The 288,358-nt window shown below is 36.8% G+C and overlaps 3 protein-coding genes across 12 annotated transcripts; 2 read left to right on the top strand and 1 right to left on the bottom strand.

Moving 5' to 3' along the window:
- The first annotated feature begins 112,671 nt into the window (after positions 1-112,671).
- SLC39A10 (solute carrier family 39 member 10) lies at positions 112,672-173,049 on the top strand. Of its 10 annotated transcripts, none has more exons than XM_054829257.1 (11): positions 134,326-134,484; positions 151,348-152,412; positions 153,479-153,680; positions 159,205-159,374; positions 160,379-160,597; positions 161,993-162,113; positions 164,038-164,406; positions 166,033-166,113; positions 167,918-167,944; positions 168,077-168,108; positions 169,862-173,049. In XM_054829257.1, the coding sequence occupies exons 2-11, from the start codon at positions 151,357-151,359 to the stop codon at positions 170,018-170,020; spliced, it is 2,436 nt and encodes an 811-aa protein (XP_054685232.1). In that variant the 5' UTR covers positions 134,326-134,484; positions 151,348-151,356; the 3' UTR covers positions 170,021-173,049. The 10 variants fall into 10 exon arrangements, with proteins under 10 accessions (XP_054685227.1, XP_054685225.1, XP_054685230.1 ...); XM_054829256.1 differs by having other exon boundaries at positions 134,328-134,484; positions 159,322-159,374; positions 167,918-168,108; positions 169,862-170,030; positions 170,903-173,049; XM_054829251.1 differs by adding an exon at positions 148,534-148,702 and having other exon boundaries at positions 134,328-134,484; positions 167,918-168,108.
- DNAH7 (dynein axonemal heavy chain 7) lies at positions 169,497-286,147 on the bottom strand. Its single transcript, XM_054829246.1, has 65 exons — positions 286,055-286,147; positions 281,840-281,905; positions 281,265-281,373; positions 280,999-281,152; positions 280,567-280,660; positions 279,146-279,326; positions 278,494-278,569; positions 276,419-276,544; positions 275,003-275,122; positions 273,304-273,487; positions 271,645-271,824; positions 270,153-270,428; positions 269,071-269,198; positions 268,812-268,890; positions 265,099-265,323; positions 263,279-263,425; positions 262,081-262,766; positions 259,507-259,693; positions 252,942-253,135; positions 251,605-251,803; positions 249,920-250,060; positions 246,601-246,813; positions 245,579-245,688; positions 244,951-245,119; positions 243,543-243,645; positions 243,314-243,441; positions 242,183-242,395; positions 241,007-241,105; positions 238,159-238,407; positions 233,958-234,107; positions 232,720-232,902; positions 231,721-231,897; positions 231,277-231,408; positions 230,411-230,635; positions 228,170-228,367; positions 224,665-224,820; positions 222,850-223,018; positions 220,182-220,308; positions 219,096-219,315; positions 216,941-217,813; positions 215,879-216,108; positions 215,104-215,434; positions 211,768-212,114; positions 210,295-210,475; positions 208,834-209,019; positions 206,540-206,703; positions 201,592-201,746; positions 200,498-200,688; positions 197,367-197,500; positions 196,324-196,659; positions 194,048-194,174; positions 192,680-192,874; positions 189,613-189,705; positions 183,972-184,148; positions 182,770-182,931; positions 182,109-182,309; positions 181,794-181,955; positions 180,234-180,419; positions 179,386-179,523; positions 178,407-178,637; positions 177,221-177,373; positions 175,203-175,380; positions 173,825-173,928; positions 173,226-173,452; positions 169,497-169,621 (listed from the first exon to the last, which is right to left on the bottom strand). The coding sequence occupies exons 1-64, from the start codon at positions 286,121-286,123 to the stop codon at positions 173,246-173,248; spliced, it is 12,084 nt and encodes a 4,027-aa protein (XP_054685221.1). The 5' UTR covers positions 286,124-286,147; the 3' UTR covers positions 169,497-169,621; positions 173,226-173,245.
- LOC129207799 (baculoviral IAP repeat-containing protein 5.1-like) lies at positions 185,934-192,088 on the top strand. Its single transcript, XM_054829258.1, has 3 exons — positions 185,934-186,556; positions 187,016-187,130; positions 191,963-192,088. The coding sequence occupies exons 1-3, from the start codon at positions 186,447-186,449 to the stop codon at positions 192,065-192,067; spliced, it is 330 nt and encodes a 109-aa protein (XP_054685233.1). The 5' UTR covers positions 185,934-186,446; the 3' UTR covers positions 192,068-192,088.
- Positions 286,148-288,358: the final 2,211 nt, after the last annotated feature.

The raw sequence follows: 288,358 nt of genomic DNA, 5'->3' as shown, positions 1-288,358 counted from the left end.
TTATTTGTAATTCAGACAAACCTAGTATTTTTTTCTGGGAGGAACTTGTTTGATTTCAGATTGCCTTGCCAGTGGAAGGAAGGGAAAGCAAACACACTTGGATTCTGAGTAAGGGATTTGGATATCTCTTGATGCTTAATAATAAATCTGGCCTCTTTCACTGCAGTTGTAAAGAACCCCACAAGAGATGTGGGAGTTGAGAATCCTACCTCTGACTATGAGATTCCCTGGAAGCCTTCACAAGGCTGAAGATAATGGGGAAAGAGCTGGAGGATGTGTGTGAACTGCTTCACAGATATTCCAAGTCAGAGTGACTACTGATTCGTTCCTTTCCTTCTCTGACTCTTTCCTGCTTCAAAGGAAACACATGAAAGATCAGCAGAGAAACTCCTTCCAGGCACACAGGCTAACAGGAGAGTCCCTTTTAGTATGGTCCCATGGGAGTCACTCTTGTATGGAGGGAGCCTGAAGGCAAAGATGTTTCTTCCTACTTGCTCTTCTCCAGGAAAACTGGCCTCCGGGGCAGTTCTGAGATGACTTTTGGGTGTCATTTTTGCCTTCAGTTGGAACAAGTCCTTTGCGGTTGAAATGAACAGCAGGAAACCATAGCGTGGGCCCAGAACATTGAAGGTCTCAGATTGGTTATTTATCTTGTAAATTTCTAGCCAGGGTTATCTAACTTACCATTTCTGGTTTCAAAGCCTTCTTCCTTAGAGAGGTCTGCACCATTATTCTGTTACTAACCTTAAAAGCCTAATAGGGAAACAGCTTGTCCTTTAATCTAAAGACAGTCACTTAGACAACAGTGGCCTTGAAACCCTCCCTGTGTTCATATGTATATTTGTCCTTCAAGTTGGTCAGATTTGAGAAATGTCACTCAATAGGACAAGATAAACATCTAAAATAAAAAGATTGTGGGGGGGAGCTTAGATCTTTTCAGCCTATATATTGGCTAAATAATTTTCCTCTGCATTCAAGCATTTAAACACAATTAACTTGTATTTCACATCCAACTTTGCAAGACTTATCTTTCTGTACTGGTTGTATTTTGTGGGCTCAGAGTCAGAACGTTTGCACTTTACAGGATCAACCCTTTGAAAAAAGCCTCCTTTGCAATTCTCAGTAGGCACCTGCTATTGCTGTCTCTACTCAGGAAAAAAGTTTACTTTGTGAGAACTGAGTGTTCAACATCTCTATGGAGAAGACCTGTAATCTACTTTTAGCAAATTAAAATCTAATATAGTTTGTCTATATTCCATTTATGCCTCAGGACAAATTAATGTTAAAAAAAGCCTTTGAAATGAAAATGGTGAGCCCTCAGATTAACCTACTTGTAGTGTTTTTATTTCAGGTTTCATTTGAGAATTGAATGTGACTTAAATTACTGGTAGGTAAAACATCAGTGACAATTTGCTTGCATTTTTCTGCAAATAGATTTTCACTCAGAAAATTACAGTGGGATTTAGAAAAAAAATTATGAAAATAACTGTAGCTGGTCTTTTCCTTAAAGCTTTATTTTATGCTCCAAAACTGTAAGTTCTGTTAATAAAGCAATTAAAATCCTATAAAATTATATTAAGAATAGTCAATAATTACTTTAAAGCCATGTAGACTGGGGACAGGTCATGTTAAACTTCCTGTGCAGAGTTTGCTGTTCAAATGTGGCAGTCTTTACTGTGCTGCAAGATGGCTAGAACTTGAAGTTAATTTTCATGTGTGAAGTGTAAGCAGCAAGGCCCAGCAGAAAGAGGGAAAGCAAGTGTGTTTGCAGATTGAGCATGGTCACAGCATGAGGAGATCTTCATGTGAACCTTGCAAAGGTTTGAGGAACCTTGATGGAGGGCAAAAAGTCCAGCAGATTGTGTGGGAGGTAATTCACTTGTTTCTGCAGAATACATCTTATGATAAAGTTCTGCCTTCTTCAGGATTGTTACTGGATAGGTTGTTTAGGACACCAGGAGCACTTCCAGTTTCTGCCTCTCAACCACTAGGACATCAGTTTTCAGAAATGTGAGGTGGGGGGACCTCAGCATATGTGACCACACATGTATTTCTTCTGATGAGAAGTAGCTAGCAGTAAAAAAAAAATGGTTTTCCTTCTAGACTCTTCACTGCATTGTCAGGGCTTAGAGAAACATTACTTTCAGAGTAGCATACATTTATTCATTGGGTCAGTGTGTGTTGTGAAATGAGGAGAACTGGGAGGGTGTCCCAGTTGTATTTTGTTATTTTTGAATTAATTTACCATATGTTGGTCTGATTTCTGTAGGCAAAGTGAGCCATTCCTGTATGTGATGTCTGACAGCAAACTGCTGAATGCAGATTGTCTCCTGGTATTTAATCACCTTATCAACTTTTGAAGTGGCTAAACAAAGCAGAATTCTAATAAGGAAAAAAGTATTGAAAAACTTCCCATTTTTTTGTTTTAGTTTATTAAATTTATAGTTTAAATACTTGCAAATGACTTATGTAAAGCAGAAAAATGCCTTTGTCATACCCCATCCTAAACTACAATGTATATGTACATTGTAGTTTATTTAAAATACACATATTGTTCTGCTCTCCATGCAGAGCTTCCCTGCAGCTTTTGGAGTTAAGGTTAGCTTTTCCTTTTTTAATGTAACGTTAAACCTAAAGCTTCTACAGCTTCTGAGCTCACTGTCATTTCTTTTCACCAATTAAAACTGAGTGCTTCAGTGTGGAAGGAATAAATATGAAAACCCAGACAGCCACAGTAGCAATTTCATTCGTGGCATATAAGCCCAGAGGGTGAGTGTCAGGAAGCCAGTAATCTGTTAAATGCTTTATCCATGTCATGCAAAAAATATAGCTTATTTTTTCATGTTTTAGTTTAAGGGAGCCGATTATTTTGTGAGTCTAATTTGACTTGCTACATAGAAATGTATTAGTTGAATAGATAGAAGAGTATCTTGTCTTGGATAGTTACAAGGGTGGTTTGTCCATTTGCTTCAGGGCAAAGACAAGATCACCTCAGAGGCCAGAAAGCAATTGCCTTCCATGGTGAAGCAATACTCAGTGTAATAGTTGGTGTAATAAAAGGAATTAATTTTCCAGTACTTTTTATTGTGGGTAGCCATGGTAGGTTTCTGCACTCTGTGTCAGTCTCTCTTTACCGATTATAAGAAAGTAGTGACTCATACGTAAAGGCTTTCCTAGAAAGCCTTCAATACTAGCCATGACCAGAATTAAGGTACCAGGCTAAATGGACCATTGATTAAATTCAGTGTGATATTCCTGCTTCTGCAACCAATAGCTGCAATTAAAAAAATTCTATGGGCCTGATCTTCCCTACAGCCTTGCATATTACAGACTTCTACTTGCTCAAGGTGTTGTGAGATGCTGTCATTACATTTCACACTGGTATAAGTCACTTTGTATGGTAGAAGTTACTGAAAATACAGGCATCATGTCTTTTGATAAGGACTGAACTCAGGAAGCAGCCGGCAAAACTTCTGTCTATTACATGTATGCTGAGTGGATCACTTTTGACATTTATAATGCCATTTACACCAGTGGAAATGGGTATGAAGTATTGTGAAGTCTCCCTAAACTTAAAAGGTCTTGGTCCTTTATCTTTCTCTGTACCAATGAGTGATAAGATCCTGTGTACAGAGCAAATAAAGCATCTTTACTGGTTCGTGTCTTGAAATATTACAGTTCCACAATTTTAGCATGATTGTACCCTTAGCAGCTTTTCATATAAATGGTATTTTGCAATTTGGTCAAACAAACATTTTTTCTATAATGGTTATATAAAGGTTTGACTGCTTATGTGCATATATGCAGTATCTGTTAAAGATGTACCTCAAGTTTTATACTTGGGTCTGACTGAAGATTTTTACTACCTTGGTCTTGTTCAGTCCATTTCTAATACAGAGAAATGCTTTGGATTGTGAATGTTTGTCACCTGCTTAATGAGTTATAAAGTCTGACATGTTATTTTAGTTGATTCATATTATACATGCAGGGAGAAAAAGTTGTCTGTAAATGACTGGCCAGGCACATTGCTCAAATATATTGAAACACTTGGCTGCAGTTACCATGTCAAACAGATTCCTGGCTTTAGCAGCACAATGAGCTGTGACAACAAGGATGCCAAATAAATGCCAGAACTGACAAAGGAAGTCAGGATTCCAGGATTCAGTTTTGCCTATATCCAACATATCAAAGCACTCTAGCCATATTTATATGCATAGTTCTTTCTCTCCACACTGATTGCCTGTGCAAGAATCTTGTCTTCATGACATGCTCTAATTTGAACTGGTAGCATTGTGCACAAATATAGAGGTTTGAACTACATACAGCTTCTCATGGTACCCGTATCAGGAAAACCGTGGACAGGATAAAACAAAGGATTGATAACCCACATCTGTATTTGCAGGGAAATATTCTTATAATGGCTAGCTAAAGACTGTAATGTGATGTTTTTACTTAGACAACCCACTTGATGATGTTCTAGACAGAGCTGGAAGATCAAATCTCTCTTCTGGAGTAGTAAAAGCCTCACCTACAGTGTGGAGGATAGTCCCTCACAGGAGGAGCCTACTGTGACAGCACATAAGGCTTTTTCCCCAACAAATCACTTGGAATAGAACAGTGAAGTGTAGGTCCACTTTCCTGCTGTCTGTGCTGAGCTAGAGAAACATTTCTCTATTTTTATAGCTTTACCATTAGCAGTGCAGGGATGAGGGGGATGTGTTTTCTCTGTGTGGTAATTAACACAGAATTTTTGGATGGTCATAAATAAGCTTGTAGAATTTTTGGACGGTTATAATGACTACCTACTGGCACTTGTGAAGAGGGCTCATAAGACAGGATGTCAAGCTCAATGTGTTGTAGTCACAGCCTAGACCACGTAGTCTTGCCCTGCTTCTATTTCCGTAGCTTGGAAAGTTCCTTGCGTACAACCTAATCCACTCTGCTTCTATATACAAGCCGCTGTTTAGATCTTATTAATTAGCATGCAAGCAGAAAGGAAAGTGACCTTTCTGTGGCCTAATTCTCCAGCTTCAGCTCAACAAGAGCCAGTGAAGTGCCTTGCAATTAATAAGAGTGCAGAAAGTAGTAAAGGTCTCATTTTATGGTCAGAGAGATTAATTTCACAAAGAGGGACTCAGTGTAATTTTAGAAGCACTTAATGTGCATTCTGTAGCACAGGTATTTAATTGAGCCATTCCCTATGTTCTACCAGTATGTTAAGACAAGGATACATTTAATAATGTTTTCTTTTGCATTATGTTTCTGTGCGGTTAGTCATCAAATCTGAAATGACATCTAGACCTAATTGGACTTTCATAGCTCCTCAAGGCAGTCGTACTTTGAATTGTCCATGGGTTTTTTTTCCTTGCTTAAGAATGTTTAGATGAAATGAAGCATTTCTCATTGGTGGTTTGGAAGTAAGGCAAGTCCAAAAGGGAAAACAGCTATAGTGTTCCTGGTTTTACTGCCTAATAGCATGTTCAGCTGGTACTGATCTATACCTATAATACACAGTTATTTAATACTTTCTTGTTGCATATGATACACCTTAATGACAACATGAAAATAAGTTTATCAGGATTTTGTTTTCATGTTAATGGTCTCTCTGCTCCCATTCACAAGGGAAGCCAGTACAATGGACCATTAATATTGAGTTTACAGGTACGTGCTGTTTAGCTCTGCTTCCTTTTATGAACAAGAATGTCCAAAGAGGTAAACATCCAAGTACATGCTGACAGGATTGAACCATGCAATCAGTGCTAAGAGAAGTGTATATTTAATTTTGTCTCCTCATTTTAATGGAGTTTTAGGCAATGAGCATGCAGAAGGAAGCCCTGAAGCCTTGGCCTTTGTCAGTAGTTGGAGATAAAGGCAAAGGAAGAAGTGGAAACAGCAGAGTTGCACCTATCAGCAGTGAGAAAACTATTATTTGAGATGGCCCATTTTTATTCCAAGCAGCACAATGGAATAGTAACTCTTGTATCAGAAGACATAGTTATTTGTGTGGGCCCTTTCAATCCTAAATATTCCGTAGTCCAGCAGGAGTAGTTACCATGGATATCATGCATATGTTTTTAAATTTGTGCCAGCAAAATTTCATGGCTCCAAATGTTCACAGAAGTAAATTCAAAAGAGGTGAAGACATGGTTGGAGTAAAATTACTTTAAAAGTTCAAACTTATTTATTTTAAATGTATTGGATGACTCTTCTGTCTCTGCTGGCAGTACCTCAGTCTCATAATATTTATAGGGATCTACAATATAAGAAACAATTCCACCTAACACCACCAGTTTTGCAGATATAAAATCTGTTCTAGCAAAGCAGAGCTGACTTGCAAATGCAGTCAGCCCTAACCCAGTGCAGGCTTTGTCTGCACTTGTGGATTACATTGAAAGCTCTGTACAGTTCTAGTGTTCAGTTGCTACCAGCTAAAAAACTGAACCTCTCACCATGGAGCTTTGTAGGCCTATAAAACATCTCAAGAGACAGCCTTTCACTTCAGTAACCTAATAAATATTTTTAAGACTCTTTGTCTGTATCTACCAATAATATATGACAGGAGGCCAAACAGAATAGGAAAAAAAGTACAGCGGACCCCTTTGTCTCCACAGAATTTCAACTAATTGGTTTTTTGTTTTTTTAATTAAACTCTTCATAAACTTCGTGCTTGGTCCAGAGCTTCCCAAGAATAATCTTCAGATATAGGTTAGTCAAAGCAGTGATAAAATGGAGTCTGGGGTCAGCAGATTGTCAATGTTTTATGTAAAAGGAAGGGGGGAATGGATGCATTTTTGTGTCTATATAATATATACATATGCGTGCACACACTTTTGGCGTTATTTGGTCAGGGTTTAATAAAGTGCATTACTGAAATAACTTATAGGTATGTGGACACAGACAATTTTGGAGATTAGCCACACTAAGAGCCGAAATGTTGGGTGGTATTTGCAAGTCTTGTTGTGGTGTCAGTGTTTTTCTGAATGTACGCACATGCTCAGCATTAAACTATTGCCAGATTTGGAGAAGGGAGTATTTCTTTCTCTGAAGCAGCAGAGGACGCTGTGCTTTGGAAATGCTCATTTAACAAATTGTTACTTCCCTTCTGCTGCAGGAGCTGAAGATATTAGCAGGATAGCTGATGCTTCCCTCTTTTTCCCTCTAGTGCATGATAGTCTTGTATTTGTGCTTTGTATCAAAATTTTTATTGCTATAGTCTGATGTGAAGTAACTTGTGGTTTATGCTATAAGAGGTGGAACATTTGTTTTCTGAACTTTTTTGGTTCATTTACTGCTTGAAATCTGTTCTCTGTATCTATTTAAAGTTAGTTGCTATTAGAGTAAGGTGAAAACTAGTAAGTCTTTATTTTATGCTTTCCAGTGTATATTACATTCCAGCAACTGTCATTATGCTAAACACACTCCTGGTGTAACCAGGTACTTCATCATATCATTATGCCTTCAGTTTCAATCCTTTTCTACCTGTACAGATCTGCGCGCACAGAACAATCAACAGGCTGGGTTAACCTGCAACAAAGTCCCAGATACATTTTTTTTTTTATCCATATACTTTGTTTTCCCTCTGTTCCCAACCACTACATTGTTTGACTTCCTACATAGTTGCAAATGTAATTCTCCCCTGTACTCAGCCCATTGCACTGCAGTGAGAAAGGACAGCCTGTTATTAGCAGTCCTGATGCAGCAGGTGAAGCACATGAGTGTTTTGAAAAAAAATTTAATATTATTTCAAAAGGCACATGAGGCTGTCACCTGCTTTTATGTGTTTTGTAAAAAGCAATTTGATAATCTCTCCAAAATCCTCTAAATTTGATTCATTCTGGTTTAGCAGCCATATTATTTCTGCTAGCAATTGGAAACTCATCTGTCTGAAAAGCAAGTGTCTAAGCTTTTATTTTGAGATGTAATATGTCATAATATTTTGAAAAATGAACAAGACATGCCTGATTGGTTAAAAAGTGTGCATTTATGTAAAAATGTTCAGTAGGCTGAGTATTATGTGGGAAATGCCAGCATTCTAAACTTTGATGTAAAGCTAATGTCATGAGACATTTTAATATAGCAATGTATCATGGAATAGTGTTTCATTAAGAGACATTTGGAAACACTAGACAAAGTACAGTTATGGAAAATGAAATATTTTACATTTTGGTTTCAACTCAAATATTAATCTCTCAGTACTTTATGGCAAAATGGTAATCACAGGTGAAGACAAAGCTGCCTACATCACAATCTGTAGTTGGTTCCTCTCTTATGTTTGTATATTGCACATTATATCAAGAAAACAATAGAGAGGGATTTTTAACTGCAGTGCTGTTTAACGTGCCTCATTTTGAAATATTTACTTGAATTCCATGAAGAGGTATGGTACTGGATTAGGAAACATGGCATCTTTCCTCTTTATGCTGTTAGAGTTCTCCTTTTAAATTTTCTGGGCTCTGGAAGAAAATATTGCTGTCGCTTTCAGTGGCGTTTGCCTTTCATCTCACTGCTTTTCAATGGCTTTCAAGTCTCTAAGTGGTATCCAATTTATTTGTATTCTGATGCCACTTCTGTGAAGCATACCTTTCTGTCAGCTGAGTGCAAGCTTTAGGTGTTTTGTATTTGGAAGCTATGGTATAAACAAATTGACAATATCAAGTGCAGCCTATCCTCTTGCAAGCAATTTCCACCTGTTTGCCATAGAACATTATTCCTCCAATCCATTCAGCAGAACCATTTACTTTCACCTGAGTAGGGTTGGGGTTGACTCTTAGTCCCCAGAGCTTGATTTAAAATCCCTTGGATTTCTGTGGAGGCTGTATGCTAACCATGAATGCAAGTGCCTGTATGCCAAAGATGCTGGATGCAATTATTCCCTTCACCATATTTCTTCACCTGATTTCTTCCAATATTAAAGGTTTCTTCAGTGTGATGGTGGTTCTGCTGTATCTTGCTGCTGAGTTCATAACTGCCCTACTAGGGTCTAAATTTGCCTTCAAGTGGGTGAGCTCGTAAAGATGCTAAATTTGCACTAGCACATAGAATATAAGAATTTATTTTCATACTTCCTTTTCCTTTTTCTACTAATCTCAGCCTTTTACTGCCTTTATAATTTACTGTTTATTGGAATAACAGCAGCCAGCAATAATTTGTCATTTTTAGCACTGTACGCTTTTGTTCCACCTTTACCACTTTTATGGGTGTCAACAGCTCATTTCTGCATATTTTCATATGTATAACAGAATAATATGTATATTTGTAGACTCAAAATATTCTGGATAGATTTATCAAAAAGCTTAATTTGGGTCTTTTAAACACATAGGTATGGGTATGTTTATAAAGATAACATAAATTACAATTAAAGATAATAAGACAGATGAGAGAAGTTCATGGTCATTTATTTTCCTGTGGGGTGTTTTTCAATGTTCAGAGCTTTAAGGGCAGCAATAATAGAGTGCAATAAAACTGCTACAAGAAAGTAGTATATTTTTAACATCAGCTTTTAAAAAAAAAAAATAATTACTGATACAGTATTTAAAACTTTCTAGCCAAATGGTCATCTTCAATCTAAAGTCTAGTGCTGTTTAGAATGCAAATTTGGAAACACCCAACCTTTCTGCTTTCTTATTAATTCATTGCCAGACATAATGGAATCTGGCCCATTTGGTCAGGGCTCTAAATTATAATTTAAAATATATATATTTCAGATCCAGAAGGATAGCAACATAACCTTAAAATGTTCTGTATAATCTGTTTTATGTCAGATTTGTTTTAATAAATAGTTCTATATTACAGTGGCATGTGACTAGGCCCTACGCTTATGTTTATATGCATATTTACAGGCCAGCTAAGTCACAATGTGAATCAATTTTATATAACATTACTGGTTTACTAAATTTGTCAGATTTGCTGACATTGAAGACCTTGATACAGTACAAACAAGCTTTGCCTAATACAACTTCTGAATTGTAATAAAGGATTTTGGTTTTGAGAAGTTATTTTTGTTTATGTATCAATTATAATTGCTACATTTCTTTTTACAATATTTTAATTTTTTTTACAAAAGCTGCTAGGCTTAGATATTTTCTGAAGGAAAAAAACCAAACCTTTATTTTCCTATCTGAAGATGTGCTTTTACTTCATAACTGTTCAAGCAAAGCTGTTCAGTAACCTCAGAGAAAACTAATGATTCATAGTCAGGGAAACCATAATTGGGACTTGAAGTAATAAGGGGAAGGAGGGCCAACAGAGAAATTATGAAGTTGCCAGCATACCCTAGACACCTTTAGCCTACCTAACTCAATAACCAATAAAAAAGATAGATGCCAGAATACTGCAGTCTTCAATGATGCTGTATTTATCCTGGGAAGCCTTGCTGAGACACCTGGGACTCCCTGTATCCTGGTCAGCTTGTACTTTGGTTACCCCTATGTGTTCTGCAATCAGATCTCTGAAGTATTTCAAGCCTGTCTGTGTCTCGTTGCATGAAGAAAATCCTAGTTTTCAGAAAAACAATATGTGGAAGTGATGGCTCTTGTGAGATACACTGCCATGTTTTGACTGTTACATCATGGTGTCAAGTGTCTGTGGAGCTCAGGCATTGCCCAGACTTTGTTCATCATCTAGTCTTCTCCAAAACCACTGAAGGAGAGAAAGCATAATGAAATGGATCCCTGCATTGCAGTGGAATCTCAGTCAGGCCTGGAAAGCATAGTTATGAAGGCAGGCAGTAGACAAACTGTTGGCAAAGCTTAGTACTTTTTCCAAGGCATGCTGAAATTAGTTGAAATCTTTCAGTAAGCACTGAGGATCTTTGTTTTGGTACAAATAAAAGTAAACAAAGATGCTGACTGACAGAGAGGGAAGAAGGGGAGAGTAGAATAAGAAGCACCAAAGGAATCAGAATTTTGCTAATAACTTACAGGGAGCCAAACCAAGCAGCATCTTCATTAATAATCATAAAAGAGTTTTCTAGGCTATTTCTCTCCCTCAGCTTTCCTGACAATACCATAAAATGATAAGTCCTGAGGATTTTTTGGACAAAATTTACGTAAAATCATTCTTCTTTCCTATTTCTTAATGTTTGTGGGGGTTTTTTATTGCACTCATGGTAATCATTAGGAGCGTAAAGACTTGAAGAGCATGCCAGGCCTCCAGCAGGCACTCATGCAGATTTATGATGGCAGCCAGCATCCAGTTTCCCTGGTCACGTTTTATCGATTTACATGCTGGTTTAATAAGAATGAACAATGAGCTATTTGTCAACTGGGAATGCAGAGTTTTATGAAGAGAGAACCTTTGAATGTTTTGGTTTTTACTGTAAAGAAGCATTTGTGGAAAAAACAGTTATTTGCATATATGTAAAGTGAAGGACAGGCAGACTGAAAGGGAGCAAAGATCAAGAAAACTGGGAAGTTTGAAGAAGTTGGAAACTTGACTCACTTTAGGAAGTTTTAAATGCTTGGTAAGGAGTGGGATGATAGTAGGATAGTTATTAGTACAACTTTGGCTTACACAGATGTTCATGTAAGTACAAGAAGAATAGAAGATGCTTCTGTTAGGAATTAACTCCTGATTCCTTTTATGTCCAGTTGGTGTGAGGGGGAATGCCGGCATTTTGGTCTTCTGTTTCTGAAAGGACACAGCTTAAGGCTGGCTGCTCGGTTTTCAGTGAGCTAAAGGACTTTAGGCATGTTAAGGTACATTTGAGATTTTGGTAGCAAGTTAAGCTGTCCATATAGACATAGCCACAGCACTTTAAAAATGATGGCATTGTTCTTCCACAGTAATCAATTTAATGAAAAAATCTGATAATTCCTGATCTTCTCAGAAGGCTTTTATGGAAATTGGAGTATATGTTCTAGTGCAGTTCAAATAACCTGAAAGTCTTACTACTTCTTGACTTAGGTACTAGATGAAATTAATGAGAAAGATGTGGAAGATACATGAATTGAGGGGAATTTTAAAGTGAAGAGCATGATATCTTTTAAGTGAGCAAAAGAATAGGTGGGCTAATATTGATGTGCTGGGACATTTTCATCAGTTTCTTTAGTCCCCTGCAGACAGAGTTAGGGCAGATGTAAATTCCAACTACTGTACAGTTGTACATCCTATTGCCACATTCTAGCAAAGCTTTGCTGTTAACTTCCCCCTCCCAGAAAGACTTGAGCCTGAAAATTGGGGAGATCTAGAAACTGAGTTTTGCATTTGTCCAGCTCTCCCTTGGGCACTCTATTGCATGTTCAGAATAGGAAATATAGAAACTCATTCCATGTTTTTCATTATGTGCTACTAGACAAACCATTACTCTATATGAGAAGTAGTTCCAGTATGGCCACAGCTAAATGTCATTTTGATGGGCATCCAGTCCTCACAGGAGCAGGTCCTGTACTTGTCAATGGGCCAGGCAGGAAAACCAGAACTGTTAAATCTAGCCCAGGTTCTGTAGATTACTGTCAGAATTTTCCAAGATTAAAGCTCATTTCTAATTAGACTTTTTCTTTACTCATGGCATAAATCTTACATGTTTTAAAACAAAATTTAGTACATGAACAAGCAATACCCAAATCTGCATCACTTGGCACATACGAAAAATGTCAATCAGAAATAGTTAATTTTTCCTTGAAAGGGGATTTGTTTGATGTCTTTTTGTGCATTTTTACTGTGTGTGCAGTGTTTAATATAGTATGACCAGATGCTGAAGTACCTTGCTTGCTTTTTTCTTTTTTCTCAGCAGAATTCTCACTGATTTCAATAGTAGTTTCTCAGAACTTGGCCTTAAGTCTAGACACGTACCTATTATTAGAACAGATTGCCTATAGTCTGTCTGGCTCTGAATGTACTCCCTCTGTTGTCCTGTCTTAGCCTCATCACAATTAAGAGGGTTTGGGAGTTTTGTTTTGGTTTTGCATCCAGATCTGACCACAATGTGTAATGGCTTTAAGCTCTCGACCTTTAGGAAAATTTTAATTGGGAGATTTTTCTTCTTACCTCTAATTTACACCCTAGAGTCTTATTAGAATGGCTTTGTTGATTCTGCTTGTGAACAATGTTCTTGTGTCTGAGCTGAACTGAGTCGGGTAAATTTAATGTCCAACCCTGCAAATGTAGCACTAGGCCGCTATTGCCATAAGCGAGACTGCTGTTGAAAAAATGTGGGTTTGGTTGAACTTAAAAGATCATTTTGCCACACTTAATGCAAAGAATTTTTCAGATATAAATGGTTACCTTTACTGGGAAAAAACATCTTATGACAGTCTCAAGGCTTGTTATTTCTTCTCATAGACACACTTTTAGGAATACCAGTTATTGGTCATAAAGGAATATCACCTTGCATATTAATATTCCATTTTGCAGGTATGAAACCAAGTTCTCTTTTCAAGCATAAAGGTTATACTGTCTTCTGCATTGCCCAGCATCCAGACCTTGAATCTGGAAAAGAGATTTGAAGCTAGGAGAGATGACAGCCTCCATCCCACCCCCCTTCTGCAAATAAGAACTCACCAGTCCCAGTAACTTCCTTGTTCCTTTGACAGGAAGCATTTGTCTCTAAATGGGAAAAGAAAGGCTAGATTTGTTTGCATTAGCTAGATGTCTACAAAGAGGAGACATCCATGCTAGGCCCTATTCTGTCACGAGTGAGGCATCTAGCAGAGCACAGAAGAGCAGGCTTTGTCTCAGGTGCCTGACTACTTGTATTGACTCAATGGCATTACTTCACAACTGAGCTTAACTGGTTTTATGGGACATGACCTTGGGCATTGGAGCTTGAGTTTCACCTTGACAGATTAAGTTATTCATACAGACATCACATTTGCCTTGTGTTAGTTTTTAAATTTGCTTAAAGTGAGTAGAAAATTATGCTCTCATACAGACAGGTTATTAGGATGAGTGAAACAAAGCAGCAGTTCAGCTATTCTGACTCTGTCAGCATTGAACTGAGTGAAAACAAGGGTTTATTCCTTTCTTGGCATAAGAGTATTTTCCTCTATTTAAATACAAGATGAGAAGGGCACATTCAGCTAAGGAATCTATCAGAAAAAAGATTCCCTGTCCTCCATTCTGTATCCTCTTCTGGCAAGCTGCACTGACCTGTGTCTGCAGTGCTTGAAATAAAATTCAGGTAGCATGCTGATAGTTTTGTAAAGGCTGAGGAAAAGAGCTTTGTTTTCCTTATTAATTTCTGTGAAGTTCTGTTACATGACCCAACAAAAAATGCAATAATTTGCATTGCTTTTTCTGCAGAAGTCAGTTCCACTGGGCAGAAGTGAGCCTGTGTAAGAAATGCAGCCATTGGTATGCAGAGCATTGCTGCTGTGTTAGTGCCTTGTTATAGGTTCACAGTCGCTTAAAAATGTGTGATGCTAAAGAGAATTGATATCTCACTGATATGGAGCAAAAGATAAATTTTCCCTTGCCTTGATGAGAACTTAAAAAAAAAAATGCATACTGGGAAGGAATAACCTGTAGTAACATGTAAGAATTCAAAATGACAAGCTAACAATTAAATGCTCTCCGCATCTAAGGAGGTGTTTATGTGTATACACTGTTGTTGCATTTCTCCCCCAAAGACGATGTTTACTTGTTTTCTCTCTAATGTCAGGGTAGAATATAGCCAGATGCCGCACGGATTGCAAACTGCACCTGATCTGCTAAAATTTATATACTGCCTCAGTACTGTGCTGTGATTGCTATTGTAAGGGTGTGTTCTTTTATGAAATTTCTTATGCTGCCCTGTGCAAAACACCACATCTTAAAATAGTATTGTGTACCTCACCCTTTAGCTTATGCCATGTCCCTTTCTCATGACAAGCAATTTATTTTGAGGTTGAGGTGACTTGCATTGGATCCTAGTGACATGTTGTGGCATTATCACTTATTACTTAATTTAGATTCAGGCAATCATCTGCAAAGATGGCTAAAATAAGAATAAGTAAAATCAAGTGGCAGTTAAGCTCTGACTCACAACTGAGATTTTTTTTTTGGAGTCACTGTAATGTAGGAATGCTTTTAGCATTTGACTAAAGCAAAAGATAACAAAGAAATTTTCTTTCCTTCTGGACATAAAAAATGAAAAAAAAAGTGAGATTTGGATTATTCCTAAAGGTCCTAAAATCTCTTGCCAAAATCAAAACACAACGATCTCAAAACACCTCTTATAGGTGAAGAAATCTGTCTACTTTGGCAGATAAAGTGTAAATAACAGCACAGAGAAAGTGCTGAGATGCATAAATAGCTGGATTGTGAATGCTGTAGAACCTTGTTTTCAAGCAAGCGTGTGAGCTGGTGCTGTAATACTTTTTGCTGTTACAGCATCTTCTAAGACTTTCAGTGGGTTTTACAAATACTATTTAGTAAGAAAGAAATCATAGTCCTTTGGAAGAGCATATGAATTTTGTTACACCTTTGATTATAAATAAAGGATCTCTTTGGTCCCTGGGGATGACCAGCAGATGCTCAGCCTCTCCCAGTATCTGATGTGGTAACATTACTATTGGTAACTTTGATAACACCTCTCTTTCTCATCTGAACTTCTATCAGTAGCTAACAGACTACTACTTCACACTTTCTAAAACACAAAATTGTCTCATTCGCCCTCTTTTTTTTTTTTTGCCATCCCAAGCCCGTCTCCATGTGCCCCCCAATATTATATACTATAAGCCTCCAAGAAAAACAGATTTCTGGGATGGCAGTTAGTAAAGCTTCTGGAAGTTTGAAATGTATGTTTCTTGAGCCCATATAGAGTTACAGGGTCTCTTTTGACTTCTTGGAGATCTTTGATAATGAGTTGATTTGCAAGTGGAGTCTCCAAGTAGTGTTTATAGAAGGGGAACATCTATCCAGCTATCTAAAAGGAAGAATATTTTAGCAGCTGTGAAAACTTGCAGCACTTTGTTAAGCAGAGGTAACCTTAGGAAGCACAGTGTCTGTATGTCTGCTACTAAGAGTTCAATAAAACTTCTCTGATCCTGCAAATGTGTCATCTGAGAAATAAGGGAAAAAATGTAGCCATGTGATTTCTACCTAAAGTGTGATCAGTTTCATCTTTTAGTGCTAGAAGCCTTTTTGTAGTTCTGTATTCTTACACACATTTTAAGCTTTCATCTCCATCTGACTTTAAACTCCTGCTGGCAATTGTTCAGTTAGTTTACCAGGGCTGTACACTAAGAACAATGATAAATTCAGTAAGTATTATGGAAAAGGAAAAGTTTAATGATTTTTGCATCTCATAAATATTTTTGAGTGATTTTTTCTTAATTTGGAAATTAAAATACTTCACAGGATTGTGAAAGCAGTAAACTTATATCAGTTTCAGTATATACATGAAATATGGTCATCCACTTAAAACCGGAAATCAGTAGTCTTCAGTGTGCAGATCTTGCACCAATAATTCATGTAAGAATATTTAAGAAAAGCCTTAATATTTTTCATCTGATTAATTTCTTATATATTTAAAGACTTTCCATCCATGTAATGACTTCACATCAACGTTGCCATGTACCCGTTTCCTTCGTGCTTGTAAATACTCCTTCTAATATATAAGTGGGAAAAGAAAGATGTCGGGAGTGTGAACAACCAACAAAACAGGAAAAGCAAATACCATTCACAAAGAGTTCAGACTTTTAGTATGAGACACTTGCTGTGCAGTAACAAATGGCTGTTTAGATGTTTCTTCTATGCTGCAAACACACATAGCTCCTTTACAAAAAAAAAAAAATGTTTAATGTGAGTAATATCAAAAAATCAAATTGAACATGCACATAACAATAGAACATGTGGGTATCATTATGTATAGATTGTAGCTGATTCTATCTTGGTGAGAAAGAGGAGAAAGCAAGACAAATTCAACTTGGAGGCAAGATATAAATGTGTACTTCATTAATCCAATAGGAATTGCTCTGATTAAACTGGAGTGAATTTTGCCTGCAGCATGGTGGGAATGTCAGTTCAACTCAAAATAAATAATTTCAAAGTTTTACCAATCACCTAATCCTTCCTTTTCACCTCTGCAGCCTGTGAGCTATTTTAGGGGAGTACTGAGGTTTCATATCTTCAGTTGGGGTCCTGTTGTTTTTAGTCTCTACTTAATTATGAACATACAGGGTTTTTCATTCATAGACCATGGATGAGCAAACAGCTGCTACCTAATTTGACAGCTTCTGGTATCTATGCACTGGTTTCCTATTTAATGTTTTGATGTATCATTTGTGGAGCAGGAGGTAATAACATGATAAAGAGGTATCTTCTTTGTTCTGATACTGGTGAGTACATTTATTTCACAATTTGTATTGCCTTGAATTTCTACACATCTTTATTTAGAAAGAAAGAAAGAAGGAATGTTTTCTCTTAACTCTTAAGAAGCAAATTTGCTTTTCCCACACTGATGAATTGATATTCCAATCAAAGTAAATGAGCCACTGAAATATTGCAAATCACCTGCCTCTTCTTTGCACTAGCAGTGTTCTAAGGGTGTTATCATTCATTATTGGGTTTGTTTTGTTGTTGTATCACTGTGCTATTTCCTGCAAGTCATTTTAATCATATCAGGGTGGATCGGTTTCTAAGGTAGACTCATGACTTCTAAAAGCAAATCTCAGAGAAGAAAAGATGTGTTTTGTTTTTCACCATGAACAGCTATTATATTTTTCACATTCAGAATTCTTCATAATCAAGGTAGTCCTAAAAATAAAATTCTGGCCAACCAAGAGTTTGATCTCAGATTGCCTAAAAGTGATTGTTGGCACATGTGTTACCCAGCTATTATCAGGTATTTGAACATGATGGCCTAAGATTTCTTTCATGTGGAGGTTTGATTCATAGCTTGGGCTTCTGGTTCTGCTACAAAATGTTACAAATGTTCCTCTCAGACTAATTCATTTTGTAAAGAAGGAAGAGACAAATTAATCATCTGTTCTCAGTTTCTATATAATACAAATAGGACTTCAATAACTGAATTCTCTTAGCAACTACAGCATGTCTTTGGAGGAAGACCTCACATTTTGGTGTTCGGGTTTCCAGTGGCAGACATACATCACAATCTAGAGCAATTCTTCATTACTCAAAGAGCTGTTCCAGCTAGTCTTATTACTTCAGAGCTGTTCTTGGCAAATTAATTTTAAATTATTCATAGTTTGGATGTGTTTTCCCCCTTAAATTAGAAATGGATCTACTGTTAAAATGACAAATTACAGTACAATTTTTAAACATGGTCTGTAATTTTTACTGAATGGAAAATATTTCATTTTTGTCCTGTGACACATGTAGATTATTTCTATTATTTCTATTATTTGCTTTTAGTTGTAGATCAGAGTTATTGCTAGAACTGTTTTCTTCCTGATATATGTTAAAAGCATGTCTTATACTCACTGATTCTGCTAGCCGAAGACTGCTTTCCACATCTCTTTTGATTTCTTTGATGCTTTTCTAAAATTTCTAGCTCTGATTTATAATGATTACCATCAGCTCTCATTCATATGTGATTTGATTCTGGTAGGAAAGCACTGATTGAAAGTAGTTTTACTCTTTTTCCTTTAAATTGTATTTTCTTTTGCTTAAAGGTCAATCAATTCCCTATGTTTTTGACTACTATATATTGCTTGTGTATACACGTCTTAATACTGTCATTACTTCAAGTACATTTATGACAGTGGATATCAACACCTGCTAGACCCCAGAGAGAATCGTAATATTCACAAATTCACAGGCTCATTTTCTCTCCAGGCTGGAGACTGCTCCTTGCTGATGAACCTTTGTTATATGTCATATCCCATGTAGTGCTGGAATAAGGAATCATCGTCTGATCTTTGAGATTTCTCTATTGCTGTTTTTCTGAGTTGCTCCTTCATTATAAGGAGGAGAGTTAAATCATTCAGACGTTGGGGGGACTACCTAATATTTGATTTTCCTTTCATGTGCTTTCCCAGTAATTAGAAATTATTAGTCCTGAAGAAGGATATCTCAGCATCTAGATCCTGAATATTGTGACTGGTGACATCTTTCATTCTAATGAACAGATTGCTTACAAAGTCTTGCATCTACTCAAAAAGTCCAGTGCAATTTCTTCATCTTTTAAGTTGGTTTTGTCTCTTTTCATTTTTTAATATAATTCTTAGAGTAACTTATGCAGTAGTCCATATTTTTCTCTGCTCCAGTGTTTGTTTTGATACTTTACTCCATGGGCCAGCAAAGCCCTTGAAGACCTCTCTGATTATTTTATGTATTCTCTGTAGGATTTGGTTAAGGTTTCCTGAGATAAAACTGTAAAGAAGCTTATTTGGCAGAATTTTAGAAACTGTAATAAATATACTGTTCTCTTAATTACAAAATGGGCAATGCAGGGAGTATATTAACACAAGAGATTCTCTAAATGTTAAAACTAAAAACCTAATCAGCTTTTCCATAGTTTTAGCAGAAAAATATAAGAACTAGAACTCCATTTATGCACTGAGATTCAACAAATGAAAAAACCTGAAACACCCCAGTGATCTCCCTTTGATCTGTTCCATTGTGTTCTCTAGGATCTGAGTAAGACCTCAGATAGCATCACTTACCATGCCTTTGATTTCCGTTCTGATAGATCTGTAATCTTGAGTGCTATCTGTAATGTATCATCTTCTGAGGATTGTTGGTACCTTTGTCTTCAGACTGGAACATCAGCAGTTGGAAGTTTTATGGTCTGAAGTAAAATGGAGTCAAAATTCTTTAGGGACAATGTTAAGACACAAAAGATAAGAATATGGCCCTATAACACAGTTTTGAAAACAAAAAATGTGAAGAAAATTCTCAGAAAATAAACTTTTTCATTGAAATTGTAATGAGTTGGGTTCTTTAAAGGCAAAGGATTAGATTTCACATATTTGAAAGTGAAACAATATTCTGTTGTTAAATACAGGACAGAGTTAAAGTAAGACCATATACAATAACTCTCCTAAAATAGTTCTTAAGCAATACTTTGAAATACAGTAATATTCAGATTGTTAGCAACCCAGCTGTGTACATTTGTTGCAATTTCTAGGCAAGATGAATGTATACCTGGGATTGAACATGCAGAGTTGAAACAGCCTATAGGCAACTGTACAGTTGGGTCTCAGAAATGTTATTTTTATCTATATACATATATGTATGTGTAAGTAGTCATGACCTGCATGAAGAATTTAAAAAGAACATTTTCAGTGTTTTATTCCTTACAATAAAAGCCTAGTCATATTAAGAACTGTTCCTTAGCAGGAAAGGTTTATAGAAGTACTGCCTTTTTAATTAGTGGGTCATTAAGAGTTTAAGACTGGGGTCAAGTTTATTTCTCAGTTGTTTCAGGAAGTCACAGTGCTTGTAATCACAAAACACAGACTATCTCGACAGCTCAGCAAAGCACCAGTAAAGGCACATAGTTATGGCTTTCTAGTAGTAATAACAATACTGTTTCACCCCTGGCCAATGAACTGCAGGATCACAAAGTGCTGTACTGATTAGCAATGATATTTCATTTTCAGAAATAGGGAAAATGAAGTATAAATAGGGGGAGTAACTTTTCCAAGATCCAACAGCAGGCAAGTGGCAGGGATGATAATAAAATGCCTCTAGAAATAGTCAGTGGTGCATAGCTTTCAAAAGCTAACATGCTGACCAAATCCAGGCGACTGTCTTGAATAAAACCTTGCTGTTATTCAGACCCTGGGATCAGGCAGAAAATATGCAGCACAGTAATGTAACTGTAAATACAGCTTTTCTGTTAGTGAAAATGCGGAATCAACTTTGATTCTAATCCAAAGGATCTTGTTTGCACAAGCTAGTACTTAGAGGATTATAACTCTTACCAACTTAAATGTTATTGTGCCCTAGTAAAATGGTGCTATGGCAGCAACAATCAAAAATGGAACATGCAGGGCTGGCTTTTTCTTTTACATACTTCTAATAGTTTGTGTTGTGGTTTAGCCCCAGCTGGCAGCCGAGCACCACGCAGCCACTCACTCACCCCCATCCCCCCCCAGTGGGATGGGGAGGAGAATGGGAAGGAAAAGGCAAGACCTGGTGGGTTGGTATAAGGACAGTTTACTGGGACAGCAAAGGGAGAAGGGAAGACAAAACAGAACAAAACAGTACTTAACAGAGTATACGAAACTGGTAATACACAATGCAGTTTCTCACCCAAGGACCGTACAACTCAGACTGCACGCTCAGACCTGTCCCAAAACTGGACTGTCCCCAAGCCACGCGTTCTGGAGCTGCTACCCCCCTCCCCAGCTAGCCCCCCTTTTATGCTGAGCATGATGTCATATGGTATGGAATACCCCCTTTGGCTAGTTTGAGTCACCTGTCCTGTCTGTGTCCCCTCCCAACTCTTTGTGCACCCCCAGCTGTCCCACTGGCAAGGCGGTGTGAGAAGCAGAAAAGGCCTTGGCTCTGTGTAAGCAACAACAGGTCCACATAACAAAAACATCTCTATATTATCAATGCTGTTTCCAGCACAAATCCAAAACATAGCCCCATACTAGCTACTGTGAAGAAAATGAACCCTCTCAGCTGAAACCAGGACAGTTTGTCATTTTATACAGTCAAATGAAGTAAGACGTGATTAAATTTAATTTCATTGCCCTTTCAGATCAGAAGGACACATTTATGCATAAAATAAAGCTATCGATTATGAGAGGTATTGTTGTAAGAGGCTTTAGAAAATAAATATAGTTTTAATTCATTTATTTTTTTTGAAACCTCAGTGTCTTTGAAGAACTCTGGGCTGTATGAGCACATAGAAGAACATGTCTCTTCATTTCAAACAACTTACTGCTCCAAGTAGACCAGAGGCATGTTAGTGGTGTGGTAGTTCAGTATTTTCAATTTCAGAGCAGTCTGAAAAGCTGAGGAAGTAGACCTTAAACCTCTCTGTATCCATTTCCTTCTTTTTATGCAGTACATAAGATGCTCAGAGACATATCAGTGTACGTGAGTGCAGTCCTACTTGTCAATGTCCAATGAATTCTGGCAGCATATTCAATAAGGGAAGATTTTTGAGCTGTAGCTTCATTTTCTTAGTTACAGTCAACTGGCCAGTCAGTTGACCTCTGAACCCTGAGCTGTAATTTCTATCAAAGACCAGGTTCCTGGTCTTTGTAGATTAGGGAAAAAAATAACTTCTCTGAAATGTGCTGGTCTGATTTTAATGCTGAACTGATGAGGTAAAGGAGGAATGCTCTTATGCTTCTGTGAGCATATTTAATGGGTACCTTATTGTAAATCTTAACATACGTTAGTGCAGAGTTGCTCATGGTGTAGCTTAGAATTCAGGTTAGAGTCTATTTTTTTCTGATGGCTCATCCATGATCCATTAAAACTGTTCTCAAAGATAAAAAATGACATCTGGTAAAAATAATTGCACATTACACAGCCTTGATATGAAACATGCAAGATGAAACCTGAGTCTCAAAGGGGAAAGGAGCATTTCTCTGGTTTCATGGACATATGCTTGAATCAGCAGCTAATGTATCAAAAGATTCCCTAATGTCTAACCTAAAATGTTGCTGTTACTGATTAGGTCAGAGTTTTGACCTGGTGACAAGAAAGCAAGTTTTCAAGTTTTCAAACAAACTGACATTTACCCTTGGGAAGGAGGAAAAATGACCCGTGATGTTTCCATCTGCTGATAGAATAAACATCTGTAGTACTCACGACTGGCATGAGTTCAGTAGCAGTGGAGCTTGCAGTGAGTGATCTCTGGCCTCCTAAGTTACCATCACAATTGAAAAGTAATGGCTTCAAATGGAAATTACCTTAGAGACTCCTCAAAAGACTGGATTCTGTCTAATGGAGATACCATAAAAAATAGGGCTTCAAGCATGCGTAAAGTTTAAAGATGTACGTGAAAGGTGAACATGAAAAATGAATTAGTCACAGAAATATACACTGAATACCCACAGGTAACCACGCCATGAGGGCTGTTTGGCAGATAAAGGTTCAATGGTTCTGTGTTTGTGGCCACAGGTGCCTCTTACTGGAAATCACATTCTCTGTGCATTCGTGGTTTTGAATATATTTTTCTATCTATATTGGTTCTTTTCATATGTTAATTATAATATAAACTTCAATCAGATATCTTAGGTCTTTAGTGTCCAAGGATAATTTTTATTATATTGTAAATAATACATTGCTTTACTGTTTTGAAACCAGAGATTTTTCCAGGATAGCTTGGAAGATAACCCATTTAACACTCCAAAAGGAGGCACAAGTTCACAGAGTAAAGCTCTTGTGATTTAAAAGGAAAGCAGTTTTGCTTAATAAGTCGTCTACCTCAGAAATTGATAGTGTTTTGTTTAGCAAAACTGCTTTTTGTCTTAAAAGAATCTATAGGCCTGATTGTTGAGCCACAGTATTTTACGCTACCTACCCACTGATATTATGTCTAGGAAAAAATCAGGATGCTTGGACTCAACAGTGACAGTAATGTTATAAAAATGTTTAATCATTTGAAAGCAGTGTGTTAAATTATTTTCTGGTCTAAATGCAAAAAAAAAAGTCAATGGCAATGAAGTCTGACTATTGTGTTCATTCCTTAATTTCCACTGTCACTGTTGTATATACAGCTCTCAATGCTAACTGCAACATATACTTCTAGAAGTACAAGCTACTAGGAACACCAATAAGACAGTATTTAAAGTAGTCTAATATTCTGATTTATAAATTACTTAAATGCCAAAATTCATAATTGATATTGTGCCAGTTCCTAGTCTTAAATGTCACTAAGTTGCCAATGTCTGTCTTAAATGATATATAATTGTTTTAAGTTACTTTATTTGAGCACTGAAGTAATTTAAAAAAATAAACCAAGCATCTGAAGTTGGGAAATTAAAACTGGAAACCAGCAACTCAGAACAATTATAAATAAAAAATTAAATTGAGAATTACTTAGCTTTCCAGCAAAAAAATTGGCTTCCAGTTATTCAAGTGTAAAGACTAATAAAAATATCAAGTATTTAATTATGATATGCTTTGGTTCTATAATTATTGTGAATCAAAAAGATGGAGACTATCAAAATAATTCATTGCAATATTAATTTTCCTTCCTGCTTTTACTCTTTAAATGAATGTTCCTGATTTCACATGTTAATCTCTTCAGAATCTGTTTATTAGTTTAACAGGATTATAAACTCAGAAGTTCACAGTCTAAAAGCTAATAGCACCAAACATGCTTAGCGATGTAATATCTGTAAAAGAGTTTTGTCTAGAATTCCTAATCTATTAATTTGGAAGTAGGTCTTTATTTTCCCTTGGTGATATCCAATTTAGGAGGTTCAGTTCTAGAAGACTAGTAAATTAATTGTGAAATTATTTTTTAGGAAAGCTAACATCTCTATCTGAAATGTTTCTAACACTTTGTAGCACTTACAAGGTTACTGAGCACCAATTTCTAAACCTAATTATGGCCATAAATTGCTCTTGCAATCAGTGAAGGTGCAAACCAGTTCATATGCCATCAGGATCCCATGATGCACCCTTACCCAAAAACATGGGTATACCTTTCAGGGTGGTATAAGAAATCTATATAACGAATAATTTGTAGTTGAGGATCTACAGAATTTTATCTGTATGAAAAACACTTCATTTGGGGGGGTGTTTATGACAACACTGGATAGACCTGTAAACCTAGAAAATTCCTCTTGTTCTATGTAAATCAAACTAATAGCTCACCTGGGAGATGAGGAGAACAGGCTTTCACATAGCTGCTGTTTTGCCATCAGAGGCAAATGGTTGTCTTAAACATCGCTGCTGTTTTCCTGGTGACAATTTTTTTATCATCATTACACCATACTAGAACCCAAGGGAAAAAAAAACATACTCATCATCTTCCATAGAAAGCTCATTTACATAATCAACTCAATGATCTAAACAAGTTGAATGCACATTTGAATCAATTAGATAGACAATCCCAGCTGTTTCAAGTCAAACTGTTCTACACAGTTGTAAATAGAAATGATAATATGGGTTCCCTTCTGTGCCTAGATCTCTTGCATTTTACTTCTGCAGGCTCCGTATCACAGAGTGAATACTATATGATGCTTGATATGTTTACTTAATAAATGTATAACTATTCTATATAATATTGCCTGCTAATATAAACCCTTTGCAGTATAACATCCTCTGTCAAGGCTTGTTGAAATAGTTCATCAAACTGAACTCTTGATTATACCTTTAGTAGTAGAAAATACCATAGGTCAGGTAACAGAATAGTTTTGATTAGCGAACATGTAGTTCACTGCAGAATCCAGGCTACAAAACATTCTTACCATCAATCCACAGCTGTTTCTTTGTATCTTTTCTGGGTAAATTGTAACCTCTTAGTAAAACAGCAATAACAAAGACCTGTACACAATTTCAGTACCAGGGGTCTTGTTCCACCAAACTTGTAAAATAAGTATGATTAATGATAATGTCACAATTTTCACCAAATAGATTTTTTCACAATAGTTACAATTGATTAGATCTGCTTTCTAAAGAAAATTAGAATTAATTTGGAGTTACTCTGCTTTTTTTTTGGTGGGCGAAGAATTGTTTGAGGCTCATTTAATTTGGTACAGTTGGTTTTGGCTTTTTGAACTGGAGGGGAAAGTCCCTTCAGCCATTTTAGAGTTAGAATATTTAAAAAAAACAAAACAAAAATATATTAATCACACTTCTTTTCTAAAAAGTTCTGAGGCATGTTTGTTTTGGCAGAGAAATAACTTAGCAACTAAGAGTTCAAAAGGAAGAACATGAAGAAGGAAGCCTTTGCTATGTCTTCCATGCTTTACAAAGGAATTGAACAGAAAATAGTTATGCCCATAGAAACTGCAGGGAGATTGGGACTAAGTGCACACATGGAAGTTTGATTAGGTTCAGCATTTCTTCTGTTTAGAGGCAAGACACAAATGTATGCTCAGCTAGAAAGTATGATATTAAAATGCACAAGGCATAACTTTACAATGCACCTTGAATATGGATTATGATGTTGCTGCACTTCTTCACAAGCGGATCCTAAGACTGCACTCTTGACTTGGGAAGTCGTGGATAAATTATTCCCAACAAAGTATTTCCTGCAGTCCTATACCTGGTTATCAAGTCAGCGACCAGTAAATTTTAAGGTCGCTCCTTCCTCAAGGAATATTGGACATTCAGTCCATGGTCTACTTACCCCAACTTTATAAAAACAGTTGTGTGTATCTTCTGCTTTGTTCTGTGACTCAATGAAGGCAGTGGTCATTTGGTCGTTCAGTGCAGGATTAAGGGGGATATCTAAATATTAAATTGGTTATAACTGCCACTCTCTAATGGGCTGCAAAATACATGGGTTTGGTCAAGTATGAAATGTGTTTTCCTGCGAAGTTATAAGATGAATAAATTCCACTAGTTTTCAGTTAGAACTTTACAAAATGTGTACTTTTAGTCTGTACTTATGATATAGCATGTTGTTAGTCCCTTGTAGTTGCTAAACCCATTAAATTAAAAGCTAGGGAAGAGAGGCATGTGATTTTCTGATGTGGACTGTGCTTTCCTTTAGAATCAAGATGATCTCTTTTCCTTAAAAAGCCATTCCTTCTGTAAAATTGTGAATTTTGTACCATCCTTCTTACCATCTGTATCTTGGCTCGTTGAGGTATTAAAGTGTGGGGATGGATGAATGCATGTGACCATCTTAATATTAAAGGGATTTGCCTCTTATGTGCCTTCTGTGATAGAGGAAGGTTTTCCAGTTACTGTTCTTTGTGTTCTTAGCAAATAACAGCCAACAAAGGAAGGGGTTTGAATCATCGACTTGTTAAAAATCTTTATTACTAGAGTTTGTGCAAAAAGCACTTGCTTTCTGTACTTCAGGATGTATTTGCTGTGCTAATTTTTTACTTCTAAAAAGTTGGTTTGGTATGAAAATTAATAAGAAACAAAATATGAATGGAACTTTTAATAAGAGCACCTTAGCAAAATTCATTCCAGACTCTGAGTGGTTATGTAAATGAGACAATAGAAAATAACTTTAACTGAATTCTAATGTCATTGTTTGTTCAGCTTGTAGGAAGTTGGGTGTTATATCAAAGCAAGCAGCATTTATACATGATGTAATGTGCATATGTATTACAACTTTTAGTTGACTTCTAGCACATCGTATTTTTAGATGTGTTTAAACATCTATATTTAGGGATTACTGAAAACATTTTTGATACAGCTTGTTAAAAGTATGATGTCAAAAGTTCAAATAGTAGTGAGCAAACTTGCAGTTTAGAAAAAGTTTTCTACAATCCTGTTGCTTTTTATTTTTTGGTAGAATTCAAAGCTGAGATGTGGGAAATCAATGTGAAAACTATATAGAATCTACTTTAAGATTGTCTTGTTCTTGACTCTTCAATTTTTTAATAGCAATAAAGGTTTTGTCCTTATGAGTCTTGCAAACAAATGTTACTGTGGAATACTTGCAATTTGATTAATCTGCAGGCATAGCCCTAGTTCCAGCTTCTTGATTGAATTTGAATACCACTGAGGTTGTAGCTGTTGTGAGCAGGTCAATACAGTACCCAGAATGCAACCTTTGACTTCTTGAGGCCTCAAAATTTGGTGAGGCCATAGTGCCTCACGCACCTCTTGCAGAAGAAGTGCCAGTAAAACCCTGTCACACACTCCTGCCCCTCCACTGCCCCTGCCCAAAGCTGTTCATGTTGCTGAGCAGTAAATGAGAGCAGGACTCTAGTTTAGGTGAAAGAAGGTTGGAAGGAGAAGAAACTTATTCTTCAGCCACATTAATTTCCAGTTTGACTAATTCCTTTGCTGACAGCACAATACAGGGGTTAACTACATACTTCAGTTTGAGTAGCACTACTATTGAATATGAAAGTATAGCCTCCTACCATAGAGTCACCTTTAACTCAGGACAGGAAAATAACAGAAACTATCCCTGCTGTAACTGTAGTTAGTGTAGGTAACATCCAAAGATAATGTATCATGTATAATCAAGTGCAGTTGGAGGACATGTCACCGAATGACACTTCAGTGCCAGCTCTTGTCTCCAAACAGAAAAGAGCTATCCTAAAAGATCATAAGCCACAGTTTCATGATGCATCTCTGGAGAACACACCTCAATCCTGCAGGTGACCCTGATTGCTGTTAGTAATGCAGGAAACTATGGAAGGAAAAATACATTGTAGATGCACGTTTTCCTAGTTCACTACTATTCCCTGGCAAGTGTATTGTTCTCCAGCTGCAGCCCCCTCTAGTAACTTTCCAAATACCTTGGCCACTAGGGTGATAAGTTAATGACCAGGCTCCCTCCATGTCTTGACTGAGATGGATTCATTACTTTAACAGTACATTCTCTCAGTCATATAGTTGTATATTTTGGTAACCGAGTTGCACAGTTTAATAATTGAGATTATTTATGATTCTTCTTTGTATGTACTGTTAGTGAAGATGAATATACTCCTGATTTAGTTTAATTTGTCAGAGATCCGGGCACCTGTTTCTCTAGCTGAGCTCCTCCATATCTCAGCTGTGGATTTTTTGAAGTACTTTGGCAACTGAGCTACATCTTCACTAGTTGAACAACATACTTCAGCTGCAAAGTTATTTACAAACTTTACTGATCAAGCTGCATATTCTTGGGCTGAATTTGCTACAGACAGCACTTTGCAGATGGAACTGAATTCTTTACTAATCATGGGAGATGAATTAATTTATTTGATTAGCAGTAATTTGCATTATTTGCTGATTATGTTCTCCAATTCCCATCCTGAAGAGCTGTGTTGTGTTGCTAGTGCTGGTTAATCACTTACTACAGTCTACTTCAGAGGGGAAGGCATTTTGGTTGTAGATAGAGATATCCTTCTGTCTTTAAATACTTCCTGAAAAACACTCCTTCCATGTCACATAGGGGAAGATGGTATCTTTTTTTATAAAAAATAAGAGTACATGTGAAAGCACATTTTCCTATGAAGGCAGTCTTTTTTTAGTTCCTTGGGCTACTATTTGCTTTATTTTGTCATTATTTATTACAGTTATGCAAGTACTATTACTGTGGTCATTATTATGGCAACGCCATTCTTTTTATAACAGTGCCAAGAAGGGTTTTATGGATGTAGGTGTGCACTCATTGAGGTTAGGTTCCCCATTGGACTAGGTTGGAGTGTAAACTCAAAATAAGCTGCAGGCAGATGCATGCAGAGACATGAGAAAGTGCAGTGGATTACTCAGCAGTGGAGAGTTAGGAGGGTACCCCAGTGTACTCTGCGCAACTCACTGGACCGAGCTACTTTTTTTTATCATCTTTGGTGTGTATTAAAGTATATCATGGTGTAATTCAGTTAAGTTTTCTTCCCATCTTATGCAAATAAAGTATTCTTTACTTATCTGTGTAGTGCTTAGAGTAAGAAGTTTTTCTGAGTCCCAAGTAACCTCACCAACTGAAGTGGTTCCCACCCATCATTCATAGAACTTAAAACCTATCAGGAAAGTTTGTATGCAGTTGCTGGCTGAGAGGGCTGATGTTGAGGTGTACTTACCAGCTAGAGCTGTACGCAATTATTTCATTAACAAAAGGAAAAATTAGCTCACTGATAAGTAATCTGAAGAGTTAAATCAGTCCAGGCCCCTATATTGTATCCAGGTAGGGAAATTAATTTTGCATATTTGGCTTGTTCAGAATATGGTATAAAAAGACAGAAATTAAAGACTGTAAATCAGGAAAATGTGCCTTTTGGTTAATAAAGGAAATAAAATACAAGTGGATTCTGAATTATAAGGGATACAACTTAATCAAATGCATAAAGATTCAATGATTAATTTTTTCAGTTGGCTAAAATGTATTGGAAAGTAAATAAGAATAGAAATTTAAATACTCATTTTTTACATTCCCATTTGGATCAGCTTATATCTTGTAAGTTTAGTTTTGGTTCCATATTTGGGTTCTTATGCAACACTGATCAGAAACTGCTGGAAAACTAGGGTTTCATTTCTCAAAAAACAGTTTTTTCAAAAAACATGGTCTGCATCAGAAATAAAACAAGAGCTTTCCGAAATGTTCACAAAAAATATGTATGAAAAATGCAATGCAAAAAAGTCCTAACTGTATGTCTGAAGTTACAATTTTTTCCATTTTTATCACTGGACTTTAGTACATAATCATAGCCTCATAGAATGGTCTGGGTTGGAAGGGACCTCAAAGACCATCTAGTTCAGACTCCCCTGCCATGGGCAGGGTCGCCCTTCACTCTCTGTCCCAGCATTCCACTCCACCCCACCATTCTCCATCCAGCCTGTAGTTGTGCTTGGGATTGCCCTGACCCATGTGCAGGACCTTGCACTTGGTCTTGCTGGACTTCATGTGGTTCGCATGGGCCCACCTCTCCAGCCTGTCAAGGTCCCTCTGGATGACATCCCTTCCCTCCAGCATATCAACCGCACCACACAGCTTGGCGTCATCAGCAAACTTGCTGAGGGTGCACTCAATCTCACTGTCCACATCACTGACAAAAATGTTAAACAGTGCTGGTCCCAATACTAGCCCTTGGGGAGCACCACTCATTGGTCTCCACTTGGACATCAAGATGTTGACTGCAACTCTGAGTGTGACTGTCCAGATAATTCCTTATCCACCAAGTGGCCCATCCATCAGATCCAGGTGTCTCTAATTTAGAGACAAGGATGTCGTGCCCTCCTACACCTTTATCCTTTTGTGTCATGAGATCCTTCTGAAACTCCTTGTAGGTGGCTTACTAGTCTATAGTTCTCCAAATCCCCTAAGAATTGTCTTGAAATCTTGGTGTCATATTAGTCACCTCTATTTTTCGGGCACCAAGGTAGTTATAAGCAAAAGGTTACATATTACAATGTTACAGCAATTTCATACCTGACTGCCTTTAGAACATCTTCTGAATATCACTTGGTCTTGGGATTTGTTGCTTATTCATTTTACCAATTTGTTCCTTATTCTATTCTACTGACGCTTAGATTTGAGATGGTCTGACATATTGATCATAAAGGAAGTTTGTGGTATAACTTAACTAAATGCATTTTCAATGAGTGTAGGAGAAAGAATTCATTCTCTTGACTTCTTTAAGGATTTCTTTCTTCTTGTATTGGCCCTACAGAATGTCAGGCAGCATCCCTGCTTCTGGCATGTTTGAAAGAAGCTAGTTTTATGTTTCATGCAATTAGCCAGTTCATCAGTGTTTTTAGCCTTCCTGTTATTTTTTACGTCTATCTTGCCTATATTAATGTAAAAAAAAATAATCTAAATATCACCTTTCAAATAATGTCATTTACTTAGCTTTTTAATTATACCAACTTAGTTTTTTTCTAAAACCTTTTAGTAACTAATGTGCCTTTTCCCCAAGTCTATAATATTGTAACAATGGTAAACAATCTTTGTATACCTAAAACCATTTACCCTTTTGAATGCATCTTTTAGTTAAGTTTCCATAATACAAGGAAGGATTTCTTCTGTAATAAACTTACTCATTTTTATGTAGCTCCCCTTTGAAATTGAAAACTGATAGATCAGATCTTGTGGCTTTTTTTGGTGTGATCCAACAAGGATACTGAATGCAAATACATTATAGTTTTTGTAAGAGCAGTTCTATTTTTTGTTCATGACTTAAATGGGATTTTCTTATGACATACCTCTTCCATTTTCATCTTCAGTTTTGTTCCCTTCACTCTGTTCTTGATTTTGCAGCTACAGGAGGCATGTGGGGTTGGCTTGGGCTTTCTGCCCTTCCATACCTCTTGGCTTCCCCACACTGTTTCTAGTTTCTGTAAATGACTTGCCAGTACAGATTCTACTTTCAAACATAGACCATGTGGGATCCCAACACTCAGAAATATGGGGACAAGCTTTTAGCTCTGTGAATTTGAGTGATTTAAACATAAAGCTACTTTTTTCAGCTAGTGGGTCTCTTCAGCTCCACTAGGTTTTGTATCATATTCTGAGTCTTTAATATTCACTCAATTCAATTATAGTAGTTAATCCTGTTATTCCCTCATTCTTGATGTTATTTTGTTAGAGAATTTCTAATACCTCTCAAAATCTACCAAAATAGTAAACTTGTAAGGAAAAAAATGTATCACCTATTAAAAAAAAATGGTGTTTTCTCTGTATGGTGTCAAAACAGTGAATTCTAGTGAGAAGGTGCCTCTGCAGTTTTGCATCTTAAGCAAAGCTGCTATAGATGGTTACTTCATTCTGGTAACATAATTGGTCTGCTGGCATTACACCCATATTACTTCAAGGGATGAAAATAAAATTATAAAGTGCTGCATAAAGTCTGAAATGGCCACCTTTAAGTTTAATCTTCCCCTTAATGCTGTAGAGTCTATAAAATATGCATTAATTCAAGTTTTTAATAGCTTTTATCAATCCATCTTTCCTTTGTAAAGGAGACATCTAATATGTATGGTCCCTTTCTCTCTTTATGCTTTCAACCTCATGATAAATCTTATTATCTTACCTTGTTTTAAAGTTACTTAAGTGATGTTTGGTTGTCTGGAGCATGCAAAGCAATAAACAGCTCCTGCTCTGCTGATATCTTCAGGACTAGGCAGTTATATGCAAGGTATATAATATAGGTGTACCCTAGTTCAACTGACTGAGTATTAATGCCTTTCCACATAAGCAAAAAGAAAATGGTTCATAAAACTTTAACGTATTGGCAAAAGAATCATTGTTGTGAGATGTACACCAATTAATATGTTTCTATTGACTATGTACTTTTCCTTTAAGTAATACTTTCAGTAATATCCCTCAGCTTACTGTTTTCTTAATGAACTTTCTATATTATATAGGAAAACAATTTAATAAAAGAAATTACATGAGTAGAACAAAGCTATCAGTGATTTCAAGTATTCTATCACAAAATAATATTAAAAAGTAATAATGGCATATTGCTTGAACACATAAAAGTATCATAATTGCAGTCATGCTTAATAACCAACATAAAATACATAAAAGCCAGGGTATGACTGGGACCAAAGAGAGGAAATACAAATTTCTGTTCTTTGAACTACATGGATCTTTGTAGGTATCAGTGGCTAATAGCTACCATCTTCCTGGGAAGGAAAAAAAAATGCAGGGAAGGCTCATATTAGTTTCTGTGGGTCTCATGAAGCAATGTAGTTTCAGCCATACTGTCCTGGGTTTTTGTGACAACATCTAGACAGAAGAGTTGTAAGGCTTTGCTTTCCCTCACATCTCTGAATATACTTAAAGTGTATCAAATGCTTTTATTCTTGCTATAGTTTCGTCATTAAAAATTATTGAAAAATATCTGTCTTGAGAATAACTGATTAATATTTTTAACTGAACATTTAACATGACAGTGAAACTTACTGCCACCCGCTAAATACTTGTTTAGATTCCATATTTATTCCGTTATTCCATTTTGACTTTTTAAAATAAAAAAGATACTTCAAGATTTAAGCCAAACCCTAAATACTGACATTAATATTAGATGCTTAGCATTTATTTTGAGACTGCAAAATTGGATGCTTGTTTCTCTTCCCTTTCCGCCATCCCTTAGTCCCTTCAGAAACTTCAAGTTACTCCTGTAGGTGAGACAACAAAACAAGCGGCGCCTATTCTGCGTCTTCGTAGATTGACTTAAGTCATCATATTTCACTTTATATTAAAAAACTGTACTATGAGTGGAGCAGCCAAAAAGCTTCAGCTTAGAGGACAGTGACTTGCAGCAATGGACCACAGTATACTAACCTTTTAAGTATCCCACGATGAAGTCATGAATTTGTGTTTTAGAGCTCTCCTTGATGGTTGTAGTATATCATACCTGTTTTTTCATGAGATTTTGTATCTTTTAATTTTGATTCACTAAAATCCAGTTGAATCAACCAATTTTAATTCTCTTTGTTATCTAGGTAGGCAACCTACTGAAAAAAGTGAAGGGAGAGTGACAGAAAACTGGGTATCAGTGATTACAGATGTCTGTAGAGAGAAGCAGGATTTGTGACAATGATCAAGAGATTAAAAACTGAAGAGATTTGAGATAAAGGAAATGGAGAACAGTGCAGATCATCCTAAGTTTGTCCACTTCTGTGCATGTGGCCCACTATTCCCACAACCTGGGTGAAAACTGCCCATTGCTGGCTATTGTCAGAGATGGTGTATTGGTTGAAAGGCAATTGCTATGTAGCCATCTGGAGCTACAGCTTGATGTGTTAGGATGAACCAGGACTGATATTTATTTTCCAGTACCTGTGCATCATTAGCTGAGCTATTTTTGCAGTGAGGGCAAAGTAACAGGAAGCACTGCAGGGTTTTCTGAGGGAAGATAGCCTGATTCATGAATCTGAGTCCTAAACTTGGAAGACTTTTAGGCTGTGTGGAACTGATGATGGGCCAAAGGCCTCTGTGATGGGAAGGCCGAGACCTGAAAGATGGTAGTATTTTGTCCAGTCTCACCTGATGGGTTACAGGCTGTGTCACAAGTCTTGGGAATAAAGGAAAATTCTGGGTTTGTGACAGAGCAGTCAGAAATTAACAATCAAACAATGACTCTCTGAATGGACCCTTGGCAGCCTTCCTGAAGGTCTCCTGTCTTTCTGTGCCTGATTTAACCAATTTCTAGATGTTTGTTTGTGTTCTTTTAATTCAGATACACTCTGGCTTATCAGTGAGCTGAAAAGATTATTGTTTTGTGTTGGCAAGTTTGGTTAGGTGACGTCTTTGCTGTGAAACACCATTTCCAATCATAAAACTTTTCTGGTAGAGCCCTGAGTCAATCATCCACAACTGCTTAGCACAGCTACGGATAATAGTGCAGTGTCAGGGCCCTTTCCTTTTTTCAAGGGTGCTCTGCATTCTGGAGCTAATGTCATTATCCTGCAGACCAGCTTTCTGTAACATTACATTGCAGTACAACCAGATGTAAGACGTGAACGTGAAACTAGGTATTATTACCATCTTAAGCTTAGTACAGTCTAACAGCTATGTGCTTTGCAGATGCCAGGGAGCTGTTGATCTGAACAGCTTAGTTGGAAGAATTAAGGAGTTGGCTTGATAGGGACTTAGGTATGACTGAAGGACTGGAAACTTCTAGAAGGCAGGCTCTGTGTTGGAAGTAAACATCACAAAACAGAATGAGGAAACAAAAAACTAAACCCTGGTCACTGCAGCTTTCATCCTTGATGAGTCCAGCCTTCAAATGGATTTATTCCAAATTCATAGTGAGAACTGAACCTGAAATATGAAAATCCATACAGGAATCTAAGGTAGCCAATAAAGATAGTAAGGATGTGGTAGTGTAGCCTATCATTCAGTAGGCTTCAGTTAATTTCTTTGATAACCCACAGAATAACGTCGAACAAATCATTCTATTTTGTCTGCAATCCCCTTTTGTTAAAATAGAATGAAACTTTAAATTCACAGGAGAAAATCTGAAGATAAAGTAGGTTAACTTAAGCGTTATTGAGAAAGATAGCAAGAGAAGAGAGTTTACAAACTATTGCAGAGAATTGAGAGCAGAAGTACTATTGAGGGAGAAAGTTGTCCACTGAAGCAAGGGGTGGCAGGTTCTTTGCATCTCATTCAGTGAGGTACTGATAATGCTATTCTGATTTGCTGGCATCATATTTGCTTTTCTGCTGTTAGTACCAGGAAAAATGACTACATGTGGTGCCCAGAATCACCCTGTGGAAGAAAGATGGAATTGAGCATTAGAAAAGATAGAATCATAGAAACATTTAGGTTGGAAAAGACCTTTAAGATCAAGTCCAACAGTTAACCTAGCGCTGCCAAGTCCACCACTAAACCATGTCCCTAAGCACCACATCCACACATCTTTTAAATATCTCCAGGGATGGGGACTCAACCACTTCCCTGGGCAGCCTGTTCCAGTGCTTGACAACCCTTTTGGTGGAGAAATTTTTCCTAATATCCAATCTAAACCTTCCCTGGCATAACTTGAGGCCATTTCCTCTTGCCCTACCACTTGTTATTTGGGAGAAGAGACTGACACCCACCCAGCCACAACCTCCTTTCAGGTAGTTGTAGAGAGAGATAAGGTCTGCCCTCAGCCTCCTGTTCTCCAGGCTAAACAACCCCTGTTCCTTCAGCTGCTCTGCATAAGTCCTGGCTGTAGACCCTTCACCAGTTTCATTTCCCTGTTGATATGACTGCTTTTCTCCTAATACCTTTTGCAGTACAAAAGATGCAGAATGAGTAGAAAACTTAAAAAAAAAAAAAATCTGCAGATTGTGTAGGGAGAGATGATGAGCTAAACAGGAAGGGTTCAAGTAAAGTAGGTTCCAGACCCAACGCTGCTGCTTTGTAGACAGCAGAACCACTCTAGTGGTTATTGGAATTTTTCTGTGCCAAGGCATTATAAAAACGGAATCCTCTTCAAAGACCAATTTGAGGAATTTTGGATTGATACATTTTTGAAAAAAGGGTTATATTAATAAGGTTCTGTGAAAAAAAGTGAGAAGTGTTATGCAGTTGCTGCAGGTCTCTGGTTTTTTTTTCTCCATCCACCTCAGGATATTCTGATATGCTTTCCAAATATCCAACACCAGGAGCAATGCCAGTAAACAGGAAGCCAGCAGAGACACCTGTAGTGCTTTTTTATTACTTTTTTCTTTTGGTTGTTAGTAGACAAGTATTGGAAATCCTGGAGCACGTTGTTTCTGAAATTCTCATTAATAAGCCACACTACATGAGTATACTGTTTTATAAATACTGTTTCTCTAAATTCTCTGTGGGCAATAAATATGAAAGTCAGTTCCCTGGAAACTAGCAGAATTAAGAAGCTGTAACGTAATAGCAGTCTCTGTCTCCTTAGCTACCTTTTTCAAGCATTTCATGATCAGGTCAGTGTCGCTCCTTCCTTTCCACCCATTAATCTCTCTTCATGCCATTGGCAAAGCCAACAGAAGGGTGCATTATCAGTGACATTTCTGCTGAGAAATAAAGCTATCTCACTCTCAGTAACACTCCTAGTGATGCTAATGAAAGCCAAATATTGTTGCTAATGTAAAGCTGGGAAAAATGTATTCATGGTGGGAATCTGTGATCTCCCTACTGCATTGTAAGGTAATATCCTGTGCAAAGGCTGTGCAAGATGACTGGGGCAGCTGTGATTGTTTTGCCTGATGCTTGTTGGCATGAAATAGCATACTGTTTGCACTTGTCAGCATTAGTATCATCTGTTCAGATTATTTTAGCAATGTGGCCTATAAGAGTGTAGAAGTCAACTACCAGTTTAGCTTTAAAGGCTACTATTTTTAAAAGTTTAAAATTAGTGCCTTGCAGATTGCTTGCGTAAGAAGTCCAATCCTGCAACTAAGGCACAGTTATTCACTAATGAGAGACAGGGATTTTGTGACATTTTTTCAAACAAGTTCATTTCTATTGGAAAAAAATGCACAAAGATATCTACTATGGGGTTTTTTCATTTGTGATATGTGTTAAGAACTAGAGAGGAGATGGTAACAAATCAAACAGGTTTAATAGATCAAGTTTTGCAGACAGCAGGGAGTATGAATGGTTGCTGTCTATCTCAGAGACAGCAAGTCCTTACAAAACATGTCTCCACCATGCAACCTCTAGAGAATAGTTCGGTCAGTCTATTTGAATCTCTGAACATCTGAATTTTGTTTCCAAAATACAGCTAGTGAAATCTTCCCTAGTCTGTCAGTTTTCTTTATTATGGCTATGTTTCCTCTTGGCATAGAAAGCACTGAACTGACTCAAGTGCGAGTTAAGAGTGACACCAAGTGGTTAAGCAGTTTATTCCTATTTGATTTTTTCAAAATATTTTTCTGTTTTATCTCTGATTTTGAATCACACTTTTTTTTTCCTTCTAAACAGTCCTGATTGTCACTGAATATTTTTCCCTTTAAATGCACACACACAAGTTCTCACTTGTTCTATAAGCAAAAATGATCCTTAGATTTATGCTCCGATTCTTTCTGTCCATATAATATTATTTGCATAAAATTTCTTTTCTCCAGAATAATGTAATTTCTAGGTTTTAACGAGGTACGTGTCGAGAAAGATGTGGCACTGTTCTCAAAGAGAAATAGGAAAGCAGCAACTGCACTACAATTCTTTGACTGCAGAACAGTAGAGTCAGCAGCAAAATGTGCTTTTGGGTAAGGAATCTTCAGGACAGAAAATCTAGTCATACTAGAATAATGCACACTTCTTCCTCCTACGCTTCTTTCTAAACGGTAGGTATCTAATGGCAGGCTGTTCCCCTGTTTTCTTTCTCACCAGAGCTCTGTGAAGGACAGGTGTGAAGTAGCCCACTTACAACCCTGCTGAGAAAACCAAAATTGATAGAACTCTTGAATTAGAGCCTACTGCTAGAAAGCTCTTTAAATGATGGTTTCATTCATATAATCAGCAAAATAACAGCTCTGATGATAGTTGTCCTCTCCCTTATCAATCAGTAAATGATTCTTGGTCGTCTTATGAACAGCCATTTTTCTCAAATTAGGTAATCATTGTTCTTTCAGAAAGAAAAGATCTACTGACCTGAGGTGTTCCTTTCTGTGGCAAGTAGGAGGACTAAGTCAAAGCAGACTTTCTTACCAAGTATCCTGATTATCCTAGCCAAAATGTATACTCTACAGAAGTCCGGTACTTTCAGTTTTGTGGTCAAAAACACAAAGGAAAAGGAATCAGTGTTAAAGAACACTCAGACAAATGCCAGACAGTAAAAACATGTGCCTATCCGGAAGATAAGCCTAATAGAGGACTAGAGACAATAACAGTGGCAGTTGCAGAATGAATGTTAGTTTGAATAGAAGTCATTGGAAAGTCTCTGAGTTAATGGCCAGTCTTGCTACCCACAGGGAAAATAGTAGTTGTGTAATTGCTTGCATTAAAAATTATGCCAAAGACAGATCAGTTAAAGATCTGTGAATAATGAAATAATTACTTAAGTCAATCTGCTATGCTTTCTAAAAATATCATATTTAAATAACTAGTATTTCCAAAAAATGGCAACTATTTTAACTGCAGGCATGAAATTGTTTCCATAAGTGAATTTTGGTATAGATAGTAAGCTCTCTGCTGTTCATGTAGGACAAGTGTATTTGTGCTACTGAGTTTGAAGGTGAGAATGTTTTTAGATGGTGCCCTTGTGATCTCAGTAATTATCACTTCCCTTGCCAGGGTAACAAACTAGTACAGCAAAATACAGTTTGCCAGTAGAGTTGTGAGAATTCAAGTAATTCAACTGCTACTGCAGAAGCAGCTGATGTGTCAGGATGGAGTGAGAAAAAACTGCAAGGGATCACACTGTGTTTTGTGGAAAAGCAAGGGGAAGATCATCATAAAGGGACTACAGCCATTTTATATGAACATCTCCAGTTGATGCTCTAGTTGATTTCATAATGTTAACAGAGATTTTTTTTGTTGTTGTTTCAGTAAATACTGTGTTTGGGCATTGCTGTTATTTTTTTGTTTCTTGCAAATCAGAAGCTGCTAATAGTGAGTTCTTCAATTTTGGAGGTAAAAAGTTAGAATGTCCTCCATCTATGTATGTCTTTTATACAGAAAGTGTCGAGCTCTTCATTAATGTTCCTTGCGTGCCTATTATCTGGTGTTGCTTTGGCAACCTCTTCTTCATTTATTACATTTATCCATTTATCTGCTTAACGGCTCAGCAACCATTATCTTTGTGTGATATCAGTATCAGTGCAATTTTATAAGACACAAAATTTGTTGGTAACAGTCACTTTCATGATCTTTATTTTTTCAGTTATAACTAGAACGGGTGTTGTACATGGATTTTTTCCATGCACTTTTAAATTTTAGATTAAAAGTAAAAATTCTGAGCGTAAGGCATTGGTTGCCATGTCAGCCACTGTCCCACCTGCAATAGACCGCTGCATTGAATGTGTTTTCTTCAGTTGTGATTTTGCATAGTATACCATAGTGTAACCTTATGTTTTGGAGCAGCAGGTGACTGTTTTAAGTATCAAGTGCCAGTAATGGCAAATTCACAGCTATTTCTGGCCATGCCTCTCAGTGCTCACCTTTTAGAGAAGCAGTGGTTGTTTTAGTGCCAGAGTTGCCTGATTTCCATAGAGATTTGGTGTTTATTGTGAATGTTGAAAGTTACTTAGTAAGAAATCTCCAAAGAAAGACTGTAAAAAGAGCTGCTTATGCTATAAAAGGAATTCCATATGGCTTCACATTTCCCACATTAAAAATTGTTTTGCTGTTCCTCATTCATGCTTTAACAAGTTGAGAGCTATATTGTTATCTTCCTTTGCGAAAGGGCATCACAGATAGCACAGAGAATAAACTAAATGCAAGAAAAAAATGATTGTTTTCAATCAGTGAAAAATTAGGGCTGTCCCAAATCTTTCATTTGAAATCTCTATCTCCTAGACCTGGGGCCAGCATAGGAGATTGTATCAGGAGGTATTTCAAGATGATGCCGTTTATCTCAATTTGCAATAGGAAGTAGATTTTTGTGTATTTAATTATTAATAAGCCAAGTTCTTCAGTGGTTCATGCCTGAAAATATCAAGAGAATTCCAAGACCCCAAGCACTAGCATTGGAAGATAAGTACTAAATTTATTTCATGGTATTATAAGCATAGAGCAACATAAAAATAGCATTTTTTCCAAGATGGAGAGCCAGGAAGGAGAGCATACTTGTGTTTGGTTTGTTGTAATGCAGATTTAAGTCCTACAGGAAAAAAAATCACCTTCACTTTCAAGATCCGGGCAGGTTTTGTGACATATGAGCTACCATATGGGATATTGCTGAATCGTGGGACTCAATTTAGTTTTTGCTAAAGCTGTTTTATCTAAGAGATATTTTGAATTGTTTTCATACAGTTTGCAGAAGTTAATAAAATATCATATGAAAAAGTCTCTGAATCCATCAAAAGCATTTTGAATCTCTCCTCTACTGACAGGAAAAAAAGGCTGAGAGCTGTTTAATATTGACTGGTCTCCTTTGAGGTGCCAATCAAATCAGCTGTAACAAAGTCACCATGAAATTTTACAGTATTATCAGGAACACTTTAGAACTGTCACTTTTTTAATGCCTTATGTGTTTAAAAAAAAAAAAACCAAACCTCCAATCAAATGAATATTTCTGGTAAGCTCTCCACTGACCCCAGTAAAATGGATATGATGCATGACAATTCTAGTAATTTTTTGTGCCTGTTAAGAGTAGTGCAGCACTCGACTTTCAAGGAAATCTCAGAAAAGATGTTATACAGTTTGTGCTTTCAAAAGCCATGAGTAAGACCAATTTTTCCAGCAAGAAATAAAAGTCAATATGGTCAGCGTTAGCTGAAGGTATGTTATGTGAATTCTTGGCTCTTGTATTTTTTAAGAAGTTTCTGTAGGTTCTGTTTCTATAGTATTGGTGCTATTGTCTTTTGGGACTATGTCCTTGGGTATGCTCTTACTAAACTGAAGAAAAGTCATCCTTAAACCCTAATGTAGGCAAGTAGCATTAACAAGTGGTGTCTCACTCTATAGCTGCAACTTATAACCTGGTCTTTGGGTGAAGTAGTTGGATCAAGCTAAGTTACCATCTGCTGTTTTAGGATTTTGCAAGATAGTTATCCTGTTTCATTGTCAAGAAAACAGCTTTTTGCTTAGTGAAGATACAGTCTCATCTTTTCTGTACTTTTCTGTCTTAAGGCAGGCATCATCAGAGATGGGTAAACCTCAACTACAGGAAGCCTGCCTTTGCCTTTGTTCTTCTTTCTCTTTATTTTAAACTATTTGTTGAGGCTTTCAAAGGGTTTTATAGACTTATCTGTTAAAGACTCATTACCATAATCTTCACATAGAATTATACATTACAAAGGAAAAATAATCTATCCTTTCTGTACCAATACAATACCATCATCTCTCTCCCAGGATAAGTAAAGTCTTAGTTTTCCATAGAAATACTGTATCTACCAATTTGAAGACTTTTAAGGGAAATGTCTTAAGAAACCTAAAAGCACTGAGCAAATAGAAGACTGTTGGCAATTGCATATCATCAATAAATAAAATCAAACCTAAATTTGTATATCTTAATGATATACAATTGATATATGACATGAGACTACATTCTCAATTAGACATTCTTATCTAGTTAATGTGCAATAGCCAAAGTGCCTTCTCTAAGTATGCCATTGGTAGTCTAGCTGCTTTTTCCAACCCTCACCAAGCTGCATTCACCACCTCAGGTATGGTGTAAGGGTTAAAGCAGTATCAGCCCTTATTATTGCACATTACTAATTGACAAGACATAAATGACTATTCATTATTTTTCAGTGAGGTGATTATGCATGAGGTCTTAGCAAATCATTTAATGAAATCATATGCCTTGCATGTTAACATTAGAGCAATACCCTACTCACAAGGCGGAGAGAGGAAAAGAAAAAGAATCATTAATGAAGGACTGAAAACTAAAAATATTGACTCCTTTTTCTATCAGAATTAAACTGCCTTGTATAAGAAAACAGGAGAATCCAAGCTTTTTTTTTTCTTCTAGGTTTTCTACTACTTTACCACACTAAGTAGTACTACTAATCAAAACAGTCTTACCACTTTTACAAGTGGATGCTGCATATTTTCTCATTCTTCTTAGATTCTTATACACTTCAAGGCTTTTGAAAATAAGTGGTATGTCTGTGCATGGGCCACTCTTACTCAAGTTTCTTAGGGGGGGAAATTAATTTGTTTCTGCGGATTGTAATTTTTAAAGAGAAAGAATTCACCAAATTTTATTTCACCATTTTTATATATACCAAGTAAGTTATTTTACCCCTGTTTACTTCTGCTTTTATTTGCTAGGACACTCAACAAAGGTGTCCTTTGCATTTTTCATTAAAAAAGAGACTAGTTTGATGACTGGCATAAATAGAAAATTGAAAGAGCAGGTATTTGAATAAATTCCTGCATCCCAGAATAGAAGAACCAGTCTTAATGTGCTTTCAACAATCTCAGACTTTTTCATGGTTATGATACATCAAGGAAAATCATTGTTCAGTGTCCTCAGCACTCTTCTGTTAATTTTAGTGGAAATATGAGTGGAAATACTTTGGAAAATCTTGAGCTAGTGAGTAGTATTTTCCTCAACTTTGAAACAGTCCTGTACATTCTTAACAGAATTAAATGTAATTATATAGAAATTGTTCAAATACGGGTCATCTTTCTTTCTGTTTGATTTTTGATACTTTAGAAAATAAGTCTGTTACACGTCTTTTAAACGGTGTACATCAGACCAAAATAACATTAGAAGGTTTATCACTTTCAATGATATGACTACTCCACTGAAAATTTGTAATGAAATTCACAGTAACAGGGTTGTATTTGTGGTTGAAAAACATTCTGCATTCTGATTTATTTTAATGAATACTTAAAAAACTTCCGAGTTTAATTCAGTTTTTCTGTGACATTCTGTAAGTGCTTCATTAGGGTTATGTTTCCTTCAGCACTGGCAGGCATTCTTGAAACTGAGTGAATAAATAAACACCTCAATGCTGTCATCTAATATCACTGACATCCTTGTCCCCATCAACTTCTTAAACATTCAGTTAAAGACCAGAAGATGTGGTCAATTCAGAGAAGCTGCTTTGGAGAGAGATTAGGGGCAAATATTATCAAATCAGTGCTGGTTTCAGATATCAGAATTAAGAAAAAATGCTTTCTTTTTGTCTCATTTTCCACAACCAAGAATTATTTGGTTGCCTATGTAGCCCAGGAGGTTCTTTCATCCTGTGTCATTGTTTACTGTCATCAGGCATATTAAGAATTCTTCACAGGGATTCATCACTCTGCTGTGATGGCCACAGGGCAAATTAAATAGCTGCATGATACGCTACAACCGCCTGTTCAAATCTTTGGAGCAAAGGTCTAGTCTCAAACGTCTTTCACTTTGAGACCTTAAGGACATGGAGGGAGAGGAAAAAATATTTTAATAGCATAATAATTATTATGTTTCTATTATATTCTTTTACCTTAAACTCAGTATCTCTAGTCACCACCAACTAAACAGTAGAAATATTTCCAAGTATGGAAAACATGAATGTCCATTACACAACAACAACAAAAAGGTGAGCAGGACCCTCTCAGCAAGTAGGGGTGACAGAAGTGCACCAAATTTGGGGACTTTAAAGGCACGCTATTCAAGACAATTTCAACCCTTTATTTTTTCCTATATGGCCCAAATTATTATACTAAAGCAGTGATGAGATCTGAACAATCAAATTGCTATTGCCTGTAGACTCGCTGCCACAGCTTCCCTTTGGAATAACAGGGACAGAGCATGTCCCAAGGCAGCTATAACTCAAAAGTAAGAAGTTTTTCTCAGCAGCTACAGAGATCACTAGACCTGCTAACACTGTGATTTTTGCAACTTATAAAGGAGGGGGAGCACAGATGTATTAGAAGATCATAGACTTTCAGGCACTGAGGACTGGACGGTAAGCCACTCTAGGAGTAGTAGAAAAGCAAATCAAAGATGTGATGCAATAAGAAAAATATTAATATGGGTTGCAGATGAATCTCTTTTGGAGGCATGGATAGGAACAGCAGTGAAGAAGGGAGATGGCTTCTAAAAGCAACATTATTTCAAGTCTTAAAAAAGAACTGTGCTTTTTTTCTTCAAAATACTAGTGCTTCCATCTCTGGTTTTGCTTCCTTTTCCATTTTGCTGGGGTTAAACAAAAGCAAACCTTAAAAATTCAGAGATGGTTTTGCTTGTTGATAGTGTATATATTATTGTAATCACATACAGTTAAGTAAATAAAGCTTCTAATTTTTATTTACTCAGTATTTTGTATTAAGTATTTTCAGGATCTTCATAGTAATGCCTTGGATTTAATTTTAGGAAGTTAATTTTATGTAACAGCATAAATGCTTTCCAGATTAAGACAGTAGCCTTGCGCTTGTATTTTTCCCCACTTTCCCTTTGGGTTATTAAATTCTTCTTGAGGTCTATACACTTTGTGTTTTGTTGCAACTTTTCATGCAAGAGAAACACCAAGTCTGTATGGTGAGCATTCTCTTGGCATTGTCACACCTAGTTACTAGCACAACCTCCGTAAGTCTGGACTTAGGATCTTGCTGCAAAGACTTACTGCTTTTTCCCAGTTTCCAATAGTGGTGGGTGATCCCCTGTCATCTCCTAACTCAAGTTCATAGGAAGAGCTTGGACTTAGACTATTCAGTTAGAATTTTTCTACATAGTCATTAATTTGTATAAATACAGCTTTTAAATTTAAAGTGGAATACCTATTTCTGATTTATTCTTTTTGCAGATTCTTACAATAGAGTAATAGTGCTTTTTAATCCAGTTCAGAGTCTCTGAGTTCAGAATAAGGTATTTTAAGCTCTAGAATAAGAGTTAACAAGGTTTATCTATTCAGGAGTGGTTTCCTCATGTGGATGAGCTCCTTAGATTCCTTGCCTGATTAGCTCTTCAGTGTCAATGTACTACTACTGTTTTTCTGTTTCAAATTGCTTCAAATCCAACCAAAACCAACATTGCCACTGCAGTGAGCATGTCAACATTTACTGACATTTTTTCCTGTGCAAGTTTTGTGTTTAAAATAAACCCTTTCCAAAACATCCTAAAAACTTGGCCACAAATGGCTAATCGTGTTGAGTTTTTTTTCCTATTCATTATTTTCTACAACGACTACTGTATTCTATTAATTCCTTCCAGAGAAGTAAATCCATCTCTATACGCTGAAGCTGCTTTCAGCAACTGTAGTTTGTTGCTTTTCTGATTGATGTTAGCACTGTCTCAGAGAGGTTTGACATCCGGGCAGCAGCAACTGATTTCTAAAAGCCTCTACCCTGAGCAGCGGAGTTGTGCATGACTGCTCTAGTGAGACCAGGAACCTTCTACTAAAGGTAACATTCCTCTGAAGGGACCACTCCATCACCTGCCAACTGCTGCAGCATCCCAGCCACATGAGCTCAAAACAAACCTCAGTGCTATTTAAAATGATAGGGTTTTACTCGTTTAGAAAGTCTTTAGTGCGAAAGTGAAGAATATGTGTCATGGAAGGTGTTCTGAACAAGATTACATTTGAGCATCTTTGAGTTTTGGAAGTGTCCATGTGAGATTTTGCATTTTAAATGCAAGTGGCTGTTGTATCAGGAATGACCCATACTGGACTCCAGGGAACTGGTAATTGGATATGAATTTTGTGGCCTACATGAAAAGTGTTGATGGAGAAAATTATTTCTGATTGCAAAGAGATAAAATATTTCAGGATCTTTTGGCAGAACACAGAACATGATATTGTGGACCAAATGAAGTGTTATATTTGAAAAATTTTGTTCTAGACCTTTTGACTTTTTTAAAAAAGTCTACTTTAAAATGGCAAATGCTATTTTGAACAAAGCTATATGCAAAATTGACATATTTCTTGTAAAATTCACTACTTTGACTGGAATTATTTGCCAAATTTGCAAATATTTTTAGCTTCCTGAAATGGTAATAAGTGACAAATTTCCTGCTCAGCAGATACAAGATTTTGCCTATCTCTTTGCCAAATACCTTGAAACTCGGCAGAAAAGACAGATAATTGTGTTTCCTGCAAGCTTGTCTTTACAATTAATTAGGCAGTAAAGATGGGCATGACTCCTAGGCCTGAATTAAGGCAGCCTGGGGTGTTTAGCATATTTCAGTACCATGACAGATGCCTTCAGGCTTTCTGGCTTTCTTTTCATAATTAAGGGCTAGAAATATTGTCTTGTTTTCCTATTAACAAATCTGAGATTCTGATGTAATCGTGTTACTGTAGGTGCTGGCTTTGAAGGCATCAGTATGTTCCACTTATCCCCTTATCTGGCTCTGACAATAGCCAAGATAAGTTATCCAATTAAATATTTTGTGCAACTGTCTGGTACGGTTACTTCAGTTCTACAAATGAGAAGCCACGTGAAATTTATGTGCAATCAGATCAGCTCCTCCTGCTGCCCGGCCTTATGACATACGGCAGCTAAATGGTGGTTTGGTGCTGCATAGCAAAGCTGATATTCATATCTGAATACATTCATGCAGAAAGACTGGAAGTGGAAATGAAACTGAAAGGATGGGCCCTGACCAGAGGAAGGTTTTAAAAGTACAGCTCAGAACTCTTTTTTTTTTTTTTTTTTTTCTTCCAAGAGAGTTTTGTACTCCCTTGGCTTGGAAGGTGACAGAAGGAGAGCACAGGGAATTATTCCTGTCCCTGAGCTTTACTGCCTAGTTAACCAGCTGCAGCAGCACTGCTGTGTTTTCATAATGAAGGGCAACCACATATTTTTGATCTGGCTTTTATTAGCACTGTGAAAGAAACAAAAGTTGAGGTTCCCATGAGGAAGTGCTGTGTGTGTGAATGCTGTGAACTGCAGTCAGAACAAAATGGTTCTTGTCTTAGTGGAAGAACGGCTGCTCTTAGAAACTTCAGATTCAAGTTTATGGAGTACAAAGAAATCCCAGTTCATAACTACTGCATGCCACAGTAACTATATTTAAATGAAAGCTTGTTCAACCCATCCATCCCGTAAGCTGGGTGTGTCTTTCATTTTTGTATTTCCAATAAAGGAGGAGTGATATATGATCAAAAAGACCATTATTACAGTAACACTTAAAAATGTGAACTAATAACTAGGCTGAAACTTCCAAAGGGGCTGGCCAAAAACACATGGGGATCTAATATGTACCTTAAACCAGATACACCCATCCAACCATGCTTCCGTGCACATCAGTCTTTCTCCTTTGTTTGGCTGCATGCATGGGAGAGAGCAACTCCAGTGGTGTTTTGGTAGCAGTTCTCTAGGTGAGGGGGAAGTGCTGTGGAAAGTACTCTGAGATTGTGGATAATAATGCTGTGAGGTGGCAAATTGTAGTTTCCAAAATGGAGAGAGCCAAAAATCAAAGAACATTTTTGAAAGTTTGCTGCTACAGACTTTGAGACCCTGACTGAAACCAGAGACACAGGTACATTTGGAGGCACTCATTCTTTGGGCTGTGTGTGTTACACTTTTAAAATCTCCATCTTACCTTTCCTATCTGTACCTGGGGGCAGGGGGGACATGCCCAAAGTAGCATACTGCTGCCTTCTGAAAATGAGACACTTGTTTAGAAAAGCGGGCTCACAGTGGCGCAGGACTGTTTTTAGTTTAAAAATGAGGTGTAGGTCATGTACTAAAGGGAAGAGAAATGAGAAAGTAGGACAAGTGTATGCTCTGTAAAAGACTGCCATTTTGATGAGATGCAACTAATTGCTTTTAACCCTCTGGCAAGCTGAATAGCTGCCTCCAAAATTTATGACGTTTCTTCCTTTTCCATGAAGGTATCCAAAAGAATTATAACCTACAGGCAATGTTAACATGAGAGCTGTGTTATCTGCGTGGCAGGATGTAGTGTTGCTGATAAAGTGAAACTTCCCTAAGACTGATCTGATTTGTAAAGAGATAAAAAAAGAGGTCAAGACATGAATGAATGCTTGGGTGTATCAGAGCTGGAGTAATGGAAAAGGGGGTTTGGATTAAGTGTTCTAGCTGTAAAAACAGCATTTCTTTTTTTCTCATTGAGAAGGAAAGCATAGAAATGAGTAATTACATTAACGTGCTTGATATTGCTCATTAAAGGCCTTGCAAAATTAAACATCTCTGAAGAGTTAAGTATTATTCCATTAGACAAATTTAACAGGAGAGTAGTGAAGTCTTTTTTTTTCTCAACAACGCATTAAACTTCATGTATTAAAATACATGTATGTGAAAGGCCAGGCCTGCTTTAGGCATTTCAGATGGGTTTTAGTAGTGGACTTGCTGACTTTTTCCAAAACCATTTGAGGAGATATGTCCCTTTTTCTCAGAAAAAGATATCACTGGGCTCTCAAACCTGCAGAAATTCTGCTCTCAGTACAAAAAACAGGTGGCCTGTATGAGCTTGGGTGCATGTATTCTGAGGCTCCTCAAAGCCTCTCATATCTTTGCACAGTTAATCATCAGACAGAGTATGTTAGAAGGCCCTTGGTCTTCCCTAGATGCTGTTTTTAATACCCAAGTAAATGGGATCAGAACAGTATCAAAAAAGACCTCCCAAAATCCAAATCATTACCAATACATTTAGCCACATTACATGCATACTTACTTCATCACCAGTGTTATTTTGTCCCCAGAGCTGTGCTCTTTTGAGGAGGCTACTCTGAATTTCTAAAATACTATTTGGAACATATCGAGTTTATTGATGTCTGGCTGATGCCTTCCCATGCAAAGAAATATACCTTGAATGGGATTTGTTCTGCCCTAGTATTAAGAAAAGCTAACAGAGCTGAGGTGATTCATGATTCATTCTCTTTCTGCATTTGACTGTACTAGTAAACCAACAGTAAATATATATATATATAAACTGTAACCTCAACATCCTCTGCAAATTTTTAATGTCTCCTCTACGGACATATTTCTGTGTCCTAAATTGTGGTTGTAAGTAAGTATATCAGCCTATATCCACCATCTGAGAATTTTCAGAAAGTTAGTGACAAATGAAGGCCAATATTTCACTGAGAAAGGTTACAAGGACAGAAACCATGGGGAAACATTGGTTCAGCATTTTGTCTTAGGTGAGAGGCAACAGATAGCTGATGATTTTAAGGAGAGCTCACAGCCAAAGTACTAAGAGGGGGGAAGCTTCCTTTATTTCTGAATTTACTCTCCCACAAGAAGCTGGGTATTTAAAGAAAGACACATTTACCAGTTGTCTATATATGAAAAATATAATAGGGCAAAGACCAGTGGAATACTAGAAGCTGGACTAAGTAAACCTGCAATGATTTTATAGCAAAGGATTCCAATTTAGTCTCCAAAATATCAAAGTTGCAGAAGAATCATAAAATAAAATTTAGAACCTGTTTAATGTAAATGCTTCTGATAGCATTCTTATTCACACAGCTGCACTATTTAAAAATAATTCTGTAAGAAACTGGGGTGTTTTTTACATGATTGGAATATTCATAAATTGGCGGCTAGCACAACTAAATCTCTTCTAAATGAGATCCTTATAGATTTACAATGGATGTCTCTCTCAATGGAAGTTGCCATGGTTACAGCACAATTCTGCATGAAGCATACTTTCATCACAAATTGTTGCACATTTATATACAAATAGTTTGAACACATTTTTTCAACTTCTTTTGAAATGAGCTACGAGGATAGTCTTAAAGGAAAATTCCATATTTGTGCCTGTGATGGTCCAGCTGCACTCAGAGGCATGGGATAATTCAGGTTGGGGTGGACCTCCAGAGGTCTCTGATCGGACCCCCTGCTCAAAGCAGAGTCAGCTATCAGATAAGATCAGGTTTCTTGGGGCTTTATCCAGTTGGGTTTTGAAAGCCTCCAAGGCTGGAGGCAGAAGAACTTCCCTGAGCAACAGCTGAAAAGTCAGCTGTGTGTGCAAGAGATGGTGCTGCTGCTTTGAAAACTCTTCCTCTTTCCTTCCTGTGGCTGGGTTAGAAAGCACTTTTGTATCATTTGTCTTAGGAGAAAGACCTTACTGACTTATACTCAGACAGCTTTGCATTCCAAGCCTGCAATAAGCCTCTCCCTTTCCACTTGCTGCTGTCTTGCTCATGGTATGGAGTACAAACAGCAGAACCCTCACTCCAGTCTCCTTTCCTGTAGCGGTGCTCCGAGGTAATTTCAAAAGTCTCCTTGTCTAAAGACAAATGTCCTCTGAGTGGCCAGTTGTCCTGCTGAGGAGGTGTTACTAAAAGAATTTTTTTCTTTATTACTTTGCTGCATTTTATTGCTCTAGCTGCATCAGAGCATGCCACACTTTCTGAACAGAATGGTTGTTCCTGTATAATCTCATGTCACAAAATGCCTAGCGTTAAAGAGATCGGCTTGTCAATGTGGGTACTGGATGATTCATCAATGTTTAAGATAAAACTCAACATCTAAACACTTACCTATCTATTTTTATTAAGGTCTTCATGGTTGTTCTGGACAAGTCATCTTTTATAAGGTCGTGTTAAATTACTGAGGATTAGGTTGTGTGAAAGCTTCACGCTATAATTTGGAAATTTCCAAAATATTTGCTTTATGATTCAAAGGAGAAATTGAAACCATGCTACCAAAAAAAAAAAAAAAGGCAGGATATCATTGGTTAGGAAATATTAAGCTGGCAACTCTCACGTGATGCTTTCATTAACTGATTGCAGTACTCTGGGGAAAATATTTTGTTTGAGTTTTGCTTGGTGAATTCAACCACCAGCAAACCACAAGGAGTGGACTCGCTCAATAAGTTTTCATTATGCCTATCTGCAATGTTCTGGCTCTTCATGTAGCCAGAGCACAGGTTTGCTGGGTTGCTATTGGAAATATGGAAGGCTTGAGGGGGATCTCCCACGCTGTGATGTAACTACAGGTGCTGTGGAGGGTATAGAACGGCAAAATTTATTGGAGGGGGAGAGTGTTTTTATAAAACAGAGAAGGTTATTACATTTACAAATTATATGATGGTCTTACAATTCTTCAGAGCCATCTTTCTGGAAGCAAGCCACAAAACCTGTTCTTTGTTCACCCTCTCATGATACCCTTAACTCCTGTAATAGATTTCTCAATTTGTATAGGCTTACACATAGTTGTTTAGAATATTATTTCTGATACAACTCTGCAACTCTGAAAATGAGGGAGGCCTATTTATTTACAGCAGTTTGATAAATTCAGAAATAAGCTAGGCTTTTTAATGACTTTGCCTGTGATTCTCATGTGACTAATTTGGCTCAAGGCTTCTTGGCATGGTTTAGGAGACGGCACAATCTTTTTTTTTTTCTTCTCCTCCTCTCCCTTACTAGTCTGTGATAAGTAACATAAATTAGAAAAACCTGCAGGAGGCCTAGGCTTGTCTCTGAATCTGAAATAAATTTTCAATATATGATTCTCGATGGTTTAGTTGCAAGTACAGTCTCAGAGGAAAGAATGAAAGCGAAGTTTCTAAACATATTGACATGTAATGGAAATCAGGCCCCAAGGTGCTGCCTTTGCCTATTCCTAAATCTCCCTGTTGAAATTTTTGCCTATTTACAAATATGCCTATATCCAAACACTTGGACATTAAATGCACAGTTATCTCACAGTAGTGCTGTGAGGAACCCTGACGTTACTAAAGTGCTTGGAATCTGACTTGCGTCTGTTAAAAATGAAATCTGCCTTTTGTTCATCTTTGGGGTTTGGGGCTTTTAAAAATAATTATTGAAACAATTCCACAAACACTTACTTATCACTTACTGCAAGTCCAGCAAAAACTTTCACTGTGTGAAACATTTTGTGTGTGTGTGTGTGTGTCTGTACAGCATGCACAGATCTTTCCTCGTAATCATCAAAAAAGAAACACTGACTTTGTTGTTTGATATGCAGGCTTTTCAAAATACTCTCTGGTCAGCTCTGCAAATGACCATTTGAAAATAAAACTCTAAGCTTATTTAATCATCTCACCATTGAACCTATCATTCATTGGCAGTGTTTCCACTAATGTAATGTCTTTACTAAAATCCTTTCTTCTCTACTGGAAGATTTGGAGAGTTATTTTCTTTACCTTTCAGCAATTGAAAAATCTAATCACTACTAGAAGTGTTCTGGGCTTTTATTAAGTTAGCTCTGATTTATGTAATTTGCCATAAAGTTCATTAAAGACTTCATTAATTTTTCACCAATCTATAACAGTCTTATCACTGCTGTTTTTATTAGCTGAGATATAATTAACTAGGTTTGACTTTTTGAATTTGGGGGCAAGTCATTTACCTGCCCTATCACCACTTTCATAATAATTACATTTTGCTTTGTCAGATGTGAAATGGTTCTCCTCTTATCCATCTGTTCCAGTGATTAGGACCCCATATTTCAGACCGAGTGCTTGTACCAATGTTTTGATCTCAGCAGTTTAAGTTCTCATTAGCTGACTGAATCTTTGGTCTTTCCCCTTTCCAGAAGAATCATGGGTTTTGATACTTCCAACGCTAAAAAGACAAAGAAAATTCCCATTGACCTGCTGCTAAACCATGAACCCTCAATGGATTGATGTCAGCCTGAAATTCACTTGTTATTTGTCCATCTGCCTTCCCTAAAGCTCCGTGGTCCTTCCTTGGAACAAGGAAATAAGAAAACCCTGCATAGGTATGTTGCATGTCAGACCAGAAGTCAGGGCAATGATTAAAAGTGTTTTGTAGAATAGGGTTCTTCAACAATTTCCTGTACTCTGGTAAAACTTTTCTACTCCCTAATGCACCATCATCTGTGCTATACCATCACTCATTTGAATTTGACGTCATATCTCTATCAGTGATTTCCAAAGAGACTGTCATTCCAGCACTGTTGGGTGTATGGACCCACTAATGGCCTGGCAGATCAGCTGGACCATTCTGTTATGGACCGATGCCCACCAATTCCAGTAGGCCATGTCTCAATGTATGATAAGCCATATACTTTTTTTATAAGTTTGCAGGAGGTAAATAACAAGGATAAGTAGGTATTAAAGGCAATATTTGGGTGAAGTGGGAGAGGAAGGGAAAAATGACAACTCTCTGGTTTACCTCCACCCAAAATTTATTTACCTTTTTTCATTCAATAATCTAAAAATGGCAACAAGAAATGAATAATAAATGTATTTTCAAAGGAAAAATGAAGCCAGTATCCACTCTCTTTTTCTTTCAGAACTGGCACTTCATAGTCATTTCCTCTAATACTAATTAGTAGTAATTGGAGAAGAAACATGATCCTGCAAGAAAAACCCTGGTTTACTTAGAATTATTGTTATAGTTTCCAATTTTCTTCCTTTGCCTCCTTCCATTTGTACTTATCCTTGTTAGAGTAAAACAGCTGTGTAAAAGGTATCAGTACTATTTGTATGATAACTCTGAGCCCTCTGCTACTGCAACATTTGGAGCCCTTTGTGCCAAAGGAACATTTCAAAGCAGAAAGCAGAGCAATATGCTTGACAGGCACAGAGGCTGTTTGGCACATTCAAGTGAACTCTTACAGATGCAGTGACCTGACAAATATGTGCATTGTCTCTAATACCTTAAGTTCAGGGGTTTTATTCCCTACCTTTGTGAGGATTTTGACAAACCATTCATTTGAAGGACTTCTGGGAAGCACAGGTGACTCAGGTTCACATAGTGATTTTAAAGCTGTGTTGTTTATGTTCACTTTGTAATAATAAAGAGAAGGAAGGCAGAGAGGCTAAGGAGGATCCTTTGCACACATTTGAAACTCTGCTTTAAACAGGAATATGTTTTGACATTTAGCTGAGAGTTTATTCAGTGATATATCCTTTAAATTTAAACTTTAATTAGTAGCAAAAGAGTGAAAGTATCTCAGTTAACTGCACTTCTGACTTTTCCCTCTTGACAGATGGGAAACTATTAATATAGCTTATTTCTAATTCTCACAATTGTTACAAATAGTGCTTTCCTCCTGCACAACATTTTTGATCTGAAGAGCTAGAACAGTCTGTGTCAGCATGGGAAACAGAATTGCCATCCTGCTTCCAGATCTTCTGTTCATCATCTCCAGAGATGATATACTCCAAAATGCCATAGCTGCTAGTAGCTACTCATAATTTCCAGCACATGAAAATGAAATTAGACTTGATTGAATGTCTAAATTAAAATACCTTGTTCTATTTAGGCTTCTTGATTAATCTTTTTAAAACTATTGTTCCAATCTTCAGGTTTTCTCTAAATTAGCAGTATTTCCTCTTCAAATTGCTCCTAAGAGGTAGGCCCTATATCTGCTCCAAGCAACATTAACTCAAATGGGAACAGGAGCTTGCTCACATAGAATTCACAGCTTTGATGACAAAGATTTAACCTTCTGATAGCGTTCATGTCAGATAAATTAACTTGCCTGCAAGGAAACTGCAGGACTAAGATTTCTTATTGTATACTTGAAACTTTGAATTCACAAAGATGAAAACAAACAGAAAGAAAAACTAAACAAATTACTTCTAAGAAACACAGAAAAGAAGGAAGTGTGTCTTTTGTCTGTTATCTCATGTCTTTTTTCTGATTTGAAGGTAAAACAATAACATTATTGTGGTAAATTCTTAATGGCAAAAAATGAAAGAAAATCTGTCAGTCTGCAATGAAAAATAAACAATCTCAGCTTTGCAATTGAAAGATAATTGAATTCTTTTCACATAAATACTATCTTAGGAAGATTTATTTGCAGTTCCCTTTGAGACTGATTGGAGTTTCAAGGGCTGAGCACCTCTGAAATCAGAATTTAAAAGCTTTTTAATAGGCAGCATCTTTCAGGCTAGGGAATGCTGAGCGCCTGAAAAGCTGGAGAGAGCTGCCTGTGCTGTGTATCAGTTTGCAAAAACCTTCTCCAAGGTTCAGAACAGACCCGAAAGCCACGGGGGAGGAAACATTCCTACTGATTCAGCAGCGCTGCTCTTTGTTCTCTTTCTGATTTATGTGTGCAGCTCTGCATCGTTCTAGCCACTGCGCAGCTGTGGTTTATCTTTTTTGATGGCTGTAGCAGGGCCTGTTGTCGTAGCAGCTGACCAGATGTAGGTGAGGTTCTTTAACAGCAACTAGTCCTTTCTGATGCTCTTGGCTGCGTGCCTGTAACTCCTGTTGCTTCTTTTTCCAAATACCTCTCGAGCTCCAAGCCAGTTGCTACCCACTGTTCTCTTACCAGCTTCTGCTGTCACTGGGCTCCCGCTGTCTCACGCCATCCAGACCAGGAGATTTGTTGCTCTTTGCTACCCATAACTACCCCATCATTGCTATCTTAATCCACTACTTCTGTTTGCCACTGCTGTACTTCAAAAGCCCTCTTCCTACTCTACACCTTCAGAAAGATACTCCTTGCTATCAGTGCTGTTGAAAATAGTGATAGCACAGTCCAAATCACTGCACTTGTCAGCAAACTCTAGCTTGGTTATTCTTCTTTTTATTTTCCTTTTCATCAAGTGGATATTGTGTTGGTGGAGATTTGAGAATGACCTGAGCAAGTCAGAGTTGGAGGCCTTTCCATATCCTGCATTAATCTGTTATTCCAGCCTTACACTTGTCTTGCACACAGAATGGCAATCCACTAAATTGCTTGCTGATTTCTCTTGGGCACACTCACATACAGACAAAAATCCTTTAGGGAATATCAAAAACTAACAACCTCTTTTGAAACCAGACATATAAAGTGTGGTCTTTAATAGGAGTAGTTGGTATGTCATTCACTGTAGCTGCTGGCTTAACAGTTACAGGTTCTTTCTCAGATGAACACTTCTCTTCATCCTCATGAAATTTTTGCTTAGCCTTTTGAATATTTTAAACTGTCTTCTACCAGCAGTACTCCTCTTACATATTATTTCCCCTAAGATTAGTTCTCAATTTATGTGCTACTCATTTGGCAGATGTCTTGCTCAGAACAATCATGCACTCTACAATTCAGATAAGCATTTGAAGAGGCATAAGCTTTGAACGTGTGCACAAGTATCCTGTGAATCAAGATGCAGGAAAGTAAGGGAACAAAGATCTGTCCTGTGCACACGTGTAGATTTTTTTTTTGGTATCTTCTATATCACTTATGTTTTAAATGTGTTTTGTGCTGGGACATAAGAAGGAATAGCATGGGGCAAACTGCAGTGTGAATTTGTAACAGTTAGATACTCCCTGGTAAATATCAATGCATGAGAATACACAGTAAAATGTAATTTAGACATTTATCATGTGCCACTGTCCACACACATATTCCACTGGAGCAAAGATGATGTATGCTATATATTCTCTTCTAATAGAATTCTGTCTCACTCAACTTTACAGTCAGTTCTCATTGTCTATTAACAATAGCAGTCTGTAATAAGTTTTATTAGGCCATCTTTCATTGGAGGATCTTAGAAGTTAGTTACATTATATAGCACCCAAGAGAGATAGTTAAGAAATATATTCTCACAGGAATCTCTTCAACCATGATGGAAATGTATCTTCTCTGAGAGTTGCAAAATATACAAAACAAGGCACAGCAGTATGCATAATGGTTCCCAACAATATGAAAAGGAAAAATAATATGAAATTGAAGCTGTTACTATCAATCTCATTTTTTCCAAGTGAATCCTGGATATTTTTTATGCATTCCTTTACAGGCAATAAATTACATCATGTTGTCATCAGACTAATATTTTTAATACAGGAACAAAATTTGCACAGTGATTTTCTTTGGAAAATAAAATCAATGAAAAACTGCTGAAGCCACCATTTTAACTGAAGTTCAACACAGTGCATTATACATTCATTATCTGACCTACAAAGGCAGTTTTATTACTATTAGTCTCATAAATACTTCTGTTATTGTGTGCAGGTTTTGTATATTTAAACCCATTGTTAGAAGTGAAAGCACTCGATTTCACTTAATGTACACAGAGAAAAAGACCTTACATGTTTTTGCTGAATCTCCCTAGAAACAGCAGCACTAATATCTTTTTTAAATTGGGTGAAAGATAGAGGGGGCCTTCAGGCCAGTAGTAAAGGCATTGTTGTATTCAGTGTGCTTTTAATGAAAGTATCTTTCAATAGGTCTCAATTTTTCATTAATTCTGGACTTGTCATTAATTCTCTTGGGTTCTGATTAATCTGCTCCCTGTTGTTTTGGATGATACATATTCATTCCTTATAATTCAGAAATAACTACTTAGCCCAGAATTTTTAGTTATTAAAATTAACATATTGTTCATGGTTTCTGATTCCTTATTTCAGTCCATAACATAGAAAGATAGTTACAGCATTAGCACTAGCATTTTAAAACAGCTTTTTGTTGTTAGTTTTTTTTAATCTGTGATACTTAGTCTTTCTGTAAGGTGGTAAGTCTAGAAGACAGGCAGAAGGTTTTGTTGCTCTCTCTCAGTGTTTGGAGAAATAGCATTAGTGTGCTCCCACTGCCAGCTCAATGCAGTTCTTTCCACTGTGAGTGGCAGAGAGACGTAACGCTTCAATTTATGTACTGTGTTTAGACAGCAGTCAGATAAAAGGGGTCTGATCTAGAGAGCCTGTTCTCTAATACTTGATCAGTCAGTAAAACCCTCAGGCTTTGATGATTTCGAGTTACTAATTTATGACAGGGATACTGAGGGAAGGCAGCTTGGTGAGATTAGAAGACGACAAAACAACCCTGCCACATTTTGGAGGACAAACAGGATATGGAGCCCTGATCTTAGTAAAGTCGTCTGGAAGGAACAACACAACTCATCTGTTGTTATCACGTCTATATAAATGAGTTGCCAACTGGCCTTAAGAAAGTCTGATAAAGCGCTGCCAAAGCACTTGGACTACAGAGCGGGAGGTAACTGGGAGTACAGGGTAAATGGAGGTGATAAAGGGAGCGCAAGCCTTTTTGTCTGTATGTTCTGTCATCATTCAGAATGTGGGTTGTGTTTCTTCTCCCATCCTTACACTGTCTTCTGGATATAGGGTTGAAAAGATTACTTGGATTTCCTGTAAGAATTCCAAATTCTATCTTCCTTCTGCACAGGGTGCCTTTCACAAGGCATTTTTGGCATTAGAGAGAATGAACTTAATTTTGGGCTTTGTTTTTTTAATTCTAATTGAAGAGAAACAGGATATCAATATTTTTCATACAATAGAGTTCTGCAAAATGCTGAGGTAGCTATTTTAAGTACTGTATATGTTAGCAAGATTGTCTTTCATTTCATTTCAGGGTAAAAATAGGATACAGTCATTTAAATGCATTATGTGACACAGACATTTTAACATCTAGCGTATTATTTGTTGAGCAGTAAGTAAAAGAGTAACTGAGTTTTCTGAAGGTATTGCAGAAATAAAAATTAATATCATATAAAAAATAAGCTATATTTTGTACTTCTGATTCACTAGTATTTTGACATTTGGTGCTGTGCTCCCTAAGTGGATCCTTAACTTTTCCTAGTAAACCAATGACGAAATTCTGTGGACATAACTCAAGATTTCAAGATTCTTTTTAATCTAATGAACTAATGCAACTTTCAAATATTTGGGGGAGTATGTTGCATATAGACATACGTCTGAATTTACTCAGGTCCTGTAGTCCTGAAATATTCATGTCGTGCAGAAACTTGTCTGAATATAAATGTCATCAAAATCTGGTGCATTCAAATCACAGCTTCTCAACTGAATGTTATTTCTGTAAAGTACATCAAAACTCAGGTCTAAACACATCTAATCTTAGTTTAGATCCAGATCCAAATTTCACAGCAGAGACCGATCTGTCCTATTCTTAGTGCATCCAATCCTTAGCGCCTCAATCTCAAATCTGCAAGAAAAATGGATGATATTAAGTATTAATCAAATGTCTGTAATAGAACCCAGTGCTAGTGATTTTGAGACCCTTTCTTTAAATTTGAATTAAAAAATCCAATTTTAAAATTCTGTCCTGTGATCAAATTGCTTCTCTGAGCTGCGTTTGAATAATCAGTCTGTTGTGTTCAGTTCTTGGGAGTTATAATTCGTGACTTTCAAAAGCAATTTTTCCTCAAAAATTATGTAAATCCCTGTACAGACATGCAGTAAATACAAATCATCTGAGATTGTTAGATTTATTTTTAAAATGTCATCTTTTTGTTCTTCACAGCTGAAATGAGAAATATTTCTATTTTCTAGTGTGCCAGAATAAACTGACCTTTGTGTCCTCTAAGAGGGAACCTACTTCCAATATATGATCCTCTCCCTGCTCATGCAAACAGGAAGAGGCACAATGCTCAGTTCAAGTTACCAAAACATGAATGAAAAGACATTTTTAGATTTGTTTTTACTATAATATTTATTTCTTATTGTTGTTACATGCACACACATATGGAAATAATAGCCAGAGAAACAGAGCAGAGGTGTGATGCATTTGCATATAACAGATCTTTACTCTTCTCTTCCCACAGCTATATTTAATCTAGTGTCTTAAGCCCCTAAGCAATCTCAAGTAGTCAACAATTAAAGTTCTGTAAAAAATGTTTCTATTTCCCCTAAGTATGGAATTTCCCCTAATCCTGCATATGTTAGCTTAGTGGGTGGCTTGCTCTTGGTATGTTTTTAGAGCTACACCTCAAAAGAATGGTGATCTATTCATGAGTAACAAAGCAACTTGTGGGAAAAAGTGGCAACAGAAATGTTATTTTCTCTCTGTTTCCCCACAATTAAGATCTAGAGCCCACTTTCAGTTCAAGGCAGTGGGAACTGAAACATTGTGGTAGCTGTAAACTCATCTGCTTCTTCCCTGCCAGTCTGGCTGCCATTCTCTGCTCCTCGTCCTTGTACAAATCTTCTCTTAACACTTCACCCAAGTTCTTGACCATGTTCCCTGTGCTTTTGCAGGACCTTAAGATCTGATTGCTTCTGCTCCCCTCAATTTTTTCTCTGTTCTTTGTCTCTTGCCTTCTCATATGCCTGGACATTACACATAACACCGAAGTAAAATCAGCATTATCTACTTAGAGAACACCTGGCAGTGCAGCTTACTTCTTATCAGCACCAGGGCAACGATGCAAGACTCAGAAAATAAGGCAAGTTGCCATTTTTCCTTTGCCAAAGGTTAAATGAGCAGGTATCCTGGAAAAATTCTTGGGCCAGTTCTGATTTTCACCATGATGCAAAAGACTTGGCCTTATAGGAAATGCAGCTCGAGAGAGGAAACACAGCTGCTTGACATTCCGTAACGCACTGCAGAATTCTGCCAGAGCGCTATGAAAAGAAATACTACGTTTCTCTTACAAAGCAGGCTATGAAAAGAAGATACAGAAGATTATTCCAGCTATATAGCAGAGCCTGGATTTAAATTAAACAGAGACAAGCTGCATATATTTCTTAAACTCATGACAATTATTTAACAACATTTGTGCTCTAATTGGATAAAACATGGAAAGCAATGCTCTGCCACAAAGGTAGTCCATGATTAACATTGAATAACTGCTTTTTCAAGCACCTCTTGCTACTCCTAAGATAACAGAAGTAGCTGGTTACTATCCATTATACAATTATCGGGTTCTAATCCTTTTATAGACCATAATCTAACTTTAGGCCTTTCCCCATCCATAGCTATGCCTCTGATTGAGTTTACTTAGGAAGTGAATTATGCAGTTGTCAGTAACAAAACTGACAGACTCATTTTTCCACCTCTCAAAGAGCTAGTCATGCAAACAGCCGTAATATCTGGCAGAATCTTGCTATTTGTCTGTCAGCTCAACATGTTTTCTTCATTGTCTAAAATACCTTCTATCTCTAAAATAATTTACAGGTTTCTATGGCTTCCTGAAAGGTAGGAGAGTCTGTAAAAATGTTGTCAATGTGGTGACAACACAAACTGATCTAGTTATTGTATTTGTCTGCAAATTTTTTAAAAAGGAACCTTATTTACCTAAACCAGTCTACTCAGAATCTAACAGGCCTTGGAGCTGCAGTTCCTGGTCTCAAGGAACTTTCAAATGAAATAGCAAGAGGGAGGAGATAGGTACAATGGAGGGACAATATCTTAGAGGAAAAATATAGAGATGTTTTAGACATGGCTTGGGATCAAGGGAAGCGCTTGGTTAATTGTGTGATTGACACAGAGGATGGTGATATGTTCACAGCAAATGCTAATGGGTAGAGCCTTGCCATGCCCTTTTCTTGCCTTGCAAAGAGGAGAATTGGGGTAACTCAGCCTGCAGTCCAACACAAGCTAGCAGTGATCGCCATGTTTAGTCTGCCTCTGGATGGACAGAGAGCTGCAGCCCACTGGCAGGGTGTCCAAAAAGTGGCCATTGTAAGAAATTGTGTGTGTGTTTTTTTAAAAAAAAAAAAAGGTTAGGCATGACATAAGTCATCTTTCAAATCCAGATACAAGTCATCTTTCAGAGCCAGATACCCCAATCCATCATCAAGAACACAGCCCAAAACTGATGAAGATCCCACAGTGTGAAGAAAACCTTTAAGTAATGATTCAGAAAGTGACAGACTGAGTGTGAGGCATGATGTGATACACAGAATGGGAGGAAGAAGAGGTGATCCTCTTTCCATCTCTCTGAACAAGGCTGCACTCCTTACATGTGTATTTAACTGTCACTACAAAAGGCATTGTTCTTCAGGATCTTTTAATTTAACAATATTATCATTTCAGATTGGTACTGCCAGGGTTAAATCACTCATGTGCGTCAGACAAATGTTTACAAATGAAGCCCAGCGGATGCAGGAGCAGGCATACGTTTCCTAGAAAATGTGTATCGTAGCAAGCCAATCTCTGATGTTTTCAAACTCTTGAGTGCTTGCAGTTGCTACCTCGTATTCCAGTAAAGCTGAGGGGAGGTTGGGAAGCGCTATAGGTGGCTGTATATCACTGATGCTGAGATGATAACACTGTGTCTGAATGGGGCAGGAGCTCAGATTTTAGTAAGAGCATTTTATCCATTGAGACTAAATAAAGTGTTTGACCCTCATGCTCTCAAAGAGGAAGTCTTCCTCTGGGTGAAAGCTTGCTTATTGCAGTACAGGCCCAAGTTCTACTTTGTTCAGGAAAAATCATGTTTTGGTCTGCATTAACTTCCAGCAGGTGGTTATATTTTTTAGCGATATTGCAAAGGTGTAAAAACAATGTGAATTTTGATACTTACTTCATTGCTTTCCTGAATGGTGCCATAATGCCATTAAATAAAGCTGTTTTCACCAGTGCTTTAGCTTCTCTGCGATTAGTTTTGCAATGTTTCACAATTGAATTAAAAAGTATTATCACAGAGTTATCATATAACACAGAATCTTCTGTTCATTTGCAAGTATGAGTGGCGCTTTTCATCATAATATCACCTGCTTTCCCTTTTTAATTCCAAGTGGCTTTCCTGGGCAAGATAAATTTACAAACATAAAAATCCCAGAAATTACAAAGCATAATTGCTCCAGTCACTGAGCTTTTCCAAATCTGCTTATTCCTATGACTGTAAATAATAATAATAGTAACAGATATGGAGCCCTTGTCATTGAAATATATTATTGCTTAAATAAAGCTCAATATATCTAAAATATTTCTTCAGATTCAGTACTTGAAAGTACTACTTCTAACGAGTCACAGAATAACTAACAAACTATTGCATTTCATTTTACTTGAACAATGCCTCATATTAGAATTAGCATACATTTCTTTTACACAACTAAAGGAGATTACCTCAGTAAAACTTGGGGTTTAACCTAGCCAGCAGCTAAAACAACCACACAGCCATTTGCTCACCCCCCAGTGGGATGGGGGAGAGAATCAAAAAAGGAAAAGAAAATCTTTATCTCATGGGATGAGATAAAGACAGTTTAATAGGACAGAAGAGGGTGATGATAATAATAATAGAATATACAAAACAAGTGACACACAGCGCAGTTGCTTACCACTCCAAGCCAATGCTCAGCTAGTTCCTGAGCAACACCACATTCTGGCCAACCCCCATCCCACCCCCCCGCCCCGTTATATATGGAGCATGATGTCATATAGTATGGAATTTCCCTTTGGCCAGTTGGGGTCAGCTGCCCTGGCTGTGTCCCCTCCCAGCTTCTCAGGTGCCCCCACCTTTTTGCTGGCAGGGCAGTATGAGAAGCTGAAAAGTCCTGGACTGCTTCGCAACAACTAAAACATTGGTGTGTTATCAACATTATTCTCATCCTAAATCCAAACCACAGCACTATACCAGCTGCTAGGAAGAAAATTAACTCTATTGCAGCTGAAACCTGGACATAACTAAAATCAGAATTTCATCACACATAGAAACATGAAAAAGTAAAAGTTTGTTACCTAGGGTATTACTTGTTTTTATTTCATGCCGCTGAACTATTTAGGCATCTAAGAGCACTCAAGTGTGATCATTAAGCAAATAAGTAGTACTGAATATCAATGACTTGGGAGAATAAGAGAAAAATATGATCTCCAGACACACAGAAAATTTGCATAGATAAATAGTTTGTACAAGATTTTTTGTGTTACAGAACCCTAGCAAACTGCAAATCTAGATATGTTTTTATTATGTAACGATCAACATTAAAAATTCTATTATCAGAGTTAAAAGTTATGTGGTGGAAAAGGCATGATCATAATATGCTGTCTTTATTGTCTGTGGTAATGTCACCTTTCCATTTGCTGGTAGTACTAAAACCTTTTTTATTAGGAGATTAGGCAGATTTGACTTGGAAGATATACGTACACTCTGATACCTATGATATTGTTGGAGGTGCTTTTTCTTTCTTCAGTTTAAAATGTTTTTCCCCAGTAAATTCCTTGTGGTATATACATTTTTGTTTAAAACATGTAGCTGCTTTTCTTCTCTGAGGCAAAATTTCTAGGCAATTGCTTTTTATTTTAATTTCCTTTTGGATAAAACTTTACATTTCCAGAGGTACAAGAAGCTCTAAAGTGGGATCACTGGTGGAAAATTCTTTTGGAATTATTTTTTTTTTCCAAAATAAGATTAAAGTTTGGGGATTTTATATAAGAGAAGAGGCACCCTATTGCAGCACATCTTCTTTTTGATGCTTTATACAAGCATATCAAAGTGATATTCCTTTAACTGTTTTCTGTGTATATAGACTTTCAAGACACACCAAAAGTCAACATGAATTTTTAACTCAAATTTCCAGTGATAACAAGTACTGTATCATTCTTATTTTGATGAATCTAGTATCTAATGCTATTCACCAGCAGATGAACCTCAGACTTTTGTCAGAGAAAAATACAGGTAGCTCAGATCTTTCCTTATTGAGCAGAAAGTGCTGGAAAAGCCAGCTGTTACTTTCAGCCTTTCACAAAAGAAGTCCAGGGAGGTTCACTTCTTTTCCTTTCTGTAATTCACCTGTATGAAGCTATTGTTGGAAATTATGTTCTGTAAAGAGCAGCAATGCAGGAACAACAACAAAACACAAGAAAAGGGTATCACCTTAAAATATCATTTGCAAAATGAAATTTATTAGAACCCCATTGAAGAATATGACTGAATTTTAGGAGAAAAAGAGAGCTGGTGGTAGAAAACTAACATAAACACAGTTAAATCACTATACCAGAGGTATGTGGCATCTGTTCACATAAGAAATGTGCCGTCTGGAGATCTTTTTTGCTGCATCTAAATATCCACAGTAGTGGCTGCTAAAATGTCACCTTGTTTCTGCAGAGCACCAGAAGATTGTCCTTTCTTATCAGTCTCTAATTTGGCAACAGCGATGCACACACATGACTTCTAGGCTTGATTATTGTAATTCATTATAGCTAGGAATGAAGCCATTTGCCTTGAGACAGCTCCAGTTATATCAACCCACTCATTCGGCAGCCAGAGCTGCCAGCTCCCTGCTATCGACTTTCTGCCCTGTTCTCTGCCCTGGCTCCCTGCAGAATGCGCAATCCAATTCCAGGGTCTGATCTTTCCCGATGGGCATGTGCTGCCTAATCAGAAACCATCACTGGAGCTGGCAGTGACTGGCGCTGGTGTTGGCACCAGCTGCTGAGCATTGGATGTGCCTGGAGATTGAGCTGACCGCTCCCTTACAGATGGGCGCTCTCCACGTATTTTCTAAGCCAGCTCCTGCGTTCTTCGCCTACTCAAACCACCCACTGAAATGAGGATGTTTTGCATGCACTCAAAATGAGCAGGATCCCAATTGCTTTCTTCTGAAGAAGAATATTTAGTTAATTAAGATGCTGAAATAGAACTGAGGCGTTTATAGTTATTATCTAAATTATTATTATATGTCAATATTTTTAATCTGAAAATGGTGTCTTATGTTATTTGGGTTCATAAAAGACTATGCAAGTATTGCTTGCCACTGTTGTTATACAAACATAGATTCTGTGATCAGAGACTCATGAGATTGAACTCATGCAGAATGGTCCAAAAATATCTGAAAACAGCTAGTGGAAGATGTCTAAACAAAGAGCAGTGAAATTGGATAAGCATACAGGAACAATTTCCTTGATATTCCTTCCCAATTTCCTGCAGTCTTTTCCTTAGGAACTTCCTGAAGGGACTGACCATGTTTCTGTGTTTAATACACTTTTGGTATATAATATATAAATTATTATGTAGAAAATTGTTATGAACAAATAGTCATTCTCCTTGCCAAACATGTAACAAGAATAGGCATAAGCATGATACTACGTTAGTATTGTAAAAACAAAATTCGAAGGGTCATCTGGTCCACAGCAAGCCAAACAGAGATCAAAACTTCAATTTACTTTCTTTATTCTGTAGTCTATGTATGTTACTATCTTAAGGAATGGAAGCCCTCTGACAATTTTCAAATTCTCTCCTAGGAAGGAACAGCAGTGAGTTTATTGATCCTGATTACACAGAGTTCAGCCATGCTGAAGCCAGAGCAAGACCAAGGTAAGCATTGCTTGCAGACACAGCAAACCCCATTGCATTAGTAATTAAGGAAGAATTTGAGTCATAGTTCTATCACTAATCCCCACATACAAATATTCTGTCTCTATATATTGCTGAAAACAGGAACGTAGTATGTCTGATTTCTCTTCTGTCTGTGGTGCAAAGGGAAGAATGTAGGAATAAGTGGAGTGTATGTATATGTACAACTAGTATTTCCCAGCCCACAATCATTTTTAGTCCTGGGGCATTTTGAGATTAGCGTAGTTTTGGCAAATGTTTTCCACTTCTAGAGTTCTGGTTTTTGAGATGCAGGCACCAGAAGAGTACCTTCATTCAGTTTGCCTTTCTGACCATTACTGAGCACTAAGTTGACTTTTTCATACAACCGTCATAACGTTCAGCTTGGAACTCATCATTTCATGTGTGATTGCTGTGCGTCATTTATTTATATTCAATTGCACCTGCCGTTTTATTTGCCCACTTAATCTTGTAAGGTTTTTTTGCAATTCTGGCTGTGTTTTTGCAAATAATGAATCTCAGAACAGATAGAAAGTATTGTATGGATGCTGAAAATGAAGAAGAAAAAAAATCCATAGTAGAAATGCCATACATTGGAGAAGAAAAAAAAAAAAAGTATTTGCATTTTGGGAAAAAAATGGAGAATCATGTAAGAGCACAAAAAAATCAACAGATTTTGACTCACTTATTCTAAAGCAGAGAAGACAGTTTATGCAGTATTACAAGAAGAATAGATGTGATCCACTATGGATCAGCTTCTTTTTAAGCAGTAGCACAAATAGTTAAGTAAGAATCTGGTAAGAAAGATCATAGTCTGTTCACATTGTAGGAAGAAGTAATGGAAATCTGGTGAATGTCCTGTCCTGTTTTACCACTCCACAGCCACTGAGCCTTCGATTGCTTATCTCCAAACCTTTGGAGATTCTTCCATTAATAATTTTCATACTAGTTATAGAGGAAATGAGCTTTATTATTTTAATCCAAACCTTTAATACCCTAAACAATTGTAGAAAACAAGTAAAGGGTAAACAATGGGATCTTTTTTAAAGATATTGAATTTTAGCAGGTAGTACACTGTAAATAACTCCTTGGAAATGTGGCTGTTAAAGGTAACTCCCTATTACAAAGCTTGGACAAACACAGTTCTAGGAATATTGCTTGGTTTTGACTGTGTAATTGGCATTTCTTGGAGCAAGGATTTTGAATCAGTGACCAAGTAGAAACGTTACTGTGACACCAGTCTTCTCAGCCACCTAAATATATCTACAGATGCTCAAGTAAAATGGGAGTTATCTTTCTCCCTTGATTGGACAGGTATTATAGCACAAGCAGGTTAAAGGTCTTTTCTGCTGTTTGACCCAATTTCAGTGATTGCTGGGCCAGCTCTAGTGCAGCCTCCTGGCAAAGTCTTGTGGAACTTACTCCCAAAGTATCCTGTATCAAGGCTTTAATAACCAAAGGCTAGGCTAGGCTTGAGCTTGAAGGGTAAGACTGCAGCCATGGGAAAGCAGCTGTTTCATCGCTGTCTTCCTCAGTGGCTGATATGGAAAGGAAAAGGGTGCAGGACATTGACTGCCGTAACAATAGTCACTTAAAAGGAGAGCTGAAAAATGTCAAGTGTGACTGTAAAGCAGCTAGAGAAAATCAAAGTGGTTTAAAACATTAATGCATGCATACTTACATGGTTGGCTGGATTTCCTGCTGAATTCTTTGTAGAAATATTGGACCACAAGATTTCCTGGTTCATCATAATACTTGGTCTATTTTATTAGGTTGCCACCTATGTTGTTAGTGCTAGAAGCAGGATTGAATCTGGAACCTGTGTTCCTTTAAACCCATATTAGAAATCAATATCTAGAAGACTTTTCAAGGCTAGAATATGATGTGGTTGTAGAGCAAACAAAGGAGCAGCAGCATGAATGACAGCTTTACTAAAACATTAGGCTTCACCTGAGGCCAAAATCGTGTAAGTGGAATAAAATTGCCAGTAATGATCTTGGTCATTAATGTTTAATTATGCATTTCATTATGTAAAGTTCTTATTGTAAAGGAGTTCATTAGTAACAATTATAGTGCCTCTCTTCTGGTTTATATGCACCTGTTCTTAATTACCATGGTATTGAAATCAATACTGAAAAATGGTTAGGTACTTTACATGCTACATAATGTGCTGTATACAACTAGGATTACACCACCTTCAATGAGCTCTGCTGACATTGGATATACCTCCTGCTGTTCAGGACCATACGGCTATTAGCTGAAAATCAAGTTAACTTAACATCTGCTGAAATATGTTCCTCTGTTCTAAAATGAGGTCAAATCATATCTTCCTGTAAAATCCAAGTTTCATAGTGAAGGTAGAAGCTATCTGAGTATTAAATTGATCTTTGTAAGCCATTTTAAAATAATCTTTTTTCTGTTTTCTGTCGTTTTTAACTTCTCTGTTCTAGAGTCTCTGTCACTATTATATACCATTGCTATATATAGTATACGTAATATAACCGTTAAGTCAATTTTCATGGCATTCATTACTATATGATGTCCTGACAGAAATAGTTGCTATGGATAGTAACTATGTGCCAACAGCAAGAAAGCTAGCCTCAGACATTTCACGGGATACTACAGACTAAAAACCCATTATCAATTCACTGCTCACACATACCAGTTTGACTCTAAAAATAATTCTTATTGTTTGTAATTTTTCATACGTAGCTGGTCATTCTATATAGAAAGTCTAGTTTCTATAATATTTAACTTTAAATGGGTAATGGTGCTTTCTCATATAATTAATGAAAATTTTTCTTGATATGTATCTGTGATTATGTTTAACAAGCACCCCTTCAACAAGTAAGCAATCCTTAAAATAGCAACCCTTTTAACTTCAGCAAAGCATCAGTGAGGTTATAGAACTGTGCCCTAAAAATACTTGGACCCAGCAACAAACACAGGAGTAGAATGAGAACCCTCCGAAGTTCTCTTTTTCCTCTAGCACTTTTGGTTTTGAAACTATATAGCCCACTGAGATTTCAAACGCGTTGCTATTTAAAGCCATTAAAGCTAAGAAATGGTTTGTGGTAAATTGAACCTCAAGCATCCCAGGCACCTGTAGGAAGCCAGGTGGTGGCTATCTAGATTGTATCTGATTCCTCAACTGTCAGGCAGATATTAGGCATGCTCCAGGCAAAATGTGGCTTAAGGCATCCTCCCAGGTACCAGACCTGTTCTGATTTAGTCGTAGGTGTACTTGAGTCTGACCAACTCACAGCCTTTCTCTTTCTCTCTTCCCTGGCCATCCTCCCACTTATTCAAGCTACAGCAGCCTTAGAGCAATGGCTTTATGTGAGGAATGGTCTTTAAGCCACTTAAATCTCCAGTTTGATCCATGTGGTCACTCGTGTTCTAAGTGAAGGGATTTTGACATATGCTCTGTTACACCTGTCTCAGAATTCACAGTATGCTCTTCCCCTGTGAAAGCAAAAACATGGGAAGTGAGGTAATATCATAGCACCAATATGTTAGCAGGAAATATTAGTAATAGTCTATGCAGCCTCTTTAGCTCTAAAAAGAAAACTGATGCACGATATACTAACAAACATAAAATAACAGATTCACCCTATTTTTCATAGAACCGAAATGTAAGTTCATCTGTGGTTATGACTTCAAGGTATGATATGCCCATAATAAACTACAGCATCTGTTTTACATGAGAATGGAGTTCTCAGGCACATTCTCACAGAAATTAAAGTTCTTCAGTGCATCCTGTACTAAACATTTGTTGGCATCTCAAGATGATGCCACAAATTTTGCCTGTGAGATTCACAACAAGGTGAAAGAGGGCAAAACTGTCCTCATAATAGGAGTCTAGCAGGAGGAACTTTCAAAGAAAAACTGACTGATGTAGCAAATACAAGAAAAGCATAAGAACAAAGCAATACTCTCGATTGTGGGGAAGTTAGGATTTTGATCTGAATAGTTCAGACTTATGTAAACACTAACAAACAAAATTAGCAGTGGCAAACAAGAGCTAGGACTTGCTTCTAGTGCAAATTAAAGGCTATTCTTTGAGGGGAGGTCTGAAATATGATTTATAGAAGGTACATCTGCAAACCATATCTTAATTGCATTGCTCTGATCGAGTGACCTCCCAATATCATTCATTTAAAATATTTATTTAAATTATTGTTTTACATCCATTTCTTTAATTATTTTTTTTAATTTAAAATAGCCATTCAAATGAACAGTCCTGAAAGATCACTTTGTTCAGAAGGACAATATCTACACTGCAAAAATGTCTGCAATATAATTATGTTGTCAATGTATTTTAAATTATGGAGATAATTACAGTTTATCTTCACAGAAAAATACTCTAGACAAAATTAACTGTCAGATGTAATCACAGAATCTACTCGATTCTCTTGCTCAAATGTTGCAAATGTTGTTTTAGGGCTTGGTTTAGTGCTTGTGCAAGACTAAGGAAGAGAAGCAAGTAACATCCTTGCATGGGACCAGCATTCCTGCTTTTATCCTCCAGTTCACTGGTTGTTTCTGGGCCTTTCCTGCATAAACTGCTAGTTATATTGAACTGTGTAGCAATTTTGTGATATGCACAAATTATGTATTGGTCTCCCTTTCTCTTTGTATAGAACCCCAGCTTTGTGATTCAGTAAAGACTTTTGTCTGGTTTGGGATCAATCACTGAGACTCTGCTGCTGTAAAATGACTGGAATTGTTCATTAATCTTCCAGTCCAATAGTTTTATCTTTCATGACGGAAAATTGATTTCCTTATCTGAGCTTGTGAAGAACTGGAATATGCACTTTTCTTGATTCATAGTTCAGGATGGGCAGTAATGGAGAAGCTATGAAAGCAGCAGCTTTTAGGACGCTAGAAATGGCAAGTTTAAGTGCGAAAGTCTGATATTTACTCATGGGTGGACTGCATATTGCATAGTAACTAGATAGCACTGAAAATAGGAGAGTAGTTTTACTTCTGTGATGACAGAAAGGTTCTTCACTCATAAATGGGTATTTAAATTTTGGGCAATGAGATCCTTGGGGAGCGCTGGCTTTTTTACATATGTTGTTTATTTATTCTCTGCTGAAGAGCTTCATGACAGTTTATATATTACAACAAATCTCTTCAGTTGCAAGAGGGATAAATTTATTCCACTGTGTTTGAATCAGCTGGGAAAATTAGGAAAAACTTTGAGTTGAACTACTGAGAAATTTCCAGCTTCTTTTTCAAGCAGACCCATGAATAGACACCATTTTCATCAGAATCTTTCCTATTTTCTGGCGAGATGGTAGCAAGAAGCATTGGAAATCTGATTAATATCCTGTGGTGTTTTTTACTGACCTTTCAAATACTTCTCCAAACCATTTGAGATTCTTCTGTTAGTGATATTAATACAGGTGATAGCTGTACCTAATATCCCTTTGGGCCACTTCAAAAAGGAGTCAAATCTTGGTTCTCCTCTTTGATTTAACTGAAGATCCGTGACAATCTCCTACTTAGAAACTAATATTTGAGGAGCTATATTGTTTCCCATTTCTTTCCAATGTAGTCTGGGAATGGCAGTACAACCCTTGCATAGCCACCAACACAAATTCTCAAATCAAAGCCTCAAAAGAGGGTCTGTATTACTTTGAATTTAGTCTAGACTTTAACCTTTTATCCACCATCTACCTCATCTGCTTTGCAGTAAAAATGCAAATTACTTAAGCCTAGAGTATAATTAGTGTTTCAGACCGAGATCCCAGTTCCACATAGCTGCTCTTTGACTAAGTTCTTATTTTGTCCATTTTCTTTCCACTGAGAAGATAGTGAAAGCACTGTGTTAATGTTCTGTGGGCAGAAAAGAAACAGATAAATCAGCTAGGTATACCACAATTATTTTATGGTCTGCAAAATATGCCTTGATAGCTATTTTTCTTATTGTTTGCTCCTACTTTCAGAAATGTCTGCATTAATAATGAGGCTGTATATCTAGATATTACTATAGAAGGACATAAGCTCTGCTAAAGTAACGTTTAACAGTCACTGTGCAAAGATCATCTTGTCTATGGGTTCTACCCACACGGTTAGTTAGAAGAAGCAATAAGGAGTGTGCTTGCATCCGTATTGCCTCAATAAACAGGGCAGGGAATTCATACCACTAGTGACAAAATATCACACCCACAAAAGGGCAAAAGCATAACACAGACCTTTGATGGTTCTAGATTCTACTCCTCACTCGCGTTACATAGTCCTCTATCCAGTATAAATTCTTGTGACTACAGAAAAATAAATGTTTTATAGAGGTGTTACCCACCAGAGCGTTGTGTCACTGTTTATGATTGTTTCCAGCAGCTGAAATCAATATCTGAAATGTAAGTCAGACACTGGAAAACTAAAAACTTTGAAAGTGTGTTTTACCACAGCTTGGAATCGCAACACTGGAATCTTTAACCCATGTGCATTTGCAATTTGGGGTCTCCTGACGTTGTGGTGGGTCTGTAATTTCTTGTAGCATCAGCAGTACTTAGCTAAGCATGTAAAGAAGAGGCTTGAAATAAATACCCTTTGTGTTCAACACAGCCAGAGTATGAAGGTCACTTTAGGAAAAAGGAAATCAATATATGCCAAGAACAAAGGGCCAGTGCAAAACATAACATACTATTATCCCAACACACAGTGCTGTACACAGCTTACTGTCAACAAATGCTCAGAAATAACAAGAGAGATGGAGTGAAATCCCTCTTATCATAGTTATTTGGAAAGCAAAGCAACTGGAAATGAACCCATTCCACCAGGGAGAAGTCTTGATCTCCTATGAAATGGCTGACAACTCGGTTGTCTTGGAGCAGAGCACAGGAGGGGAACCATATATAGAGTAAGCTGGTTTTTACAGTCCATAGTTACTTATTTCTGTGAAATAAATGTTTTGCATTACTTATCTCAATCTTCTTATTAGTATGAGATCTGCTATATGTATATTTTTATATTATAAGCTAGTGGTGTGATAGATGTAGTTTGAAGGATCTGTTAAAATGCTGCTACACGGAGAATACTCAAACAAGATGTCATGGTTTAACCCCAGCTGGCAACTCAGCCCCACACAGCCACTCACTCACTTTCCCCTGGTGGGATGGGGGAGAGAATCGAAAGGGTGAAAGTGAGAAAACTCATGGGTTGAGATAAAGACAGTTTAATAGGTAAAGCTGTGCACACAAGCAAAGTAAAACAAGGAATTCATGTACTACTTCCCATTGGCAGGCAGGTGTTCAGCCATCTGCAGAAAAGCAGGGCTCCATCTTCTTCCCCCAGCTTTATATGCTGACCACGATGTCATATGTATGGTATGGAATATCCCTTTGGTCAGTTGGGATCTGCTGTCCCAGCTGTGTCCCCTCCCAGCTTCTTGTGCACTTGCTGGTGGGGTGGTGTGAGAAGCAGAAAAGGCCTTGGCTCTGTGTAAGCACTGCTCAGCAATAACAAAAACATTCCTGTATTATCAACACTGTTTCCAGCACAAATCCAAAACACAGCCCCATACTAGCTACTAAGAAGAAAATTAACTCTACCCCAGCCAAAACCAGCACACAAGACAAGGTTAATCAGTAGTGTTTTTTTCTGGATTCCATCTCATCTTCATTTACCACATTCTTAACTGACTTTCAAATTGTGGTAGAACTGATTGCAGGCTAGGGTCTCTGCAGGACAGATAGGCTAAACAGCGCATGAGACATGAACTCATTCAACTCTGCAGATATAGAGAGGCTTAAGCAACTGTGCCATTCAGGAGGAGAACTGCATGGCTAATATACCACACAAAATCTACATGAGATTTCAGAGTGCTAACTGCTTAACCTCAAAAAACCATGTTTTGGTCATTACTTCTGCAGGGATGAGTGTGGCGGGTGCTTTTGGAAATACTTTGGAACAAAAGAACAGATCAATTGAGAAAATATAACTTCAGTATTTCCCATTTGCTTTGTCAGCTTAATGGAATAAAGATAGAATGTGGTATTAAGTATCATTACTATGGGGCGGAAGTGGAAGGCCTTTATCTACAAGTGCCAGTATTAAAAGCAATGGGAAATCCAACAACCAATGCAAGGTAAATTCCTGCATAAGAGAAGAAAATCAATGAGCTATGGTAGTTGTCTGAAAACCTTATTAGTTCAATGACTCACATTTATATAGACACTAATAATTATAATATAAATAAGGCAGTCAGAATAACATAAAATAGCCCATCAAATAATACTCAGTGTGTCAATGTTATTACCATAGTGTTACAATTACTGGAGTTTAATAGAGAAATAGAAGACACACACAGAAAGTAATTGAGATAAAAGAGCACAGTAAATTGGTACAGTACTGCAGAGAGTGATGAGCCACAGTTATTAATTTCAACAATTACAAACTTACAGAGTAAGTTCTGCTTCTCTTATCCCAATGACTGATTGTGTTAAAGCAAATAGTCCACACTCCTAATATAATTCCCCTACTTCATAAATCCGGAAGGTTTGTTAAACATCCCACCTGGATTTTCTGCAATGCTGCACTGCTTGTGTTTGTTTCTTCCACAGCAGTAATTGCAGATGAGAGAATTCCTTGAAGTGCTGTAGAATGTCTCTGCACTTCAAAGTGTCTGTCCTGAATGTAGAAGACATGTCATCAGCCTGCCTCAAAGCTAAGGACATTCATGGATCTCAAATGAAATAAACTAATTCTTTTTTGTGTCTCCATTACACTAAAAATACCTCTCCTTTCCTATCCCTGCACTTATCTCATGTGCTCCTGCCAGTTTGAGTGGCTTCTTAGGAGGGAGGGAAAAAAATTGACTGACTGTCAAGACAGCATTAAGAAAGAAGAAAAAGAAAAAAATTAAAAGGAGAAAATAATCCAGTGAGATACAGTAGTGGTCATGTTTCTACATTTCAATGAGAAAAAGCAGGATGGAGGTTTTGCATAACCAAAATAATTGCCATTATAAGGAACGAGTCAAATCCAGGCAAGCACGTCAACCTGATGGCACCTTGGCATGATTTACATCAGACAACATTTCCTGGAGAAGAGTTTCCATTAGAGAGGGACAGGGAGAGGCTCTGCTTGGGGTTTAAGGAGCAAAGGATACTGCCTGACCTGGCTGGCTTTGGAAGTCAGCTGAATGAGATTTTATGACTGTGCATTTGCTGATTAAAGTGAAGCGCTTATATGGTAGGATATCCAGCAAAAACCTTGTTGAGCTCCTCCTGTGATGAGCTACTCCTTGCTGAGCTCACACATCCTGTGAGCTCTCCCACTTGGCCAGATGTCTATGACTTTTCTAAAATCTCCATCAGAACTCTCTGGCCTTATTGCACTACTGGTTTGCGAGTAGTTATCTGATCTTAAAATAGTCTGAAAAATGAGGGTGACCTGATTTTCCACATACTCACAACATACAGCAATTAATTCTTTCATCCCCAAAACAGTCTTCCCCCCTGCTAGTTGCAGATGCATTTCTTCTGCAGCTTCTTCCTCTCGCCACCTTCCTTACTCCCAGAGGGCTGCATAGGATCCTCAGCCTGACTGCTCCACAGAGCAGGAGAAAGTGAGAAGAGAGCATAAAATTTAGTGTGTCAGTTGGGGGCTGAGGGAAAAAAAAAAAGATGCAGATATCCTGAGATGCTTCAATATGTTTAATGAATGAAATTGTACTGTGAATGAAATGCTTTCAAAGAAAGAAGGACACTATTTTTTAAATGTTTGCAAGTTCAATTTAGTAATTAATACTTTGCATAGATGTTAATAGGGGAAGAACTAAGGCTGGATGAGACTGAAAATACCTGTTCTGAATTTGAATTTTTGCGGGCAATCAGAAGAACAATTAAAAGGGATAATGTGCAAATAAGGAGGGAAGATAACAGCTTGAAAATTCATAAGAGTAGAGTTTCAAACCCTTTGATTTCCAGAACCCTTTCAGTACAGTATTTAATAACTTTTGCAGCATTCCTAGGATTTGCAGTTGGAAATCTTTAGACTCGGAAAGATCAGAGGGTTGTGCCTGTTAAACAGTATCACCTATGAGTCTGAATATAAGGAAAAAATATGTAAAGCTGGGAGAGGGAATTACTGCTGGGACATATGTATGTATTTTCCTGCCACTGTAGGAATGTACAGATTATCAGTCTGGGCCACTTTGTCTCTGGAAGAAATTCAAGAATTCATCCACAGGCCTTGTTCTTCCAGCTGCTTTTCTTCAAAGGTATCTAAGTGAGCTCTGTCAGCATAAATCCTTCCATGAGAGAGCAGCATCTGTATCCTGCCCCATAATATGCACACCCTTTTTCAGGAGGCTTCATGGGAGATTAGGTGTCATCTCTGATGAGGGGAAGGAGCAGTATCAACTGCCTGTTGTACGGCCTCTCTAAAAACCTGTATCCAGGATGAGATATTTCACAAACACCAAAATAACTTCCTGTTGTTGTGAGGAGTGTTTTTATGTTTCTCTGTGTCAGCTTAACTGGAATGTGATAACACTAGTTGCTACTGATATATCTGATATACTGATCTATCATGAAAAACTACAAAGTACTATTCCAAGTGTACATTTACATCTCTTTTGATACAGACCAATTCCTAGGATTTAGAAGAGTAAAATAAAAAGTTGAACTATATATTAAACCAGAGTCAAATTAAAAAAGGCATTACAGTTTCTTAAATGAGCTATTTCAAGCTTGAGAGCATTTTCAGAATTGCATTTCAGACACAGAAAATCCAAATCTTAACTTTTCACACTAGTTCATATCCAAAAAGGGATGTAGAAACCTTTAAATGTTTCATATGATGGAAATCCTTTTCCCCTACTAGTTATACTTTAATCTGTTACTCCACGCCATGCGCCCCCCAAAAACACCCCCAAAAAAAACAACAATTAAAGGAATTAATAATGTTGGTCACTGAGGTATTCATATAAAAATTAAAAAGGAACCTTAGGCTTTTATAATATAATTATGTATGTATTCCCTTTAAAGTCTGATCCAGTATCCACTGACATCAAAGAATAGACGTCTTTTGGATGAGACTAATCACTGATGAGATTGGATGATATTAGTCACTGAAATGAAGATGCTATGTTACCAGACTCTCTGCCCATATTATCAGTCTTAGGTGAAGACCCCATTATTAGTTTGTGCTTACATCAGGCTTTACAAATTACCACAGTATTATTCAGTTACTGTGGTATGTTTTGTCTTTACTGTTCAGATCTCTTAAAAATTCTCACTCTATTATTAAGAGCTATATGTAAAAATACTGTGAATTCATATTCAGGCTGCAAAATTAATACATAAAAGAAGTGTTTCTCTTTTGAGGAAGCTTACAGTAAGTTGGGAGAAACAACAAAAATCTGTTTACCCATAAAATTAACACATCAAACTTTATGATTCAAAAGAAAATGTTATAAATGCAGAAACTTAAGATAACTCAGACAAGAAATTTCATATAACCTGCTGCCAGTTTTATCAGTGTTATGTTAAACGATCCTTTCCTGTATTTGCTTCATTGAGCTCTAATAACATTTGTCTCTCTGAATTGAAATCATGTTAGCATGACAAACACTAGAAGAGAAATCTCCTGGGTGATTTATGTGAATGGTTTATGAGGAACTTGGTGCAGCAGCTTTTAACAATACCTAATCCTGGAACCTTAGCCGTCACCTTCATTAACCAGAGAAATATTGCCAATTATTAAAAAAGATTAACTTCAAGTGCCAAATTTTACTTAAAAGCACTAAAAAACAAACAAACAAACAAAAAAAACCCCCACCTAAAACAAACCAAAGAAAAGCAGGTTTGGGAAGAGGAAACAGGAAATCTGCTTATGGGGGAAAAAACCCAAATTTCCAAACCAGAGTCGAGTAATTATGGAAGGCCAAATTCTGGATGGCTAAACCAAGACAAAAATGCCAGATGTGACATAACAGGCAGTTCCCCAGTGGTCACGTCCCCAAGAGTGCCACTGCGCCCTGTCAGTTGGATAGCCTTTCCCACTGAGCACTGAAGTCGGGAGGCTTCAAGTGGATCAGCAGCATTCTGTCCTGCCAGGCTGCTCCAGCACCCTGCGCAGCACGGACTCAGATCTCACAGGTAATATAATCCTGTTCTTTTATACCAGGGCTGTGGAAGAAGGGAAGGTGTGAGATAGCACCCATTCAGGAACCTTTCTGAGAGGCACATCAATAAACCGCAGAATCCATGAGCAGCTAGAGCTGTTCTTTTATATGGTGGATAGGTATATTGATACAATAAGACATTAAGCACAGCTGTGGTCCACAAAGTCTTTACTGCAAAGAAGGAGATTTCTCCTCCTGGAGAAAGGTATTACTTGGATAGTAAGTGTGGCGAGAACGCTGGTTATAGTAGCTATAAGGTCTCCCTCTTACTGCAGGACAAAAACCTCCTTCTCATGCTCTGTGCTGACAGCCTGTGCTCCCTTGAGGACTTTGAACAGGAAATACTGTATATGGGTGCAAACCCAAAGCAGAACCTCCACCTCTCCTTTTGGAGGACGCCCAGAACAGATGAGACTATTCCTTGGCTGTGACAGATTTGCAGACTATCGTATACTTGCTGTGTTTGGTTGTTTTCCTTCTATCAAAAGAAAGATGTTTCAAAACCGTTGAGAGTACAAATGAATCCATACCCCATATGTTCCTATTTATATTTATACATTCTTAGGGCACTCAGAGGACCTGGTTATGGAGCAGGTCCTTATTGTGTTCAGTTACTATTCTTCTCATAAACACTTAAGTACAAACAAGAAGATATTGCCATGTCTGCACTTAAATTGCTCATTGTAATTTCACATCAACTTCTGTTCCATATCCATTTTCTATACAACATATCATAGTTTCTGCTCACATATTTTGTGCACACTGTGTAGCAAGAAGCGTAATCTAAAACATCTGTAGCAAGACAAGATGATCGCATAAACATTATTTCTTGCAGAGGTTCTGTCTGTAAACTACACTGAAGTATGTTTCCACTGCATCAGCACAATCCTACCTTTGCATTTACCTTTTATCATCAAAATGGAGAACAAAGAAAAATAAAATACAAAGGGAAAAGTCAAATTCCCAGGCACATAATCAGTGTGTTCAGACAGAAACTGACAAAGCTCTGAAAATTATGTCCCTAATCTGTAAACCTGTTCAATAAACTGCATTAAATATCACTGCTGAGTATCTGTTTATGTGCCTAAATTCCCAGGAAGCCATATGGAAAATTACTTTCTAATGTGGAATCGCCAGAGCTTTTTGATAGCAAAAACTCCACACATATGCTAAACTGTTCCAGAGTAATTCATGTAGTCAGCAACTTGCAATTTTCAGAGCCTAATGGATACAGTAGACGCTTAAGGGATATCTCAACTTCAACAGCAGCATTGTGCTCCATCGCATTACCCTGCAATGGAAGCAATGGCATACAACATAGTCTCGTAAAAGACGGTATAAATTATCCTTGTAGTTGAGATTTAACCTTGAAGGATGGTGTCCATACCCAAGCAATTTCTCCTCAGTCATGCCCTTTAGGCATTTTCCAAAGGATAGGAAAGTTGCTCAGTATCAGACATGTTTCAGCTCTAAAGGTACTTATACGCAGTCTCATCTGTGTATAAAATATAATAAGGATGCAGCTTGCCATCAACACACAAATAGCTTTTGTCAGCAAACATGCTAATTACAAAAATGTGTGTTCCAAGACTTTCCATGTTAGTTCCTTAATGGACTGAGCACATGAGCTGTTTTCTCATTACATCATTTTGGATATGAGAATGAATGCAAGTCCCAACACAGGTTTCAGGTACTAGAGAGTGCAGATTATAAAGATTCACCTAATAGATGAAAAATTTCACAAACAAAAGAGTCATTTTTACACCAGAAAATGCTCTGAATGGAATAGCTGTTAAACACTTATTGCATGCCCCTTGGAAGTCAGTGGAACACATGGATTCCCTCTTACCTTGTAAGATTTTATTAATAAAAATCTAGTCAGCTCATATGATTCGTAGCCTCCTATTTAATCTTTCTAGTTCATAATGTTCTTCAGCATCCTTAGTAGAACATAAGCAGAAGAGTTATATGTTTGTACTTCTAGATGCCTATGAGGATTTTTCCCTTTTATTATGATCCACCAAACCGGAGTAGGATTCAATTAATAAAACATAGTCTTAACTCCAACTGGCCTATAATATTGTAAGTCAGAATATCAGAGCCACTGGTGTAAATGCAAACATGTCAAAACTTGCATGTCTGGTGACAAGTAATTCATTAAATTTTGTGGGGGCAATTTCGTAAGATTTTTCCAAGGAGACTATAAGGAAAAAACTACCCTGGCTGCTGCTGCTGAAATAGCAAAAGGAGTAAAAGCAACATTTACCAAACAGAAAGCAAACTCGAGGCAAGAAGGCTCATTTTCAAACCTCAAAACTTGGCTCTATGTACCAAAGTAAACAGGACACAGTACTGTTAGCCACAGGTGAATTCTCTTTTTTGGACTTAAGAAGTCTAGGCATTAAGTTACACTAAAAATCCATGGATGATGGATGACAGCCTTTGTTTCAGATGGCTATGCAGGAGAAGATACACAGCCCTGTGGTACTGAGTTCAATCTCAACTCACACTGTAGTCAACACTCCTGTACCTAGTGCCCAGGCAGAGCCTCACTGACAAACAAGCAGAAGTTCCTGCAGGCGCAGGCACGGACACGTCAGCAGATCACAGGTATAATCACTGCGTCTTCAGCGGGGGGAGGAAAGAACTGTGAGAAAAAACTTGGGGCCAAAAACTGCCTAGAGCCTAAACACTGGCAATGACTTCACTTTTCTGTTTAGGGCAGAAAGGAAGGTAGGAAGTTCTATTATGTGCAGGGAAGGAAAAAAGTCCTTGAGGCTCATTGGTGAAGTCTATGAATTGAAAAGTACTAATTTAACACATGGGTAGTAAGTGGAATGATGGCATCTCTTCAAATGAATTCATAAATTAAAAGGTATTTCACATTCTTAAGGGAACATTTTTGTTGGTTATAAAGAAATTAACAAAACTGAAAACCTCTGAGTAATACATTGTAATTGGATTCACAGGTTATCGCTGAATGCTTGTGTTAAAGGAGGAAAATAACATCTACAAAGGTTTTGAGCTTAAAATGAAAACTGTAGCAAGTCATTCTCAAAGACAGTTTAGTTCTTGGCAACTCTTCTAAGAACACATTGACTGATCTCTGCCCACATAAAAGAAGAACCTATACTTAGTGCATTCAATAAATTGAAGGTTTGAATATTCCAAGAGGGTGTGGAGAATATGGGGAAAATGTAGATTTTTAAAACAGATTTTTTAAAAATGCCACGCATTTCCTTCTATACGGTTACTGTGCTCAATACAGGGAAAGCTGGGTGAAATGCACTGCATATGGAATACAAGTCAGACTAGGTGAACCCTTCTGACCTTAAAATGGAGATAAAAACAAGTTTTGTGAGAGTATTCCTTTGCATTATAGTTGTGTATTTAATGAGACTTCATACTTTTACTGTAAATTAGTATCTGTATCAAATTACTCTTTTTACCAGGTTGTTTCCCATCTGCTTCTTATTCCTTTTTGCTTCGTATTTCTCTTCCTTCATATCCTTTTCTCCAATCGCTTGTCCTTTTCCACTTTACTGTCCCCAGCTACTTACTTTCAGGTTTTGCTTACATATCACAATTCATTTCTCTTCCTGTTTCTTTCCATCATCATCATCAAATAGATACTGATAATGTGGCATTTTGCTGCTTTGCCTGCATTACTAAACATATTTTACAGCTGGGAGATTGACTCAGGTAATAGATATTTTTCTGGTTTGCTAGCGCACATTTAAGCTATGTGTCACTGCTAAAAACAGAACAGAGATTTTCTGCGTTACTGGACAAAGCTCTAACTTAAAAAACATTTTTCTTCTTTTTTACAAAACTGAAAGAACCTTTATTACAATTATGAATATACCATACTCTTTCAGAGATATACGTATCATTTCATCAGTGAGAAATCTGATAGAACCGTTTTGAAAGGCCTTTCTCTCATTCCCCGTCTCTGCTTGCCAGAGGCAGCCATGTTAGATGCTCTGCCGGTGTTCAAGTTAGTCAGTAAGGCACATTGGCACCACTACCATTAAATGGAAGTTCCGTTACAAAACTACAACACTTCTAAATCCACTCCCACTTTCTTGCATACATCAGTTAAGTTTCATGTCTGTGGTTTTGTCCTCTGCATTAAATTGTCATGCCATGCCCCAAATTATACATCAGACTGGCCACTAGTGCACTTTCTACAGAGGATGCAGAAGACGCAGAAGTGTCTCACAGAACGCTGTGATTTATTATGAAATAATGAAGAAACTGATTGGCATTAGTTTCAAAGCTTTGAATCAGGCCTTTTGAGAATGGATGAAATTGGATTGTATGATACTATGAGGTAGCAGATTTAAAGAAAAATTCTTTAACTTTGAGTTGTATTACAAAAGATCCTGACAATATTTAGTTTAAAAGAGAAATCAAACAGCCATTCTCCTATTTGGGAAGGCAAGAAGAGCAAGGCCACCATTTCACAAAGCTGAATTATTATGCTCCTAGCCAGCTTCCTCATCTATTTTGTAGTGAATTAAATAATTTTTTATACATGTGACATTCTCACTACAGGATTAAATTCATAATCATTCATTGTACAGAAATTAGAAGTAGAAATGCTCATTGAAAATCTGAAGGCTCTAATCAAAACTATTTATAAATAATTGGTACTAAAATAATTTTTCTCTATCAAGAATTTACCAGTGGGAAAAAGGAAACTATGTATAACACCACAACTAGTTAAATAATAATAAAATTCCTTCTTCTGTAACTTTTATTGCTGAGAATTAAAGTGCATGGGTATTAAGCAGGGTCTTGTTTCATGGCAGTCACAGATTTTATAGTGTATGAGAAACTGTCTTGTCTTTAATTTAAACTTTCATGGCATCTAACTTTTCACTTGAGCCTGCACAGGATCAGCACTTTTGTTTTGTATGCCTCTATGAAATTACAGAAAGAAAGCCATTTTATTTTGTAAATGAGTATTTATTCGTCTTAAAGCAAATGGCTGAGGGTACACCTTATTCATTAGCATAATTACTGACCTAGCCAGAATTAAATGAACTCTGCATTTAAATGAATATGCTGGAAACAGCAATGAATAAGGGCACCTAAACAGCAATTTAAATGCATCCATTTTGGTGGAATGAGTATTATAAAGGAGAAACTTAGTCCATATTAGAAATAATTTCCTGCCCAACTCAGCATCTTTACATTATCTCCTATGCTTATTTACTTTTCATATCATTAACACTGTTGCTTTGCCAGATCTTTTTTTAATGATAACACCAGTTTCCCTCAGCCAAGAATCTTCTTTTCCATAATTGCTTGTCATATTGGAACTTTTTGGAAATTAATGGCAATTTGGCACTAGTTGTTGAGGTGATGCTGAGGACTTTTTAGACATCCAGAACTAAAAATACACTTCCAGAAGAGGTGGTGGGAAGTAGTCCCCCTACCAAATGTATCTTCCTAATTCAGCTGATGACACTGACCAACACTAAGCCAGCAAGTCCATTCAGGGCACCTCTGAATGCAGTTGAGATAGAAAGGTTCTGTTCATTATTGTCATCTGTGCATAATTTAGGCATTCATTAGGTTGAGTCTCATTTTTATATATATATATATATGTATCCATGTGATTACTCTTTAAAAAATTAGATTTCTTGTAAAAAGTAAAGGACAGTGTTGTTAGAATTACATAATGCAGAGTAAATCAAGATTTCCCAGAATGGCATTCATAACATTTTTGCACTAAGAACTGACTTTTCAGAAAAGAGATCAGTTTAAGGCTAAATAAAGAAACAGTGATGATGAAAAGATATTATAGATGTGGAAAGTAATCCTACCATCTTCTCAGAGATGTGCAGGGCTCAGAGTAGCCCTGAAGGTGAACTGTAACGCTATATTCATTGTACCTGTTTAGCCATCTCCTCTCCTGACCCTCTCCAGATCTCCTCCACCTAGAAATATCCATGAAGGCTGTAGTAGCTATCTGAGCTGGTTTTGGCTGGGGTAGAGTTAATTTTCTTCTTAGTAGCTAGTATGGGGCTATAGTTTTGGATTTGTGCTGAAAACAGTGTTGATAATAACACAGGGATGTTTTAGTTACTGCTGAGCAGTGCTTATACAGAGCCAAGGCCTTTTCTGCTTCTCACACCACCCCACCAGCAAGTGGGCTGGCGGTGCACAAGAAGCTGGGAGGGGACACAGCTGGGACAGCAGATCCCAACTGACCAAAGGGATATTCCATACCATACATGTGACATCACAAATGTGAAGTTCGAAATCAGTGTCTCCCAACAATCCTTTTCCCATAGTGTTTCTTTACAAACTTACAAAATCAATATTTATACCCTATTGGGTATAAACTGGAGGCTGGGAACACTGAAAGCTTCTGGAATAAAAGATGGTGAAGAAGGTTCAGCAACTATTTAGAAGCTCTCGGAAACAACACCTACTGAATCAAAATATCATTATGTTACAGTACTGACATGTATGGGACATCAACTGGGATATGCACCAGTTCGTCCTCAGACCCAAACTTCCCTTGAACCCACACTGTGACTGTATACTCATGCTCAAATGCATCCCATTGGCAAGCTTGAGTACCTGCTGCTAAAAATCCACCTACTGCAGCATAGTTTGATGGGCATGCTGCTCATCATATATTCCATATATATGTCTCTCTTACGACATCCACTGGCCAGTATCAGGAAAAAATCCCTTCCTGGAGAAGAACTTGGCATCATGTGCTGCAGGGCAGATGGGAGTTCTGGACAGCTTCAGTTCAGGCTGGTGTTATAGCAATGTGGAGTGGATGTCCTGAAAACAGCTGCTATACATCTAGTATTAAGGATATGCAGACTTGTGTTTGGTCCCTGTAATCAATTAAAGCGTAGTCTGGGTAGTTCTGACAATAGCCAAGTACATGTGGGAATACTGAGACATTAAAACCACCATTGTTAAATTAATCTGAAAATTAACTTATATTAGCATAAGATCAATCAGATCAAAATCTAACCCAGAGATTCTCTCTGGGAAGACTTTCCCTATGATAACACTTCATGTTTAGGTCTGCTGATCTGTGCTACAGAAATTGCATAACTGTATTTTGGGACTTTATCAGGTGATCCAAATTTCCTCACAGTTCAGATGTTGATTCTATAAAGTTATTCACTTACTTTAGACATCTTGATGAGAAACCCAAAAGCAGAAGCTAGTGTTCTTAGGCTGTCGATAAACATTGGCAGAGGGTGGTGGCTATTATAGGACATGGTTCAGAATAACATCTAAATTAGGTTCAAATGGAGCAGCATGAATATTCCCTCTTCCTTTGTGCTTCCCAAAATTGCAATTTAGATAGCACAGTCTAATACTTAGGGAGGACAAAGGCAGCCTTATGTTACCCCTCAACTTTCAGGGGTGCTCTAGGTACCCCAAGTACAGTAGCATAGGCCTAGAGTCATTTATACCAACCTAACGCTGCTTTTGCAGAGGTGGAATCCTGCCCTGGCCCCTTCAGTCCTGAAATCTTTCTGAAATTTATGTGCTGGAGTTAGTGATCTGAAGAGTCCTGAAACAGTGCAACAGCTTCCGAGTGGTTCAAGGCAGGAACCTCCAGGAGCACAGTCTCACTGCAGAGAACCTGGTGAACTTCCCTGTGAACTTCCACAGGATATAAATGATCCTCGCTCCTTTGACAAACAAAAGTGAAGGTCCAACAAGCTCAGCCACTGAACAGCTCGCTGTCCATAATTTGGGGAACAGGAAAATGCTCCACTGACAGCATTTTATAACCTTTGACAAGACAAATCTCTACTGTCTCAGTCCTGCTAGTTGCTTCATGTGGTGGACTCCTTGCTAGAGGTGCTTGCAAAGACAGGGCACTTGTCCTGGAGAACCCTTTGGCTTACGTCAGTGACAATGCTTTTGGAAGCCTGTCTCATTTTATCCAGCATTAACAAAGGGTCTAATATATTTCATGGCACTGTGGCTTAATTGCTTGTGTCTTTTTTTCCTCCGACCCTCCAAAATGAAGAATGTTATCTCCATATATCCTCATAGGCTATACATCATTAATGATCATCCAGGCCACAGCTGTATATTTATTTCAGTGCATGATTTCACACTGTCTCTCTGAAGTCTTTACTTTTAAAGTCATTCAGGCTTCTCTTGAAAATGTGAATAAGAGGCCAGCTGATTTGTTCTCAAAGATAATCAAATTCTGCAAGAAGTGTCTGTGCTGGTTTTTATACACTACTCTTGCCTCTAAGGACAGAAGTACTTCTTAAATCTAAGTGTTACAGCAAGTCAAAGGCAGGAAGGTGAATCAACTAGGCACTCATATTAGCATGAGATAACTCAATGCTTTCGTACTGCAGGATAGCTATTTCATGATCTTTTGCTTGCAAAGGGAAACAGCAGTTCTGATTAAACACTATTTTATCTGTGCTCTTTGTAAGCATAACTCTGAAGATGACGGTGTGATATGGCTGAGTTTTGAAGGCTTGTGCTTAAAAGACATATATCTTTAAGGCTAGTACCTTACGTGGATTCTCTCCTAATTAAGAACACCTGTAGAGGCCTGACCAGACCCTGTGGTTCAGCAGCAAAACTGCCGAAGGGCTCTGAAAAGGCAGAAACTTTGCCTTGTCTTTTAACCTAAATTATAACAGGGTTCAAACCTGTGCCAAGCAGAGTAAAGCTATATGATTTATGAGCTATGAGGGCAGCTCTGGGCCCCTCTGAGGTGATTTTTATCACTGCAGTAGCATAAACAGATCTTTACTTGAACGTTGGGAACAGGGAGCACTGGAAGGCCTGCCATATAAAGGGGATCCAGCCTGTGCTAGCATCTACATAGCCCACAGATATTCAGGTAAGTGTGTTTGCGTCCCCCTTCTTTTTTGAGCAGTGGCTGAAGAAGAGGTTATGCTGAGCTCTTCTGTAGTGTGCTAGAGACTGAGCATGGGCTGTATCCTGCATGACTATATGAGGTCCAGTTTGAAGACAATGATTTGGTTTTTGCTGTTAAAGTTTTAAGCCTGATAGAGAGGACTTTTTCTGCTTTGTTTGATTCATTGTCTGCCTTTGCTCTGGAAGGCTCAGTTGCGCCAAACCTCACGAGTGGTGTAATGGGACTACCCACAGTAATACAAACTGTACTCAGCTGTAATGATGGGTTTGGGCCCTTGCTTTGTCTGTGTGTTGAAGAAGTCTTATTCCTGTACACAAGCAGGTGTTACTTAACGAGTGGTCCTTGAGTCAAGTGGAAAGCTATTAGATATAAGCAGAATGTATAAAGAATTCTTTTATTTGTTTGCTATATATTATTAATATAGTCATATATAAACCATAAAAGATGGTTTGTAATAAACTTAGAATAACTGTATAGAACAGAAGTCAGCATATTAAATTTTTTTCTGTCAGGGTTTGACGGGCTTTAGGAGACAAGTAATAAGCTATTACTGCAGCTGCATGTTCTTTTCAGCAGATACTAGGCAAGAGGTGAGAATAGCCTAAAAATGTCAGTTAACGGGAAACAGAACTAAGGCAATGTCCAGTTGACCTATCTCCAGAAACAACAGATAAGCTCCAGGAGCATCTGGCTTCTGTTTCTGTCTCAAAAGGTTGGCTTTTTTGTGGTGCAGAGGTTTTCGGGAGGTTTGGGGGTTTTTTTGTTTGTTTTTTTAAACTGTCATTTTGACCCTAATTGTTATAGGAAAAGGGACACCTTGAAAATTTTAGTGCTTGCTATTGCATTCATTTCTAGTAGGCTTTGCTCCTTCCTTTTCATCTCCTGCAAATAAAGCTTACAGCACAGTAAAAACTTTGAAGTCTAGTGTTGTTCAAAAGTGCATCTTTGAGTACATATAGTTAAAAGGCATGTACTTTTATCTGAACAGCTGGGTAATCTTGAAAAATCTTTCTCAATACTAGCTGTTACTGGGATATTCATTTTCCTCGGGCATCCCGTTCTGAAAATTTACTTCTGGCCTAGCTTCTTCACGTAGATCCATAAAATGTGTGGCACATCCACTGCTATGAGGTATGAATACAACTATTTTCCCCTAATGCTTGCTTTAAAAGGAGAAGGGAAAGTATGTTCTGAAGTAATAGAACCTGGACTTTCCTCTGGGCTTTCCTTGTTTGAGGTTTTCCAATTCGTTGTGTATCTGATGAAGCAAAACAATGGAACCAGTTCTCAGACAGTGTAAGCACAGATGGGCTGTTAGGATGCATAGATGTATAGCTGCACTTACAGTCTGCATTTCTTGAAAAGAGGCTAACTCGATGTAGTATTGCTCCCTCTGTAATGAGTATCTTTCTGTTTCTTTGCACAATCCCCCTATCACCTCCATCCTCTCCCTCTTGACACTAGAAAGTCAAGAACTTACTTTGCTGTCTCTCTGCAGATGGGTAAGAACAGTACCGCTGACAGATGGGGCTAGACCTTTAAGTAGGATTACATGCTTTACTTGAGTCCCTGTACCAGACATGAATTCTAAAATGTATGTTGAACACAAGACTTCCTAAAGGCATACTTACAGTCCACAACATCTTTATCTAGCAAATGTAAGAATGATCTGTTCTGTGGTGTTTGCAAGTGCAGTACACACAGATATACTGGAGCCGCAGGAAAGTCAGAGGAAACTCACCTTATTGCAGGAGGAAGGGACTCCTTATTCTTGCTACAATAAATAAAGGCTGCATGTTGATTTTGACAGGTGATTTTATAAAAGGCCTCTTTGCCAGCTGCTGCTGTTCTGTATTGTGGTCGTCAACTTGCAGTAGCAGTCAGAACTTTCCAGTCATGTCAATACTGCCCCAGAAAAGTCTGACTATGGCAACTTGGTTAGGAATAGAATTCAGGCAAATTACCAGAGCTTAAAACAGCCTTGAAGATCACCTAACAAGTTTTGGATAACACTCTATGATTTGTTAAATCAGAGTATAGATCAAATATTCTTTAAGACAACATTTTGGGACATCAACATTGCTGATGTGAAAACCTACTGGAATTCGTGAAAGTTCCACCAAGAAAACCATTATTTCAGTGTAAGGAACCAGTTTTCAAGCAATGTTAATAAGCACAATTACACAAATTGCAGCCTGGTGTTGGGTATCTACATTCTAGCTTCAGTGGTGCACAAGCAAGGACCATGTCTGGATGGCTTTTCAGTATCTCCACAGATGGAAACCACAACCTCTCTGATAAGCTGTTCCACTGTTTGACCACACTCACATAAAAAAAAAAAAAAAAAGATAATAAAGTGTTCTCTTGTGTTCAGATTTAATTTCCTATTTTTTTAATTTGTGCCTATTGTCCTGTCACTGGGCACCACTGTAAAGAACCTGCTTCTGTCCTCTTTTCAGCTTCTGTCCTCTTTACAGCTTGTTAGCAGTAACTTCACTGAGACAGAGTTGTAAAGGAGATGATTAAGACAAGCTAGCTGTGCACTGTTCTGTTTTGTCTGGCATTTTCCCCAAGGTCCAAAGCAGCATGTGCTTCAGTAAAGGTGACCCACTGAGTCCCTCTGCTGTAGTCCCCACCAAAGACAGAGGTGTGAAATGCCTACATCTTAAAGATGCCTTTCTATTCTTTGGTAATTTAAAAGCTGTAAAAGTTGGTTTTCTGAACTGACTTAAAGAGTCACCATGTTCCAAGCATGACCTGTCTTTCAATTTCGTGTTGACTCTCTTAGTGTTTGTCAGTTTAAAGCATTAGAAAGTTTGCAGTTCTGCCTGAATTCATTAGATAAGGCAAATAGGTCATCTAAATCTCTGCAAACTTTGGCTGCCACAGAGACTCCCTGTTGCATATCTCCTGAAAGAATGAAATTTAAAAAGGCTTTTGTTGGTTTTGGTTCCTGATGGTTCTGTTAAAACAGCTGCAATAGTTGGTGTCTTAATTTAAACATTAAAAAAAAAGAAACCTCTTTGAAGTTGCTCTATTTTTTATTTTCTCTGTAACGTTACATGCTGACTGCTGCAGAGGGAGGGGTGGGGAGATACATTTCAACCTCAGCTTGCCAGTTGCAGCAGAAGGGACTTGTTATTTAAAACCTTTTTCTTGATGAAAAGGTGGAGCCCTGCCCTCATTAAGCACTGTCAGTTGTCATAACTCTCTTGTGCTGCCCAGTTATGCCCGTAAGTCTGGGATAAGAAGCACTTCTTGCTAAATGATTAAGAAGGGAGACTCTTGGAAATGTTTTACATTATGTAAGAACTGAGTCAGGCTGTAGGTTGTCCTTGGACTTGAAACAACTAGGGCCACAGTTCCAGCCCAAACATGAGCCCAGTGCTCTCATCTTGGAGTTCTTCAAAATTTTAAGCCATTATGGTCTATGACTAACTCTGCAGCTTAGATTGGCACAGTCTCAAAGGAAGGTATTTCCCTGCATCTAGAAAAAAGTGGACGCAGTCCATCGCCCTTTAAAGCATACTGCAAAAAACCTATGCAACAGCTAGAGGCATCATGTGTAGGTTGTTTAATTTCTTCAGCTTCATTATCCTTTTAATAGGTATGTGCAAGTACCATAATTCTTTCAGAAATCCAGTAGAAGACTAAATGCTTGACTAGTTCAGGCCAATGACTTCTATGGGATCTGTACTGTTCTTTGTTGTCTATTTAATGCAATACATTTGTTCTGTAAACAGAAGATCAAGGTCAGATTTCTCTTGCAGGATCTCAGTATCAAGAAAAGTTAAAGTAGCTTTTGATTAAAAACTTTTAATATGTGAAGTATCCTATCTAATGCTGATAGGGTTGTTCATAGTGTGATTGAATAATAGCACAACTTTATACAAACACCACCCTCAAAATATATATAAGTGTATAAAAAACATATGGGGCGAGCTTCACTGGATGATTATGCAGGTTGCAACATCCACTATGGCTCACGCTTCGTTTTTGTTGTACCTTTCTGCTCACTGTGAGTCTGTTTAGCTTTGATCCAGAAAGCAAAAGGAGCATTTTAAATAACAGTTTGGAAGCTTCCCTCTCCCCTTGTCCCCTGAGACAGATATTCTGCTTTGTTTGAAAGGAGGAACAGGAAGTTGTGCCTTAGAGAATTTAATGCTGTATCAGGTATGCTTTGTCCCTAAAATAAGGTGTGAAAGTTACAAAAGTTGAGGTGATCACCTTGTTTATCACTGTGAACAAGCACAGAGCACTGGCCAGATGAACCGGGCAGCATTCTCAGGTATTTGAAGGTATGTTGCTAGCTGTGGTGGATTTTTCTGTAATACCTCACAGGATGTCTCCCAGAAATAGAAGAATGTGGAATCTTAATTCTTCTACCACCCCCCACCCCCCATGTTGTCCATGTTTTGCTACTTGGCAGATAACAGCAGTTTGTGTATAGGTTTTCTGTTGCTTTGTATAGGTCTTCATTAACCAGGCAAATCTGCTGGTCAGATTCCAAGCTATGTATGGGTCAGGAATATTTCACACTCACCAGGTTGTCTAATGTCTGTCTAGACATTGTCTTTTCAGGATTAGTATTTTTTCATTCATATCATTGCTCACCTGACAATTGTGGTGGTCCTAGCACCTGATGGAGGAGCAGGTAGATCTCACTTCTCATCTTATTTTTGTAATATTTGCATTTAAGACTCAGTGCTACTGACAGAGAATTGAGTTGGATTTGATCGTAACCAAGGCCACTATCTACCAATCTCCACCAAAATGTTCTGAGGAACTTCTACAAAGCCTCTTTAAAAGACTGTTTGTGCTTAAAGTCAGGTTACTGTGTGAAACAATTCTTCTCATAGGACTTGACAGTGGGAGTCTGCCAAAATCCTTCACTTCCTTAAAAAGCTTCTGTTGGAGATCCTCTGTTTTACATACAGTGCCCCCAGCACCAAATCATCTTGTTGGTCATTGTATTGCAGTGGCTTTTCTCCAGATCAAACAGAGTAAGTGGCACACGAAACTGAGCAAGCAAGCTCAGAAACATGATAGGAGACCTCACACAAGGATATGTACTATAGGGAACAGGCATTCTGTAATGTGAATGGCCAGCACTTAAATGAGAAGGTAATATCATGTCTAAGTGCAGTGTGTCGGTGAGCACAGAGGTAAGCCCACCCTGGAACAAAGCAGTACGTGGTGGGGAAGCTGCTGAAAGACTGCTCATAGCAGACATCAGGAATATATCTTCATGCAGACAAAATCCCTGCAAGTGAAAGTAGTGCCATGACCTAAAAGGCCAAGAAGTCATCCTGCAAAAATATGAATCTGGAAATCATCAACTTGAATCAGTCTACCCTTTGAGGCACGCAGGGCAGCAGGCTTGGGAAATCTGAGCAGTTTGTGCTTTGCGTTCCTTGTGCTGTAAGGCCTTCAGGGGAGGGAATAACTTTTTGTGACGGTGGAAGATGATCTGGATGCTTCCTGTAATAAGGTTGTTCTTGGCTAGTTGAGCAGTTGGCTACAATCACGGCAATACTGCACTAGTAGGAGTCTTGAAGGTCAGGAAGTGGCAGCACGGTCACCAGGCAGGCACAGCGTATCTTCTGTTGAACTCCTGTACACTGTTTAATCCTTAAGAAATGAGATGAAATATAGCAGTGCTTTTTAACTAAGAGAATTTCTCAGATGGCTAAAGGGGAAAATCCTGCAATTAAAACAGGTCTCGCAGTAGTGAGGCATGATCAGGAAGGTACACAAAATCGGGACAGGCTGCCAGAACAGAGCAATGGCTGGTGTTGCTGCTGCTGACTGGGCAGCTGCCTCTGAAAGGCAAAGGGCAATCTGTAAGAAATCAGTGGATGGCTGGGATTATACTTGTTCCTGGCATCAAACCCTGAGGAAAGAGGGCAGGAAATATTTGGGGGTATGGAGGGAAGCAAACTCCATTTGCATGGAAACAGCATGTTTGAAGAGCAAGCTTAAAATGGGTGTTGTCAGGCATGGGCTACACAGCGTCTGGAGGCATAGTTTCATATAGCACTGTATAGTTTTGCATTTTCTTCAGAAGAAAACAATAGGCAGCTGTCTCCTGGGTAACTGTTAAGGAGAGAGGAAAATGATGCCACAAGGGCTAAAAAGAAGCAAATCAAAAGTGTGGATTCTGGCTGTGCACACTAAACTCACAGTAAGCCAGAAATAAAATACGGCTTAGGTTGGCAACCTCATTTAGGAGACAGGGATTACGGTACTGTTATAATTGACTTCAAATGCAGCTTGGTTGATTGTTATGAAAGGACTAGGAAAACTGGGAAAAACTAATTGTATTCTCTGTAAGACTTCTGTCATACTCAAGACAAATATTTCAATTTTGATTAAAATCTATGGACTCCTTCCCTCCTCTACTTAGGCACTTCTTGTATAAAGCTGCTACAACCCTCTCTCTTTATCAGTGTGAAAGTCTAAACCTGCCAACTTTCTAGAGAATTGCTTTACCCACTTTTCCTTTCAGCTAAACCATAAAATTCCATGTGCATGAAATAGCTTTTGTGTTTTACAGGACCAGAGCCACACCATGCTAGTAACTTTGATCTCACAAACTCTTTGGTACTGCCATGGTCTGTCTTCCTTGGACATTTCCATTGATGAACATGGCTTAGTTACAGTAAGCTTCAGCACAGCTCAGCTGTAGCTGCTCTAGTTATGATCCATTATGCAAACAGAAATGTCAGTGTATTTACCTAAATGTTAGCTTTGATTTATGATTTTTTTTTAATCTGTGCTAATTTGGGGGCTACTTGGCAGTCATACATAGCTTAAAAAAGAGTGTTAGTGACTCAAATGTTGTTGCCAGGTTTCTGTGGTTTATTTTTGCCCATACCAAGCATTAAGCAATTAATCTCAAGGTCTTAGGCGTGGCAAAACAAAACAACCTCTCAGATGTGGCTTACTGTCAGTTTCAGAAAACTTTCATTGGCAAAGAGGAATTTGAAAGAAAGAAGAACAGAATATTTATAAACAATAACTATATAACAAAATGCTTCTGTAAGCAGAGACTAGACTTATAATTTGCAAGATTTTTACCTGTTTTCTGACTATTCTGAAGCACAGGTAAACCATTTCAGAGGTCAAACTAAAGATCTTGTGTGAGTTGTCTACAGTTCTTACACGTATGTTGTTATAACATCTTCCTGAAAACTGCATGGTTTTTTTCCTTTAAAATAACTTTCTCCATTTGAGAAGGTTTGATAGACTTGCCTCAGGTGAAAGTTGTCTTTAAAATTGGTGCCAGGTATTGTACAGATGAATTAAATTGCCTACAGCAAATGTTGAGTGAATGGGGGGTATACAGCAAAAGGCTATCCGTACTCAATCAAAGTGGGTATAGATAGCCACACAGCACTTACAATGTTGGGAACATCTGATGAGCCATATCACACTGTATAGCTAAAATACTGTATTGACTGGGGGGTTTTCCCATGCTACAAAATGGGAGAAACTCACTGGAAAACGATAGAGAAAGACCACAAGAATTTTTTGGTTTTTCTTCCTCTGCACCATCTTAATATGTTGTATATTTTAAATTATGTAAGCCAGAATAAACCAGCTGCAGAAGCATTTTCAAAGTGTTAGATGACATAGGACAGTACCTACTTGCGTACCAGGCCAGGCATGAACTTTGCAGCACTGCTGCATGACTTGCCTACCTTTTTCAAAACCAGGCTAAACCTTGGGACTCAGTAGTTCCCAGGTCCACTAACAAACTGTGCACTGCGCTGAGCTCTGATACTGAGGACACAAGTGTGCATGCATGCTGAGGAATGAGTGAACAGCTTTTTAAAATATTCCTCCTGGCAAGTATCTGAACTGCTCACTGCTGGCTGGAGGGAGCAGTTGGACTGGAGCCTGGCTGCACATGACTGCCTGGCACATGGGACACAGCACTTCTCACCTGAGACACAAACCAAGGGTTGAGGATCACTCACATGCAATCAGGTTCCAGCCTCAGCTATGAATCGCTGCCCTGCGGCTGCAGTGTGTGCTAGCTGCCTGTGCCCTGGTCTGGCAGCACAGCAATCGAACAGCTCAGCTGTGACCACAGGTGAACTGGGTTGGAGCACATCAAACTGTCTCCATGGGAAGCAGCAGAGGCTGCAGCCTCTGCCTTGCAGCTGAAAGTTGTGCTGCTTCAGCAGTGGTTACAGACAAGGGCAGCCACTCGGGAAACAACCTTATCTCTTCCCTGTTTGCTGCTGAAATAAGTCTTTTCAGCTGTCATTTTGGGTGCACTTAGGCTTTTTCCTCCCTTTCTTTGGTGAAATTCCAGAATTCTGCCCAAGACCATGCTGAGGCATGATGTGTGAATTCTGCAAAACTTCATGAGCCAAATCGCATCAGCCTCCAGTGGGTTTTTCTAATGGGTCAAGATGACCAAGAGCATGTAGAAGCCCACAGATAGACTGGCCACTGACCAGTGCAAAATGCCAAGGCTGGGTGGCAAGACAACAGCTCTGGAAAAGCTCTTCTCTCTGCTTGATGTCAGTCTTTGCTGAGACCCAGGATGAACTGTGTGTATGGATGACAACATATAAAACAAAGGGTATTTAAACCACCAAATTACTTGAAGCAAACCAAGATTTTGATGATACAGGTTGCTTTAAAAACATAGCTGTGCCTTCAACATAAGTACAAACCAGCCCTAACATTTCTCCTTCCATCTGTCTAAGCATATATTCTGAGTTCATGAGGGATTGGAAGGGTTACTTGTTTTTTGGGTTGGGTTTTTCTTCTGAGAAATGAGTGGGAGTTAAGGAAAAATGTTTGAACAATACACTGTTGTTATTGGAAAGTTTCTTAATAATGATAGTTCAGAAAAAGCTTAGCAGAGCATTAGCAGAAGTGTAAAAGGAAGCCAGGTAATAATGGCTTTTGTAGAGAAGGTAGCAAATGGGTTTGGATTTCCTGTTGTGAGATGTGCTTTCAAGTTCTTGTGTGGGGAAATCAAAGACTGAGAGGGAACTTAACCATTTGCCAAATACTTTCAGTATTTCTAACAGGTGTGCAGAAGGAACATAATCTCTGCCACAGCTTTTGCAAGCTTCATTAGAATGCAAAGTTAAGGACCTAAAGTAACCAAGGTTTGTAGGATTATATCATCTCATTTTCCCCTGACAGCTTTGGAGATGTTGGCCACTTTCAACCAAATTTTCAAGGAGAGTTTTTAAAGATAGTGAAGCTCACCGCAGTTTTATTAGAGCCATTGTACGAGCAGGGAAGAGAGTTCCTACAGCTAGTGCTAGAGAAGTTGCCCATGGATATGTTAGGTGTTGCCCATGCTGATCCTTGTAAGACTTGAGACAAGCTGCAGGGCCTTCTCACAATAAGCATTGTGTGGCACAAGAAACATGGGGAAGTAGAGTAGGAGAAGCTAAGGGTGTGGGTCTGAGGGTGAGAGTATGGCTTCTGTTTTTCTAACAGAATTGTTCTGTGCTGCTAATGAAGTAATTTTAAACCAGCTTTTCACAACAGCTCACTAATGTACCCTGTCAATGCTGTAAATGCCCCAATTAACATTTTGGAAGTTGTGAGGATTCAGGACTGTCACTAAGGGGAATTCCTAGCTCGAGATAAGCCTTCTATCCAAAAAGCAAGGAATGTACTCGCTCTGCTGGGAAAAGAGCTGTTCTCTCCTACTACAACTACTTAACAAAGCAGAAATCCCACTTTTCTCCTCCTGTATGAAGCAGTGGACCCTGCTTTCTTACAGTCTGTCTGCACCACCACTTTCCTACTTAATACACGTAACCCATACAAAGCTCAGGTATGTTGTTCCCCAAAACCCTTTCCCCTATCTTCATGTTCTGTATTATCATCATTCATTTTAAATAGTTGCTCTCTATAGTCACCTCTTACCTTTATCTCCTTAGGGATCCTATCTATCCTACACTTGTAGGCCCATTTCCTGTTCTCCTGAGCCCTTGGAGTCCTTTATGCCTTTCCATGTACCTGTTTACAAGCTACTTTTGAGGGCCCAGCTGTCACTACAAGACTAAAGACTGAATCCAGAATTAACTAAATATAGCTGTTCCACAGGGAAGCACCTTTACTGATAAGGCCATTAAATTACAGGAAAAAATAGAGATGTAGAACATATTGCTCCCGGCTGCACAGGACTTTAATAGTATTCAAACAATGGCTAAACCAGCTGGGTAACAAAACAAGGTTCAATGTAGCCAGGAAAAATACAATGCAGCTCACTAGCTAAGGAGGGCTGTTCAGGCAGCCTTGTCTTGCCTCCTACCTAGGTAACTGAGATGTAGTCTGGGCTTTTGCCTGCTGCCCAAAGGGCATGATTATTGGGGCGGCTCCCTCAAGGAAGAAGGCCAGCACTGTGGATGTTGTACTAGCAAACCTACAATGATGGTGGGTATCCGCTACAGGTGGGACAGGAAGGATAGCTGCAGAAACTCAGACATTTTCAAAAAGATTAGGCTGTTCCTTTTTCTCAGCTCTGACTCCCTGTGTACAGTCATGATGACACACACAGGGTCATGGACTGGAAGGAAGACTTGAGGTAGTCAACAAATGGCAGTTTCCATGTGAGGAATCTAGCTGTATAGGTAAAAAATATATGAACCCTTGCGAGCAGTGCAGTCACAGTAATGTAGATTGGCGGGAACCTCTGGAGACCATCTTGTCATCAACAATGGGTCCAATCAGCCATGGCTTTGTCTATGTAAGTCCTTAAAATCTCCCCAGGTGAGGAGATTCTGCAGTCTCTTTGGATAACTTCTTCTAGTGCTGCACAACTACCCTTCCTGTGAAGCTTTTCCTAATATCCAGTTTTAATCTCCCAATCTGCAATTTTTGACCATTGCCCTTTGTCATATCATCTGCCACTATTGAGAGTAGGTTTTTCAAGAGGGAGGAAGCTATTATGTTCCACATGGAAGGCAAAGAATGAACTTGTCTGTGTACACTGTGGATCACTGGGAAGTAAGAGCTAGAGTGACTAATATGCCACATCAAATTCACCACTAGTTGTGCCCATAATATGTATATACCTAGGAATCCCATGACTCTCCTCCACCTGAATTCTTGATTTAAACTGGGATCCTGTGATGAAGTAAACCCCACAGATTCACCCCATTTAATGGGTTTGCCAGCAGGCAGGAGAAGGACAGTAAATGAAGAGCCAGCGTTATTTCTACAGCTGCCATTTTAAAGCAATCTGGAAACAATAGCTGAAGTGACAGTCCTACAATAACTTTGGTGAGTTGTAGTGGACAAGCTGTGGAAGGCCAATCATCAGAAAATAGACTGTAATAGAGATGCTAGGTAAGGACAATAAGCTGCAAGATGCTATGAAGTCCACGGTTAAAATACTGGCTTGGGATAGGATGGATTGAATTAGCTAAGTGTGTTTAATTTTAAATGTAGGCATTCATTTGCATATTGCTGAGTTTAGCACAAGATTTAGAAGATAAAAATCTCTACAATCCGTTGTGCTGTTCTCTCTTTGTTAGCCTGCAGAGCTAGAAGGAGGTCTGAGGTTGGAAGGTACATACAGTACGTATTCATCTTGCCGAGTGTAGAGGTCACTCATATATTTTTAAGTCACTAACATCAGGGAAATAAGATTTTCTACCACAAAAAAAAAAAAAAAAAAAAAGGAACAGAAGGAGCTTGCAGACTCATTTCCTACTCAGTTCGGCATGGGACCTAGCTAGTACAAGGGCTAGCTTATGCAATATACTATACTATAAAGAGCTTATCTATTCTTGCAGACTCTTCCTTGACTTTCATTTCATTTGATTCCTCTTCAAAATACTTTCTGACCTTCTGCCCTAAAACTGAAAATCTTTTTCCTCCTCTTCCTGAATGTCCAAGAAACACAATCTTCAAGAGTTTAGGAAAAACTGACAGGCTGCTCCTGCTTTCAGTGCCTGCCCTGGTCCAGTGTTAGCTTCACTAGGAATGTCCATCTTTGCCTCTTGAATTAGAGATACACTTTCTAGTCTGAGGAACTGTGAAGAGACCCAGTCAGTGCTAGGAACTGTAAGGAACCTGGGTATAATCAGCAAGTGTAAACCTGTAACACTGCCAGATACTATGCTGGGGCAGGGTTGTCCAAGTGGCATTTATCAGCTTCTGTCAAAAGCTTGTAACTTGGCCAAACTTGGATAGATTTTTTTTTTTTTTGAACAGCACAGGATCCCTCCTTGACATGTGTTGCTGTCATTCAATTTTCATACGTATACTCTGCTGCATGAGGCAAGGAAAAAAACTGTTACCATAATTCTTGGTAAATTGCTGGAATTGACAGAGCTTTCCACACACACATTTAAAAAAAAAAAAAAAAAAAAAAGCCCAAATGGCTGAAATGTTGCAAAATTGTAAGAAATTGTAAATACATCTTGTGAGAAAGAAGTGATGAGCAAGCATATTAATACATATTAATGTTACAAGTTTTGCCATTAACCAGTTCAGATTATGCATTATGTGTTGTCTTCGCTTACCTGCTATGAGACTAGTTAAATGAGAAAGACAAATGAGATTTGGTTCTTGGAGGATTTAAATCTTAACATCTGAAGTGCGGGATGCTTTTGAAGAGTGATTAATACATATTGGAAAACTTTATAAAACACTCTGTTTTTCTATAAGTTCACATTAAATGGGATTAATCTCATAAAACAGTAATAACAATGTTTTCTTTTAAGTGTTAAGCTGGAACTCAGAGTTGAAAGCCACGATAGGTTCCTTCATTCTGATTCATCATCAATAATGAAATGTATGTAGGTCAAACTAGATTTTCATCAACAATTGCATAACCTTATGGAGTTGTTGCTGGCTGAAAATAAGCAATTATCCTCCCAGCCTCTGTATTTTTGGTGGTTTTTAATGAAGAACAAGGAAAAGGCAAGTCTTCAGCATATTCTTAGCTGGACCTGTAGAGCTGACAAGATAAAAATAGTAAAACTCTATGAGCTGAATATAAAGGTGAAAGAAAGTAAGATGGAGTACCAGATACTCTGAAATATGGTATTGCTATTGATTGGTGGTGTTGGAAATGCCCACACCAAACAGTGCAAAGGTAGTGAAGATGGTGAACAACAAGGCATTAGTAAGGTATAATCTCTTCATGGTTTAGAAGTGATAGCATAGAGGCAAAGACCAGGAACTCAACTGGAAGTAATGTACTGGCTATATTTTTCTCTGTAGGTAAATCAATAAACAACTGGATTTTTCCTAGTAAACTCTTCAAAGGTAATCCTACTGGTCTGGATAACTACACTGTGCATAGTAACAGTAAGACTCAAGAGGCTCAATGTGCCTTGTGTAGATTTCAAGCCTCTAGTTAGAATTTGTGTTCCTCAAAGAACATGGCTTCTTATATAGCCTGTCTAAGCAAGAGATTACAAAAATTCTAAATGGTATTGTTTAGGAAGTAAAATTCCATCTGCGGAAATGGAAACAGGGTGTAAACTAGCACACATTCTGCAGCACAAAATGTGTTTACAGTAAAGATCCGCTATGGGACCGTACAGAGCTGTGGGCTAGAGGGAAGCTTGATAGATGGAGCAGTTCGTTTCCCTTTCTCTTGCCAGTTTCTCTGTAGGGGCGGCAAAGCTTTGAGAGTTATATACTATATCGGATGCAGTGGGGAGGAAGGGAGATGTGGAGGACATGTTTATTGTAAGAATTGAGTGCAGCTACATTTGTTAATCTCTAGCAGTACGCTATCTCCATGTGCTGTATTCAAATATTTATTAACATTACAACTGAGCCACAGATGTTCAGTATAAAATTGGTGTAAGGAAATTAGGGGCTGGAGTCAAAAAGCTTCCAATTCACAAGTTTCAGCAAAATAAATAAGAGGTAGTGGAGAATGAAGACAGCATTAGGTTAGTACAAAAGAGAGTACAGAAATCTCAGCATGCACGCAACACTCCAGGAATCTCACGCAGAGCAGGAAATTACCTTAAGGCTCTTAGGGCTCTCTCTGTTCCAGGGAAGTAATGGAAATGGACATGGGAGAAGTATTTGACCTCTTTGACCTACAGGTGGTTAGAGCCCTGCTCCTACTTCGGGTAGTGGTGATCGAGTGACATGAAGCTTGCAGAAGATGTAGTAACATAGTTATGGTTCAGAGAGAAAACAGACTTCTGTAACAGAAAGATAATTAAGTTCTTAAGGGGTGGCAGTTGATGGTCAAGTAAAGTTGATGGTCAAGTAAAGGACAGAGAGCAAAGCACAAGACAGGTAAAGCAGACAGCACGCTTGTAAGTGTCCTGATGAAGGGAAAGGCATCACTCACATTAGAGAATCTAAATGCGTAAACACACCAGTGAAAGAAATCTTATCGATGCCCCACTGAAGAAACAAAAGCTTTAATCAGAGCCTGAAACAAAGAAATGGAGCAGTTGGAAGGGAAGTGTTGGCATATATGACATCTTGAATCGTTCCCTCGTATTGTACCCCCCTCAGATTACTTTTCTTCTAGTTTTTGCTTGCTGTCTCTCCCCTTCCCAGTGAAATTCCTCTGTGGTCACAAATGGTTAGTCAATTTTCCCTAGTGTTAGTTCTCTCATGATCTGATCTTCTTTTAATCTTGCAGTTGAGAAATATTAACATGGTGGGACCTCAAACATGTTTTAAAAGAAGGAAAAAACCCAATAACAATGCACATGCAGACTATCCTATCTCCCATTAGTTCTACTTGGTCAAAACCAAAATATTCAGCACTAGATAGTGACCTGATCTGAACACTGGTGCGTTCAATTTGCTTTTGATTCAGTCTCAACGTAAATGACAGTAGAACCAGCTCCTCTCCATTGATGCATTTTTATATCATTAGCATCTAGACAAGCCAGCTGAGATCAGACCCTTGTTTTTCTAAACACTATGCATTACACAAAGCAAGACTGTAAAACCTCTGCAATACTATGATGAAGGATAATCAGCCCTTAAATAATAGTCCGTGGGGAGTAGGCTGCTAGTTGAAAATCTGAAATAAGTGGAAGCAAGTCTTTGTTCATAGACTGGCTGAACTGTGGTTTCAGCACACAATAAAGTTACAATATTTTACAAATAGCTGCCTGCCAAATGAATCACAGTAGCGGTCTACATGGACACTCTTTATCTGTCCCTGTAGCGAGGTAATGCAGCTTAGAGCTTGCATGGAAAAATATACCATGTTGAAGCAATCTGCTTCAATGTAGAAACGCTCATAGTATCAAGGAAGCTGAACAGACAACAAATCATTTTATTGCCTCTTCAATATAAAACTCAAAAGAGAGCAGAGAGTTTTAGAGCATCAGGGAAATAAATTCTGGTGGTCTTTTGACTAAAACACAAGACAAATATTGTGGCAGCACCCCCAAGAGTGAGTTCTGAAGCTTCCAGAGATGTGATATGAATTTTAGGATCAGAAGATGTATACAGTGAAAACTGAAAGTCATCTTTTAAGCTGAAAACTCTTAACTAGGTGAAGTTCATTTCTCTGTTTCTCTCCCTAGTGAACAAGGAACATACCATTTTATGTCCCATGTGACAAATTTGGGGTCTTTAAAGGTGTGCAAGGGACTGTGGTTGAAGAACAGATAGGTAAAAACTTGAGTCCATAGCCGTTGGAGACTTTCATGTATGCTTATTTTGTGCACATAAATCATCTTTTTCATTTTACTGGAGTACCTCATATGTAAAGCTAAGTAAGTCTGTGTGTGCGAGTAAAATGCCTTCTGCTGATCCTGCAGGGACTGACTGCCTCTGTTGTTGAGCAGAACTTCTTGTGAGCCTGTATTACTGCGTTTAATTCTCTACGTGTACGTGCATTGTTATGCGACAGTGTTGCATCCCTGTAAACATTCCAAAACATTAACCCATTTCTGAAAACACTTTATTAGTGACCTAATGGTAAGCATGCAGAAATGTGGAGAAATGAGCTGCTGATCTAAAGGTTAAAAGATTTAATAAACAGGAATTTTCACAGTCAAGTTGCAATAAATATTGTGGGTCTTCAGTAACAGCAGATTGATCTTACTCTGGTGTGCAGCCTGACTGTAGTGTATTTTATCAGTATCATGAACTATTATCAGCAGTAATTCTTGCTAGAGTTGCACTGAAAACGGTGAATAAACTTTTGTAATTGGGCTTTTACTTGAAATGTAAACATATGATTTAACAGATTGCTGGAACAGATTATATATTAAAATGAAACTGGATTGTGTTACTTCTTTAGAATGTTAACTGAGGTTAACAAATGCTATATGAAGAAAAAGAAATTCCCCAGAGTTCCATGGTCAGCAGTTTAAAATGCATTCATCAGTGATCGTACATGACAAGTGTACAAACAACTTACTCCAGTTGGAACAGATCTAGAAGATGGGTTCTTGATTGCGTTGGTGGGTTTCTAACATTGTTTTTAAACTGAACTCTAAGCCACTCCCTGGTGTTGCCATGCTATTATAAAAGTTAGGGCAATTATTATATCAAACTTATAGAACACTTCTCATCCTCTAGATGTTAAAGAATTTTAGCAAGTGATGTGTTAGTTTATGACTTCATGATGAACAAGGTATGAGCTTGGAAAGAAATAAATTTAAAAGTACCTTCTAGCTTTTTGATTCCAAAGGACTTAAAGCAAGGAAAAAACCCAACAACAACAACAAGATATAACATCCTGTTCTGTCATTTAGTCCTGTCTAGTGCCACTATCCATTACCATTCCTTCAGCCTTTCTGTCCGTATTCCCAGCTGTGCTACTCATTAATTAAGCCAAACCTGCTGGCTGTATTTAGATCCTCTGTAGGAATAATTCAACCCCTAATAGAGATACTTAATCATAGCTTCGTTCTTGAAACCAGTCTGTCTGCTGGAAATGGCATTGGTAACCAGACCTTGCTTTTCCTTTTTGCTCTCTTCTCTTTATTATATATAGATAGTTTGGGTTTGGTTTTTTGAGTAGTGATACTTTATGATATGGGTTGAAAAGTAAAAGTAATTTTTAAATGTCAGGTGGAAAAATTTAATTCAAGGAACTGATTTTGCAAACTTAAGTAGTGCTGGAATGGAGGGGTTGTTTGGGTTTTGTGTACTGCTGCTGTTGTTGTAAGCGTTTTAAATGCCCCGTTGTGTTTGGTTTGTTTTTCTATTTCACAGGTAATGTCTTACTGAGAAAACTTAAGAGATCCAATAGCGTATAAAAGCATAATGCCAAACTGTATTTAGAATTGCTTGTCTCTGTACAACAAAGTGGGAAACTCAAAGGGGCTAGTTTTTAAATTAACTACCTGAGCCATGTGATCGAGCAAAGCTTCCAAAGAATGAAAAGTATGTTTAATCTGATAATGACTTGTTTGATCTCTTACTACCAAAGCAACATAATCGGTGTCGATTTCTCAAGAGTTTCTCCCTCAAATTCACTTAACTCTGGAAAAATTCTCCGTTACACTTCTAAAGCAAAAATTTAAGGCTGAGATTTTTCAGCCCAGTGAAGCCCAGGTTCCCAATGCCTACTGAATTCTAGTGGAAACAAAACGGACTTTCACAAAAAGCTCAGCCCAATGTGTTGTTTTCCAACTGTTTCATTTAAAGACACATTTGACTTTAATGTGGCTGTAACTGTCATGACAGAAATCTCTGATGTTTCAAATAGATCTCAACAATCTAGTTTATTCTCAGTGTTGCATCTTCCTGCCACCTTGATGTTCCATTTAACCTATAGTTAGCTTGGACTCTTTCAGCATCATAATTCAAAATATTCCATCCTTTGCTTTCCTACTAGTTCCTCCTAAATGAGTTCATATATATGTCATCTGATCATTATATATGATATATACTGTGTAAAGCTAGCAGTATAGCCACTCAGTTTCTTCTAGATTCTTCACTGAAAATAGATTTATTATTTGTAGTTTTGGGGTTGTGGTTTACAGGATTAGAGTTGGTTTTTTGTTTTGCTGTCTTCATTCTGGATAAGTACTGCTTAAACTCCAGCTCTCTGTAGAAATATTGGTAATGCCACAGGTTTCTCTTCATAATAATAATATAGCAAGAGATCCCTCCGAATAGCACCTTCCTTGTGGAAATAAGGTGAGCAACCATTTTTTTCACATAGCCCCTTGTGAATAGTAGTAACAACTACAGCTAGACTGCAGCGACCAACATTAGGATGTGGCTCTGGACAGAGTTGGCTTTTCTTCTACAACAAATCCTTCAGTGGCTCAGAAAATGTAGCAAGGAGTGGTGGGAGCAATAATTTTCCTACCTTTTTGACTGCAGGAGATAAACTTGCATTTCACTCCTTTCCTACAGACAGTGACCTCATCTGCAAAATGATGAGGATAGAGGAGGAGGGAGACAATGAGAATTGTCTTGATTATCCACATGTCCTTCATCATTACTGCCTTATCATGCTGTAACCTCTGTCCTCCCTTGCATCTATTCTCAATTGATAGGATCACTACCATTTGTAAAAAAGTTCAATAATCATTGATGTAGACAGTGAACATAGTACCTCTGTATCTTCAGATCTGTAGCTTGATCCACCTCACAGGTGACTTCCTACATGATAAATGGTGCCTAGTTCTAGCTAGAGCACTTGTCTTCAATCTGTCATTTGGGGCAACTGTTTTCAATGGTAAAGCTTCCTGTATCAAAAGAAATCAAATTAATGTGTGTGCATGTTTGTGTGTGGCTATCACTTGTTTGCTGTGTTGCAAACACACACATATGCTATATTACATCAGTTTTTATGTTTAAAGATACTGCATAAAATTCTGTTAACAATGGTCATGAGCTGCAGAGTGCTGATCCATAGCTAAGATTAACACACCTCATAGCTGAAGAGTTGCTTCAATTTTGTTTGGGCCCATCTCAAATAAGTCTATGCTAATAGCAATTTTATGCCTTTTTTCTGCTGCCACTCCCCCAAAGCATTTACAATACTTGCTTACCTTGGGGCTTGGGAGGGAAGCAGTCTTTCCAGCCAAACTGCTGTGTTAGCCTTTAATCAGTTGCCAGGAGGAGCCAAAATTAAAACTTTTACTTTTTTCCTAGATTGATGACTTCCTGACTTTCCTTCATTCTTTATCTCTTGCTTATAATCCCAAACCCGTGCTTTTGGACCAAAGGTACACAGGGCTTTGGAGACCCACACAGCAGACTGTTTATCTTTTCAACTTAGGAGCTAAAGAGAACAGCAAAGATTAATCAGGAACTGATCTGTTGGGCTTTTATTAAAATGTTTCTAGTCTATCTGTAGAGGAGAAAGTCTGAAACATGTAAATTGATCAAGAGATTTAAAAGCATGATGGATTCTCTTCCTTTGAAGGTTTTTCCAAAACTGCCTTTCCCAAAAGCACAGGATAACTTTGGAAACTGCAGACATGCTCCCTTCAGGCTTGCTAGAGCTCCATCTAGTCTGCAGCAGAGCTAGTACTTGTGCTGTTTCTATCTTCTTTCAGTCTCCTTCTAATATGTCCAAAATAGAAAGCCTAAAGAAGTGGCATTTTGGTAGAATTGCTAGCAAAAATTCCTGTACTCCAACAGGGCTCTTCCACTACCGCTGAAACTGCCTCTCTGTGAGCATGACACCATTTTAGCTCCAGCTGTCTCTTAGTAGCATGACAGGCATGACCCTCCTCTTGACAGGCATTCAGGCTTAATATAAGAAAGGACATATTCCATAAAATAAAGGTGATAGTCATAAACTTGGGGAAATAGCTGGGGGAGGGGGGGAGCTTTCTATGTGAAGGGAAGAAAATATCTTCTTTACTGGAAGATATTTTCAATTTTACCAGGAATCACCTCTCTCTAATCATTAACCAGCGTGTCCACAACTAAAGTCCATTGTCTGCACCATCCTCTCTGTCCTCTACATCCAGTCACAACCGAAAGCAATGAGTAGCACCTGCTAACTCGAGGCCTCCAGAGCCATGTTTGCCCAGCTGCACTGCCTCCAGTTCTGGTACTGGCCTCAGGATCTTTGCATTACATTCCAGTATATAATGCAGAGAAGTCCTCAAATCATCATACTGCCTCATCTTAAACAGGAGGCTTTTCCTGATTTAGGATCATTGATTGCTTTGTCCTGCGTCCCTGTTTCATTGACTGATCCCTTTTCCTAACTCAAAAGTTGGAAGTGTTGTCCTTCTCTGCAGGAATATACTCTTGACAAGATAAGGTAACATACAATGCCACTAAACCTAGTAGCCTCCGTGAACTTCTTATGAACATATGCAGTTTGCAGTAACTGCTTTTTAATTCAGCTGATTAAACAGCCTGCAAACAAATATGTAATGCTTAAGCTGTATATGCATATATGGCTGTTGATTTTAAGGATGGAAGAAAGCCTAAAACATTTTTTAGCTCTACAAGCTTTTTAACTAGGCTTCACAAACTACTTTCCCATTGGCCTTGGGCCCAGCATAACCATATTATGATCTCTTGGCATGAAACTGTGTCTCTGATGGTTTAATTCTTCTGTGAATGACTAACACTTCACCAGAAGCTTTATTTAAGCACAGAAGAATGGATGACCTTCAAACAAATCATTTTTCAATATGGGATCTCTACTGGAAGCATGCGGAGCTGGGCATTGTACCATGAGCACTGTTGCTTCCTCTTATCTTGCACCTCATGTCCTCCTTAGGCCCTCTCCAATCGGTATCACTGCAGAGAAGTATCTCTAGGTTATACTTTGTGAGAACAAAGGGCTTCACAACCTGGTTGCAAACCAGATTACTTCTTGCAGCCCTTCAAAGCATTTTGCCAGGTGGTAGTTTTCTTGCCAAAAGGGAGGCTAAGTTCAGCTCCTGGGTTCCTGTTGACTTCCAGACTCACTGGGAACTGGATGATGCTGAATGCCCTCCAAATTCTGATGAAAGCAGAAAGATGCATTCTTGGTTACCAAACATTTATTATCTACCATTACCCTTTAGCTGCTCGTTGGTAAGATAGGTAAATATCTGTAATGCTTGGGGGGAATGCCAAATAGGAAAACAAACATTTCCACATTCATGTGAGCTGTTTCCTTGCTCACAAAAGCTTAAGTTCCAAATATGCTGTTGACATGATCTTTTGATGCTAATGTTGCTGCTTTCTGCATAGGAGTGAACTAGGCTTTGCATTACTGTGGGGAAATACATGTCTGGTCTGGAAAGGGAGGCAAAAGATACTTGCAGTAACATCTACACAATTCAGAAACCCCATTTCCTCCAAACCATCAATAACCTTGCATGCTAGCAGCTTTCCCTGTCAAAAAAGTTAACTTTTACAGGGACAGCTACTGACTGTCAATCAGCTCAAACCAGAGAGCTGCTGGATGAGAGGGGGTGGATATGGCATCCTCCTCTCCTTGGGAATCTGTTGAAGCCCCAGATTTCAGTGTGATGGTGTTGCTGTTGCTGGGCATCACAACGCTGCTTTGACTCCACTGTATGCAATGAATTGCTCTGTTCCCTTCCTTCAATGCTAATTAGCCAAACTCAGATGCAATGCTCCTGAGTGAAGCAGCTCCAGGTATAGGCTTTGTGGAGATGACTTTGTCCTCAGAAAATAGCCCAGATTTAATCACACTGTGTAGGTGAGTTAAGGCCGCTGTGTTCCTAATTTAGGTGATTAATACGGGCCACTGTTAGCCACCTTAGTGGGAGACGGTTCTAACAGCTTAGGATCTTACTGAACCTCAGTACTTCTGCTGGTGGGTGTCCCGGTGAAATAAAACCGGGAACACTTAGAATTTTGGGATCCTTCAACACTGAGCTTCCTGGTTGTGAAATGCAGAGGTATTGCAAAAGGTGCACTTGATAATAAGGATATTAACTATCAAATATATACCCTGCAGCATGATGTTCTTTCCAATAAAACAGGCGGTAACAAAACCAGATTGCACTGGATAGGGAGTGTTCAACAGCCCAAACTGGATTTTGGCAGGAAGAAGACCACAAACAGTAACACGCCCCCTCTTGCAAAAAAAAAAAAAAAAAGTCATTAAGAATTTAATGTCTTTTTCTGACCCTGTGTAATCAGAACTTTGATCTTGATTCCAAGAAAAGGCACCTCAAGCCATTAGTTGATATCTCAAAAGCAGGCACAGGCATTGGTTTAATAATGGCACAGACTAAGCTTAATGATGGTGTCTGCTGCTGGTTCTCCCATTTTGCTTAGCCTATGCCTACCTACTTAATCTATAAAATTGAAGAGGCTGTTTGGTTTTTATTGATAACCAAAGACCCTTATAGCTTAATATATTCTACAAAATAGATGATAACCCTCCATTCTTCAAGAAAGGATGTTCCATGATATTGAGGCAGTATGGCTAAATTAGAGTGAATACTTGTTCTCAACCCAGTTTGATGCTGTTTTTAAATAAAATTATTAAATAATAATAATAGTAAATAATACCTGTCAAACTTGGGTCTCAGAATTTCCTGCTCCTTACCTATGGGACGCATCCCGAGTGATTAATTGCAAGTCTCAGCCGTCACTCCGCTCACTGCCTAAGAAAATCAGAAATTATTATGTCAAAGTATGCATTCAAATAAGTTAATGGATAACATGTCAAATGCTAAATGTTCCAAATCTGACCTTCATGAAAACAATTAATTCTCTTGTTGTTTCATATTTGGGGGGGGGAAAATGGTGAAACTGGAGATTCTCTGGCCATCTTTCAGACAGCTAAAAAATTACTTCCAGGGCTCTAGTTTTAGGGTATGTGGGGTTTTTTATTAAACAGTTTCTACAGAACTCCTGTCAACTGGCAAATGCAAGGTGAATTATCAGGGCAACTGAATGACAATGAGGAAGGCAAAGATTCAACAGAAGCAAGCCGAGGCATTGAAATGACTGGGACTACAGTAAAAGTCAGGTACTATGAGTCTTCAGAATTCAGGCCTTAAATAATAGTTTTGATTTTGATGTAAAGCAATCCTTTACACAGCTGCTGTTTTTCTTGCTAAGTATTTTGAAATATAATTGCATCTTAAAGTCTGGTTTGTGTTGTATTTCAGAAAAAGGATTGTATTCAAAGGAGATCTAAAACAGTATAAAATCAGGCCACTGCTGCTGTTCATGATGTAAGAGGCAACTCAGGCATTTCTTTGCTATAATCCACCCTCATTACATAGCGATGTTCTCCCTAATCACTTTGGCCATTTTAGGTGTATCATGAACAGAAGACATGTCTATTTTTATTTCCCTGCACTCACATCTCTCTTGTTTCTTTCTTATCAACAAATATCTCTCTATTGGTCTTATCTCATTCTTTTACATTTATCTGCATTAAAATGTGTGTTACTTATTACCTCGGGGTTTGTAAAGAAATTTAAGTCTCCTGTATCTAGCAGTCTTATTCTTTCTGGTTATTGCATCACCTAGAAATAAAATTATTTTTTGCTTATAGCAGATACTTGAATTTCTATCCTTTAACTATTTCTTAGTTCAGTCAATTTTTGCAATTAGATTGTGTTGAAGCCCGATGAGTTTGACAGAATAATTGCAATCAGAACGTTCTTCTCCTTCCAAACTTGACGAACCTAGAAATCGGAAGAACTTTTTTTTTGTGCAAGAAAGAAAAAGTTTCTAACCCTTTTCAAAAAAGACCTGAGTTATTTAGATAGAAAGCTCACAGGTTTACAAGTCTGAGCTGTATCAGCCTTACCCTGTAATAAAAGTCCAGCACCTAGAAATTCACATTTAAATATGAACTGCATTCTAGTGAGCTACTTGTTACTGTTTTCTGTCCTAGAAGTCTATTTGAGAGAAAATCTTTGAGCAGTCCTGCCAACTGCTCCATAATCATAAGGATGTATTTTATTTCTGACTGCTAAAATATTCTGTATGTAGGTATGTTCACATTAATTTTTCATACAATTTAAAAATCTTACCATATATAATTTTCTTGTAATAGCATAAGATGTTCAGAGCAAAACATTCAGTTAGATGGAGAATGCATTAGTGCAAAAATGAAAAGTAAATTTGATTATCTAAATTATGTCTTGATAATTAATGCTGATCTGTAATCTTTGCCTAGTAGATATGTAAAAAGCCTTCCAAACACAGTTGCATCAGGTTTCTAGCATTTTATCCAACTAGGGGAAGCAAATGCTACTATTATTTGACTCTGTAATCCTATGATCATACAACTCCAAAGCCCACTGACGCTCCTAGGACTTGGATAGGGAAGTTTCTCACACGTAGTACTGAGACCTTCCTGGACGGAGGAACGTCCTTTGCTATGTGCCTCTTTCTGATTAACAGAACCTGTCCCCTTTTGCTGACCGCAGCTACTGTTCCTCTGCACTGAGGTGCTGCCCAGTGGGTGCACCGCTTTCCACCAGCTGTGGCTGCTGAGACAGGCGTAGAGGTGGTGGGATTGTTTGTTCCTGGTGTGAAGAAAGTGCTTCTTGGGGCTTGACTGGTAACAGCTTCTGGGGATAATGCAAATTTGATGGTGAAAATAACTTAAAACTAGATTAGGAGAATCTGGAAAAAGACTTTAAAATGTGACACAGAACAACCAGACTTTCATTCCCAACCATGTGGCTTTTGAAGTAAGTGTATAACTCTATCCCAGTTGAACAATTAAATATTTAGCACTCAAATGCGGTTTTGTAATGAGGAGAGTTTAATTTATTTCAGTTACCTTTACAAATAACTTTAATCTACAGATCAGTTGCCCTGGTTTGACTAATGTGCATGTTTAACACAGCAAAATGCATGTGTCTAAATTTAGTTTGCAATGTTGAAGCAACTTATTAAGACAGATACTTGACATATGTTTGGCATCTTAGATATATACAGCTGATAACTAAATAGAATTAGTATGATAAACTTCAGTTAAATGTGCATTTTTTCCAGCAGAAACACAAAGAATATTACTATTGTGTCTGAACAAACTACCTGTAATTACTTCCTGTCAAAACTGACGTAAAAGCAACAGGAAACAAATTAACTCTTAATTCTTTGATATTTGATGTTCTATTGTCTGATGCAAAAAAAAAAAAAAGTAAACAATTTACTACTACTATAATCTTATTTCTGTATTGCAGAAATTACTTCACAATTACATAACCATGTCCTTTGCACATTTTGGTGTCTTTTCTTTGTAAATCACCTCAAGGGAATCCACAAAGCTGATACCAGCAGTCAGAGAGGCAGGAATTTTACGTAGTTTTCATGACAAGCATTTTCCCAAAAGTGTCTCGTTTCATGGTACAGTTCCTGGTAGCAGTGTCATTTGATAAACATCCTCCACGTGTTTGTGACCTCCTTGTCCATAAAACGTTACCCCGGTAGTCTTCTGTGGCACTGCTGTGGATAAGAGGCTTAGGGAATGCTTTATATATATCAGAATAAAATCTCTAGTCTCTTTTCTCCCCCTGTGAAGACAGAGTCCAGTCATCTCCAGGATAGCCGGTAAGTATAATAGGATATTTAATTTCTTTCTGTTATCCTAGCTGAGCAGACAGTGTTCTACCAGACAATTAATGGTGAAATATAATAAACTTCTACAGAATTGTTAAGGAAGTTGCAGAGCAAGAATTCGAGTCTGCTCGCATCTCCCTAACTCTAAGTCTCTAGGTGTAAGCCTGAGGGCAGAATTTGGTTACTTTATTAAACCAGGAGTTACAGGAAGTCAATTAGCTTTTCCTGTCCCACAGACTGTTTATGAAATATCAGGGGGAGCAAAGAGAGATGTATTCCTTCAGCTTGTGAACAGAAGCAATAAACATGGAAATCTAGGTTTATATTTTTAGATTAAAATTTGTTGTGGGCATGAAATACACTCCCAGGAAGTTGGTTCACAAGTGGGAGCCATGATATCAGATGTAGTAATGACATATTGGACCAACTCTTGTATTAATTCACCAGTGTTGCAAGTTTTGCAACTTCTTCACATATGAGGGTTGGGTGTTAAAGCTCTAAACGTGGTGAAGGCAGTATGAAAGCCTATTGCACACTAAATGCCCTCAGCAGTTTAATAAATAGCTTGTAGCTGGGCTAGCTGTGTGTATCATTTACTTTGTAAAATAGGCAGTTTGATCAGTAAAGACCTGCTGGATGATCAGGAAAAAAAGAGTAGACACGTATGGGATAAGTGAAGAATATAGCTGAGTCAGGTGTGTTAAGCAGTAATAAATGACAGAAACATGCTGTTAGTGTGATCATCACCAGTCTTTAATGTCACATCATAACTATTTTCCCACCAGTCGTGTATAGAGTGTTAATGGTATACACTCAGAAGAAGCTCAAAAAGAAACAAATTACATCATTTCCTCTTGAACTGTTCTTTAGAGTTGTTTTAGACATTAAACAGATGAATAGTAATGTGAAAGTGGTAGAGCAGAAGATAACTTAGCTGTCCAAATGGATTCACTAAATCTCTGCATTTAAAAAATGGCTATGGTAAATTTATTACATGCTTATCAGGCAACGAATGTTACATAATGTGCTTAAAAGTGTGTGGGGGGTTTAAAGTTAAGAAATGTGTTATATAATTGAAAATGTAATTCACCAGTGATGGATCATCAGTAACTAAAGCTAAGCAAGTGTTTTGGGTGCCACCTCAAGTTAGATATCAAATCTAGGGGTGATAAGATTATGTTGTTCCCTGAAAACTATTGTTGGAGGGGAATGGTTTGGGGTGCAGAAGGGGTAGTCTTCCCAAACCCACTTTTACAAAATGTTGCAATGCTTGATTTCAGATAAGATCTGATCGTAGATAAACTGCAAGTAAAGTGAGTTACGCAGTTATATCAAATAAGACTGGCAGGTTACATATGCACATAAAATACCAGGTTGTGTGATAAGCTGTGTGAAAAAAGTATCAGCCTGGGTCTTGAATTGTTTAACAGGAAAGGGTGTTTTACATCAAAGCAGGTTAAAATTTTGGGGTTCTGGAGCACTGTTAGCACAATCTCTTTACTGTCTAGGCAGGTGATGATTGCTGCCGGATAGGCCTAAGGGAAATGATCATTCTGAAAGCATAAAGGGGTGCTCAGTGGCAAGGAGGGAGGAATTCTGAAGTTACTTGGGACTGAATGACTATTAAGAAATCCTTTTCAGCAGGGTGGAGTGAGGAGGAAGCCTTGAATCTTAATAACTCCCCAAGAAGGGTGTTGGTAGTACAAAAAAATAAGGATTCCCAAAGCTAGGATCCCTGTATCCCTCAGGATATAAGCTAAGCAAAAACTCTGAATCTCTGAATATCTGTGTTAAGAATCTAACAGCATATTAGCTGGGTAGAAGGGAATTAGAAGAAACTTCTGGTCTTGTGATAAGTAGATTTTGTATGGTTCCCTCTCATTTCTGTCTTCTGTCTGTAAATGCTTTGTAAGTAATTTGGTTATCTATTTTGTATAAACAATCTTGCTACTTGTTCTTAAATATCCTGGATTTTAATGATCCAGACTGATGCTTTTTTCACACAGCTTATCACACAACCTGGTATTTTATGTGCATATGTAACCTGCCAGTCTTATTTGATATAACTGCATAACTCACTTTACTTGCAGTTTATCCAAGATCAGATCTTATCTGAAATCAAACACTGCAGCATGAGACACCTAACCAATATGAAGGTATTCCACCCTTTACAGGCATGGTAAACTTAAAACTGGGATGCTGGACCATTTTCATAATGTGACCTCCCCACTCCCCTCCAGTACGACTCTAAGGTGTCCAAAGGATGACCAAGTGTACCTCCATTAAGGTGCATGGACTACTGTAGAGATGGCAATTCAGAGCTGTGGATCAAACAAACATCTTTGGATTGGCAGTATTAGCCAAGAAGCTCCTTAGTATATATTGAGATAGTGTGATCTGTGCAACTAGTAATGCTTACTGTTTCCTACCACTGAATTTTGGCAGCTTTCTGCTCAGTGCGTCAGCTGTTATGAATGGTATTCCACAATGTATAGGAACATGGGTTGTATTTTAGGGAGAGGATACGGTGACTTAGGCATTGAAACATTCATGTATATTCTTTTTGAGAGCCTAGCCCTAGGCGATATAGAGGCTTTCAAAAGTATTATCACCTTCTTTAAATTGTGTCCATGTAAATCTCTTTACACATTTACTTCTAAATGATGAATACACAGGCTCCTAACAAAACTGGTAACTAATATTGTAGCAATTCTACCTACAATACCAAAGGCGTGGATTAAGCAGTAATACCTTCTTTGAAAGTCTTTTGGCAACTTTCAGGGGATTCAGGAACGAAGTCAGGGGATTCAAGTGCAGCTGAAGGAACTGGGCTTGTTTAGCCTGGAGAACAGGAGGCTGAGGGCAGACCTTATTGCTCTCTACAACTTCCTGAAAGGAGGTTATGGCCAGGTGGGTGTTGGTCTCTTCTCCCAAATAACAAGTGATAGGGCAAGAGGAAATGGCCTCAAGTTGTGCCAGGGAAGGTTTAGATTGGATATTAGGAAAAATTTCTTCACCAAAAAGGTTGTCAAGCACTGGAACAGGCTGCCCAGGGAAGTGGTTGAGTCCCCATCCCTGGAGGTATTTAAAACACACGTAGATGTGATGCTTAGGGACATGGTTTAGTGGTGGACTTGGCAGTGCTAGGTTAATGGTTGGACTTGATGATCTTAAGGGTCTTTTCCAACCTAAATGATTCTATGATAATCAAAGAGGAATTTAAGTTTGTTGGGTTTTTTTCCTGAACCAGAACTGAACAAACTCAAATCCTAATCAAAATTGATCTTGATAAATTTTAAAGACTGTCTTGCCTGTTAAAATGTCTCCTTAAGTTTTCAAGTACTACTTAGTCTTTGACTCTATCAAACTTGTTCTTTTAAGGTTACTGCACTTGTTCAGTCAACAAAACTTCCCCATGACTTTTTCCCTAATCACTTTTGCTGTCTCTTTCTCAGTTCCCTTTATTCTTTTCATATATTTGCATCTTTAAAATGTATTCCTATTCATCCAGTTTACACCATCATCTTTATTCCAGAATATCCATTGCAGTGGGTTGACCCTGGCTGGACACGAGGTGCCCACCAAAGCTGCTCTATCACTCCCCTCCTCAGCTGGACAGGGGAGAAAAAATATAATGGAAGGCTCATGGGTTGAGATAAGGGCAGGGAGAGATCACTCACCAATTACTGTCATGGGCAAAACAGCCTCAACTGAGGAAAATTAATTTATTACCAATCAAATCAGAGTTGAGTAATGAGAAATAAAACAAAGTTGTTTATTCTCTCAAAAAAGGCTCTATCTAGGAGCAGAAGACTCTCCTGGAAAGCATAAAAGTATTATTGGCCTGATCATCTCACACCAGTAGACCTTCCAGGAGATCTCCGCGTATGTAATGCATGGATATTAACAGTGTTAGAAAGTTTGCCATTGCTGAGATAATTCTCTACTACTAAAGCAACTTCTGAAACTTTTTCCTGAAGATAGGACAGCGAGAGAAATCTAGGAGCAGAAATCTTAATCTAGTCAGGGCCTGAATATGGGGAACAGGGATGTATAAGTGACAAATAGCTAGAACTACTTTCCAAGAGCTTCAGGGACATTACTGTACAGTACGAAAACTGCCAAAGCTGAAGATAAAAAGGATCTCTTGTAACCTGTGTCACTTCAAAAATTGGTTAAATGTGTCAAATGAGCTACTCTAATGTTCTCAGACACTTCCTTTCAGGTATTCTTCCAGCTCAGTAATACCTTCTGAATTTTCCCTAAAATATTGCTTCAACGTATCTGCCATCCACCTTTGCAAAGGGGGAGGTGGGAGCAGAAAGCTTTTTGACGCTGCCAATTCCTTCAGGCAGGAAGGACTGACTCAAGTGACACTCGTCCGTTCCAGATTAGTTTCTATTTTGCCTCTCTTCAGGTCAAACCTTTTATTTTCTTCTACTAAAGCTGTGAACATATAATCATGTCCACTTTCCACCTCTTTAATTTTGTCTGAATCTAATTCTGACCTTTTGGGTTTAATTACCCTGAGACAATCTTGAACTACATTTAAAAACCCTCTGTGAACCAAGCCCATGCAGTACATAATTAATTGTATTTTTCAAATTGAGGATTCCTGCCATCCAGTCTTCAGATATATTTGAACTGCATCCTGAAACAGAGGATGGTAGTTAACACCCACCTCCTCATCCCCCCAGAAGTCTTTCTCTAGTTAATCTCCAGTTAATATGAACACAATTCCAGTTCAGATGTGGAGTAGCTAGTAGACTGTTACCCCTTCAATTCTCTCAGGACAGAAGTGAGGGCAAGGCAGTGCATCTGGTTAAGAGCATTAATTGCTCACTTTGTGCCTTTCTTCTATTATGATTTTCAAATGTGTACCCATTGGTATAACCAAATTAGGCTCACAAGAGCAATTAGATTAGCAGAATTTCAAAACTCATGTTTTTTTATGACTATCTGTCTCGTCTTGGCCAAGGAGAACCATTATTATAACTCCATCTGGATAAAGGATGCTTACCACCTCCTCAACAATTTGTTCACTATTATCTCTATCAGTATGCATTCCCATACCCTTCTCCAATTTCTTATCACTGGTTGCTAGCTCTGGAGCAAGAGGTGAGGATTAATGGGAGAGTTAAATTAGCCCAGTTTCACACACCACCTTCAGTAAATCCGCACCTGAATAAAAGTCTTCAGTAGCCAGAAGGAAGAACAGAAGGTAAAACTTGTAGCTCAAGAGAGGCAAATCTGTGACTAACTCCCCAGATGAAGGACATTGCAGGTATCCCCTGCAATAATGCTCTAAGTCCACTTCTCTTACTGTAGGGGAATGTCAGACCTAATGCTACTCGATCCATATCTCTTTGCTGTAAATGTTGGCTTAACCTTAGACCTTCCTGTCTTATGTTTCTTCTAGAGTAATTAAAATACCTAAAGGGTACTTTGGTGGGTTTTTCTAACAGTGCAATTTGAAATTTGTGATCTTTCTGGTGTGTAGCTTAGAGTTGAATGCACGAATAATGGTTCTAAGTAAGGAAATAAAAGAAAATAGAGTCATTAATTTTAGTTACTGCGAGAGGAATCCTAAAACAAACCAGTTACTCCCACAACAGATATCCTGCTCTGGAAAGAGCATTGTAATTTATGCTTGACAATACAGAGTTAAATGCATGTATTTTTCAGATTTATGCCAGATAAATTGAGAGGCTATCATTTATTTTCAGGTTATTGATCATTAATCTATCTGGTAAAACCCCAACCTTCTAATAAAGAACCTGAGCATATGAGAAGCGTCAATCAATGGAGACAGAGTCTATTAACAAGCTGAATGCTGTGTACTTGATTAGGTTTGGCTGAGGTAACTGCTCTCTGAGCATATCTTCCTGTGCTTCAGCTAGAAAGCCATCCTCAGGGCATAACTAGTTTTCTAGTGTGCTGCCTTAATCTAGCAAACTTCCACCTCTGAACTCATTAAAATATTTTATTTCCTTAATTACAAGATGCTTGCTCCATTCTTCTGCAAGACCATTTAGCCTGATTCCATCTCTGCATTAAATGGTTTTAGATTTGGGCATATCTAAGTATTAGTGAAACAGAATCAGAATCCATTTTGACTGGGAGTAAGTGGAGAGATCTGATCCCTGGAAAAGGAGCTGTGCTAGTTTGAGCTATAGCTGATAAGACATTCTTATACATCTTCAGACATTGCTGGAGTAGTGATGACTTCGATATGGAAAAGGTGTTTGTCCAGGTCAATATTTTTCCTGTCAGAATTATCATTATCTGCCTTGAAGATATTAAGCATAGAATTACAATAGTTGGACCTAGTTTGGTTTTTTGTTTTTGTTGGGTTTGGTTTTTTTTTCCCCAAATTCAAGGGAGCTTCGGGTTTTGGTTTTTAGCTAACATCATACCCAAAGTCTTTACTAATGTTATCATAATCTAGGTGTTTCAGTCTTCTGTAAATGGTCATGACTTCACTTTCTGTGCTTCATAAGTTGATTTTAAAATATATTTTAAAGATTCCCATAAAAACTTCCAAAGGTCAGACTAAAATGGCACAGTCATTCAAATGTGAGGCAGCTTCAAATATTCTGCAGTCTAACTTTATGTCTACTGTCATGGCTCAGGAATTCTATGAAACCAGTATCGATGGTTTCTGTTTAATGTGTTGCACTGCCAGTTCAAGCAAGAAAAGTGAGTAGCTGAAAACTAAATAGTTCTCTAATATTTTTAATCTTAAAAATTAGGAGGGAAAGATGACCAAAAGAACTGGCTAAACAACGTTGTATTTAGTCTTGCAAAGATGAATGAACAGAGTGCTGCTATTCCTTTCAGCATATTCTCATGAAGTCTCAGATAACTCATTGTTGGTTCAGGCTTTGTGTGTCCAGGGGAAAACAAAGGAAAAAGGTATTACATTTGAGTTTGTAAGCAGTGTTTTGCTTGTTTTTTACAAAGTGTTTTTTCTGGTAATAGGCATTATTCTAATTCCCAGCCTACAGCACTGGAGCTGAAATTACATGTGTTATAAATACAATTTGTCATAAATTTATATGGTGCCAGTCAGCAGCTTTAAATGTAGGTTTTGCTTCCTATAAATCTAGAATGAAGAAATTTTGATGGATTTGAAATTTAGCAAACTGTTAACATAATCACAAAGTAATGATTAGAAAATTATCTAAACTTCTGCAAATATACAAGTACCCATGCTTTTGGACATACCATGATCTCCCTCTGTATTTCGTTCATATGATTTATTCTCTTTTATGTATCCTTTTACTTATAGTGGTATCTTGTTTGTTTATTTTACTTTGAACTTTTAGAGGAAGGGGCCTGTGCTTAACTTACTTGTAGAGAATGGGCTAGTACATGTGGCTTAATGCATTTGGAGCCTCAACCCCTGCCTTCTTGACAATATGTACGGTAGCAGCTTCATTCACCTGCTGCCCTGGCCAATTCCAGTTAGGCTTTTCCTACAGCTGATCTACAGGAGTGAGCGCCAAAACAGCAAAGGAAAAAAATTCTACAAAGTGGCAAAACAAGAATTCCTCGCTCTTAAATTTAATGTTTTAACTAAGCCCCCTCAGCACAGAAATAGAAAAGTTTTTCTTCACACAGAATTTTCATTATGAGTAAACCAGACTTAATAATTACAGGCTAATAATATGAACATGAGCAAATGAAGGCAAAGCAAAGAGGCAATGTATTAAGGCAGACAGTACATAATTTCTGGAATATCTATACTGTATACTTTTCTGCAGCAACTCCTGGCAGTTGTATGCAGCAAGGTATTTCATTGCTTTCATTGAAAACGTACTCAGAAATCTTCTATGATGGCTCAAACAAACTAAAAGCTAAACCAATTTTCTTGAAGGGGTAAGAGGGAAGGGAGCCTTTCTTCATGTGCAAAGGTCTCCATGGGAAAGAAACCAGCCATGCCAGTTAATGATGGCTGTGCATTGCTGCTGAATTGTAGATGTTGGTTTTATCTTTTATATTTTTCTCTTCCATTGTCATTAAAAAAAAAACTCTATTGAAACTGAAACTTGAGAAACAAAACTAACTTTGAAGTTTAATCCAGAGTTTATTGAAGTGAGCATATTAATTTTAGTAGATTTAGTTTAATTTTATGTTTTAATTCTTAATGTTTTTAATTTTAATTTTTAGTAGATTTTGCATCAGCTGTATACTGCTTTTGGTATACCGCTTTTCTCATAGAGCCACATAATGTTTGGGAGCAATGTACATATACTCCGCATATGAGAGAGGCCTAAACGTTACTATCTAATAGAGAAAGAAACACTGTCATCTTGGTTCAGAATGAATTCAGCGTGTGTGAAGCATTTCATAAAGAAGCAGATTTGTTATGTTAGAATCACAGAATGGTTTGGGTTGGATGGGACCTTAAAGATCATCTAGTTCCAACCCCCCTGACATGGTGTTATGGTGGTTGTTACAGTGTCACGTACCTGGCAGAAATCAAGATTATTTTTTTTATTATTATTTTTTAATATGTATGCAGTGTACCTAAAGAAATAACATGGCTTTCAAAATGTCTGGCTTCTAACATCTAGGACTTCTCCAGAAATGGCAGAATCTGGAAAAGATCTAAATGCTTGGTAGTCTCACAGCAGGAAACACCCTCCCATACTTACACGTACACCAGCTTCATGTCCTGCCACACTCTACCTTCCATAACAAATGCTCTTGTCCTAATTTGGTGTATGGTCACAACCACATTTTTAAGTAATGATTGTGACATGCAAAGGACATGATTCAGCAAGACCCTAAAGCACATGCCTCACTCGTAGCACATTTACATTCCCATTGATTTGAAAGGAGCAACTGAGTCGATGTAAATACTTGCTTGTGTAAAGCCAGCAGTATGTTTTAAACTCTTGAACTGGAGCCTGATAAAGTGTAAGTACTGTGTTCCTTTATAAACATTGTTTTATTATCATTTTCAGGGAAAAAATTAAACCAAGCAGACTTCCTTTAGGTTCACTAGGTGACTACTGGAAAAGATTGCTTCAGGGTAATAGAAACCAAGTAATCTTTTTTCCACATTCTCTTGGAACTCCACCAGCCGCAAGCACAATGGAGGGTGGAGGGAGGAAAGTCTTACATCCCATTGTCTCCACAGGACTTGCTGTTCCCTACTGAACATCAGTGTCAGTTTTTCCAACGGCTTGCAGATTTGTCAGATGGAAAGCATCTTTCTGCCAAAGATAATGTATATGCTTGGAGTGGATGGGTAAAGAGGAGAATTGTGTCACTCACAGATGGCTTGCTTGGTTTTTAAACACTTCAGTAATCATTCCTACATTGTTTGTGGATGCTTTGCAGTACATAGGACTACATTGTATTAAATCCTAGGTTCACAAACTAGTATTGCTATAAGTATCTCAAAATTACGCACAATGCTTTTTTTTATACCTTTTTTAAAGATCAGTGTTGAAATAAGTTCTCTAAAAAAGCTCTAGCAGTCAGCTTTTTTGGTGGGAGGTTTCTGGTGTCTGGTTTTGCTCCTCCTAGAACGTGACAAAATGAAACTAAAGGAAAACATATTTTGCCTCCTCTCTGAACTTATATTAACAACATGCTTTTTTCCGAAAACAGAAGAGAGTTTCGAGACCATACAAATATTATTGCTAAGTTTTAATCCCCTGAAAATAAAGTCAGGCTAAAGCAAACAAAGTCCATTGAGGAGAAGCTGTTTTCATTAGGCCATTAACTTCAGCGATGCTGTGAGAGGCCATTCCGGTGTGTGTCGCTATGCAAGCATCAAATAGGAAAATGTTCTCAAGCTGCCTCTTCCTGTATGATGTTGAAGGAAAACTGTTTTAAAGTTAATTAGGGGAAGATTATTCCTCATCAGTATCTCAGGAACAGAATACATATGCATGCTATGTCCTCTATATCACCAGGGCATGACTGTATGAGAGAGATACTACGTAGTAAGTCAGTGGCTGGAAACTCCAAAGGCTTGCAGTGAGAAGAGTGGCTGGGCAGTAAGAGACGAAGATAGCTTAAGTTTTACAGTTGAGCCCTTACCAGAAACGGATTTGTTTTTCTTATTGATTCCTCTGAACATGTCACTATTCAGTTGCAATTCTACTTTGGCAAATGCTGCCACAGAGGAACCATCAGCACTAGTTTAAGTACTATGTTTCCTGATCTTAAAAAAAAAAAAAAATCAACCCCCAAACCTCAAATGACAATTTGGTAATGTCCTAATACCAACAAGACTTTTCTGGAGCTGCACTGGTAATAGCAGTAAGAGGGATTGAAAGAGAGAAGAAAGAGTCAAAGAGGGAAGACTACTTCAGAGGGGGAAATCTATTTCAGAGTATCTCCTAGACTGAATACGTTTGGATGTGTAGCGTCCCAAGGCAGTGGTCTGTTGTGAACATGACTGCCCCTATCTTGCAAACACCTCACCACCAGCACAGACAGCCAATGTGTATTTTTTCTGGCATCATTAAAGACAGAGACTGTTTGGGGGGTCACAAAGACTGACTCTCTGTCTCTTGCCCTCAGGAGATCATTGACTTTTGAGATGAACGTTGTTTCCGTGCTGTTTAGCAGTGCAACACAAGTGGTGTTTAAAAAAATATATAAATGGAAAAAGTTGCAGTTATTTTGATCCACCGCACCCTCCTCTGCAAAAATCATTTTTCTCGGCATTAATGTTTGGATTACAATTAAAACTCTCAGCAATAACCTCTGAAAAATAGCCTTCTGCCGCTTTGCTGTTCACAGTAACTGGGGCTTGTACACTGCCCGCATCTTGGTGCTCAACAGTTAAAAGTTTTGTGCAGCAATTTGAAGTGAAAACAGCAGCTCTGGTTTTAGAACTAGAGCACTACCATAATATTGTTTTTATTAGCTCAAGGTTCAATTTCAATATAATAATAAATAAAAAAAAACCTGTTCAAACAGTTCCTTAAAAATACAGTAGTTTAAAAAAGAAACTGCATAGATAGCAAGTATTGCTGTTGAGGGAAGTGACTATAGGCCATGCAGTGTCTCCCTCCTCTAAAGAAAGAGGAAGAGGAGAAAGAGAGAAATGACAAGAATCAGCCACTGCTGTCCTGAGTGATGAAGTTGGCACTCAACGTTGTGTAAGTGGACTGATCTGCTCTGTAATGTCTGCATGTTGCTTTCGGGAAGGGGGGGCGTGCAATAGTTCCAGGCGCATCATGGCTCGTGGTTCGTTTTCTGATTCACTGCTCTTTAGAAGCTGCACAAGTTTTTTGGTTTTTTGGGGTTTTTTGGGGGGGTCTAATTAGTGATAGCTGTGATACTCTTATCTTCTGAGATAATGGGCCAAAATTTATGTACTTCTTTTACGATAAGAAGAGTAGATTACATTAAAACCGAAGTCCCCTTGGAAAAAAACAGCAATTATTGTCATTCTTATCTTATGAATTTTGACACTGCCTGTAATATAAATAATGTTATTCCAGAATCACACTGTCCAAATGAAGTACTTCTTGGTTATTTGATATAAACTTCAGTAAAACTCCATGAGCTGGTTTTGGGATGAGAATTTCCCAGAATCTGACCTCTGCTTCACATGGGAATTTGGCAATGACCCAGCCCAGGTGCACGTTAGCTGGGGAGCCCCAAGCAGTCTCTTTTCAAGTAACTGGCTTGCCTAAAATAGTCTTATTCCAAGTTTCCTTGCAAACTATTAGTAAGTATTGATATTAGTTTTAGCTTCTATTTAGTTTTAAGAAACAATGTCTTCAAGCTCCTGTGTACAATTTCTTTTCATTATAGATATTGATTTGCCAAAGGATATTATGTTGTGCTTCAGAAACTTATTCTCAGAATTCTAGTGAACTGGAAAGTTGATAGATTACAGGCTTTCAAACTTCAAATTTCACTTGTAATTAATCCAATGGATTTGTCTCTCATATATTTAAGATTTAATTAATAGAAAAGTAATTCTGGAAATGTGAATGAAATTACAGTGTTTATCCAGTTACAAAGACGTGTAGTACCTGCAAATAATAGAGAGATGATTCTCTGAAGTAAATATTGTTTAAAGTAAGGCTGTGATTCAAACAACTGTGTTAAGGTACTAGGTTTCAGTAACTACGTGGTTAGTGGTCTGATAGCCAAAAGCTACTGTGAGACTGCTTTCAGTGAGAACTTCTAGCCACTCACTTCAATACATGAACAAGGTGAAGCACATTCGTGGGCCTTTTATTTTTTTTTTTCTTCTACTGCTAAGAAACCTCAGCAGTAACTTACACTAAAAAACTATTCAGAAGTTATACAATGTCCTGGTTTCAGCAGGGATAGAGTTAATTTTCTTTCTAGCAGCTGCTGTAGTGGTGTGTTTTGGATTTAGGATGAGAATAATGTTGATAACACACCGATGTTTTAGTTCTTGCCAAGCAGTCAAGGACTTTTCAGCTTCTCATACTGCCCTGCCAGCGAGAAGGTGGGGGCAGCCTAAGAAGCTGGGAGGGGACACAGCCAGGGCAGCTGACCCCAGCTGGCCAAAGGGAAATTCCATACCATATGACGTCATGCTCAGTGTATAACTGGGGGTTGGGTGGGAGGTGGCGCAGCTCGGGAACTCGAGCGTCTGCTTCAAGTGGTGAGCAATTGTGCTGCGCATCACTTGTTTTGTATATTATTATTTATTATTATTCTCATCCGTTTCTGTCCTGTTAAACTGTCTTTATTTCAACTCATGAGCTTTACCTTTTTCTCTTCAGTTCTCTCCCCTATCCGACTGGGGAGTGAGTGAATGGCTGTGTGGTTGTTTTAGCTGCCAGTGGAGTTAAAAAACCACAACAGATACACTCTTCACATGTTTAGAGAAAGCTACCTGTTGGAAGCAGTTCCACAAGCACACATATTTATTGAGAGATGGCACCATGATTAAATGAAAAAATAAATATCACTCCCAAGATGCTGAATTTTGCCCCACCTGTCCAAAAGGTAGTAGTATTTGTTTCAATTTTTCAATTAATTTTCAGCCTTGAATTACATCACTGCATGCTTGTGGAGCATTTTGGTATACATTCAATAATGTAAACCTGTTAGAAGAGCTTTTACTGTTCAATATTTTATTTTAAATATTCTTGGAATGCTCTGCTTTACCAACAAAAGGCATGAACTCAAACTTGTACGTTTTTCTTGGAGAAGTCCACAACAATTTCGTTACAGCTACCATAGAGGCTCATCTGAGTTTACCCTTTGTGTGTATGGCAATGAATTTTTAGTTATATTTATAAAGTGAGAGGTAAGAGATAAAAGAAGGGAAGGCTATCTGAGAGGAGTGGAAAGACATAGTGTGAGTGAAATCAAGCATTTTCAAACATAACTTTTTTTCTTTGTTTTTTTCCTTTCCAATTTCAATGTTGACAAAACTGGCATTACATTTGTCTCAGACTGGTTTGCTTCCCCTGAGTTTGACAGTTATATCAGCAATGTCAGTCCAACCCAACCATTGCAGAAAGGGATTTATTTTCTCTCTGCTTGTTTACTGGCATTCCCACCCTTGAGTCTTTTCTCAGCTCTCTCATTGCTCTAACACATGCCAAATACCTCACCTGACATGTCAGCAAAGAGACATGACCACATCCCTGCTTTCCCAAGCAGTCTCACTATTCCCATGCTTGCTTGAGAAAATGCTTTGAAACTTCTCTTCCTTTTCTAAAGTATAATGGGATTTATTCATCACTGTATTACTCTGTCTGCTGCTGTATCTTGCTCTCAGTGGAGTTACTATTGGTTTACAGCAACAGGCATCACGTGAGTTTGCCAAGTCCTGCAGCTGAAAAATAGCAATGAAACAGGCCTCCCCATCTCTCCACCTCTCTTCCCAGCTTCTAGTTGTGCAACATCCACATGGCTTGTCTCTCCATGTAATTTCACGGGTAGTCATCTCTGATTTTCACATTTCTTGTCATTTAGACCATATTCTACATGTCCTCATGCTTCATCTTTTTGTGTATCAGCTAAAGTTTACTCTCTTCTTTGTAGATGTTTATACTTAAACTCACACTCCTACTTGTGTCATTAAAACTGTAATTACCATCCAACTGTGCAAAGCATTTTGAGGCAGCACCTGGTAGGACTGTCAAATGGTTGTAGTTAAAGATTTAGAAATTGGAGTGTTTCCTAATGTCATTCATACATGGTGCCTCCTTATTTATTTTCTGTAGAAATGCAGGGGTTAACATGTTTTTACATCGTGGAATACAGGTGGAACAAATACAAAAATGTAAATTATGGGGAAAAAAAACCCCAACAACTTCAGTACATGCTAGCATTTCAAAGCCAAGGTCATGTACTTTTAACGTTGATGGCACCCTGAAGGCCAGCATCCTACTGCTCCCTCTGATTCTCATTCATGTAATTGTCAGCCATGGAAGGATAAACACAGCTAAGCTTAAGCTAACTCTTTCTGTAAACTGTGGGCCAGTCATCACTAATTTCGATTTTGAGAGCCTTTTTGTTGATTTTAGATTTTGCTACTGGTACAGTTGATTTAAAGAAAAACAAACAAAACAACAAAACACCCATTTCATGATTTGCTTTATATTTGCAAACGATATCTTTTTTTGTTTTCCCTGCAACTGCGTGTTCTTGTCTCCCGTCTTCTCCGTAGGTGTCCCTTCGAGGCTTCCGATCCGTGATAAAGAAGGGATGAGGCTGGAAAACATCCTTGCCCATTCGTTCAAGCTTAAGTTACTGAAGCATGTCCACAGTAGCTCATATTGGCTTCTCTTTCCACTGCTGAAATTTCACAGATGATCAGTCCCTCCTGAGGTATTCAAAACAGGTAGCCAGTAACTTAAGGCTGTCTTGGCTTCCTGATTCTGCCCGCCAATAACAGAGGAATTGCGGGAGCTTAAAATTTGTCATTTCCACTTCCATGTGCAATAGAGGTGAAAGAAATGGGAAACTTCACTCCAGCTACAGACTAAAATCCACCTTTAGAAGAGCTATGGTTGTATTAGTCAGCTAAGTCTAGGTTATATATATGTATCAAGACTGCCAATCACCAAACTAGTGGTTAAAAATTAGTAGGGACTGACATAAAAGATACTGACCTTCATTTTCTTACTTTAATCTGATCATTGATTCTTTCAAATCATGTCAGGGACAGTATCATTACATTTTTCCATTCTGTTTGAGAAAAGGGCGTAAAACAAATTCCTCAGCATGTAAAGAGATTACATTAAAGTCAATATTTCATTTTTGGTGAGGTGAGTCAGTTTTGGAATTGATCCAGTTTGCTTTTATAAGTGTTAGCCTTTAGAGGAATTTTCAGTTTACCCCACCCAGCCAGCTAGCACAGCTTTGTTTAATGTTTTGATCCCTGCCTGGCTCCAGCAGAGAACATCCCATATTTATTGATACAGAGCTCTCCTATGGATATGACCATAAGTTCTTCGCGCTCAGCAATCTCACCCCAGTCACGTGCTGAAGGAAGCAGCTGACTGGCCTTTTGTCCTAAAAAAAAAATAAAATAAATAAAAAAAAAAAATCTCATAACCCTGTGAGATATGTCAATTAATCCAAAACGTATGTTCTGCTTGCTTGTTATAAGAATTGAAAAGCTGAAGAGGAAAAGGCGTGACAGAGCAGTATAAACTATGTGCATGACAAATCATAAACACAGCACAGAGTCTGGGTCATATCCTTTGGTATGAGATCCTTCTGCAACCAGTGAGTTCAGAAGAGATGCCACAAGCAAACAAGTGTTTTCAACAGGCAGGAAGGAAGGGAGAAAAGTAAATAAACCCGAGTCAGCAAGAGGGGAAGGCGGCTGTGACACGCTGTCCTCCTTTTCTAATATCTTCCATTTTGACTCTTACCCCAGCCCTGCTACTAGCAAATCCCCTGTGTCTCAGGTCCAATGAAAGGGCTTTTGGCTGCTTTAGGCAGTAGGACTGGCAAGTTGTGTTTGAAACAAATAATAACAAAACAAATTCATTTAATACAGTAAAGTTTGCCCAGCAAGAATTTTCCTGTGGATAAGCTACACTAGCGTTAGCTAGCTTTGCAAAATTAACCAAAGGTCTATGAGTCATATCGGCTTTTTTCCATATTGCAGGAAAAAGCTCTGTGTGAAACAAATACCTCAGTTGTTGCTGCAGCATTACGCCCTTTTGCTTATATTCTTTGATGTTTATGTAACCTTAAGGCTAGAGCCAATGAAAAAGGTTTGGGTTTTTTTCACTAAAAATGTCAGCTTGTGTTTAAAAACAACCCCAAAAAGCCTAGCCCTTTCCCACAGAGAGACCAACTCAAAAACTTCTGAAACACAGCTTTGCAACCTGTATCTTGTTTTGTCATGTTTTAAAAAATTCATGAGCTTCTGTTTAAACTAATTTCCTGTCAATATTTACACTAGTATCTTATTTAAAATTATGCGGACTGTGTCATTAACACCAATACTTTTGCTTCAAAACCTATATATGCCTATGCTTGTATATATACTGTCTGAATAGGGGAGTATGTACAAGTTGTTCTAAGAGAAGGGTAAGAATTTTTTTTAAAAGGAAAAAAAAAAAGAAAAGCTCAGATAGATTTCCCTTTTTTTTTGTCCCATCTTATGAGTAAAGAAACTTTCAAATTATACTTTCTAGTTGGTGCAAAACTAGCCAGATCTACTTTGAATTATCATTGGAATTTATACAGTTGAAACCAATTAGAACTAACTAAACAAATCTGCCAAGCAAAGGCTTAAACAAGATCACCCGGTTTAGCAGGAATGTGAAAAAAGTATATATAGTATCTACTAAAAGTACTTTTTTTATATACGGCCTTGAAGTAAAATAAACTTGGGCTTTAATTTCATTGCAAACAAGCCAGGTAGTCCTGAGGCAGTGAAATCCCCGAGGACATGACTGCCTATATTCAAGCATGAGCTTTAATCACAGAATCACTACTTGCTTGTAGTGATATTTAAGCTCACTCTGATGTTTAAACACCTTCACTTATGTCCTTGCCATAAGCAAAGTTTTTGCTGCTTCAGTGCCCAATCTCAGTGCCCTCTGATATAGCCTGGGAAACGGGTACATATCAAACCACTCTACCAGACAGTGAAGGTACAAGTAAATCTGTACGATACAACTAACCACCTATGGTTATATAGTAAGTACATCGATAAAGTCAAAAGCAGAAGAGACAACTGTCAACAGGTCATATTTTGAGATCCTGTTTAGGAAATTATGTAATGAGGAAAGAAGATGTCTTCTATATGATTTCTTGATATTTCACTTCAGCAGTTCTTGTTAGTGCACTTCTGAGCAAAGCCTCCTGTAGTAAAGCTCTTTCACTCCTAAGGACTTTGATAAAATATCTCTGCTTGGCAAGTTGGCATCGACAATAGCTGTGCCCTGTTAACCATTCCTTACCTCCTCAAGGTTAATTCTGCCACTTGCAGTCTCCATGAATCTCTTTAGCAAGCTGAATAATGCTTCTTGGCCATTGTCAAATAAGAAATGGCATTTCTGACTTTGATTCAGGCTCTTAGAATGAATGAAAGGCAAGCACAGAAGCTAGAAAAATGTTTTAAAGAACAGAAAAGAAAATATACGTGTAACGTATACACCACAACCCAGGTATGTTGGCATTCAAACTGCCCTAAATTCTGGTAAAATCTTTGGACAAGATGATTTCAAATAAAGGAGGAAGTTGATGTTTCAAGCCATCCATCATCTTGGATTTTTCTTGAGACATCCGTATTTCAAAAGCAAGAAAATTAAGTCGGATTCTTCAACCAAAAAAGCTAAATTTGCCAGACACTCATGCTTTAGGGGGTAAATTAATAGCGAGGAAAATCTTGCTTCTAAACAAACTACTTTTGTGTATACTTATATATGTCAGCCTTCTATCCCAACATGCAGTTGGGTGGTTACAAGGAGGTCAGGGAGAAAAATCAGTGTATGAGATCTGTCAAACTCTGTCCAGTCTCACACGTCTTCTCTTTAGGCCTGCGTCTCACAACTGAATCACGACGCTATATCCTGTCTTTTCCTCTGTTGTCTCCTGTGCCAACACAGCTAGCTGACCAAAACTAGGGTCTGCTGACCAAATGCATCACAGGGTACTGGAAAGAGGTCATGGCACTGTACTGGAGCTGGAGATGTGCCTGTAGACAGGAGCCCATCTTGAGATGAGCCCTGCTAGAAGCCACAAGCTGCTTGTGCAGCATTATACCCTAAGTCCTTCTGTATCCCTTGATAGGATGTGCTCTCTTCCTGCAGCCCAATGTACGAGCATGTACTGTGCAGCGTTACTCAAGTGCCCTGTGAGCATAGAGGGGCGGAAAAAGACAGTTCTGTTCTAAAAGTATGGTAACATATTGTTCTGTTTGAAGCTTGAAAAGTCAATCTGGATTTGTTGCGTGCATTTGTGTTACCTCAAGCTACCAGCACTCTTGCAGTGCTGGCTACCCTGCTCTGTTGTACCAGCTTCCCTGCAGCACAGAAAGGTGTTCCACGTGCTTTACAGGGAAGCATACTTATTGGCTGCATGCTTTTCATAGGGATGCCTGATTTAATAGTTTTCGTTCTGGGTTTCTGAAGCTGAGGAAACTTGCACTTTCTTTAAGTATTGATGTGCAGGCAGTTCTTGTACTAAACTACATGGTTAAAACTATGGCGAAGTAACCTAACTGCAAGATACAATGTACAACTATAGGGAAAATACTCTAAATACGAACAAGCTTTTCAATGTATCAAGAGAAAGCCATCAGCACGCTAACTGGGAAGGTGATAGCCTAAGTCAAAATAAAAATGAGACTCCTATCTTAACAGGAAAGAATACTCTATCTCATAGTGCTGGCAGGCCTGCTGATGGTCCCTTCTGGCTTTAAAATACACAGATACGTGTTAGAGCGTGTAACAGCTGGAGAGGAGGACTTCTCCTGCATAGAAAAGCCACTAATATATATTTTTTATTGGTATACCTCGTTGGGGTGGATCTCTGGAAAGTAGCTCTGTAGCATCAGTACCTCCACAATAAGGCAAAGTTGCCTTCAGAAAAGCTTCCTTACCTACCTACCTAAATTTCCTAAGTTTCCTAAATACAGTAAAACTAGTACAAAATCAATCAATCCTGAAATTTTAAAGGACCTTTCTGTATTAAACATCTTAATTTCAATTAATCCATTGTAGTGCTCCTACTAGAATTCTTGATTTTGTTTATGAGATCGTTACAGTATTTGAATTTTACTTAGAGAAGCTAACAAACCCCATATGCCTATATTTTATTACCATGTGTAGTTCACTCAGAATAAACTCCAAAGGAAGAAGATACAAAACTTTACATTAGATTCCTTGCACTCAGTAGTTTTCTTTCTAGACCAAACAGCAACACAAATCAGTCATACCTAGTAATCAACAGTGGGTATTTTGGTAGGTGTCTAATGACCAATGTCATTTTATTTGCTGTACAAAAATTCTGAGGGATAAAGGACCTGCTTTGAGGCAGAAATCATTCAAGTCATACAAATGGTCTGGTGCAATAGTTTGGTATAGGACCTCACAATCATGCTAACAGTCCCTAACACTTGACTTGAGCAGAGATTGTCAAATTTTTGGACTAGTAAGGTTTGTATTCTAGTCGTTGATTCGCTAAGATATTTGGGAAAAAATGAGGGAGGGAATGTACATGTTATTTTTTTCCCTCAAAATAGATACTAAAGAGAGAGAAAAAGGTGTTGGAAGAGATTTGAAATTAGAAAGTCTGTCACTGGGACATGAAAATGATGGGGGGGAGGAGGGGAAAGCGTAATTGGAAAAGTTCAGTAAAGATTCAGTATCACGTACCAAAAGATTGGTGTAGCTGATGTGGTCTTAGGTCCAGAACTGTTTGACATGTTTACATGTCTTTCTCTTCATCAGTTTGTTACATTATCTGCATTATAATGCATATTAATCTTAGAAAAGTTTACTTGTTTTCTTTTGCACTGTGACTTCAGTTTTATGCTTACGTGGTTTTTGGAATCCTACAGATACCAACTTTCTTTTGGTTTCTAAACAAACACTATTAATCCTTTACACTTTCAGTATTTTAAACTGGTTTTGTGTTCTAGGGATACATCACCAAGCAAAAATTAACATAATAACTTTGGGAGGCTCTTGGGGTGCATAAGCATGGGGTAAGGCTTGGTCTGAGATAGGACTATGGGTAGGATTGGATTCTGGTTCTGCCCGGCCAGATTTAGCGTAGTGCTGGTGTGAATCATCTGGTTTAACGAAGGGACGAGTTTAGAAAGGATTAGGTGAATGAGTTCAATTCAGTAATAAAAGAGTCTAAAAGAAAAATGCCTGTCTTCTTAACAAATGGGGGAGGGAGGGTGGTGTTTTGCTTGGTTTGTAGATTGGAGCCTGCTCTGGTAACATTGGTTGTTTTTGGAGGAAAATGTGGTGAAAATTGTATGCAAATTTTTCAGGAAGAAAAATAAGATGGCCTAGAACTTACTCAAAACGTTCCTACAACTGCATTTCAGCCTTTGAACATACTTTCTATAAATAACCATTACAAAATAAGCTGGTTTATTTTAAAATAGTATTTGGTGTGAAGGACTCCTGTATATTGCAGGTCTTGCGTTACAAACCAAAATGTCTACTGCTTGTCAGTGTTGTTCTAGTAAACGTTTTAATTGACGTAAGGATGGGGGGGTTTTGAGTTCTGTAGCTGTTGTGTAGGACTCAAATGTATCAATCCATCGTGATGAAGGGCCCGACCTTGAAGAGGGGGCATGTTTGTCATCTAAACAGGTTTTGCTTTTATTTCACGCGTAAGCCTGGCAGGATTTCCTAGAGTTAAATAATGGCGGTAACACGCATCTCGTTCTCAGAAAGGTATCTCGGTTCGAAAGCCAAGCTCTGCCCATGAAATACCCCTTCCTTCCTGTAAGGCTGCTTCTCCCCATGCCATCGGGTGCCCGGACAGCCCCGCAGCTGCAGACGCGGCAGTGAAGGCCCGGCCCCGACTCCAGCAGCAGGCCCGGCTCCGGCCGAGCGACCGGCTGTGCGCCGCCGGGGCAGCGGCCCAGGCCGCCCTCCAGCCGAGCGGCCAGCGGCGCCGCCGCCTGCCCTCCACCCGGGTCACAGGTGGCGGCTCCGCTTCCCGCCGCCGCCGCGGCCCGCCCGGGGGACCGCAAGGCTCTCGGCCGGGGGCTCGCCCGGGCCCCGCCGCCGCGGCCGTTGTGCGACAGCCGACATCGCGGCAGAGCCTGGCGCGAGCTCTCGCCAGAGCAGATGGCGCAGGCGGCATGACTACCGCGGGCGCTGCCCAAAGTTGGGGGTCGGCCGCCAACCGCCCCGGGGCCGCTTCCCGCCCCGGTCGCCTGCCGGCCTCGATGGCTTGAGTGATGAGCGCAAGCCGCTGCGGGGAGGGGAGAGGGTGTGCGGGGGGGTAGCCACGCGCTACGCCATTTTCGTAGTGCGTGGTGGAGCAGGGGAGGGGGGAGCGCAGCGGAGCAGGGGGAGGGGAGGAAATGGCTCCGCATTGGGTAAAGCGGGCTGCGGGGACGCGTGTGTAGTCGGATCCGCACGGTGCGTAGGGGTGAGTGTAGAGAGCGCGTCAGGGCTTGGCGTAGCCGTGGTTTGTGAATAGCGTATCGGCGGCGGCAGGAGCTGCAGCAGGAGGAGGAGGAGGAGGCGCCGCGGCGGTTTGGTACCGAGCGGAGAGGGAGATGCACACGGCACTCGAGTGAGGTAGCTATAAAACCCCATTTGTTTACATTCCCTCCCCCACAACCGGCCGGCGCTGCGGTGAGGGTGGCGGCCGGCCCCGGGCTGGCGGCGGGGGGGTGGGGGGGTAGGGGTTGCGGATGAGGAGAAGGAGCCGGTGACGATCGGCGGTAACGGACACCACCTTCCCCGGGATGCGGAGCGGCACGCGGGGGACACGGCGGCGCGGCCGCCTCATCACGTGGCGGCGGCGAGACCCGCCGCCGGGCCTGGGGCTGCGCGGGTGGGCGAGGGAGGCCGGCGGGGGTCCGGGGGGCGGCGGGGGAGGGGGCCGTGCCCGGCCTCCCGCCCTGAGGCAGCGGAGCGCGAGGCGCCGCCGCGCCCTGGCGCATCCCCCTCACCCCCTTTCTTCCCCCTCGTGAGGCGACCATGCGGCAGGTAAATCCTTCTCGCCTCCCCCCCCCCCCCCCCCTCGAACGAGGGGACTGGGACGTGGCGGTGGCTGCGGGGCTGTAGCTGCCCCGGCCGTTTTGGGCGGAGAGAGAAAAAAAGGGGGGGGGGGGGGGGCGGCAGGATGCGGCGGTCGGTTGGGGGCGGGGGGCGTCGCGAGCTCTGCTGCGACCTGCGAGCGCGCGCGGCCCGGGCGGCACGGCCGCTGCAGGCTGCGCTCTGTCCGGGGGGGCTGCCGTCGCCTTGGGGGTCCGGTTTGCACGTAGCGCTCCTTGGCGTTTGCTCTTCTATTTCCCTCTCGCACCCTTCCTGTTCGAGTGCGGTTTGGGAGTGCCCCGTCCCGCCGAGCCGTCGCTGCGCGGCCACGTGGAGGTCCCGAGTGTAGGTAGAAAGTCCCTTCTCGTTCCGCACAGGGTGCTGCAAAGGGAGAATCGCGTACGGGGGGGGGGGGGGCGAGGGAGGGGGTGAGCTTCGGTGCTGTGTCTGTGACGGGCTTTCTTAGTATTTTGTCGCATTTGTTCGGGGGCAATATGGTGATCGCGGATGATGAACAAGCCACGCGATTAAATCTTGCTTGGCTTGAAGCTCCTAGTTAGCGTTAAGAACTGCAGAAGTTGCACTTGGCCTGTAACTTGCACATAACATTAAACAAAGGTAAGAGAGGGTCAGGAGATTTTGTCACTGGCTGTAGTACACCAGACACAGAAATCATGAGTGAAAGGAATTGGTTTACTGTTCTCAACTATTTCTGCTGCTTGTGCTGCATCCTTTGGAAACATATACTTAACATTGAAACTTTGGAATAAAATTACTCTTTAAACTCTTTAGTTATCTTTGTCTTTTTTGGGGGGGCTTCTGTAGAAGTGTTCATACCTGCTAGCTCTTAAACTCTTGCTCGAGTTAGAAATAATGTTGGTTTCTAGCACTCTAAACACTATATGACTCTAAGTAACAATCACCATTTTTTTTATTAAGATAGAATGTTGTACTGTAATACCGAGGGAACCTGTGATACATGAAGCCTGACACAACGTTGACAAATGCACGCTGGAAGGCCTGCTAGTTTTCAGAAATGTGGAAGCAATTGCCATCTAGTTAACAAAAGTAATTTTTGGGGTGTGTTATGTTCTGGTGCCCCTTTGGGTAGTAGTAACTGATACAATGACATAAAAAATAGAAAACTATTTCTGTACAAAACAAGTATCCTGTTAGATTTTTAAAACTCTGTTTTAACAGAGAATGCACTCAGATTTTCCCTTACTTAAGAATGTGCTTTCCATTAGATGCGTAAGGGAGTAAGTATTCTGTGTGGACTGATGAGGCATACTACTCAACTCCAAAGCAACAATTTGACTTAATAATGGTTACTTCTTAGGCTAATACTTTGGCATGATGATACAAGAAAATAGCGTGAAAAAGTTATGTGGTTCCCAAGTACATTGAGACCAGTGTGACTGTAGACTTTCCTAACGAGATTTTTGTTCTAAAACAAATGTTAAAATAGAATTGGTGGTATTGTCCTGCAGCACTTCTTTTTAAACTGCTTTCAACACTTAATACTTTTGAGGGAAAAAGTATGCAGCCATGCAATCTATTTCTGAAAGAGTATAGGGCCTGTATATAGACTGAATTAATTGTGTATGTTTTATGAGATTAATGGTGGCAGTTCCCTACGGGAATGTGCCTTAGTGACCACAGAAGGTTGATTTAGAAGGACCATAAACAATTGCCTATCTGGAATAGGCTACATGAAAGAAGATTCTGCCTACGTAAAAAATATTGTCCAAAGCAATGAGGTTTGTTTTAATTAATATTCCTTGCTTTCATGTAAGTCTTTGTGCTTTCCAGGTTGGCTTAAATAAAAATCAGGTACTAAGTTTGGAGTATGTATCCAAACAGTCATAAAATGTGCAATTATAGAAAAGTTGTGGTTTAAAATGGTGCAAATAGGCTCACAGACTTAGCTGTCTTGATGTTTTGTTTCTCCCATTACAAAAAAAAAAAGTGAAATTGGATCATGAGGGTAATTCAGGCATGTTCGGAAGGTTTAAGTGAGAAAAAACAAATCCTGGTGCTGACCTTCAACTACTACAGTACTGGGAAATACTCCTTTTTGATTAGTGATCTCAGATTAAGATTTATGTGACATTGTAACAGTATCCATCTTCTAGAGTTACATCGTGAAAAATCAGCAGCAGACTGTTGAGTGCATATGGTACTTAGGCTTTAAATGTTATTAAACCATTCCCTATGAATATTCGGTAGGAAACCTTAGTAAGATACCTACTTTTTGTGTAGTTAGACTTGCACAGATCAATGCATACACATAGTAAAATGAATATATCCAACCTGGTATAGATTTCCTTCGTTCCCTTCACTAAGTCAGTCAAGCAACTGTGATTTAGATACTTGTATTCATAATACATTATCTGCAAAGCAATGGCTGATTCAAGTAGGAAGAAACTTAAGTAGTGCCCAGATCACATGGACCTCAAGCTTAGGTGTACATAGACCCAAAGGAAGTATGTTTGGACTTGTTTGCTTTGGCTGTTCAGTTTTAATGTCGTTTGATCATGATTGTGCCTATTGTAATGGCTTTGTTATTCCTGTCTCTGTTCAGTTTTTACAGAAGTAGAAGTTTATTTTGAATGTATGATCGGCACTTGATAAATCAGTGATAAGATAAATCAGTTTGGATTTGGAAACATGTTTTCATCAGATGGAATTACTGAATTAAAATTACACAAGCTATTTAAAAGCTAAGCTCCAGGAAAGTTTTCCCATAAGTTAAGATTTGGTCCTTAACAGTGGCAAAACTTAGTGGAAAGATTGTGGCATCTTTACAAACTATTTTACAAAATTGGGGATGGACAGGTGTAACTACCTGTGTGAACAATGAAAATTAGAGAAAGAAAACCTCATTCCATTTTCTTCACAGTTTGACTATCAACTGTCAGAATGTTTGCTATTTTATAGTGTATTATTTTATAGCATGTTTTCAGAATTGTCAAATGAACATATCCTGACTTTTTTCTTAATACTTCAGAATGTCAGTAGAAGTTTCAAAGAAGAAAAATTTAATTGCAGTTCTTCTGTTCCTTGTGTAGGTATGCTTTTCACAGAATTGAGCTTTAGGTACAGAGAGAGTTCTGTGAGTACTAAGAATTTATGCCTTTTGGGAAGCAGTTTCTGTTCTAATGTGAGAAAATCAATATAACTTCCTGTTTTTCTGTGGGAGTCCAACTTCGCAAATATTTAAAACAATTTTGTCGTATGAGAAGTGTTCATCTTTGGGAGTGGGCTACTGAAGTTACCTTAAATGAGAACTAATCACTTTAGCTTGCTGATAAAAGCCTAAAGTAACACCTGATGCAGAAAGAGTTTAGATTTGGTTTAGGTCATTCTTAAATTGCAACTGACATATTATTTGAAATATACCTAATAAAGTCTGGTAAGGAAATGTGTGCCAATTAGGCAAAGCTAATAAAAACATTTTTTTCTTTAAGTTTCAAAAACTGATTGAAATGCTAGAAACAATGTCCTGTCTACATTGTAATCTCCTAAAGGAGAGAAATGTATGCGCTGCATCAGTCTGCCTATTCAGAATATTTTACGTGCTATTGAATCAGTGCCATTTCTCTCTTTTTTCTTTTTTTTTTATGCACTATGAACTGAGGAGTAAAGAAGTTAAAATATCATTGTTTGAAGACACTTGTGTTTTGTTCCCACTTGTGATAATCCAAACCCTATACAGGTTTTAATATCAAAAAAGCTGGAAGCCAGCATGAAAGTCTGGGAAGATGATGGTTTCCTGATGTCGTTCAGAAAAGCTTATAAGAAGAAGGGATGTTGAAATTATATGTAGGGTGTTGTACCCATGCTGGGGGACATGGTTCATTACACTGGAAATGCTCTCATCTTCTAGGTATCGCATTGTGCTGCCTCATCGCTCTTCCCGTTTTCTGACTTCTTTGTCTGTTGCTGCAGAGGAGGAATGACTCAGCTGTTGCCTTTTCTCTCTCAGCTCTTGATGACCTAGGAGCTTCATTCTCATCTGGATATCAGCTTTTCTATAGCTTGCTGCTTTCCAAAGCAGTAGGATGAGAGTGAAGAAAATCTGCTGGGTTTATTAATGTAAAATTAGACTGCTACTAAAATGGATGGACCTATTACAGAATTTATACTGCATTGTCTATTGGAGAGCCTGAATGTAGGTATATTTGTTACTGTTGCTCTCTGAATGACATGAACAGAGTAAGAAATCTTCCTGAACATATCTTGAACATCAGCAAAATGAACCTAGCAAGCTGTGGATCAGTTTGCTTGTGTTTATTAGAAAATTTTGGCAAGGGAAATTAATAAAATCAATCTCCAGGTTTGGTTTTGGGGGTTTTTTTGTTTGTTTTGGGTTTGTTTGTTGTGGAATGTTTCGGTTTTTGTTTTGTTTTTAAGAGCAGTCATTATTAAGAGCAGCAAAAGAGAAATCTCATTTTCACTTGTGAGAAATGTATCCGTAGCATTACAATGAAGTTTGCTATAGAAACCTCCCTCTCTTTCTTTTCTGTTGACAGTCACATCATCTCAGTATTAAACAAAGTATCAAGTACGTAGAAAATGTGGAATATTAACTAGGGAGCAGTTAGAGCTCTGTAGCTTCTGAACTGTTAAGAGCTACAGAAAATTGTATTTTGTAAGCATTCAGTTCAGTGCTTAAGTGACAAAGACTTTTGCAGTCATTGATACTAGGTAGCTACATCAATCTGGAATTGAAATAAAGTCTGCGTAATACTGGAAGTTAATGAATAACTATGATCATATCTGAAACCCATTAATCAAATGAAGTCCTGTAAAAGTGTTCCTGTGGTTAGTCTTTTCATAAGATAAAATGCATATGTGAGATAAAAAGCTCTTCCGATTAAGAACGTACGAAGGAAGTTTTACGCAAGATTGCAGGATTTGCATAAAATTATAATCCTCAACAGAAACTTTGTGCAGTGTTTCTGCATGTAAGTCATAAATGCTTTAGAAATAGTTTCCAATCACAGCTCCTAGTAAAGACCACTGTAATAAAATGTGAATTTTTTATGCACATAGCTAGTTTCTTAATACTTGTAATATATTCTAGACTTTTGTTTTCATGTTATCGAAAAAAATGCAGCCTAAATTGCATCCCATGCTAAAACTCTTTTTTTTTTTTTTTAAACACAGTTACTGTCTTTGTACTACAGGTAAGAGATCAAGTTTTGTAAAGTGTGTTGTCTAAATTTATGCATCTTGCAGAATAAGATACAGTCCTAGCAGAAGTTCATTTTTAGTGGCTCAGGGCAAAAATTCTCTTGCTGGCTTTTGCTAACTATGTATGTTCAGTAGTAGGGAGAGGAATATGAGGGGTTTATGCTGACTCTTAAAAGAATGGATTAGGATGAGATACTTCAATAAGAAAGCAGCAACTATAGCAAATTATTATTATTTCTGTTATCTTTGTATCAAACTTTGTGGTTCAGATTAATTGCAGTAAACAGTTTTGCCAGGCAATGTAAACTACTTTCACTGTCTTTGAAGACCATACTTTGTCTTGTATTCCTCATAGAAACTGCTGTTTTGTCAGTGCTAAGTGGCTGCATTTGTCTAATGCAAGTGTTTTATGGTGGTACTTTGACTTTGGTGCATAGGAACACCTCTCATAGTTTCACTACAGTATAATTTAAGCCAAGAACCCCTTAAAAATATATGGATTTAATATTTTTACTTTTTTTGGTTAATTAGACTATGGACAAATCAAAATGGTGTTTTGGAATAAGACAATGTACTGTAGTTGAGTTATTAAAATAGTAATAAAATCGAAAAAGGCAAATTGTCACTTCTTTAGGGAAAATTCTGAGAGTTTCTACAAATAAATTAATTTACTGGAATTTTCTCTCACTGTAGCTTGTTAAAAATAAAAATTGGACATGAAAGGTGAAGAATTAATGCATTTTAACTATGAAAAAATAGATTTTTTTTCTGAATTTTTGCCCATATCTTATCAAATATGCCATGCAGTAGTTCCAAGCAGTGATTGAATAATAGTGAAATACTGAAATGATACCTCACGTGCTCTGCTGTTTTCTATTCTGTACATGCAGTTAGGGTTTGTTTTGGTTTTACTTTTCTTGACAATAAGCAAAGTGTGATCCTTAACATTTCTACCTCATAGTCGTATTACCAGGAGCATACTTTTTTAAATGTTACATTTACATTATAAAAGTTGAAGCTGAATACTAGCAAGTACATGTAGTTTAATCAGAAATTTATAAATAGTGAACTTAGCTTATCAGACAGGAAAATATTTTTTAGTATTTTTGCTTATTTGAGTTTTGCTTTGAGGATAGAGTTATGTTGGCCAAAGATAAGATACATTCCTAGCTGTGCCAAATTTCTAAAGAAAAAAAGTATTTCAACCTTTATTATTCAGGCATTGGGTTATGAGATTTTCCCCTGTATTGAAAACTTCTCTGATGAGTGTTTGTGAGTGGTGTAGCATTAGCTAAATACGGATGCCAAATACAGCTTTGACTGCCAAATAGCCAACCTATTTATTGAAGTATTTCAACTTCTTAACCTGGCAATGAGGTGGCCTGCTAGGAGACAGCATGTTATTCTAGTGACTAGATACCATAAAACTTAAATGACTGTGAAGAGGATCCAAAGATTCATAAGAAACTGTTGTGCATCTAGAAATAGAAAAATAAATCCTCAGATTCTTTTAACAGCACACAGATGTTTAGGTATCTTCAGCTGTGGTTAACAGGAATCAAAAGTTTGTCTGTTCTCAGGATTAAACTCTCATACTGTTTATGTCTAATGATATTTTAAACTGAGCTGGTTTAGATGTTAAAATAAGTTTGGAGGTGTTGATGGACTGTAACCAGTTTTTCCAGTAGATTTTAATTTTGCTGATGTGTATCAGTTCTATAGATTTCTGTCTGTTTTCCCTGGTGATTTAAGCCATCTTCTACCACAAGTCTGTTTTGTAGTCTGTTAATTAGTTAAACACATAATTTGAAGTACAGTAGTTTTAATTGCCCTGATTTTGTAGGAAAGATGTGCAACCCTGATCACATAATGCATTTACTTCGGATAGCTTTAATATGATCACAGTCAAGTATTTTGTAATATGACTATGATGTGCTCAGCAGACTCTGGAAGGGGGTGATGTGCTGCCAATTAGAGTAGCAAAAGGAGAGGGAAGGAGGGAGGGTATTTTTAACAGAAAATGTTGACTCCACTATCCATGGAATAATAAAGCATTTGTTAAACATTCACAGATATTTAAATTCTGTGAATCTTAAATATTTTAGAAGTTGAACATGTGAAATAATGGTCATAGCTGACTATTGACCCTTTGATTTTAGAGGTAGAGTCCAGTTTTCATTTGGTTGTAGCTATCAGTGGCAAAGAGCATAAAACATCTTTCTCAGAGAAATTTGATAATGCATAATTTCAGTGGTAGGCTGCCAAACCATTTCTCTTTTTGACAAAGAAAATACAAATATTTTACACCACTCTCTGCGGGATGTGCCTCTTGATTAGTCAGGATGGTCTTGTTCTTCTAAAATACTGGATTTGTTTTGAGATACGCTTACTGATCACTTGTGTTAGAGACAGCAAGTGGGTCTATTTTTTTTTTAAACTGTTTCTTGCACCATAGTATGACAGTAGAAGCAATTTTAAATTTTAATACTGGAAAAATCACAAGAAGTTGGCCTACTTATTCATTAAAATTGACAGGTTTCATGTAATTGGGAGGATGTATCAAAGTAGTGGGTTCCTGATAAAAAGTGTTCTTTCTTTATAGAAATGGATTATAGAAATTACATAGAGCCTTATGAAGTAATAGAATCATGTAAAATGAAGAAAACCCCAATAACAAATGACAACAATAATCAGTGAAGATGAAAGATGTCAGTAATCGAAGGAGTGACATAGGAAACATTAATGTGCCAGTGATCCCACTGAGAAGGATGGTGAACACAATAATATTGAATCAAATCAGCAGTTAGTCCAGAAAATCCTTATAATTAAAATTATAATGAAAGGAAGAAGACATGGCAACGCTCAAGGAAAATGATAGGGAGCATCCATTTTTTAGGAGAGGTACTAGAACAAGAATGTACTGAATTATGGTCACTGTAAAAGCCAGGAACTAATATCAGATCAAATTATAATGCTACACAACACAGTCTAGGTTAGATACATCTAATTGTAATGTAGTTTTAGAAAAACTGGTACAACAGTTTCATTTTCCATAGTGTCTGCCCTTGCTTGTTTGTATTGCTATTAGAATGTACCTGCACTTCCAAGGCGGAGGACACAGGGAAGTACATATACATAGTGGTATTTTCAAAATTTCAGTTTTAGGCCATTAGTATTTTTAATTTGATTGACTAAGACGACATCTTTGCTTGCATTTTAGATTAAAGCTCTAAGGATTCTGCTCCTTTCCCCTTTTCTGTCTCTAATCTTGCAGTAAGAGTAATATTGGGTATTAAGTACTACATTTTCATTAATTTGCCTCAAAGTTGTGTCCCGTCAAAGCTGCTTTAATACCGTGTAAGAAAGGTTTAGTAGTTGATGGTGAGCAATTTTTGAAGCCAGTCAGTGTTCATATGAGTTTGAATGGTTGCATCGATCATCGTGCAGACCTGTAATGGGTAGCCATGTAGGTCTTTAACAATAATCTTGGCTAAAATAAATGAGAGCTAGGCAACGCTAGGACTTCTGTTGAGGTCTTACTTGGATGTGATGGAAATTACATGTTTTGGTTCAGCTGGGCATTTTCTTGTTGGATCTGCCTGTTGAAATATGTATGACTATTTTATGTCACGCATCAGACTGGTTAAGTGTGACTTCCGAATCTGCCGAGATGTCTTTACGAACAAACACTTTTGCCTCCCACAATTATTGGACAAAGACAGCTTTGGGTGCCCACTAACTCAACATGTGAATAGTTCCAGTAGCTGCCTGTTGTCTCCCAAATTTCCTTTACACCTACAGGAAAAGGTGGCTGTGCTCTTGCCTAAGAAGAGTAGTAGTTCTCTTGGTTTGTACTCTGACAGAATGAATTTGATAAGAAGAATTAGAATGGCATTTTGACAGTGGGCCTTATAAAAGTCTTGTGGTAGTAGTTCATTAATTAAATCACCTATTTAAAAATACAGATTTGAATCAATGTTGTCAAGTAAAAAATTTGCAACCTCTAGATTGTAAAAATGGACTTTAATAATCATAATCCACCAGGCACTAATGTGGCATAGCACATGTAAAAGAAATATGCCTTAATCCTATTTTTCAATGGACTTTTGAAAGTTTTTGTAATTATTTTTTAAGTGAGAGAAGTCATTGGCTTAATAGTAGACATACATAATTCCTTTTTGGACTGTAGCTGTGATAGAGGGTTTTTAATTGTAATAGTGCAGGAATTAAACATATCAAAGACATGCCTTTTAACATACTGCAAGTATTTTAACATATCATAGGTATAGTAGTTTAAGTCATAGGAAGAATAAAAATATTGCAACTGGTTTTAACACTTTATTGCAGACATTATTATATTCTGTGTTGAAGGGAACATTGGAGAAATTATTCTCAGGTGACTTTCAATAAGAAATTTGTCCACTGCTGTTTTTTCAATGTTATTTGAGTACATTTTGAGGTGGCCAGTTGTTTTATTTGTGCTATAGCCAAAATACACTGTTAGGCTGCAGATGAACCAAATCTGCAAGCTGCTGTTGCCACCAAAAGCAAGGTTGTTCTTTTTGTAGGGCCTGTGGTGTTTGTGCAGCTGCGCAGTGAAGCAGATAAGAAAAGTAATCTGTCTTGAAAATAATCTTTCTTTTTTTCTTGGCTTTTTTTTTCAGCAGAATCTAGTTGTACAGCTGCACAGTGAACAGATCAGCAAACGAATGTGCTGGTATATAGAAATGGTTTTGTGGGAATGGGAATGAATGAAGCAGTGGGGGAGGGCAGGATCTCTAAGTGTAACACCATCTTAAAATATTTATTGAACTTCAGCCTTAGTTCTAACAAAAACATTTGCTTACTTTCAGTAGCAAAATAACATATTAAAATGCAGGTGTAATTGGTTCATCTTTTCAAGTATTTCATTCTTACAAGCACTGATATCTTAATAGGACCAGTAGAATGAACAGTAGAATATTGGCACAAAATCAAACCAGCTCTGATACACATTTTATGCATTAATAGATGTTTTATGGACTACATTTTATATATGAAAGGCTGAAAATTAATTCTTGGTAAGCAGAACTTTGAACTGTTTTTGATGGTTTTATATTTTGAGCTCTGAGAAGCATCCTGTACTCAGCATTCATTACAAATAATTGTCCTTTTGAAGAAGGCTGTCCAGTTGTTTTCTGTTCAAAATAAAATAAATGGCCCTTTCTGGATAAGTGAAGTAGTAAATTGCTACTGTATTTGTTTAGAATCATTTTCTAGTATGCTTGGGATTTGGCATTTCAAATACTTCACATTTCAGATTTTTAAAAAGTTTTAATGGTGTGTTTAGTTCTGCATAAATGCTTTCTGTACTATTTAAGTCTTATCTGGTATTAACTTAGCAAATATGGCTTGGCTCAATTAGTTAATGGTCTGTTCTTACAAAGTGCCCCTCCTACTGGGCTGTAGATTTTCAAATGAATGAGTTTTACTTAAATCCACAACCCTGTTTCACTGAAATTGAAGAGGGAAGAAAATACAGGAGATGGGTGAGAACTGAAGTTAGAAATTGTTAATTGTAACTCTTTAGGTCTGTAACATGTTTTCCTATTTGTATATCTAGAAGCTTATGTCAGCTTAAGACTGATAAAACAAAATGAGATTATTATTTAATTAAATGCTTTTATAGCTTTCTTAAAGTGTCTTTCAGTAACAGCAATATATTAATTTCACATTTTTTTAAAATAATTTACCTTAAAAATGAGTGCTAGATTAATAGGGCTTTATATTCTGGCATTTGTTAAAAACTTGAAATTTAGGAAATAAAGAGTAGGTTCATTTGGATTTTCAGATTCATGCCTTTTTTTGAACTGAATATTAGTATGAAATATTGCACAGTTGCTGGAGTGGAAGTGGTAGGGGGCTGCAGGCATCTCTCCTGCATGTACATTGGAGTAAATACCTGCAATATAAGAAAGAATTTTAATTTTCAGGAATTGTAAGAAAAACTGTCTTTATGTAGTCAGTAGCTCTATTTCAGGAAATATTTATCTCTCTGCTTTTAAAAAAGATTGCCATTTCTCACAGAGCTATTACTCTGAGCAGTTCTTGATAGAACTGTTTGGTGTGCAACTTCTGGTTGCCTGTGAAGTCTTGCTTAAGGCACTTTAGTCATTGTGGCATTCAAGCTGAGTAAATACTTAGAGGAGTCAAAGATATTTTCTGCAGAAAGGGGGAAAAAAAGGACAGAACATTCTTCAGAGAAAGCAAGGAAAGAAAGTTGAGCAGAAAGGGAGAGAAACTAAAATAACTTGGGAAGGAGCATGGGAAGGGGAGAAATGTAGTGCATTTATGCACAAATATTTCAGGTTATTAAAATTGTTGGGAGCAGACAGGAAAAATGGGGGGAAGAAAGTTGGGCACTGAAAATATTCTAGTTGGCTTTGTACACTAACAAAAAAATGCTGTAGTATGTGGGTTGCAAACACTAAAATGATAGATGTGGCTTTCAGTTGAATTTGTATTTTGTATGACCACGTTATTTGAATCAAAGTTTGTTGTTTTAAGTAAAGCCTAACTATTGAACTAGTTTTCTAGTTTCAGTGAAGCAGTTGGTGATAAATAAACAAAAATGCCCCCCAACAATCATGTTCATATTCCAGGCTTTACATGAAGTCTTCTCAAAAGTAAAGTGCTATAAAAGAAGAACAGTTGAAATAGTAAGCACTGTGGAGAAGTTTCAGGAATCCAAGGGAAACTGAATGAAAAAGGCTGTAAAAAAATACCAACTTTCATCAGAGATACATTTAGTTTAATAGATGAAACACCATAGACAGACAATGGCTTAGAATAGAGATATTGTGAGTTTTCCATACAGAAAAGATAACTCTGGTGATGTACTGCTCAGGTACTTTGACCGCAAGCCTCTGATTTGAAAACCTTGTATATGGATATGCAATCAGTACTGCATTTAGTATGACTGATTTGCTTGCATTGATGAATGAGGGGGGAATGCATTTGGCAGCACTGCCCGTGATTTCAGCAATGTCAGTTGGCGTGGCAGAACTATTTATCTTATCCACTGTAAATTTACACCTTTGTTCTAACTTTGCAGCTTGACTTAGGGTGGGGTTGTCCCACTGTCTGAGTGCGTCCTGAAAGACTTGTCTTGTTCTTGTTTGCAGTTCAACGAAACGTAGTACATGCTGTTATTTCCAGCTCTGGCCTACGGGTGTTGTAGTTTCTTACCCAACACATAGCTAGGAGGTGTTTTTCCTCCTGTCTCCCCGTTTTGAGTGCCGGACCATCACTGAGCAATGGAGGGAAGGAGGGGAGGCAGCAGGGGATCAAATGAGTGAATAAAGTAAGGCAAAGGCTGACAGCAATAACAGCCAGAATCTTTTTGAACTTTGGTGTACCCTTGTCCTCAGGCTGCCCTTCCACATTCTTTCGAAGGGATTCGAGAGTCTTAATGTTCTTATATTGAGATCCACTATATATAGTTCTGTGTCACTGAAATGTATAGAATTTGGACTTCAGCTTTCTGGTATTTTACACATACAAATACTGCCTGACAGGTTAAAAATGACAGCTATTTATAATTGCCTAGAGAATAATGAAGCTTGTTAAAAAAGAAACAGATAGATAATCAACTCTTAATGATTGTTCTGTTTGAGACTTTTTATGATGGGTACGTTTGTCTGGTAAGCATCTTTGTTCTGTAACAAGAATTACAATAGAAGATACAGAAGATTATATAATAGAAGATTAAAAATATTGTGCTAGGGTTATTACTATTTTAATTGAAAATAGTGAGGCATCTAATTGATTTTGAAATTGGTCTGATAATGCTCAGCTCTTGTATTTCAGCAACGAATCATGATCATAGGTTACAAACGATTATAACCATTAGGGCACGGAGAAAAGGTACCATTCAAAGCTAAACACCACAATTAGGGATGCATGACTGAAGTTTAAAAGTAATGTATTAGTAGTATTGTATGAGACAGTCACATGAAAAAGATCATGAGATTGTGGAAAGGATTATGATCATGCTTTAGTCATGAATTTCCTGGTAGAGATATTTTAGTCTGGGTCATGCTTGTTTAAATTAGAATAATTAGACTTTGCTTGTTCTGGTAATATTACCATTATGTGGCAAAAGGGGGAGAAGAGGTGTCTTACCTACAAAAGCAGTATCCTTTGAGTAACTGAATTTTGCTTAAACTTGAGATGCTGTTTTCAGTACTGAGAAACTGAAGTTAAAATGATCCTGAAGGATTTGCTAGAGCATTACAGTATACTGCATGTACTTACGTGCTGCAGCGGTCTTCTGTGCAAGCATATGTAAGTTTGTCTTTCTCCCAGGGCTTTCATTTGTCTTGCATGTACCTTAACTGCTTATTCCAGATCCTGAACCTGCTCTTCGCATTAAGTAACATTCAACATTGTAAATCCTCAGTTGATGAAAATCAGCATATTCCTATAGAAATGTGGAGCTCTGTTGATCTGTCACCAGCCATACTCCTGAGCCAGTACCTTTACTTACTGCCAGAATGTTTCTGCTTCCTGGGATGATGTAAGTCACAGAGCCCAGGTTCTCAGCTTGTGTGAGAGAGAGCATATGTTCTTTATTTAAAGGTTATGGAATGAGTTTCCAGACAATCATACAATCAGAGGGTTGACTCAGTCCAGTGACTCTTGGATAAAGATTTGCAACCTGTTTCTTTTTTGCTCCACCAATAACAACTTACCTGTTTCCTCAAAGAAGAATGGAAAAAGCTTCTGGAAGGTGCTTTGAGATGTTTTTAATGTTTCTGTACTAATCCTAGTGATGTATTTATAAGAACATTAAGGATGCCTTAGAGTCCGTGAGTGAAAAAGACTATGTGAAAATAATATCTCAGTAAATTTTGGGGATGAACTCATCATATTAAATTACTTTAAAAGGTTTGTCACAGCCCTTAAATCAGTAACTGGAATGTAGGTGATTGAACTGGAGACAAACTGCAGTCATTCCAGATTGATGATTGAACAGTTTTCTTATAAAAATAAAACAATAGTATACAATGATTACCCATTGATCTGTCTGATGTCCCAGGAGTCAATTTTGATGCAGATGCCTCCACTTGATAGATATTCTTCTGATCTTACATCTGTAACTGGGTCAGCATTGCAAAAGAGTTCTGTTTTTTTTTTTTTTAAGTATCTTGCAAGCATTTGAAGCTCCAGTGAAAGGTGAATTTTTATTTTTTGTATAAGTAGAGGTTAACAGGAAAAACAGGAAAAACTTTTTCCCTAGTCTTCTGTGTTAACTCATTTGTTATATAAAGTCATTAAAAGGTAGCCCTTTCCTTTTTTTTCCATCTGATTCCTTTTCTCTGTCAACCTGTTGCAAGTATAGGGGCTTCCAAGAGATTTTTTTTTGTTTGTTTTGGTGCAATAATTTGACTGTAAGTGCAAAACATCAAACTGATATTTTAGGAAATTAAAATGGACTTTAAATGTTTGTGGTTTGCTGCAAAACACTTTCCTGACTGATTTAATGAAGAACGTTTTAGTTAGCAGCTGGGGTGGGCTTGAGAAGGACAGCTAAATGTACCATTTCTTGTCTGAAAGTCAATAGCATTTTAGCATGCACTGACCAGGTCACTTGCATCTCTGTGAATGTAGGGTCAGTTGCAGCTCTAGTCAAGGTGTGCTTAAGGAGCTAAAACTGCTTTCAGTGTAAAAAGAGGTGAAAGCATACTTAACCTGTTTTCCGGTTACTTACATCCTTGCATTTGCTGCAGTGTTTTTGTAGCATCTGAGTACACACAAAGCAGGGTGGATGGAGCTCTGTCCTTATCCTTTCTCTCAGCTCTCATTTCCTTCTCAGTCATATTCTAAATTTAAGTAGTTAAGTGTAAAAGCCCTACTTCTGTGCTCAGTTCCTTTGTCTATTTTAGTCAACTGTTTAAAATAGTTATTCAAGTGTTCAGATTGATTGGGGAGCTGCGTGCTTCTTTCTTTTTGTTGTCTGCTCCTTTGCTGATAGGAGGGCTTGATTATCTAGTACATGTATCTAGCAGAACTGTTGTAAATGTTACACATTCTATTTGTCTTGGTACCAAAAAGAACAAATTAAGTGTCGTTAGAAACCCCTGGCAGTGTTTGAATGATTATTTTTTTTAAACATGTATTTTAGAGGTTATTCTCTACCCAAAGTAAGTCTCTAGAAAATAGAAGTCATAAAGTACAGTTCTTGTCTTACCTTTAGCTTTCTAGTTCGATAACATTTTTACATAAACTTGGATAATTTTTTTCTTAAAAGTTTCTTTTATAATAATCATTCTGGTTTTATATATATTGCTAGCAGATGTAAACAAAATAAAGCTGTCATATTTTGTAAAATAGTGAATTGTTTTCAACTCTGAACACAAGACAGACTTCTGCAGTGTCCTCTTCACCTGATGTTGAATAATTTAAAAAATCAGTACTACTTTCAGCTAGAGTGTGTCAGCATTAACAGTATTTTTTGGGTTGCATAAACAGACATTCCCCATACAACCTTATTTTTAAACTAACGTCCATGTAGATCTTTTGAAATCAGTAAACTCATGTAAGTAAAAAGTACTAAACATACGAACATTTAAGCAATACATTGAAGTTGATTAATGACAACTTATTTTTAAATCGCCAATTACCAATTAAAATAGGGAATTGTACAGTGCGTGTGTTTAGTGGAGGTACTTTAGCAGAACGTAAGAGGACAAATGATGTGTGGGTTTTCAGATTGTATTATCTACCTGTCATCTCCGTAAATAAGAAAATACCATATTATTGTTTTTAAATAATTTTTATTCTTTTGTAACATGTTTTAACAAGATTTTCAATACTATAGGTTATCATAAGTGTATATACCTCTGAAAATAGACACAAAAAATGTTCTGTTATGACTGACTGTCAATGCTGATCTTTTTCTTGTAACTGCCTCCTGTAAGTATGGTATGTAAGACCGCATCTCTAGAATACACAGAGCCTATCCTACTGTTGGATAAGAAAAGTACATTTATACAATTTCTGCAGTAAAAATACTGCAATTGTTATTCTGTTAACGCCAATATTGAAAAAGATTTGTGAGTCATTCAGTTGGTACAAATAAGTGCCATACTGATACTCATGTAGTACAAATGTTGAGATTGCTTTTACACCTAAGTGCTTCCCCTTGTGTGTTTCTTGTAGGAAACAGAGATGAAGGTACACATGCACACAAAATTTTGCATCATTTGTTTGCTGACATTTATCTTTCATCAGTGCAATCATTGCCATGGAGATCAACATGACCATGGTCCTAAAGAGGAACGTGTACACTGCCATAATGACTATCAGATCTCAAATGCATCCTACTTCCAGAATGGAGGAACAGAATCTATGCCGAGTAAATTTTCAACGTTGGAAGCTGAAAATCAACAAAAATGCTATATTGAAAAGATTTTTGATCGTTACGGTGAAAATGGAAGATTATCTTTTTTTGGCCTGGAAAAACTGTTAATAAGCCTTGGTTTAGGAGAGGTAAAAGTAGTGACGATAAATCATGATGATATTGGCCATGATCATGTTTCTCACTTATATGCTTTAGAAGTACAGGAAGGAAAGCATTCTCACTCTCATAACCATCCTCATAGCCACTCAGATTCAGAAAACCAAACCACAGTTGGTATGGCTGCAAAGAGAAATCGTGACCCTGAAAGAGATGCAGTAGTGCCATCCATAAAAGATGACAGCAAACACATTCATGACCAGAGTCGCCATCACCATCATCACCACCCTCGTCTACATCATCACGAACATAATGGTACACATCACACTCGTAATGATTCAGTTAGTCATAGTGAACATGGAGAACAGAACCATGAACCTTCAACAGAGACAAACACAACTCAGGATCAGCCAGAAAGAAAACAACGGAAACAGAAGAAGAAGCAAAAGAAGGTCAGTGAGACTTCAGGAGATGCTACACGGGATTATGCCCCAGATCATGATCCAGGTGATCAGTATGAGCACAACCGTGTTCATAAACATGATCATGTACATGATGCATCTCACTTGCATGTACACCATCATGAACACAGTAGTGATCGTTCTACTAGTCATGGACATCAAGATTCCAGTTTAGGTAATGAGGATGGACACCACCATACCATCCAGCGAGAGGGACCTCATAAGCAGACTAGTGTAAGAAAACATGAAATTTTTTCAACACATAGTCATAAGGATCATAACGAAGATGAACGTGATCATGAAGAGGTGAGTATGAAATGGAGAACCGGTAAGTTCACTGTCGCTGTTGTTAACATAGTAATTGAAGGTGTATACCCACAAGTAATGTAGAAGCATGTTTGCAACCGTTGCATAATACAGGTAGCAGAGTGAAAACACTAAAGGTAACTGCCACAGTTTTGAGTTAATTTTATGGGTTTTCATTTTTGTCTGCCCATCGCCCATCTTTTCTGAGAGATCTATCTTCTTTCTTATTTATGTGTATAAAGGAGATACTTAAAGTTTTCTGAGATACCTTGCTTACACGTGGGGTTTTTTCCCTTCTCAATATTCATGAATACTTCCCCCACACACACACCTTTTTTGGACTTCTTCCTGAATCTAAGATCATTAACATTTTTGGAAACTGCACAGAGGCTCTTTCCTAAAAGAGACACCTGCATCTTTTCAACATGCTTCTAATTTCTTTGTCCTAAGAGATTTGTGATGCAGTGTAGATGTAGCTTCTGTAGCACTGTGCTTGGTGTAAGATCTTCCATTTCGCCCTTCAGCATCCATTATTTCTGCCAGGACCATAAATATACTTTCCCTTCCCCCTTACAGTTAACTGCAGAAGCAGGACATTTTGATATCATTGTTTTAAACTAGAAGTCAGGATAGGAAAGGATGGAGTGCTGACTTTTAGGTTTTAAACTGAATTAAAAAGTGAAACTCCAAACACAGAAGGTCGGTAGGTAAAGAGACATGTTAGAAAACCCAGTTTGGATTTATGTTATTCCACTCCTTTCCTGTTGCTCTTTCTTCATTGCTTGTACTGTGTAATGGTAAAGAATATGGAAACTCATTTTCATTGACATTTATCAAAAATTATATAGGTGCTTGGAAACATGTAATGCAGATATTTTTGCTGTTTCTTTCCCCTCATAAACCACTTAGATCAGCTTAGACGTGTTTTAGCACTGGTGGAATGTTGTGGGCCAGAGTTTCTACTTTCTGTTTGTGTTCTCAAATCATATGCTAAGTTTTCCATAACTGTAGTTTTTAATGAAGTAGTTGCTTTCATGTTTAATTTGCTTGTGCAATTTGCTTGCAGTGCTTAAATGTTACCCAGCTGCTACGGTACTATGGTCTGGAAACCAGCTCTCCAATATCTCCTGAATTGTTTATATACATGTGTCCTGCTTTGCTATACCAGATCGAGAGAAGACTTTGTATTGTACATTATGATGAGCTGGAAGATTTTATGAAAAGTAAAAATGCTTCAGTTGAGAATAAAGATAAAACAGGTGCATCAGGTAAGTCTGTAACATCTAAAGGCTTCAAAATTAGAAATGTCATGCAACTAAGCATTGACTGTAGAGTAAAAGAACGGTTGAAATTTAACACATTTATTAGAAGACATTTGAGAAGTCATGCTCATTTAACTCAGGAGACATGGAATCCTGTTTGGTGGTATGATAACTTGTCCCAACCACGGCCCAGGGAGGCATACCTTTCTTTCTTGTACCTTTTTATCCTTTTTCATTATTTTCATTTGTTTGCTTATTTTTCTTTCTTTTTTTTTTTGTCTTCTATCATTGAGGCCTAACGTCCTATAATTGGACTGATAGCCTAGGCATTCTGGCCTGGATTCTTACCACATATCTTTAGACATTGGACTCTTTTGCAGTAGGAACATAGGCAAGGTACAGAATCTTTGGAGACAGAAGGACTTCTAGGGATGAGCAAGTCCACCCACAGTTTGGATTATTTGCATTGTTTAAAATATATTTGATCTTTTTCTCTTAATGTGACTGGAAAGTTGCAGTGTTACTTTGGCACAAATTTTGATAATAAATTTGGCCTGAATGTATTCATTCAGGAATAGAGAACAGCACCTTCATCACAGTTCATTCACTGGAAAATATGATTTCAGATGTTACTATTTTTATATTCTAGCAGTGATGCAAATTTGTGGAATTGACATCAAGAATTTTTTATGAACTTAAGAAATATAAAGACCTAAGCAAGATACAAGAGCATTTAAATTGCCATTTCTGACAACGGTTCCCTTTTCTGACTTGGTGTCAATTATTCTATACTACTCCTATACTTCTATACTACTCCTACAAGTATTCAATCAAAATCATCTGTTGGCAGTTTTATTTTTTTGTGTGTGTGCCTTGAGTAAAAATCAGTAGACTTTTTTCTCTGCTTACCTAGTTCTAAGCTAAAAATATTTTTATTATTATTAAAGCAGTTACTTTAAGGGCAGTATCCATTGTTGTGATTTCATAACTGAGTATACTTTTAAAATATTTGTTTACTACTGCTATCTTTCATAAATGATAATGGAACTGTTGTCAGATATTTAGCTGCAGTGAAATATTAAAATTCTAAAACATCTTGAGTACAGTGTCCATGTCTTGAAAATAAAAATATTGGTAATTGTGAATATTGATTAGTACTTAGGTGCTTATTAGCATCGTTAGAAATAAAGCTTAAAGTAACTACATTCTCATAGATGTTAACAACTGTTGGAAAGAATCCACTGCTGGTAATGTTTCTTAACAATGCCAGAGTCATTAAAATAATTAACTTGTTATACATAAATCTCCTATAGTGACACAGCTGCTATCTTGTTAACTGTTCAAAGATTGCTGTAAACCAAATATACTCTGTGTTTTATATGGCAGCAAATTGTTTTGTGGGGGTAGTCTCATTGTGATAAGAGTTGACCCCTGCCTTACTACCAAGAGGATTTGTAGAGTAGCTCTAAGCATTTTCTGCTAATTAAAATGTTGAAACCATGTACAAAACTGTCATGTTGCACATGCTTTGAACCAGTTTAATTAGAAAGTTTCTACAGATGAGTGCTTCTTTTAAAAAGAATGCATTTTCTTTCTCTGTAATAAGGGAGTTGATGAATAACTCAGCTTGAAGACCTTTAACATTTTAAGAGACTTAATTTGCAAAATTAGTGAAGCTTATTGTGAACATTTAACATGTTTTATGGCATCTGATATCTTGAGTATAAATAACACATTTGCCAGTTAGTTGTAAAATACCGGGTTTTAACTTATTGATTTGGCTCTGAAAACAAACAGCAACCTCTAAAACAGGTCAACTTGATTAGATAATGATAAATCATTCTTCATAACAATTTCCTGTATACTGTTGTATTAACAACAGTGAGACCTCAGTTGGTGCAATAATCATTTTCCCTTCTCAAGTAAGGGAGTGAGTCACAAAATAACAAATCTTAACTGTTGTGTGGGGATTGTGGGAGGTGTAGGACAAATGCCACTCATAAAGTAACTTAACCTGCAGGTTGTAGGATTCTACTAAAATGAAAATGCGTGCTTACCTGAGCTGATGTAAACATTTTTAGATAGAAATATTTGCCGAAGTTAGGAGGATGCAGACATTTTTAAACGCTAGCTTTCTGTGGTTTTCTTTAGTTTTAATGAAAGCTTTCAAAAAAGCTTAATAGATCAGTGTGCTTCTGTTCATTGATACTAACCTGCAAGGTTTCCATTAGTTCCGATAGTGCAGTTTTCTAAAGCAAAGTAATTTAATTAACTGATGACCAAAAACTTATGAAGCCATGTTGGGTTTTCTTCCTGTAATTTACAGATAGTTCTGTAATGTCTTCTAATAGGGGATTTTCAAGGGCTTACACATACAGTGTGCTTTCACAGTGTACCTATTCGAAGAGGGGGCATTGTTTTCAATGAGGGCTCCTAAACAACTTAAAAGGAAAGGTACACCCTGCTATGAATCAAGCTAATAGAAGTGATACAAGTAAACAGTGAGCAATTTTTTTCAAGATGGAGATGAGTTAGAGCTGTTGATTCAAAGTATTTCAGATCAGATATATCTTATAAATCTGCCTGTGCCAGATGCCAGTGTTCCCTGAAGCTTACTGTTCCCTGAACCCAGGAAGGCTTTGCTTCAGTGGAGCCTCTCTGTTAGCTTACTTCCTTGTTAAAGCTTGCAGATCGTTAACAGTTCTCAGCCTTCCAAGGAGTCTACCTTACTACCCTTTTAGTGTGTGTTAATTTACAGATCGCTGTCCAAATCTGGTGCGAGCAGCTGTCTTTGCTTTGCTACCCACTGTTTGAACAGAGGTCCCTTACTGAAGAAATTGTTTGGTCACCTCCCTCTTGGTTTTTTCCGCAGAAATATTTTATAAGCCAGTGCATAATAATTTCACCTCATTGACCAAGCTTTATACAGTATTCCTAGGAGTGTTATACACCAAGTTTTTCTATAACTTAAGAGCTCTTGCAGTGTTCATAATATTGCATATTAGTTCCACTTCCATAATATTTTTTTCACTACAGTTGAATGAAATCCTTCAATAAAATACTGTGTCAGAATTCTGTCGTAAGTCTTCCTTAGTAGTTCTTTTTACATGAAGAGTGTTTGTACATATATGGAACTGTGGTGTCATACAAAGCTTTTGTATATGATATATTTTTTATCTTTGACTTGACAGCAACCTTTTGCTGATAATTTTGGGTCCATGCCATTTTTTAGGAGTTTAAACAGAGACAGAAGCTGATGACCAAGATCTGAGAGATGCACAGATTCCGTATTCTAATTCCAGTGTGCCTCATCTTAATCATGGTGCCATGTTTAGATACTGTATCATTCATAAGAGTATGTAAGCCCTTCAGAGATGTGTTTGCCAAATCTATGCTATGATATATGAAACTTAACCCAGTTTGCATAATCTCTCTTCCATTTTTCTCCATGTAAGGTTGTTGGTCATCTAACCTGGCACTTAACATCATAATGTCTGTGTCCAGATTGGAGATCCAATGTCCTGACAAATGACTGTGTAATTTTTATTGGAGCTACTTGTGCACGCGTGCATGATTCAGTATTGAATTACAAGTCCATGTATGCTGTTTCTTTCAGCAGAGCCTGTTATTCCAGAGTACATAATTGAAGTGCTCTGGGGATGAATCAAGGCTGTGTAGTAGCAGTATTTTGATCAGTAGGGTCCTGCTTCCACTCTAGACCTAATTTTGTATTCCCATTTTCCAACCTCTGTTTTTTAGTTCCTCTAGTTCCTCATCTGATGGCAGTCTTTGCCTTTTCACCAGCTCTCTCTTTTTCTCTCAGTATCAATATGCATTTCAGTGTACACTGCATATTTTCTAAAGCTTTTTCCAATCAGTTTCTCCTGGTGGATGTGCTCTTGTACCCTTTGCATTTGAATTGGATTGTGGAATAACAGCTACAGACTTTGTAAGAATGAATATCCCAAAAATAAAATTCAAACCAGCAGATGTTGTAAATTTAGGTGTTGAACCAGACCAGGCCTGCAGCAGCTACAATTCTGGTGGCAGAGTCTTGTCAAATCTGACCTGTAGCGTTTTTTGTACAGATAGAATTCTTGGGACAGTTGACTGCTAAATTATAAAATTCATTGAGCAGCTACAACATATTCATTCCTCCTCTCTTTTCTTCTCCCTCCATGCCCCCATTTCCCAGGATGTGTTCTCCCACTTGATCAAAAATGAGTGGACATTCATAGATGCAAGGAGAGTCAGATCATGCACAAAGTATGGAGATGCTAATGATTTTCAATCAGGAGTTGGCAACTTTCATTAAAGTTAGCAAACTGTGTAGACATTTTTTATTAAGAATGAAGCTAGGAAAAAATCTGGAAAAACCTGAAGCATTTATTTAGGCTAAAACTTTAAATAAATAAATAAATACATAAGTTCAGATTGAGGAAATTATGTTCTTGAAAGAATTCAGCCCAAAGAGTTAATGTCTGTAAAATAGGAGGACCAACTGTTCCTGTCTTTGGGACTGTGAACCTTTTGAACTGTTGGAATTAAACAGTTTTTACTTAATGTTCTTTGAAGTTTCAGTTATGGGAAGAAACAGGAGAAGTGATAGAGACGCAGAGAGAGAGGGGAAAAAAACCCAACAGTTTTTAAATTGTAGTATTACTGATGACTTGAAAAAGTAGAAGAAAAAATATTTTATTAGGGTGAGATGCTGACTGCAAGAGCCATGCTTCTTTCTTATAGGATCTGTTTCTTGTGTAATTCCTCCTTTTCCACGTCATACAGAAATTTGCACATTTTTCCTAATTGACAGGATTATGTTGGCTACCATATCACATTAATCACTTTTTCTTCTAATGACAACAATAGAGGTTCTCAAAAAAAGTATATACTGCTAAAAAGTATATACTGCTTTTTGTGGGTAGCAAGTTCATTTCAGCTCTTCAAGCTCTTATGCATTTGATTTTGAAGTTCTTCTGTCAAAGGTTGAGTCCTACGTATTTCTCATAAATAAAAATGGATGTTTCAAAGCACCAGGTGAAGAGAATGGTACCTAACTGAACACGTTGCTCCTAACAAAGGAGGAGAAATATTGATTCCAGTTAAATTTTGCATCAGAATCATATTAAAAGCAAATGTTAAATATGAATTAGTGCTCGTAGAATCCTAGTAAGTTTAGTAGCAGAGATGCTTTTGTTGCAACAGGAAATCTTTTGCTTTTTGTGTTTCATTAAAGGCTACAGAGCTAAGCCTGGAACTTAAAATCAGGAAGAATTGCTGGGCTCTTTTTAGCTGATAGTCTTCTGATATCTTTCACTATATTGTACAGTACTGTGAATAAGCCTGTGTATTTTTTGCTGCATACTTCAGTACTGCCTTCATATTTTTTAGCACCTTTTGAATGAACAATCACACAACTTAGTTTAAAGGAAAGTCACCTTCTTAAGAGACAGATGAAAGTCATTAATCAGTCTTAAAAGTTTTACAAGGATTTTTCTGATAACCTTTCTGTATTCGTTTCTTCCCACAGCCTGGTTGTGTGGTATCATCTCTATCACCGTCATTAGCCTGCTTTCCTTGCTAGGTGTGATCTTGATTCCCATCATTAACCAATGGTGCTTCAAATTTCTTCTAACTTTCTTGGTAGCTCTGGCTGTAGGAACAATGAGTGGAGATGCACTACTCCATCTGTTGCCACATGTAAGTATTGTTTCCTTACCTTCTATTCTTAATTGTAACTGTATATAGGATTTTCAAAGAATGGTTTGACAAGTATCAATAAATAAATGTTTGCTGATGCAGATGTGGATTGACTTGACTATGAGGGACGTCCTGCAACACTGTTTGAAACTTTCTGTTAACAAAAAGAAAGGAAATGGGTGTTTCGTAAAAGAGGGGAAAAAGAGAAACAAAAAATATTTGTGTGTTCATAGTTTAACTTCTGTCACAGTATTTTAAAACACCTAATGAGACCAACAAGAGTATTTTAAATTTAGCAGTATTACTGTCTCTTGTCTACTGATACTTGTGTACCAGTACCACCTAAAAGTATTTTGGGGGATTAACCTTCCTGGTTACTAGCTTTTGGGGAAAAAGTAACCTCTAACTTACTGAATCAAGAAATTGTCCAGGTTCCTAGGAAGGTAAGCAGTTTTTAATTTGTGATGGTATACTGTAGTTCTTAGAAGGGGAAATATTTTCTAAAATTTTGTGAATTCCTTTAGCAAACTGGCTAATGGTTACATGTTTTCTTTGTGTAAATTTAGTACACATTTCTGGTATTTTTTTTTTTTAAGTTTATATTTCAGATCAGAATTAAGGCTGTAATTGACTGTAATAGTTAAAAAAAGTCATGATGTTTGGTTGCTAATGGAAGTGTAGGAATGGTAATTCCTTGTGACATTTCTGAGTGTTAGTCTCATTATCTTTAGCATTGTGACAGAAAAAAGCTGAAGCTAGATTATCTTCCCCCCCAAAAAATTTCCTAGTAGAAATTTTTTTTTTATTGATTAGGATAATGAATAGTCTAATGAAAAATTTCTATGGTAAAATGTCTTTGTATAACAAAAAAACCCAACAACCCAACTTTTAAAGTCTTTTTATGCTACTTTTCTGGCAAGTTACGTATTTTATCATCTGAGGTCAGAGCCATTTCAGTCTCCTGATGGCACCAGGTCACGCTGTGTTATTTTCTCTCCTAATAGTCACATGGAGGCCACAACCACAGTCACCACCATGGCCAAGGTCATGTTCATGAACACAAGCGGTCTCATCGACATGCCCACGGACATGGAGTACGGACTGAAGGCTTTCTAGAAGAAAATGATCCAGTGCTGAAAGGTCTTGTGGCACTTGGAGGCATTTACGTTTTGTTCATCATTGAACATTGTATAAGAATGTACAAGCATTACAATAAACAAAAGGTTCGCACTAGAACTGCATGCTATTTATAAATGTTACCTGAACTTGTCATCTTCCGAGTCTTGAGGAATTGTCTGTATGACGATTCATTATTCTGTGAACATGAACAAGTGCTGCTGATCTGCATTCTGTTTGATTTTATGTGAGGAAACCCTTTTCTAAAAGAGGTTGCTTTTCTTAACAAGGTAATTTGGGAAGACAGAGTAGAAATCTGATGGGGGAGGTTGCAGCTTTTTGGCCAGATATATTTGGAGGTAGATCAAGTAAAAGAGATTACAGCTCTTACTCTAAAGCGCTGGGATTTTTTTCCAAAAATCTGAAGGGCAGTATGTAAGAAAGAACTGGCAATAGAGCCAGACAATCGTCAGACAATTCACAAGAAATGTAACTGTATGCTATTAGCTAACGACGCAGGTGTAACAGAGGTATTCAGTTTTTTCACATGAGAAATGCTAAAATTTGCAGACCACCTGCTTTCTAGAAATTGCCAGTCAAACTTTAACTTGTTTCCCTGAAAATTATTGGATTTTTAGGTCTGGGAGCATGCTGTATTTATGATGGTGGTATAAAAGGAGAGCAGGTACCTTGGGGGAGTGTGACAGAGGTTAGGAATTCAAGCCACCAAAAAGCCAATATTCTTTCAACTGTCAATATAAATACATTTTAACTTTTGCTTCCCATCATTCGACCTTGCAGAGAAAATGATTTTGAGGAAACTATAATTGCTGCTCCCAAAATGAGTGTGGAAAATTGTGAAGTTCTCTATTTTCACATCAGACTTGCTGCCTCAACTGGACTGGCAGCAAAAGATTTTCTGTGTTGGAGGCGGCATTTCTTAGATCTTCTGATAAAAGCTGTCACATGGAGCATATCTTCTTTGAGATGAATTAAATAATTAAGTCCCCTAGGCTTCTTTGGCAAATCTATGATCTCTCTTGCATGGGCTGCAGGTAGGAAAGTAGCAAGCTTTTCTCCAAAGGAAAATACAAGGAAGTTATAGGAGTATAAAAAAATTGAACTAGAGGAGCTGTTCTTGTTGCATGCATGCTTTCTTGCACAAAATAAGCCAATGTAATAACTCTGCATACATGTGTTTCTGGGCTTTTAGAGCAATCCTTGTCATAACATACTCTGTTACTGAAGTGAAATATCCTCTGTGTGTGCACATGTGTGTTTGTGAGTAACATTCTGTGATAGGTAGCTAAGAATTTCCACTGGGATAGATATTGTTGCTGCGCCTTACAGAAATTAATATTCTGTAGTCACATACTTCTGTTAGAAATATTAAGAGACAGTAACTAGGTCTATTTTGAAGAGATTTTTGGACAACATTTCAGTTTCTTTTATTTCCATCGATACCCTTTTACAAACCAGATGTTATCTGCTTCCTGTTGCAGAGTAAGCAGAAATGGTGCAAGAAAAACCAGACTGAAGAATCACCAATTGGAAGGAAACTTTCCGATCACAAATTAAATAATAGACCAGATGCTGACTGGCTTCAGCTCAAACCCCTTGCAGGTAAGCATTTATTTTCAGAATTTTCTCTGATTATGAGATTCAAAGTAATGGTATGTAACCTATGGCTTGTAGCATGTAACCTCTTGTACAGTTTTGCTGCTATTATGCAAATCATTGTTAATAAGACTTAATAGGCTTTCCCTATTAAATTTTTTTTTTATTTTGTTTTCCTTAGATCTGAGGGCACTCTGAACACTTCCTAATATGCCATACAAATGGTTCTCAGACTTCTGAAGCAGTCAGGTTTTAGGTGGCTGTGGTTCTTTGGGGGTTTTTTGCTTGTTTGTTTTCGGTGTGTTCTTTGGTTAAGCTGTGCCCGACTAGCTCAGCCCTGGCAAAAATTAGACCAAAAATGAACACACACAACCTTAAAAGGGGATATCTGTTTCACTTTGAAGATTCCGGTCTCTGACCAATTATAGTTTGGCTGAGAAGGCTCAACAAAATTAATTTATTTTCATAAATACAACGAAGTATCCTGAATATTCCTCAGGTATCCAAAACAACTTTTGCATACTGTTCCTTCATTACACTCTGAATGCTCATGCACTGTGTACCCAGAAGGAATGTCATATCACCCTTCTTGAAGGGATGAGGGAAGGGGAAGGGCTTTGCTTCATAAACTTCCCTTTCTGTTGCCTGCATGGCCGCTGAATTAATGTCTTGATGAAGAATCCATAGGCTATATTTATACAAAGGCAATCTTGTTATTTTGAATGGTTTGTAGAAGGGCGAGTTAGCACTGAAGCCTTCTCCACTCAAGCAACTTAAAATGGCATTCAGGACATGGACATAGAGTCATAAAAAGACTTTCAGCTGTGAGGATGGTGGTACCTATATTTGCAATGTCTCCGTTTTCTTTTAACGGGCACTCAGACGAATTTTGCTTCTAATGACATGGAGTGCGTACTGGCTTTATAACACTGTTCCTCTGAAAGTGCGCTCTGCTGATCAGTGACTCATTCGTAGTACCGGTACTGGAAGCCCATGCTGAATTTGAATTTTGAACTGCAGTGACACTACGTCTGACCTGAGTGGCCATTCCATTTCTTTTTAAACAGCCTTCAAATGATGTTTAAGAGCCTGTTTATCTTTGCTACTGTTCCGGTTACTGTTTGCTTCTTTTTGACTCTGAAATATTTTTGTTGAATTATTGTGAGCTAATAACTTCAGTGTCCAGAACTGCTTTTTTTTCCACAACTGGTTTTGTTTTCTGGAGCATAGATTGCCAGTTTAATTTATTTATTAATACTTCAGAAATATTACTAGACTTAAAATTTATGTTCATATTTCTTCTGCATTGTTTTCACTTTTGTGTTTCTTTGTAAAAATGGCTTTCATCGCTAGCAGACTAATGAGCCACATTGAAGGAGCCCACTGTATGACACAAGTGTCTGACACAGATATGTGCAATACAGAAACTGTTTAAAGATCTGTTGTATCAGTGGCAGATCCTGGTACGCTTCAGTGAAGGCTAAGTTGTGACCTATATGTGCATCAGAGAGAGCAGCCAGTTACAGATTCCTTAGCCATTCAGATTCCATCTAGAGCATATAAGACATTATTATCGTTCTGGTGACTTCCCTTTTCCAATGTTGAACCATAAACTTCATCAGTAGCAAAATTACAGATACAAGCCCAGGTCGGCCTAAAACTGGCTTTGTGTGGTATGGATACAGTGCTGTTGCCTCATAGTGGAGACGTCTATATGCTGGACATGCAAATCAGTGAAAAAATGGGGCGGTGGGAGATTTTTTTTTTTTTTTGCTGAATGTTGACAACAAAGTTACTAGATTGGGATGTGTTAAAATACTATTTTTGCTTTTGTAAAGCAAGTAAATTCTTAGCTCAATGATGCGGTAGTTGCTAGTGATATTTTAAACAAGAATTAATGCCGTGTCTCTCCCAACTGGCTTCAATGTAGGAGCAGACGACTCAGTTTTATCTGAAGACCGACTCAATGAAACTGAACTAACAGATTTAGATGGCCAGCTGGAGTGCCCTCCCAAAAACTTCTTGTCTGTAGAAGAGGACAACAATATGCACCATTCTCACAATGACGTCTCACATGCTGCTCAAGAGCATGATCTTCACGATTCAGAGTATGACAGCCATGGCGAAGATAAAATGATAGCTAGAAAACACAGTCACCACTGGCATCACAAACATTCCCATCATTCCCATGGCCACTGTCATTCTGGAAAAGACCTGAAAGATACTGGCATAGCTAATATTGCTTGGATGGTAATTATGGGAGATGGCATTCACAACTTTAGTGATGGCTTAGCAATCGGTAAGCAAAAGCACTGAGTACTTCTCAACAGTTTCTTCTTTCCTTTAGTAACCTTGGTAATATTTTACTTCTCAGTGATCACAGGTAAGGCTTCCAGCTAGCTTCTGGGGTTCCTGGCATGTTCGGTCTCCTTCAGAGATTACTGCATTGGTAGTAACTACAGTAGCGATTTCTGCCAAATCAAGATAGGTGCAGACAAATCTCCTTATGAATCATGGAGCACATGTAATGCACGTTTGTGGTTTGGGTCTCAGTATTTGCCTTTGAATAAAAATAATGTCTTTCAGTCTCATTTATAAAGATATATATAATTATAATATTTCTATTATTAGTATTACATAGAATTATACAGTACTTGTAAATAATAAATGTACTGTGAGTCAGGTTACTGAAATAATTTTTTTCAAAATAAGTGCTAGTTAAGATAATTTAAATTTTGTTTGAGCAAAGTATTGTTTTGGCTTATGGTCAGTATAGATTTATTTCTAGCCAAATGTAGAAGAAATTGAAGTACCAAGCAAATTTTTATTAGATTTATTAAATCAACTTAGATTCACATGAACCTCTAAATGTGATTTGAACTGTAAAACACATTAATTTGAATATATGTCATACAAGTCAAAATGATGGTGAGAGTACTCAAGTGCCTACTTGTAATTTTCTACTAAGGTAGCTACTAAGAGTGGGATCTACTACAGTTTCTCCACCTTCTCCAAACAATTTCTAAAGAAACTAAAGTCCATAAAAATTAACTTTTTGCTTCATTTTCACATGAAACAGGTAAGACAGTTAGACACTGGCTTCTAAGGCCAAAAGGATCACTATGCCATCTGTTGACAACTTCACTGTATTGCAACTCCATTTCTAAATATTCCTGTCTCAAGCCCAAACAGCTGATTCTTTGGTAAAATGTAGATTTTTTTTTTTTTTTTTTTTTTTTTTTAGAAAAGCATGTTCGTCGTTTTCATATATGAAATTATGAGGAATTCAGAGGAAATTTAAATTTCCTCTCTGTCTTCAGATTGTGTCTTCTCTTTCTATTTTATTTTGCCTGTTTTGGCTGCTCACTGCAGGCTCTTCTTGTGCCTTTCTCTGCTGCAGTACAGAAATGTAATACCAGTTTTCTCATCTCAGAATTATTTAAGGTATGAACTTAAAGTTGATTGAATTAAATTAGCTTACACAAAAGTTCCTGGAAGAGGTTTATGTCAATGTTTTTTCTCATTATTATTTTCCAGGTCTGGCTTATTAATGTTGCTGATATATGCCCTACAAATAAGCATCAAGGAAATAGAGAGGCTATGGGTTAAATATTAGTTTGGAGTTCCTAAAAATTGATGCCATTTATTAGTCTGTTGCCTTTATGTCTCTGTTTTGCTCAGTTGTGTTCTCCTCTCCCAGGATTTGTCTGTCAGATAATAATAAACTGAATAATAAAGTATGCAGTAATAATGCACATCCAGGATACTTCCAGTATTTTCAGTTTATACGCAGACAGGACACAGGCATAATGAAAAAATATTAGACCGTGCATTCTAACAGAAGGTTGTCATCTCTGGAAAGTCTGTTGATTAAATTTTCTGACTTGAAAATAGTAAAATATCATTTGAATCTCTTCTTTTCTAGGAGCAGCTTTTAGTGCTGGACTGACAGGAGGAATTAGTACATCTATAGCAGTATTTTGTCATGAGCTTCCCCATGAATTAGGTAACTAATTACATAAATCAATGTGTTCAGTCTCTTCATCTGTAGAAAATATGTAACTAAAAGCTATTTTGATACCCATCCCGATAAGCATAATGCAATGCAGATGCTGCAAGGGTGACCAGAACTTCAGAGAGTAATGGAGCAATATTGCTTTAGAGTACATAATGAGAATATTAATACAGGGTTATTTTGGCAGGTATCTAGATACAGCAGTTCTGTGAAGCTACTTGAACATGTTTTAAAAACGTTCTTAGGAGCATACCATTTACATTTTGGTGTTACACCTCTGCATTTTATAGAGAGTATTTCACACTACTCTGTGGCATTGTCTTACACAAACTTCGGTAAAGTTACATAAGTAAACATAAGTTTATGTTCATCATCTTCAGAAGATGCTTTGTACCAATTGTCCAGTCGGTATGGATGACAATTTAGGGTAAAGCCTGTGGGCATTGTTGCCGGTGCCAGTGATTCTTCCCTGCTAATCGAAGCATTTCTTCTTGGGGTTAGCTAACCATGATGAACCTGTTGTTTTCCTGTGAGCCATAAGGCACATCACATGAAATTCTAGTGCACCCTGAGACTTACAAAATTGCAGCTAGAGAGAGGAGTTGTCATCTTTTTTGCCAGTGACGTGAAACTGTGCTAGATTAAACTGTGTATGTACTCCCAGCTTGCTTACTTGATGAGCTGCTAGCTCTGAATGATCAAAAGTAAGGTAAACTGCTTCAAAAACCCTTAGAGGTGATGAGTGAAAAGCATTTTATATAGGCAGGTACAAAGGATAAAGTAAGTAATGGGCACAGATGGAAATAATAGAGCATATGTTCATGGTTTGATGGTGCTATACAATCATTAGTTAAGTGAAGTTGCTACAGTGTGTAAAGGATTGCAGTATGTATTAGTGTGCTTGTAACTTGCTAGGTTAACAGGATTAAATTAACCTTGTATAAGCAGCAAGTAGTTAACTGTAAATATTTTTTGTTTGATTCTAGATTGAGCAATTAATTTCTAGCATATCTGACATGAGAATATGATATTAATTACCCTCATAAGTGCATATCATCTTCCACTCCTCAGCTTTACTCCCTTCAAACTGAACTCTTGTGAATATATCAGAGCTGATTACAAGACAAAAATTTAGATATAGAACATAGTTATAGAACATCTGCCTCTATCAGCAATTTTAGCAGAGCTGTCCTGAACTCAAACTAAACCAGGTTAACTTAGCATGTCTTAAACTAGCAAACTGATTCAGCGTGGATGTGATGTCATTCTTTCTGAATGTAACTCTTCCTTTTCCTAGTGCTATATTTCTCAAATTTATTGTCACCTTCTGTGGGGACTAAGGCCTGGTTATTCTCTTGAATTTGCAGAATGAGATGTATATAGCTAAGGGGATTTTTCACAGGTATTGATCAAGACTGAGCCTCTGGTTTTGTGCCATGAAGAACTTCTGTGGAGTAAAGACAAGTCTGTATGCACAGATGTATTCTCTGTGGGAGGAACAGACCTAGACTCCTCCATTTACCGTTAGCCGTTAATCATTGTTACCTTTCTGACAATCACCATGATGAATTATTGGCACCTTTAAATCATATTTTAATCCAGGCATTGCTGCACATAAATACAGCTCTTACAAGAGTTGTCATATCCTGTTGGCTAGTCTTCCTTTGAGCCACTGTAGCAGCATTTTTACTTTAGCAATGCATTGGTTTGGTGAGATAGTAAATGTGGGCTAATTTATCTACTTGCTCTCCTGAGAAGCATTGATACTAAACCCTGTGCTCTGTCTCCATTTTAGGTGACTTTGCTGTGCTTCTTAAAGCAGGTATGACAGTAAAGCAAGCTATTGTGTACAACCTCCTGTCTGCCATGATGGCTTACATAGGGATGCTGATAGGCACAGCGGTGGGCCAGTATGCTAATAACATCACCTTGTGGATCTTTGCAATCACTGCAGGCATGTTCCTCTATGTGGCGCTGGTTGACATGGTAAGATTGTTACGATGCTGTGTCATCTTTGCCTTTCATGCATAAAACCTAGGACTTGAAATAGCACCTATGAAAGAACTTCTTTGCTATACCACATAAAACATCTGTAGACAGTAGATGGCTGTTTCTGTTCTATGACTTTTTAAAAAATGTTGCAGATACTTTGAAAGATGCAGCAAAGTTTTATAGTTGCTTGCCTATTTGGGTTTCTGCTACCGAAGTCTGCCAGTGATTCCTGTTAAAATAGAAACACTACAGGGGGGCTGGGAAAGACAGTTACACTTCCCACTAATAAACTAATAAAAATAATAACTTCCCACTAATAAAAATAAGATGATCGTCTGGTTTTGTGGATGGGGCATTGACTCTGGAGTTCAGTCCAGTGTTTAGAATTGTTCTTCACTAAAATTTAGTCTTCAACTATTTGATTCTGGAAGGTTTAGTCTGAACCCTTAGCATAAGCAGCTGCTAATCCATAGCTCTTGTGGTGATTAGCTTTTTAAAAAGTTATCTGGCAGAAGAATGCTGCTGCTTTAAGGACTTCGCTATAGGTACATTATATTTAGTGTGTGTATACAGCAGATCAAGATCCTTCAGGCAGTAATGCACTTGTGCAGATGGTATCAGTCCATATTCACTCCTGACTTCTCTCCTAAGCAGTTTCATCCATGGTCAATTGTATAAGTGATAAACATTTTTCACACCAGTATATTTTTTTTATATTTAAATACTCGGTGGGTCAAATTAATTGTCAGTTTTATGTATCTTTCTGAAATAGAGTAATACAAGACCAGATGGGTAATATCTTTGGGCTTTTAGCAGATTTGATGCTCTGATAATTTGTCATTGTCTGTTGCGCAGTATTCAGGTACTCAGAATAACCAAAACTATTCCAGCCTATCTAATGAAGAGCAATAAATAGAGACTTGTGCTGCCTACTACCTAAAGTTTCCATGTTGTTCTGTATTAGATTATTTTCTGTACTAAGTGTGTCTTGAAGGAATTCCTTTGTTTACCTCATGCCTTCTTGAATTAATTTATTTGTAAAACATTTTATTTCTCTTCTGTATAGGTGGCTAAGACACTTACTTTGAGATTTATTTTTACATTTTCCAAGTCCATTATTATTTGTTGCATTTTTCAGTACTATTTGACTTTTCTTCTTAGGTGAGGAATATAAGGAATATTCAGAGCTTTCAGAACTTTTTTGTAGCTTCACATAGAATTTCTCTTGAATCACTTGTAGCTATTATTCCGATATTTAAAAGGAAAATGTATGTGAATACATGTAAGCGTATAACATGAGAAATGAATGGCTAAGTTAATCGGCAAAGTCATTATAAAGGCTATATTTATAGAAATGTAATTACTGTAGCAATAGTCAAAGCTGTTTATTTGAGAATGACTTAATTTTATTTGAGTGAAAGAACTTGAAAGAGCAGAACTCGAAGAACGGGGCTGGTCCTTATCTTGAGGAACTTAAAGTTCACATAGATGTGTGATCCAGTAAAAGCTAGGGAGGAAAAAAAAAAAAAGTCCAAAGGAAAGGCATTTTTAGTTTGTTTTGTAAATACACGACATGATCATGTTTTTATCAAAGGTAGTGGTTAGGTAGAGTTTTAGCTATGTCTTAATGTGTTGTTTTTATAACTGAAGCCTAGAGTATTTATTCTTCACAATATCATCTCATAAACTTGTTCATGTATAAATGGAATAGAGGTGAAATAACTTTCTAAATTGTTTTTCCTTTTAGCTTCCAGAAATGCTTCATGGAGATGGAGATAACGAAGAGCATGGTTATTGTCCTGTGGGGCAGTTTATTCTCCAGAATCTGGGCCTGCTTCTTGGATTTGCCATCATGCTGGTCATTGCCCTCTATGAAGATAAAATTGTGCTTGACATCCAGTTTTGACCTAATTCTGGTAATCACTGTGGTTACACTAATGTTACTGTATGGCTTTGAGTCTGCACTGTTTCACTGTATGCACATTGCTCAGAGGAAAAGCAGTGGCTTGCACTACTTACACAAGTACAGTCTGTTCATTTTTGTGTAGATTAACATCTACTTTTTTTTTCCTAATTCAAATCAAAAGATGAGGTTACTCAATGCATCTTCTAAACTCAAGTGATCAACAATTATGAAATAAATGCCAGGTTCAGTGTTCTACATAGGAAGCACTGCTTGCTAAAGAAAGTAGTAGTACAGTGAATGAGCTACTCGCTTGGGAAAATACCATTTCATTAGTACATTTGAACAGAACCCAGAAAATGTTACAGCTGAAATTGATACCTCTGCAAGGAACCTGAATAAGCTTTTAGTGCCACATAAGTCTTAAGTAGCACATATATATGTATCTCTCTATATATATGTATAGATATATAGACAGATATATATGCATGTGTGTGTATATATACATTCTGTGCTAATTCTTCTGCTTAGTGGTGACTTGAAGTATTAAATTTTACAACAGCACATGACTGGAAACCACTGTGCTGGTTTAAATTTTAAGAAAGAAACCCAAAATGTAAACACCATTAAAATTCTTAGAGTATGCGCTAAGCTGGACTCCATCATTGTAAACTTCCTGTGTAAGAAGGCAGGCTGTTGCAATATACGCGGCAAAGTGCTACGTTCTGGCAAGGATCAGTTTGACGATGTTTTTCCTGACTAAGATTTATTTGATGTTTGTTCCTTGATATTAGTAGAAAAATGCAAAATGCAGTAGAATTAGTGTTAGCTTGGGGAAATCCTTGATGTTGGGTTTATTGAGCTATTTCTGGTTCTTTTTTACAGATGTTAAACATGTATTGTGTGCCACTTGCAGCATAAACTACTGAAGAATTGTGGCTGTGAATTTGTGCAAACTCTTTTAACAGAGAATCCATATGGGAATTTCTCCATTTTTTTTAACAATTATTTTGGACTGTTTTCTCCTCTTCACATTCAAACAATCCAAAGTGCAAGATGCTAGATACTGAACCTAGGCACAAAGGTTAAAGTATGCTCTGTGTATGTAATACTGATAGGTTACTTACAATACTGTAATATCAGATCAAAATCTGTTTCTACAATGCCTGGATATCAGACATTGTAGCACCAGCCATTTCTGGCAATAGAGAGTATGTAAGAAGATCTCTACTTCCAGCATAACGAGTTAATTTCTATGATATTTTTTTACCATTTTGGTATTTAAATTAGATTATTAAAAAGCAGATGTGATAGATCTGTGGTGTGTGTAATTTGGAAGGCTAGACTGAAAATTTGGGCCTTAACTTGCTGGGATCAGCTGTCCTAGATCAGATTGTGCAGATATGCTTATATTGCCAGACATGAGTTAGTTCTTCTTGTACCCATCTCCTTAAAATAATTGTGAGTTTGTGAGGAGTGCAAGTTGATTCTGTAGTACCAGTCCTAAGCATGGTAGTAGCCTTTTTTAAAACATACAGTTTGTCTTCTTTTATGTGTATGCCAGGTAAAAGCTGTATTTTGACTGTGTGCCGTAAGTTTTGTTTTCAGTCTGCTTGGTGCCAGTGTAGCTGCTAAAACCACTGATCCTAACGCCTTTAATGAGAGCCAGTTGGTATCTTCATTCCATTTCAAGTTAATGTGTTTCCTGTGGCCCTTTACTTTTTGAAGCTTCATTGGTCAATTCAGTTTTTACTGAGAGCAGCTCATGTATTTTAAAGATATCGGTTGGTTCTTGACAGTATTTCTTCCTAATGTAGTATCAATAAACAGTATTAAGGGTCCATTTCAGAGAAGGGCACAGTTTCTTCAGTGAAGAAGCCAAAAGCCCAGAGTTTGGGCATGCAGCCATTCGATGCTCTGAACTCAGGTTTTCTTTTTTCTCCTTTCAACATGTTTACTGTTGGACCCTAATTAGCAAACACACTGTTAGCTTCAGATTACTGAATTTCTGCAGTGTAAAGATCCTCGGTGATGGTTTTTCATAGTGCCCATGTTAGGTCATTGAGTATCATTTTCAGAGAGACTTAACTCACTAGATACCTTCTGAGGAGCTAAGTTTAAACAACCTATGTTTCTGATGTATTAAACTGACCTTTAATTTTCCTTTTCTGTTAATTCTGTTGAGTATAAGAGGGTCGTTATGTGGTTAAACTGATATTTTGTCAAATAATTTTTTAAAGTTTCTTTTAATTCTTTTCAAATGAAGATTTCTATATTTCGGGTAGTATATTTACTTTTGTATTAGTTGGAATATGGTTATAGCTTAATACACTGCCTCTATAGGAAAATAGTTAACTTCCTTCCAAGACCATCTTCAGACAAGGGAAAAACATGGTCCTTGAAGGTAGGTACTGTATTTTTCATTAAATATGGGTTGTTTCCTTTTATTTTCTAGTATTTATTACAAGTTATGAAGAGCAGTGTAACAGCTGTGACTTCTATATGTTTTCACAAGTATTGAATTCCAGATGATTCTAATGTACACGTTTGAGTCATGTTACAGACAATCTGAATTCCACTACATTTCTACTTGGCTTCAACATTCCATTCTGCTTGAATCCAGAGTCTCATTTAACTTGTATTTGTTGGAGGGCATAAATGTTACTTGTATATTACAATGCTGTCACTGTGTGACATCCCATATGAATTTTGATGTAGATCACATTGCACTCAATCCGCTGTGATTATGCTTAGAAAATATTGTAGTTCCTAGATGCAGTGTGATTTTTTTTTTTAAATTTTTTCCCCTCCCATTAACAATTGAGTCTATGGTTTAAAATGTGATTATGATCCTATAAGATAACTTGCTGAGCTATCAGTCTTTTTGTTATAACTAAATCATTTTTTAAAATTTTATAAAGCTGGAAATGATCAAATGCTGTTTTGTTCATTGTCAACAGTGTTGTGTTCATTTTATGTATGTTCCTTATAAATAAGGAGCCTTCAGAAAATAAAATTATTCAAGGAGCAGATATTTTTGTGAGCTTTTATAAGGTTTTATTGTGCACCTTTGTATTTTAGTGTTTTGTTTCAAACCTCATGAAAGGCACAAACGCAACACTGTAAACGCTCATTTTGATTTCTCTTTTTACGTGGTGTTTCAGGACTGACAGGTGTCCCTTTTAAGCAATCTGAAAAATGCACCTACCTCCATAAATTGTGATAGGTTTATGAGTTAAGCTGACATAGTAAAGCCACACCCCGTCTGATCCAGTGTTCTTGTGGTTTGTCTGAAGGGAGAGTCATCGCGATGACAAAGTTGGTGGAATGGCCTGTAGTTGACAGGATCCCTCTTCTCTCGCTGGTCTTGTACACTGGGGCCAGGTAACTTGGTCGCTGTGGAATGTCTGCTCTCTTACACGGCTTTAGCCAGATCTGCAGTAAAGAATAAAATCATCCTTCTCATGTCAGTTAAAAAAAGAAGTAGGGAAACAGTCTTTGCTCGGCCAAAGCATTTTGACGTTTTGTTTTGTTTGCTTTGTAACAGATAGCCCTGAAAACCTGTTTCTTGTGTCCTCTTTCTTAGCAGATTGCTTCCAAACTTCCTGTCACTCTCATTATTAGCAGAGGATTCTCAGCTCCTCTCAGAAAGCTTAATTTCTATTTCAACACAAAACATTTAAATTAAATTACTTCTTTTAAGAATTACCCTGTTACTTTCTTCAAGACTAGAACTTAAGAGTATTATTTCTACAGTATTTGTTGGTATATTATGCTATAAAATATCACCGAACAAAAAATACTGACCACAGGTACTGTATCGTAGAGGATTTTTGGATGAGATTCTCCCAGCTTTTTAGTTTGCCTGTTCCAGCGTGCTCCATCCAAGAACAATCCCTGAACATAGACCCCTGATCAGTGGGAAAAGATACCATATTACACAAAAACTGAAAATGTCTTCTAGCTGAGAGCAGCAGCTAGTGCAACATGCTTTGCTAACTGTCAGTTAATTGAGCGTGTGGGACTTTTTGTGAATTTTGTGTGTTCCAAGTGATGAACAAAGAACTTTGAGTATAACACAATCTTACACTATATTACAATTTGTTATGATTACAGTTCTATAAAGTTGTATAAAGTTACAATGTCCAGCCTTTTCTGAATACTGAGTGACAGAGCTTAAAAATTATTCCACAGTACAGGAAACTATTTTTACAGTTGTCATTATTATAAAGTTTTCTGTATGTACTACATATTGTCAGCTTTAATGTTTCCAAACTTGGAGATTTGATCATATAAACAGTCTTTCACTAGTTAGTCTTTACATTGTTTCATTGCTTATGTTTTAAATTGCTACTTGCTTATACCTTTCTAACGTGGTTCATTAAAGGAGGAAAGGAAAAAAAAAGTCTTTAAATGTTTTAAAAACATAAATATCTTTATTTTGACATATCTGCCCCAACAGAAAATGACTTGAAAATGATTGTATGTGGCTCTCCTGGGCAACCTGCCAAGCCTTTTTTTTTTTTTTTTTTTATTAACACAACTTCCACTGAAAGTGACCCTCAGAAAAGTATTAAAAGGAGTACTAAGGACAGTTCAGTTTTATCTGTCCTTTTTTCTGAGGAAGGGCAATTTAACAAATGTATCTGCAACTGGAATCTAAGGTAAGCAATATAAAATAAAGTGGTTTGATTAAAAAAACCAGGGCTTTCCCCCCCCGTTAGAGCAGTCCCCTGTTGCATACTGTGGTCATACCCATAAGATATTTTTCCAGGGATAGTTAACATAGCATACCCAACTTCTCTACTAAATGTTTGCTTTTCCTTGGCTTAGGAAGATAGGCATCTTCAGACATATATGCTAATGGGGTGAAATAAAGGAAAAGTAAAGGCAAGCTAGATACTACTTGAAAGTTTTATCTGTTGTGGGCAGTTTGGGTAAGGAGTGTCCTCTGTTGGTGTTGTATCTGCATGCCAATCCAGGAGGTGGACTAATCTCAGCAGCACCTAAGGACTTAAATAGTATTTTGGCTCCTCAGTTCCTGTACATCTCATGAGGAGCAGTGCAGTTATATATGTTTTCCAGCTGAATTTGTTAACTCAGTTGCATAAATCTTGAGTCTGCAAATTGACTTCTGAATACATCAGCAAAGGCAGGTAATTTTGTCCATCATGCATTTACTCACCATCCTCAGGAGCAATTTCATATTCCTTATCTTCCAGCACTTCATAGTCAAATTCCAGTAGGTCTATTGGAATGGTGTATTTTCTAGCATAGTTCTGCTGGGCACCTGTTAAGAATGCTTGAGTGAAGAAGAATCCTGAGATCCAGAAGACTGGTGGAGTTCCGTTTTCATACCACAGCTGCAGCAGCAAAAGAGAGGAGGAAAAAAGAAAAAAACTGCCTTTTATTATTTTTTTTGTTTGTATTTAGGAAAGCAAATATCTGCTAGAATAACAGCAGAAGTAATTTCTCCCTTTGTGAATCCAGGATTATCTTTTTCTTTTCTGAAAGCAGTGGAATTTTGCATGGCTGCCATGTCTTTTTTAAACAACTTGTTTAAAATGTCATTAACTTCTGTTTTAAAAAAAACAACCAAACAAAAAAACACCCTCAAACAAAAAAAACATGCAAAAACTCCAACACTGTTGCCTGCAAATACTTAGCTTATGTAAATGACTCAGTCTGAATTAAGTCTGTTTAACATGCATCGTTCATCAGATGAGTGTTCAATTCTGCTTTTCTCCCTCATTACTGAAGGCTGTTCAGCATTCAGCTTTGTTCCTCTGTGCAAATGACACATTTTTTGCAGGCTTTTTTTTTCTTTGGAAAGGGTCATACTTCCCTTCCAGGGCCAAAGTCACATGTTGTAAGTGTATACAGCAAGGTGAAGATGAGGAGGGATGATTTCCTCATGAGGAGGATATGTGGCCTAATTAAACTTCTGTTGATTTGGGGGGGGGGGAAGGCGCTTTTTTTGTTTGGATGTTCTTGTTTGGTTGTTTTTGTTGGGGTTTTTTTAGTACCTTATACTGTGGAGGCCTCTGTATAAAAACTATTTTTAAAAATGCCAAAATGCATTGGATTTGGTTGTAATATATGTGAGGTCTGTTGCAATGGTGAATACTTACTGCATGCAAGACGATGTTTTTCTGATTGTGACAAACATCAGTTTTGAATAATGTCTGAAAAAAATTTGCTACAATTATCTGCTACAGAGAATTACAGTGGAGACAACGAAACTGGTTGTCTCTACTAGGAAGTAGTTTTCCTCCCAAGAAATAAAAAAATTATCCTCATAGCTACTGGCAGTTTTCTGTTTCTAGAAGTTTAATTTCTGTCCTGAATTCTGTTCAAGAGATGGCACTTTTGTTCTTTACACATACTGCTGCCAGGGTTGCTACAGATGAAAGTGGAAGTTACTGAGAGGTGTTAACTGGGTGATGCATCTCCAAAACCAAAAAATAGAGGTTCTGTGGAAATGCAGGTTTTGTGAATATCCTTCTAGACCTGAAACTGGATGCTTATTTTGATTTTTTTTTAATTTACTTATGATTTTTCTTCCTAGATCTTTTGTCTATCTTGGGACCTGTTCTTACAACAGGTATGGAGTAGGCAACCTGCTGTGAGATTGGGTTTCTTCAGTTGATTGAGATTACTAAGCCACAGACTGGTGCTGAGACTGGATATTGCTCAGTTAAAGTCAGTTTTGGGAATCTGCACTTATAGGTGAAGGAACCCCACTGATTCTCCCCAACTCACCCAGCTTTCTTCTCCAGCACTCTACTGAAAGTTTGGTATTTGACTTTAACATAAGATTTTGTGTTAAAATGTTTTACTAATTTAAGTTTGCTGACTGGAAATGAACTCACCAGTATTTTCCTAAGTTCTATTTTAATTAATTTCATTACCACCACCAGATCTATATGCAGTTTAAGAGGCTCTTAGTAAATTCATTTCACAATTTTGTCATACCCTACACTTCATAAGGAGAGCTGCAGTACATCAGTAATAGTGTAAGTGGCAAAATGTAGTGCTTCATTAGATGCTGTGATGAGCACAAATGAACTGAACTTCACCTCTCAATTGTTCAGTGGAAGTAATTTGTGTGTGTGTGTGTTCACCTGTGGAGATGTCACTTGACATCAATAGACAAAAATAATAAGTGGTATTGAACAAATCTGTGAAATGGGGTGTGCTCACCTGTAAGAACTTGAGTCTATTAAGGAAGTCAGTCACATAGCTGCCCAGAGGCTTGAGGCTTGGGTAAGACTTATTCATCCATAGTCCTGGAATTTTGCCTTTCAGAATGCTGTTCACCACTTCTTCCAGTTCAGCAGACATCACTACTAGGCCCTAAAAGAAATTTTGGAAAGGAAGGTGTCAAAATACTTTGCCTAACAGTCTTGCTTTAACAATTAAAAATCAACATGGTGCTCTGTCAAACAGATGTTACAAACTTCTAGCTAAGTCAGACAGGAGCAACACTGCAAACAAGAATAGTGGACATAATGGGTTTCTTAAAAGGTTACTGGGGTCTCCTGTCTAACCTGGTAGGTCTTCACCAGATGGGCAAGGGAAAAGGTCAATAGCCTGTTTTGGAGAAAACTGCCCATACTGGAAAATTCTCCCTTGCCATCCTGTCTCAGAAACATAGTCTTCCCAGACCACTTCTCAGTTTTACTAACTGTAAATGCTCTTTTTTTATTATTATTATATAAAGTTTCCTCAAACCTCTGCAACATTGCTGCAAGTGCCTTATTCTAAAGTGGCAGACTTTTCAGCTTGTAGTTTGGCTTTAACAGGAAGAGAAGCGGTGTTTGTGGGGTTTTTGGGTTTTTTTTAAATGCCTCATGAGCCTTAAGTTATAATAGGATAACTTAAAATTACGCAAACTGACGTTTTCCTGCTTTTTTTTCTGTATTTTGCACAGCTGTAGCTTTGGATTCCTACTGAGAACAAACATTGACTTTAGAATGCGATATCTTAACTGGAATCCTCACTGGCAGTAATTTGCTATTTGAGATGTTGAGGAGATCTGCTTTCACCTGTAAGAAACTGTGTGAGGTGCATCAGTCTTTTCTGCCAGTGAGGCAGAAAAATAGATGGGAACCTAGTTACTGCTTGTCTTATTTGCTAGCAAATCTGTAGTTAACAACTTTCTGGTTTGGTTTCTCTACAGTAGGCACAATAGTACTTTTATATTCCATGGTACTCCTATCAGTTTTAACACACAGATCAATAAATCAGTTTGGAATCCAGATTCTTTCAGGTGTTTGACTGACCTGAATCAGACTTCAGGGTCAGTTCTCTAAGGTACTTGCATTAATAGCTCACAGACTGAAGGTAGGTTCTAGGTACGTGCCTTTAAGGGTTATCTTTGGCTCACCTTTATTGCTTTCTGGATGTTAATGCAAGAGTCCCGTATTGTCTGCAATAGCTTGTTAAAGCGTCCCATCTCCTGGACAAGCACAGTATTCATGCTTTGAGTATAAGTGGTTGGATATCTTCTCATTGCTGCTTCAGTGTCAAAATTTGGAGGAAGTTTGCTCAGGATGTCACCTGTGACTTCACGAACAACTTCATCAGTGGATTTTGCACCACCACCAAATGCCCGAGACTAAAGAGAGCCAAAAATTTGGATTTATTTTGAGAAAAAGAAAGAGGAGTTGAGAAAGTGAGTAGTTAAAATGCAGGAAAATAGAGCTCTTATAAAGGGCATTGTTTAAAAGATCATGCCAGTTCCAACACTCTTCCCCTGTGACTGAAATTATTTGTTTCAGAATTTCCTATATTATTGCAATAAGTTATTACCTTAGAACTAACAAAATATGGTTTCCTACAGATTTGTGTCCTCATTTTTTTTGCTGAAATCCTGCTTCTACTGTAAACCAATCTTTCTCCCCCCAGCTCTGATGTACCCATCAGCATGACTGGCTGGCCAGGTGCTGTCAGCACAGAGCGGTGCCAAGTTCCATCTTTCTGTTCCTCCATGTCACTCTTGCTCCTTACATTCAGCTCTTCATTTTCCTCACAAAGGTCACAGGAACTATAGCATCCCTAGATTGTACCTGGCTTACAAACTGGGCTGAACTGGTCAAGAAGATGAAAATTATTAAAAGTCAGGGGAAGTAGAAGATACGCAAACTGGCTGTACAATCACAGAAGCTATGCTTCCTTAGGAAGACAGGAAAAATACAAAACTAGAAAAGCCTTAAAAGATTCTTAAGCAGAACGGTAGTTTCACCAGAATGGAGATACATCACATTAAGGTACAGTAAAAACTGAAAAAAAATCTGAACATACTCATGTGGAGGTAGAGTAGAAAGTTACTGTAAGATGGTGTGTGACACTTAGTCTTTACATACCTGTGTAAGAAGAATGTTATCAAATAGCAGTTGTGTTTCTGACTGATCCTTGGTAATATCAGCATTTGCGTTCATTCCAAATATCTCTGGGGAAGGATTCAGTGGAAGTGTCTTTGTATATTCAATATAGCTTTGGTACTGGAAAAAGGGGAAAAAATTAGACTTAAAAGGAGATGCAGAAACGGCCAAACAGCCTGTGACAGGCTGCAAGCTGTGTCTCAACCACTACAAACTTCCCTAGAGTAATGAATACAGTGTGTTAAACTAAGATATAAAAGGAAATACAGGGTCTAACTGTGCCTCACAAATTCCTTTGGTCCATCCTTTTGCCCTGAAATCAGGATTGGCTTTGCTTAAATAATTTCTGTCAAAATTTCTGATAGCTGTTGGAAATTCTCTTACAAAATAAGATACCTAGTGCAAGGGGCTGCAGCTCCTTTCTGGGCCCACTGTTTGCCAAATGTCTGTGAAGGCATTTTGCTGATGTGTAAGATAACTCTCCTCTGTGATGAATTATGCTGATTACTCTTTCCTTTCTATCCCCAGCAGATATGATCAACTAATACTCATACCTATTTTATAATGCTTTTAAATTCAGCAGGGTGGGTTTCTCCCTTATTGTCACACAGCACATGGAGCAAAGTCAATTTAGTGCGTAGTAGCTGGGGTGGGTTTTTTACATCATTTCTGTTTCCTAGAAATCACTGAAACAAGTTGTAATAGAATGTGAGATTAAGCCACAAAGTGAGCCGTGACAGCACTAAGCACTGAGGCACATGTCAATGTGAGTAAAGATCTGTTTTTTAAAAAATAAGCTGTTGGTCATTCTGTTGTTGTGGGATACTTACATCTCCTTCAGGAGGAGCAAAATAAAGGCCACTTGGATCAAATTTATAATCTACATTTGTAATGATGTCCGAGGAGAAGAACATGTTTAGAACACTATGGAGCGTACGCCGATCCCACTCATCAGTGACTCTGCCGCCATAATTGCATTCTCCAGTCATATAGCGAAGAGCATCGTATGGCACCTCCTGAAAAAAAGCAAGACAATAATCTGAACTGCAGCCTAGCACTTCTCTGGACAGCCATACTGGTATAATTGTAATTCATTTGGAAGTCATCCAGAACTCTTACTGGAAAGTTTAAATGCTGTTATTTATTTCTGCTAGCTAGTTCATGCTTGTACCATTGATCTCCTGATCTTCAACTACTTTAATAATCATACGTCAAGTCACCCAGCAGTGCTTCTTTTGAAGAACAATAGCATCAAAAATTTCCATAGTAATGCAGCTGGAACTCCTGGGGTACAGGTTTAAGAAAAACTTTTTCAAAATTTTCTCTACTTGTTTGGCTATACTTTTAAAATAAATGTGTGCTGTCACAGAGCCATAGCTGTACTTGTAAATTATTTTTTTTTCTTTTTTTAGAAAATAAACATGTTTAAAGTCTGGAAGTTGGGGGAAGCTGGACTCCTCTTAGGCGCATAAAAGGAACAAATTATGAGTGATAGAAGATAAATTATTTACAGGAAGGCAGGGCAAAAGTGGGTGATACACTGAGAACTAGGCTAAAACAAACCAGTACCAAGAAGCCTGTTTACTATGTACAAATTATCTTTCATGGAAAAAAATGGTTCCCTCCCTGCTAGGCACTACATTTGTGCATAAGTTTTGGTCATGTAAGGGGAGGATGTTCCCCTCGGACCCCTCCCCTTCACTCTGCCACAGGAAAAGAAACACACACCTTCACAAAGTTGTTCCTCATGCTGAATCACAAATTGCCTATTAACCACACTGATAACCAACACCACTCCAAGCTGGCAGTGCTTTGGAAACAACACCCCCTTCCTGCCCCCAGGCACAACTTTAACAAATTCTGGCTATAGTGAGTTGCTTTGGAAGCTGGAACATGTATTGCTAGCAAATTCCAGAGAGGATTCTATGAAACACTGCCTGGCTCTGCAAAATTTACACAAATAGATCAAGATTGTTGATCTGCCACAGTCCAGGGTCTAGTATTATCCCTATCTTTGAGTAAATCACAGTTAGCAATTAAGTGGTTTAGTATGCTATTTTACAGCTTGCAGTAACACCTCCAAGAGCTGAATCCACAGCTCCTGCCTAGACAGAGGGTAAGATTCCAACAAATAAGGCAACTCTATGGAATAAATGCTGCTCTGTTTTGCATGGCAAAACTTCAGAATTGTAATTTGAAAGCTTCCAACATTAGTTACACTAACCACTTAAAATGAACGTGGTTAGCACTATTTCAACTAGACCTTGGTTTCTAATTCACTGCCCCCACTAAACTACTTCCATGGCAGCACTCAGCCTGCGTTGGTACATCGTGCGCTAACAGTCCTAGAAAGTGCAAGGACTGGTGACCACTGTGAGAGGTTGCCATACCTCATACTGGTCGAGGAAGATGTGCAGCTGCTGCACGCTGATGCGCAGGTCAGTCTCATTGAACTCGTACGGAACGTTCCAACCCAACGGCCCAAAATTCCGCCTTTCTTGCACCAGCGCATGGAAGAAGCAGAGGCCGTACAGCAATGTCTTAAACTCAGCCTTAAAACCAAATGCAACACAATTAATAATTCATGGCTGGTTTAAGGAGGTTTGTTGTTTGGTTGGGTTTTTTTTTTTCCCCAAGAGCATACATACAGAGTCATCAGGGTCTGCTTTAACTGATTTACAAAGTTACAATACACCATTACTAACCGGTTTTCTGCAGCTGTCAAAAAAGCCAGGATCGGATATTGGATCCATCAGGTACGACCGAATTATATTGGCCCGTAAACCTTTTGGTGCTTCATTAGTCATCTTCACTCCATTCTGAAGTACAGACACCGGGAAAGTGGCAGATGGGTAACTGGTGAGCCAAATTCGGAAATCTGGATGTGTTGTATCAGGGTTTAGCTCCTACAATAAACACATGTAAAACCAGGCAATTGGAAGACACAATAGATTAATACACACCTCAAGTGTTGTTATTATTAATGCAAATTTTTTTTTAAGTGGCAAAATATACCAGTCCAAAGTTTAATTTCTTAAATGATTATAGAAAAAGTTACAGTTATGAATAACAATTTCCCTTCTACTATTTTTATTCAAGACTTCACTATTTTGAACTAAAATTTTTCCTCTCTATGCATGTTTGTGGAATATATGAACAAAAGTGCAGGTTCTGTACCATGAGAGCAATGGGATGTATACATTGCCCATTTACTGCATTTACTGTCATACGGCTGTTCTAGAAAGGGCTATAGTAATAATATGTATACATCAGAAATGCATTAAGGTTATTGGGGGGGGGAAGAAACGTACATTAGTACCTCTTTGGAGGTCCCATTATTGATGAGATGATAATACTTATTTTTACCTCACAGACTCTTTCCAGTATTGGCATCCATGAACTTGCTAGATGGCAATTTTGCAGAACTATCCACGTTCCTTCCTTTACTGCCTTCTCTATCATTTTCATGGCTATCGGGCCTTGGCCTTGACCAAGTGACAGAGACTTAAGCTTTGTACCACCGTATCCCTGCATATAGAAAGCATATTATAAGTAAGAATAATATTGCATAAATACACTGAACCTTCTGGTATGAGAGTTCACATCTATATGTATTCTTGAAATATTTAACGTACAGTATATTTTAAAATACAGTTTACATCTTTTTTTTTTTTTCATGTCATTCCAGTTGACTAAAACCTCTGATCTATCTTCCAGTGAAAAGCTCCAACTACACATACATTTCATCTGGAATAGTAAAATTCTAACAGTTTCAAAATACTCCTGAAAACAGTATGCTCTTTAAGGATTTAGACAACTACTAGAAAATGCAGGCTACTTTTACAGCTTGGTGGTTGGAGACTTGAAGTATGTCTGTCATTCTCAACAGCACAGAATTCTGACAGAATAAGAGTCAGGAAATGCAAGAAATACATCTAACCAGAAAACAACAACTTTCTAGTATTATAACTACTCTTCTACATAAGAACTGATTTAGGCTGTTGGGAATTTTTTGTTTTAAATGCCATAATAGTAACAAAGCCAACAAAAATCCATATTTGAATTCTGAGGTGTAAATGCCACCCAAGATCCTAAGATCCTATATTACTACAGTGGTTTTTAATTAAGTAATATACATAATGCTTGTTAGAAAAAAAATACCATTTTCAGATAAGATTCCTTACAATGAACATTTAAACCATTATGGTTTTCTTCCATTTTCCATTTGAGATGACACAGTTAAACATTAGTTAAACATTAGTTAAACAGACCACGATGTCACAATATTATAAAATATACCAGAAATATTTAACATACAATTTCTTATAAACAATAGACAAATTATTCATTCCTAAGGAAAAAATATCCACTTGCATTAATTAGTGCCATCATGAGATCAATTTTAACATGCTTTTTGGCAGATAAAAACGGGGTTTTGAGCTTACTTTGGCATTTCAACTTTTACTTAAATAAAGTTCCATGCTTCATACAAACATACGTGTGCATGCACGTGCACACACACACAAAAGCATCAACTATATTTAAAAAGTGTGGAGATATTGGAATACCTGATCATCAGCAAACTTAACAAGGGCTGCCATGGGGTCGGCACCAGGAGAAAGAATAAATATCAGTGGTACACAAGAGTGACTATCAGAAAATGCTTTTGACAAATCAAATGGAGGTGGCTCAATAAATGGACGTCCCAGGTTATGAATGATAAATTCCTGCACCATTGGTATTATCTAAAAAAAAAAAGGGGGAGGGGAATAGAATTAAAGTGTCCTATTTTTGTGTAAGCATTAACACATTTTAATATAAATTTCAAGGATAGTACTCCTGCATATAAAATTAGGTATAAGTACAGTCCCAGAGGAATCAATGATTTAGCATGTGCAAATCTAGCCAAATAATAGGCTTTAAGCTCAAAGATGCTCTAAGAGGGTTGAAATTGGAAGTCCTAGGCAAATGATCCTTAATCTCATTTCTGTCACCACATCTAGACAGACTAATGTGCTGGTACAGGAAACTGCATTTTTTTCTGCACTTACTCCAACTGTATTGTGGAGAGGATTTCAATTTTCAGGTCTTTTAATGCAACATCTTTCAAAGGTGTTAAGATCTTGGCTTAGAAAATGGCTGTGTACAGCAGTCTTATATACACTGGTGTTAAAACTTCCTACTGAAGTTAACTGGGCTCTGTACCAAAATAAGAGACAAATTATAAAATGATAGCTTAATGCTTTGATCCTGTAAACCCTCACAGATATAATTCTTTTAAATATGACCATTCATGCTCTCTCTGGACACACTCTAGAATATTTTACAATAACCACCTCCCCTTTAAAGAAATGCAACAATATTTGCAAACATGATACTAAGATATAATCTCTGAACATGAAAGTTAAGAAATGCTAAAGGTTTCAAATAGAAATGTGAATTCAACTACTTTGGTCACAGTCAGTATAACATTTTTAAAAATTTTATATGTAAAATTGCTGTATTTGTAAGTAGAGTTTTTAACTTGCATTTTTGACATTTCAGTTATAAAATCTGTAATTTTCATACTGCATTAGCATAGGTGCTTTCAGTTAATAAATATATACTGTGACCAAGTACACAAAATGTGACACAGAGGGAAGAAAGTTGCAGTACCTTCCTTTCTCTCAATTGTTCTGCTCATAAACTCACCTTTTTACTTAATTTAAAACTTACCCTGCTTTACAGGTGCAACATGTCACCAATTAGTATAATGCCTTAAATTGGAGAGCAGGAGGGAGGCTTGGGGCTATACTAATTGCAGGCTTTATAGATGGAGAGGCTTTTGAAAGAGCTTGCTTTGGCTTCCAAGCTCTTGACTGATTTTAAGGATATGTATGAATATGAGAACCGTTTAAAAACCTTCACAAACTGGCCTTTTCTTGAGAACTGCAAGTGCACTCCTGAAAATGTAAGTCTGAAAATGGATATTTTGACTACACCTTATTTTTTTATATACTATGCCTGAATATGAAGTCATTACTAAGTATATTCATGTTCAAGAAGAGCTGTGAGCTTCCGCTAAGCCTGAAGAAGATGAAAAATTGAATACTGCAACTTTCCTCTGTTCCCTACTTAGAAATACTGTAGTAGGATGACTGGCTTCTGCATGTGAGGCTCCCTAATCTATAGCTATAGAATTGAATATAGTTACTTTTCTTGGCATTTTTTGGGTGGGTTTTTTGGGTTTTTGTTCTTGTCACTTCGAAGTTAATTTCTTGTATTATATAGACTTTCTGTTTGCAAACTTTCATTCACAAAAAAAAGAAGCCTACATGAGAAAAAACAAGTACACATCCAACAGGAAAGACCAAGTAGTAGAATGATCGCTACCTAAAATTCAGAAATAGAAACTATTCAAATTTTAGAAAACTTAATGTTTACGTCCCCTGCATGCTTTGACTTGAGTATTAAAAAATCCACCTGACTTCTACTTTGGTACACACATGAAACTTCCAGGCTGGATTTCAGATGAGTCATACTGCAAGAGTTATCTGAGAAGGTGTGAAGTTTAATAACTGAAACAAACTTACTTAATTTTTAGTGTTCTGACCAACTGTAATTCTAAAGTGACAGGAAAACTTAGAAGTCAAAGATGTAGCATTTTGCTCACATAATTTATATTTAAAGGTTCTCTATGTCCATGGTCTTATGCTATGTTTTTTCTGTGAAAATTAAATTCTTTAAAGTCCTGGCTATGGCAGATCTCATGCACTGCTACTAGTGCATCTACTAGACATTATCTGGTTGACAAAGCTACTCTGGTAGCCTGCAGATACCACAGCTATGCAGAAATCCATTCACTACTTGTAGCCTATTCCTTCTTCCTCTACCAGTTGCTTATTTACCTGCTTGCAGTCCTCACAATTTATTTTTCAGCCTGATCTGTGCTGACAGACATTGTGGTGACAGGCATTATTTGCAAGCTCTCAGAAACAGTTTGCTGAAGTGAACATGAACAGTGTGTTGGATCAGGCTCTAAACTTCTACACTGTCACCTGCAGATGGCAAAGGCTGGCTTTGTCCACTGTCCAAATGCAAATGAACCAGATGTGGCAAAATGTTTCTTTTGCTTGATAGAACTGGAGGGCTGGGAACCGAATGATGACCCATGGTAAGCACAGATGTAACAATGTTTTTGAAGTATTCCTCCAAACATCTTTGACAACATCCCTGTACTCATAAAATTACTAATTTCTCTGTAACAGTTCACAAAACTGAAGCCTACTGAAAGTTTATCTTACCCAGTAACATTGAAATAGTTCATAATTTGTTAATTATACCCCACACAATTCTTCATAGTTCTTTCATTTTGTCTCCAAAGAGAATGCTTTTTATTCAACAAAGTAGAAAATAGTTTTTCTCAACATTGTAAACTCAGTCTAAATCTTCCCTTGTATCTTCTTGGCTCACAACTAGCTTTTATCTGAGATCAACTAAAATCTATTTCATGTTTCCTGTATGATACTTTTTCTACTGATAGACAGTAGAAGTACTTGAAGAGACCTGTCTGTTCTTGAAATGTAACTTTCATGGGTTTAATATCTGTTCTTATTCTGGATTTACGTTGCAGGGAGGAACACTCTAAACGTCACAGCTGTGGCTTTTTATCCCTTACCAAGCACTTTGATGACCTGACAATGGAGGAGTACTACATGCTGGAGATGACACGGCTGAGAACCTTCCTTGTAAGTGTTAACCAATAAATCTTAATATAAGATTCAAAGCCAGAATGTAAACAAGAACTTCCATCTCTAAGATTTCCAAGTATCAGCAAGGAGTGATTGTGTAAAGCTAGAACATGACCTATTCTGAAGTAATGATTTACATGCATTATTGACTAAGAAATCTGCACCTAAACACTTCTCAGTGTAGTCTATTGTCTAGTTTTTGAAAGAAAACCCATTTCCTTTAGAAATGTTTTCTCAACAACTCATTAGAGCCAGAAAAAACGTCGGGTGCAATAAGCAATCAATCTGGGAAACTCTACAATGAGGAGCTCTATCTTTCTCAGGAGGGACGAACACTACACGTGAAAAGACAAAATTTGACCAGATCATTACGTCACGTGTCCAGTTTTACATGTAAATCAGTCTAAACTTTCAAACTTTAAGGTCTTTTTTCAAATGTTTTACAGTTTTACTCCTCCCCACTTCTGTGATTTCATGCATGGCATAGTGTTGACATATACAAAAGCACACAAAACTGAGCTGCTTTAACTAGCTGACCAAGGATCAGCTGATCTTTGATATACGGACCCCTAATCCTATGGACAGTAAGAATCAGGTGAACCATGCTCCCTGATGAGGAACAGTAAGGGTTCTGTATCTTACTTCCCGGTGGGTTGGCACAAATAAGATCTTTGTCTTGCTAATAATGTTCCACGTTGAAAAATACACCTGGTGACTGTCAAGGTTAAGTATTTAAGTTCCCTGGACAACACTCAAATACATAAAAATAGGATCACATACCGCAGTGGGAGCAGTCTGATATCTTAAATGGTGGACTAAAAGTGAGAAGATGATGTTATCTCACCTGAAGAGTGAATGATTTAGAGCAGTGTTCCAAGGTACAAAAGGGGTCTTGGCCAAAATATTACTTTATTTCTAAGTATAGCATATAAGAAAACTTGAAGCAGCAACTTCAAGTGGGGACACTTTGCCCCCGAGAACACTGTCACCATTAGCTTGGAAGGTTATGCATTAGGGCTAAATCAGAGCATGCTGCCATCTTGAAGTACCAATATCCTAATACATCCTGAGAAATGAGATCACATGGAAGAAACAAACTGAAGTTTCCCTCCCTGATGTGATTTAAAATATAACTAAACAGTAGGTTCACAATTGACTTAAAAGAAAAAGCATATGAGACTTAGCCAAAAGTGGTCACTGAACTGAGCCCTACAGGCAAGGCTGGTGGAGGAGTTTCTGAATCAAATAGGGGTATGCATATGACACATCTGCCAGACTGCTCTGCACCATTCAGACAGCAGCACTGCTGACCATAGCCAAAAGTAGACTTCTAAGCTAGAATTAGTAGCAGATTAGTGGGTTTTTTGAGGATCTAAGTTTTGAACATAGTTGAACTAGTCAAATAAATTGCTCAACTGAAAGTCTCAATCTTTTGCTTTGCTTTAAGCGCAAAACTGGCAGAAGTATAATAAACTCTTTTGAAGAAGAAGTCACCGCAACTAGGCAGCGTCTTGTGGATAACTTTGTCTCCAAGCATCAGTATACACCACCACTGCCAGTGCCTCTCCATGCTGATCCATCTGCACAACATTCTGAAAGCTCATACTGCCAGTCAAAAAAAATCCAGGAGAAGTGTAAAGTTTGACTCTAAAAGTTTCTTGTCTTTATATGGTAAAAACATTCATATTTTTATCTAAGTACTAATATAAAGCTGAACAGTTGTGTGAGGAAGCATAGAGAATTCCTTTCACAGGCTCTCTGGAACGGAGGTCATAACAGTTTATACTAACTCCTATCATTCACAATGTGCTTTGTCATTATGGCTAGGTGTGGACTAATAGTAGTCTCACTAACCTGTAAATATATGAAAAATGTCTAAGCAAATACTTATATTCTGGCTTTTAGTAGGTTGATTTTTTTTTTTTGGAATAAAGATTCACAATTGTGAGCACCTATTGTGATCTCTGCCACATTCAAGCCTTACAGCTAGACAGACTCAAATCAGAACAGTTCTGCTTCAAAACACTTTCCACAGAACAAAATGGATCTGTGTGTCTGCAATAATTGCTACCTTTAAGCACCTACATTATCTACATTCCTGCTTACCATTACATTATCTTCCTAGATCAGACAAAATTTACCATAGATAGTGACATCCATCAAAAAAGTTACATAAGAAAAAATAGCAAGTGTACTGAAAAAGGAAAGTCACAAGGTTTGTGAGACAGTCTTGAGGGAGAGCTCTGGGGACTTTGTGTACACTGAAAGTTAACAGAAGCTAAAGGCCTACCCTTCTGTTTTAAAAAGTTTTTTTCATTACCATGTCAAACTTGCTGGTTTTTTGAAATCTCATTGATTCCTACTTCCCTTTATGATAGACTGTTGTAGAATGGTTATAGACAACACATGAAATGCATGCTTGCAAATACTTTTGGTTTTGAATAGACCTTTTTGAATAAGGTGAAAGTTTCATACGTACTTTGTCAGGTCTCAGGCAGCGAATGATGAGCATCCTTTGGAACTCCCCCAACTTGTGTTGCCACTCTGCAGGAAAATCCTCATGCTGGGGATCCTAAAAACATAGGTATTTCAACATTCTTTAAAACATTTGTGAATTACCTATAGTGAGAAGTAAATTATCGTTTAACGTGACACATTGATCCATGATGTATTTTTTCTAATCTACAGAAACAGGGTTGACATGCTTAAATCTTTTTTTTAAAGAAAAACAACTTTAAATATATGTTTATCTAAGAAGCTTCTCTTATAGTAGAGAAGTTATAGTAATTTAAGTGTTTAAAAGATAATAACCCAAAAGTCATCTCTAGAAAGTGGAGAAGGAATGAGCTGGAGGAAATGTGAAAATCCACTTCCCTCTTTCTGTTAGAGCTGAATTATGGCGTTAGTCTTCAATATTACAATGATAACCATATAATCAATAACAATCACATTACAGTATTACATGATAACTATGAGTTAGGTTGCATCTGAATGCAGAAAAACAAGAATCAGAAAATTAAGTCAAAGAATGTACTAGAGAACTTAGTTTGTAAATGGCCTATGAATAATTCAGCTGTTGTTATTGCAGTTATCAGATTGGGAACAGCAGTGGTTCTGTGGCATGTTAACTTCTCATTAGACTGAAGTACAGTGCCAGCTAGGTATGCCTTTCTGGAAACTGGTATTACAGCTCTGCTGGTGAGCCTTTTAGGCTTGCCTGTAGAGGGTTGGGCACAGAGGTATGCAGACAGACCTGCACAAACTGTATTCTGAGCAACTTTGATTTAGCAAATCAAATCACAGTGGAGCTCATGTTCTGCTAAGGATCTGCAGCCTGGCTCCCTCTTTCCCCAACTTCTAGGCACTTAGTTTCAGATTGGAATCCAGAATGCTGCATTATTTTTATATTAATACATGGGAAAAAATAGGTACCTCAGAATGATATCTGTAATAGCTGTTGAAGAGTTTAGCTAAAAATTTACAAGATTTGTAGAAAACTGAGTGAGTTAAGAAACATTGAAGAATGAAGGTTACACTGAAGACTCCATTGAGTTGTGCCACTGATGAAAATCCTCACTTTTCCATGAGAGGAGATGCATCAGTAACTTTGAGATTAAGTCAGCCAGCTAGAGGAGAACAGAGTTTCAGTCCCTACTCCAAGATATGCAATACAACTTTAGATAAAATACATGGCATCCCTGAATTAGGGAGTTGAAGTCAGGTCTCCTCTCCTTTTGGAAGCAATCTGATCTACAACAGTAGAAGGAGAAAAGTGCATCTCAAACTCCTTTGAAAAACATTCATATTAGTGTATGGTTGCTGATGACAAGCTGGCTCAAGCAATGCTGATTTTGTGCACTCTCTCTTTAACATACATGCATGAAACTGCCCTTTATTTAAATTTGTGTATGACTAATGACAGGAAAAAGAGCTGGTTGCATATTACTGGGGATAAACTATACCACTAATAAAAGAATATAGGTAACAAAAGGGAATATTCCCCAAGACCCATTAACTAGCATTTTTGAAAATTCCAGTGCATTCACATGTAGAAGCTAGTATTAAAGCTAGATAGGTAATGAAAATATTTTCACATAACGAGTAAAAGGGACAGCAACTCTTTGTTGTCACAGGACAGTGACAGATAATGCTATTCCTTTTGATCTAGCACTCAAGGTTCAGTAACTGGATGCTCCTGGCTTCAGTGTTACTCTTTATTAATCAGTTAACTGATGACCTGATTCTATAGATCTCATTTTATTGAATGCTACTTAAATGAAGGGATTTCTATTTATTTCAGTTTGGGTGTGTGAATGCACACATAGCTATCACACACATCTTGAATCTTTACTTCTGAAAGTCAGCACCTTTCATTTTTACTAGGCATTGCTTTAAAAGGTATAATCCCAAAGTGCATAACGAAGTAGTTCACTCCCTCAATCCCTTTTTCAAATGCCATCATTTCTCTGTTCATTTTCCAAGCAACTATTTCCCAAAGAAGAACAAAAGCCCTCAACCAACTTGCTGTGTCTTTTTGTAAATGCCCAAGGAAAACTTTAACTCAGCTGTTTGCCTGCTTCCTGCAATCTGGACAACTGAAAGAGCTGCAGCTGCTTAGTTTCTTGAATGTCTCTCATCATACATTTATAAGCATTTCCAACCAAAATCCATTCTTTTTCTCTCTGCATACTTTAAGACCATTTTTTTAAATAGAAAGGATTTCTAAATCCTTGACATTTAAAATGAATAAAACACAATGTGTTTTAAATTGGTGTAAGTTGTCTTGGGTTATTTGACTGAATATTGGTGATATGTTTTCATCATTTAAGTTAACAGTGACAAAAGTGGTTCAATGGACTGGCACAAATGGACAGTATTATCTGAACATGGAAGTGGTTATGGTCAGATGTGGTGCAAGTAGGAAAGAAGGATAACATTTTTAATTGTCCAGATGGTAAGTGTATAATAAGCACTTTGCATATCAAGAAGCAGAAGGGGGGGGGAGTATGATAAAATAAAAGGCGTTATAGTAAGATTAAAGATTAAGCAAGTGCCCAAATGTGGAGTAAAATTCATCTAAAGACCTTAGATTTTAAGAAAACAGTGATGAAGTTAGATAAAGACAAAGTCAGTCATTCATGCATATATCAGGTCACTGAAAGAACTGGGTCTCCCGAATCCCATTCTAGTTTCTCTACATAGCAATATCTGATGTTTTACACTTATCCAGGAAATCAGCATGAAAAAGCATCCTCAAAACATAGTAAAGAAATGTATAGACTGACAAGGGACAGTAGCTGCCTTAAGTTTAGCAAATTTCACTATCACCTTACCACTCCAGGTTTTGTTGCCTTTTTTCCATCCAAATGCTATTCTGAAGCCACCTGACAAATTGGCAATAATCTACAACTATGCACCATTTGTTTAAATATTTACATTCATATATGTAAGACCATGTAAAATGACAGCACTTTCTTTTCCCTGAATAAATATTTTCAGTGTGTTAATTAGCTTATGAACACAAGCAACCAGGAAAGTTAACATACCAAGCTGTCATATACCAACTTCCATTCATCCTTCAGTCGTGTAAAATCCTTACTAATGTTTGTGAAGCTTGGCAAATCTTCCAGTCGACAAATTTCATCCCATGATTTTGGAGGAAGCCAGGTACATGGATTAGGAAAGGGATTGTCCAAACCTATGCCTCCAGTCAACAGAAATTTCCACTCATTCTCATTAATCTACAAAGAAAAACACTACTCTCAGGACTAAATAAATAAAATCTAATGGGTTTAGTACATTATCCAGGAAATCATTACATTTATCTGAATTCTCGCACCAGTTGAAAAAGTTTCTATACAACTACTAAAAGCTTATTTCTAAAGTATTCAGTGTCTGGTTTTCAGTTAAACATGAATTTAAGGAATCAAAAAATGTAAGATATGAGCCAATTTAAAGATTCATCTGCATTTCTAACTTGGGGAATGAACAATGTTAACTGATGAGATTTTTAGACCCATTCTTCAAATCCCACAATGTTGAAGGAAAAAAATACTGGAAATATTTCAGGGAACCATGCATATTGCAACCTTTTCCTATAATGCAAGTCTACAATATGAAAAAGAAATATCAGCCTATTACATGTCTCATTCCTTTCTCAATACTCCTTTATCTCAAAATTTCTTTGATGGCTTGAATTTGTACATTGAAGTCCCTGTGAATGGGAAAATAGTGTACCATGATTATTGCTGTCAGCTCTTGAAAGAATTCACTTCTATGTATTCCCCCATATAATAATTTCAAAAGTTTCTAAAGTTTTAGATGTTTCCATATTACACTAAAAGAAACAACTCCAAGCAACCATAAACACTGTTTTGTAGATGATATGGTTAAAATAAATTTATTTCGTTATGAATTTTAAAAATCCTGTAAAAAATTACTAGAAATTAATAGAATTCAGTTGGTAAAAGTGTTTGATTTTGAGGAATTCTATTAAAAAATAAACACATTTAGCACCTTAAGTGAAAGAGACGAGTAGTTTCTTAAATCAATATTACAATTCATTTTGATATGCTCTTAGAACTCAGAATACTTAACAGTAAAATTTTGCAAAGTGTTCACTGTAAGAAAAAACAGGCTGGGTTTTGGTTTAAGTAATGTTTAGAAAAACTGTTATCATCTAGCTTGGTTTTGTCAGACCTGTTTGTTATATATTTATTTTATTCTAGAGAATCTTTTTCAATGCTTATAATTGCTTATTAAAATGAAAACAAAACACCACAAAATTGAGGCTTAAGTAATATACTTAGATATGAACTTTTCTATTCTTATCCTGTATGTTCCTACTGCTGATAGTTTGTATATGCAGTTTAATATACATCATATCAAAGTGCAAATTATTTTTCATTACTTACCAATCTTTCATTTTTCAGGAGATTCACAGTTAGACAGAAAGAGAAGAGCAGCTTGTCCTTTTCAAAGAGGGAGCGACAGACATTGATATAAAGGGAGTAAGTAAAATGATCCTTGAGAATCTTCAACCTACAGGTGTCAGAAGAAGAACAATTTTCCATTAATATCACTCTAAGGAGTATGCACTCTGGAAACCTATTACAAACCATTTAGATCTTCTTTGTTCTAATGAACTCTCTGGTCAATTATCCCAAAGCAATCATTAAATGCATGCACCATTTTGTGCGCAAAACAACATAAAAAACATTGAAGTACAATTACATCTTAGTAACACATGATTTTCAGAGGAAGCGAGAGGGGCAAAAGAGAGCAGCAATTTTAAAATTCATTATGAAAATAAATACGAGGGCCAAAATCAAAATAGTCCATCTTCTAAGGTTATCTGAAATGTATTTTCCATTCTACGTTTTCCTTAATACATTATAATTTAAAACTCTGTGATTTAATATCAGTAATTTCCTTTAAATACAAAGCAAGGAAGCCATGTATTGGTTTATAAAGTTTAAGTTTGAATACCTTGAACACCTAGTCAAAATAAAGAAAAGTCCATTTGGGTGGTTAAAAATGCAGTGTCTGAATTTGCACAACTACTTCAAATACTTCTTCCAAGGTAGTAACAAAGATTTGGAGAGGTGCTATGGCTTTTTTTCCAACTACCTAGTTCACCAATCCCTTGGCAGGGAGCTACTTGGAGGGTATTCCTGCAGTTCAGATACGGTGATCATTCAGAAGCCTAAGGCTGATCTAACGTAATTGAGAAGTGGAAAGCTAATGACAGCGGATTGAGAGCAAGCTATGTTGTTTGATCTGTGTCTCTTTTCCAGTCTTGTGTTTCAATCTGGTTTTGTTTTCTTCCATTCAGCTAACATGAAATTGACCATTTTTAATATTATTACTGTAATATATAAATGCTCCTGTTTTTTTATTAGCATTTTAAATCCTTTCAAAATTACTGATTCCTCATCAGTTAAACTGATATACATACAATTTATACACAAAATACTGACACAGACGGCCCATGGGAGAAAATGTAAACTTTGTTCAAGTTACAGAAGTAACATGGTTTGCATGAGAAAAGAATGATTAAAAAAAAAATTCAGCACAGAGCCTTGTAGTAAAAAATGTCTGACTAGTGAAGATAGCCCAAAACAAACAGTCTTATGTGAATTATTAATTCACAGACTCTGTCTTCCTCTGCCTTCACTGGGCAAAATTATCAAAATGGGTTTACACCAGCCATTCCCTGGAAATATATACTATCAGCTAGGATTCAGGTCCTGTATCTTTATATTTCTGCTGACAGAAAAGTTCTGAATCAAAATGAGATTATTTTATTTATTGCTTACTTTAATTTAGACACACAGGCATACAGGGGAGTTTTGAGATATAAAAGAGTAAGATTTAAAGTCTTAATATATTAAGTAAAAAAATTTTCTATATAGAAATTGGGAGAGTAGTTTCCCTCTCCCATTCTTTGTTCATTTGATGCACAGGCAAGTAGCTAAGTAGCAGAACAATGCTCTATGATTTGAAGATTAAATAAACCTACTAAAGTAGAATTTAGTAACTGATGTGATAGAACACTGAAAAACTCTTTAACAAACTCTTTGTAGATAATTCACTTCAAGGGTATATTTTGAATAATCCTAATGTGATCATAAGTGAGGTCCATCACATGTAAAATAAATTCAGATCATTAAAGATTGCAGTTTCTCCTGTTCTCGTGAACAAGCTGGAAGAGGGAGGGACACCTTAACTATAAGACAATAATCAAGCTGAATTTAAAAAATCGTTGGGTTAATAACTGCCTTGCACACTCTACAGCCAAGAGCCCCAATCACAAGACTTCATTCTCTCTCACCAGTTGTGTGAAAATTTTTTTTGTGCATATTTTAGAGACATATAAAGTCACTACATGAAATATAAAAATCAAAGCAAGTGGACCGTGTTTATCTAACTGATACTTTGTAATTTCACACACCACTTGAGGCAGCAATTACTAAACAGAAATAGCGGAATGTGTTGCACTTGTAATATATAGTACCTTTTTTTTCCCTATGAATAAATTATTTTCCAGGAAAATACCTGACATATATATATACAAAAAATATTTCAAAATGCAATGCCTGAGACAATACACTTTGGAGAAATGACAGTAACATTTCTGGAGTAACTATGAATACATCACCAATTACAAATTGTGAATTATCACTCTTACCTTGTTTGTAAAACTTCTGATTGCTCTGAATTATCTATAGACATGATGAAAAGGTTAATAAACCACATGAGTGAATACTGGTACATTGGCTCAATGTTGGCTAGATCAGCAATAGAAAAAAACAAGATTGACGAATGGATAGCTATAGGACGATAGCCCATACGAGTAGCATCAATCTTCTTTTCTGTCTCTTCAGCTACAGCTTGCTTTTCAGAAATCTCATTAGCCAGAACTTTGGAAGAAGACAATATCTTAATAGCAGTTTCATCCTCCAAAATATTTCCTTCTGAGGCTGAAAGAACTTCTAAAATCTTGTCTTCTATTTCTTTTAGCTGCCTAAAATAATATACAAGATTTTTCACACGTGAAAATTACAGCTGTTTTCTGTTAGTTTCTATAAAATAAGACAAAGTGTCGATTCTATTCATGGTATGCAGCTTAAATAACAAAAACTTTTTTCCTTATTAAACAGTCCCTTAAATTTCTGAAAAATTTAGCCACTTTCAGGCTAAAAATGGATAGCAATGGAAGGAAGTGACAAACCACTTTGAATACTGCACATTCCATGCTTCGACTCATGGGGAAAGATGCTCTTTGTCATGTACAATCAGTGCAAATCTAACACACAATGAAAACATTTCTAAACCAGAACCATTAATATCTAGTCAAAGTTTGTGAGGACAGTAAATCATATACCAACATTACGGAAGGGATGCATAAAAACAGAGGACAGGTTCAAGAATTACATTTTGCAATTACACAACCCACAATTCAGCTCTTTAACATTTTCTAATAATCCCAGAAATAGGAAACCATATCAGAAGTACAAAGGCACAACCACTAGGAATATGAGTAAAAGCATGCATCCAAATCAGCCTAAAAAACCAAACAGAAGCCTAAGCTTGGGCTCTCAAAAATAGCAGTCTTGAATTTCCTGTTAAATCAAACAACAAAAAAAAAGTCTCTGCAATGTATTTCCCATGAGTGTATTTCCTTAAACTGCAATCTGCTTCTATCCCTAGCAAGGGAAGTTATCTTGATACCTTTTATTCTCAGCCCCTTGAAGGATGAGGGCTTGTTTTTCTTCTTCAAGATCTGGCCTTTCTCTTGCAACTACAATTCCAAGAAGCTGATCCTGCATTCCTTCTGAAGTTATCATGAAGTTCAATAACGTTACCTGTTAGAAGAAATATTTTTTGAAAGATAGCACAATTATGGCCAGATGCAATTAAAATGCTTCTTCATTTACAAGACGAGGTTTGTATAATATCATGTAATATGCTCAAGGAAACTTTGAGAGCAAATGTATTGCAGCTGAGGGTTTAAGATGATACGTTGGAAAGCTAACTCCAGGATTAACCCAGAAAGTTAACCTTAAACGGGATGTGACAAGAATGTATAGAATTTCATTCTGTTCCTCAAAATTACACGGAAACTTTGAATATCAGTGCTTCAAGTGATTGGTCCTTACAACATGAATGAACACCATTACCTCTGCCACATATGTTTTCTCCCTTCAGTGGCCTTGGTCACATGCAATTTGTGGTGTTATTACAGGGATATTTGTATCCTAGAATTAGGATACCATCATGTTCTCCTTTTCATGAGAAAAATAAAGAACTGGAAAAAAAAATTGTTTAAAAGAATTCCCATCCTACAACATATTTATAATGGATCCAGAAAAACCTACACGCTCTTGCTGAAGTGGCAAAAATGTTTTACAGGCGAATGTAAATATTTTACGTGAGAAAAGGAAGGAATACACTACCAGCAGAAGGCTAGAAAATAGTTTGATTCGTGTAGTTCAAAACCAAGAAAATAATTTACTTATCAATCATCAAGACTGATGAAAGTATTGGTTTTAATTAATTGACTAGGCAATATAGTGACTACAGATTCTCTTTGGGCTTTTTTGGTGGGTACAGATACCATTGACTTGTGTTTCAAAAGAACATTTGCCTTTTGGAATATGGAATACCTGTGAAGTTAATTTATCTTGATCTGCTTCTGCCACTAATAATACCTCAAAGTTGTCTAAACATTTGAGGCTTTTTTCATGAGTTTTGCTTGTAAAGTTAGGAGGGGTGGTATTTTAACTTTCTTAAAATACATCACTAATAGTTTTTTGTTATAGTAAGCCTCATCTGAAAAAAAAAATAGGAGCACAGATAGCATATCACACTGTTCTTGCACACAGGAATTTTGAGAGGAAGTTCAGTTCTATATGACACTAAGAATCACTAAGATCTTCACAAGCATTATGGTCTCTTTCTTCCTCACCTTATTTAACAATTTTAGTAATGGGAAATATAAGAGGGACCTAATGTTTCAAAGCTTCAAGAGTCTTCTATAGGATCCATTTCCCTTCTTCAAAGCAAAAGGCTAGCTACAAAGAGCATTATGAGTTAGCTTTCAATCAGAGGTGCCATGCTCAGGCTGGTTCAGATATTGGAACCACTGTGGTCTAAGTGCAAAATGCTGTCTACATTCTACAGTTCCCCTTGGTCCCTGAGGGACAGAATGATAATTTTTATGGACATGAATAATTCACCTTTACCTCGGCAGTGCTGAAAATTATCTAATTTTTTAGTGGATTTCACTATATTTATTTAATAATGTTAGAAACAGGAAAAAAGCTACTCAAAGTGGCTAATAACTGCAAATGCATATCTATGTAGTGTAAATCCACGACCTACCTATGTCTCTTTGCAGGCTTTACTTTGTAAGTCACATCAGAATTCAGTACAATCTGTGAAATATGATCACCATATCAATAACCACTTTCCCTGGACTCATTTCATTAGCTAGCTCCTAAATAATCCTCGGGACAGATTCTCCAATGGATGTTGCAATTAGCTTCAGACCAAGATATTTAGATAGTACTTTTCTGCCTCCTGCTCCCTTTGCATAAGCCACCCTAGTCAGCTAGCTCAGCAGTGTGTGGGGTAGCTGGGAATATACCCAACCATGTCAAGAAGCAACTGCTCCTTGTTAGAGCAATTAACAACTTAAGTCTGATTGCATGGAACTCAACTAGAGAAGATTCATCTTCAGAAACTTTATTTTCTGGGGGAAATAAAAAGAAGACTGTATTGACTGTTGATTGGCAACTAGGAGATTTTAACTGTCTTTAAACAAAAAACTTTTCCTAGAAAATAGCCTCTGTACAGCTTTACTCTAAGAGTAAATCTTTTAGATGTTATCTTCCTTTCATATTTCATCTTTTTTCTGAACATGCAGCTAATTACCTTCTTTGATAAAAGATCAATGTCTAGGTGATTTGATGGGCATTGAAGTGAACTGAAGTTATTCCTTTTCATTATTTTTTGTCCATTTTTCCTGCATCAGTACTCCTTCATGAAACAGCTTACATTTCTATTTTACTGAATATCTTAATAGTTTAAATTTTTTTTTCAATGTTTCGTGTTTCAGTATAATCTATGTTTAACCAAAGTGTAAAATTGCAGTACTCTTCTATAAACAGTTCTTAAAAATAGTAATAAATAAAAGGGGGAACACATCTCCTAAGCAACTTCAAAAAGACTAATACACCAATTTTATTCTTTAAAGCAGGAAACCACCTTTTTTTTTCTAACATAGAAAAATAAGAATAGCTATAGTTATCAAATATATACATCTGTAAATATTTTCGATCTGTTATAAACAAGGCACAGTGCCAGTAATTGCTCAGACTCCTGTCCCTAACTATACTACAGATAACAATCATGAATATGAAAGCCTAATGTAGAATTTGCATGTGAGGTGACTATTATATTAAGTCCTTGTAAATATTTTTATATTAAAAGGTGACTAAATAGCATCAGGAGATACAGACTGGGAAAGTTGAAAAAATAATTAAAGAAATAAATTCCTGACAGTATGAAAGAATCACAGTATCACAAGGTGAAGTGTTAGATATGAAAAAAGTCAAAATTTCTAAGATGATACCACTCTTCCAGCAATCTAAAAATACAAAACAAAACAAAACAAAAAAACCCAAACCAAAACAAAAGAAACAAAAAAAACCCCCAAAAAACCCCAAAAGAACCCACACCATAACCAGTGTTGTCAGGGGACAAGGAATAAACAAATGCCAGAAATTCTTCCCTGGTTTTAGCCAAGGAATCACTTTAAAATTAAAAGAAAGTTGCACATTCACTATCAAAATTCTCACCTTAACAGACGTTTCGGGAAGATAATGTGGATTTCTCAGCTTAGTTGTGATATAAAAGCGGAATTCAGGAGCATACTCAATAGTGGAGTCTCCAAGGCAAATGCACATAGTCCCTGACTGCTTAAATGTCTGTCTGAGCAAAAGTGGCTCTAGGATAGGATCAAGTTCTTCTCCAATATTCTCCAGTAGCACTTCAAAATAACATAAGAATTAGTAGGATTTTCTTCACATTTATATTACTGATTGAGTGTTCTTTACAATACGTATGCATAATGTGTATTTACAGTGTGCAAACAATAAAAATATTAATAGCAATATATAGAGATAAGGTTAATGATTGAAAAATGAATCAAAGAAATGGTACCTTTAATTTCTTTTTCTAATACTATATCAATTTGCAAAAAAGCAACTAAAATGCTATCATTATTACTGCTGCCATTAGCTTAGAACAGCAGTTTAAGGCTACAATTTTTAAAAAGGGAAATAACAACAAATTAAATGCCACATGCCACAGAAATAATTTTCGGTAACCGAGTCTGCTCCAGTCTTTACTGTAAGCATATGAGATTGTCAAAATCAAGAAAGAAATAATGAAGAATAAACAAACCATTTCTTTACTTGTAGTCCAGTTAGACATTGAAAAATAGATGGAGTTGTAACTATGTGTTTCATTAATTTCTATTTGAGGGTAATTAGACTACTTGCAATAACGATACTACAGAGAATACAAGAATCATTAATGATCACAACCTAGCAATCTGGTATTTATACTCCTGAAAAGCCAAATAAAAACAACATTACTTTTTAGAAATAAAATTATTGTAACATGAAAACAAGTAAATTGAAAATTTCATAAAGCAATTAAAAGATACAAAGTAAACTGAGCATAATAATTATATTATGCTAAGAAGTATCTTATAACCTGGGGTGAAGACCTCAATTACTATAATACTAATTTGATTCAAACAAGAAAAAAAATTTCTGTTTTCCTTAACTATGAGAACGTTTGACACTCACTGAGGTTTCATTTTTTAGCTAATTGTGCCCCCTCCAGGCTCTTCTGTAATTTACACTTTCATTAGTCATTAACTTACCAGGACTGCCAAACTGAATGCAATTTTCCAGTGTTGTAACAAATTGAGGGTCGCTGAGTTTGATTATATGCAAACTATTGGCTTTTTCCATGTTCTTTATCCATTTATTTGCTTGACCCTGAGGATCTATCATCAGAGGCCATCTTCTTGCATTGCTAAAGGGAAAAGAGAGTAATTTTAAAATAGGTAAAGCCTGGTTTAAGAGAGAAAAATCCTTCGTATTCTGTAACAATCCCTATTCTACAAACTTCTTATTAAGGACTAAGTATAGTTGTAAGGCCCATTTATACATGTGTAAATATAACAACATGCAATAACATGCATGTAACTCTTAATCCAAGGGTTCAGCTATCTGTGACTCAGATGCAGTGCTGTGAAGCGCAGCTGTGTCACTCTGGATTATTATTACTGAAAAAAATTTTTTTTTTTAAGCTGAGAGAGACTAGATAAGCAAAACTACGTAACATATAAAAAGTGAAAACAAAGCTGAAAGGGAGGTTGGTTGCTTGTGAATAGTAACTCACAAGAAGTTATAGAACTTGGGAAAGAAGTAAAAAGCAGACACTGGTTGGGGTTTTTTTTCGCAACTGATGTCAGATCTGGCAGCCAGCACGATCCAAAATCAGTGCTTTCCAAGATGCAATGGAGGCCAACATTTCCCCACTCAGTGCCAGCCTTCTGGCTAGCACAAACTTATAAAATGTTCTTGATGCAGTTATGAGCAAACTGATGTTTAGCTTAGTAGTGTTAGTCCTAACTATCACATATGTGTATTAGTGACAAAATAAGTTTTTGCTCAGAAGTCATGACTGATCCTGCTTGCAGAATCTCTGCACGGTAAAATGTGCCCAAATAAATGTGATCCCTTAGAAAAAGAAATATATATGGAGGTAGGTTCTTTGGTCTGAAAACTGAGATTGTGGAAGCAAGATAGCAGAAGTTTAGGAGTGAAAGTTTTGGAAGACAAATGTACTATGTGTGGCAGCAGCCTGAGATTATACATGGGATGCTACAGAGGTTCCTTCTGTGTTATGGATCACAAATTGAACTGGGGAGTGACCGTTCCCCAGCTGAAGAAGGATGGCTTTCTTCCCCCTTGTGGAGTGATTTAGGAAAACAGTTCATCTAGAAGGGACCCTGTCCGGCCTACCCAGGAAGGGAGAAAGCTTTCACAGGTAAAAATGCATTGACAGATTCGGGAAATGCATTTGTAATCCACCAGGACAGTGTGATATCTAAGCAGACGCTAAGAAAGTTAAAATGTGGGCTTTGTAAAGTTACAAGTTATTCTGAATAATTTGATAAACAGAGATAAGGACAAATTAGGTAACACAGTAGGTCTAGAGAAGCAAACAGAGGATTTGAAATCTGAACATCTGTCAGATGAGGCAGTAGCATCAGCAGTATTAGAAGACAATCTCACTAACAGTGTTCACCAATGGATTCAAAGTGTACTGAAAGAATTGCTGAGCTCCCAAACTGCTAGGTGGTTCAGTTGCTTATGAGAACCCAAAGGGAGACACAAGGGATATATAGCCAGGTGATTTTAAGAGTAAGATGACACAAGGTGATACAGCAGTTACTGTAAACTGAACACAGTAAACGTTAAGCACATTCTAAACCAGACAATATTTATGTAATGTGCTCATAATAATTTTGCTTGCTATTTTAAAACAGGAATTTAAGATTTGAGAAAACCTCAGCCAAAATCTATGTATTTCTTTCCCTAATTACTTCAAAGTTTCATTCACATATTATTTTCAGCATATCCCATTTCAGATGCACTGCATAACAGACATGAAATACTTAAGACTGAATAACTAAAGAGTGCTTCTCTAATAACAGCCAAACACACATAGCTTTCATCAATGATAAAATCCTTCTTCATTGATGGGAATGCATAAACAGTCACTGTGTATGTTTGCAAATTATCCTTACATAGCTCTCTAATTCTGCTTTGTAAAAAATTTGATTAAAAGCTTGAGTTGCATTTTATATGGTTCCTAGGGTCCTAATATAAAATACATCTAGCAATAAACTCATAGCTACAGGTAAAATATGTATCATCAATTTGAGGTAGATTCTATCTCACACTTCAGAATTAAAAGCTATCATTATTTAGTTTTAAAATGCTAATCATCTTTCCATTAGTTCAAAGAGAATTTTGATCAAAGCTTTATAAAAGTGAAGTGTTAGGATGTACTGTAGAAGTGTTGAATTCATTAACATTTGTCAACTGTTTAGCCTGAGTGATGGAATTATTAATACAGTAATTACTTTAAAAGTTACATATACAATCATAATCCCAGCATATATCCTCTAACTTCAATACGTAGTTTTGCTTCCAGAAGTACAATCAATGTCAATTTTTAAAGTCAAATAAAAATATGTTGATGTTCTTGAGCTAGTGTATTATATTTGTCTTATCTGTTTAATTTTTCACTTTGCCACCTATCCAGGTGCCAAAGCTGAAGTATCATCCACACATCTATGCTTCCAAAGGTTAACCCTATAATATACAATTTCAGTTCCATGCAAAAACCTAAGATTCACTCTACAGTAAAAGAGTATTCATCCACCAGTGCTATACAACATTTGACTCCTCAAACAGTGAGAAAAATTTTCATGTAAACAGTAGCAAAAATTAAAGATTTATATTAGTAACTTTCAGCAGTAGCATACTGTAAAAAAGATGCATAAATGTTAGGTACATGTTATCATAGACTTGATAACCATTAACCTGGCTATGGAAAAGAATTACAAGATTTATTCATTATACAGAAAGAGAACTAGACATGAAGTAAATGGGTAGCAATCACAAACAGAAAAGCAGTTAAAGCAACATTGTTCCACGGTCAATTCAGCTTCAGCTGTGCTAAGAACAAAACCTAAAAGCTAAAAGTCAGTAGCAATGCATTAGCAAGCATACTGGACAGAACTCAGAGGTTCTTTGTTTACAGTCATAACAAACACAAGTCCAAATGAAAATCCTAACTGCTTATGCAAGGTCACAAAGCTTAGCCTATTGTAAGCATCCAGCTCTGTATTTAACAAAACCATCAGTGCTGTATGTATCTCAGTCATCAGTAGGCACATTAATCTAAAGCTAAACACTAGTGAGCTGTAGATATTTCTAGATGTTAAAACATTAACATGGCCAGTTCCCATGCTATACATTGTCATACAAATCACTGATGATTGCACTGATTATGACATTGACATATACCAGATGAACTCTGCCCAGACAAAAGTAAGTCTATTGACTGTAAGACATAGATGTGCATGTATTAGAACACCACATAAGAATGCAGAATCATCTTAAAAGTGAAAGGCAATAATATTAGATTTAGAATTCATAGGATCCCTATTTTCTTTCTATGAGGGAATTTGAGATTTCAGAATTTGTTTCACTTTCCAAATAAGAATGAGAATATCTTTAAATATGCAGAATTTTTAAAACGTTTTGTTAGATAAAGTCAAAGTACTTTATTTGGATGTATCTTAAGATAATTACAAAAGGGAAAAATTAAAAACAAAAAGGGGATTTCAAAATGAAAGATAATTTTTTTACCTCATCAGAACTTTCTTCAAATGCATTACAATTGGAAGCTACAATTGCAACTGCCAAGCTTTTAACTATTCAGTAAATTCCAATGCTCCAAAGATGTAATCAAATTTCTGCTATGAATTCATATTTTAATAATTTTTTAAAGTTCTTTGGGGACTGGACTAGGTGCAAAGATGACTTTGTGGTTCCCCATTCATAATGCCTACTAAAGAGGTCCCTACACTGATCCAAAAACCAAAGCTTTCTTAGCTTTTGTCTAGGAATATGCCAGGTGGTTCTGCTCCAGAAGGGATCCTAGGAATGACTAGTCTGTATGAAATATTGATAGTTAGAATGAGGCCCTCAAGAAAACAGACTCCAAATTGTCAGTACAGATTCACCTTTTCACCTTTCATCAAATATCTAACTCCCAACTGCCTAAAGTGATGTGAAATCACACCTTTCTGAAACCAGAGGTCATTGCAGGAAAGGCCTATCTCACCTTTTCTTGTTGAAGCAGATTAGTAGCACATAGAATAAAAGGCAAGAAATAGAGGAAGAAACTGGCAAGAGCGTATGGTTGGGATCATCCCCTGTAAGAAAGGAGACTAGGAATTCTCTCCATTCCAACTTTTTACACCTCCCTTACTGTGCCTTCAGTAGAAGATATACATAGGCCTTTTTTTGTGGTTTTGTTACTGTGCCCTAGCAAAATAAAAATTCAGCTCATCAGTGTACAAATCAACACTTCCAAAACGTCAGGGATTTACACACTAAATATGTTACAAGTCTGGATGTTAGTCTCCTACCAGTTGGCAACATAAACTCTGAAACTGTTTATAGAGAAGAAATCAAGACATTACCTATAGTATCTCCAGTGCCGTCTTAGGGGAAAAGTGTGTGACCTTCAGAGAAAGATTAGCAAAATAATCTACCTCTGCAGAAACACCTCTTGGTAGCAACTGATGGCAGCATATTTCTTTAAAATTCAAGAGCTTTAGCTTTTTAAAGGAGAATTACTTCCATATTTACTGACTATACTACAAGAATAGTATATAAATTCAATGCCTGAAGCATTTTAGGATGTCTTAAACTGAATCCAGTGTGCAATAATGTTTTTAGAAAAAAAAGGGGAGAGGAGGGGAAGGTACCATTATAGCAATCCATAGGAGCTGAAAAGGAGTGAATTCATAGATTTAAAAACTTTACATTATAAAGTTTAAAAGTATTATTAGTATTTCTTATAAATGTAAACATTACAGTCATTTTATAATTCTGGTTGTTAAACTTTATATACAATAGAAAACTCTATAGAAATAATAATTGAAAAGCATGTTGTAAGAAGCTATTAAATGCAAATCATTCATTGTAATTTTTTTTTTTTTTTTTTTTTGTACTTACGAGATAATGATGCCATTATCAACAGAAAACACGTCAGAAGGTAGTCCAGCAATATTCCAAGCTCGGATCTCCACTGGTTCTCCCAGGGTATTTATTAAGGAAAAATCATCAGAACAAGGAATGTTTTTTGTTTTACATAGCAATGCCCACTCTTTAGTTTGCATCTAGATAAGAAGAAAACAAATATTAACAAATAGTTCTATTCACAAAATTTTCAAACTATTAGAAATGTATTTTTCAACCCATTTTCCCTTAACAGTTGCTACATGCAAGATAACTCTATCTTCAAATGGAAAGATCCTTTGGTATAAAATGTCTAAAAATGTCTCTAAAAATGCATTTGTATGTGATTTCTGTATACGCAATAGTTTATCTGGTCAGAGCGTTGTTATGTTTTTATTTACCATTTTAGCAGTAGTCTTTTATACTATAAAATGAGTGTAGAACGAATGCACATATTCTAACTAAAAAAATTCATTATTTAACTCTCAGGACACACATAATGAGCACTTGTCTGGACTTAACTAAACAATTTAACAATCATTTAGAGTCGCTTTTCACTGTTCCCTGTATCATCTAACTCACAACAGTTGTGTAAACTATACATGTTTGCATGGCACATAATAATAATGAAGACACTCACTTTTAAATATGCAAACAAAAAAGCATTTTCCACTAGGAAAAATGCTTCTAAAGATGGAAAATGTATAGAAATAGCATGTTCATATGAAAGGCGCAATCTTACATGAAAGCTATATATAAGGTCAAAGAAATATGGTGTAGTATTCCAAACTAAAAATTAGCTGGCAAAGCCTCAAGCAACCGAACTCAGAAATGCAGTGTTAAATGAAATGGTCTAAGGGCTAGACCCATTCACAGAGGTGGTGAATGAAGGATTCATCAATTTGCATAAAACAAAGTTTAATTCCAAAAGATATTGTAACTTTTTCTCTTATGAAAACTGCAGAGAAAAAAAAAAACCAAAAAACACCAAAACGAAACATAGCAGCAGATGAAATGAAGAACTGCACAAAAGTGATTATGCTATCCAACAATTTCTGAAAGAGATACCTAACTAATACACATCTGCACAATCATGAAAGTAAGAATAAGCAACCAGGAATCCATACCTAATGTTGCACAGAGAAAGAAACTGCAGTCAGAGAGAATTACATTACACTAAACTCTTCAGATTAAATGACTACGTATTCATTTCTAGTGAATAATCATGCACATGTCTCTGCCTTTTATGAATATCATCTGCATCTACGTTTGCCCGGAATACAGTTCAGCACCCCTTAATATATTTCACCAAAAGTACTCCTACCTACCCAGACACAATGTTATACACAATGTAGGTTATAAGCATAAAAGAGAACACTGTCAAAATTCTGTTATTTGGAATTGTAAAAACTGCTGACTATTTATTTATGCTATGAATACTCACACCATAAACTCTCACTCTATAAAGTTTTAAAATAGTCAGCATCACAACGTGGACATTATGAGGAAAATAATTGTTTGAAAGAGCAGTACAAAATTTTCTAAAGAAAAATGGGCAAAGTACATTGAAGGAAAAGTGGAAATAAGGATTATATCCAAATTCTATGTTTAAATAGGGTATATTGATTTTTTTCTCTTAATTTTTAGCAATTTTTGATACCCTGAACCTGATTTTCAAAAGAAATGGACATTAATTTCTTTGGCTGAATTCAGTGACAGGTTTTGGTGTTTAAAACCTTTCAAAGTCAGGGCAATTTTGACACCCAAATTTTGTTACCTCTAAAATCAGCTGCCATGTCAAAATCTTTTTGTATTCAAAACTTCTATTTATTTCAGTAAGAGTTACAGGCACAAATCTGCTATGTTATTGAGATACTGTATCTTTTATCTCTTTTTGCACAGAATTAATCTACTTTCAGAACTTGCTTAACTGTGCTGCTGTTGAAATAGAAGCTAATTCTGTTTTCTTTGAAGCTAAGGAGAATTTAGCCATTTAATTGAATAGGAATAACTAGAGCCATGAGGTATAAAGTTATGGCAATTGCTTTAAAGAAGCAAAGCAACAAAAGGACTCCATGCTTTACACAGCAGTAAGTACTTTACAGTAGAACAAAGGAAGAATTTCCCCCAAGACTCTTCTAAACAAAACTCAAAATCCTACAATACAGTTTGAGTTCCACTTATGAATTCTATTAAAACATAATTTAAAAATACATGCTTTATATTAGAAGAAAAATTAATAAAATTTAGATTATTGCAAAACATGGGGACAAAATCACTGTAAACATTACTTGTCTGTAGCTGGATGTAAAGGCTCCTAGGTAAGCCACAATTCCTGATGAAATAAGTATATCTCCAGTCAAATTGATGTACTGCCTTCCCAGCTCCAAAGCAGTCTCATGCCAGCGAGTTTTCTCACCCCCAAGGCCACCAATCAATTGTTCTGCTCGCTGTAGTTTTTTGCTGCATAAGTCAACCTCAGAATAAAAAAAATTGTGATTATATTACATGATCACTTTAAAGACATTTTATAAATATTAAAAGCATTCAAGGATTATTTTCCTCTGCTGATTTTTTCTTGAGTAACTTCATCAAATAGAAAGAAAACACCTTCTTATAATGGAAATATTTAAAGAATAAAAACAACCTCAGTACCAGCACAGTAAAGTCTATTCAGTTACATTTTCATCCAAATAAAGGAAGAAGAGCAGTATAAAACAAGCAATTCAAAATAGCACCGTATGCAATATGGAAAACATTAATACTTAAGGAAATGATCTACATGTCACAAGAGAAACAAAAACACCCTAAAGAGATCACTTTGTCATGAAAGTAGGTACGTTCTTTTCTGCAAAAAACATCCTTATGGATACATAATCTGCATTTCTGTTGTCAGTTTTTAACTAAGCCATCTTTCCAGGCATGTTTCTAATCTAACAAAAAAATATGACGTAACGGGAATTTAATCCAGCTCTGTTTGAATACTTTACTAACTAGTAGAGACATATTTCAGGCACGGGATAGGAGGAAAATGATGCCAACTCTTGCTGTTGTTACAATCCTCTCTCTCTCTCTCTTCTGGTAACCACAGCAGCCAGTTTACACCACAGTAACAAACTGCTTGCATAGTTTATCCCTCCCTTCTACTTCCAAACCTTATGAGGATGCGGAAGAAACACACAAAGAGCTGACTTTAAGTACAGACAAGAATTAAGGCTCCATTTCAAAATCCAAAACTATTTTTGTAAACAAAGCTCAAGATGATGTATTGCAAATCTTAAAAAAATAATGCTGTCTTCTAAACGTTGCTTATTTCTGCACACATAACAGCTATTTAGCAGTCAGGAACAGAGTTTACCAAAAACCTTCTCAAAATTGCATTAGCACAGAAGGGATAAATAAACTTTCAAAACTTTAAATGTACCGATTTGCAAGTTAGTGGATGAATCAAACTCATAGTACAATAACTGAAAATTTATCTCCTCACAAGAAAGCAGATATGAGGAGAAGGATATCAGTTGGTAAATTCATAATACTTACATTTTCTATTACATTAAAGCATTTATTCTCCATGCTTTGCCCATTTATAATTTCAAGACCATTACACCAAAATAAAAAGATAGTTATCTAAAAATATGACTTGTTCAACATATTGGCAGTTAAAAGGAAAAATACCATTTAACAAAGAAGTAAATTTTAAATAACTTTTCTGGATATCAGTAAAACAATAGTTCATCTTTTGCATTGTATACCTGATTTTCCAAGTCAGCCTTCTCCTGTTTCTTGGATTCCAGTGTCTGTTGGAGTATAGCCAATTTATCTTGAACCTTCTTCAGGTCTGCTTGTTTCTTTCTTAAACCATCCATAGCAATCTTTAATTTTCCTTCAGCTTGATTCAACTTTAGCTTTTTAGGTGCAACATTTTTTGTCACTCTAAATAAAATCAAAGAATAAATTAAATATCTAAAAGTTGCATCTTCACTCCAGGGTTACTATTAAAAAAAATGAACACAGGAAACGTTAAGGGAAACCTCAGCAACTCAGTAGCTCATGCAATATTCCATTTCATAATTTGATGATATCTGAAGATAACTGGTTTTTACTTAATCACTTGTTTCTGGCCTGATACTGATTTATGCAGTTTTTGCATTTTTTTTCTGTAATAAGAGGTAACAATTAAAAGCAAAAAGTATTATGCTTCCAAACTGTATGCCATTTGATCATAATTTGGAATCCATTATCGATTTGTGCCATTAGAAACACACAAATAATCAATATATATTAAGTAACACTCACGGACACTGTACACACACATACAGCCAACTGTGACACAAAATAAAATAAATAAAAAAACCAAACCAGCTTTTCACATCCAAGGATCTATTTTCCAGTTTTGAGGATTTCAATCTTTTCAACAGATATTTTTGTGAGGAGAATATTGGAAGTAACATATAACTGAAAACATATTGTTTATCTTTCCAAAAACAAGCAAAAAATATGCTAGAATATCCCTATCCTCAACTAAAACAGTATTTCACAAGTATTAGCCTTAAAATTAATGAATCCCCTCTCATGCTGGTTTAAGTTGTAGATCTCCTTTAAAGTCCACCTTTTTAGTTACTTTTCTCTCTAACAACTGGTACTTGTAGTGTTAAAAGTTATTCTCAAATTGAGAACTCTACCAAGTATGCATTTACTAATCTTTTAGTCAAGTAACAAAACATCCTCTCAAACGAAGGCATGCGCTACCTACCATGACTCAACTTCCGAATTGCAAGTGGACCTTAGTCGCCCAGTGCTGATTTATTGTTAAATGTGAGTTCCAGATATTTCAAATTAGGAAATATCATAAAAAATAAGCACACTATTCCAGTGTATCAAATACAAGGTGTAACAAAAAATATCCTTTGGGCTTGATATGACTATCAGAAACTTCCAAAGACATTTCAATAATGCCTCTATTTTGTGCAGCACTCTAAAAGAAAGTTAACTTTATTTACTAACTGAACAGACTGTTGCTCCCATACCTCCTTAGAAAAATTCAGAACTGAAAATCAGGCTCTACACCTTAACATCAGGTATCTTACATGAATGAATCTTTACAACTGCTTGTTTGCACAAGTTTCCCACTAGTAAGAAGTAGTTTCACATCTCTTCATAAAATAAACTGGTCTCTAATCAAATTTATTTTAACCTTTTTGATTATTATTTTTATACATACTTACGTATCATAAAACTCCATGGCTATGACCCATTTGCACAGACCCTCTGCTGCTGTGGAAGCATTTCGAATCTTGTCTGGTACAAACTCAGGATTTGTAAGATACTGTTTTCTTATGATAGCCATGTAAGCTGGGGGAATGTTATCCTTGTCATACTCATGAAGAGACTGAAGAAATCTGATGTCACCCAGAAGTCTCTTAGCAGGACCCCAGAAATCCTCAATTTTTTTTCCAGAACCTGTTGGATCAGGAATCCTATCTGCTTTGATGCCTTTAAGGATGCATACAGCTTCCATTACAAGCTTGACACCAGCAGGAGGACTCTTCATAGACTTAACCACTGTAATATCCTTAAATTAATAAAAATGCACACCTTTAGAGCTCTGAACATAGGTGGATTAATTCTTCCATTACAATAGAAATAATAAACCTTTTTAGGTCAAGAAAATATTTTTCCATATACATTTGCTATTCTCATACTTCATGATTTTAAATACACTATGATCTCAAGTTCATAGCACAAGCCTGCATAGTCCATACATATATATCTCATATTCTTTTTGCAAAATTTTTATTTCATTCTTTTCCATTCTTTCTAGTCCTTTCTTTAAGGTGATATACAGGTTAAACTAACACTAACATACAAACAAAAATATCTGAAATCTAGTCAGCAATCAGTTTAGAGGAGACAATTCTTATCTGTAATTCATTTTTAGTTGTACTTTTTCTGCTCCTAATTCAGTAGTGGGCATTGCAGCTCAGTTAGGGAGTTCAGATGTTCCAGCGTTATGCTCTACCCTTCAGTTCAAGCTCTAACACAACACTTCCAAGCTTACAGGATCACATCAGCAGTAGATTAGTAGATTTAAGATAACAAAGTAAAAGCTGCCTTCAACCCAGAACTAAAGATCTACGCTCTCCAAGTACAGAAAATAAATCAATTAGTATTCTGGTCAGTTATTAAACTCCCACAGTGAGCTGAATGAGGGAAGAGGCAGCTAAAAGGAAGAAAACTATTAGGAAAGAAGTACTGACATTATAAGAAATAGCAGAAATTGAATAAGCAAAGTTTTAACTGCAAATATAGAATAATAATATAAAAGAATGCAACACTTCTACGTACACATATACAACTAAGCAAGCAAGAGGTTTGTAAACTAAAGATTTATGAAGAATAATCTCTTTTACTCTTCCCAAAGAATAACTCTGCATGGCAATTCAAATATTCTTTCGAAGAGCTTTTCTCAGAGGATACATACTCCAATAATTTAAAGTATTTCTAGATTCTCATGTTTATTTTGCCAACTGGTGTTAGATTTTGAAAGCTCATATCTGATGCCTCTAAAATGTTAACTGTGAGTAGGTGACTAGCACAATTGATAACACTGTCAAAACACAGCAAAGATTTGACCAAGGTCACGCAGGTCCGGACCTGTGCAATATTGTCATTACCGAAATGAATGACAGAAAAGAGAATATCTTTACTAAATTTCCAACTAATAGAAAGTTGAGAGTAAATGCAAATACACTGGAGTTGAGAACAGGAAAAAATTATCTTGATAAGTTGCAGAAATGGAAAAGTACAGTAGAACTAGTATAAAAAGAAAAAAAAAGGAAAGCAATGATTATGTAATAGTGATTTTCAGGAAACGATACAGCTTTTAGCATGAATGACAAACTACATATGTCAATAATCCTCCTCTACACAGCATTCAGCAAAACTACAGCTGAAATACTGTATTCAACTTTGGGTAATGCACATGAAGTGAATGTATGGGGAAGGTCCAGAAAGACTAACCAGGAAAGCTGATTTGATTTATAAGAAAAGGCAAAAGAATAGTGATTACTTAGCTTACAGAAAAGAAAACTGGAAGTGGTGAGATCAATGAGTAGAGTCTTTAACTGCATAAATGGTAAAGAACCATGTCCACAGGGAGCAGGACAGAAAACAAGGTTAAGTTGCAATGAGTAAGATTAAGAGTAAACACCAGGAAAATCTTCTTAATGATAAATGTGTAAAGTGGAACAGGTTACAAGTGGAAGACGACAACTTCCAGAGGTTCTTCCTAGTTCTAAATTTCAATGTCTTCATATGTGTATTGCTACAAAATATAGAAGTCAACAGCAAAATAGCACTTAAAATTGTTATACTTTTTCTAATCTTTGCTAAACAATGAGCCACCTGAGGTACACAGTTCCTTTTGACTTTAGATACTCATTTCAGCAGTACTGAATTCTGTATAGATCTGTTTCTCCAAGCAAAGCACGTAATCTGCACATTTATGTACATGGATTTATGGGCACAATTTGCTCTGCTTTCCATCAGTAGTGGCCAGGGTGAAGGTTGAATCAAAAACAAGAGTCCTGGACAGGTACTCTAAGGTCTACACATAGATTGTTTTGTGTTCATCATGCTATTTAACTATATTTTGAGGAAAAAAACCCTTTGTTGTTGGGGGTTTTTCCCCCCTTGGAAGTTCCTACTACTTTTTTTTTTTTCCCTCTTGTATTAGAATACTCCCTTTCTGGATACACTAAGCAATGACAGCAGCTGAAGTATTACTTCATTAGCCTTCAAAGCCTCATTCTTGCCTTGATTTTCACAAGTATAATGCAATTACCTTGATGTGACTAAGTAGCCATCTATTATTTTCACAAAGCATGCCAATGATCTGTCAATGTCAGAATCTAAAACTTTTGATACCAAGCAATAGCTGTAGATAACAAACCACCTACTTTCTATCTAAGAAGGTTTCCTTGAAAGTTTTTGAAAATCTTGTTTTCAGAACAATAGCTGGAGCACATAGTCCATCCTCACTCTCACAACCTGGGAAGCTTCCTTTCATCCTACCATGAGCAAAACATTATCCAGGAAAAGAAAACCTGAACATACATAAAGCCAAAGGTGGCTGCCTGCACTGTCATATGCTTATGAAGAGTGGTCCCTTAACATGGGGAGATGCAGAATTTCAACCTCAATTACTAGACTCTGGAAGACGAGATATGAAAGTATTAGTTGACAGGCTGGCAGGTTCTGAGTAAGAAAGTAAAAAGCATATGTTTTCTAACTTCTCAAATCTTGAGTCAAAATATTTTAATAGCTATGAATTTTGAAATGTCTATAATAATATTTGATCTTGTAGTCCATAAAAATTTAGCGTTATAGCTTCTTCACTAGAAAATAGAGTAACATTTTGCATTTTAAAACTGAAAGATTTCAAGAAATTTCTAAATTATAAAATTGTGTGAATATAATGTAAAATCTGAAAAAGCAGCTATTTCATACTTTTGTATATCTGAATACCTCTCCAGCGTGTAAATATGCATTGTTCGCCATACCTGTGCAGTGAGAGTGTCAAGGGCAGCCAGAGCACTTTCTAAACAAGGCATAGCTTGTGCTAAGTCAGCATCACATTCAACTTTGATGGCTTTTGCAGCCATAGCCTGCTCATTTGCCACTGCTTCATCAGCTTTCACAACTTTTTCAGTTTTGGCTACTTCCAAAGATTCTTTCTGAATAATGACCATCATCTCATCAACCTGCTTGCTAGCTTCCCATAACTGAGGTTGCAGAGCCTCCAGCTCAGACTGCATCAAGGCTACTTGAGATGCAGCAGAGTCCAGCTTCTCCAAGCCAACTTCATATCTTCTTTTCATTTTCATCACTTTCCTGAAAATAAATAGTACTTTATTATATTTTCTCAGTACTTGATCACTTCATTCAATGAGATCCATTCCCCAAATTTCTCACTCCTCTGAATAATCGAATGTTCTGCCAATCTTGCTTTATTTGCTCAACAAATAGTAAACAAAAGGGATTACTTGAGCTATAGTCTTGAACTATTCTATTATGCATAGTATCAACATATAGCAACATCACCAGGGATGTCAGAAGTGGTCTAATGCAAGTATATTTTGAGAGTGTCAAGTCAGACCTTTTGTCCAATAAGGAAGTGTGTGTCCTAAGAGTAGACTTTATCCATCTACCATTCTGTCAATTTAAATTAACTAAAAACAATTCACTTGTTTTGTTCAGATTAGCTATGAGAGATAGAAAAGAATATTTTTGGTGAACTTGGGTTCCTCTAGAAAAGGTCACATTATAAATCCTTACCTGCGTTTCTTTTCAAGTAGATTTTTAAAAGTGGAAATCAATTCCAAGTATGAAGTAGGTGTTACATAGTTGTGTCTTTGAAGCTGTGCATGGTATAAGTCAGATAAAACAATGGTAGAGGTATGAAAGCTTTTACACATATCAATACACCCACTTCGAGTTTCTTCAGACAATTCAACATCTTCCAAGAAGCGAGAAGCAACAGCTTCTAATGCATCTTCAGGCCATGTCTAAAACAAATTAATCAATACCTTATTCAGTACTTCACACTCAAATCTCAAAACATTTGTCAAAAAAGTATCTTTACCCCATTTCATAAATAAACTTACTGAGGCATAAAGAAATTACTTCATGATAAGAGCATCAAATAGGACAATAACAGACCTGGAAAGAACCAAACTACTTAGGGATTCAGTTCAAGCCCACTGTCTTATTTCATCCAATAGAAATACTGTTACTAAAAGCAAAATTTTGTGGTTTCAGTATATCCGTATGTGTGTGTAACTGTCTTTTCTTCTTCCAAATCACCTTTAAAGACAGCACTACATTTTAAAACTTGATGAAATTTAAGTTCCTCAGATTCTTGATATGATTAAATTCTGCATCTTAAATATTCTAAGGTCTTTTGTACATAACATTCAGATAGAATATAGTTTTATTGCAGAGTACTGGGGAAAAATCTGGTGTTCCGCATCAAAAGATGTCTGTATTTTTGACAGGTATTTCAATTTCAAACTTTTTTGACATGCTCAATTCTGGCAGTCCTGGTAATAGAAGAAAACACTGCATATTTAAATCTGTAATGTTTACATTACTATGTTCATTCAGTTATATCCTGACAGTTATTTTCCTGATCATTCTGCATTCACCCTATACTGGCCTTTATTACAGTCAGAATGGTTCTAATGGTGTAAATAATTTAAAACACGACCCTAAGAAAATTCAAGGTATTTTTCACTGCTAACTTGACTGAATAGAATTACTTGCTACAAAAAAGGTTGAAGTAATGTTTCTGTTGCATTTCCATTAGAATAACAAGCCCAACAAAAGTTTTGGTTTTACCTGAAACCAGTCTAGTGTGCAGCAGTTAACAAGAGCTGGAAATTTACGAAGGCGATTACGGAAAGCATCTCCAATGGGACTCATTGCCAGTACTATATGAAGCTGATCTCGACAGCGATCAACAAACATGTTAAAAAGAGCTATAGGACTGCCATCTGTCTGTTTTGTCCTGTCCCGCTGGCGATCTACTTGACGCATTTGTTCACAAATTTCTTGTTTCTCATCTACTGCAAAGAGGTTCGGCACTTCACCTGCATTTAGTAAGTTGTTAATGTCTTCTAAGAATGACTCCTTTTTAATCTGTGTATCTGTGAACAAGAAAACTCCCTGCATTTCCCCTTCAGTAGATTTTCTTAGTATGACTTTTAAGTCTTTATGCCACTCATTGATACCATAACTTTTAGATATTTCAACCTGAAAAAGGTTGTATTCAGCCATATGGGCTGCTAATCGAGTAAGAGATTGCCGACCACTACCTCCAACACCAACAAGGAGGGCATGGCTGCGAGGCTGTTTCAGAATACGAGAAATTCTACAAATATGTTCTATAGCAAATCGGAACAAGACGAGCTGCATTGGCTTTTTGCTCATGTTATTAAACTCTTCAAGGTGACTCTCTACAACTAATCTCAATTGATCCACATCACTAATCTCCCTGTATTTAGTGTCGTCTCTCTTAGGGTCATGAAAATCACAAAACATTAAGCTACGTAAGTCATCTTCTTCCACTCTGCCATCATTGTTGAAGTCCAGATTCTGGAAAAGTTCATGGAAGTCTTCATGTAAGTCATTTTTCACTACTTCTTGGATAAATCCAACAAGCCAAGCCCGGTCAGGATTATCCACCAAGCGATCGTGATACACTCTAAGAACCTGTATAATAAAAATGTAATTCTTTTAATAGTTGCTTCTGCTTTTGAATTTACGCTTCTTTTAAACAAGATAAAACAAATACAACCCTGAAAAAGACTTCAAAATATAAATTATCTTAAATTTCACTACACAGAAAAAACCAAAATAGATATTTAGAATTAATTTAAATAGTTGAGCCCAGTAATATTACTTCTGAACTAAAGTGAAAATTCATACAGAAATACATACACACACATACGTGTATACACATATTTATAAACATTATTACATAAATGCATAAAAGGCTGCTGCAAAGAGGAAGGGTTCATGTTGGTCTCTTCTCTACAGCTAGACAGGACAAGTAATGGGTTTGTATTTCAAGAAAGAAGAGTGCAGCTGAATATTAGAAAATGTTTTTAATTAAAAAGATAGTGAAGAACATGAATAGATTGCCTGGAAGTCTGAACATCCTTCATCCTTATAGAATTGTAAGAAATTTTTAGAAAAAACACTTCAAAAGTTACTGTTGTTCCTTTCTTTATGTGATCCTGCTTTGGGGAAGGACAATGGACACTTTATGTTGATTTGATTCTCTGAACCATACCTAAATATGTAAAAAACAACAATTATAAATGAACTTGCTTTCTTTTAATCCAGGAAAAAAAAAAAGAAAAAAGAAAAAGAAAAAGAAAAAGAAGAAAAAAAACCCACCACCACACACCAAACCCCTCCAAAACAAGAGAGAGCAGGTATCACCTATACAGGGCTTTTTCGTCTTGTTTTTACAAGGGATGTGTCTTTTGAGCTCTTTCAGTGTGTCTATCCTATTATGACTGAAAGACAGGAAGCATTTGCTGAAGACGGTAAGCTCAAGAATTTATTCTAAAGGCAGTTCAGAAGTAGACAAAACAAAAAAAAATCAGTGACCAAACTTTAAATCACTCAAAATTTCCAGTGACCTAGAACTACTTGCTGTTTTTCTCACTGCTGATTTGGGGTTTTTTGGAGGAAGGAGAGAAGACATTGAAAGGACTGTGCAGGCATTCAAAGCAGTGAACAGAGACTACATAATCACACGAAAGTGAAGGTATCAACAATCAACTTGTCTACTAAGATATGATTAATACTTTGAAAAAGTCTGATTTTCTCTGCCCATACAGTATACAAAAGCCTTTCTCATGAGCGTGATACCAATTCATAGCTTTTAGCCAATAGGAGATAGCGTTTCAAAAATATTAATACACAAATCCACATCTTTTTCTTATTTATAATAAATACGATTTCTTGCTATTACGTGATTTACCTCATGAACCCAGAGACGTTTTATCATTCCTGCAGATTCTGTTGTTTCAGGCCTTGACAGGCAAACACCTTGAATAACACGTGAAAAGTCACGGAGATTGAACAAATAGTGAGATTTGGCTGGGGTAGGAAGCAGATTCTTCATAGCTTCTTTATACACACGCATGGTTCCATTAATAATTTGCGGAGTCAGTTCTACATATTGTGATGGAAAGCTATAACTGACAAGTTATAAAACATGGTAAGAACAGAATGATTCTCATAATTCCATCATACTAGCATGCGAATTAATAAATAATATTGAGGTTTTTACGCTGATTTGATTTGTGCCAATTTTTGAAGTTCTACGATTACACTTCCTTACAGGCAGTTTTACAAATCTTAAATTCTCTCACTGGATTAACAGATTAACTCTGCAAATCAAATCTAGTAACTGTGGAACATGCTGACAAATTTGACAATGTTAGCTAATTATACCCTTTTCCCCCCCTCGTTTTTATGACTAACAGCAGCAACAGGGAAGTAAGGTCAAATAGCCCTTGCTGTCTTTGAGACCTCTCCCCCTCAAAGAAGTCAGAAGCTGTCAATTCACAAACTTGGTCTGGGAACAGGATATGAGCATCTCTCGTGGCTTAGCTGTCAGAATGGATAGACAAAGTTGAAATCCATTCCTAATAAATGGAATTAAAAATTATACAGTGGTGAAAGGCCAAAGAAAGTGTAAGCCTTCTCAAACCACAGGAAATTTAAGAGAGCAGTTTCCAATTCTGTTCTTTGAATAATGACTAACCAAATTCTATTCTTATTTATTATACATCAAAGAATACTGTATTACAGAAATAACTAACTTAATTAGCCTCAGCTAATCTAAACCTCTGTTAGAGACTTTAGAACAAGAACTTTACCATAGGAGTATTTTAAGTTGAGCGCTACTTCTGTGGAGTAATGATTAACTCAAAAGGCACAGGATATAAAAGATTATAATTTCTTTTCAAGAGCAGTGTCCTACAAACATATATTGGAGACTTCCTAGTACAATAATTCAAACGCTGACTTTGATGCTGCCCAATACATAGAGGTCACTTACCACACTGTTAGATGCCAGTCTAAGATTCTAGAAAAAATTGTATACATGGATTCATCATCAAACTCATTAATGGTAACTGTATTGAAGTGCCGCAAGAATCGTGGTGTTACTGGGTTTCGACCACCACCTAAATATTAGAAAGCATTAATACCATTAGTAACAGAAAAAAATTAAAATAAAACAGTAAAAGCCTAGCTGTTTTTTTCTAATATTCATCTTTGATTCAGCTAGCAGGATCACGTTGAAAAGTACCACACTTTGCCATAAACCCAATGAAAACAACATGCAGTTCTGTGTCAATCTGCTCTCCTGTAGCCAATAGTCTGTAAAATACAGATTGAAATCATCAAGTTATAGATAGATTTGACACTATTTTTAACTATGCTTCTATTATAAAAAAAGCTTTTATTATAAACTCCAAACCCCCATTCTTGATTTTCAAAGCATCCCAATGAAAGAAGCCTCTAAAAGTAATGCTGTATACTTTATTCAATTTAAATTTTATCCCAGTTCTATAGTTAGTAGTTTTTATGACTAGATTGTGATTTGGACAATGAAGCTTTGTGTGGAAAAAAGGGGACATAAAACAGAAATTTATTGCATACTAGCTCCTTCTTTTTGGTATTCGGGGTTAAGCTGCTGCACAGTGTGTTTCTGTAACTTTCTTATAGCAGCAAATCAGAAAAAGTAGCTGAAAAGTGGGCAATCTACCATACCTAACATCAGGATCATAGCTAAGGGTAACCAAATTAGCATGGTAAGTTCTTTTAAAACATGACTTTGTAGCTCAGGTATGACCCTGCACTAATGAAACTAAAAGACTCCTGGCCTGGAGCTGTCTCACATTCAGCCACCTGCAAGCAGAACTAGGGATTGCCTATATTTAACTGTGCATGCATTACTAGTATCTGCTGAGGAATCTCAGTATTTTATGTTAAATAGGCCAGTTATTAATCCTACTTCCTTCTACCCCAACTGAAGTCATCTCTCAGACATAGTTTACAATGCTTCTCAAAGTTTACATGTGCACGGATGGCAAAATTACACAAACTATTGAGATATAAATATGAATTTTACCCAAAAGATTATCCTTTCCTAACATAAATTTGAACCTAACTTTAATAAAATAGCTTTAAATCTTCTTTCAATAGCTTTATATTCGCTTCAATAGCACTATATACATGTGTAGATTTCAGATTTTCATTTCTTATTAGGAAAAAAAAATAAACAGAGGCTGGAGGGGAGAATATAATTTTGTGCGTTCTGGAAGTAGCTCCCTATACAAACTACAAAAAACAAATTCTTCAGCCTGAAGCTGAATTGTGATATTTGACACAGTTAGGACCATCACTTGTACATTTGATCAGTCCATTTTTCACCATTCAACCAGAAGAGTACTGGAACAAAATTGGCTACAAACTTTCCTGGGAAAGGAAAATTTGACCCAATTTCAGAGCAGTTGAAAGTCACTTCTACACTGTCACCCTGCAACAGGAACACAGCATGAAAGGATGCTTTACAGAAAAAGCACCTCCAAGATTGGGCTATTTCTGATGTAAAAACAAACAAACAAAAAACACCAAAAAAGAAAGACCTGTGCAATTAAGTTATGCCAGAACATAGTACAAGTCATGACTTCATCTAAGCTTTAGGAAAAATGAAGATGTAAAATTTTAAAATTCTTCCAGTTTCCTTCTGCTCAGTTATTCCACAGACTGATACTTAGATCAAGTGCTTTGAACTGTGGACGATTACTGCCTCTAATTTAAAATGACTGAAAGAAGCAGTTTTGCTTCTTTAGGAAACCAGATAGATGAAACAGCAGCAGACCCTTATCCCATGTGCATGCATCTCCATCCCAAACACAAAAGTAGTATCAGCAGAGAAGGTTCACTGGCATGTTTGTGTGTTTCTGTGTGTAAACAACTCTACAAAAGAAGGGAGGAAAGTCCAGGAAGGCTAAAGCAGAAAAGAGAGGGAAAGCACCAATCATAGCCTGATTAAACATGTAAACATGCTCAGCTATGACAAACTTTTTAGGTGGTACGTTAGAGACAGGGCTGTGAACAATTCTGCAAAAAGAAATTCTGTTACATGATTCGTGCTGTAGTGAAGAAAATAGATTGCATAGATTCTGTAAAAGCAAACACAACAGCATCAAAAACATTAATTTCTCATTTTAACTGATAAAATATGCCAGGCTCAATTTTTTTAAATAAATAGCTCATAATAGTCAATGTGTATGCAGGCTATCAGAAATATAATGACCTCTTTACATCATATGCTTTACTTTTTTTTTTTCTTCAAATAAAGTAAGGTTTATCTGCTTAAGAACATCACTTAGTGCTATTTAGAAAAGTTTTGAAGAATAAAATTGACTGAATGCTAATGGTGGGTCTCATTAGACCAAAGGGATTTCATTAATACTTTCTAGATACATTCTTGTCTTCCTGAAAAGCACTATTTCTTCCTGCTAGGCTTGTGTAGTCTCTCTGCTGCTACTCAACCACTCTACTATGACTACTGTTCGTGTTTCCTGCAATGAAAGGGTTCCTTGAGTCCTATCCCTAGCCATAAAGACCTAAATTGTCAAACTATGCATCAATAAGCATTCGGTCTTTGAGAAAAAAAAAGAAACAGGAAAAAGCATATAAGACACATCTCTTACCTGGTGGTCCCATTGCACACACAATCTGAACATCTACCAGTTTAATCATTGAGCAGTCTTTAAGGTCATACCAATTCCAGTGATCTAACCACTGCCGTAGTAATTCAACAGGCGGTTGAGCACCATAGACCTCTCGTGCTGGCATATTAACATCATCTACAAATACAACCTCAAAAGAAAAACATAAAAGTTTTTGCATTTATTTATTTTGCTGAATATACGCCATCATTTTGCTTGATTCTGGAAACACTACACATCAGTTCACTCCCATTAAAATTAGTGGGAATAATACACATGAATAGGACTGCTTTTCAAAAACATGTAAGCTCTTAAATAGAGTTGCTGCTGATTTAAATAAAAATCTAACTTAAGAAATAACTGTGCCACTCTAAAGTCATTGCAAAACATACCTATAGAAGAGAGAAACTGTGCTTCTCTTCTTGTTTCTGAGTGTATTTGAAACATGGTGAATTGATACTTGCTATTTAAACCTGTGTTACATGGCTTTTCTTGGGAAAAAAGGTGGAGTCAAAAAGACCCACAAAAATCTCAAACTTCAGTGAGACTATGGTTCTGTTTTTAAATCTATTAAACATTACATATTTCTTGGCACTGCTGTTCCTAAAGTACAGGCCACTGCTGATCAGGAAACATCTTCACACGACTAACCTAATGCAAATGATGCAAGTTCTAGAAACACATTTATGCATTTTATCCCACTTTCTTCTCATTCTCTAACTGATACAGAGCAGAAATTTGGTCAAAACAGGTTAAATCATGGGCCTTGTATCTTATTTAGCACTGCAATTTGGGCAACATAATGAAATGGTTTGAAGTGTTCTTGAGTAATACAGATCAAAAAAAAAAATTATCTTCAAAGTATCTTTACATTTTTAAGACTGGGCTAAAATACATCTTAAAAGAACAGCTTAGAGGGGTAGGCAGGGGAAGACCTTAAAACGCTTTAAAACTTTAAATAACACTTCCTCAAGGAACTTCTAACATTAATACATTTTGTGCTTGATAACAAACACTTATTAAATAATAGCTAGGAAATACTGGGGGGGGAGGGAAAAAGCCTGCAAATACAAAAAAATCTACAGGCATCCTAAAAGTACTAGTATTAAATCATACACATCTATCATTGTATTATAAACATAATAATTTTAAAATTTTCCTTAAAAACCAAATTTGTCCTTAATCTGGGTTGGGGGAAAAAAGGAAAAAAAAAAAAAAAAAGAGAGAGATAATGAAAACTCCTTAGATTTCTATTTTCAGTCTCATTGCAACTCTTCTAGATGGGAAAAAAGATTTGCTCACTGCAGAAAAAAAAGAGGAAGAGGTCTACTCTAATATCCTTCAGAGTTTCATTGATCTCGAGTGGTTTGGCAGGCATCAGCGATAACAACCTAAAAGAGTCAAATCTCCTTTAACGCTCCCAAAATCATTGAACTATCCAAGTTGGAAGGAACCTTGGAGTTCATCTAGTCCAACCTCATGCTCAAAGCTGATTCCACAACACTGATTTCATACTCATAAAGACCTCTTATCTCAAGGATAATACCACAAAATATGGAAGGGGAAGTATGACAATGCTGTTCACAGTTATTCACATCATATATCACATTTTCTGTTGATTAAAACAGTATGCATATTACTAGAAGGGAGAAAGAAGAGAAATGAAGATCTAAATTAGAAGAATTAGAACTCTGACAGTTTATTTCAAATTGAGCATCCTTTCTTGATATCACCTGTGATCAGCTGAGAAAATAATGCATTTACGCACTAATTTACATACAGAAATATATCAGTTACCATTCTTTTCCCAAGAGGAGGTCCAAAAATTCCTCTTCTCCGTTTGTCCAGCTTGGACATTATAATATTCTGAGTCTGAGCTGCTGTAGTTTGTGCTGAAAAGTTAATGAGCAGTGGCTTGTAGACTTCTTTATTCAAATTATTTAAAAGAAAATTCTGGAAGGATTGTGAAGAGGAAAAAGTAAAACTATATACACAGATAAACAAATTTTGTAACACTTTAGCAAATAGCAATATAAAAGATAAGACAATTTTGTACCATTTTTATTTAAAATGATAAAGTAGTATTTTAACTCGAAGAGGACTCATATTTCAGTATATGAGTAATATTTCATCAGATAAACCAATATTCTTGAATAATTCAAAACATAATAAACTTAATTTGTCAGAGAAAAATTTCTAACTCCCAATATAGACATTTTCACATTTTCTCAAAAAAAAAAAAATCTACCTAGGGTATTATATAAATTCAGTATGTTAATATTTTGCACACATAATACTTCATAGTACTAATTAGAGTTGATATATATTGCCTGTACTAATCCACACCCAAATTTGCAGAAGTATCCACAGGTCCAAATATTTATGCCTAGTTTTGAAGAGTTTCCAGGAATATTTCCTTTGAAGGGCAGAGCAAGAACATCTAAAGATAAGCTTTACCATCAAGATTGGTAGTATTTTATAATGATAACCACCTTCCAAAATTCCTTACGTTAGCTGCAATTTAACCACTGGGGGAAATCTGGATCAAAGTCAGCATTTCAAGTAAGACTGAGTGGGACTCATTTCTTACCCATATGTGAGTAAAACCACAAGGGGAAGATACCCTTCCATCCTTCCAGCAGTTGCTACAGAGTATTATTGCATATAAAGTAATGTCTCTAATGACTAGTCTAATCTCTCTCTCAACAGCTGTTGGGACCTTCCAAGACCATATAGTCTTTTCAGCAGAAAGAATGTTCTATAATCTCTAGAATTTTCTAGAATCTCTATTCTTGAAGGAAAAATCTGATGTGCTGCACAAAAATATAAAAATGACGACTTACGGAAACTATAAAGCAATGTGACTCAATGACCATATTTCTTTTATTCTTTTTATCAGTTCTGAACTGATAAAAGTGATAAGAAATATCACTTTCTTAACTATCAGCCCAGAAATTAACTGGGCAGTAGAAACTAGTCATATTCTTCATTATAAACAAATGTTTTACTTATGCTTTATTATATTTCTGACATCAATATTGCAGGAACAGTCTTCTACGAGCAGATTTCCTTCCAGTCTTAATATTTATTTTCTTCAAAATTATTTCCGAAAAGTAACTTAAAACCAAAACTAAGTTAAATAGGCCATAGTCAGTAACTTCACAGTTAATTTTATCACACAAAAGGAAGGAAAGGTAATAGATTCAAGACCATAAGACAAATTTATTTTATCTGCTTACATAACTTTCAAGTTTTGCTCCCTCTGCAAAACAATTGAGTGTACACCGGCTTCATGCTGATTACACTGGAGCAATCAACAGAAGCAAAATCCTCTACAAAAAGACATACCGGAGGAAAAAAGAACAAATAAAATCAATTTTGTGCTGCTCAGAGGAATGGCTTCTTCCTTCTCTCTTATGATTTACTTAGAGAACCTCATTAGCTAAAAATGCAATAATGGCTTTGCCGTATCTCTACTCACATATCCCCTTTTTGCCTCAAAAGTATACTTTCCCACAGATCTAGATAGAATCCAGTTAAAAATGCTGAATTTGGAAATTTCTGTAAGTGAACCTCAACATTATGAACATTCTATTGTTACAGTTCCATTGCTTGTCAGGCTTTAATAGTGTCCCAGAAAAATTGATGGTATCAGGATTTAACCCATAGTATCGCTCAGATCTATAGGAAGAATTAAAATTTATCTAAAATTTCTAATCTACACCATTAGAATAGATCCTTATTGTTATTTTAATAATGGCATGACAACATTAAAATGAACAAAGCATCACTTGGTGACTGAAGATGAAAAAAAGGAAATACTTGATCCCAAAATAAGGACTCCATTATTTAAAAAAGATAATAAAATCTGCTTTCAATTATACAGTCTGATTTATCCCTTTAGACAGAAAAGTATTTGTAGACATGGAAAAAAAATTTAACCCCCCCCCCTACATTTATCTTGATTTCTTATTCTAATAATTGAAGTTACAATGCTTTTTACAAGATTGTTATTCCCTTTGATTAGAATTGCACAAGCTCTGAAAAATATATTGTTGGCTGTACTAAGTCATTAGTTGCATTAAATGTTTTTATTACTTACTATCATGTGTTTTGATTATCATTAGGCAGACTTTGAACCAAGTATATCTTGCCTCTTTCAATATAAAAATGCACACTGGTAACTTAAAAAACAGCTGTCAATGATTTGTTTTCTCTTCAGTGCTCAGTGTTCATTTATTAAACAGAATTCTAATCATATTCAAAGACAAAATTAGTAATTTTTTTACAAGCTTTTCTATGGTACACACCAGTACAAAGATATAGAAAGGTAATGAGCAAAACATTATCCAGTTAGAGATCTAACTTAAAAAATCAAGTTGTTATTATCTGAAGAACAGCACTTCTGCAAACCAGAACCTATGGATTCAGATCAGCCCTCCACAAAATGAGGAACACAATAATTGCCCATGAAAAGTTTGATTAAGGCGACTTGTCTACTGTTACAGAGGACTTCTGTCACTGACGGGGACAGAATCCATCCCCAAATCTGCTGATTTCCTGAATTTACTGCAAGTTTTTGAAGCTCTGCAAGTGGAGGGGAGGTTCTACATAAAATGGTCTTTTTTCCTTTTCAAAAAAATATGTAAACAGACTAATACCCTTAGTGGTAAGACTGGAATCCTACAGGAGGAAAACAACTGTACAATCATGCAATTCACCAGTTTATCATAACGAATGCTCAAGAAATGTCAAATTATTGTATAAGGTAGAATTTATTAGCTTTTGAACTTTCTATTTTACTAACAATAGTCTTTTTAATGTATGTATGTGTGTCATATAGAAATCTGCAATATAATATTAATCTAGATAAAATGCCTGATATGAGATACTAATGTATAACATAACTTCTTTAAATATTAAACAATTGTTGACATTGCTACTTCCTAGAAAATGAAAGATTCACACTGAAACAATTAACTGTTTATATACTGAAAAAAACTATCCTTTTTTTCCTTTCTACGGAAAAATTATATCAAGCTTAGAAATCCCAAGACTAGATCATAGGCTATATATGGATATCTGGGTGCTTCTTAAGAATTTAGTCTGGAAGTGCAGAGAAAAAACACAAACCCAAAACCACCATCTTTTGCTACACAACTGCATTTTTAGTTGCTTATAATTACATTTCATAATATCCAAGAATTTGTGTCTCATTTTCCTTTTAAAAAAATGTTATAAAATTATTCCTCATCTTACATGTTTTATAACTACGTCTAATGTCAGTATTAAAAGTACTTACAGTAATATAGGTACTTTTTCCAGTTCCTGTTGGCCCCACAAATATAGAAGGTTTTTGATGCACTGTCAACAATTCCATCAATGCCATGTATCGAACAGTATCCAGAGTTGGTACAATTATTTCATTAAACATCATATCCTGACATATAGGAGGAGCTGATTTGAGTGTTTCCACCCAGGGTTCCCAAATTCCGGCTCCCTATTTTAATTTATATGAAAGTAATATGTTTATAATAAACAGGAAAAAAACAGCATAAAACTAATGCAAACAGAAAAATCAAAGTTCTAGGAGTTAACAGTTGGAGTTATCAACCAATTTTTAAAAGGATTAAAAAATAATTTCACAGGTTTGTTTCAGAATACAGTGCTTTCAATTGAGAGTACTTAAAAAGAAACATAACACCTGTGCCTGAAGCACGCAACTACTGAAAGACAAGGACTTTATCTTACCTTTTATATCTGTACACACACACATATATAATGGAAACATGCTTATCAGAGAATCATAGAATGGTTTGGGTGCAAAGGGACCTTAAAGCCCATCTAGTTCCAACCTTCCTGCCATGGCCAGGGACACCCTTCGCTACACCAGGGTGCCCAAAGCCCCATCCAACCTGGTCTTGACACTTCCAGGGAGGGGACATCAACAACTCTGGGCAACTTGTTCTAGTGCCTCACCACCCTCACAGGGAAGAATTTCTTCCTTATATCTAATCTAAACATACCCTCTTTCAGTTTAAAACCATGACCCTTTGTCCTATCACAACATGTCCTTGTAAACAGTCCCTCTCCAGCTTTCCTGTAGGTCCCTTTATGTACTGGAAAGTTGCAATAAGGTCTCCTCAGAGCCTTCTCTTCTTCAGGCTGAACAACCACAGCTCTTTCAGCCTATCTTTGCAAGAGAGGTGCTCCAGCCCTCTGATCATCTTCACAGCCCTCCTCTGATCTCACTCGAACAGCTCCATGTCCTTCCTATGTTGGGGGTCCCAGAGCTGAATGCAGTACTCCAGGTGAGGTCTCAAGAGCGGAGTAGAGGGGAAGAATCACCTCCCTCGACCTGCTGGTCACACTTCTTTTGGTGCAGCCGAGGATATGGTTGGCTTTCTGGGCCACAAGTGCACATTGCTGGCTCACGTTGAGCTTAAATATGTATTTAATATGGAATAAAATAGGAAATTACTGTATAAATTTAATCACTGAAACTAAAAAAAGCATAGTCAGCCTTTTCACAGACTCTCATTCATAATAAATACCTCCAAACTGTGGAATTTGAGGGCAGATTAATTTTAGTGCTGAAGCTTCATAGCAAAGCTTTCCCCTTTAGATCAGCCTATTAAAGGAGTCTAGATGTCAAAACTAAAGATGTCAAAACTCTCCAGCAGTAAATTAATATAAGGATATTTTAAAAAATTGTAAATAGCCCTGAAACAACTGAATGTTCCATCTTATACCAAAAAAATTCTATCTTGAGATAAAAGAGATTGCTCTCTCCTTAAGTCTTTCTTAGAGGGGGCATATTCCCACTTCTGAATACAAAAATCCCTTTACTGGAAGAACATATTTTTATGGATTATGATCAGAAGACATAAATCTTTTACTGCTGGTGGAAATCTTAGCCACTTTCCTCGGCAAGACACAGGAATAACACATAAGCTGAAATCTAGACAAGAGTAATTCTCATTGTACTGCAACAGAACTTCACGGGAATGACAAACTCAAAAACAAAAGGTACATTTATTTTATCTCGGAGTCTCTGCAACATACTAGATCCAGTGTGTGAAGTTTTCTTCTCTACTGGGAGAGATGCACCATGGATTCACATCTTAATCCCAGGAAAAACGGGCAGACAAGAAGAGGCAGAGAAGCAGCCTACTACAGAAATGAAAGGGTTATGGCCTAAAGTATATCAATTGCTTCGTCAATTTAAAAAAAAGGCTGAAACTCAAAATAGTATAATCTTGCAAGAAATCAAAAATAAATCAAAAAATAAAAAACCCAGAAAAACACAACTGGTTAAGATTCTTTGCAAACTTGTTCTGCCACAACAGGCAGTTACTCTGGTTGCCAAAAGACAGGCTTTGGTACTGCAAGTCCCAGCCAGTACACAAAACCGTCGTTAGTTCGCAAGGATGGCTGTCTGGCCTATTCAGTGATAAAAGAAGCAGGCAGCAGAAACAAATTTACAATGCACACCTTGTAGCATTCAAAAATAGAAGCCCACATCTTATTTTGCAATCCTCACCTTTTTGACAAAACGATAATCGTAAATTGTTCCTTCTGTTGGAAATGGGACAGTAAAAGCTTTTGAAGGCTGTTGATCAATACTGCTCAACAATTTGTATCGTTCTCTTATCTCCTTACTAATCGGTCCATTAAGCATTTCTCGCACAACTTGGTCAAATTTCAGTCGATCATCTTCCTTACAGCTAGCTCCTACAGACCATATCAGTGAAAATAAAAAAATACCCTAGAGTTGGGGGGGAAAAAAAAAAAAGTAACACCAGTACCTGCATATTACGAAGTTCTTATTCATCAAAGTAAAAAAAAAAAATCTTTGCCACAAATCACAGTATAATTACACTGGACCAACTTCCATAGCATGGAACCATACTGCTGGTAAAATAGAACACCATTTATGATCAGCATCTGATCACCTTTGCTGTGCAGCAAAATGCCTGACCTGCTTAGCGCAGAGCCATTATTTTGAGAAAGTTCAAGCATAGACTGATTTTTGTTCCAGAACAATTTAGATTATCTTTCTGTTATTCGAAGGCCTATCTCACACAGCAATGGCTATGCCTGCTAACAGGGCTTTCCTTGAATTGTAATCCCTAGAGATCTAAGTAGTAATAAACTGAGATACCAGAAACTGGAGAATCATATAAAATTTTGGCTGGTTTGTATGAAATTCATTAAATTTATATCAAGACATCAAATACATCAGACTGAACTATGTATCAATTGTAAAGAAGGTAATAGTATTTTCCTAAATTGATATTACAAAATATGAATTCTAATGACAAAATATAGGTTTTAATCCTTATGAAGTCCATTTCACTAAAACCTAGTTTGGAATTTCCTATTCTGTATATTAAATAAACTGCCTACCTCAAGCCAGGAGAAAATGTCACAGTCATTCATAGCTTTAACTTTGGCTTCATCAGCAAATTCATCCATCATGCAGTCCATCAGATTCATTAGTGACCGAATTAAGTTTGTATCTGAAGTAGGAGACAGTTCCTGAAAAGAAATAAGAAATGCTCTCAGTTGCAAGTATGTTTTACTCACTGAAAAGAGACTCCTACATGGTGGGGGTTTTTCCTCATTGTGAAGATTAAAAAAATTGTAAGATAGGTGTGTCTAAAATACATTCAGAAGCAAGTAAAACAATACACACAGAAACCTTGCTCACAGCCTTCACCTTAATGGTTGTTTTTAAAAATTAATAAATATAAATTAACATGGTCCAAATAAAATTATTTGTTCCTTTGACACATGGAAGTGAAAATAATTCATGCACTCTGAGTTTCTCAGAAAAGTTCTTTATCCTACCTTTGTGTATTTCCTAATAAACTCAAGACAAAGCGGTACCATTCTGTCAAACAGGCCTATTGTAAATTCTTTATGCACAGAGCTGATTCCCGAATGCATTGTATTTAGCCAAGACATCATTAATGGTCTCCAGCCTAACATATGGGGCTCCATATAGACCATACCACACCTTGAAACCTAAAAATAAACAAACAGGTGCATGTTGTTTTATGCAATCTCCAAAGGTGTTTTTTTCCTATCTAAAAGGACTTAAAATAGCATGCAGTGTTATAACATATAGTTTCTGGGATTATTAAAAGCTGGTATAATGATTACAGTGGGGTTCTGTGAGCCCTGATACAGACACGTTTCAAACGCAGCTCTATTTCTTCAGCCAACAGGAGACCTAATGTCAAAGACAGATTTACCTCTTAAATAGAATTAGTTGCCAATATTAAGGTCACAAAAGGTAATAAACTGATTACTAGAGTGCCTAACACTTGTTTTTAATTGTTATATAATTTTTAAGTAAAAATTCCTTCCCAGTATGACAACGCAGATATTTGTTCTGTTTATATTATCTGAACCTGTATTCATATTCAAGAGAAAATTTTTGCATTCCACAAAGCACCGTCAGAAAAAATAAGTATGATAGATAAAGTGCCAGAAATGTGATTGTTAGTTTTATCAGAATTTGTCTGGGAGATTAAAGATTTGCACATGAATTGTTTTATGTTTCTTGTCAGGCACTTGCAAGGCCCGACCCTGAACGGTTACAGGGTCTTCTGTATATATAATTTACATTACATATGTAAACACGTAATTTTTCACATCATATTGTAAGATTATGAAAAAATTAAACAAGAAAACCAAGGTACAATTTTCTTTTTTTAAAACATATATCAAAGAAATACAAATTTATAATTACTATTCTCAGTTATGTATATTTTTAAAAAATTAGAATATATATCACAATAATCAAAGACATTTGTAATCAGTCTTTCAAAGACAGCTACTTACAGTAGCAGGAGAAGCAACTTCTAAATCCATTGGTTCAAAAATAAGGCTCATTTGCTGTGACATTTTGATGATCTCTCCACTCATGAGGCACAATTTTTTATTATCATCAAGTACAGTATTCATATTCTCAATCCATACTGCATCCACTGGTCCATCAAAAACCAGCCATTTCCTATCTGGAGTCTGGTTTGCAGAAAATATTTTTATTCAAATATTTGCAATTTTTTTTTATGTTTACTGTAAAATAAATATTTTAGATCTATTTTCCACAAAACTACTCAGAGTACAGACTTGAATTACAAGCAGTTTCTGAAATCACAATCTATAATCACAATTTAGTTTTATAATTTTAAAGCACATACCACAGTTAACTATAGAAGGTTAGTATCACTTGTTTCTTTTAGTTATACTTGCAATGCAGTATATTGCTTCTGTCAAACTGCAACATATTCAAATACTTTGACTTATGACACAGTGAGACGGTTAATACAAGTTACTATTCATCAGTAATACCTACAGCACACTTACCATGGAAGGCGATAGGACTAATTTAAGGAATATGGTAATATTTAAATGTAATATGTCTGGGTTTTTACAATATAAGCAAATAGTCATAGGTATTCATCATATTTCTTACAGGAAAATACAAGGCAGTTGTGCAGTTCTGCAAGTGTTATTAGAGTTGGTGAACTTCACACTGATCAACTTCAATATACTATTAGTTTATTTAAGTTTATAGAGGCAAAGAATCTGATACTGCAATCACTAGCAAAAATTAAAGTATCTGTCCAGTAGATACATCTTTTATTATACTCAGTGAAAACAGTTCAATGGACTTCAATGGAACATCAGCCATTAGCCACACTCAGAAAGGAGTTTCTTCCAAAATAAACATCAAAATGCCAATACACATAAACAGCACAGACTTGGGCCCTAATCAGACAAAATAAGGAGTGACAATATGGTTGAAAGATTAAATATTAATTTATTTATAACGTATGCAAACAAACACCTTTATCTTCACATAAGGAATTCTGAAACACAAATTTTGTTTCACTAATATCCAAAAAGTATTTTGCATGGAGCATACTACAATTAAGCCAAACTGCAGACTCTGCATTCAAATGATTAAGCATATGAATCCTACAATGATTGTGCAAACAACATGAAACTAAAATCTAAAATGTAGACATTGAAAATTAATTTCCCAAAATGCTCTCAGCTTGTTAAGCACTTACCTGGGAAGAAGCAAATGCTCTGAAGCTCACTGCTAGGACGCCATCTGACCATTCATGTGACACTGGATCAAATTCTCCATATAGCTGACCCATTGTTATGGATTTGGGATTTAAAACAGTGATCTGAACTTTGTTTTCTTCCATCAGCCCCTGAAGACAGAAAAGTAATAAAATCTGTTAACACCGAACGTGCAATTTATTATGCCATTTGCTTTATTTTGAATTTTACAGTTATATATTAATAAATCTTCATAAAAATTTCACCAGTTTACAGCAGGAATTACACATATTACATCTGCATGATGGTTTACAAGTGTCTAAAGACAATTATCCCAACTTTATCATATGTAGCTGGAAGTCTAATTTTAATACTGAACAGTAGCTTGATAAATGAAAATGGAACAGTTTTGGGTTTTGGTGGTGGTGGTTTTTTTAACTTTAGCGAACTGGACAGTAGGCAGTCAATCAAGAGACCCAAGTTCTATTCTTAAAATTACAGGGATTACAAGAGACCAAGCAATTTTTCCCATGTTTAAGGAATAAATATGACTGCCTTGGTAAATTTCTGAGATTGATGTCAAAATGGTATTACAAAGTTGGTTTGGATTCTTGTTGGGGTATTTTTGTTTGGTTGGTTTTTTACTTAAAACATGTAAAAATATCAAATTGTACTTTTTGATTAAACTTCAACCGATTCTTTCCTTCTCTCCTTGTGACCAACTATGACATTTAATACTGCACATATCAGAGATCAGGTGACTGAAAAACACTGTCCTACAGGAATGAATTACAAGGAAAAGCGACAAACTGCAAACATTCATTTCATCACCTACTTACTATAGCCATAAAATATAAGAAACATCTATCCTTGATTTAAGAAAAAACCTCTTTCTTTCCAAAAGCAGCCCTATCGTTTATGAATGTGAACTGAGAAATCAGGAGTTCAGCATCATTTCATGCCTGTTCTGACTGCCTTCCTCCCACAGATACACATAATCTTTCTTTGTTTCCCTTCATCAAATACAAAATGCAGGAATTTTTATTATATATATTTTATTAATTCAAAGGAGAAACAAATATGTTTATAAAAAAGTATGATTAAAACTTCTTTTTCTGACAGTTTGTATTGAATTATAATTAATTCTAACTTACTTTATTTCACCAAAGTGAATATTCAGAAGGATATGTAGTATTTAAAGAAAAGTGAATATGGATAACATCTTGAAAAGAGTTATAAGCTATGTGAACAGCAAACACACAATCATGACAAAAAAAAAAAATTAAAAAACCCTGAGTACAGCGACTGTACCAGTTGCCCAGCTAAAAAACTAAAACACTGTTGCAATGACAAAAATTGAGATTTACAATCTTCAAGATTTGCAAGTACGTTACGATGTTCTGTTGTATTATTTCTGTTAGCAGCAGCTTACCTCATTCATCACAAATCTCTCCTTCTCATCTTACTCATCACAATGCTCCCTAATTATAAAATTCAGATATAGTCCAAATAGAACTGCTAGAGTTCTCACAACTAAACACTAATCAGTTCGGATCAATGAGAAGATTTCCTTCAAAATGGTAAAAATCCTCAAAAAAAGCAATTTTTATCAAAATGAATTTCTGTTGATTAGTTGGATATCAGTTCTATTGGAGGCAGGGGGTAAGCTCCAATAGGTATGATGGCTACTAATCATTAGAGTTAATTGAGAAGCTGAGCTAAGCGGAAGAAAATCGTCAGATAAAAATTTATTACTCTACCACATAACCTTTCTCATTAACAAAAAGAAATGGGAACAAGTGGACAATGATTCACTGAATTAAAAGGAAAAGCAGCAAGTTAAATATTGCTTTATTGGAGTGATGGGCAGGAACAGAATTTCTCCTATGTACCTAAAAAGCCAAAGTGTCACAATTTAATCTGTAATATAGGAAGCAACTAAGTAACAGCTTTTAATAAGTGATCATAAGAATAGAGTTCTGTTTGATAGCAATACCAATGTGAAAGTCTAGGCAGTCTAGTCTGGCTGATATCTGCACAAAAATACAAGGTGCCTGCCTAAAGGTAGAATCATAGAATGGTTTGGGTTGGAAGGGACCCTAAAGATCATCTAGTTCCAACCCCCCTGCTGCGGGCAGGGACACCCTCCACTAGACCACGTTGCCCAAAGCCTCATCCAACCTGGTCTTAAACACTTCCAGGGATGGGGCCTCCACAACCTCTCTGGGCAACCTGTTCCAGTACCTCACCACTCTAACAGTAAAGAATTTCTTTCAAACATCTCATCTAAATCGTCCCTCCTTCAGCTTAAACCCATTGCCCCTTGTCCTGTCACTACACTCCCTCATAAACAGTCCCTCACCAGCTTTCCTGTAGACCCCCTTCAGATACTGGTAAGCTGCAATTAGATCTCCCTGGAGCCACCTTTTCTCCAGGCTGAACAACCCCAGCTCCCTCAGCCTGTCCTCACAGCAGAGGTGCTCCAGCCCTCCCATCAGCTTCGTGGCCTCCTCTGGACTCGCTCCAACAGCTCCATGTCTCGCCTGTACTGGGGCCCCCAGAGCTGGACGCAGTACTCCAGGTGGGGTCTCACAAGAGCGGAGTAGAGGGGCAGGATCACCTCCCTCGACCTGCTGGTCACGCCTCTTTTGATGCAGCCCAGGACACGGTTGGCTTTCTGGGCTGCAAGCGCACACTGCCGGCTCATGTTGAGCTTCTCATCAATCAATACCCCCAAGTCCTTCTCCTCGGGGCTGCTCTCAATCCATTCCTCACCCAGCCTACAGTCGTGCTTGGGATTGCGCCGACCCACGTGCAGGACCTTGCCCTTGGCCATGTTGAACTTCATGCGGTTCACACGGGCCCACCTCTCCTGCCCATCAAGGTCCCTCTGGATGGCATCCCTTCCCTCCAGTGGGTCGACCGCACCACACAGCTTGGTGTCATCGGCAAACTTGCTGAGGGTGCACTCGATCCCACTGTCCGTGTCGCCGACAAAGATGTTGAACAGTGCCGGTCCCAGGACCGACCCCTGAGGAACACCACTCGTCACTGTTCTCCACTTGGACATTGAGCCGTTGACCGCAACTCTTTGAGTGCAACCATCCAGCCAATTCCTTATCCACCGAGTGGTCCATCCATCAAATCCATGTCTCTCCAATTTAGAGACAAGGATGCTGTGTGGGACAGTTGTCAAATGCCTTCTCCTACAGTGGGCAGTTCTGCATTCAAGATGACCATTAAGGAAGTGTCCTGAAGATCACTTATGCTTCATGGTTATTACTAATTTTCTCTGGGGGTGCCCAGAGTTCATCGAGTGGGCCAGTCACCTCTCAAGTCTCAAATCCTAAACAATTTCAAAAACAGCTACAAAAGTGCTTTGTACTGGGTTTATATCCCATCCTAGCAGACCTGACTAGACTAAATCTAGAGGTCCTTAGAGCACAGAACACTAAAGACAGGAACTACGATTAGATTATTCTGCAAAAGCCTCCACAGCCCAAGTGGCAGGAGTCCAAAGATTCCATATGAAACAAATATTTTGATGGCGTGAATTTGATTTGATATAGCTATACTACTGGAGTACTTAAATGTTCCACAGATAAAAATTATTACCCACTTCTGTTATGTCAGGTGAGAAGTTATTGAGCAGAACAGATCTTGTATTTGTTTCAGATCCAAAATTTGTTTGAAAAATTGAAATACTCTGGTTTCAAAAATAATCAAAATTTGAGACTATTTAGTTTCTGGGTTTACGTGGGTTTATTATATTCTTATCCGAAAATCTTCAAAACTTTGCATAAATTTATGAAGCAGATCCATTGTTTGGTGTATTTTAAACTGAGTAATCTCTGTTAAAAGAGAGTTCAGCAGCTCTTGTGAATAAATTGGAAATCTGGTACAATGCTTACACAAGGAACAGTTTATCATGAAATTTCAAGTAGCTAATCATTCCTTGTCCAATCCAATGAAAGAATTTAGAGAAAACACCACTGTAGAAACTTATGAAATGTACATATTTAAAATTGGGTCATCCTGTCTTATCTAAGTTTGGAAGTACAGCTTCTCAAATTCTTTAGCTTTTCCTTAGACTTTTAAGTTCCTTAAAGTAAATTCTGTATTCACTATAAATACTAAAATATGTTTATGAAATTTATTTCAAAATAGTTTTCACCAGAAATATTTATAAAAATGTTTAGATACCTTCTCACATATGTGTCCCAGTGCTCCTGCCAGAACTCTATACGCACATGTCTTTCCCCCAAAAGGCTCTCCAACTATCATAAAGCCATGACGCACAATCATCATCTCATATATCTGCAGGATCTTCATAGTAAATACGTCGGTCATTTGCAAATTCATAGCATCACAGTTTGTTTTGATGGCTTCTAATAGGTCATTGTAGTCTGGTTTTGGTAGCTTCACACCAGGAAACAAATCAGAAGTAATACCCTATCCAAACAATTAATTGGAAAGTACAGTTATTTTCACAGTAATTTGGTCTGAAACTCATGCAATTAACCCTTTGTTGAAACTAGGCAGACTAATATCTATTTTGATTAAAATAAAATAATTATGAATTTCACATGTCACCCTTGTATGAGCCAAAATACTGACTTTGCAATTTATTGATATTTACTTCATGTATCTTTTTCATGTTTACCTGGGCACACAGAGAAGCAATTAACTATCTAAGCACGTTCTTTCCTGATAAATATTAGCTTTTATTGAACTAGTTTATAAAGATTACAGTTAGAAAGTGGAGAAAGCATTCACCTTTTTTCCTTAAGTGAAAAATAATTAACTGAAATCTAAATGTAAAAGCAAAGATCCTGCAGTTTTGCTTACGACAAAGCAAGAAAGATACAGAATAAACTGAAGACATAACAAACAAGAAAAAGAATCTCTGGGCTATCATTTCAATTACACAGACCTGCAGTATCAACTTGGAAAGCAAGCAAAGATTACTGAAAAATTCTTTGACAGCAATTATTAGTGACCTTAGAATCGCATTATTTTGACATTTTTCTTGTTACTATCTATGTTGGTTTCCTTCTACTATGTGCCTTGGTTTTCTTTTAGCACTGTTAGTTTCCACTGTTAACATGTTAATGAGCATCCCATATCCTGACCTTAAAGTGTTTGTTTTACTAAAGTGTATTAAAATATATATTTATCATTCTGTGCTATATATGTTTATCATTCTGTGCTGTATGTTTTACAATTGCCTATGACAAAAACAGGGCTTTTCCAATGAAAATAATCATATTTTACAAGTAGAAATATCAAGCTATGTTCAAGGTGAGCAGCTTTTCTTGTCTGAAACACATTTGATGTAAAATTTCCATTGGTCATTCATCTCCTCCACTTTTTCTCTACTCTCTCTGTTAAAGAATTAAAGATTTACACACTTGTGCTAGAATGTGGTCTTTCTATGCCTACTAGATTTTATACCTATGATAACGAGAGAAAAAACCCCCCAAACTATTAATCATTTCCTTCTTACAAAATGGATGATGTAAATATGGGGAAATGGAAGAATACCATATTAAAAGAAACTATTCAGTATTACAGCATAAGTTGTACTGCTGGACAAAAGTGTTTTGTCCACAACAGAGCAGGATGAATTTTATAAACAAATTCATTAATAGGGCCCCTAAGCAACATACATTTGTTATTCTATGAAAGTGAAAAATTTATAGTATTAATTCATAAATATACTTAATTTCTGTACATTAAATCCTTAAAATTGCTATTCTTATTCTTAAAGACTGAAACTTAGAGAAACAACTAGTGAAGATGCTTCAATTTTCCCAATTTCTCTAACTTTATCTCCACCATTTCAAAAATTATGAAAATACGAAATCTCACTTCATACTTATGACTTGTTTGCAGGAACAAGTGTGTGGGCAGAGTTTTAATTAAATTAGAGTAACAGTGGCCAGAAACATACATTCACTTTCTTATTCATTATGTTTTCATGTAACTTTGGGCAAGACAATTACCTTTCTGTGCTTCAGATTTCTAAGGCTTTTCCTTAAAATTCCTAAAGGAAAGAGCTTCCATATTACTTTCATGCCCTCATGGGTGTTTTCTTTATATAAATTATCTCATTTTATTCCATTATAAAATTACACAAAAATAAGCATTATGCACTGAAAATATAATTGCAACTAATACGACTGCTAAAATATACCTTTTACTATCTAAAAGAACTCATGAGAGTTTTTGATGTGGTGAGTGTATAACTGCACACAAATTCCCATGGCTGTATATATTTTTTGCCCACATAATATCTTTCCACTAATGTTTAAAAAGGTACACATGAAAGACAATGTTTTCAGTTTCCAAACATCTATATACAGCAGCCCAGATCCTTTCTTCTTTTTCCAACAGGACACAGAAAGCTCATAGCTACCAAAGATGATGCAAACTTTTCGTAATGAAGTTGACAGCTCACATTTGCATTGGGCACGCCTGGTTCAGTCAGAGGTATATTAAAGATGCCTATCCTGCAGCAACAGATTAGAAGTCCAATCCAAAGGGCACATACTAAGACACAGACTGACTGTGTTAGTGCATCCTGCAAATCAGGGGACCAAGTTACAGGTAATTTTCTCAAGCTCAGTTTCATACTGAGATCAACTCAGGACAAGAATGGGTCTGGGCCATTTAGTCTATGTACTATTTTGCACGTTTTAAATGAAAATCTAAATTTTCTCTTATACAAAGGAGACTATTAGTACTTACCTATTTCATAAGAATACTCATAAAGTACTCTGAAATCTTGAATACATAATATATAAAAATAGTATGTTGTCATTTCAAGCAGTAGACTCAGCAGGAACTTTCATTAGTCTGAACTATCAAAACCCGAATGCTCACTATATTTGCTAGGAAGAAACATTTAAGACTAAGTTTTAAAATAATTACAGGCTAGATTAAAAAAGTGTTTGGTCCATCTCTCTGATAAACCTGTTATATACTATTTTTTATCAATTAGTATTTTTAGTGAGCTCTTTACATTACTAAAAATCTGTATGTTTTCTACCTCAAAAAGTGGTAAATCATGAGACAAGAATTTAGGCAGGTTGACATCTGTAATGGACCTAAGGAGCAAAATTTCTTCATCTTCCAATGGATATTTCAGCTAAAAAATATAAAAAATAGTGTTAATTTTTTTTATATTTTCAAAAAACAGATGTTAAACTTGCCTATTTACTGAACAGTTCCTGTTGTACATCTATGTAATTATTTTGGCAGGTTCAGGTCCACCGATAACAACATATGTTCTGGATGTATGTCTATACATTCATATCAAGTTGTTTGCAGTAGGTTTCTATAGTCGGACAATTTCACTTTAGTTTACGCCCAGTGATAGGTGTTAGTATACATTTGATAGGACATTTTTTCTAAACTGTTGATTTTTTGCTAAGATGTATTCTTTTTCTTCCTAAGAAGGATAGTTTTCCCTACTTTGACATAAAACTTCTGCCTTCCGCAAAGTGGAAATTTTAAAAGCTTGCATGTAGCGCTCTCTCCCAGGAAAAAAAAAAAAAAAAGAAAAAAACCCAAAAAAACCCCACGTGCATCTTTTACCACAATACATAGTTTAGTTACTGATTTTGGTTTTTGTAGGGTTTTTTTTTTAATAGTAGGATTATAGGTTGAAAAAAAATTGGAATGGAAGAGAATTATAAATTATACCTAAATAAAAATAACTGAATTAATAAAAGAGCTTGGTTTCTTAATAAAATGTATTCATTCATTGACAAGGCAAGCCAAAACAAAATACTACATTTTTCATAAAGATAAAAGAGCAATCAAAAAGTCACATGTAGCAGATATTAGCCAGCACGTTACTGGAAAGTGTTCACATACTATGGCAAAGGTGTCTGAACCTGGTAAGAAAAGCAGAGCAAAGCAGCGACCAACATGCCAAACAACTCAGTAAATTTGCATTTACCTAGAATTCTTGAAAGATAATCAGCACGCTTAATAAGCACGTCATTCAGTGACAGTGGCGTGGTGAATGGCCCGGTAGCTTTACCTCTTCTCGACTTTCCTCAGTTTATGCCCTAATACATACTCTTTTCATTTTCATAGGTATCACAGAATAAAATTTCAAACAGCTACTTGCTATTATGTAGAATAGTGTACCTTTTCTTACAAAAGAGACACATTACTAAGTTATTGGATGACAAAGAAAATTCAGAAAATCATTTACCTTCAGGTTGCCAGCAGCAGTGAGTACTGACTTCACAGCTCTCATTCCATAATCATAATGGTGCTGAGATGACAACTGCTCTGAACACAGACGATATGTAGCTACAATCTTTACAGATAGAGGTCGAGCAGTAACAAAACCACAAGAATACAGAACAATCTCTGCAATCATGGCATAATCAGGAACCATCATAGCTACTGTTCTGAAGAGAGCCTATTAAACATATATATGAAAAAAAAATCAGAAAAAATTATACCACATTATACAAATTTTTTCTACAATTACATAAAATACTCATTTTTTTCATTATTTCATTAATACAGTGACAGCTAATTAAGTTTAACTATCACGATTATGACTACAACATATTCATCGCTTTCCAAAAATGCTTAGAAATAATTTTCCATTGTGATAATTCATGGTTGTAGGTCATCTTCATTCAAGATTAACAACAAAAACACATAAAACACCACAAGCTCTAGAAAGAATAGGAAAGTGCAATACAACTACCATAAATAAGTTGATGCTATCAGACTCCTACTAGCAATGTTTAGCTGCAGCCTATGCTTCAATTTTACCATTGTTCTACCAAACAAGCATCAGAAAACTTTCAAACATACAAAACTTCCACTATTTTTCATATTCTACCAAAAAGTTTTTTAAATTGTCCTCTTTCCTCTATACAAGTAGTGTTTTTGAATCCTGTATTCATACTGTGTTAGTAAGCAAACTTCCCAGACAATTCCGGGAAATATTTACAAAGACTGTACTTTTCTTCATTTTTATCAATTTATCAATATATTTGCTCAGATTTCCTTTTCTTTCTATGGACACAGGACAAATGTTTTTTTTTAACTTTCTTTTTTTTTTTTTTTATCCTGAGAGTCAGACCTTGAATCAAGCAACCACTTCCTGATGTTTTAAAATTTAGTTTATTCCTATTTTTCAGTCTAATTATTGTTTTTAATTTGTTCTTCTTCTGAGAAGATAATTTTTACTGTAGTGCAATAAAACCCTGAAGTTAACCAATAGTAAGTATTCTTAATAATGTCTATATTTGACAAAAAGTGATTTCTTTTTTAGTTTCTCTATCAGCTAGTAAAAGTAATAAAATGACAAGTGTTATAATACCTTAAGATTATCAGGAAGCTCCGAACGCCCAGCATAACCAGGATTCATGGTAACGAATACAGCACATGTAGGGTTCAATTTTAGTTCAGTTCCTTCAAATACTATTAAATCAGATCCAGAGTTAATGCCTATGAAGAAATAAAAACTAATATCATTGCTGGGCAGGTTCTGTTTTATCTTTAGTCTTTGTCATATCTAAGTGAAAGATATGATTAAAATAACAGGTTACCTCTTTGGATAGTAAAAATCTGCTGAGCAACCACAGAGAGTACTTCCAAATCAATCCTGTTGAATTCATCAAAGCAAGCCCATGCCCCACAAGACAACAAACCCTGGAAGAGACAGGCATATGACTAATAGGTGACTACTTATTTTGGACATACCAATCAAAATATTTCTGCAATAAGAAAAAAGTTTTAATATGCAAAGAAAGGACTTCTGTCCACAATCCAGATCACTAATTTCTAAATAAAATCACTCCAGATAGAATTTGTTTCAAAAAGAATTACAGAAATTTAAAAACTAAGTTTGCTTGTAAAAAAGAAAAAAAAATTAAGACAGATAATCTGTACAAACTAATTCAAAATCCTAATTCTTCTGTGATATGTAAAGTGCCTATCAAATACACACATTTTGCATGTTCTACCTTCATATTCAGTATTTTACAGCTGGACAAGGTGGTAGATTTCAGCACTAAACAAGACTCAAAAAAACCCTACTCTTCTTTTGCAACTATGCTAATAGGGTTCACAGTGAAAAAAGGCAATGTAAGGAATTCCTCACTGCTAAAACTAACCGCTTGGTTATGACATCTTATGGCATACCATGTTATTTAAAATGCAACTAAAGAATAATTCTCTTTTCCTACAGTTCTGGTTAATTCATAAGTCTTTTCCGAGATACGCTTCCCAAATGCTACTGTACCATCTCTGCAGCACTGGTAGTTGACATGGCATCTCATGCTTTTTTAACAGTAATTCTAAAATTCCCATTTAAGACATAGAATTTTGCTTTCATCATTCTAAATAAAACCTCTTAATTTAGCTTATTTTTATGAACTTCCATCATGCTGAATTTTGAAGACAAATCACATCATTCCAATGCTACCTCTGACTCAGAAGGTAAGAATAATGCCAGGGAGGAAAGCATATTAGCTCTATTTTTGTATCATTCCAGTCCAAACCAGGACACTGGGCTAAAAGACACAGAAGTCCATTCAGGATAGATTTTCATAATACAGATCTGTCTACTCAGGCTAATAGTAAAATGAGTATCTGCTTGATTTGTATAATATAATGACTCTTACCAGCTTATTTAGAGTTTAGATTAAACCTCAAGTCCCCTAAAATTTGCAATCAGCTATTAAAAATTTACTCATTGAGATGGCATCTATGTTGCCTATTTAAAGCAAATAAAATCATTATGGTATATTTCATTTTCAAAGCACAGAAAAAACATTTTGATATCTCAGTTGAACTCTTCCTTATGGTAACAGCTATCTGCACAATACTAGCATTATATAGCACCCTGGAAGTGGAGAAAGATACATTTACAATACCTTAAGACCACTTCAAGTGCCAAAATAATTAAAGGGCTTTAATATAATTGAGAATATGACCCTCAAGATTTATCCAAACCTTAAAAAATTTTCCTAATGCAAGGTAATCCAATCCATCAGAACAATTGAAAACCACACACTGTTTTGCTACAGCCTTTGCTAAATCTTTTGTAGTTTCTGTTTTTCCAGTTCCAGCAGGACCTTCAGGGGCACCTCCAAGATGTAGGTGTAGTGCACTAAATAGGGTTCTAAAAATAAAATAATAGAGAAAAAAAAATTGTATTAATTTTTATGCTATTTTTCCAGTTGCTCTAACTTTTAACAGAAACTTTTAAAAAATTTGTTTCATGTCTGCATTTTCCTGTGATGGTACAGTGTACTTGCTTCTGGCCAGCTGTAGTTTACAAATGTGTAGTAATGCATGAGTTTACTAGAAGTTCACGATAAAGAATAGCTTACTTTCCACTTTCTAAATCTAAATCCTCCTGTAATTTATCACTAATTATAGTGCCACAAAAGATTAATTTTATCACAAATTTAAATTAAAATATTCATACACGACCAATTCTATTCCACTGAAAGAAATGTATCCTATGCCTATTAGAACATAAAAAATACAATTCTGGAGTCATCTATACTCAGGACTAATTAAAATATCTCAAGTAAATTCTTGCTAATATAGTACATTTAGTAACTTGCAGATTTACCTGTAGCATCTGTCTGTAAGTGGAGTAATAACCAGCCTAGGGGTATTGCCAAGATATTCATATCCATACCTCAGTCCAGCATTGATCATCTTTGTTTGCAGATGCCCTTCCTAAGAAACAAGGCATTAATTTTATAGATTAAATAAATAATGTTTAAAAACCGCACAACCATCCACAACTCAACACTGTTTCTCAAGGTCCTAAACAGGCCTAATGCTGTTAGAAACAACTATGTGGCAGACTACTGATTGCTCTGAGACACTAGTTTCAATGTGATGCAGACAAAAATTAATACACACTGAAAGTATTGATGCAAAAAGACCATTTTTTACATTAACTGTTATCTAAGAAAAGATCCTACTAACTATTTGGCAGAGTAAAACTGTCTTGTATAGCTAGTTAGAAAGTTAACAGACTTTCTAAAAGGTAAACAGAAGTAATCATGAACACTAGCCGTAGGTATGGTCAATCTGATAACTCTGATACGGCAATGTGTTATCCCTACACATACTTTTTTGTTTTAATTTCACATGCAATATCTTCTGTATTACAAGAAATCTTGTCCTGATGAATGTAAAATATTGTATCCTACCACTATCCAGTATAAACATTGTTATTTTGCCAACAAATGTAATGCACAAATAAAATAATATTGACATTAAGTCAGATTAAAACCTCTAACTGAAAATTGTCATCCCTATAGCATTATCTATCCTGCAGAATCAGAAAACCAAAATACAGTCTTTGAGAGAACAAATTTTCCCTGTAACCACCCCCCCTGCAAATTCAGCAAATGTACTGAGACTCAGCAGGAATGAAAAAAGGAGTTTTAATTAAAATCTGTTTGCGCATGGCTACTGGCCATTCTAGTTAGCAATCCATAAAATGATTGGTTATAGGTATTCTCTTATCAGCAGAAATTTTCATTGTAGTGTAAACATTCTCTGTGTCAGCAAGCATGCAGAAATTGAAAAGCTGTGAACAGAAATTACTTTCTAATAGGATTGAGAGGTATCACTTACCTCCCAGTAGTACCTAAGCTGACTTAACCATTCAAAGTCACTCTCATCTTTGACCTTCTTGCTTACTAGAGATGCAAGAACATCCCTAGCATGAACATCAAGCACAACAAGTGCTCCTAGAGTCACTCGATTCTGCTTAGACAGCTTTCCTCGTACCAAGGTGACAACGTCCTCAATCTGTCTATTATTCTGTTCCAGAAAATCCTCTAGTGCCTGCAAAAATTTTAAGAGTTAAAAAGTTGCATGTCTAGTCTGAGGCATGATTTTTTTCTTATATTACTTTTATTTCTCTGTATTAAAAAGTTCCTTCTCATTATAATAGTAGTACAATGTCCTTCATTCACTGGTAGTTCAACAGAGTTTGGTTTTTTTTTTTTTTTTTTTACTTTTACAGAACCGTATGTGAAACATCAATGATACATATGTGGAAACAAACCAGTATACACTATTTTCTTCCTGGAACACAAGAAATAGTCCTTATTTTTTTATATATTTCACATTAAGAAAAGGAAAATGCCACGTGTTTTAAAGATCTACTTATATGTATACAATATACTTTCTATGGTTAAGGGACACTGTTGCACTAGAAAAACTCCTTTATGTCCTACAACAGTTAGAAACAATAACACATGTATAATTCAAAAAGAGTTAACAAGAAAATGCATTTTCCAGCAATTTTTCAGTTTATTGACTTTTGGTTATAGTCTGTGTTCAGTTAGCTTAATCATTTATTTTACACAGTAATTGATAGTTTCTTTCATGCTAGTAAGTTGCTGGTAAACAGGAAAGGCCCAATTAAGGAAAGCACTTGTATCATGACAGTGCTTAGATGTGGTTAAGTGCCTTACTGAATTGAAATACAAAAGTGGGAATTAACCTTAGTAGTGCATTCACACCAAAGTATGTTTCTATAGACGAACGGCTTCTATTTGTCTGGAGAAAAACTTACTGAGGCCTGGTTTAGATTTTTCTCCCTGCTAGCCTGCTGCTCATCTCCAAACACACTGGGGACTGGTAACTCTCAATAGATTATGATGATTTTAAGATCTCTCATCTCAGCTAGCTATTTTCCAAACATTAGGTTTGGATAATCATCTGCTTAGTATGACTTATACTGATTTATTCTCATAAATAAAAAACCACAGAGTTCAAAAGCAGTTCATCCTCTACAGTGTTGCATTAGAAGTTCTGACCAGGACAATATCTGAAATATATCACTTAAGTCAGGCATAATAACCCACTTGCTTACCACCAAGCTTTCCTCAGCAAACATGAGATATCAGTTGAGGCACGGAATATGTCCTTAACTCCCATACCAGTAATATTCCTTGGTGCTATCCTTTTGACAATATGACTCTATTTCACTGAGAATGCACATGGTCCTCAAGACAATGTTCTTAAAATTTATGAAACACCTTTGTTTTTATACAGCATCTTAGTTCATTATTTCGTTTTAATAAGAAATGTGCACCTTTGATTTATGTATCTGCATCACAACAGTTATTTGTTGGAAACAACTCAAAAATGTTTGAAAGGGAGTATGTGTGTGTGTGCGAGTGTGAACATATATTTAATATTAGTGATTTAAATGATATTGGCATCCTGTCCCAGAATACACTGAAGTGCTTTCGGCATAATGAAGTCTTTTTGGCCTCTCATGTGGTCACTGATTGACTGTCATGTTTTTTTATGCTTTAGTATACAACATAGGCATGGAAAAGAGAAAGAGTATCGAAGGCTGAGAGTTCTCTCTGCCACAGATTTGTGAGAGATTGTCAGGAGATGCAAATGTCTCTCCACTGCTTCAGTACACGCAAGGTCCTTTCCACAGCAGAATGAAGATTTTTGGTCTGAAGCCAGATGAACAGAATTCCCACTGCAACAGAATTTGAGTGAAAGCTACAGGAAGGTTTCCCTGCCTGCCCATGTACAAAAAAGGCTTGATACAGACCAGCACAAGAGCTTTTGTCTAGGCTCAGAATTCTATAATAAACATTCCTAAAAGGAAACTAATTTAACCCTTGCTTAACTTCCTCTTTTATTCACTGACAACATTAACTACAGACTCATTAATGTGAGGTTGAGTTTGGTTTTGTTTTTTAATTGAAAATCTCTAAGATTAGAAATCTTGTCTCTCCTTCCTGAAAGTCTTTCACCAATTAAGGCTAAATGGTGCAGAGTATGTAGGAGCCTTATTTCTTTCCCCAGGAAACGGAGGATCTCCTCTATTACTAGGAAAAGAAAATATTTTCAAATCTTTTTCAAATCTTCTGATCTGTTGCAAGATTTATTCCTTGTATTAGCAGATAATGCCCTCTACTTCCTTTAATTCCCTCTTCCAAGACACTCAGAAGCTTCTTACCCTTGTATGTCAGAAACTACTCAAAAAAGGCACTATTACCAGGAGCCATTACTTCAACTTCTGAATAAGCAGAAAGTGTTATACAGCCTTTAAATACTGTTCCTTATATGGATTAAAGATTAGATTTAACATTGTGTTTGTGGTACAGGTCAGCTATATATGAACAGGGAGAAGCCAAAAACACAATACTGTAGACGCTCTTTCAATTTTCAATTTGTCATTGCAAAAAATAGAAATGAAGAGAAGACTACGATGAAGCATCCCAAAGTTACAACTTTACGTGTAACTGTGAAAACCTTGATGTTTCTTTCTGTCCAAACACCAGAGAATGAAAATCTAGTTGCCTCATCTGATGGTGCTAATTCTGGAACACTTCCAAATACAACAGGTGAGAGCATTAAGTCTTAGCAATAAACGGAAGAAAGATTTTACAAAACATGCATCCTGAACCTTAATTCAATGCCTTAAGTACCTTTATTCCCACTAGCATTAGCTAATAGATTATAAATTCTGTACCAGTCACACATATACATTTATTCATCATTTGACAAGGGTGAGGATGGTATATCTCTTCTAATGCTAGTCCTAGTCCATCTTCATAAAAAGCATTAAACATTAATGAAGATAAGTTAGACTTCTGAACCAGAGACAGACAAGCTGCCTTAGTCTGTACACCTGAATACATCACTGGGCTGCTTTCACAGAAACGTCATCTACATGTTGAGCTAAATAGAATGCACTTTGACATAGTGCAGAAGCATTGGTGCCTATATCAAAAAGGAAATATTAACATCAAAGTCTTCAAGGATCACATTTCAGGTAGATCTTTAAAGTAGATACTCAAAAGATTAACTATTACATTGAACACTTACTCATCCGAAAATGTTATTACCAAAGGTCTGATTTACTACTGCATTATATCAATTTGACATAAATTTAAATTTAAAATATTCTTACCGTTTGGCCATTTCTAATAGACATCTGCACTTGCATTGTCCAGAAAGTTTGCGATACACAAAGAATTGTTTGTCCAGGCCACTCTCTTACCCAATTAACACGTGGAGTTTTTGGATAAGCTTCAAGTGCACATCCAATGACCTAGACAGGAAAAAGCACACTATAACTACATGCAAAAACAAGTAATGTTCAGTTTTAGAATTAATTTATGTCAGGTTGTATTACTGAGACTAAAAAATAAATCAGGGTCTAAATTCAGCCTCAAATTCAACTCTATAATACTGATATCTTGCAAGCAAATCTCAACAAAGCTCAAAGCCCCCCAAAATGTCATAATATGAACAAAGTGATCACATCAAATTTCTGAGAATTGATTTCACAACACATTCTGAAATGATTCTTGGCCAGCAGATACTTAAAATTTTCTAGCTCCATCTACAATGAAACCATAAAACAGTTACAAATACAATTTAGTTAGAAGTAAGATCCTAAACTGAATGTTTTTTTATCTGTTCATTCTAGTAAAAACCCAGAGCTTTTATTTTTGCAGATCATATTATTTAAACTTATGTCTAACTTCAAGTGTATTTTCTAATAATAGAATAATTAATCTGGTTCTAGTGCCACTCAAGGATAATGTCAATTAAATCAAAACTTGCACTGGAAAAGAATCTTCCAGCCTATACCAACAGGTTATTTTCCTGCCATTAACAAAACCCAAGCAAGAATAAAGTCTTATTATCAACAAACTCCTCAATAAATTCAGATGGCTGCTCATACTAGCAGTGTAAACTCCTTGAGTGAAAATCTGCCGTTTGTTTTGCAGTTCAAGCCTCTTTGCTTTTAACAATCTAAACACACAATAGCATCAATAAAAAAATACATCTATGAGGAGAAAATGTGTCTGTATTGACATTAAAACTATGTAAATGCTATCTGGTTTAGATCATTCAAAGTTCTGTAGTCAAAGCTAAATGCAGACAAATGGTGCTGAACCATTTCTTATTCATGCAGCTCAGTTTGTCCATGTCTGATATGCACCAAATAGATCAAGTTATTCACTTTCTTCTGTACTGATGTCACTACAATAATTAAACTGTCGTACTGTAAGACAGTGTCAGGGAAAGTGTGTGCACATTTAATTACCTCACTTGACACTGAAAAGGACCACAAAAATGAAGATGACAAAGATAGCTAAATATATGACACAATGATGAGACACTGTAAACATCAGAATGATACAATTTGAAAAGAACAGTTAAGGGTCTTGATTAATGTAGCCATAATTAAGAGGAACATTAAAAAAAGGGGGGGGAGCAATCTTTCAGTTTAATCTTGTCCCTTAATAGGACATCCAGTGTAGAACAATCTCTGGCAAAAGAATCCTTGGCACAAATGTTTTTGACTCTACCACTTAATTTTAAAGAATTTTAGAGAATTTTACAACCAGAAATTGACACCAGAACTAAAAAAAAAAAAAAAAAAAAAAACACACAAAAAAACCCCCAAAACCACCAACCAACCACAAAGCCAAAAACATATAACCTTTAAAGACTGAATTCATGGGTTTAATATTCATGCTAGGCACAAGAATAAAAAAGTGAATTCAGTACATGTTAACGTTTACTGAAGAAATCAATGCTAAATGACATTAGCCTAGAAAATAAGAGGTTAAGACTTGTTACCTTGTGGACAGACTTCAGCATAGCTGCTTCCAGTTCAACCAGCCATTTTTCAACTTGACCTCTAGCTTCTGATGTCGAGATTGTCTCTATGAGTTCCACAGTCTCTCCTTCGCTACTTTTAATGTGTGTAATATCTAATACATCAGAAAATTCCACTCTTGCAATTCCTTCAAAACACTTTTTCAAGTGAGGTTGTACTCTAGAAAACAAAATTAGTATTATACCGCTGCTGACAATTTTTTCTTGCCAAAACTACCAAAGAAGTTCTATTAAAAAAAAAAATTCGGAACAATTTACTTAAAAGATCATTTTATGTTTGTATAAAAAAAAGTTTATCCTCAACAGTAATTCTTGTGTACTACCCCTTGCAAGGTGCCTACCACAATATTTTTTGAAGATCAGTTTAAAGATGTAAAATATTATGTATAGTCTCTGCAACATACAAACAAGTAAGGATAAACAAGTATTCTTTCTTTATCTGATAATCCACCTGCAGTACATAAAATTCCATTATTTATACCTTCCCAGCAAACTATAGTAAACATTAAGGAATTTGAGAAAAGCAACCAAATACAACCTTAACACAATAGCTTGTAATAAATAAATAAATAAAAACCTTTAAGATTTTTTCCTCACAAGATCTTTTGCCCTGTTCATTGCAGTGTATGAATATTTCTCTGTGACTGAGCTGGCTTTTTATTGGGGTTTTCTTTGTTCTTATTTTTGCATTACCTTGCACTGCATTCACTGCATGCTATCAAGTCTGCATATTGGAAATCAAGCCCCAGTTCCTCTGCTTACAACAAAGGCTATATTGCTTAACGAGATCACTTCTGCAGGAACCTTGTAGAGTTAATTCCACTCAGTATCAGAAGGACTTAAACTGAATTATACTTTTTGCAGTCTAATCCTGAATGAGTCAGGGGATTAGAAATCCCAGACAGAGTTAAAACATGGCAAAACAATCTGAAATACTTTAATTAGGTCTGCACCCAAAAAGGTAAGACTTAAGTCAGCAGTATACAGGTTCCATCTGATATTCAATTTTCTACTGGGAAAAATCAGGTATGTGAATTTCACCATGAATTACTATATGGACTTCTGATCCTTCTGAAAACCAGTATATGGAAGGGTTACTAGTTTAGAAAATAGAACTGAATTTAATTACCCATATTAAAAATTATTCTGTGTTCACCTGTCAAAATCTAACCAAGTAGATACTTAACACCATAACTGTTAGTGAGAAAAAAAGAGAGTTCTGGGCTCAGAGAAACAATATGACAAGACTATCTGCATGCACTGAGGGTCACAAATACATCTCTTAAATATTACCATACCGAGTAGGATCTTTGGTCTCTGAAAGAATCTCAAGCAGTTCATCATTAGATAAAAAAAAGAATCTGGGGAAAAACAGGCGCTTCTTCTCTAGGTATTCATTAAGTCCCTTGAGAATTAGCTCCAGAAATTCATTGCACTTCCTCAGTTTTTCCAACATCTTGTCTATTATTACTACTGTCAGCACACGTTTGCCCTGGAAAAGAAATTATTCCAGATGTTAATGTTAATGGCTTCTCAAGTAAATCACCACACAGCACTACAGGAAGTCTTAAGCAAAATTAATCTTTATTTCAAATTCTGCTTTACTCAAACCATTGTCAGTGTTACAATTTACTAACCTTCTTCATTTGCTAGGGTTCACTGGAAAAGTAGTTAGGCAGTTAGTGTTAAAGTAAATTTTTCAAAACATGAACTATTATTTTTGAAAATAATTCATTCATCAAACAGTGCAACTCCCAACATTCTGTTGGAGCACCATCAATTTATACAAGCTATTCAATTGGATTATGTAATTAAGCAACATGAACAATTAAAACATTTTGATGGATTTTTAAAAGCGTACATTTATGACTACAATGCCGTCACACATTAAGTAGTAATCATTTATCAGAGTTCAATGCAAAAATATTTCCTTCCATATAAAATATATAAATATATGCACAAGATTATAAGTACTGACATGGCAAATTTATACATCGGCAATACTGACTCTTCAGTACTAAATAATAATGTGGTCTAAAAAGAGGTATTCTCTCATCCTAATACATTTACTAGCTAAATACCTGTTTAAAGGTTTTTGCTAGCAAAATGTGAAAAGTTATACTTGCTTTAACAGTATAAAAAAATTATATTTTTATTTCTTTTTACAATAGAAATAGATTAAGACCTGTCAAGATACACTATTGGATAAACACTAGGTTTCTTGTATTTATACACTGTGTAGTTGACAAAATATACATTAAGACATATAGAGCTTTCCAAATTCTTTCTAGTGCTTTACAAATTAACCTCTCAAATTAAAAGAATATAAATGCTTAGAAAAGCTACTGCATAAGATGAAAGTTCTCTCAATTAATACAATACAAAAAAGATTTTGCAAAAGATGTAAAGGTTGCCAAACTAAGAAGCTTCAAAGAAATACAGGTGTCCAAACATTAGGTTCTAGCATTTTATATGCCTTATGACCAATTTATAGCCTAATCATCATTAAATTTTTTAATCTTGCTCACCAAGCATGGGGTTTTGGGAATAAAATGAGACACATGTTGCAAAGTAGGAAATTATGCAGATTTATGACTGAGTAGGTCAAACCAAGCAAATGCTTCTGCTCCATTCCACTACAGGCTTGGGCTCATCTGTGACTGGCTTTATTCTAGTTCAGTTCTAGTTCCGGCCCATGCCAGTACATTAACTGACGACTTAACCATGAACCGATTCAAGCCCACTCATGTTGCAATGGATAATGTTCTACAATGACAAAGTCCCGGCAAGGAAATGGAGATTGATTAATCCCAATCCCCTGCTCCACTTCCCAAAGTCTGGGAACACAGCTTCTGCTATAGCTTCTCCCTTACTACCTAAATCAGACTGCATTTCCCAGGAATTTGAATAGGGCCAAAATGACCACAGGTGAGATGGAAACAGAGCTAACTAGAAACGTTAGTCAACATTTAGGTCCCTTCTGCTCTGTCCAGTGAGTCTGCACATGTAAGCACACCACATAGAACACATACCCAGGATTAAAAGGAAAAAAGCCACAGGTATATCCAAACAAAAGAAACACCAAAGAGATTGGTAGGGAGAATTTCAGTCTATTCAATGTATTGAGGGGCTGTAAGAACTGCTGACAGTAACAACAAAGAATGCTCCCAACAACAGACAGCAGAAATCAAAGATGCACCCAGACTATTTCCACTAGGAACAGCTTTGTCAGAGCCCATTACAAATACAGAATGTCCCACTCAGAAAAGTCCCTGATAGAGTTTGCAGTCTCACAGACCAGAAGCACAGGTGACTCATGTTGCAAGGGACAGATGAGGAGAGACAAGCTAGACTGCTGTGCAAAGCTCAGAAGGTACAAAAGATATCTGTAAGAAACAAAACCATCATAGGGTGACAATACAGATTTGACCCAGTAACTTGACTGCTGTTCAGCTTTGGTTTGGTAAATTTAGTAACAAATTCCAAGTTCAGTTTCAGTTCAACAACTCATAACATTTTGAAATTATTTGCATGCACGTTCAGCTTTGGTTCAATTCCCTGCTCACATTACACATGTACTTCCAATCTACTGAAAAAACCCAGAATTGGATGTTTATCTAATTGATCTTCATGGGGGTTCACCTCCCTAATACAATAGTGTTCCTTTGTACATGAAATACATTTACCTTGTTACTTGCCTCTTCCATCATACCAAACCAAACCAAACTCAATAGCTACATATACTTTTCATCTATACATAGACAATTAAGCTGACAGCATGCAAACTTATTTCATAATTGGTTTTATGAAACAGTTTTTAATGCACAAACAACAGCATAACTATACATTGTCAACAGTTTTTGTTCCCTTTCTTAGCATATTTATCATCAGCAAATAGAATAAGTGCAACTGGTTTTATAAATAGGATTCTTCCTGCTTGTTTTTTTTCTTTCATATGAGAAAAAGTCAGGGAAAAAAAATTATGCTTCAACATAGATTTCCTATTTACAGTTCTACTAAGTCATGAAGAAAAAAGGGAATGCCATCACTCTCAGTCATTCAAAACATCAGTGTAACTTATTTTGTCAGTGACACTGTCAGTGTCAATTAGGGGGGAAAAATGTATCAAGAAAATAGTATAAATCAGGCGTATAAAAATAGTTTGAGTACCCTGTTAAAAGACCATCACTAACTCTAGTTTCTAAATATAATTATTAACATATCACAGGTTACAGCCTGGAATTTTTTTTTGGTTGGATGTTTTTCTTGCTTTTTTTGGTTTTTTCTGCTTTCTTCCCCACAAAGACAGAAAAGCTTCCATATCCTACATTATTTTTTTTTAATTTATGGGAAGTGGAAATTAAACCACTAAGTAATTTAACCCTCTTTAACATGCATTGCTTAAATTAGATATTTAAAATGAAAGAATAATATATGACTATTCAAATTTGTGATGAAAAGCTAAGAAAATAAAGGAATTTTATAACACACAGCAATTTTATAATACAATGGGATATAAATGCAAAAAAGCACAAACAGACTCAAGTTAGCTTTATGCTTTAAGACCATTCATATAGACTAGGGAAGAGCATTCTTTTAAGCTATGAAACTCAAACATTACATTTGTGGAAACAGAGTGCCATCTTCTGGAAAATAATGCCTACTTGTTTAGGCAAAATCAACATTAGATCGTTAAACTTCCATTCTGGCATTTACAGACTTCTTTACAAACAAAAGATGACTCTCTTTACTGCCAATGACAATATATTTCACATTCCAAAAATACTTTGTATTTGATTAGCATTGAATATCTGAATTAGAAGATTTTATCAAAACAGATCATCCAGCACACAATGTTCAGAAATATACTAAACAAAATTCTGAAAGTCTTGCCCTTTTTTATTTTTACCCAATTTCTCCCCCAAAATGAATAGTATTGATTTCACAGCTCTATGGGATAAATTCTTGATTTTCTTCTAAATCAGAAGAAAGAAAGAGAAAGAAGGGGGGGAAGGAGTGTGAGATGGAGGGGGGGGGGAGAGTGAGAAAGAAGATAATAAAAAATGAAAAATAACTTTATTTTTAATTGATCAAGCTGAATTGCCAGGAAACGAAGCAGATGCTTCTTTTTGTATACTACACATTTTCTGTATTCCTACATTAACACCATATCTGCAATCTGAAAAGAACCCAAATCAAAAGTTTTTAGACTGAGTGAAGGTTTTAGCATTTGTCCTAATGACATAATGGATCTCTGAAAGGTCTGCAAAGGCAGGAGACTGATGAAAATAAAGCTGTATTGGGTTTGCATGGCAAGGTTTTGGTAGCAGGGGGGCTACAGGGGTGGCTTCCGTGAGAAGCTGCTAGAAGTTTCCCCTATGTCTGATAAAGCCAGTGCCAGTTGGCTCCAAGATGGACCTGCCACTGGCCAAGGCTGAGCCCATCAGTGACAGCAATAGCACCTCTGGGATAACATAGTTAAGAAGGGGGGAAAAAAACCTGCACAACACCAGGAGCAATTGCAGCTGGAGAGAGGAGTGAGAATATGCAAGGGGAACTCTGCAGACACCAAGGTCAATGAAAAAGGACGGGGAGAAGGGGCTCCAGGCACTGGAGTAGATTCCCCTGCAGCCCATGGTGAAGACCATAGTGAGGCAGGCTGTCCCCTTGCAGCTCATGGAGGTTAATGGTGGAGCAGATATCCACCTGCAGTCCATGGAGGACCCCACACCAGAGCAGCTGGATGCCCAAAGGAAGCTGTGACCCTGCGGGAAGCCCGCACTGGAGCAGGCTCCTGGCAGGATCTGTGGACCCATGGACAGAGAAGCCCAGGCTGGAGCAGGTTTGCTGGCAGGACTTGGGACTCCATGGGGGACCCACGCTGGAGCAGTCTGTTCCTGAAGGACTGCACCCCGTGGAAAGGACTCAGGCTGGAACAGTGGCTGAAGAACTCCCTGGGAAGGACTCATGTTGGAGAAGTTTGTGGAGGACTGTCTCCCATGGGAGGGACCCCATGCTGGAGTAGGGGAAGAGTGCGAGGAGTCCTCCCCCTGAGGAGGAAGGAGCGGCAGAGACAACGTGGGATGAACTGACTGCAACCCCCATTCCCCATCCCCCTTGCTGCTTGTGGGGGAGTAGGTAGAGAAATCGGGAGTGAAGTTAAGCCTGGGCAGAAGGGAAGGATAGAGGGAAAGGTGGTTTTAAGATTGGTTTTATTTCTCATTACTCAACTCTGATTTGATTGGTAATAAATTAAATTAATTTTCCTGAGTTGAGTCTGTTTTGCCTGTGATGGTAATTGGTGAGTGATCTCTCCCTGGCCTTATCTCAACCCATTAGCCTTTTGTTATATTTTTTCTCCCTTGTCCAGCTGAGGAGAGGGAGTGATAGAGTGGCTTTGGTGGGCACCTGATGTCCAGCCAGGGTCAACCCACCACAAAAGCTTCTAATATTTTCCTTCAAATGGCAACCTTATATCCCTACTCTGGAAAACAGTGAACCTCATAAATCTTCTCAAGTCTGTTGAATATTTTAGTAAGCTCAGTTAAAAAAAAAATTAAGAATGCAACACCCTACTAGAAACATCCTTGATATTAGGGATTTTTTTTCAGAATGAATGCAGTTTTCTCTAAACATTATTAGAATCATTAGAATTACATAATAGGATTACCAGAATTACTAGGTAACTGGTTATTCCCTGAGGAACAGAATTTGTAGAGCATGCATTCAGACCATTGATCATGTTACTGTTGAAGAATCAGCTGTGCCAGTTTCAGACGTTACCTCTTCCCTTAGTAGTACCACATCTTTACTAGAAGCTATTGCCCTCTCAGCAGAAGAGATTGTAGGAGTCTTCTTCATCCAGTTAGGCTGGCAAATATAGCCAATCTAACCCGATCCAAGCCTGAGATCATCTAACTACTGAAGGAAAGAGCATTAATATGATCTCATCAATTGATCCTAATAACAGTGCTAACTTCCAGAAAGGGTCAAATAAGAAGCAGATTGGCAAGACAGTAACATTTTGAACTGCTAGATGCGTGCAGTGATGGTATCTGACAACTGCCTTTTGTACTGATTTATAGTAGATCAGAATAGTACTTTTGAAGCAAGTTAAATATCTAAACATTTTAAAGTCATAGAGGCATCTCTACCATTCCATATGCAAATAAACAGCATTTTTCAAAAGGAATAATCAGTATAAAATTTAATTGATTCATATCAATTGACCTACAGTGCCAAGATCATCATTGCTGTGTCACTTTGGTTTGTATGCTGCCTCATTTTACTCACTAGAAAAGCACATGACCTATGAGAAGGGGTTGGGAGAGTTAGACTTGTTCGGTTTGGTGAAGCGGAAATTAAGGTAGAATTTAACTGTAGCCAGCAACTACATAAAGAGCAATTGAAAAAACCAGAGCCAAATTCTCAGCAGTGACAGCTGGGCAACAAGGGGCAACAGGTACATATCTTTGCTTGAGAGGTTCAGTTTGGACATTAGGAAAAAATCATTCACTAGGAAGGTACCGCAGCACTGAAGTCTCTGAAGGTAGTCTGCAAGAAATCTCTGTCCTTGGAGATTTTTTTAAATTTGGCTAAACAAAGCCAAGGCTGACCTGATGCACTGTTGGCAAAAGTTCTGCTTTTAGAAAGAAGTTAGACTAACTGAACTGCAGTGGCCCCTCCCAATCAATGCTTCTATGATTCTATGTGAAACAGTTCTGCAAAATAATTTTAAAAAGAATCTAAGAAAGCACACTAAGATGAAACAGAAAATAGGTTACCCTGTTATCAGAAGCAATTTTTTGGGGGTACATACTAAAATTCATACTAAAAATGCTATCTTAAGATAGCGGTACTTACCTGAAAAACTGCTTTCATTAAGTCTTTCCATATCCTGACGACAGAACTGAATCGTCTACTTTCCTCAGGCATCTGAGCCATGATGTCAGGAGAACTGAAAATTGGCTCTAAATAAAGCCAAGTAGCCTGAACTTTCAGCCATTCATCCAGGATCTCCTGTACCAATAATAGCTTTCCTTCCCATTCCCTATAAAATAGCATTAGTTCAAATGCATTAACTGATGCTTCCCGTAAAGCATTTCCAGCACACTGCTAAGATCTTTTTTTGAAATTTGCATATTCAGCAGCAAGTACAAGTATAATTTTTAAGATTTCAGCAGATTATCGTAGTCACCTAGCCTCATATCCTGCATAACAAAGTCCACATTAATTCCTGCAACTGGATCATCTGTAAGGTTGACTGTAGGATTTAATGAAATAGGCTAATCCAATAAATAGACTAGCATTATCAGTGAGTAAGCATAGCACACACTTTAGCATGTGATAGTATCTGTGGACAAATTCACTTCGATTGAGTATGTAATCTGGTTTCTGGCATACACCAAAGCCCAGACTACTATTTCTGTTTGCTAATCTAGACAGGCTGAGATGGCAAAAGAAAGACATGAAAGTAACCTAAACTACTAAACCAAAAACATGTAGACATTGTCCTAAAAAGACATGTGGTCTTAATTAAAAGATTTCAAGTAATAAATAGTCCAATGGTTAAGTCACATTTTATTTCTGACTTCAAATTCCAAATGTGGATGTTGAAAACATCTGTCTGATAGATTACAGTCCTTCAACATTACTGCACACCACCATGGGTACAGAATATTATAATTCAATAGCTAATCAGTCTTTCCTTTTCATTGCCAAAAATTCAAGATCCTTTAGTCTACCATTTTTTCTAAGTCCCCTCAATTTTTCTACATCATTTAAAATTAACACCACCATTTGACACTTCTTACTATCTCACCAATATCAGACAGATGAGATATTATCAGTTCTCTAATGTTATTGGTATTCCTAATTCACTGAACTAAGCAATTTGCAAAAATATATATAAAAATAAAATGCTATATATAATCCTATAAAGAGTACATATATTCTTTTTCCTGTATAAAAACAGTGAGTATCATTTTTTACAACTCTCATGCTACTGGACAGTTCAGACAGAATTATTATAAAAAATGCATGCCGTTAAAATATTTATTGCATAAATGAACTTAGGCAATAATTTTATCAACAGGACACTCATACATGGGCTGCACTGAGTTCTGTAAAATGATACATATGAAAGCATACTTTACTTCTTCATTCATTCATTTCCCTGTCACAGATCCTAAACAACAGATAGCTTTGCTTGCATGTACCTTCTCCTCTACTTGAAGTCCCTCTTTCATTTTTTAGGTATTGGTACCTCATCTCTAGTGATTTTCTTCTACGAAGAGGTAGAGAAAAATGCAGCTTTCCAAGAGGAAAGATAGGCAGGTCAGTTAATTTGCTTACACCAAAAGTACACAAAAATGAAGACAAGGAATTTGGAATAATCTCTGGTGGCAATCCAGAATTCTACATGCTTTGTTGGGTTATTGAGAAAGCAGCCACTGTGTAATTACCTCAAAGACTGAAGTAATAGCTTGCATTATTACAAATGCTGTCAGTCACCAAAAAACTGATGAAATTACCATGGTGTGCTTACTCTTTTTAAACAGGCAAAACCTACCATTTTACATTAATAAGGAAGTAACTCTTATACTACAGTACAATAGTAATTAGAGAATTAATACTTATTGGAACATGTATGTATATGAAAGTGTATATTCATATTTATTGAATATGTGCTGAAATCTGAAATAGCATTTTTGCAGGTTAATGGGAGTTTGGAGGTACTTATATAACTAGATAACTATAGCCAAACTTTAGATGAAAGATTTTTGTTTTTTCACAATATGGCTATGTTTAGGGGATTTAAGAAGCAAGTAAAGTATTTATTAGGGAAAGAGACAAAATCAGATTAAAATCTATACTCAAAGATGGATTTACACAATTTTTAACATGCAATGCTAAGTTTTGGAATTTAATTTTCTGCATTAGGAAAAAAAAAAATCTTTCATCACTTCCCTGAAATTTGTCTTGTTTCGTTCTCTTCATCTCCCTTACATAAGCTCTAGCATTTTTAATTGTTGAAGATCTAAAAAGATTCAGTAGCTTTATAATTTAGGTAGAAAGTTTAGACTATATTCTTTTAGTCTACAACCTTTCCATCTATTCCTCAGATATGTTTTATGTGGTAAAACAAAAGGTAATGTTATGATGCACCTGGTACCTTACGTACCACAGGGTGTTAAAAATGTTTAGCCACCTCTCCAATGCATTAACATTTCCCATATTATTAATTAAAAGTAAAAATCAGCTTTATGGGATTAAATAGTGCGTAGCTGACACGGGACAAAAACTCTAGCCCTCTAAAATGAGATTAATTCACTGCTAAAAGGAGAATAAACAAAACCATTTGAAGTCCCTATGCTTTACATTAAGCAGAAAAGATTTCTTATTTGGTAACACTTCTATTAGGAAAAAAAAAATTACCTTATTCTATTTTCACAATGCTTAATGAATGGAGATCCTCTCATAGTCTGAGTTTTGACAATGTGGTCATCCAATAACATCTGAATATCATCTACAGATGACAAAATATGGGTTCCTGTTTCTCTGTAGGCAAGAAGAGTGAATTCCATTTGATCCCATTCAGAAATCATTTTTGTTAAAGCTTTCTCAAGTGAATGTTCTTTGCTGGCTGTTTCACTGATGGTCTCAAACTTTTCTAGGAACTGTTCAAGATGCAAGTTAATATATGATAAGACATTTGAGTCTTCAGAAGGAGACAGTGGTAAACCAGCAATTTTTGACATCTCTTTCCAGTGCCTTTCTTGCAAACCAGGATTGCAAATCACTTGGATAAGAGGAATGTGGCATCTGAATTCCTCTACTTTTGATTTAAGCTGTCTTGCTATTGTTAACGCGTTTGGAGAATTGTGGAAGGCTTTTTCTAGTTTATACAGTCCATGCCAGTAGTTTCCTACATCTACCTCTACTTTGTCTGGATCCACTTCTGTAAATGATCCCTCTGTCCAGTCTTTGTGTTTTCTGTTGAATTCAACAGTCATATCATAGAGACAAAGATATGGAGCAAGAGTATTCCGGAGGTTTTTATGCTGAGGGTACTGAGATACTGGCCATCCAAAGGACTCTTCTTCTGAATTAAATTGATCAATCTGTTGAGATATAAATGAGGTCTGAAATACAAAGAAAGCTGTCCGTGATACCAGGTCCTCGCCACAGGGATTAGAGAGGTTTTCTGGGGTTTTCAACAAGTTTCAAATTAAGCATTCATGCTAGTCAATAGAGGGATATATTTAGAGGTTTAAAATGGTACCTGGGCATTCCTCTATAACTTGCATTATCATGGAGGCTTTAACAGATGGGAGGTAATAATGAGCATCAGGACTTGCACTTCCAAGAACATAGCAAACCTACACAAACTTAATCCACTCTTCCACTATGCAAAATGCTGCCATATTAACTCAAGACAACATAGTAACAAATTACTGTGCTCAGTAAATTTGCAGTTTAAATCGCAAATCACGTAAAAATATTTCATAGCTGAATTAAGAATTCTTTGCCACATCTCAGTAACTGCATTGCTGGGATAACTGTTGATTCTGATAACACAAATACTAAGATTTACAATTTAAAATATTGGACTAGTTTAGACTATAATCTGTACCTTTTCAGCAGCAAGATCCAATTTTGTATTTAATGCCTGAGCTTTCTTCAAATACCTGTTGACTTCCTGAATATCTCCCAATGTGCTAAGTTCTTCAACCTGCTTAGAGTAGCTTTTCAGTTCCTCAACAAATTGTTCACAGCGTATCTAAACATCAAGCAAGCATATTCATTTAAAAAAAAAATCACAATAAATTTCTGTAAAAAGAAGGAATAACTATTCTGATTTGCTATAGTAGGACATTTCATACTTGCAGAAAATCCAAGATATACAACATATTTGCACATAAGTATCTATTCCACCCAAATTACAGAATTTGCCCTGAATCCTACTGCTACCTGAAGTGACTTATTGGGCTGACAGATGTGACTTTGGGTTCTATGTCATAGGAACATCTGCTCTCTGTGATGGACATAGTCAGCAGGCTAATAATAGCTAAATTCAAATGCCTAGCATAACTCAAATTAAAATAGAATAATAGGATTAGATTAATAAAATGACAGATGAAGCTAAACAGTTTCACAAGACAGAGATGTCTCTTGTCCTGAAGATACACAGTTCAAGGATACTTTTTTCCTCATATATACGACTCCACAACACATATTTCATATTATCAGTAGTAGTCAGTGTCTGAAACCAAGCATCAAACCATACAAAGCAGTAACATGTTTCAAGATAACACAGTCTATGCTGCACTTTTATTTATAACACAAGTCCCACTCTGTACTTTAGAATAGAATATTTCAGTTGGAAGGGACCTACAATGATCATCTAGTCCAATTGCCTGACCAATCCGTGGCTGACCAAAAGTTAAAAGTTAAGGGCATTGTCTAAATGCCTTGAAAACTGAGAGGCCTGGGGCATTGACCAACTCTCTAGGAAGCCTGTTCCAGTGTTTGACCACCCTCTCAGTAAAGAAATGCTTCCTAACATCCAGTCTAAACCTCCCCTAGTGCAGCTTGGAACCATTCCCACACATCCTATCATTAGGTACCTGGGAGAAGACATCAGCGACAATAATACTTACCAGCTACTTCTTTAATTGTACTGCATAAACATAAAAGCTCACTATCTCAAAATTTGTATGATCTAAGACAAAATGATGGTGAGACTAAGCAGCACAAGAAAACCAAAGCAGACAGCTCCACAGGCAGTAGCGGTAACAGATCAGCAGCCTACTAATTAGTAATCCTTGTGGATTACCCCATCGCTTAGATAACATAACAAACTGTACTGCAAAAGCCTAGTAAATATAATGAAAAAAATCTGAGAGAGATAAAATACATGTAAACTATAAGAGATTAAAAAAACAAAACAAACCTGAATCAAGATGCACTTATATTATAAAAATACCTTATTTGACAATATCCTAACAGCAAAATCACACAAATTAATGCAGATTTTTTTTGGAGCTGCTGAAACTCATAGAAATTTCATATACTGCCATTGACTCCAAAGGGACTGCTCATGTGCACAAATCAAGCCATGTACATGTCTTTAAAGAATTTGTCTGAATTTTACTATTTCGCATACAGTCAACTTCTACCAACATCACCGGAAGTTCTGTAACCAAAGAGCTTTCAGAGCACAAAATGTGAGACGTGGCTTGTCTTGCAGTAATTTTGGATATTTGAAAAGCGAATGTGTGGAAAGCAGGCAAGAATTAGTTAATATCAAGAATAATCTAGAAACATCTATCTTCAACCTTCTTTTTAAAATACATGGGGAAATAAAAAAAGTTATTCCATCCATTATTTTATGTCCTATATGCCATTCAAAATTAGTAAGTCAAGGGGTTTTAAAATATTGTCATTACAAACCTTAAGACCATCTTGAAATTGCTCTGTTTTTTCTTTAATTATCTTTCTGTGCTCCTCAAAGATATCTGGCATTCGTGCATACCATTGGAAAACATTACTGTTCAGTCGAATGTCTGCTGGTGAAAAGTTGACACATTCTATCAGGAAATCAACACAATTTACTGCATCCACTAATTTCTGCTCCAATTCAAGCATGTCACATGTTTGCACTTTCTGCATACAGGCCTGGGGAATAGAAATTAAAAAGGAGGAAATTTTTTATATAATTTAATGCCAAAACAATGCTCGAAGTAGTTAATACTTAAATTTAAAAGCTTATTTTTTTACAAGGAAAATTAAATAAAATTAGAAATACATGATCTGAAAAGGCATTTATCTGGAATGGCATGGTATTAGCCATTTTTACAGCATATAACTTATTAATAAAATTGCCTTACTATTTTACTGAATAAAACTCAAAAGAATGGGTGAAGCTGTATGCACAAATGTTTGAACTAATGGAAGCCAATCCAGACAGCCTGTTGTAAGTGTTGCAGGTTTGGGAAAGAAAGCGTGGTGCTACAAAGGAAAAATTAGTAAATAACCACAAGGGGAAAAAAGGACACACTTCAGAAAGGGAAGCACTGAATGGCCCAATGTAAGATTAAGTCTTCCCTAGCTGTAAGAATATAAGGAATATAGACAGCCACTTAAAATAAAAATTATGCTGTTTTTTCAGATCTCAAGAGTTAGCAGTAAACTGCATGGATACACATAGCATTTTGTATGTTACTCTTAACAGAATGGCAACAGAGCCCAGTTTAAACAATAATCCATAATGAAGCACTCTGAAAGCCTCTTAACAAGAAAAGAGCTGTATCACTAAAAATGGTGGCCAACTGGACAGATCAATAGTATACCAGTATTTGTAAATATTACTTGCTATCCCTCAACTGAAGATACAGAATAATTTAATATGATGACACAATGGGATATTGCTGGAAACAGTTTTAGGTAGGGATAAATTGTCCAGTAAATCTATGCTTCTGCTCTTTTAACAGCAGTTTCTATTCTTTAGAATATACTTACTGCTATAGATCTAGAGAACATTTGGCTATTAAAAGAACACCCCAAACAAAGACTGATACATCTTTTCAGCAATGAGATGGAAGAACTACTAGTAGGGTTTGATACTGGTATATTACACGATATGTATGTTTACATGCAATTTGTTTATTCTCCAACACAAAATTATATCATAACATGTATGCATTTTAAAGGCACCATATTCCCAGACAGCACATAGTTCAATTTCTAAACATTTTACTTTTTACTTAAAAAATTACTCCAGTTATAGTCTGTGTTGAACTTCCCTATCACAACAGTTCAAATCACTCAGATCCAAATTCAGCACCGAATTCATTTTAAGTACACACCTATACTCCACACATTTAATATTGGGCATACACATCAGTACTTTACTGAACAGCAAAAACTAAGACACGTTACGTTTCAAATGTGAACATAAGTGCTTCACTTAACTGAAGCCTGAATACATCAAAGAAACAGCAGGGTTTTGATTACAGAAGTAGCATTTGTAAGTGAGGAGATGGGATTTTACAGTTACCGAATAACAAACCCTACATCTTCTAAATTTTAAACGATTATTCAACAAAGGAAGTAAAGGCAAAATTACTTCATACAACTTGCCAATGAGTGGTTTTTAAAGTTTTCTTGTGAAGAATTAAATACATATTAAAGTCCCTACATTTCAGGTTTCAAACTCTTTGATTAGTTTAGGATATTGGAAATGCATATTGTGTCTTCCACATCTAATTCTATTGCTTTAATTTAATTCAGGAGAATAAAGAAATATTCACTGTTTGACTACATTATCTGTTCAGAAGCCCGAAGAACATGCAGTCTAAATTTAATTCTACTAACATGTTGCCCATGCTACAGAAATTGTTATTTGCTTACACTAGCTAGATGGGGATAGAAATAAAACCATGCACTCATTCCAAGCCATTATATACAAACGCTTTGCTTCATGAAAATCAGTGACAAAACCTCCAGGTAATACCTGTATTACTAACTAAATACCTTTATTACTAACAGGCTCAAATCAACCAGCCACGCTGCTAAAAAAGTAATTTACTGTTGAGAATATATTTTCTCCAATATAACTTTCCTTCAGTGGCTCAGAAAAAGGTAGTTCTTCAGATATTTCTTTATTGAAACAGAATCTAGCAAATATTATAAACTGAGATATGTTAAACATCTGTACTTTCATCCAGCTGCATAACAAATCTCTCACACTGTGCAATTTGTTCTAATGCTCGTTTCTATAAACCTTCAGCAATGTTTTCCATGCCTTTTCTAACAGTATTTGCTGTTGCAAAGAAATGCATTTTAGTTTGTCACCATATTGGTTTTCATGTGTTATTTCAGCCATTTTTACCACAGCAGGAACAACAAGTGTTTCCCCAACGGTATGAGGCTTTTTCTCTTTCACTATTAGGTAAGAAGAGACTTCTGAGTCTTCTAAGCATGGATCATTACATTTTGTAGAGTACTGGATTGAGTATCACATGACTTGAAACTTCACTGAAAAAATTGTAGAGGTATGTCTTCGTGATCCAGACACTTAGTTCTTACATGTCTTGCTAAGTGTGATGGCTTCATTCTACCATTAACTAGCATCTCAAGGCAGAACAGACATTTCAGGCAATGTACACCATTAGCAACAGTGGATGTAAATTTGTATTTTGAACTGTCTTCCTGATAATTTTGAATTTTTTTGGCCAACTTGTCAAATCTGATTAGACCATCATTATTTTTACCTCATAATGCGGACAATGAAGAGCTTGTACTAGGGGTAGAATTGTCAGCTCTGTCATTTCTTGTTGATCACTCGTGCTCACATTACTAGTATTATTGTCAATCTGCAGTTTCTGTGAGGCAATCTTTTTAAGCCACTTGACCGTTTTGTAATGGCTAGGTTATTAAAACTAGATAACATAATCTGTAAATCTACTTAACTGGGCTCACAAGCTGCAATACATAGTAATACACTGAAAGCAACTGAACAAGCGAGGGCGTCACTGTGAATCCCTCCACATTGTGGAACACTCACTCTTTCCTTAGGACACCTCATGTACATACACGACACAGGAACCTCTGACATGCAGAATGAGCAAGGGCACCAGTGTCAATCTGTATATTAAATATTGGTAAAGCTAATTTCTTTCTCACTTTTTTAGATTAAAAAGAAGTATAAATAAAAGTTCTACTATTTCCTTCACATACTCCAACGGACCATCTTGTGCACACCCTGGGCTGCACACCTTCCGCTTTGAAGACAGCTGCCCTACAGGGTTTTGGTCCATGTCAGTTGGCATTCTCACCAATGCTGCCACTGTACAGGGCAAGTGACAGCAGAGACAGAGGACTGTTCCAAATAAGCAGTCTGGTTGCAACCACAACGTTTTGGTGGGGAAAAAGAGTTTAGCTGTATATATGAGAGCCAGGCTATGACATTCAACCTCATGGCCAAAGATGACCTGTTCTTTTCTATTTTGTAATACCGATATAGCATCAGTGACTTTAACAAGGCCAGAATCATATCTGTAAAGGGGCAACTTGCATATGCTATTGCTTAAGGTCAGAGCAATAGCATTGGTAGCTACTTCTTGCTTGGACTCATAAAAAAAAAAAAAAAAAGAGGACAGTACCTTAAGTTCCATTAGTTCCTGTGTATTAGATGGAGTAGTAAGGGCTTTTTCTGATATTCTCTCAAACTCATCGCATAGTCTGAAAAATACATAAGATAACCAGTTTGGCACGTTGGGTTTTTTTTAATCATCCTTGGAAAACATCGCATACATTTGTAACAAAAAAATGAGATTAACATATTCTTTATGGACTAAAAAAATTCAACAGTGGAAACAAAATTAAGTATATTTCAATACACATTTTGAGTTTGAGAGTTACCTCACATTTATGTCTTGATGATCTTTCAACATTTTGGAAATAACTTTTTCACAAATATTATCTGCTCGCTTTACCAAAGCGCTTATTAATTCATCACAATGCAATTCAAACATTCCTAGACGGAGATACTGCAATATAAACATAACAGCTGTCAGAACACTGAATAGCTTTTTTACCTATTTTCTCTCACTGTCTTAAGCAGAATGTCAGGGATCTCACCTAGGAATTTAGTCAAATCATAAAATGCTGTTAAAACTTTCATGTGAAGAAGGGAAAGAAAAACTGTAGTTGTGAATAACTGTTCTTCCGTATCTGCATGTTGAACTTTGTATAAATCTTACTTCTATTGCTTTTTACCTTGACAAATGATCTGCTTCCTCATAAAGGAAAAACAGCTACTGTCTGTAGCAGTGAATGTCGTCTGGTGAAATTACAAAGTTTGAGATACATCTAAAACATGGTAATTGTGCTTCATTGTTAGAAACACATGATATTCCTTATGATTAAGAAGGGACTCTGCCTCCCAGCAAGTCTCCGAATCCAGGTGAGCTTGAGTTCCATACACAGAAGCCCTCATGACAGGCCTGTAAGTACTACTTTCTCCAGAACTGAGGTTTGCACTGAATACTAGGAGAGAAACAATTTACAAAAATACCACTTTAGCCTTCCAAGTTCTTTTTCAGAATGAATGGACAAAGGGTACTTGCCACAGAATATCCATACAGGGACAAAAAAAGTGTTTCATGTTAAGGATCCTCTCTGCCTTAGATACTTGGAAGGAATTTGGAGGCAGCTGGACCCACACTTTCTCTTACGTCTTCACATCTAAGAGGAACATACTCTGAATGCTCTCAGAAGTCCCCAAACAATTTCTAGCAAAAATAACTAAGGTCTCACTTAAGTATAGCAAATACATCCCAGAAATGCTAACTCCCGAAAAACTCTTTTTCTGAAAAAATTAATTTTATTTCACTTTAATTATCTCACAGCTAATTATCATCACCTTTGACTGACAACATTCTTCGGACAAATTCAAAATTAAAATGTATCCATATCTCTTTATGAATATTATTATAATTTACCTTCCTAGAATTATATTTTATTTCCTTAACAAGTTTCTGGTACTTTATAATTTCCCTTTTCATTTCTTCAAAGTTATGTTCCTCTGTCAGGAATCGATCATTATCTTGTTCAGCTTGTTTGTTTATCAGGAAGCTGTACTTATCATATAGCTTGAGATGTTCCACAGGTGCAGCACTTTCTTTGATAATTTCTTCTCTGATCCTTTTCTTATGTTCATCCAAGATCTCATCTAGGATAACAGGCTTCAAGACAGTTGACGAGAACTCACCTTTTGGCTTTGGGGAAAAAAAAAAACAAAACCCACACACAAAAAACCAAGAATATTTTCAAATTAGCTATGTCTGTAGCTCAGTTATGTCATGGAAGATAAACAGGATAGAAAAATCAACTAAATGTTACTTTAAAATCTTTCTAATTTAAGTCTGATTACAAACCTAATTTTGTATATACAGCTATTTTCATTCTACTCCCAAATTTTTTTGAATGCTAGCTTATGGATGTTTGCCTCCAACAAGTAAGAAATTAGAGCTGCTTCATTCATGAACTCAGAATTCCACATACTACTCCACCCAACATAATGCTGTCAACAATTTTAAATTTATTCTATATAGATTTTATTTTTCCTGAACCACAGGCACAACTTCAATTTTGCTATCAAATGATGAACCTGTAACATTAGAAATATGGAAAATACTTTCTTGCAACCCCCTAGAAGGTCTAAAGCCTTGCTTTTGTACATTTAGACATGCTTGAGGTGCTTTTAATTTTTCTTTTCACAGGTTATTGATCAGTGCTTTTATAAAGCATAGCATACTACTCAGGTTTGTGCTTGGTCATGTGTTTAAGCATATTAACAAAAACATTGAGGATTGGTATCTCTATTTAAAATTCAAGTTCATGCTAAACAGAAAGCGCAACAGAACATCCACATGATATTCCTTCAGGAAAAAAAAGAAATGTTCACCTCCCACAGCCCTCATTATTATTTCACAAAATGTTTTTTACTTAACCTGGATTGTTTCCTGTTTGACTTAATATTTTAATCTGGTTGAATGCATAAAACTATTAAAATATAAACTGCTTAAAAATCATGGTTTAGATTTTTTTTTTTTTAAACTGTAGTCTACTCAAAAGATTCTATATTTAAAAGACAGTACCCTTTCCAGTATCAAAATAGAAGGTATTTTCCAGAATACTGCAGAAACGTGTTCAAAATTAAATGCATCTAATTAGTTTGTAGAACATTTGTAGTAGTTGCTGCAGAAAATAACTCAGAGGAAACTAGTAGATTCTTGGCTTTTTATTTGGTTAGAGAACAGTGATTGGACCTTTTATTAATAAAATTAAGATGATTTCAAAGTGTTCCAAATATCCTGAAAGAGTATTATAATATTACTATGTGAGTTCTGACAATAAGGCTATTCATTAAAATACCTAGGAACTAAATGCAGCAACAATATAATGATAAAACAAAACTCATTAATTTCTTACCCACTTAGAAAATAATTTCGTCTCAATTCTTGGTATATCACTGACAGCTTGAATCATAACAGTATAAACATTCAGCAATATATCCTCATAGTCATTAAAGTCATGTTCAAATTTAATACCGTCATTCTCAAGGATTAGCCTCAGGATGAAACCTGGGTGTTTGTAGGCTTGGACCGATTTCTAGCACACACACACACACAAAAAAACAAACAAACAAAAAACAAACCAAACAGTAAAATATTAACCTAACTCATGCAGGAAAAATCAAAGGATCATTAAGAATTACTCCAGTATATGCATTTTAAATTGTAAGGGCTTTAATTGCAAATGGCATGCCATAATCCTAACAAAAATACTTGTGCAAGTAGGAAATATGTCTCTGATAAAATTCACATAAACTGACGTTCGTTAAGATGAAATACAATATCATTTTTAGTAGGCACAAGAGGCACCCTCTATACACAACTTTATAAAAGTTGTTTGCATAGACTGAGGCAGAGTAGCTTTAAAGTAGTAGCCCTCACAAGTGTAACAATACATGAATTATGCACACAGCAGTACATGTATTCATCATCTGGAGCAGTCACTATGAATCTACTAACCTTAAAAAAAAGTGTTACATCCAATTTCATTTGCTAAACACAAATCTGATCCACAAACAGTATTATGAAGTTTCTATCTGCAGTATGGATTCCTATGTATTCCAGTATGAAAATTTGTATATGCTTTTGTCCTTGGTGGCATAATTTGATTTTTCATCATATCTTTAATCTGGCTGAGACATCTTTTAACTTTCCCAAATCTGCTAACATATTCTAACTACACTAAAATTTAACGAGGAAACATGAGGAAGCATTTTATTGCTACTAAGTAGCACAGGATTGCCATTAGGAAGGATAAGATTATTAGTAATAGGTACATATTTTCTAATAACAGAAAACAGTACTGCAGATATTAAAGCTCACTCAACTCAGAAGTATACAAAGCAATTACAGGGGAGTAGGAATGAAAAATCCTCTACTTCACAACATGATTCCCTACTTCCTTACATTCTCTGCATGTTTTTTCATCAGTATTATCTGGAGCCAGAGTTCTGTGGATATTTGATGGCAAGGCTACAATAACAAAGAGCTGAATAAAGATCCAGTTGCACTCCAAGACATCAAATATCAACAAGAAGTATCTACCTCTACAATAGACATTACGTGAGCGCAAAAGAGAAACTCCTTTCCTCCTTTTATTTTTCCTCAAGAATTATTCTGTCAAAGCATGCAGTAGACATCATCTAATAGTAGACAGAAGATAAGACTTCTTCACATATGGGTATTACGGAGCGAGAGCACTACTGCAAGATGCAGACAGCCTTTATATTAATGAATTTCTACTGTATGTCTATTTAACTGACTGCAGTGTGTTCTATGAGGATACTAGATTTAAAATATGTTGATATTTCCCTTCTTACATAACAAAAAAAAGTTACTTTAACTGTACTTCATAAATAATGCATTCCTAAAATATTACTACTTTTCCAGAAAGCACCTGTCGTCAGAATTTGTACTTTTTTCTATTTTTTTTTCAAAAGCAGAAAAATAAACAGGAAACAAAGTGTACGTACATGGATAAACAATGCTGCTAGCATCTATATGAAAGACTACTTACTGCAGGTTGAACAATTAAATCTGTGAAGTCTTGAATTGAATGTAAAAGTAACTGTTGCAGTTGATGAGTCATCAAAGTGGCAGCACAACCGAAGAAAGACTCTAATTTAGTGATGCTGGCATTGCTGGGTACTTGTTTTCGTTTATTACCTTGGTAAAAGATTTTCTGCACTTCTGGAAACCACCTTAAAAGAATACAATACTTTTAAGGTTTTCAAGTGATTAGCATTAACAAACCTGTGGTTTTAAGTTAATTACTATAAATGCATATGTTGCATGCAGTCAAAAGATGCTGCAGTATACTTGGGAAACTACAGTTTAACTTAAAGATACTACCATATGACCTACTTAAATGCTAAGGAATCTGAAAATGTTATCTATTATTATGGAACCATATTTAAAATGTAAGATATTATGATAGACCAAATTTGCTTTGGTCTCCTATTTCTCAGGCCAGAAAGGCTTCAAAGGCAGCACACAAGTCCCAGAGTTTGTGCAGTTCATTATGCGTCCTTGTAACCTCAATAAACGTTAAGATGTGAAAGCAATCCAAAAGGAATTCTGCCCTGTTACCCTTAATCAAAATTAAATTGGCTCTGGCATTGCTGAGAAACAGGAAGCAAGCACAGAAGTGTGCAGCCTTCAGTTAACAGCAGAAAAGTATGTTCAGGGTCAGGAAGAAATACATCTGAAAATGGTAAAGGCAATATGTAACAGAATCATAGACAAGTACAGAAATAAAAACCTTCAAGGTTAATAGCATGAAAAAACAAGTATTTGAGACTATAGTAGTCTCAACAGTTGTTTTATTTAATTAAAACCTGAAATAGTAAAAATGCAGCAATACATAACTGCAGGAATGAAGTATTATTGGTTAAAGAAAGATCAAATGCATACAAACAATAGTTTGGCCACGAACATCTAAAAAAGACCTAGCAATTTTGATGTTTTGTTTGAAAACTTAACTGCAGCATACTGAATGCACCACCAAGAAAACTGTCTGTCTTCTTTTAAAATATCTCAGATTGAATATACAAACATGATATTCAAACACTTTACTTTTGAAAATCTTAGTCATAATCTCTAAAGTCAACAGATCTCATTAATACATTTTTCAGATGACTCTGCTCTTAGAAACAACTACAAAACTGAAAATATACAAACTGAAATTCCAAAATCATCAATAGAGATGAGTTCTACAGAGATACTGTTACTGATGTGATACTAGGTTAACCTTCCTATCAATGAGACACTTCCTTTGTGTGAAGCAGGAATGGGGCAAGTCTTATCATACAATAAGTTATATCACAGTTTATATTCTAAAATCCCATAAATTATTGATAGTAGAAACATCGTATTTTCTCATTTATCCAGCACAAATGAGTCCACAAAATAAAAGCTTTTGTCATAACAGACCAAAACACATATGTTGTTAATGTCCCTCTAAGAAGCGAGCAAAATACATCACACCAAAATTCAGAATAAGAAAACCGCACAAATCATGATAATGCTCTCAAGATTTACACAGCAGTTTTCGTTCATAGGCCTCAAAGCATTTCACAACACTGCATCTCTTTCTTTAACATGTATTATTAATATGGGTCATTCTCTCTCCAGAAAGTTCAGAGTTTCAAAAACAGCTGAAAAAAAAGTTAAAGATTTCCCTGTAACTTAAAAAATATGGATACACTGGATCATACTTCTTAGATAGAATCACTTTGGATTTTCCAATTTCGTTCATGACTTTATTCTGGAAACATAAGAGTTCCTCAGCTTCTTGTTTATTGTGAAATATTTCTGTATCAATAAGGCGTAAATTTCTGAAACAAAATATAACATGAATATTTTAGGAGCATATTCACTGTATCTTTTTTATTATTTTGTTTCCATAAAACTTTTTTCATCTTTCATATTTCAAACATAAAGTGATTTTAAACATTTTTAACACTTAAAAATAATATTATTTTCAGAAATTAGCTTCTGTTGTTTCAGAACAACCAAACATAAGCACTGCAGTACTGTTTGCATTGTCTTAAGTTGAAGTAGTAATTACTACATTTGAGCATATTAATAACTATTTTCAGAATCAGAGTTTGTGAATATGTTACATTGTATACAGGATCAAACATTAAAAATTCTGAATGCGTTAAACAGCATTCATTTCCAGGACTGGATGGACTTTTACAAATATTATAAAAAAATGTAAAAATAAATAAATAAATATCTAAGCCTTTTCATTTTTTCTATTTTTAAAAGATATTGTCTGAATTTTGACTCCTACTTAGCAGATACAATAAAAATTAAAACAAACAAAAAAACCCCAACCTATCACTTGTTACAGCACCTGGCCTGGACAGGTCAGTTTATTCTCTTTTGTACCCCCAGTCAAGAAATAAGCAAGCAGCTTGGTGTACTCTGGGAAGCAGAAAATAACAGCCCATCTAGTGCCTTTTTCCCTCGTCAGTCAGATAAAAGGAATAAACATAATTGCCCTGCTAGGCAAGACAGCAACCCTTCTCTTCTTGGGAGACAGACTATTTTGAATATTCCTAACCTGAGAAAGACCAAAAAAAAAGTGCCAAATTTAAATAGAGATGAAAGGACTATACTAAAAGCAAGAATTTTAAAAATGGAAGTCATATCCAAAAATAAATTATTTTTCAAACTTCTCAGAAGCAGGATGCTTGCCAGAGTCTGTAAGATAATGAAGAGAAAATTAAAAATAAAAATTAAAAAAAACCAAACGACCCACAAACAACTTTCATGTGTGGCTTCTGGCTTAAAATTGCCTAGATACCAAAGGAAACGAAGATAGCAAAGTGCTCCATGTGATTTCTGGGGAAGTACAGATAAGAAAGCTTGATCTCTATAGAGGAAAAGTTGGCAGAAACTCTTCAAAGCATAAAGTTAGATGGAACACAAACAAATATATTTAGGATAATGGCTTTTGAACAAAGCCATCATATCCGTGATCAGTGTTCAGATGTATATTTTGCAGCAGTCCCAAGTTCAATAGGGCAACTTGGAAATCTTAAGATGTCACCATCCGTTATTTTCCTGCATAGACTCTGAAATCACTGAGCAGCTGAAATCTAAGAGAGATAGATAACACTTACTTAAATGAGGTCTCCCATAAGTTCAGAACAGCAAGCATTGAAGGATTTATTGTATGCAGGTTTTTTTTCACGTAACGGCATGCTGACAAGAAAGACTTGTTCCAAGGTTTTGGCACTACTTCTATTCTAAAAAAAAAAAAAAAAAACAAACCAAAACCAACCAACCACCATAAAACCAACAAGAAACAGTAGGATGAATGTAGCTGTACTAAGAACTGAAATATTTATACATTTGCTTCAAGACAATTGTTGGCATCCCAGAAAGCACAGAATTCAGAAGATAAACCTAGCTTTCTGTTCATTATTCAGATATCAAAAAAAAGTCTTCAAATATCAACCACTGTATTAAAAAAAAAAGAAATGAGAGAAATATTGGCCAAATCCTAAGAGATCTGTAATCTATTCATAGTCCTTATATTCAGCAATAGTAATAAAATCATTATATGTCTACAATGTATTTAGTCAATTAATATGCAATTTTCTACAATACGTAGTACCTATGTTTATGCTCATCACATCAAATCTGTAAAAACTCATAAATTTAGAGCCTTTTCATAAACTCAGTTGGTTTGCTTTCAATTTTTAGAAAACATTAAGCTCTTTTGGTGGGTTTTTTAATATACTCATAGCAATTTTTTTTCTTTAAAATTTGTTATGATTTTCTACAGGCAGACTGATTTTACTATTAAAATGTTAAGCGTTGCATCTTAAAAAAATATATACTGCAAACTTTAGGTTGCAAAGGAAAAGCAAAAACACTCCTGACAAATTTGTCATATATCTGTAATATTTTTTGTTCCCATTTTCATAATAAATTCCTATCAAAAAGAATAATTTCTGAAATAAAAGTGTCAGATTTCATATACTGTTAATGGAATAAAACTGTTTTACTAATGACTGTTTTACTAAGAGAATTTTGTACTTTTGGATTTGCATGTAAGCATGTGATATAAGCTTATATACAAACTATTGTGATGTCCTACACAGCTCCTAGGAGATATGGAAGATCTCCAAAGAGTCAGATGTAGGATGGCCTCTTACCCAGGGGATACAATAACAACAATAAATTCATCGCATATTATTTCTCTTTTTAAGATGCAAATCGCTTAAGTAAAATCTGCCACAGCCATCCCTTCTATTATAATGCCTACCATTTGATATTTAAAAGTATCTACCTCAAACCACAGGCCAGAAATTATTTACAACAAAACCTTTTCTGTTTTTAAAACCACTCAGTAATGCTGCCCCCAATATAAAGCCCAGCTGATATTGGTAGAAATGTTCTGTTTCTGCAGCATTTGTAAGACTTCATTCCTCTACAAGGCAAATTTATTTTACCAGCTTTTGGCTATAACTATGAAAGAGGTACCTCTTCACTTTCACATCTCGGGAAGAATTAAAGTATATTCTAGGAAAGTTGATACTAGGTAGGCTGATTCACACTGGACAGATGTATGATCCTGGGAGTAGCAGTACACTTGCTTTCAGTAGACTGCAGACTTTTTAAGGCAAATGTAAATGGAATAGAGATAGTTCATTGCTCTAAATAAAGGTTACATCTATCCACTCCAGTATGGAGATTGCTACATACTGGAAAATCCAGCCAGAAAAGCTAGGCATCTATCACTGTTTATACTACATATTGCTGAATTGTTCTGAGAAACAAAACAGTCTGTATTTATCTTAAACCCGTATGTATTGAACCAAACTGTCACAATCTGTAAATAAGACAGCTTCAGTGAAATCTGTGCAGAATATGACATTGTTCCATTGATTAGAACGCAGTTCATACGTAAGCATTTGGCATAATATATCCCATTTTCAAATGCTGTGGGATTGTGACACTTCTTACCAGTTAAGCACTGCTAAACAAAACTAATTCCAAGCAACCTGTCAAGGTAGACACATATATTCCAGGATTTTTCCAAAGATGCTGTATAATGATTATTTGAATTTACATAACTAATAACTAAGTCTTATTTACAGCTGACACTGCCTACCACTATTAAGACTGTTCATGCTATTCTACCGCACTGTTCTCTAGTCAGTGTTTTTGAATAAATGTATTTTCTTACTCTGCACAATGAGGTAGAAGAAGATCTTTCTTCTTGTCTTCATCTTTTTCCCTGGTGTCTCTTAAAACAAAGTCAACTGAAAGAAGTATTTAAAAAAAAAAAAAAGAAAAGCTTAGTAAAGCTTACACACACCTGGCTAAAACCTCCCTTCAGGAAGTTGTAGAGAGCAAAAAGGTCTGCCCTCAGCTTCCTGTTCTCCAGGCTAAACAACCCCAGATCCCTCAGCTGCTCCTCATGAGACCTGGCTCTAGACCCTTCACCAGCTTCGTAGCCCTTCTTTGGACATGCTCAAGCACCTCTACGTCTCAATCAAAATGTCCAAGTGCAGAACTCATTGAGATGAACATTTTTATCTAGATATACAATGAAAAGGGATTTAGGAGAAAGCTATAGTATTAATTAGGAATTTATAAAATAATGGTTTTTAAAAGTGTTGAAAGGTCAAAAATACTGAATATTAGCTTTGATCATTACAAGGATAAGAAAAATTGAGTATTTTTTTTAACTAAAATGTGCCTCTAACATCCAGGAGAGCGCTTTTATATAAGTCTTCCACAACAGTAGCTCGCAGCAGTGAACAGCACTCAACAAATAAATGCTCCTGAATATTAGCAACTTTGGAGAAAATGCAAGTAAACTCCCAGAAATCTACCTATAGCTTTTTTTATACTCAGAAGATAGTCTTCTTTCATTTCATCAGTCAGTGAATGTATACTTTCATGATATACTTTCAGATGATGTGGAATTAAAGCTAAGATGTGATCTAGCCATGATTCATCCATTGGGGCCACATTTGCTGTATCGATTCCATGGCGAATGTAATAGTAGTATTTCTGCAGGATAAAATAAGATGCATTGGTTAAATCCAGCACTAGATAGTCATTGCTACTACAGGTTCAGCTAGACATATAAGCTTATTTCATAAAAATAAATGTAATTAGTACTAAATACTGATTCATGTTGTAAATTACAAGTACATCACTAAATCTGATGTAAGTATCTTCATCAGCCTGCCAAACACTAGTTGGTAGAAAAACAATAAAAAAGCTGTTGAGATAATAAAACAGGGTATAGTGGCATAAGCCTCATTCTGTTTCTCTGATAAGAGATAAAACACAAATATTTCATTGAAGAACGGACATAACTCATAGAAATCTGGGTTTGGTTTTTGTTTTGCTGTTACAGTTCTACAATTCTAGAGAGATGCTCTCATTTGTACTGCCCCAGCACCAATCTTTTCCTTAAATAAATTTTCAATATATAAATTCATCTATCTCATCATTCCAATGCTGCTATTATTATCCATTAGGTCTGGGTCTGCACCATACATTCGAAAAGAAAGCCATGCCTTCTGCAGAGTTTTGTGTGGATATGCAACATACAGCTAATGCATTGCTTAGAATATGAATGTATAACCACAAATAAGTACATCTGCTTGTATGCCAGCATTTAAACAGGCATGTGAAATCTGATTAACAAAACCTCAGAGCATTAAAGGAAACATAGATGAAGAAATATATCAGCCCAAATTCAAAGAAATGCAGAATGGAACATCAACTGGAAGATTACCAATGTCAGGAAGTAACACATGAATCTATTTTGATCAATTTATCCCAAAATGAACTTACTCTATTTAAAATATACATAAATCACAAAATTGTGTATACAATTGTCATACAAGGTATCTTAAACCAGAACGAGAATGAAGAACACCCTAGCCCTTAGATGAGCGTAACACAAAGAGAATTGTCTTATGGATTCTATCTGCTCAGATAAAGCAGTGCACCCTCCCTTGCAAGTTATTCTCACCTTCATCAAGTGCAGAAAAGATTCATGTATTACTTCCTGACATTGGGTATCCTCCAGTTACTATTCTGGTTTGCAATTCTTTCAATCATCCATACGTTCTTAATGTTCCATCCTCAACAGTAACACTATATTGTGTGAAACTGATAGCGGAAGAATATGTCACCGTCAGTCATCTTTCATTGTGACAATCATCTTGTCAATATTTACAATAAATGACTGGCAGTGTATTTCATTTAACACTCTAGAAAATAATCTTTTAGCTACCAAAATATCCTTCCCTATTGGTGTAGAAGAATCTGCTCCTGGAGGCTGGGTTCCATCAAGGGATGGAAGCTGATCTTCATTAAGGTCTTGCTGTCTGAGACAAAACAAAGAGTATACATCACATCCTTCAGATACATTTTACTGGTGTAAGTAATATATAGCCATCCTACACGTCAGTTGTGAACAAACAAAAAAAAGGTAACTGCCAAAACTTTACAATTAGCACAAGATATTCTGATTCAAAAAGAACACTGAAGCATGTGACCAAGTCTATATTTTACGTGCTAAGGTTCAGCTTTTAAAATTGGTGATATAGTTCATGCTCATATACATACTTTCAATTTGCAATCATCAAAATTTTAAAGTAATTTAATTTTAAAAATTCATCTATGAAAAAGGAAAAACACATTATTCAAAGATAAGGAAACTCACAATATAATGTGAACAAGAGCACTTCTAAAACTTTCATGGGTTTTTTTCAGATGACTGCTGCTCTGCAGTGTAGAAGTTGATGGTCCAGCACCTGGTTCATTGTCTCTAGAATCCTGTATCTTGTGTCTCTTGCATCTCAGCTTTAAGTATTCTCCTTGCAGAAAATACATTTTGAAATTAAGTTTAAAAAAATTATCAAATGTATCACATACATATTTATGCTTCTGAGAGGTTTTCTTCAGTAGTACTAAAAATGTTAACCTTACCAGGTGAACATTCATTTTTTAAAGTAAACTCATCTGACTCGTCATCCTTCTGTTCTTTGCTCAGATGGAATGAGGGACAAGTCTGCTGCCACAGTGGTTTAGATCTTGCCTGGAATAAATATTTTATATTCTAGTTTTGCACTTGTAGGTGCTACTAACAGACACTTCAAGACTTGTTAAGCATAGTAAATCAAAGAAACTGTAGCCTAATATACAGCAGCAATAAGGTGGCATAAAAATCATACAATAAACTACTACTTATATGTTGCCCTCAAATTCTAAATATCCAGACAATTAGACATAAGCATGTTAAACTCATATGTAAATATTTGTAAACTCTCTAGTTTTGTACATTGCTTAGTTTCAAATTTGTTCAAATACTCCACTTTCAATGTTTTCAAAAATATCAAAATATAAACAATGCTCCATATACAAATATAATATACATACATAGTGCAAAGAGAAAGAAAATATACACCTTAGCATATATTTGAATGAGAACCACAGCCTTTACATAACCATGATGTGATACATATTTGAAAATGAAAGGTTACAAAAAAAGCCAACAACACTACCTGAGACAACTGTGGTAATAAGTTCACTGTTCTCTTTGCCAACTTCCCTTTGCCACTTGGACTGGGCTTGAAAAAAAAAAAAAAAAGAAAATCACAACTAGGCATTTAAATTATTACTAATATTAGACTTCTGGGAATACTTAAAACTTGTAATCTAGCTATAATTCTGTTTTTACCTCTTATATAATAATTTTTAACACATACAATTTCATATCACTTCCCCTACTCTTTCTAGAGTATTTCCATGCAGAATTCAACTTTCTCAAATACCTTTGAAAAATCACAGCTCTGAAAAATTAATTTTAGGCTGGGAAGCATTTATATTACCTTTTTGCCAAGATATACATTAAAGCACTATGAGATACCATGAAATAATACAAAAAACCAATTTTTTGATTCCCGCTGTTCAGTCAACATCCTTTAAAACACAAAATAGTCCTTGTTTTCTAATTCATAAACTTTCATTTAAGCGTGCCCAGTACTCTCCGTTTTTTCACAACACTGATCCCTCAGCATCAGACATCAAAGCTGTCTGTCCAAAAGCACCCTCTGACCACATCCAGGACTCTGGCTAGCACATTTTAGGAAGGTATAGCAACTTCCTATAAACAAACAAGACAATCTAGTTGTAAAATTATTTAAAACTGGCTCTAACACAACTCTCTTTGGCTATTCTATTTCTCCTCTGTTTCACACCACCACCAATACCCCTGGCACTGGCCACGCCACCTCTTTCCATGCAGCTGCACTTGCAGTAAGACTACATGTCTATGCTACAGACGTCCTCTTTCTGCTTTGTGTCTTATGCAAAGGTTGTAACAGCAGAAAGATACAAAGCACAGAAAGTTCACGTAGCATACCTGAGCTGCCCTTAGACGAATCGGGCTAGCTATCATTTGCAATACAGTTGCTGTGGTGAAGAACTGACAGAAGTTCTAGGCACTTAACTATTGACATTAATTTTGCAGTCAAGGATAAACTCTGGCAATTCTCAAGTGAGCCAAAAATCAAATCAGGCTTCAAAGAAAACCTCCTACAAAATACAGGAATTTGACAGTGATAAAATATGTATAGACATACATTATCAGTTGTTAGTAATCTCTGCATAATCTAATCTGCGATCCATCTTGCAAAAAGAGGAGCAAACTCATTCCAGTTCTAGGAACTTCTTCCCCTGAACATGATTCAGAGGAACTCTTTGACTACCACTAGCTGCAAGAGGGAGTTATACAACAAAATGTTTTAAGTATCATTTCAAAATCAACAGCACTACTCCTAACAAAAAAATCCATCTTCTCCCTTTCTCCCTCCAAATGAGATTAAATATATCTGGCTTCCCTTTGCATAGAGATCAAAATGCCTGGTGAATTAAATTACTCTAAACACCAAGCAGGCCAATTTTGATATTTTTAATCTAGCTTTTTTGGCATTTACAGAAAAGGTGACTGAAATTTTGCCACAATAACCACATATCTCTTTCAGTCTCTCATTTAATGCTCTCAACAGTCTATCTTCCAGTTAGGCATGGTCCATGTGCAAGATTTTTCACACCTTGAAATTCTAATGCCCATACCAGTGTCATAGTCTGCAGTGACACAGATGATGAATTCATTTCAGCATAAATGAGGGAAAAGCAGTATTGTGACCAATACAGAAAGATTTACGTGACAAGCTTGCTTTTTGTCTGGTAGTTGGAGTAGATGTAACTCTACTGGGAAAATATGAAGCCATTTATTTCTCTGCAGTCTAACACATTCAACTGCAAAAAGGCTCTTACCACAGACCTTGTAACAGCTACCAGTCTTTTGTAATATTAGCATGAATACATCTCCTAATAGTGTATCCACACTGCATCATAAAACTACTGCTTACCAAGCCAATAAGCCTATAGGGTGCAGTATAGCCTACAGACAGAGTTTGGATTGGTTTGGACACAGCTCTATAGAAACATACTATGATAGAAACATAGAAATAAAATACGCTGAAAAGGGCGTCTGATTATCCACTCTCCTTCTCAAAGCAGCACTAGCTACAAAAAGTTAGGTCAGATTGCACAGGGCTTTGTCCAGTTGAGATCTGAAGGTCTCTAAAGCCACTGCCTCTCTGGACAACCTTCTCCCCTGATTCATACCTCACTGTGAAGAATGCCATCCTTATGCCTAGTCAGAATTTCCCTCCCTGCAACTTGAGCGTGTTGCCTCTCCTCCTGCTGCTGCACAGCACCAGGAATCTGGCATCATTTTCTCTCTAGTTCAGGCAGTGGAAGACAGTAACTACGTTCCTCCACCACCTTCTCTTCTCCAAGCTGAACACACACAGCTCCCTCAGACTCTCCTCATACTCCAAGTGCTCCAGCCCCCTAACCGTCTCAGCAATGATCAGATGAACTCTGAGTTGTCAACAACTTTACAGCTGCTGGACTGGAGCTGGCTCAGGCAAAGTCACCTTAGGTGGTTCTGAACCTTGAGTATAGACATGCTCTTTATAGTCTGTGTCTTGTGTAATGAGACTGAAATATAAAGGTCATTGTTGCTCTAGTCCAGATTCTAAAGCAGATGGTGAATGCTATCTACTACCCTCAGAAGGTAATGGATAAGAAAAAAAATCTTTTGTATAAGAGAAAATGGTTTTGAATTCCTGGAAGACTATTAGCTATTTCTCTCAGTGACGAGGTTCATAGTCTTAATTCTTAGATTGCTGGTTAGGAACCAATAAAAGAAACCAGGTATTTTTACAAATAATAGGGCTGCAAAAACGACTAGGACTGTATACTTTGTCTTCATACACAACATGACTCAGTTTTGTTTCGATTTTTCTTTGTTGAAAAACATAGAATTCAGCACCACAACTTACACTTCTCATACTGATAAATTCAGTGCTGAAATTAGTTCCACTGAAGAGAGTGCCAATATTTTAAAATATTAAACTGGGAACCTACTACTGGCAATAATATGTACTAAAAAGAGAGTCCTGGACAGTAAGGACTATGTCAGATAGTTATGAGCAGCCAACTCTCAGCCTCTAATATGCACCTGAGGAAGAAACACACCTGAAGAAAAATTGGTGAACTTTTAACTCACTGAAGGAAGACACTGAATGATTTAACTTAAAATATGTCTCACGTTTCATTAGAGCACAACATCTGAATGAGAACATCAAAACCAAAAGAGACTAAAAGATCAGGACTGACTTATTAGTAGGAAAACAACATGATTTATGAGGGCAGACTCTTCCTTATAATTACATTAACCAACTACAACCCAATCAGGCCACTAGAGAAATAATACAAATTAGTACTGGTGAATACCCAGTGATTTAAAACCACATTCATGGCTAAAAGTTTCTATTGGCATTTGTCTTCAGCATTGAAGTGTTTTGCAGTTCTGAAAATAAACTGAGTTAATTAAAATCTCATGTTTTTTTTAAAAAACCAAAACACCAACAAAACACAACAAACCCAAACAAAAAAAACCCAAAACACCACAACCAAAATGGGGAGAGGGCTTATGACATTTTGTACTAAGCTAAAGACTGAAATTCATTTCTGTGGTTTATAACAGGATACCTTTAGGAGAGAGTTATTCTCTCTGAAAACACTACAGGGACAGCAACCCAAACCAAAAATGCCTATATAAATTTGCACTGCTGAAGTAATTAAAGGAAATCTAGCCAGCCGCAAGAAGGACTACGTTGTTTCTGAAAACCTGATTTAAGGAGTTCATGGCACAGACACCACAGTTTAAATTTTCTGGAGGGTATCAGTCAGAACCAGCCTACAAGTAATGGGACAGTGTACTGAAGCCTTTCTCTACAAACACGGCTGCCCCACCATATCTCTGCTTACGGAGTACAAGCATTTAAGTGTCAGGGATAAAAAAACTGTAATTTCAAAAGCTTAATTCAAGCTTGCTATTTAAGGTTTAAAAGAAAAACGCCACTTTTCAGATGAGAACAAGTCCCACTCCATAGCCAGGTGCACTCGAGTGTCCTGCTCTCTGCCCCGTGAACAGCGAGCGCTATCCAAGGCAATTCTCCTCAGCCAGCCCGCTGCTCCCCACCACCCAGCCCAGCCCAGCCCAGCCCTGCCCCACAGCCCCCCCGGCCCCGCCGAGGCGAGGACCGCCACGGGGCCCCCAGCCTCCGCCTGCCAGAGCCACGGCAGATGCCGTCGGCTCCGGGCGGAAGGCCCCGCCGTGCCCCCTCAGCCCCCCGTACCTGCTCGGTGCCCATGTCTACGTGGGCGAGGCAGCGCCGCTGTGTTGGGACGACGCCGTTACCTAGCATCGGCGAGCGCGACCGTTAGCCGCCACCGCCCTGAGCGCGCGCACAGCGAATCCCAACGGCCAGGCGCGAGCAGCGGCTCGGCCCGAGGGACAGAGCGGGCAGCGCCCGCCGCGCGCCGCGCCCGCCGCCAGTACCGGCCGTCTGCAGCAAAAAGTAGCGCAGCTAATTGCGGCTGCTTCCCTGCTCGCCCAACGCGTAACGCGTTATCGAGGCGGCAGAAAACGCGGGGTCTCACCTAACCCAGAACCTGCTGCAGCGGAAAACGAGAGAAGAACGTCCAGAAGTTGAAGCCGAGGAGCAGCTTGCTTTCTGCCGTCAAGTTAGCTGACAAAGCCACAGCTGCCCTTGGTGAAGTAGCCTCAAGTTTCAGCAAGGCTACCTGCTCAGGTGTTAATGGTTGAAGACATGCCATTTACTAGCCATAAACAACAGAGAATGGCTTACACCTGTGATGGTCATTTCTAAGCTATTGCAATATATTTGCAGCTACAGCAAGCTGAGTTTCAACTTTGCTGTTAGTTCATTGAGATTGTCTTCCAGTAGAAAATGCTTGGTGCCCTTTTGAGGCCTGCCAATTTCAGGAAAATAAGGATAGTTTAAATTGCTTTGAGCAGCATATACCATGAACTGCAGCTGAGGCAGGCATTCCTTCTTACCTTTTAAATTAACTGACGTATCAATAAGTGAATGCAGCTGCTTGTCTTTAGGCAAAGTAGTAAGACACCTATGCTCTAACAAACCATGCAAAAGAACTCAGCTGTGCTTGCAAAAATCACTCTTAATAAGCTCTAATGGCTGGACTGGGGTGTCTAAACCACAACACCAACCAAAGATTTTTCAGGTGCTGCATCATGCATCAGCCCATCTTTACACAATAGACATAGTATTGAAACAATCTGCCACCTGCCTCAACCCCCCTTCCCCCCGTGTCAGTAAATTAAATAATACAAGAAAATATAAATAAAAATCTCTTTGAGTTTCATTGGTAGTCAATGGGTGTTCCCTGCAGTATGAATCTGATGCTTTGACCACTCTAAATTAAACACTGGTATGGTTGGTATGACTTCTAACACTTTGCTGTGACCAGGTTTGGATTTCAGTGGGATCTGAAACCACTGTTGCCATGTTAGGTAGTTTGTGAATCTGAAATGAGAGGTTTGTTATGTTTTCACAGTGGCAACACAGGAAAGGTAGCACTACAGTTTACAGCTGGAAAACCCCTATAAATGAGCTCTGCTGCAGGCCTGCAACCAACCCTGTGAACTGTACATAGAGCAAGAGTCTGCACATCAAGTTTAAACATAAAAGCCCCTTTGTTAAAAATCACACAGGCAAAGAACCAGTAGGGTATTTTTGCTTTGTCCAGCTGCAGAAAGTTCAACATCACTTGGAATTCCCAGTGCATTTTCTAAAACAGTACCAAAGCCTGGTTTTGATTTTGAAAAGAGAAATACCCTCATACTCAACATTTTTTAAGGGAGATTCAAACAAGCTGTACACTGTACTGGCTATAATAGATAACAGTCTAGCTGAAAAACATGCAAAGGGAAATCCTTGCTATTTCTCTTTAATATCAGTCATTTAACTATTAGAAACTGTACCTACAGAAGGCAGTAGCACATTCAGCGCACGTTGCCACACGCCCTTGGGCATTGCGATTCCTTTTGATAGAAAGTGACATTTTGTTTTTTCATTATCTGATTAGGAAACTGGAAATAACACATCTGCTTGTACTCTTCAGAGGAGGAGAGACACAGGTTGCTAATATTAGGAACGTTATAGAGAAAATAAATTTGTGTGTATAGTATTTTTCATTATCCAAAGAACTTTCTTCTTAGAACTATTAACATCTATGTTGCTGTTTTTTCTTTTCCCCTTTCTCTCCACATTTCATTCTTTTCCTGCAGTGACCAGTTAAACACAATTTATTTAGGTAAACACAATGCCAGATTATTTTAATCAGCTTTCCAAGGCCATAGGAGGACAGAGGAGAAAAAATGGTTTACAACTCTGTTTCTTGCCTTCCTGTGTTTGGTTAACAACTCACTTTCATCTGAAATCCCATAGTCATATCTAACAAAACAATCTAAATCTAACTTCAGAGATAAAAATAAGATCAAAAGAATAAAATGACAAAAGGATGAAGAGAAGAAGGGAGTACACACAAATATAAAGTACTCCTCAGCATCTGTTTTAGAACAGTACTAAAAACAATTTAAAAAAATGGAGCAGACT

Source organism: Grus americana, chromosome 6 (genome assembly GCF_028858705.1).
Source record: "Grus americana isolate bGruAme1 chromosome 6, bGruAme1.mat, whole genome shotgun sequence".
NCBI lineage: Eukaryota > Metazoa > Chordata > Aves > Gruiformes > Gruidae > Grus > Grus americana.
This window is presented reverse-complemented; position numbering and strand designations above follow the sequence as displayed.

Bases quoted from the DNA above. Each gene is read 5' to 3' on its own strand.
- SLC39A10 (XM_054829252.1), top strand. From the start codon at position 151,357: ATGAAGGTACACATGCACACAAAATTTTGCATCATTTGTTTGCTGACA. The intron at 152,413-153,478 runs GTGAGTATGAAA...ATTTGCTTGCAG, and splicing joins ATGAACGTGATCATGAAGAG to TGCTTAAATGTTACCCAGCT. The intron at 159,375-160,378 runs GTAAGTATTGTT...CTCTCCTAATAG, and splicing joins TACTCCATCTGTTGCCACAT to TCACATGGAGGCCACAACCA.
- LOC129207799 (XM_054829258.1), top strand. From the start codon at position 186,447: ATGGCAAAGGCTGGCTTTGTCCACTGTCCAAATGCAAATGAACCAGAT. The intron at 186,557-187,015 runs GTAAGCACAGAT...TTTACGTTGCAG, and splicing joins GAACCGAATGATGACCCATG to GGAGGAACACTCTAAACGTC. The intron at 187,131-191,962 runs GTAAGTGTTAAC...TCATCATTTAAG, and splicing joins CACGGCTGAGAACCTTCCTT to TTAACAGTGACAAAAGTGGT.
- DNAH7 (XM_054829246.1), bottom strand. From the start codon at position 286,123: ATGCTAGGTAACGGCGTCGTCCCAACACAGCGGCGCTGCCTCGCCCAC. The intron at 259,694-262,080 runs GTAATTTTTTTT...GCTATTTTATAG, and splicing joins CATTGTGAAAATAGAATAAG to GGAATGGGAAGGAAAGCTAT. The intron at 220,309-222,849 runs GTAAGAGATGTG...TCTAATATTTAG, and splicing joins GTGTGCAATGGGACCACCAG to GTGGTGGTCGAAACCCAGTA.